Source organism: Plectropomus leopardus, chromosome 13 (genome assembly GCF_026936395.1).
Source record: "Plectropomus leopardus strain MGB_pleo_1.0 chromosome 13, ASM2693639v1, whole genome shotgun sequence".
Classification (NCBI taxonomy): domain Eukaryota; kingdom Metazoa; phylum Chordata; class Actinopteri; order Perciformes; family Serranidae; genus Plectropomus; species Plectropomus leopardus.
Window position 1 is genome coordinate 26297290 of NC_142188.1, and position 288358 is coordinate 26585647.

Genomic DNA, 288358 nt, shown 5'->3' on the forward strand with positions numbered 1-288358 from the left:
TATGAGTGAACGCAGGGGTGTCCAATCGTGACTGTGGTGTTCCATGCCCCCAGAGATACTGTCCTGTCCCAGTGACACAGCAGCTTCACTCTGTGTGGGTCAAAGAGGCAAAACACAGTGAGGACAATGATTCAGGCGAGGTTTTAGATTAGTTATTGCAGAGGTGGAATCAATACTGCAGGCTGACGTGCTGATCATCATCCCAATGTCTCGCTATTACTAAAAATGTGTAAATTGTCGTTAGGAAGTGTGTGTGTGTCTGTGTCTGTGTGTAGTGAATGATTAGACCAAAATAAGATCAAACAATACAACCATACAGTTAAGGGACCCCAGTGCACAGGAATTATAAATAGGCCTGCACTGTTGTGGAAAATGGAAAGGAACTGTACTTTATTCATCAGAGTAGCTGGGGCAAAATGCATGACGCTCCCTTCACCATAAATTACTACATGTCACAGTTTCGGACTGTGATAAATGGTGCGATTTTGGACATTTTTTCTACTGCTTAATTTTTTTGGCCAGATATTTGGTAATAACCTCTCTTTTTATTTTCCTTTTCTCTCTGTTTCCTGGCTTTTCTTTCGGGGTGCCTGATTTTTAGTGAGGCATTCGACTTTGCTAGTCAGGCTGCAGTTCGTCAAATCTTTACGTCAACATATGCTAGTTTCTGACCTACACTGTCAGCTGGACTGCACCATGTCACTGTAATTGTGTTGGGGGGTATCAGATGAAAAGGTGAAATGTGTTTTAATGAAAAAAAAAGAAGATTTATTTATAATGTAAATGCATAAATAATATTGTATTTAATTCAGTAAATAAGTTGTTTTACCTGGGTCCATTTAATGGTTAAATGTAGACCCTTTGTGGGCCCCCCATGGACCTTGGTCATCTGCAACCTTTGACCCCCCCCCCTCCTCCCCCTTTTAAGGTGGATGTGCTTATAAATTAAAAAATTTCTGCAGAAGATTTAAAGGTTTTATAAGATAACTTAATTCTGTAGCCTTTAAGACTTTACTACAAGTGCAGGCTTTAATCCACGGATGCAATTCAAACTAAACATAACCCCCTGCTCCTTTAGGTTAATCCACAACCTGAAGCAAACCATGTTGCTGTAATTAATATCATTACCTGGCAAGTCTCAAAACATCATCAGGCGATGTAGCCGGTCGACTACCGAACAATAGGCTCCGGCTGGTTCTTATTTCATGGATCTTTAAGCAGTATTCACTGTTTCACATTTGGAAGCATGAGCAGCATGTAACCCTTAATTGGTTTCAACACCTTAATAAGTCAAAGGCGTTCAAGACTGATAATCACATTAAATAGTCCAATTTATCTAAAAAGTCAATTGCAAACTGAAAAACTCTCTTTCTTTAGGAATGCATTATGCTGTGAGGATGTCAGAGTAAATTAAATTCCCCTCTGCACACTAAAGCATCTATTTCCTTATGGTAATTATCTGCTGGAATAGACGTGTCACTAGAAGGAGTCAGGCATGCTTGACATTTAGCCTTTTTATGGAGCGGCGATGAGTAAAAATTAAGATGAGGAAAAGGAAATTAATCTCCAGCCCAGGCAGGCATTGAGAGATCCAGGAGGATAGTGGCTGAATCAATCATGATGTTTGTGAGGCTGTTTTGAAAAGGAGCCAGTGATGAGATTCAGACCACAGGCTGGAAAATCTGAGGAGGAGGAGGAGGAGGAGGAGGGCGCTTTTAGCAAATAGAGTTATGATTGCTTTGAGAAGGTTCACACAGTTTTATTGGGTCTGAACACAACCAGCAAACATGCAAACTTTAGTACAATACCAATTTAAAAGAAACAGTTTGATGCTCGGAGAAATTTACTTTTTTCTCTGAGTGACATGAAAAAAAATATATTAGGATATAGTTTTGGGGTTTTTTTTTTCGTATCTGGGGAAAATGCTAGCCAGAAACAGGAAGCCTATAAAAGAAGTAAGGGTCTTAACATCAGTGACAGCATTCGTATTTAGCATTGAGGTTAATGAGGCGGGCATTACCAATCATATTTGTGCTGTTTCACCTTTGACTGAAAAATGCTTCTACAAAATAAAAAACACACATTATGTGATGTTGACTCACTTTAAAAAACAAAAAATCTAAATGTGCACCTTTGTTTTCCTAATTATATGTCCCCAAACTGATCATGATGATCTGGTTTGGTCCAATACATCTTTTCTAGTTTCCTTGTTCTGGACACATTATATTACAATTGCAATATTTTTATCTGTAGAGGTGCTGCCAGGTAGATTTTGTTGCCTTTAAACTCAGTCGAGTTAGACGTTACCCCCATTTCCAGTCTGTATACTAAGCTTAATTAATAATTTCCTGTCCTCCAGTACACTGATATGACAGTGCCATTCATGTTCTCATCTTACTCTAAGGGAAAATCAAATACATGTCTAAAAATGTAAAACTATACCTTTTACTGTCTAAAACATCTCCAAATGTCAGGGTGAAATAATGATCACTAATTAAATTGAAAATGTATACATTAATAGCAGCTAAAGTCTGTTCCTCAATCATTTACTAATGTGGTTCATAAGTACTGTTTGCTCTCTAAATTCAGGCCTAAAGTCAAGACTGTGCAGCACATTAATTGGTGGTTTTGAGACGTCAATCACTGACAGAGCTGCTGCTGTTGTTGTCGCTGATATGAGGCCAAAAGGAAGAGTGCACTCTGTAGATTTACTGGATTCACTACGACACAAAGGAAAGAATCAATCTCAACAAATCCACAGTGAATGTTGTTGTGATTAGTACCTCGCTTAAAGGACAAATTTAAAATCTTGACACATAAAATTTGGATTAATTGTGACCAATGTTGGGTAGTTACTGCGATGTGTAATCATTTTTTTATTCTACCTTTGTTATCACACTTGTTTCATTACACTCACTAAACCCAGTCAGGTTCTGTTACTGTTTTTGAAGATTTTTTTTGGGCTTTTATTGCCTTTCATCGACAGGACGGTTTAAGCGTGAAAGGGGGAGAGAGAGAGGGGGCGACATGCAGCAAAGGGTCGAGGCTGGAATCGAACCCGCGGTCGCTGCGGTGAGGATACAACCTCTTTTTATGGTTCTGTTACTTTGACAATAACGCTGTCTTAGCGGGAGTTTGATGGAGGGTTGATAATCAGTTTGCTCTCTGACCTCAGTGGAGGGACTGGCTTGGCGTGAGACACGATGGCTTGATGCAGGGCCTGTAAGTGTGGGGAGGCAGTTGTGTCAATCAAAAGAGGAGAAATAGGACTCCTGGTAACATCAAAGTTGTATTTTAATGTGTGTTCTTGACTGGCTTGCTAAAATTGCTCATTAGCCATTTAGGAGTCATTTTGGTTAGTTAAGAGTTGGAAGATGGGTGAAGCCCAAAGCCTCACTGTGAGGCATGCAGCCTCGACGCTAGCTGTTGACAGTCAGTTAACCCCTCAAAAATGTAGTCTTATTGCTCATTAAAATAATCTTTTGTTTTCTATTTCTGTGCATGGTCACTACAAATTATGTGAAATGCAGAGGATTTACAGATGTCTGAAGGTGACTGTGCTGAGTGTAGTAAGTAATGTATCTCACTAAAGCTGCACAGGGGGTCACAAGGTGTTCTTATTTTTACAAGGTGCGAGACAACTCAAAGGAAAAATTTAAAAAATACAGCTGGCCAAGGATGTTTAGGGGAAAGAGCACACTGAAGAACTTAACTCAAGAAATATTCACAGTCATCACTCTGCTAAACAGCCCCGTCCTTCATTAGAAAGGCATGCAGTTAAAAAAATGTAATGTAAAAAGAAAAAAAATGTAACAATGAAAATGTAACAAAAACAAAGCGTTAGCGAAAAAAACTCTTAATTTGCCAAAAAAATAGACCTATTGAGTCTGGTATCTGAAAAAAAAAAAAAACACAATTGCTCATACAATATTGTTTTAAATGTTCCTAAAAATAAAAGAAAAACTCATCTCTGATGTGATAATAACAAAAAATGATCTGCTCAGAAGCCATCCAAATCATCAGTTATTGTGCCCATATTTCGGTTAATTTTACAGTTTATCAGTTGTTCTGTGCTTTTGTTATTATGCATGGAATATAATATAAAGTATCCATAAAATATGCCATTCAGTAGTGGGTCGTCAGTTTATGCATTTTACTCAAAAAGGGTTCCCTTAAGGAAAAAGGCTGGGAACCACTGATGTAAATACATATTTTATTTATATTATTTTTATAATAATGTCATTACTTTTTCAATGTGTGATGTAATGAGTAACTGATTACATTTTTAAAGTAACTTGCTCATCACTGAGTACAGTACAGCCTATAAAAACAGGTGTACCATGTGTCCTGTAGCTCTGAAGTTTGCTTTGCAAAGTTTAGAAAATTAACCCCGATGATGTCTTATAAAAGAGGCTGAGTTGAGCTGCATTATGGGAAATGTAGGATATAGCACTTTGAAACCACAGAGACAAAACTCCGGTTATTTTTGCCTCTGCTTTTTTAATTCTGACCATTTAAAAAAAATTCTCCAGCTAGTTGCTCATCTTTATGCCAAATTGCAATACTTCATCATTAAAGTTCCTCTTTAATAACAATACATAGAAGATAATTAAGATCTGGATAAGAATTGTGAAGAATTAGTGATCATACAACCTTGTCTCCTCACAAAATAAACAGAGTGCTCAAGTAGAAATCCTCATGAAATGTAAATCTAAACAAACTATAGATGAAGAGAAACAGGAAAACCAGCTCATCCCTATTTCCTGTCGAAGCGTAAAGCTGCACAAACCACAGACATAAAGCTTTAGCTGGCAGACACTTCATAATAATGCCTATTTGCATTACAGGCACATCTACAGAAAACTAACACCTCTAAAGGATGTGTGCAGACTGCAGAATGTATTTAACATGTATATCCACAGCAAATTAGTTCGGGTTAATACCAAAATGTGACTCATAATAGAGCTTTTATAAAAGGCATTGTTTTTTATACTGTTAAATGCTGAATATTAGTGCAGAAAATCCTTCCCTAAATATTTTCTCAGTTTGTTCCCTCTTTGCCCTTCATGATGGAAACACACAGTGTGTGGGCTGAAACACAAACACACACACACAGCGAGCGAGTGAGTGAGTCAGTGAGAGAGCGAATGTTTAAGAGGACAATGCATGAGCTCACTACCCAGAGTTAGAAAACCACTCATCTAAATCAGGGAAATTATGATAATGGGGCATCTCATTATTCTCCAACTCACTCCGAATCAGTCACTGACATCACATCATTATAGACGTATTCATATAAACAGATTGGATGGCATAAAAAGGGAGCTGACACCTTCAAAACTTTCTCATCTGCTTTGTCTAATGCCTCCTGGCGTGTTTGTGTGTGACAGGAAGTGCAGGTCTCAGGAAGGGGTTGCAGGGGGTCACTGTGGTCAGCATTCGAGACAGAGGCGCTGCGTGGCCAAAAGTAGGACTCCCCGATTCTTTGATTAGTCTGTGAGAAAGAAACAAAAAAAATCATAAATTTGAGTCGACAAATTATCATTTATTTTGGATCAAGTAAAAATGAAACACCAAATATCTGCTTCTTTAAAAAAATAGCCACTTGTGTTACGAGTGAGCTTTGGCAAGCAAACCTTCTGAGGATGTCTGACCGTTGCAGCAGACAGTTAATCAATCCACGTGCTTGTCTTCTTTTCTGTTTTGGGGAAAAAATATGGGAGGCCAGCCTAATCAGCAGAGGAAACAGATCTCAGGGGGTGTCAGGCACCAGGAAAATGGATCTAGGTTGTGAAAAACCACGATTACCACGAGCTGCTCTGGAATCAGCCATCTGGAGATGCCTGCTCCAAAAGCCGGTTAAGTTCGCTCAACTGGGGCCCAACTAGGAAACAGGTTTACACCTCCTTAACAGACAGCCAGCACTCCCAGAGCGGAGGGACGTCTGCTCTACACAGTCATGTGTGTTAAAGTGCGTACATGATCATTCACGTACACTGACATTATCACAGTTAAGCTGACTGTTAAATGCTTTTTAAAATGTTCTAAAAAAAAAATCCACTGCCCTTGACACCATGTAATAAAATCAGAAATCTGCTGTGAAATCTCCCCTGTGCGAGAATGTTTTTTTTGCCCTCAAATTAACCTCCTTGTCATTTTCTCCTCGGTTTTCCAAGACTTCCAATTTCCCTCCTGTCTGTCTTCAGGAACGACATCCAATGTTTTCTAATTTCTGACAGAACATTTCCAATTACTGTAGTCTTTACCAACTGACCATTAACTTGTATCTCACCAGCCCACTCATCCAAAAAAAATAAGATACACCCTCAGCTGATGCAAATGCCCACAGCCTAAAGTGATGCCAGTCAAATACAAACCGGCGCAAAAAAGAGAAGCTTAGACACAACTCCAAATAAAAAAACAGAAGAATATCAAAAAACGTGTTATTCATTATTTATGATATTAATTAAATAGTTTTTCCCCATGTGTGCAGAATTTGTTAAGAACACTGTGACTGATTTTTTCTTATTTTATGCTACTTCTACAAACAAATTAACACAGATATCATGTCTTTTTTGTTGATATGACAGGATTTATTTTACTATTTGTGCCTTTGGTTGAACCTGAATTAAGGTGCCATTGTGCGCCCCTATTCTTTTCTTTTTTGTGTGTGTGACCTGCGACAATGATTTAGGTTCGAGATGTTGCTTAGCAATGATTGTAGTAATAGTCAAGACGGTTTCACTGTTTCTAAAAAGACTGCTTGTTTTTTTTAAAATTTATTTGTATTTTTTTCTTTCAAAAGCACCGTATACTAAATAGGTGAAATATGCTTGTTAAATTAAATACTGATGTAATACTGATGGAAGATGTATCAAATATTTTAAATTATTCATCTACTAAATATAATCCAGTGTAGTCGTGGTGTTAATGAAGATTACTCTGAGCTATATCTTATTTCCAAATGAGCAGCAGTAAAATATGGGCACATCTGTGTGGTGAAGTCTAACCTGAGGCGTGATGTGCAGTGGGGTGCATTAGAACGCCCTCCAGTGGACATTTGTGATTATTCTTGTCCGATGTTACACCCATAAAATAATCAGATGCACTGAGGATAATACTGGGGGAAGAAACTTAACAGTGGATACAACAGAATATTAAAAGAATAAAAAAAAAATGAAGATGATGACAGATTTACGAAATAATTGCAAGCAGTAAATAAACTGTTTTCTTTGAGTCCTTGTCAGATAGTGGTTTATTTTGCAGCCTAAGCCTAAGTGGCTTCATAAAAGTCACTGAGTAGACTCACCCAGAGAAGCGTGCAGGACTGGAGACAGCTGGGACAGAGACTGCAGCATCAGCAGCACAGTTAGCGTAAGCAGCCCTGCCTGTATATCCGGGGATGGTGGTTCGGCTGGCACAAATCATAAGTTTACTCATTATTTATCAGGATCTGCTACGGGAGGCTGAATATTACCATGTGAGAGGAATTTCAAAGGTAAAAGCTGTTTCAGATCTGCTTTAGTCACCCAGGGTGTAATAAAAAATATCTTCAGTGCAAAATAAATTTCATGCTGAATTAATAGAGCTTGAGATCCTCAGTGAATGTGTGTGTGTGTGTGTCATAAAGTGTGTCTCACCGTGCTGTGGGCACGTACGGGGGCACAACGCTCCTCCTCAGGGTCAGTGGGAGAAAGACCTCATCTATGTTGTCAATGTTATCCATGTTCTCAGATCCTATCGTACCACTGCATGAGAACACGTGCATAAAGGTCAGCTCTGAGGACACAAACCTGGACATAGCATTAATGAGCTCATACCAACATACATGTGTGTGTGAGATACTTGCAAACAGGAAGTACTCACGTGTACAGAGGAATCTGACCTGACCTCGGACATCCACTGCAGCTGGAAAGATCAGAGAGGTATATTGCTTTTAAGCAATATCACCGTTAATGTAACCACCTCTAAGATAAGAACTTGTTATTAGAAACTTACAACGATACGGGTTTCTTGGCATCGCTCCTCCGTCGAAGCTGCTGCCTGCTCCACTCAGCTCCAATAGACTTGGAGAGAACAGCAACACCAGATCTTATAGGTGACTTTATTAAGACACACTGATCTCATAACCCAGTACAAATATAAGTAGACATGTGACAGTGTTCACGCTGGTTAGTGCTCCATGCAGTCTTTTATCATCAGTATTCAGTACTATTAGTATCATTACTACATTGGTTTGAGGACATCAAAGGATAATTCTATAAATCCTTAATATACTCTAACTTCCTCTCGAGGATGAACTAATCTCTGTTCATCAAAACTACACATTTGGGCAATTTTTTAATATTAAAAACATTTCTTCATGCCTCCAAACAGCTTAATGCTCCTTCCATTTACCTCTGAAGTCAGAGGTCAGAGTTTGGAACGACGTCACACCCGATTTAATTGCATTCCAGTCGGAAAACCAGGATGTTGTTAGCAATACCTGTTCCAGTTAGGGATACCAGCTAATAACAACACTGTAGCAACAAGTCCACAGATAGAGATGAGACAATACTGTGTGTGAGACTCTATTAATGAGTTGGTGAATATTCTCTTTTTTCTGAGTTGAAAATCTGCTTCAAGGGCAGTCCAGTTGAAATTCATGATGGGGTTATGGGAAATTCCAGCACCATAATTGCATGCCTTTGTTAAAAGTCAGTTCTGATTGGTCAGTTTCAGCATCCTACAGATTGTTATTTCTGAAGAGCAGAGTGTTGCTATGGTTATCAGACCATTGCTATGGGTGTATGGCTGTATATAAAGTTTACACAGCCACGGTCACTACACCTGCTGTTTCTTGTTTTGCCATAGTGAATTGACGTGGTCAGTTCCTTAGGCATACGACATAACAAAGCCTAAATGTCAGAATCCTTATTTTTGAGACAATGGTACACAGCACTTCCAAAGCAGAAATGCTCAGTCATGGCACTGACTGCTTTTTTCACTCGTGATATGTCTTGTATGTGGCAAACACCATATGGACATGTTAAGATGGCTTAAAACTTGATTTTCACTGGAGGGGGTCTTAAATATATAGAGTCACAAATACATAATTTTATTTTTAATTCCCGAAAACAGCTGGGCACTGTAGCTTTCAGCAACCATTGCTCACACATTAGTAAAAAAAAGGGACTATTTTAAGCTGTGGATTAATACACATTTTTTAACTGGTTTTATGAGGAATAACAGCACAGTGGTGTATGTCAGATTGAATCAAAATGAATTACAGTGACTATGTTCATCGTGATGAACACTCAGTGCAGTGAGTACGGCTCATTGATGTTTTTTTAGTCGTTTTTGAACATCACTGAAAGTCAATGGTACAGAGAAATAAGCCATAAGGGCAGATTGCATTGCTTTGGGGAGTTCTGTGTGTTCCAGTGGGGTGCTGCACAGTTGGGCTGATGCGGTGGGAAAAAAACACACAGCACGGCATAAAGAGAGAGCTGTGTTGTGTCGCAGTCGATTGTGCTGACCAGCCCAGTGTGATTCTGTGTGGCTGTCATGAGGAAGAAGTTGAAATTCTGTAAAATACAGGCATCCAAGTGCTTCCAAATAATAAGCGGAGGACCAGAGTAGCAGAGCGAATTCAGGACCACAGCTCACTGAGACCACTGAAAACGCCAGCCAATGTTCTGCAGCTGAGGTGTCAGAAGCCAACAGGGATAAAAGGAGGGCGAGTTCTCGCATTTGATGGCAAAAAAAAAAATAGAATATCACCAAGCTTATCCTTTATCTCCCTCCCTCAGTCTCTATGCTACACTTAACATTGTGTGCCAAGAGATCAAAACCGACGGGAAAGGTTGCATTGTTTTAAAAGCACAAGGGGCACATTGCTGTAATAATAAAACTAAACTGGATTTAGTGAATATGGAGGAATTAGAGACAGTTATGTGGAAAAACCGAATCCGACACATTTATCGTTTTTCACTAAAACCAAATATAAAAAGGTTATATTTCTTGGTCGGTAATGTGTTTTTAATTCTGAGCAACAATAACAGTTTGTTTTTTATTCTCACAGTAATTACTTTCGGCTAACACAATTAGATTGATTTGTCTTGATAATGAATTACCCTCTTGAAAACAACCAGTGCTTAATACCTTACAGCTGTTATACCCAATGAAATAGTTTGTTTCAGCCATGATATATTAGCACCTCTCTCCAGAGTCATCAGTTTTTACAAAGTCAGATTTCCTCGAGTTAGTCAAGGCGAGGCAAAACCTCTTGGAGAGAAACAGCTGGAGAGAAAGAAAACAACTGAGCTGAAGCTGCAGCACTGATTGCCACAGTTTGCTCACCTGCCACAGCTGAGGTCGACTACTGTAGCGCCTCGATGAGGGACGCTCACTCACTGGGTCCGCCATTTTCTCTAGAGTCGTTTCTGGTGCCTTCAAGCGCCGGGGCAACTTAGTGTCCCAGCCAACTTCCTCATAACTCCTGCAAACGAACAGGAAATTCCAGCCATTAAAGATCAGTACCAGAGTGCTGCGAGTGTAATTGATTAACTTCATTCCCGAAAGTTATTAGCTTTAATTTGAATTCTTAAACAGCCCCCTTCGTTGCGCAAAGTATATTAGACAGCTTATTAACTGGGGAGCCAATTCCTCCCAGAGGCTTAAAGCAAGGCTACAGTCCATCGACATGATTTCACTGAGCAGCAATTAACACAACAAGAGGACATACTGCTCCCCCGATGACATCACTGGAGCACAAAATCAAACCTACTCACTCTCAATAATCCTCAAAGCACAACGACAGGCTGTGAGGACTCCACGTAATGAGTTATGTGGGAGGTGGGCTTTGTTTAGCTTCACTGTTACAGAAGGGAGACAATTAAAGGGCGCTTTGCTCTGACCTCTGTGTGGCAGAAGTGTATCTGAAGCGACAAACTGCCGCTGAGTTGTCTGTCCACAATCTGAGACCAGAAGAGAAGCCATCCTATAAAAATAAAAAAAAAAATCAATACTCAGTGTTTTATTATGTTGTCAGTGCTTTCATTTTGTACGTTGAAAATCGGGCAGCAACTGCCAAAAACAAAAATAGGAGATTAGGATGCAAGTTGCTAAGTGGTCACTAATTAGTGTTGACATATTTTTTTTTGTCTTTCTCTTTTTGTTCAACATAAACATTATGTGTGTTGAATACGAATACTAAATACTAGTACTACTAGTATCTAGTTTGGAGAATGCAGAACTTGTGTGAACATAGTTGGTGGCCAAAATGTAAAAAAAAAAAAGATTTGTTGACTGTAGAACAACATGAAGAACTCTGGACCTGCATCTTATGTAGGTATAAATGGCTCATTCAACGTTAACAAACATGCAGCAGTTCTTATTTTCAGGTGATTATACACAAATGAAAACATAGTTATGAAAATTATATACTATTCCTGCCAATAGATGCACCTTAATCCCACACACTGCACCTTTAAAATCTCATATAAGTGGACCATTAGTTTTAACATTAACAGTCATGCCTCTTACTCCTAATGATCCTGCAAAAGACCTCTGATACTCTCTTCTGAATGCAAATGTTAGACCAGTCTGCACAAATTCATCTTAACTAAAATCCCTGCAGTAACTGTAAATTAATAACGAGATCAAAATAAGAAATTACAATATCTATCAGAACATCAAATAAAATAAAACCAAGAGTTTACAGCCATACATGCAGCTCTGTGAGGCTGTCTTTCAAAACAGCCGTGTTTTGAGCTCAATGTTAACATCACTAAATCGTTGCAGATGCGAGCATGCAAATGTTTCGGTATATGTTTACCATAAATTGCATGTTGCATGTTTGTACAGTAGCACTAAACACAAAGTGCAGCTGAGGCTGACAGGCAGCCAGCTTTGATGACCTGCCTAACATTGTGTTGCACGGCCTGCCTGTGTTTTAGTGTATACAAACATTTTATTAAGGGTCTACGTTATGTATTTTATTGCTGCTTGTGGCCATTGCTGTTTCCTGTTGCTATTGCTGCTCTGCTTAGTTGTGTGTTGTTGCTTCATACTAAATACTTGGCTGTTTGTTTTTGTTAAAATGCTATATTTTGTTCTGTTGTTTCTTGTTGCTTGTGCTCTGTCTTGAGAGTTCCTGTTTGTAGCAGCTGTTGCTGTCTTCATGGTGTCCTGCTGCTGTTGCTGTGTGAACTTTATCATTTTACAGGTTTCAAAACATACTGCCAAAGGGCTACAGCTGAAAATTAGCCCCATGGGTAACACTGGCACATTTACAGAAATGCTGATGAATGAAAGAAAGAATGAATGAAATGACAGGTTGCCATTTGTTTGGTGTAAACCAAAGTGTTAGACAGAGTCAACTTCAGGTCTGATGACGGTGCTTGATGAAAGTAAACAGGGCATGAATGTGTACCAAGTATGTAATCCAGTTGTTGAGACATTTACCCAACAGACCACAACCCTGGATATCTAATCACTGCATGAAGAGATCACTAGTCATTAGACTTTACTATGAATATCTGTACTAAATATCACAGCAATCCATTTTTTTAGATATTTTATTCTAGACCAAAGTGATGAACAGATGATCAAAACTACCACCCCTAGAGCGATGCAGCTAGCATGCCAAAAAAAACAAACACAAAATGTCAAAACCTTGTCTAAATGACTAATGCAAAACAAAAGCAAAGATAAAAATCCACACGTACTCTGTTAAGTGGATCTGAATGAGTCAATCAGACAATTTGATGTTTTCAGGCATCGACAAGTAGCAGAGTGTTCAGTGCTCTCCGCCCACGTCTCAAACTGTCTAAACACTGTCATCAATCAAGCCTCCATTCACTAGATAACACTTTAACTCTTCGCTACAGCTGAGTATGGCAAGATTCTCCTAAAGCGCAATAATGTATGTCGAGATAATTATGATTACTTCAATAAGCAGCCTCAGAAACAACATAATAAAGCATGATTATGTTCTCATAGTGAACACCTGCCTAAATAACAATGGGCTAATGTGATGCTTCATCATGTGTGCTGAGGCCCTAAAGGCGTGTTTATGGATTACTCTTTCATTCTTAATATGTGTTTGTGTTATGATGGCAATATAATTAATTGACCAGTGATCTAATAAAATGTAATAACTATTTTTTTTCTAGAAACAAAGCCAGTATTAGTTTAAGCGAATGTTTGTGGTGTCTGCAGTAGATTAAATATAATATATATAATGAAAATGTGCTCAGAGAGTAAAACAGGAAACATTAAGTGAAATGAAAACAAAGATCTGTTGGGGTGCATGTAGTAAATGCATGCTGTTTTGCAGAACAGTTAAGAAGGAAAGCCAATTCAGTCATCACCCACCTGAGGTGCAGGGAGTTTATCAGTGAATCTGCTGTGTGACGTTGCTTTAGTTGACGTCTTCACTGAGTGTGGATGAACTTTAACAGGATCGGTTGAACCTAAAGATGACACAACAGCGATTAAGTATCTGGGACACAGGCAAATTGTGAATTAGAATAACTGTAACTATGTGCAGTAATTATTGTTCTCAAGGCCAGATTACCCCAGGAGGGGGGCCTGAGGCAGAAATCAGCCATGGGCCCTTATTGACCCCCCCAGAACCTCCCATTCTGCTCCGCGAGCTGTGTGTGAATCCCATTGCCTTACAGAGCACACAGCAGACTACAAATGGCATTTTAATAATACAGTGTTACTCCCGGAGACACAGACAGCAGCTACCACTCCTGTTCTCTATAAAACTACCTGCCCAAGGTTTGTGTCAGTCTGTTTGTGATAACTGAATTTAACTGAAGTTAATAATCCAACATAATTGATGCAACATGTAAGCACAGTATCAACATCTTTCATATTAATAAGGATTTACATTTATTAAACCAAAAAAAAAAAACACAGGTGGCTAACAAAAGTCAAAATTAAACCAATATACCTTACACTGACACAAATGGCTCCAACTTTTACATCGGCAGGCGCTGCGTCCTTTGTCAGTAACTACCGAACAACCATCTTTGCTCACCAACAATTAGCTGAGTTTGAGACTCAATTTGCTGCACATTAAAATACAACAACAAACATTATGCTTACACTGTCTAATATCTGTTGACACAAGATACTTGCAGTCATCCTGTTCTCTCTACCATGCATCATAAATAATGTGCCTTCACTGATACTACTGCTGTTGAATGACCAGGAGGGGGCACTGCAGCACCCAAAATCTTTAAACTATTTTTAAGTAACCCAGGCAGAAGGCAGAACCCCAGAGGTGATTAAACCCCTTCTATAAACAGTATACAGGTAGAAATGCAGGAGCCACTTTAAAGGAATACTCCCCCTAAATGAACATTTTTTTCCTGTTACATTGAATTTGTGAAGAAAACTTTTGATCTCACATGCCTCCACTGTAAAAGAGGAATACCTCCCCCAAAAATAAGCATTCTTGATGAATTAAAGTCATAGGGGTCTGCATTTAACAACAAAACTATATGAAAGCACAGTTTACAAACTCTCACACAGCCAGTGCAGTAACATTATCCAATACCCGTTTTCCACCAAAAGCAACACTTAAATGCAATTATTTTTATATATGCGGGAATAACTGCAAAAAATAGGTGATAAACTGTTCAATAAGTAAGCATTTCACATAAACGGTGTCACGCACGGACTGGTAATTGGCCAGCACTGTTTATGCGAAAGTGTTATACATATTACAGCGCTATGTAAGATTTAGTTTTTGTGAAGATTTATTTTATTTGGTAGATTATTCTATTTATTATATTTAGTAGCCTCTCTATTCTTATTCTATTCTCTGATTTATTTAGACAAATGTGTTAATTTCATTCATGGTAAATTCATACATTATACTGTATGCTCCCTTTTAAATTAAAATTAGGAACTAAGTGATGTGGTGCACCTTCCCTTTAAGGTCAAGGGTGGTTTAGATCGCAGAGTGATATGAGAGATGTGATGTAATGAATCACCTTGCTGTGTGTTCAGTTGAGATGTTGTTATCCTACTGATGAAGCGGACATTACAGTGATGGAGACATTGAGAAGACATTGTCCCTGTGTTTTACTCACGCACAGCCCTTAGGTAATTTAATTTATGAAGTTAAGGCTGCAGGACGGCAGCCTTGCACTAGCAAAAATGCATGTGTTTGGGAAGTACCGAGCATAAGACTAAATAAATGAGACTTGGATCATATGCATGAGTTGTGTGAGTTTGTTTTGCTACAGTTTTACAGTTTTCCTCACAAATTCAGTGTAAAACGGAATAATTGACATACAAATGATCATTTGCGGGTTGAAGTATTCCTTTAAGGCTTTATTAAGGCTGTAATGTTTTTTCCTTATTAGATATGAAGGGGTGGATGCACATGCAGCGACTGGCAGCAGTGGTGTTTGTGGCATTTACTCATAATTTAACTTATTTTGAAATTGTTTGTTGAAAAACATGTGTATGTGATTTGCAGGGTTACTACAGTGTACTGTGATATCCCTGTTGTGTGTTCAACAGAGCAAATTCTGACCACATCCAAACACACTCAGCATCACAGAGGTGAAACCATCAACCAGTGAGGGCAGTGAAATACTGCGCTGTAGGTAAGCCGGCCTTGAATGCTAATACACACTCGCCAACTTCATAACTCTGACCTGCACAGAATCTGATATAAGTGTGATAGACAACAGATAGAAGTATTAATATCAGTGGTGTTATTTGAGACAAATGTAAATATAATCTGTTATTTTACCGCTGAGTCTTGCTCTCAAAGCTGCATCGGGGATCCTCCTGGAGTTCCAGGCCTTGTCTTTCCTCAGGTCCTCACAGATAACAGAGGAGTCTGGGGCAGTATGTGGCCTCTCCCTCAAACCTGGAGGGACCCACAGGGCAGAGGGCACATGCTGGAAATCTATGAATTTCTGTCGACCCTTGACCCCCAAGACCACCTCCGCTCCGGCACTCAGCTGACCGCTGCAAGGATCCAACAGGGGGATGTCGTCTCGTGAAGGAGCGAGGTTGACGTGCTCAGTCGGGGGTTGACATCTACCAAAAGGAGAGTCTGCACGTCCAGATTTTAGCCCATCTCCACCAGCAGCTCCGTACAGGCTAGAGTTCAGCCGCCTGATGACATGCAGCTCTCCAGAGAACGCCTTGAAGGGATCCAAAACTGCTGTCATTATTACAAGGGGAGAAACTCACAGTGTGTGTGTGTGTGTGTGTGTGTGTGTGTGTGTGTGTGTGTCTACAGTATGTGTGTGTTTGACAGCGCAGGTCATAGATCTGCTGTCAAGCATAATGATGCAGTGAGCACTGGTTGCCCAGAGACTGTCTTTGTTTGCTGCTCGGATCAAATTACTGACACACAGAGAGGAGACACAACCTGTTGGCTTTGGAGGTGTGTAGCTCCACATACCTTAACACAGTTTTGTGTAAACATTTGGTCTGTGTTTGTTATAATAATGGAGAAAAGAAATCTAATAAACATCCCCCGGTGTCTATTGTGGATGCCACACACACACCAATAATTTATCTCAGGGGAGCATTCAGGACTGTGTACTGTTGTGTTTTGGCAACCTACAACTACCAATTGATCACACTGACCAAATAAAAATGTTTTGTCGGTCGTCTGGGGCGGCTATTGTCCCTGGAAAATTACTCCACTCAAATGTGTTTTGGTGGCAAATAATAATGAGAGGTCTCGGCCCCGCCTCAGGGTTTACTGAACTGCCCCTCCCAAGAGAATGCTACATTTCTGCTTGTGATGGGTTAGGAATAGTTTATTTTCTTGAGAAAAGAAGACAGAAGATAGAAGATTACGGCTTTGCCTCCAAAACACCACTAGATGGAGTACCAGAGCCTGTATTGTCAGATAGTAACACCAGAAAACAGGCCTGCATGTGCCTTCCTGTCCCTCATGAATTAAATGAAAAGTCCACAAATATCCCAGCAAAAAATATTATTCCCCCTTGTAATATTATGATGATACATTATGAAATTAAAAACACCATTATGGCGCAACAAGGTGACCATGAGCCCAATACTGAATACCTCAGACACACTTTGAAGTCCCTGAAGAAATATTAAAGTAATTTTCCTTCCATGCACGCAGGCTCAACAACACCAGAAATGGTGTTAGTTGACTTCAAATCTGAGTCGTGTTTTTAAAGTTGACAGTAAACTAAATGAAAATTATGTAAATCGCATGGATGTAAAAAAAAGTGTTTTCACAAATGGTGTAATCCGGTGAATGCGCCGGCTTGAAAGAGCTGTCTTATATTCAGTGGAGCAAAAAAAAAAACCACCAAATACTAATGTGCCTCGTTGCCTATTAATTAGTTTGCTCGGGTTGTCTGAAATGTAATGTGCAGATGTAAATATTCCACATAAATATATAGGCACTGTTTGTGCATTTATATAAATAGTGAAAGCACCCCGGCTAGGTGGCATTTTTCTTGGGAGAGGATCCATGTTAATGTGTCAGTGGCGATGATGGTGATGCTTGCTGATAGATGATTTTTACTCAGGCTGTCATTAGCAAATGTAAACACCCAAGAGCTGTTTAAAAGGATGTGTTAAAAATAGCCTAATTAGAGTTATTCTGATAACTGAGTGGTGAATATGCCCGACTCCCACACAATGTTCCTCCACAAAAGGAGAGCACAAATGACACTTGTGAGATCTGATGTGGGCTCCTTTTGAAATTGCTCTCCAGATACGAAAAAAAAAAAAATAAGCCATTTGTTGCGTCAGACTTCTGTCTCATGAGAGCTGTGCTGATTGTTCTTTCATACATTTCTAATGAATTAGGTTATATAGGTCCAGAGGTCCACATGATTTATTGCATTTGGAGTCCATTAATTATTCCCATATCAGAAATTCCTCCACATTCTCCCCCAGTGCTTTGCATCCCAATTATTTCAGGGGGATTTCTGTTGTTGCAGGAATTTAAATACCAGCCTCAGCCTCTCCGAGAAGGCTGGATTTTTCGCAGGGAATCAGATATTGCTGGAGTGAGGAGTCATTACCATTGAAGCAGCCCTTGTTACTGAATCCTGTGTTATTAGTCAGCTTGTCTGCCATTCTCCAGACTCCTCTACAGTCTCAGAAATTATTTAAATCTCACATTTTGCCCATGGTGCTAGGCCCGATGCTACACAGCCATTAATTTGTCTGCATTCATCTGAGGGAAACTGTTGCTCTGGATTAAGAGGCATTGTCGTTGCTGCTGCTGCTGCTGCTGCTGCTGCTGCAGCAGAGGGTCATCAAAGCAAAGTCACAATTGTGGTGTTGTGGCTGAAGACAATATGGGCTGATGCTGCTCTGGGCAGGGCATTATTTTTGTTAATCAGACAACAGGGCTGAGGGTGACCCAGGATGACACCTCGGGATCAGACAGGCAGGGCCGGGAGGAGATATGGCCAGCGGGCACGGGGAATGGATCATCCAAGAGTGGAGAGGATGCTTCAGAATGCAGACAGACAGCATCCTTCATTGCAAACTGTGCTCACCGCTTCAAGAAATTAAACAGATAAATAGGAAGAGACGACAGACAGATATTAATGTTTGCAATTGGTCTTGTCATTGGTATAGAAAGCTTTGATGCATTAGGCTCCTGCAGATAGGGCTGTAGCTCATGAAAGTCACACCCATGTGAAGCCTCTCTTTGTGTGCTTGATACACAATTCACTTTGTAACAAAGAAGCCAAGCCACATCTGATGCTCAATGCATCCACTTCTGGGTTTATGTCCATATGTCTTGTAAACTGATGAAAATGCATGATCATATTTATAGCATAAGGGCCTTAAGTCATAGCTCATGGGTCATATTCATCACACTGTAAAGGCATGGAATTGATTAGCGCCCGATGACCATGCATGCACTAGATTAGAGGGCAAATTGGCTGAAGTGAACTCTGTCTCATGCTGTGTGCGGCACCCTCAACCATTTGGAAAAATCCAAACAGAGTGCAGAGATGAAGCTCCCACGAGCGGCAGTGGTAGCCATGTCCTCAGAGAGTGGCCCAAGGCTTTATTGTAGTGCTGCTTCCCTGCCCTCGGTTGCTGCAGCTCTCCGCTTGTCACACTCAGTTAGCTCAATGAAGTAATGAATATGCCGCTGTACATTTTTCATGAGGGTGGTGGGAGTGAAAAATCTGCTCTTTATAATGCTTTTAATATGGAAGTTTTCACACACACTCTTCCCCCGCAAAGCACCCTCCGGGCTATCATGATGCCGCATGACCATGATGTTTAATGTTAACATTCCCCAGGGGAGAGTCAGCATAATGCAATGTCACTTTCAGTGATGAATATGTTGACTACAGCAGATATACAAGCAGCTGTAAATCATGAGTAAGTTGTGATGGCAGTGGTTGTCTCTTTGCAAAGAAGACAGGGGCTCCACTGGAAATAACTGGTGGGGTAAAAAAAACTCTTACTGTACTGTGAGTCACCTATTCACATCATTATAGTAATTAATTAGATTAGAAGCACACCCATGAGCAGCGGAAGTATTCAGCTGAGTTATTTCAGTTAAAGTACTTATCCTACACTGTGGAAATACTACAAGTAAAAGTCCTGCATTTAAAACCTTATGTAGCCCAAGTATTATCATCAAACAGTAATTAACCCTTTGAAACCTGGACTGACATCAGTTTGCTGCATTTAGATACATTTTACAAGCTATTTAACCCTTTGAAACTTTTTCAAATTGGTTTGGAATTTTTTGAAAACATGAGGAAAAGGTCAGTGAGCAACCTGGCCAGAGATGTCCCACACTTTGAAAGAAATTAGTAAGAGGTGACAAAAAAAACACCTGAGTTTTTTTATTTTTTATTTTTTTTTAAAGGAGAATGTTAAAAACAAAAAAGGGGGATATTTACAGAAAACTATGTTCATAATTATAATTTTCAGCACTATTTTTTGATTATTGTCTTTTTACTCCTTTTTTCTTTGCTTATTTTCAGATAATTTTCTTATCTATTTTTTACAAATTTCTTGCCATGTTGTGTTAAGTTGCACTGCCTTTTACCTTTGTTTTACAAGAAAGAAAAGGTGAAAGTAGTACTCATTGTGCAGTAAAATGTTCTCTGACAATTTTACTGTTATATATGTTGTTTTTGAATCAATATTACTGCTGCATTAATGTGCCTATTGCATTTTCCTACAGCAGATGTTTAAGGTTGTGCTCATTTTAACTTCTTTATGTACTGTTGGGAGTTTAACCAACAGCAATACATCACATTTTATAAAATCCTCATGTTTGCAGTGTTGTCCTGTGAGAAGAAGGTATCTTTAAAAAGTCAACTTGTCATGAGCTCAGAAAAAACAGCCCTGTTTTTAGCTTTGTGATGATGCATTTTTCAGCTGATCCAAGAAGATATATATATATATATATATATATATATATATATATATATATATATATATATATATTTAAATATTTTTATTTTTAAATCTTCATTGTTCAGTTTGTCACAAACATTCAAAATTAGCAAATCTTAATATAGATTCACTGGACATGAAGGGGGTCAAAAACTGTAATATGAAGAGTGACTAAAGCTGTCAGACATAGTAAAAATACAATATCAGCCTAAGAAATTTGGTGGACTAGAAGTATAAACTTGCATAAATTAGAAATAACCGAGTAAAGTACAAGTACCTCTAATTATTACTCAGGGATAGCACTTGAGTCTGGCAATGAGATTCCAGAAATGGAGGACTATCAGGTATGAACAGGAGAAATAAGGATCCAAAGATAAATGCAAATGACCACACTAGAGCAGTTCAAAAATCATCATCAACAAGCTGGTAATTATGCAAATGACAAAGGTTTGGCATATTTAAGCTATTTGAAATGAACTGTTTTATTAGTTTGAATGGGTTTCAATGGCACATTTTTTTTGCACTTAAGAGTATGAATGTAACAATTTTGTATGTGTATTTTAGACTTATTTTAGGAGCTGAGATGGGAATTTATAGATTAAACAAAAATATGCAATCTTGTCAAAATGTATGCCATATGCATGAATGCAGCCAAAAATTTCAAGAAATGAAGAATGAAAAGCCAGTAAAATGCTCCAAACAGTAACTAAGGGTTCATTAAAAAGAATGATTTGTCTTCTTTTCTTGGGTAACTGAGAAAGCCAAACACCATGTTTTCCCAAAATAATATAAAGATATGGGTCATGATGAATTTGCATATGTCTCTCCAGAATTTCTTGCTGTGAGAATAATGCCAAAAAGTTGTAAAACAGTTCAGAGTGTTCATCACAAAAACACATGGGTGTTTTTTTCTACTGTGTACTTTTTTCCATAGCTTTATTTAACAAAAATATGTATAAAATATGTCAGGCAAACAAGAACACAAATATACATGAGCGATGTATACACAGATAACTTACATTCTACACAGAACATAACAAATATGACTAATAAACAATCATAATGTCAATAGATAAATCAATTAAAAAAGAATTTACATAGACAGAAACAAAAGCAAGCAAACAAAAATAATTTATATTCATGTCACATCAGGGGATTTTGCCAAATAAGTTTATTTTAATTGTCTCAAAATCTGTTGCTCTTTTTGTTATTTGTAAGAGCAAGAGAGGAAACAAAACAAAGAGAAGACTGAAAGAAGGGTGTAAACCTAAAAATGTTTGTTTATAGGATTTCCCCATTGAAATATAAAAAAATATATATTAGTTAAAATATTTAATGCCTGTATCGTCATTATAGCAAATTATATCTTTATGGATATGATCATGAGTAAACATGGATGTATTATAAGGAAGTTAGTCATGGATGTATATTTCATTAGGATACATCCATGGTACACATGGGTGTGGTTTAGACAGGAAATGGGCCGGTAGTGACGGTACACTTGCGGGGTGTGGTGAAGGATTGTTAGTCAATAGTTGGTCTCACCTGGAGAGACATAAGAAGCAGGACTGATTCTGCAACGGAGACGTCCGAAGAGGAAACGGCTGAAAACTTGACACACAGCAGCACCAACAGCTGTTTATTTATAGGCCATAACACCTGCACGTGAACTAAGACAGCAAGCGCGTGCTGGCCAAGTGACGACGGAGCCACAGCCATGACAGTGCAGCCAGTTACCTGTGGAGAGTGCCAGCTTTGTCCTGGAAGAGGTGAGTACCTTCACACAACCTCCTCAGGATAGAAAGAGACTGCATTTCACTTAGGGAAACTGAGTTAACCCGTTCAAGTCCATGACAACATAAAGAGAAAGGCACTGGGTTAAAGGGTTTGCTAATATGCTAGTTTAGCATGCTAGCAGGGTTAGCATAGTCCGGTACAGTTAGCCAAAAGAACATTGGAAACGTTTAGTTAAAGATGTTTAAATAATTGAAATAGTTCATCCTGTGAAACCTGGAGTGACATTTGTTTTATTGTGCTGCTTTCAGGTGCCTTTCACAAGTATTTAAACCTTTGAGCCCTGAGCAAATTGGGAACATTTCTTCAAAACATGAGGGGGAAAGGTAAATAGCAACTTGTTTTTAAAATGTTACATGAATATTTGCAAGAATTTAGTTGATTCAGGAAATTATAAAACTTGCAGAAGAACTATATTTATAATAAACATAATTTAATATTTAAAAATATGGTATAGAATTCTTATACATTTTAAAAACTGCTCCTAGGTCATTTTTTTGTTTTTTAATTTCTTTTATTTTTTAGTTTTGTTTTTCTTTTTTTTTTACTAACTTTCACTTTAATTTATTGTACTACATCTACTGTTCTGGCTATTTTTTGGGGGTCATAGCTTCATTGTTTAGTGCCTTGTTACTATGTTTTTGAAAGAAATCAAACCAATCTTCTCACCATTTTTTTCCATCCAGGTTAAAGTGATAGATAAACACTTGAAAGACTTAGTTGAAGTAATGCATAAACACTAAAAGTTGTTGATGTATGAAAAGTTTGTTGAACTATTTAATAAAAATAATGGATAAACATATAAACATTTAAAATGTTCTATTAACCCTTTAAAACCCAGGCAAATTGTTACAATCTTCTTTTTAAAGTAAAATATAAACAATTAAAATAGTTTACATATTTATTTTAAAAGTAATAGATAAACAGTAAAATTGTTTAGTTAAAATAATGTATAACAATAGAAATAGTTCAAGTACTGGATAAAGCATTGAAATATGTAAGGGTCCTGTCTACAGTTGGTAGTTGTAGGACGCAAGCTTCACCAAACCAATCCTAAAAATAAACCATTCAGTTGCACATAGTCCAGTGTCCATGTCTGTGTAGTGTTACTTCACATCCACTTTAAAATCATGAAGGGTGGTGCTGATGAAGGGCTACTTGAGCTCATCTGGTGGGGGTGCATCAGACAAAAAGGCTTGTGAACGAATTTTCTGGATATATTTGGCTCTGTCAGGAGGTGTCTACAGGTGGCTCACAGGACACCACTCCACATTCGTGCTTTTGATCTGTGTGCAACAACACACCTCTGATTTTCAATTACGAATAAGAAGTTGCATTAGGCAAAGAAACACCACGGGTAATGGACTTTTTCTGTTACTCAGGAAGATGGACTTGTCCCCCGAGACCTTGCTTTCCATTATTAAACCTCCAACATGTTGCCCACCCAGGCTGTTTCCATCCCCTCGACCAAAGTGAAATTACCTGCTTCTGAGGCTGAAACATAGAAACCAAGGAGTGGTCGCCCACAGTCTGAACCTTCATTTCCTCTGTACCCAGGTAAGGCTTTTTATGTTCTTTGGGAGGGCAACAAAACAAAAAAAACACCCACAATAATACTGCCAGCTTGTTTGCATCGAGGTCTGACATCCTTATAGGTTTCATGTTCAAAATATCCCAAGGGAATCTACAGCAGCATGTGAACCGCTGGTTAATACTTTCTCTGGGCACTCTCACAGCATGTACCAAGACCTGGATGATGAATTACCATACAAGGGCCATAGAGAATAAAAAAAAAGAATACCCCAGGATGAATGTTGTGTTGCAAATACAAACGCTTAGTATTCTACAGGGCGTGCACAAAAGCTGCTCCCTCTATGATAACCTAACAATCCACAATACTATCTCCAGGCTGACAGCAACTTATGCAGATGTGCGTGGCTCAGCGGCGCACTGCTGAATTGAACCACCCTTGGAAAGTGTTCAGCAAGCAGGTCACATTGGCGTAGGCTGTCTGTTGTGGATAAAATGCTGAAATGCTGTCCTCCAAGATGCTCTAAGCCGTATTACACACCTACCTGGCCTGTAACCGCCTGTGATGGATAGGGTCAGATTGAACCTGCAGTCACCCATCTAACCCGTGTCATTTAGAGAAAATAGGGGATTTGCTTCATCCTGGGTTTAAATTTCATCTTAACACTAACACAAAGCCAACTTAGGCATTTGCTTCCCATATCCTGTCTTTCTAAAACCCAGTAATCTAAGCATATCTTACTGTGTAAGATGTGCTCCACGGACGTATGAATGGGGCGACAATCCAGCCCTGCAACAGTGTCACTCTCATCTTGAGGCAAGACAAGGCGGAGAGGTGAAATTGAAAATGTGAATGTCTGGCTAATGGCTGAGGAGGAGTGCTGGAGATATAATACCAAATCTATAAAGGACAATTTCAGGCCCAAGACTCGGGAGAGTCATGCGCTCAATCATGAAGTGATTCACCCAGATTGATCAAGGAGCGTCGTAATCACATGGGAATGTTACATGTGGCTCCAAGGATGACTCGCAGAACTGTCAGGAGATTCAAAGCTGGATTTAATGGATTTGAGGTGATGTGCTTAGAAACCATTTCAGAAGGTGCAAATAGAATCCTCAAAGCATTTTACCAGCATTTAGCAGCTGTCCAGTGAAATTAATGTTCAGAACAGTAAAAATTTGGAGGAATAAAGTCGCCAGCGGAGAAACAGAAGGCTGGAATTCACTCTGTCGTCTCTCAGCGGAAATTCAAAGGGACCCGGCTCTCTGAAAGGAGAATCGCAAATCTACTAATGAACCGCTCCGCTGATAACAGTCCCGTATTAAGCAGAAAGCCTAAATGCACTTACAGATAACAAGCCTTCTTTTATTTAAAGTGATTCCGGTTAAAAGCTCAGTGCTCCCTCAGAAATTGAAATAAACGCTGCAAATGTGACATTAAATATTCATAACCTTCAGCTGTCATCTAGCTCTTCCTGTGTGAAGATACATTCACAGCAAAAAAAACAAAATCCTACATAATTAATCACTTCTAATAAGTGAGAAGTCCATGAAGGTAGATCATTAGAGCATTATGGGAAAGTGAATTCTTGTCGCTGTATCGGATGAGATTTTAAGAGCTGCATTCTGGAGATATTATTAATCACAGTTCCCGAACATTGCCTGCTATAGATGCAGGCGGGTAAACTGCTCTTTCACCCTTTACTTATTTCCCTTTCTCGCGGGCTCGTGGAACATTTTCACCTCTGTCAAATCATTGTCTCACAAAGCTTTTAATGCATTTCATAAGATTGCAGACAGATCGGGCCATCGGGCTTACACTCGTGTATTTGAAATCATGAAAGTAAACCCATGCTTTCAAAACTTCAGATTGAAGTTGGCACTGGAGTGTTTTGATCTAAAACTTCAATCAAATGGCATCTGTATTCTGAACTTTAAAGACAAACCAAGCTGAAAAAGCATTCTCATAAAGTCCTGACATGTTCATGAGATCACTTCTGTTTCTATATTTTGTACTGCAATATGATATAACTATTTCATAAAACAATAACATGTCGTTTCAAAAGACTCAACAAGGCTTTACAGATTCCACTCAGCGCATTAAAAGACTTTGTCAAACAGCTTTTGAAAGAAATTGAAAACATTAATTCTAGTATCTCCCTCAAGTGTGTGTAGTTAAAAAATGATATGGCTTTCAATGAGTCACAGAAGAGAAACATATCAAAAATGTCAAAAGGGAAGAATGTTTTAGAAGTCCAAAGTGCTTTTTATTGATGAAGATAAATCAGCTATGAAGAAAAGGTCTGTTATTATCTCAGTCCTTATTAAGTCCTTTTCTGTGTACTTTACCATTCAAATGTAAGTAAATCTGTCAGCCCCAAACTTCATAGGACAACATGTGATGGGTCTCAGAGTTTGTATGTTAGCCACTTTAAAGGTGGAGACAGCCATTCTGGAGAAATACTGTCGACATCCAAACAAATACCCTAATAAATCTTTCTCTTTATACAGTCATGGCCTTCCACTGTCCTTTGCACATAAACACCCCGTGTTGCTGATCAGATGGAATAGTTTCAGTGGTTCCCCTATAATTTCTTTCAGGCCCGGTGGTACACACCGAAAAAAAAAACCTAAACAGACGCAACACCTGGGATGACTAATTGGCATGGTTGGCTTCAGTCCAGTGGGACGGGGGATCAGCAAAATCATTATTTGTGTTGAAATTTTTGTTCACTTTGTTTGTTAAAAACCTAAAACGAAGTGAAACAACAAGGGGAGGTTGTCTGTAGGCACTGTATTGTTTTACAAAGAGCAAAGTGTGCAGAATTCACTGTTGCACGTTATCTTTCTTGGCTGTGAGAAGAATGTCACCACAGCATCACTCTCCTTTCCCATCTTTATTTTTGCTCCCTGGCTCAGTTGAGAAAAAAGTGAATGTATTGAGTTGCACGTTACGCAGTTTATTCTTTTTGGATGGTGGTACCGTGGTCATTTAGCTTACCTGTGACCTCTTTTGCCTTTTCCCCACTGCAGTAACTTAAACATGCAAATACCTATTCTGACACGTGTATTCGTTGGTGCGCCAGGCCTGTAACATTGTTGGGGAAACATTATTTTCTTTTACAAAGCAAGCGTTGTGTATGAACATATGACTTTTCAGTCCACGCCAGCAACTGTATAAAATGATATACAACACATCTCTACATCCTCCCACTGTGCAAAAATGAAGCCAAAATATTGCGGATATGGGTGCTGCAATCTTGTATTGGTGATGTCATTTTGGAGAGTCCGAACAGTAGCGAGTGGGAAATGGAGCCGCGGTATCGGGTTCCAGCCCAAACCCATTTGACAAACACACGGCTTTAAATCATGACATCACACCCCCTTTTTATAGCCTCAGATAACTAATAACGCATAACAAACCAATCAGGAAAACATTACACAATATGTGCTTTGAGTTTTAAGTTTGGCCCCTGTCCAATCAGCTAACGTGGAGGGGGTGGGGTTTATGACCTGTACTGCAGCCGGACACCAGGGGGTGATCAAGATGTTTTGGCTTTACTTTTAGGGAGCTGCCATGTCATCTATCCTTTATATAATCCCGTCGGGATTTTGTAAGACTTTTTTTGTGATTGTTGCAGCCTGAAATACCTGATTTCATGGCAGCTTTTCCAAAAACTTCTGATGCATGTTGCAATGTTTATATTTAGAATTTGCAGTAAATTTGTAGTGCCTAGACAAAACTGCAAGGTCGCTGGCAAACCGTAAGGAGATTTCCTGAATTTGAGGAAAAAGTGTATTGCATTTGATTTGCTGACTGTGTCTTCAGTTTTTTCTGTTTAATTTAGCCAATAAATACATAATTTGGATTTTAGAAACCCATTTCATAAGCTCCAGATGAAAATTGCATTTCTTATAAACTTTTCAGAACATAATATTGACATAACTTCCTGGAAAGCAAAATGTGACTGAATCAACTGTGACATATTGAGTTTATATTGACGCTTGACATTAAAAGCCTAATTTAAAGTGCTCCTTATGTTTAATATTGAAAAAATATGAGAATTTTAACCATGAGTTACACTGAATCAGTACTGACTCATACATTATTTAAAATGGTGCTTTTAGCTGCTTTTACTCTGCCTATTAAAGGCAGGAGTATCACTATCTCTTATTAGAAGTGGCTTTAGATTGCAAAATACAATGAAAAAACATTTTCTTTCATTACGAGGAAAAGCTAACCCAAACTGTAAATGACGATAGGATCAATTTAAATTTACCTAATTTTTCATAACAAAAGGAAAGGCGCCATGAAATATTTCTGCAGCTATACGTGAAATATTATATCACAACATGTGCTGCAAGTTAAACAGTGAGTAAAATACTTAGAAACATGCAATATTAATGCAATCACCTTGTGTGATTTCAAACTTGTGGAGGTCATTTATAATGTAAAGTTGATCCTTTCTGTAGAGCACTTCTCTGAATCACTTCAGGTCAGCTGACATCTTTTTGTCTTTGCAGTGCAAAAAAAAAAAAAAAAATCAAAAAGACATACGATGAGATGGTACAGAGGACATCAAAAGTGTTACTTAAAGCAATCGTATTAATAAACCAAATTTAAAGGGAGAAAAACATTATTTTGAATGTTTCGATTCTCATTATATGTAAACAGAGATTGTATTTTACATGCATTCTTCATTTTCTAAATGTTCTTTTGTTAAAAGCTTAAAGGCAGGGACAGTTTAGTCAGTATTTAAATAGTGATATTTCTGTGTATGTGATGCTTTTAGATGTTTAGTTAGACTAAACTTTTAAGTATAATATCACCCACAATCCCTTTCAAAACAGCTATGGAGCTAACACACAGGATCTGACAGACTAGTGCTTTCCCCCGCATGTCTCCTGAGTGCAGTCAGTAGGTGAAACAAGGTGACTGTATGAGGCAGTCAGCCCCATGACAGACCATTACTCGCAGATTGTGGGGGACCATAACTGGCCTGAGGTGGCTTCTGGCATCCCCATGAAAACACATACTTGCTGCAAACAAGTAAATTACAACAGCTCTGCACAATACAATATTGTGAATCATTTATTTTTTGCTTTTGTTATTCACTCTCATTCCACTTACCATTATGAAGCTGCCAGCAGTCTCAGAGGAGGTGTCTGCTCACAGCTTGAATTGTAGATGCTGTTAAGATTATTCCTGGAAAGGAAAAGTTTCCCTTTATCTGAAAATATGACTTTAAATTGTTTTTTGAAAAATTCTGTTTCTCTTAAGGACTTAAAGACAAACTACCCTGATAAATCTTTAATGTTTTCTTTGTTAGTCAATCATCCATGTGTGTCTCTTAGTTTAGCTTGTCAGTATACAAGTTTTAAAAATGGATGTATATAATTTAGCCCAACCAGAAAAGGTAACATTGAAATAGTTCATCTGTGTGCATTAAGTTTGAGTTTAATTATGAGCCACAGCAGAGGGCCTGGTATTGTGTTTTTTTTTTTGGTTTTTTTTTGTGTGTGTGTGTGTGTGTGTGTCATCGTGGCAAAAAGTGGTCCTGGAGACACCTGTCTCAGCAGGAAATACCACAGAAGTGGTTTTGAGTATTTTGCTAGGTGTTTGTCTGACTGTGGACAGATTTTGTCACTGTGATGGCATCACAACTGTACACAGACACAGATACAGATAAGATCAGGTGTGCTGAAATCAAAATGAAGATAGAATTCAAAAATTGGTGTTCTGGCAAGGTTGCTGCCCATTTTATGCCTCCAGGACCACATTCGCTTTAAGTTGCAGATCCTTGTATTGCGGCTGTGATGGCAACTAGTTTAAGTGTGCTACTGTTCTTGTAAATTTTGATTTATTTCAATAACAAATGTCCATATCTGTTTCTAGTCTATCTGTTTTCTCCAAATTGCTCAGGCTGGTTGAATTAAACTTCACATTATTAGGCTGTGATTTAATCAGAAGCCTGGAATTTGCTGGCACCAGTGAGAGTTAAAATGAGATCGTATTTTGAAATCAGACATGCTAATGGCTGGCTATTAGCCTAGCCTAATGCCAGTTGGCATAACATCCTCAGCAACAAATACAAACATGTTACAATAGCCGTTTGATAACCCTTTACAACCTGTAGAGACAGCAAGATAATTGTGCTTGATTTTCACATTTTTTGTGTGATTTTTTTTTTTAGTGAACTACCTAGCTTATTGATTGCTCACTCCCTGCTCAATTCATGTTATTATGGATCCCAATTCTTTTCTTGGCAAGTGCCACCCTACTATTTTTGGCTAATAGAGCCCTAACCATGACCTCCTCACCCTTTCTCAATCATCTCCAACCATTACACCTCAACGTGACAACTCATCATCATCATGGCACAGTGGGTAGGATTTGCCAAGAGGAAGCAGTACTGTCCATAATAATGCGCCAGATCCCCTTAAAATATTAGAAATATTAGGCCACAACAGATGGACCAATTTGCCAAGACAATATTGCAGCTATTGGTGACAGTGAAATAACGCTAAAATACACCACCACAAACAACATGCGTTGAAACAGCCACCCCCAATATTGAACTGAAGGGCGTCCCTCTCATCCTGCAAAGCAGCCTGTTTTCAGCACCATGGACAGCTGCACAGGCTACACAACCCTGAAATGGTTGTTCTCCAGTCCTCATTTAATTTGGGATATGTTGGCGGTAAAGTTGACAGCAGGTACATTGAGATGATATTGACTTAATGTTAATATTTCAATGTTAAAAACATGAACATTGTTGATTCAGTATTTTTAACATAAAAATTGAGACTCCCATTCATTTAAAGTCGAATTTTCAGCCTCAACCACAAAACAGCAGCCGAGTCAGGAGTCCTCTTTTGGCTGTTGAGTTTAAGTCGTCTGAGCTGATATTGTTATGTTCACGCTCTAACTTTCCTCTGACTGATCACAAAACTAAAATCCTCATTATCACTTGCCTCAGACACGTCTTCGTTTTCATAGTAACTTTTGTCAAACCCCACAAAATCAAGGACAGCAATGTGTCAGTGCACTAAAATAAAGTTTTTCATCCTTCAGTCTCTGTTCATTTTCAATATCAGCAGCACAGAGTAAGGTCAAACAGGAAAACACATTACTTCTAACATACCATGTAAAACAAAATAGGTCTCTAAAGCTTCCAGAGAAAACATTTTAACGTTGCTTTTTAAAAAATGTGATGCTCTGACACCACGGATTGGTAAAACAAGACCAAAGCCCCATTCGAAATGTACTAATTTCTTCAGGGGAGGTGGCTTGATTTTTACATCACCTGTTCGGGTCAGTGATTTTAATCCCAGAGCATACATGAGTAATTATTCCCATCCACAGTAATAATTACAGTGACAATTTCTGACTGTTTTATGGCCGACCCTCTGGTCCTCCTGTAATTCAATCCGGTCTGTGTCGACATTCTTGTATTTTTAAGTGGAATGAGTTTTTTTTCCATGTTAAGACCTGCTTTTCCTTTTACTTTTCATACATTTTAATCAGCTCAAACTGAAGTATGACTGTGGAAATATAGAAAGTGACAAGTGTTTTACCAGTGCATCTAGCATGGCTAAAAAAGAAACACTAAGTGTAAGAAATAGTTTAGATACAATTAGATATATATATGATAGATTATAATTATTATATTATAAACCTGTAAGTTACAGAGTGCAGCTCAGTTGTGTCATTGGTCATTTAGTTTACAACATCTCACAATCCTTTATCAAGAGCCAATAATTCTGGGGGACATCTCATTAAATGCCTTAATATTTGTGAGCTAATAAAAGTCTTGTTGTGAAGAAGCGCTGATGAACCTTTCAACTTTCCAACTTTCAGCTTATGATGCTTTAATTTCAAATTACAGAGCTGGCTGATTGCTATAGATGAATAATGAATTTCATCACTTACTGTAATATGAACACATCTCATCTCAGTGCAGCGGTGTGCATTGTCCAGAACAGGGCAGAAGTCTAATTACATAGTTAGGGCTTTGGGGAGACCAGGCTAATCTCTTATGGGTTTCTCCAACAGATGTGTCCAATTAATGGCCTGTCTTTGAAGGCGTGTAGATGCCTACCACTCTGGGAATTTTATTTCAAAGTAAAAGACCCAGTCTCGTTTGTGATGAGTAGACTTTTAGGCCGTCTTAATCATGGCTTTCTTCCGTCCATCCAGTCATACGCAGGGCTGATGTTGAATGACTGTGAACTGATCTAAAGCCAATTGTGAATGCTAATGATGTGGACAGGGGGGATAGGGGTGACAGATAACATCCCTGGTCAGAGTCATTACTTTACCGGCTGACACACAGCAGGTAAGCCGCTTGGACAATTAGACTTGAGTAAAGTATTACCTTGTAAAATGAAAGAATGGACACGACACCACAGTAATTCCTCTAAATAGAAGAAAATTGAGGGGTCACATGATAATGAGCACTTTGTATTACTGGTGAGGACTGGTGGACAGGAGAGAAAAATCCCACCATCATTTACGGTTTGTATGCAAGAGCACAAGCCCTATTTTCCTTGAATGAATGAGTTTGGTTTGAGAGGACCTTTACAGTTGTAGAAACAGAGGAGTTAAGGCTGGCCAGAAAACCTTAATAGATCTGTGCCACCGCTCCCCTACTGCTCTGAGAGGAGCCTGTCACGTAGCATGTACATGCATTTAGGCTTATTTACCTCGATCCTGCCGACTGGCTAACAGGCACGTCTCACTGCTGGAGATGCTACATCGTTGTCTGGCAACCCCTTGATCAAAGAGTTTGGTGGAGTGGCCAGAACATTGCAAAAGGGGTGACACAGAGAGAGCGCCATGCTGCAAATGCAAAAGATGACAGGGAAAAACAGGAAAACAACATCTGCATCTGTTCATCACAGGCCTGCCCTTCAGCGATCATAACCTGAACTTAAATTATTAATCGTCATTTTGATCTGCTGGTCGATGGGCCCCAGGGCTCTACCAGATACATCCATTTATTACTTCTCATCCTCAAACGGAAGATGAAGACAAGAACAATGTGTTGCAAGTCTCCTGACCTTTCAATTTCTTATTTTTTGAAAGCAAATTGGTACCAGTGACATTAGTGTCCACAGGCCACTATTGAATATCCGAGAGCAACCATTGAAGTCCTATATTCTCAACCTCTCTTGTTTATATTAGCTGTTGCAAATGAAACCGCAGCATTGCTAAATAACTTAATATCCTCGTGACAACTCATTAAATATTTACCTGCAGTTTTCACACAAACAGTTCTCATCCTGGGACTTTGAAAAAAAGAAAATGCCAACATCTAATGAGCAGATCTGTTCACATTTGTCACATCCAAAGGTAACCTGTGATATCTCAAACACAAAAATTGGAATAAATTGGCTTGATCGCACCATCTCATTTGTCGACTCAAGTGAAAACTGCAAAACATTTTATTCAGTTGAAAGTCGCTAAAATGCACAACACCATCCTTTCAGCGAAGGAGACCTACAGCTGAAAAGCACCATTTGAGCATTTACAGAGCGCAGATTGGCATTTATTTGAAACATGAACACACGGTACCAAGAGAAATACAAAAAAGCACTTTCAAATCAAAAGACATTTGAACATCCAAAAAAGATCAAAGAAATCAGGAAACAGTCAAGTCCTTTTGAATTTCCTTCGCTTTTCTCATCGTGCTTTTTAAACTCCACACTTGATCTTCCCAAACAACAAATCTTTGCCCATCATTCTGAAACTGATCGCACATAGTCTGCACTTTGGTGGTAGAGAGACGGGTGTCAGGATTTGTCAGGTGACACCGAGACATTGAGGTTTTCACCTCCAAAGACAGCTGTGTGTTTTCTATACATTCTGTTTTATTGACCTCTGGTCCAATACATTGCTTAATAAAATACAGAGGCTATAAAAAATATTTTTTCACTAGTTCAGCATTAATGACTCCTATATTTGAATATATTCATAAATAATTTAATACATAGATAAATAGATATTCTGTGTATGGATTATAAACTTTCATAAAAGCATTTTTTTGTGACTATAAATGCTGAAATGCTCGGGGGCTGCTGTCCGACCCTGATGTCCGATAGACTGAGTGAAAGGCCGAGAGTTAACATGCGGATTGGCGCTGGTGTTGCGTGCCAAAATCCCCTCTGACCGTGCCAGTCTCTAGCTCCGCTGGCACTCGTTCTTACTGCAGGTGGCCTGACGCTCAATCTGCCACGTGCCCTCCTCATATGTGCAGTAGCAGATTGTACACTCATCAATCTTCACCTCTCGGCCGGCCGGTATCACTGATGTGTCCGCGTAGCAATTTGGCCCTGTAGGTGGTGACGAGAAGAACATACAAAGTATAGGGGGAATCAGAAAACAAGCCTTATAATGTGTTTTCAAATGGAATCTCAAATTGGCCTTATATATTTTTCATGCGTTTCTTTTGTGCTGTCAGCAACATGTCACTTTATCGAGGTCAGACTGAAAATGCGTGATTTGCTTTGCTCCTGTGATTTAATATGCTGTGGGAACTGTGCTGCGGTCAAACTAAATCAACGGAAACTTGATGAAAGGTCAGTTAATGGTTTATAGTTCAAAATATGACTTGCACACTAATACACAGAGCAGAAAATGTATCTTTATGTTGGTGCTCGAGTAATTGCAAAGAAGAAAAATACCTGTGTCATCGAGGTCACACTCGTCTGTTATTTTTCTGCTACTAGACCCACCAAGGACACTGATCAATGTGTTAAAACGCAGTTTAAGCACTGAACACACAATTCAAAGTCACATTTCTTTGTGCTGCTCGAAGGATCCCAGTCAGTTTGAAATTCCGTGAATTTACAGACACCCTTATCAGTCTGGGTGCAGGTGAAATATGAAATGCAAAAACCTGCAAATCTGTACTTCTGTGAATATAAAATCTTGCTTGGTCTTTGTCGATAAATGTGTTAAGAGACATTAAACATCAGGATAAATAGCCTGTGAATCAATACGTTGGCCCAGACTAACATAGTATTATCGTAAGCATTTTATTTCGCATTTGCTGAGTGCCAGGAGACACTTCCTCCTTTATGTGCAGTTTATAACCTGTGCCACAACAAACCCATTGAGTCTTTAAAATATATGAAAAGATGTCCGTGCACAGGCTGGAGACAGCTATTTGGCTGTGATAAAGTGAGTTAATGTAACATTTGAAGGAAGAACATACTTTCACTGTTGAATGAAAAGTTGAATTCATGAACAATAAAACTCACCCTATAGTCCAATTACACACTCAGGGATTTTTTGCTGATACTTGGTCTGGTGTGAATAGGAGCAAATGGTGGATAATATTAGCTAATGTGAGCACTGGGGATTGCTGTGTATGTGTTATTGCTGATAGTCAGTATAGCAAGCATGGCAACATTTAATACCTGGACTGGATATGTATTGCAGATATCTGTAATTCAGTTTTTTTTATCCATTAATTATCCGTAACCATGGAGGCTGGAGCCAAGCCTGGCTGACACTGGGCAGGACTATCACAGGGTTGACACATAGAGACAGACAATTATTCACGCTCACATTCTCACCTGCGGGTAATTTAGTCGCCAATTATACTGCATGTCTTTAGAGGAGCTGGAGAACCCCAAGAAAACCCACATTGACAACATCCTTATTTGGTTAGTTTGTAGGCACCTAAAACAGCCTAACCTTAAAAAATCTGTTTAGTTTAAGCCTACACTGTACTTTGAATATTTTTATCCCTTTCCCTTGCTGTCAGAGAGTCCTTTCTGAAGGGGAACTGAAGCCGTTATCTCAAAACCACCAGACTCCATTAACAAAAACAGTAATTTTACTTCTCAGAACACGGAGTTGTTGATCCAGCACTAAACCGACATGAGAGAACTAGCTGTGACAAAAGCTGCCTACTGTGTCGCCTGATGTCGCCTGCATCTCAGTCCTCATCCTGCGTCCAGCACATATGTTCTGCACCTGGTTTTTACTTTCTTGACATTTGTGTCTTTTCTCGTGCACTGAGCTGAACTGCCAATTATTGGCTATCACTGCTGATTCATTGAAAAGCCAACAAGTGATGGCAAGGACCAGCAGTGCGAGACACTGCAGTGACTACGGTAACGGATGCTCAACAACAACTGACTGATGGCAGACCACCTACCATTGTTGTGTCAGGGCCTTAAGTTTATGCTGTATTTCAGATAGTTTACTTTGGCATCAGACAGCCCTTTCAGATGCGGAATTGAAGCAGTTATCTCAAAATGACCAGACTTCATTGACAAAAATGGTGATTTTACTTAGCAGGAGATTTGAGTTGCTGGTCCCCTGCTCCTTAATCGGTTAATATGTAAGATAAATCAGTTAAAACAGCATAGACTTGAACTGATAGACATTTCTAGGTGGGTCTTTTTGGGTAGCAAAATTATGTTTTTCCATGGCCCTATCCACAGCAGTACATCGCTTAGGGTCTGTGCTGGTAGATTTGGTTGATTAAAGACACTACTATAGCTGAAACGAAAATCTCTGCAACTTGCCAGTTGTTTACCAGGAACTGATCGTTTTTGTTACACTACATCATGCTAATTCGGTCTATCTTTTTGCAACAAGCTGAGTGGCCCCCTGCTAGTCATTAAGAGGAATTCAGATATGAGGCACTTCCACATTGGCTTCACTTTTCAGAACCTGTGGCTATATTGTGTAATTATATGACAAAGATATGATAATGTTTCAAGCCAAAGTGGGTTGATTCTTTAATGAAGTGAAGATTTATTTAACTATATTAGCATATGTATGTAAGATATAAGAGGATATGAGCAGAATTATCCAGCCACAAATTTAAGATTTCCACAAAGACTGATGAAAGAAAACCCTGTGTGCAAAAATGCATTGTGGAATGAAGGCCAATGGGACACAAGTGAGTCTTAAAGTAGGACAGGACTTCAGCTATTGCTTTATTGCTACTTTTAGATGCCATATTCATCGCAATGACCATATTTCCACATGGAGTTCAGAGCAGTTAGTCATCTTATCTTGTTTCTTTTAGGTAAGTTTCATGACATCGCAGCAAACTTGAGTGCAGGCAGTCAAAGAAGAGAATGAACACGAGAGACCAAAATACTGCCCTTCATTTCATTTCTCTCGGTGGAAAATCTCACATCTGAGCTTTGATTGATTGTTTCCCAAAACAGTGTTCTAAGAAGCACAAAAAATAAAAAAATAAATAATACACAAGCATCAAGATTTGTGAACAAGCCTCTGCAGGTGTCAGTGGCCATTTCTGGCAGAATTTCAATCAGAATCAAGCTAGTGCGGTTCACATTGGACATGATGAATATCAGTTTTTGTCCAGGGTTCATTTAAAGGTGGGATTTGCAGGTTCTGATTTTCCCTTTCTCTGTGCTTATCAAAATAGATTTTCCATTGGCTGTCATTACCATGCTCTTCAGACTACTGAAAGACCACTCATGGTTTATGTAGAGAAACATTTTCACTCTGCCAGACGGAGCTCCCGTCAGGGAAGAGATGCATCCTGGGATTGCAGTGATTACACTGAATTCCTAAGGACCCGATTCACATGATTATATCTTTCACTGTCTTGTTCTGGAACTGGAAAATTTAACCTGAGTTTTTTTGTTAAATTTACACACAGATTTGATGCCATTGCACATGGGAGGTATTCAGTATCATGCTGCAGGGCTGACGGTTATTAGTTGGACCCAGGGAAGTTAGTGTCACCCTAGTTCCCTCCCCAAAAAACCAATAGGATTTTTCCATTGGATATTAGATTATCAGAGAAAATAAGATCTGTGGCAAATAAAATTTTATAGTACTTACTGTACATGTTTTGATCAGCAAGATAATCTTCACAAATGAATTCCACTTCAATGTTTTCTGAATCACCAGAACTAAAAGGTTAACGTGGCTGTAAAGCCGTGTTCAGCCTTATAAAGGTCTGTAGTCTCATTTAGCCACTTGTTCGCAACCCTTTTGTAAGACACGCAAAAGCTTAAAGGTTAACGACTGGGGTATTTACTGACATAGTTTATGTCACAGAACAAAACGTGAAAGTCTCTAAGCTTGTGTTAGCCACACACCTTATTTCAAGCATCTAACCAAAAAAAGAAAACATTTAAAGAAAAAAAGAAAAGAAAATGACTGAGTGTGCTAATTCATCCTTGGTTTTAAGACTCATTCCTGCACCACTCTATGGTATTTTATTCCACATGCCTCAAAGCTCATTTACACTCCCTTTACGTACAAAAACAAATATGTCCATTTGAAGTATTGTAAACATCACTTTCCTCATGCTTTCATGCATCCTTTATCATGGCATAGATACAGCCAAAAGGTAGCACTAGAGGGCAGAGTCCACAGTTTCATACAGCAAACAAGAAGACAGTGGAAGAAGTTGTAATATTATACCATTAAACGGAGGTCACATTAGACAGCGGTGATGACTGTGAGACCATTATATGTATCCCGACATCTGGACAGAGAATTCTTTACACTAATTTCACTGTGTATTACTATTTATTATTATATATTACCGATTAATTCCGGTTTGCCATTATTTAATTTTCTTTGTCATCTCCTGCCGTCCTATCTTGCTAGAACTACACCACTGCTCCACGATCTCCGGTGGTACTGCTCTGTTTCATCCACACCCGAAAGCTTTCAGAAACAATAACAAATATGGACAAATTGAACGCAAAGTATGGACAGAAGGCTCTGTCTGTCTCTGTCTGCGTATATATAACATTGAGCATAAATAAGCCCTTATTGACCACACAACAAGCAAAGCATAAATCTCACTATAGGCAGACTTTCTCATTATTTCCGCACACTGTCCTTTTACCTGCAATAAACTTTGTTCAGAAACACAACAGAGCGATGAAGAAAATCTGCTTTACCCTGATGAAGGTCTGAGCTCTCTCTTCTCTTGCCTATGGACATTTCCTCCTACACACCTGCCTACAAGAAACTGAGGGTGTTCATGAGCCTTCACAGTCAAGGCCTTCCTCCATATGTAACTTCAAGGTTGGAATGCAAAGAGTGGTAACTGTGCATAAAAACCAAATTAAGCAGCTTTCGCAGTGTTTTAATATAGTTCTGAAGTGCCCCCCCAAGGGAATGTTCTTTTTTTATTATTTTGCCGGAAATTGGATCCCACTAATGGACATTTTGACGTTGAAGGTAATAGCTGTTAAGAACTGAGCTCTGTAAGTCGCCCAGAGACGTGCAGAAAAATGAGCCACCATTGTGTGCACAAAGGATCCACTTGCCAAAGCCGACAATACTAAACATAAATGTGCTCCTCCTTGTATCACCTGCAGCATTACCTTCTGTGCTACTTGGCGCAACGAGAAGACTTTTGTCTGGTGAGAGTGCCTTTGTCCTCAACCAGTGGCTGGAAAAAAGTGCTCATAAATCATCCATTATCTCTCACGCCGCACTGCAAAATATAAACACTGCGGGAATTGCTTCCACAACATCAGGTATAGCATAACAATGGCTATTTCCCTTAGACTAACAAGGTCCTGAGCCACTCTGTTGTATAATTAAGATGCTGATAAATGGGGAGTCTTTCAGCTGCAGCCATCGCATTTCATTGGACGGCAGCACCCAGAAGGAGCGTGCTGGCACATCAATCATTGTGAACAGTTTGCAGAGGCCTGTCAAAATGTCAACCCTAACACATTTATAAGTCTTCAGATGAACACGCACACACCCTATCTGAATAACAACTCATCCTGTGGCCCAGGCTGCTGTCGCTACTGATTCATCATCATTAGCGGCATTTAGAACACAGTGTCTCAAATAAAAGACGCATATGTCAAGGATATGCTCTGAGAGAAAAATGTGAAAAATAATCATGCACTTTACAGAATAAATCAAAAGTACTTCCTCCTGGAGCTGGGATTAAACCATAGCCTGTCAGCTAGTCATTCACTGTAGCATGACACTCATTTGTGTTAATTAATGCATGGATTTGGTGCCACTGTGCTTACTCATTGCTGTCACCCTATTATTCCACCATTCATATAACACCCACCTTTTTGTCACTGCTTCATTAATATAATATGTCCCCGTCTCTCCATCACTCTCTGTCTTTCTGTGCCTCTCACTCTCTGTGGCAGAAAGAGATTTTTATAGGCGCATCAGGCTTCACAAGAGCTTTTCAACAAGAGACAGAGACAAATGGATTGTGCATGTGCATGAACAGTTGGACCCAAACTGTCACTACAGCGTGTTAGAAGTTGGCATGGACAACGTGTGAAAAACACGGCCATTAGCACCTGTGGCTTTTGGCTCCGTAGCAGCGGCAGATAATAGACAGGGAAACAAGGACAGATCCTGATCATCACACCGCTTCATTCTGAAATGTTAAAAAAACCTGCTGAGCTCCATTATAGGGTAATGGAAAGAGAAGAATAGCACAAATCACTCATCTTAATGCATTTCTTGAGTACGTTTGCATTATAAATGCCGAATAAAAATTACCTTGCTTCGTAAAGACAGTAAGTGGGAGAACTTTGTGAGGGAGAGAATATGATTTAACAACAAAATAAATAATTTCTTTCAGAGACTCAGACTTTTAAATTTGAGCCGCCTTGCATCAAAGCTACAGACAGTAAGCTTTTGTGGAAGTGCCACCTCCTGTGAATGTTTGGTTGCATATGTTGTCTCCGGCGACTGTGCCCACTGATAATCTTTGTGGCTGAACAACCCAGCTGCACACAAGTAGCACGACTGTCACGACCGATGTCCTTCACAGAGACGGAGCCACAAACCCTTGCCAGCCATCTCAGCGGTGTCCAGGTGACAGACTTCGCTGAGAGAGATTTACTTAATCCTCAAAAACAGTGTATTTAAAGCTCTGACACCAATCTCCAAGATCTTTTCTATGACTTTCCATTTTTGTGTTTTGTGAAATGTATGTGGAAGTCAAATTACTGTTGACTTTTATACAGAAGAAAATTAACACCGAACTAACAGACCAAAACGGAAAACCTCTTAGTGACCCAGCAGTACTCTAATTGTTAAGACATAATGTGACTAACCATTACCTTCATAATAGTGACCGTTATCTGTTCTACCGCAATCATAACTCTGAAGTCCAGTTGTGGAAAATTACCTTTACATAATAAAATATAGCTGCGTGATGGAAAGAATTAAACTAAAAGGTGAAAAACGGAGGGAAAAAACTGCCTTTTGTGAAGGATACAAAGTGTCCTACTTTCTCATTCCATTTGATCAAAAAATAAATATATAAATAAATCAAAGTACACTTATTACACTTAGTTATTATTCCTGATTACGTTGCACAACAGTCCCTGTGTCACATGTTACAACACACATCTTAAACTGAATTATTCATCGGCCATCATTACGTTTTTTTGTATGCTGAAGTAATATTTTAAAAAGAAACAATAATTGGGCTGTTAATTAACTGCTCACTAAACCCTCCATTTGGTTCAGGGAAGTTTGTACAGCTGCAGCCAAAGTTGTAATAGACAGGGTTACATTAGCCAAACTCATCAGGTATTTCTCATTCTCCAATTTCCCTTGAAATATAAAGCCACACTGAAAAACCAAGCATAATCTTGGAACAAATAACATTTTTTCATTACATTTTGTTTTTATAATAAGGTACAACAACACTATGGTTAATCAGACCATACAGTACATGAACAATGCTGCACCTTTATCTTCATGTCCTCTATGGATCGTAGGCTGGAAGAGCTGTAGACTTTTTGCCTGGTACATGCAGGTTAGCCTCATTTTTTTTATCTTTACAACATGCATGTTGCCATCATGTGCGTAAATGGAGCGAGACTAGTGCTGCATCTGAAATATTCTATGCATACTATGCATTACACATCCCATATGTGTGCTATTGTGCAACATACTTTTGTATGGATAAACAGTAGTACTGTATATCTCTTCGGAGCTCTTAATACAAGACATGTAACCATGGTAACCCATGCTAACCTTAGTTTTTACCGGCATCTGCAATAGAGTGCCCCAGTAATAAATCCTCAAACCTGGAAATAAGTTAGCATTTCAGCATCCTCGTATTGAAGTCAGTACATTTTTTGAATGATTTTTTGGTAATGAGCCTAAAATAAGGTTTGACATTAACACAAGCTTTAAAGACTTTCGTGTTTTGATCAACATAGAATTTATCAATGAATACCCCACTGTGACTTTTGTCTTAAAATTATTTTATCTCTTAACTCATTGAGTGCCAGCCCTAATACATAATGGAAACTGGCTTGTGCCAGCTTTTCTGGCCATTTTGAGTCATCTTTCAAGACCCATAGAATATTTTGTACAAAGACTCTGAAAACACAGAATAGCTCAAATGAAAGAAGGAACTCTCTTTTTCATCATGAACAAAAATTCATTTGTTTCAGTCATTTGTTTGCACCTTGTTCCATTCTTGATTTATCTGAAGTTGAACAGAGGCTAGTTTCATCAAAAATAACACTTTTTTCTAGAAAGCTGAGAAAAAGATCCATGAGAGTTTCTTCCAGCATCTGCTGGCGAAAGTGGCCACTTGACCCTCTCCGTTTTTTGGGGGGCATTTTATGCCGATATTGAATTGATGTAGCTTCGTTGCTGTAGTTTCGAATCGCCTCCGTACAGATCGCTCTGCTCTCTGATCCCGTCTACTCCACTTCATATTTTGATCTACCGTCTTTTGAACTACAGCTACGAATCCCAGCAGCCCCAAAATTACACACAGGGAGTGTGAGAGCACCCCCTTGTGCCAGCTGCCAAAAACACACCTTGACGTATATATATGTCAATGGCACTCAATGAGTTAAAAAAGGTGGTTGTGAACAAATGGCTAAATGAGACTACAGAACGTCATCATGCAGGACATAGCGTTACATCCTTGTTCTGGTGATGATGTCAAATCAATCAGATGTTTATAGCCTAATGTTAGTTTTCATTTCTGCAGATTGCTTTTACGCTACAAATATCCTGAAAGTTTGCTGAACAACACGTGCAAGTATCATACACTTTTGTTGTTTCTGCAATGATCCAAAATCCAATGGAAAAATTTCATAGGCTTTTTGACAAGGGAACCAGGGCTAATTTCTGCATCAGCCTACAAAAAAAACGGCATCCCTGAGGCCCTCTGTACCTCATGGCTAGCATGATCATGTTAGCTGCATTTGTCTATTTCCTCCCATTTATGTCACATAACTTTACTGACTAACCTCGTAATTTACATTAGCTTGATAGTAGTTAACCCAGTTAGCATTGCAACCATAACTTTGGTTCTGCCTTAAGCCCCCAGAAACAGTGCCAGGCTGTAAAGGCACTTTTCATAGTGGAATTGCAACATGAAATTACAACTTCTTGATCCATCACATGGTCATTTGACACCAAATGTTTTTTCTCCCCATAGACAAAGATTGTGAAAGAGATGTCTGTAAATCAGTGGATGCATTTTTTTGAGCGTCACATCCCAAACAAAATAAATCAAGTCTGCCACACTTGGCTGCACTTGGCCATTATAAGTCCCTAGTGCACTGCTCTATGGAGCCCCCAATGCGGTAGATCTAGGTAATTTCATACTGTGGCTATTGAGCTTTTTTTTTGGCTCCATGTGCCACTGAGCAACTGTCATAGGAATGAATAAGGAGCCCACCTACAACACGGTATCCAGTTCTCTATATATATTTCTGTTTTGCCTTTGTCAGTGTCTGCCATTTTCTGTTATGATTGCACCATATTGTATTGTGTGATATGATATATATGATATTTATCGTGTCCAGTATATGCACGCTGTAATATTTCGCTTGAAATATGCAATTCTCGTACTATTGGTTTTATAAGGTTTTGGACGTACTAAAAAAATCTCACATAGCCTTCTATTTTAGGCTACTAAATACCATGTTAATATGACATTTCTAATGCATTGCTCCTTCTCTGTGTTCAGTGAGATGGAGGCTGCTTCAAATGGACGTTTCACATTAGTACAATCAACCTCCGTTTCACTTTTGTGTGATTTTCATGTATTCTTTAAAAAAAAAAAAAAAAAACCTGCCACATCTTTAAAGGGCCTCTATGAATCATGTCTCTCTTAATTTAAATGAGTCTCCATCCCTCTTGGCAACCAGGCTACCATGTCTCGTGTTGCTCTATTTGAAGTGATTTTGGCTCGGGTTCAGGCTGTTTATCACATCCCCCCCAGATTAGTGTTGACCCTAATGTCTGAGTCTTGAAGAGCACCACTTGTTTCCTCACGCGTTGCCAAGGCGATACCCTGCAAGAGCAAAGGACAAGAGGGAGGGAGCCAGGGCCGAGGTGCCGACGAGAGAGGCTTCTCCTGCATAGATTTTTTTCCCCCTACGCATTCCTTAAAAGCAGACGTTGTGAGAGAAACAACAGAATGTACAACAAAAACTCTTAACACCTGTATACTGGAGAAATAAAAAAAAACGCACTATATATTGTAGAAATAAAAAAATAGCACTTTAAGCAGAAAAAAAAATGCTGAAATATAGAGCGGATGTTTTCCCTCTCTGACTTGTATCGACAAGGTGTTCTTTGCATGAGTCAATATTGTTTAATTAAACTTTATGGCAGCGAGCAAGTGAACGTCACAAACTTTAGAGGGTATGAAACCATTTAATTGCAATGTGTTCCAGTGCTTTGAGATAATGAGTAAAAAATGATGAGAACCTGCCTCCATTCACAGCTGTTCTTTGATATTCATGAACAACTGTCTGGGGTGGATGTTAGCGATACCTCTCACTTTCATCTTCCTCCCCTGGCTCTTCCCCAAGTGTCTCCTCGCATACAGGCTGAATGACACATCTGAGACAGGGTGCTCTGCCATAAGCATTGATTTTGCATGCCTGAAAAGGCCAAGATAATGCCTGCGCATATTTGATGAACTTATCAAACATTGAAATACTTCGTTGTGATTTATATCAATAGTGAGGAAAATGGTAAACTGGAGAAGGGCTAAAAAAAAATGAGAGTAAAAGACAGCATGATTTGTTGAAGGAGGAACAAAATGTGAGTTTTTTTCTCTTGTACAGATCTGATGTCTGTATTGTTCACCACATTTGTTCCATTATCTCTCCTTTTCTGCACTTTTTATGCCATTCTTAAACTCTGCAACAGTTTTATCCCCTTTTTCCACATCTGGATGAGTATTTAATTCTTTCCCATTAATGAGCTTAGCTTTGATGTGACAGTTCGGATGCATCAGGGAGGTCTTAACATCTGTCTGCACTTCAAACAACATCTGCAGACAAGACAAACAACACCACCTGAGCGGGAACTCTCAGACGACCTCCAATAACCTTATTTTTACATCAGCAGTATTTCATCACGGAGCTAGTGCTGCGCTGCAGTCTGGTATTGAACATTGCATGATCAACGGTGGCGAGATGGGAGTTGACAATCAGTGATCCTCATCATTTATATCAAGGCGTCTAATACCTGGCAAAGAAGCGTCATGAATAAAAGACAAAGTGAAATCCGATGTGTAATCGTTTTGATATTGATACAAGCTGAAGGAAGATCAGCGGTGTCATTTAGATTGATGTCTCATTCACTTCAGTTTATGTCCCATTAATGTATCATCCAATTATTTAATAAGGTATCTTTAACATGCTGTTTACTTTGTGGTGTCAGGTCTAGCGTGAAATGAACTGCAAATGCAAATGAAAGCATGTGACAATTAAGTCTTCAAAGCAACATGTTTTTGATGGATTATCCATTAAGGTGACCAGTGTGCAGTGTCTGACACGTACAAAGATGTTTGTTGATTGTGAGGAGTGTTTACACTTCCTGCTTACACGTTGACAACCCTATCAGCCCTGTTCATCAAATCAGAGCCAGAAATATTCCCTGCCCAATAAGAGGTTATTAAACACATTCTGCTACAACGATACTCAACTGTGCTTAATTAACAGCTCTGATATTCACAGCTGAATATGTGCAAACACCAGCAGGAGGCATAGACACAAGAAAGGAAGTCTAAATGATTGGCACAAAACTAAAATTATATTTATTTTTAAAATACAAATCTCACCTGCTGCTGCTTTAAAATCACTGTAGCCTGACTGCTGCGCAAATGAGGTGTAAATGCTGCCAAAGGCTATTTCTGCATCTTCATAAATACTACTGTGCTCCTAGATTACTTGGAAAGAGTGTGGGACCGAGCTGACAGAGGTTGCATGAAGATGAAGGAACAGAATTCTAATTTTAGCAAAGTCCCATACAGGTGTATGTGTGACGGGAAATAATACGACCAGCTTACAGGGGCACTCCAGTGATTTAGAATTTCACTTCAATACATTTGGGGGCTCACAAAAGACAGAGTACAATAAAAAAGAATAGTCCAACTCAAACCAGCAGAGGACAAAAAGGGTTTCAGTTCGATTTTGCTCAGACAATGTTAGCTGACTGACAGCTGGCCTGTATGGCCATGTCACTCTCCTAGTTGAATCATGAGCACAAAGGAGGAACAACTGTGTTAGAAATATGTGGTTCTTTGATACAACATCAAAGCTACAACCTGTGCACATAAACAATCTAAGGAGAAGTTTACTACAACTCTCAAGGTGCATTTCTGCAGGAAATCTGGAGCTTAAGCTAATTCGAGGTCAATTTTTAATTAGCCTCAGAACCCATCGGCTATTGTCTGACGATGATAAAGCTTCTGAGGGCAACAGCTAGTATTGCAGGATATCTGAAGTAGTAAGCAAATATCCGGGCCAAGACATCCTCTTCCCTTCACCAGTTATTTTGGCTAATCTCTATAAACAGATATCTGCATATGAATGCATATATTTTAAAAAGCTAATAAAAAGCTCAACCATCATCAGACTATAGCTGATGGCAATGTCTGAATTAACATCCACTACCCACCAAATGCGGGTAAATTGTTGGCAGTGCCAGATAAAACCCTAGGCGATCTGCCACTTTGGCAGACATGAAAAAGACACAGCAAGACTAGTTTGGTTAGGTTAACATCTGATTGAATAGTGCCAGCTCGCTCTCATTCTGAATTCATTAAATTCTGACGCCTTGTCGGCTCATTTGTCGTAAAATCCCAACTTCAAAAGATACCTTTGATGGCTGCATCATACGCTGCTGAACACCATCAGCTGAGAGTGCGGCCGAAATGAACCATTTGTGGTGATATAATATGTTACTGGATGGCATCTGAGCAGGCGGGGTGGGTGGTGGATGGGTCCACAATACCCCAGACTTTCATGGGGGTGTTTTCTTCCTGTCTGAATGTTGTGTTTTTTTCTTCACGTCCCCATGTGCTGCATTTGCCTTATCCTAACCAGCTGTGTGTGTCAGTGTGTGCGTTTGTTGACAGTGTTGGTTGCCATGTGCGTTTACTGCCTAAACATAACCATGTGCAGCGTAATCCCACCATGTGCTTGTGTTGACATCACGCTAGTAGCATCCCAAAACGTAAAGAGCTGCCGCAGAAGGATACCTAAAGCGTAATATGTAGACCTGGAAGTCCACTGCAAAGCAGCAATATGTGACAGCTTGGGATGAGCATGTGTTAATAGTGCTACATGCCCACTCATTACTGTATCAACTTCAATAGCTTACCTATCAATTTTGTCTGAAGGAAGAGCTCAGTGTGCAGTGTGTGGTCGAACAAAAGTGAGAGTGACATTTGATATGTTCAGAGCAGAAAAGGACTTCAAGACCACAGAGAGCGATTAAAAAAAATTAAAAATTGTAATGTTCATGTTTCTCAAGCAGAATATTCTCCGTATGAATTGAAATAAAGCATATTTTTATACATAGCTGGGTGCATGCATGTATGGGTGTCAATGTAAATAGTACCCTCCCACTCACCACTCCGAAAAAATAGAGGTCCCTAAAAGCTAAACCTAATTCAAACACTGGCATTTTTACCATGCATGTCACTTTTCTTTGTGTAAATATATTGAAAACTTGCTTACGGATTTCTGCATATATATGCAGATATCTGTTTACAGGGATAAATGTTACATTAATTCAGCAACTATGGTGTGTTTTTGTCAAGAATTTCAACAACAAAGCCATTGCTTGGCTTTTCCTCCATAGCAGCAGTGGCTAAGACTCATGGGTATTGTAGTATTTAGAGCCATTTGTCATGCCATATTGAGAAAAAAAACATAATTTCTCTGAAACAAAGGATGAAATACCTACAGCGTTGTTAAACCATTTTTAAGACTCCTGCGTTTCTATATTTAGGAACACTCCTACACCTCTAAAACTAAACTTTGAAATGTGAATTTACAGTATGATTTACAATACTTCAGAACCAGCGACTACTCCTACTTCACAACTGTATCAAACACTCTCTACCTGGTTGGTGTCCACATATTTCAAACTCCACGCCCCCAGTTTATAGTGCAGGTTTGGACACATTATACAACAGTTTTCACAGGCTGAGTATCACTCCTCATGATGAGTAAACTGGTCTCTGTGTAAAAATGTTAGTGTCCCTTTAACCACAGAAAGTATTTTTTATTCAGACTGTGACAGTGTTAGTTGTGGTTAGGTAACTTGGCGTCTTAAACATAGTGAGCTGTGTTTATTGAATGGTAATGTGTGGTAATCTCATGGTAATAGGGACTAATGCCATCCTAAAACTGGAAAATCCTTATCGGCTGGATGAGCCTGTGGATTTGGTGGGACTTTTGAATACAGCTGCACGCTCTCTTCGTCAGGCTGCCACATCTAGGCGCATACTGTACTGTATCTACATCTGTCTCTGAGACTGATGTGCCTGCAAATGTTACCCAGCAAATCCACTGGGCATTTCACTGGGGGTGGAATATGGAGCGCTGCCCAACCCTTTGCACAAAGCACTTTCAGCATGATCAATATGTGCATATCTAAAAAGTGGGGGAACAGCAAAAAGAAAAAAAAGAAAACAAGAAAAGGGAACAAAGGACCAACATGTATTCCCCAGGATTACAACAGGCAAATATTAATAGTGTGAGTAACACTCTGTGACTACCAATGCGTTCAACTCCTTGTCCCATGAGGTTGTGGGACAGACTTTTAATTTGAGTGGGACAACTGATTGATTACTAGTCACGTTAATTCATTACATGCAAATGCTTGTGTCTATAGTGTTTTATGACTCTAAACATATACATGAATCATTCTAATGTGATATTCTGGATGTAATTATAATGAACATATGCTGAAAAAGGTGTTTGTGGACATTTTAGACATTTTAGTGAAATTATCTGATTAATTTTTTTTTTTGCCTCATTTGAGTTTGAACCTGGTTTTTGTGAATCCACTCACACAATCTGTTGTTTGTAATCCTCCTGTGTACATTATTACGCTCAATTCCAACTCACAGCATAAAAATCAAAATGTCTCACTTGCAGTTTTACTCAAAAATGATCAGTATTGTCTAATAGGTTGCTCATTCAGACGAAGCATTTTTATGTGGAACGTTGCGTTTAGCTCATCTTTATCACAGGCAGGGATTTTGTCCTCATGCAGATTGCTTGCTCTTGTTTACAGCAGACAGCCTGCGCCACTTTAAGATTCCAACTCAGAGATACATATCGCAAGTCATCATTCTTTTTGCTGAAGGAAGCAATGTTGCTGACATTGCCATGTTGCATTAGAGTCACACCAAGAAAACAAGGGGACATAATCTAGGACATGCTGTCTGGAATCATCCGAAACAACTTCAGATAATCGACTCTGAGCCGCAGAATTCCTTCTTCGCAGCCGGGCCAAAGCTCTCAGACCAACAGGAACAAAAACCTACAAATCTTAAATGGGAGCGGACCTCAAATCACTGTAGGAACAAGTTCAGAATATACGCTTCTGCCTCCATCAGATAAACTGAGTAATTATGAGAATTTAAGACCGAAAATCACACATGAGCAAATGTTTCACACAAAACGTTTTTTTGGTGTTAATTCATTCAAATATGGCTCATTACTTCAAATATGCAATCTGATAGGGCAAGAGACTGCAAACACTGCAGTGCAGCATGCTGCGTGCTTTGCGTCAGCAAAATAAGCTACCTTGCCCTCATAACTCCTGTTCAGGTGCCCTTGAGCAAAAACATTTGACACTAGTCTGCTCTGATTGGTGCTACTCGGCAGCAACCACTGGTTATACTGGAACAAAGTGTTCCCCGCAGCGATGTTGAAAGAAATGGTCCCCACTCACCAGTCTTGCAGATGGGACAGCACTGATCCGGCTCGTACTCTGGGTCCACGCACTCAGTCTGAGGGCACGCCGCCACCGAACACAACACCTCCCCGCTTGGCTCACATCGGCACTTCTCACATGGAGACACCTGGATAGCAGAGAGTAATTAACATCCTTATAAACAGTTCACACACAGATACACATACACACAAACAACAAAGCGTCTTCTCCTCTAAATTAATTTCTTGTTATCTTTGCCTCTGCCTCTTTGTTTGTCTCGGTGTCTGTCTCTCTTTTTTCGCCGCTCTGTCTCTCTACAGCCATCTCTGTCTCTCTGACACACACATGCACGCACACAAACACAAAAGGACTCATGACTGTCTGACTTGTTTATTACAGTGTGCATCCAGTGTCACAGAGCTACATCTATAGGGAAGTCCCATCCTTCTCAACATCACTGCCAATGAATGCCTCATTTTAGAGGGAGCCAAGTCGAGAATTGAACTTCACTATCCAATCAAGGGAAATGGAAAAATCAATAGCAATGGGAAACAAAAGAGAGAAGCTTCCAATTTTCTTGGTGCGTGAACAGAAACATTAGAAATGATTGGTCATCCAAGCGTTCCTGCACGTCTGCAATAGTACAAATGTGTGACAAGAGCCTGGACTGATAGTATATGGTTCAAATTACATCTCCTACATTCCCCGTGAAAGGCTTCATTTAGCAGCTGCTTGTATAAAGCCATACACCTTTAATCTTAACAAGAGAGCAAAGGTTAATTCCAGCAGTGTTGCTGTAGATTGCAGAGGCTTGCGCCTCCGCATGGCACTTCACTGTGAAAAATGAAACGAGGCAGCACTTAGCACAATGCCCAAGAACTTAGCAATCAGGCATAAAAAAACCTGCCTGTTGCTTAGTTTCAAAGTACCCCCACCCCACCAGGAACAAAGGCTGACGTATGCCTCTTGTGAAAGTAAAGCTTTGTGCAGATTTCCCTCAGCAGAGACTTGACATAGAGCTGTCGGTAACACTGTGAGTTAGAGGAGGAAAATCCCATATTAGCCTTAACCTCCTGCTGAGACACCCGGCAACATAAAGCGAAGCATTAGGCGCTGGTAAATGTAGACGTAACACCCAGATTGTGGTGCAATCCTTAGTCGAGCCTTTCAAAGAGGTGTCAGAAGATAAAACATTAAAGATCTTTACTGGTGCATCTCTGTGTCTCTTCACAAACACCCACATGCAGCAGCACGCTCTACATAGTTGTAGCATTACTATAACTGTAACTCTATCGCCATGTGTATCAACAAACTGAATATGGAAACACTCTGCTGAAGCAGGCATTGCTAAAATCAGCCTGCAGTAATATTCCAGCGTTGTGTGAGGAAAAAAAGACAAGTGCTGACCTTTGCCATTATAAATCTGCCTGCCTGCTTGCTCGCATGCTGTGAGGCAAGGTAACTAGTTTCTGTGTAGCGCCTGTGATAAACTCCATTGAACAGCCAGGAGTGTTTTGTCAGCACTTCTTTCAACTTTGAGCATGTCAAAAATGAGTGAATGCAGTTAATGGGCTCACCTTAAACTCTTCTAGGGAGGCGTAGATCTTGCCCCGGAACTCGCAGTAGTTCTTTTTCTCCTTGCACATGGGGCAGCATTGGCTTGTGTCCACTTTAATGCAGCGAGGGTGAACCTTGGGACATTCTGGCTTGGTGCACAGAGGGCCCTCGTCTGTGCAGAGGCAAGGGCATGTCGAAGGGCCCGGGGTGAACTCCTCACCGATGGCAAACACAAAGCCGCTCTCATCCATGCAGCCTTTACCCCTGTAGTCTGGGTAGGCGTACTCATCGATGGCGTCCAGGGACAGAGCGACGTCACTTGTGGGGCCCTCGTCTATTTGGTTCAGGGTGTCCTGCTCAGTCCACAACTCCAGGGGCTTCCCGCCCTTAGATCCACGTGTCTGGGAGTTCGGCCTGGCGCGGCTCACGGCAGTCCTGTTGGGACCCAAAGCATTGATTTCCTCCGGCCGCTGCTGAGCGCTGTATCCCAGCGGCGTCTCTGCGGCCTGCATGTCCTGATGTTTGTCCTCCCTGGCTTGGGTCAGCACTCTTTCCAGGCGTTCTCTGCTCGCCGGTAAGGTCGCTATAGGATTACACTGAGCGCCGCTCATCAGGAACCCCAGAACAAAGAGAACTTCTGCTGTCATGGCAACGGAGTGCAACATCTCTCCCCACCACCAGCGAGGTGGGAAAACACCTTGGCTCACATAACACACTTCACATCTCAGGTGTGAGCCAGTCCATCTGGAAAGAGAAAATTAAACTGGGGTTATGCGCTCAGTATTTTGTTTCTTTTTATCTCAGGTGTGGGGGCAAGAAATTCGGACGACTTTAGAGCCACAAGTAAACATCCTGCTGAGTGTGACGCAACCCTGTAGGATCAGTGAATTGGATCATCAGGACAGGGAGTATTCATAGGGCTGTGTTAGGAGATCAATACCGCTTCGTACTGTAACACTTCCCTGCATCAATCACTCCCAGCAGTGACCGAGTAAGAGGAAAACGGCCAAAGAAGGACCTGAATCTAACACTCTTAAGCTCCTGCTCCTCTCATGGTACAAAGCATCAGGATCAATGTCTGCTTTTTTTTTAAATGAATCACAGTGAACTGTACAAAAGCAGGAATTGATTTGAAAATAGAACATAATTCCAGTCTGGAACAACGAATCTACTATAGCTGACAGATATCAATTTCAAAATGAAGCCAGACCTGCTCCTGCTTTTGCAAAGTGCCGGATGTGCATCAAAACTTTCTCTAATATAAGCCCCACTTAATATCTCATTGGTTTGTTTTAATCAAAAGTAAAAGCACATCACTTTCTGTACAGTTTTCTGCTCTGTGAGGAGTCAATATACAACAGCTCAAGCGGAGTGAAATCCTGGGATCAACTGCAGACGTTGCAGAGACTGCACATTTTCGAAAAGCTGCAGTCAATGTGTTTGTTTTTGTCTCTTGCTTAACTTGATTTACTGCGGCATCTTGAAATTCAAATGCCTGGTATGATGCTTTGCTGCGTTCGGTGGCCTACTTCCATTCATTTCCCTCTCACCAAATGTTCGGTGTCATCGCTGAGCTCCGTTTAACGGGCTGCAGCCGTGCTGACATTTATAGCTTATTTTGAAAGGTGAGATTACTCCATATTGACTGACTTGACAATTAACTGTAAAGACCTGTCTGCTTGTTTAAGAATATAGTTCACCATATTGATTAATTGTCAAACTCAATGAACACAGCTAATTTCCAACAGAGTGATTGGGGGCCTTAAACAGGAGGTGAAGAGCAACTGAGCATGAAATAAGCCATAAGCAAATGTGTCTAGGTATGTGGCAATACATAGAAGATAATGCCGGGACAACCAGCCGCATTAATTCTATCCAGCTCCAACTCCGGAGCCAAAGTCTCTCTGTATGTTTTAAGTCATGCATTTTGATATTCATGAATTCTGATCCATTCTGAGGGAAAGGGGCTGACATTGACTGCTGGCACGCCAGTAGTATTTGTGCGGTGTTTTAGCTGAATTGCTATGTTTGAGGCAGAATCCTTGGAGCTGCTGTGGAACGGAGAGGAAGCAGAACGAGGTGCATACCGATAACGCTGCTGCAGCTGAGAGAGAGAGGGAGAGAGGGAGGAGAGGGATGGGCCCAGGCCTAATTAGTAAAAGGACCTCATTTGGCTTTTCACAGACTCACCTCTCCACCTTAACAGCTGTTACTAGCTGTCTTACTGATACTGCTGCCGCTGCTCTCCATCAGGACTGAGTGCTGGCTAGCCTGCAGGCTGGTTGTCAACTGGGCACAGAGTAGCCACAGCACCACAGTATCTTAAAGGCCTAAGCTGCCAGTTGATCAATATTTCTCTCACTGCTACCAAATCCCATGAAAAGACCAAAACCAGCAACAAACTGATTCTAGTAACAAGTTCTTTGCAAGTGTAAGTGTATCCAAAGCTTAATTTAGCTCATTCCTCTGTTCCAGAGAGCTCCACTGCTGTTCAAAAAACACATCAATGAGCCACACTGTTTCTGCATGAACATTAATTATATTATTCCAAGCCCACCCTCATCCAAGAATTGTCCATATAATTTGTCTGTGCAAGCAGTTTATTACAATACATGTTTGTGCTTATTGTGAGGTGGTGACCTCTACTTGCTGTAGTGATCTGGCAGCCAGGAAGTGCACCAGGCTTCAAAGTTAATTTTTGAAACGGCCAAACAGTAGTAATGGTAATATTGGATACTGGACTCCAAGATGGCATCTATTCAGCCGAGTTTAACTACTATGCCAAACAGCAGACGCCAAAAGAAGTTTTCTCGCATCTGTTTTTACTTTAATGGTAGGGCTTTGCGATATGGCTTTAAAATAATATTATGATACTTTTAGGCTACACCACAATATAATCTTGATATTTTGAAATCTCCTCTAAACCACTGTAGATTACTAAAATACTGAATTATTAAATGAACTAAGGTTACAAATAAAGTAGGTACTGTCATAAAAAAAAATTACTGTTATAATAAGTCTAAATGAAATACTGTTATAATGTTAAATAAAGTAAAGCATAAAGTTAAATAAAGTACTGTTATAGCTCTACAAAAGCAGAGAAATGAAGAGAAATGCACTCTTGGTGTGAACAGTCAGGCAGTTGCTGACGGATGAACATACAACATGAAATAGTACTCAACTAGCTGAAATAACTTTAATCTTTGACCATGTGCTGGGTCTTACAGTGCTGACCACTGAAAGCCAACTATAGTAGCTACTAACTAGTGTCTCTGGTCTGTTCGTATCAAGACAAGAAGCTGTGACTTGCTAACTAGCCTGTATGAGTGTTGTTGGTCAGTTACATTTAATAGGCTACTCATTTCAGCATCAATATCATCAATGTATATTAATCCATAGCTGAAAAGACTATTTACTTCTGTTTGAGAAAGGTTTTCTTAAAACTAGCTTGTGCCCTGCTGTTATGAGAAAAAAACAGACCCTTCATGAAAATAGAAACTCTTAATATTTGTAACCATTTTTAAAGATTCACTTCTTCAGCAGAAATTAATGGGATCTGGGCTGCGTGCCACACACAGCATAGAGAAATCGAAAAGTACTGAGAGGCAGTTAGTCTAGGTCTTTCATGGCATTTGTTGACAGACAAATAACCCTTTCCTTTAAAATTTCCTTTTTTTTAACCCCATAAAAACAAAATCTTTATGACCTTATGAAAATTATCTGGATCTGCTAATTAAATGATGTGCTACAATAATTACATCCTAAAGCCATCTTTAATACAGATCTAATCTTTTGCTAATGTCTAATTAATTCTCAGCCATAGAGCATAATGTCTGTCACAGGCTAGACTGGAGCACAGACGTATGTCCTTTTACTAAAGCACAGACAGTTTGGTGCCTTTGTGGATACTTTTTCTCACCATTTCTTAGGTTCAAGTGATAGCAAACTTTCTTACATTCATAGTGTTGCATATAAGCCATTTGGTGAAAGGTCATGGATTTATCTTTGCCCTACAGCTCTGCAGAGAATTTACTTTTTTTGCTTCACTGCTCTATCTTGAATACTTGCAAAGCCATTTTGGCTATAGAGAAAAAAACACAACTATGCACTGACATTAAGATATAATACAGTCGACACATCTCTGCAGCATAGAGCAGAAGCTTGTGCTGCAGACTATTACGCAGGCAAATTATGAGGATTAATTTGAGTGTAATGAAAACTTAATATGTGATAAACTGCAACTGTGGTTCTGTAAGTCTCTTTAAAGATCAGAACCTCAAATCTTGTTTTTTCCACCAACAAATCTAGAAACTTTGCGCACATATGACCTGAAAAGACCCGTGCTCTGTAGAGCCTGAAACTAACAACTGGTTGCAGCCATCAATCAGCAGCAAACCGGGGTTTATATAAGCCAACGTCACTGAGTTCATTCACACTTCTGACACATTTGAACACCCACTTCAGAGCAAAAACCTCAGCTCTGCAAGTGGAAAAACAACTCTCCAATTAACACTTGTCAGCTCCAAACAATTATCTCTGCAAAACAAATACTTATTAGCGCTGGAAAATTAGCTGGATATTTTTGTCTCGAGGAACAGTCACCTTTTTTTATTTTTTTTTTTTAACCGCACAGAGCTGAGTGGTCATGTGGTTTCCCTGTTTCCACATCTGTGCTGCAACTGTCAGGACTCGGCGTGGTTCCAAATATTGAAGTGGTCCGAGCTATTACCTAGCAACATCAAGTGCTAATGCCACAGAAGTCGAGCCAAAAATGGTCAGTTAAAAAAAGAAATATATGTATTTGAGAGCATTTTAAAAAAAAATGCATAAAACCCCCGGGTGGGTTTTATGCATTATAAAAACTGCAATAAAACCAAGACCTCTGCTTTGCTATGCTGTTACATTGTAATCTAATGTAGTTTCTTTAACTGATTTTTGATTAATAAATAATGATGCAAGCAAAAGCTGTGAGAAGTGATGTAGTGTGTGTGTGTGTGTGTGTGTGTGTGTGTGTGTGTGTGTGTGTGTGTGTGTGTGTGTGTGTGTGTGTGTGTGTGTGTGTTTGTGGCTAACAAACTACACGCCCGTGGAGTAAAATATAGATGTTAAAAATGTATATCACTGAAAAATCTTTTCTCATATCATTAAAGTTTAATGATTGGGTGGTACAAGAGTTTAAATGAAGTGAGTCGATAAACCTCCAGTGAACCGGCCAACTACGGTCAGTCAGCACTCAGAACAGAGATGGGAAAGTTGTTGGTTCAAATCTGACAGGTCGAACAGCAGGAAGACATCCGCTGGAAATTCAATAGCAGAGAAAACTGCATATATTTTCATTAAACCCAATATTACGTCATTAGGATTCAGTATCATTAGGGGAAGCAATCTTCCAGTGAGTCATAAATAAACTAGTGTTAGTGTTACAGATGCTTGCTGCAGTGTGTATATTATACAGTGTTTTCAGTTTGGGGTCTCTTTAACAGCCCGAAAACATACCTCAGATTGTTTTATCACTTTAATACTTGCTGACTTTTCCCAAATTTATGAGAATTGCTCATAAACACGATTTTGGACTGATAACATGTTGCAGAAAATGACTTTCTGTTTGGGGTCTCAGAGGCTCCAGCTGTATAAAACGCTGTGAAATACAATAGATTTTCATCTGCTCTGTACTTGTGACAGGAGTTGACAGGTCTTTTCATGTGGCACTGGCTTCCCAAATTGCAAATAGTGTCATAGTTTTGAATTATTCTTTGCAGATTTATCATTCATTTATTCATTTTGGTTGTTTGTAGATTGTTTCTTCGTCATTTTTAGGCCCTGCCACTCCCACTGCCTGCCCTGCTGTCAGTAGATTCTCCTGCTCCTTATTCCCCTATTAGCTCCCTCGTATCTTTACTGGTCCACTTTCACTAGCTCTCTGCCAGACTGTCTTAGTGCCTTAGCTTTTCTGCATTTGGTGTCTGTTGTTGTAATTCTTATCTAAACTCTGCTTGTACTTTTTCAGATTCAGCCTCAGCCTGACCCCTTTATACTTTGTTGATTGCCTGGATTTATTTGTTGTTGTTTGTATCCTTGTATTTTTTCCAAGTGAAGACTCTTTGCCTAGTTCATCTGCCTTCTAAGTCATGCGCTTGAGAAAATAGTTGTGTTTGTATTTCTGCTTTTGGAGTTTATGAGTGTTAATTGGAGGTTGAACTGAACCCAACCACGTGTTGTCACTATAATGTCGCCTGTTAGGGGGGTAGGAATCACCTGAGAACCCACAATACTATATTATTACGTTGCAAAGTTCATAATACAATATTATTGAGATTTTAAACATTTTGCAGTGTACTGAGGATTGTGATAAAATATTGCGATCTATTACCTTTTTTTCCAACTACAAATAAAGAAAAAACTTTGTTAAGCTCTGTTTTATGTAATAAGACACAATCATCTTATTTCTTTTTTATTTCAGCAATTGTATCTAGTGGACTGAAAAAACGATTATTCTAGTAGGCTAGGCTATATTTGCAATATTAATAATTTGTATAATAAATAATCGATACTTTGTATTTGGGTATTGATTCAATGTTGCTGCGTAAAATATTAAGATACTGTGCTGTATCATTTTTTTCCTCACCCCTATGACATATTGTATATTTCTTTCTATGAATGATGTCTTTGGAATAACAAAGGGAATCTCAAATATCAAGAAGTATTGAAGTGCTTGGCTTGCATATTTATGAAAGTGACAGCATAAAAAAGTGTTATTACACCAAAAAAAAGTATGTCATGTGTTTTTAATGTTAAATAAGCTATGCATGAAAAAATATACACTGTAAAAACAAACTATTTGTTTTAACATTAAAAAAAGGTAATTTCGTAACAATTCAACTTGTCTTGTTAAATTTTTGACTTGAGGCAGCCTGGACACTAACTTTTTTAAGTTAAAACACATAGTTTCTTTTTACAGTGCATATTTGTTCACAAAAAGCCTAATTAATATTTAATATAAAAACATTACATACCTCCTTTTTGGTGTAATAGCACATTTCTTTATGTTGTCACTTTTATCAACCAGGCAAGGATAAGAGTTACCACTTCAGTACTCTTTGATATTGTATTTCAAAGACATATGTGGGGAAAACAAGAAATTATTAATATTTTTTACACCCCAAACAACAGGAAAGCCAATGCCAACAAAACAGATGGATTAATATTGCTAGTATCAGATATTTGCCAGACAATGTTGTCTTTTCAGATTAAAAACAGGGCACTATCCTGGTCTGTGGCTACATAAGCAATATATGTAAAATCTGCAATTACTATTCAAGCTTTCTTTTTTAACACCGAGTAATTTTCCTCTGTCCTCAAAAGCAGCAACCCCCCACAAACAATTTCTCATTGAACCCCCGACTGCTAAAAATGGTCTGGGAGGGGTTGCTGCTTTTGCAGACAGAGTAAAAATACACACAAACACAAACTGAAACAAACTGAACATTGGCACAAAATCCAGTTCCAGTGTATAAGTAATCACATCAGCTGTCACAGTGACCAGAACCTCATCAGAAGACCTGACGCTGCCAAACATTAAAAACGTGTTTCCACTTCCCCTTAAATATTCCCGTTCTGGCATCAGAAAGCTCTACAGCTGGATTTTCTGCACAGTAAACAGCAATTATCCCATAAACAGTAGATGTTACCTTGGAATTGCAGCTATGCCGCGGCAGAAAATTATAATTATCTGCTGTGAATGGCTAATTTTGCAATAATAAAGATGCGTTTCACTATTCTGCTGCCCTATTGGCATTGCAAATTTAAATGCTGACAGGCCCTGTGCTATTACTTTTTTAGTACTGACTGACAATATTCCAGCTGACATTTAAATGTTGCAGAGGCTTCCTGCTCTATAGTGAGATTCAACCCGGTGTTTGCCAGCAGGAGTGGGTTCAGTCGGTCTCGTCACTGTGGATATAAATCCCTCTGTCAAAGGCCAAAGATCTGTTTACATCTCAGGCTATTGAACATAGCCGGTTTGACCACTGAGGTGCAGCAACAATGATTAATCAAGCAGAGACTCAACCTGGCTGTTAGTTCATGGTTCAATGATGCTCACCATCGCATTGATTTATGACTCATAAATTATTGTCGTTTTCATTTCCCAGCAGAGCGAACAAGGCCCGTAAGTCTTGACACAACAACCTAAGCACGAAGTGAAATTTTTAGCTCTACCTTGACTAATAAGATACCGTTATTCATATAGATTGAATTGGCAAGGCGTCAATATCACAACGCGTGGCGGTGAGGATGTGTTAAGGCTGACCTGCCTCACTTCTTTGATGTCACTCAGAAAAGGTTTCTTCCAGGGAGGTTGATAGCTCTTTCATTCACACATTAATGCTATAAATAGGTCCAAATGTACCCAGGCAGCGCTCTCATCTCCAGGAAATTTTCCACACACGAGCTAAGATGTTTTTGTTTATTTCTAATTACCATTTGGTCTTAATAAATGAGAGCAGTATTTAAAAGGATATTTGAAAATTTGATCCGCCTGAGAAGCATGGTGACAGAGCATGATAACCGAGAAGGTGATACAGGCTCACAGCATCCTTCTTGTTTCCATTTCTGTTTAAGTCTGACAGTGAGCCTCCAAAACAAGCAAACATCACATCCAAATTGTCTTGGAGAATAACACTCCTGTGATGTCCCTCTGTAAAATCAAACTGGATGTCATTGAGAGGAAAACCATCTCCTCAGGGCTGGAATTAACTCAGACAGACAATATGCCCTCGCCGCTGTGTGCACTTCATTTATTGCACATTACAGATTCTCCTACTTGCACTGCTCCAACTTCCCAACATGCCATCGACGGCACACGGGGAATGCAACAATTTACTTTGAGGTCTACTTCAATTTATGACAAAGCAGATCATGGGGGACGAGATGTGAAATGTTTAGACAGTGGTGGCTAGTGGGCTTGGATCTGACAGGGCTGAGAAAGGATTGAATTAATGATGCCACATTTGAAAACTCGTTTTTATACAGATAAACAGTGTGAAATGATGAAATCCAATTAGAGCAATAAGGGACACTAAGGCGGGATCCAAGAGTATTAAGCCATCTGCCAGTGAGTAAAGATTGCTGCAGGGCTGCCTAATTGAATTTTATCCTCTGACTGTAAATCTTGCGAGTGACCCAAATCAAAAGAAAGTTTGCTAAAACGTGCAATGCAAAAACCAACAGCCCTTGCAAAACTGTCATATAATCTTAAGATTATGTGCAGTGGAACAAGGTGAGAATTTGCTCATACGCATAGCCTGCCAGGAAGCAGGAAATGTATTAAAGAGAAGAGTGAAAATCAGCTTGATTTTTCTTTCTTTCTTTTTTTTTGTAACGCTCAAACAGGAAAAATAATGGCAGGCAGCCTTTCTGACTTCCCTCTGTGTCAGAGATGTGACATTTCAATAAAAAATGTGAATAAATTTAAATTCACCGAACTGCAACAAGCACTGAAAAACAAGCAGCTGTAATCTCAGAAAAGCATCATCCAACCACCTACTTTTTTTGGACACTATGAATGCATGAAATGAAAACACTGTGTTATGTGTTTGGGCTGTGCTGTCAGAGGCTGTGTTGACTGGATGTTGCATCCTGGAGTGTGTGTGAGCAGGCAGAGTCTTTGTGCAGCCTCTAAAAACCCTCTGATGCTTCTTAAAGCAGTCCTATTTACATGAAAATACTGACACTTACACGGGAACCCATGTAGCCTCCACAGGTGCAGCAGCCTTTGCCTGCAGGTTTAAACAATCTGCATCAGTTTCCCTCCATTTAGCTCATCTGCATATAAAAGCTCTTGTGATAGATGCAATTGAATTTCCGTGCGGCATGGTGGCTTTACTGTAGCCGGAGTGAGTGAAATCATGAATTTCAAGAGAAGACACTGTAAAGTAAGTTCACGTGAGCATTCAAGCAAATTAAGCCAAAATAATAATAATAAAAAAAAAAAAGCCGCATCCCCCCCCAACACAGCATCAGTGATATAATTCACCTGTGATCCTCGGAGTCTGTCCGTATCCGTCAGTGCGCTGGGTTGAAACGCAGCCGTCGGACTGTTGGACAGCGGAGCCACGACAGCAACAAATGATCTGCGATGAAGAGATGGAAACTGACGCTCGTTAAGCCAGTCAAATGCACAGTTTCCCCGGAGGATGCTCGCAGGTCATCAGCGTGTCGCGCTCAACTTTGATCGGCACAGTGAGTGAAAGCGCTCCGTCTCCGGCGATCCGCCGCTGCAAGTGCCGCGCAGCTACTGATGTCCCTGCTCCACACTGGCACTTTATTTCTCACGGTGACAAAAAATAAATAATTTAATAAATGGTGGGGGGTGGAGGTGGTGGTGGTGGTGGTGTATCGTGGAGCCGAGCGGCCGCTAGATGGGGCAGTTTAAAGTGAGTGAGGAACAACAGGCAGTCAATTAGTGAGCCAAAGAGACGCCTCACAGGTCGGTGCACGAGGTTCACACACTGGTGTGATTAACGACTTTACTTAATTATCTCCAATTAGGAAGTCCTTTCAGTGACACATTTTGGTCACTGGGTGTTTTGTTGTCGAATGAGAAAAGACTAAAGTACATTAGCCTACTCAAGGAGAGTAGTATCTTCAGTATAGAATCATGCAGGGCCGTAGCAAAGATTTTAGAAACATTGAGCCCCCCCCCCCCTTCATGATCCATCCTCACTGAGCATTTGATGTCATGTAAACATCATCTTCAAGCGAAAGCCCTGTTTATCTGCTGCATATAGCTCGATTTTAGACCCTACTTTAAACCAATCATTAAATTTCAGCTATTAAAAATACAAAAAAACTGTAAATAGTTGACAAAAGTACTGCATACTCCCAGGTTAACATTGTGAATGTTTATTTTTGTCATACTCACAGATTCTGTTTATTTTTTCATCTAGGCTAGGACTAGACGTCTGCTAAACTTTCATTTTTCAACCTTGAATAAATAAAATGGGAAGGTCAAAAGACAAATACATCTAAATTTCTAAAGACAAATCGACGTATTATAGCCATTCATTAAAAGTCTTTTCAATATTAAATTGCTCAGTAGGTAATGTGATATTATTTTTTAATTTATATTTTATATCTTTGGTTGAATATTCATGCATACTGTCTTTTAATTTAGGTAGTAGTGTAATATAACAAAGTGATTATACTTTGTTACAGCACATAAATATTTTTTCGGAGTAACTGTACTTGAGTGTTTATATTTTTGTCAACTTTCACTTTTACTCCATTAAAAATCCCCCAAAAATGTACAATTTTTAAGGTAGTGTATGTTACAGATACATACATGTCATAATTCTTAAAATACTGACCACCTTCTTTTTACTTCTACTTTAACTTTCAACACATAATTACATTTGTATCATAAAATCAGTTTTGACACTTAAGTATAGTAAATATCAGATACTTTAAGACTTAAACTCAAGTAATATTCTAATAGGTGATAACTTCCACCAAAGTCGTTTTCTGGTAACATACCTGTACTTTTACCCAAGTGTGGCTTTTGGGTATTTTATCTGCCACTGAATTTACTGCCAAAATTTAGCACTAAGGCCGTGACATACCAAGCTGACAGTCGGCCATCGGTCAGTGTTGGGCCGGCGGCAACATCTTTTTTTCCTAGTTACTGCAATGTGACCCTCACCATTGGGCCCTGTCGGCTTTCTTTCTACTCAGCAGGTTGAATCTGTGTCGAAGATGGCTCCTGTTGTTGAATTAAATCACTCTGATTGGCAGTTCAGCTCAGTGCACCAGAAATGAGAAAAGTAAACAAATTTAAGTCAAGAGGGAGTGAGATGGAAACAAGTATAGGCTGTTATTTAAAATAAGATTGTTTTTCTTAAGCCATTTAACTCCTTAACAGAAATGTTTCCTGATAAATTGTGTTATTGTTCATTGCCTCAAGTGATGTGGTTTAATATAGATACATCATAAGCACTTCACCAAAACACCCCTCTCTTCATTATATGTTTCATATTGGATTTTAATCTGCTGTGTGTGTGTGTGTGTGTGTGTGTGTGTGTGTGTGTGTGTGTGTGTGTGTTTGTGTGTGCGTGCGTGCGTGCGTGCGTGCGTGCGTGCGTGTGTGCGTGCGCACGGGGACCTCTTCAGCTTGATGATCTAGGTAGGGGGGACTGGGGACAGTTGCAACACTTTTTGCATTTCTGTCAGTAACTCAGACTGTTTGGACCACACAAAACAGTTTTTATATATATTAAACTTGTAAACTATCTGCTGTTTACCCACATCATTTGAACATGATTACATATGATTTATCACTCACAATGTGTATCTAAAGATCTGAGTTTGCTAATTTCAGATTTAATGAGTTTTGTCTTTAAACTAAAAAGCTAACACTAGCATGCCAAGTTACCTTTCCAAACAAACTTTGCAGTCTCTCTCTAACTGTGTCCATTCATTCATCACACACAACTCATGCTGCACTACTGCATTTGTTCCACCACAACAGGTATGGAAATGTTGAAATGTATGAATGGTGTTTTAAATGTTACATTTTGATTTTATTTACAGTTAGTTGGATCCATTGTGTTTGTTATAGTGCATCTTAACTAACCGTAAATATTAAATTGGTTGAATTGTTTTTTTAAAAAAGTAATAAAATACAAATTTATTTATTTTGACCAAATAATTTAATTGAATCTAATTTAATTCAATATTTTGGGAGATTTTTTTTTTTTGCTATTTTTGATGTCATGCTTATTTTGTGCCTAATGTAAACTTTTGTGGGGTTTTTTTGTAACTGAATTTTATTGTGCCAAATTGATTTTTTTCTATTGCGACATTTTGTAATTTGAGGAATCAACCCAAAACCTTCTCTAAAATGGCTGGCAAAGAGTCACAGCGTGACAGATGCACCCAACTCATGCTGCGTTGTTGTATTTATTCCATCACAAACAGCTGCCAAGTAAACAACCAGAGACCCAGTACTGTTTCCTGTGTTGCAACACAACGCAGAGGCCTAAACCCACTGAAGTGTCAAATTGTTGGAGACACTAAACCTACAGATGCAACTACATTCTGTTTGAAGCCTACATACCCACTATAATCCATTAACGCCACTTCTTTGAGGCCAAACATGGCAATAATCCACTTTTTCCCATGTACTTTATTCATTATACATGAAATATTATATTAAGCAAGTAAGTAACAAGATGTAACCCTTGCCCTAATCCTGACCTCAGCTGCCTCTGTTTTAACACCTCATAGCTAACTTAATACTAACTTTGCATTTTCTTTAGGGCTTCCACTTCCGAAAAAAGGCGCAAAGGTGGACAATTGTGGACTGATGGCCAGAGGGTTACGTTGCTGCTAAAGCCGCAGCTATACCTACTCAAACTGTTTGACGCCCTTGCTGCAACCGTTTCAATTCTGGAGCGTCAAATAAGGACCCAACGACCAAAGGCCCTTTTTCTGCAGCCACAGTGCCTGTCTGGAGAGGGTTAAAAGGAATAAAAAGGTAAGATTGTTGTTCCCCAGAGGATATTATTATTATTATTATTATTATTATTATTGTTATTAAAGAAATAAATTATTGAAGGTATACTTGGCAGGAATTTGCACTTAGCATTTTGCCACACTATATTTAATTTTTTGGTACTGTGTCAGTTATTTTTGTGGTTTCCTCCTAAATGTGTGCTGCTTACAGTATGCCACCTGGTCGCTAAATCCTAACATCACCTGTGCTGTGGCCTGAATTATCCCAAACACATGAGGGCAAAATACTCTGTAAATACCCTGCCACACACTTCTAGTGGGTCCTAAGTGATGATAAAGAGGGATTACTTTTTAGACGAGTCTATATAATTTTTTAGGAAAATCCTGCATAGTATACCTTTAATAGCAAGGACAGATTACCAAACTGAACAGTCTTCTAATACCAGTCAACTGACAAATGACTCAGTACGCACCCAACAGTTGCCCTCCTGCCTTGTGCAACATTATCAACTATCCAAATAGAAATGTGCAGAAAGTTGATGGGCAAATCTGTGACTTACAAAAAAAAACCCTGCCAAAATAACGACCTTCTCCTAAAATACTGCTAGTTCTGTGGTGTTGGCATTTCAAAAGTGTTGCTTGCAGTGCATCAAGGGAGCATCAATTGACATGTCAAATGAGGCGTGTCAATTATCACTTTCTGTGCGTTTGCCCCTTCAATATTTTAAAGTCTTCTCTACACTGCCAGGAATACATTTTCTAGCAGAGAAATGCTGAAGACTTTTATCTATGAATTATTTTTGCTGGAATATGCCAGTTAAAGTTAAAAACATGGCATCTAAAAATACTGGATGCTGCTTATGCTGCTCGTGTACTAACCCAAAAGTCTACGTAGTAAAATTGTGAGATCTTTGTACTTACTCTATACTCTGGTCGATTTACGCCTCTTGCCACTTTGTGCCTTTGCTCCATTACATTCAAGAGGGAAACATTATGCTTCTTTCTTCATAACATTCATGTAACAGCAGTGACACAAAAGGAGTGTACAGCCATGTTAGCGGCCCCTGGAAGCTGTATTTGTATATCACCGTTCTAATATTCTCATAATGACAATGTTTGAGCAAGTAATATTTACTGTGTTCACCATCCTAGTTCAGCCTGTTAGCATGCTAACATTTGCTAATGAGCAATTAGCATAAAGCACAGCTGACAGGTGCAGATTTCAACATGAATGTAGCAGAGGACTTTTACTTTGACAGAATTCAAGACATTTACACCATTTTTTTGTTTTATTTTTAGGTTTTAGTCCTTACGTGTTTTCTAGGCTTGTGTTTTTTATCTGTTGTTTTTAACTTGTTTTCTTTTCTTTTTTACTGTGAGCTGCTTTTGGATTAATGCAATTAATCAAACCTAGTCTAACCAATAATTGATACAGAAAAACTCACCAGAATGCAGGAGGGGAAGTGTTTTCTGGCAGAAGTCCTTAAAACCCCTCCTCTCATATTTGTCGTCCTTCATGTTAAAACAACATGTAGGCCCTTGACTGTCTCTGATGTGAACGAAAGTATTCAGTCACACACCAACATTTGACAAATTAATATTTTGATGGTTTTGGCTAGAGAAAAAATCAGAAGATCACCAAATTCAATGGGATTCATCCTCTGGGGACTATGAATGTTTGTACAAAATTTCACAGTACATTAAAAATTAAAGTTTCACAGCTATGGCAGTGAGCCTTCTAGCAGATGGATGAGTAAGAGTTGGGGTTACAAAAAGTACAAACTCTATCTTGGGCTTCTCTGCACCTCAGAATGAACTGATGCCCAATTCCACCACGGACCAGCCTTCATAACATGAAAATTGTATCTTCTTCTTCCCCCTTCTCCTTTTCTCTGTCTCTCTTTTTTTATTGTGTAAGTAAATTGGGATTCGTACAGGATTACAGCCTGGCAGTTTCTGCCTGTCGTATGGTTTTTGATTATAACTTTTACTTTCCTTTTTTTGGAAGAAATTACAAGAAAATAACAGCCCCAAAAAAAAAAAAAGATATCGACATAATAGAGAAGCTTCCAGACCAGTTACACAAGCTTTTATTGTGTATGAATATAGAACATTTCAATGAACAGTACATGATTTGACTATCAAGTCTGTCAGTACTGCTCCCAAATGTACAAATGTATAACCTTCTCTTACTTGTGGTTCCTCTATAAAATTTAATGGATAATAATTTCCAAAAAAAAGAAATTTAAGAAAATAATATAATACAGTGTGATAGAATAAATTAAAGGTCCAGTTTGTAGGATATAAGGATATATTGACAAAAATGCAGTATAATACAAGGTACGAGGTAGATTTGTTTGTCAATTTTTAAAAAAATATTTTAAAAAATGACATTAAAATTGATTAATTAATTAATAGTAGTAGTAGTAGTGTATTTTCTTTAGTGTATAATCACCTGAAAATAAGAACTGTTGTCTTTTTTGTTACCTTAGAATGAGCTATTTATAACTTCATAGGGAGTGGGTCCTTTTCTGCAAATTTTGCCATGCTGCACCATCATTTTTCTACAGTAGCCCAGTATAGATAAATAAAACACTGGCGAGGGCCAGATAGATGGGGACGTTTGCATTTCTGTACAGGCCACCATAGTTCTTCTACACTAGAGAAGTTTCTATTGGTTGCAGTTTGAAACTCTGACTGCTAGATGCCACTAAATCCTACACACTAAACCAGTGATACTTGGCTTGCCTTTCTCGGTGGCCACATTTGTTAAATGACTGGAAGCCAGAGGCCAGTTAATAAAAAACATTAATATTGATCAGATGAAAATAATAAACTAGGCCAATCAAGCCATAGGGGCAGTCCACATGTGTATGCAAGAGAATTTCAGGCATTTGGGGACATTCAGAGCTAAGCCCGCACCAAGATCCTCCCTTGGCACTTTTTTCTTTAAAAAAACGAGTTCTATTTTGATCCTTTTTATGCTCTTTGACACCATATTTACATTCCAAGTAAAAAATCCCAGTGTAAATCAATGTATCTTCATTGTAACTAAGAAAATGGTTGGTGGGCCACCCAGCACCTGATTGCAGGCCTTGCATGGACCGTAAGCTTAGTATCAACAGACCTTTAAACCACCAAACAGTAATAAAATAGCAATAGCATGAGCTCCACTGTGGCCAACGAAGTTGATGCATCAGTAAGAATAATCCAACAGTATGATATGAATTATAACTTTGACAGAGGCCAGTTTACCCATATACCTGTAGTGGGTATACCTTTTACTGTATTAAAGAATATTATTGGAATGCAATAGATAAAAAAAAAAACACAATGTCAGATCTACAGATCAAAACCATTAACCACAAGTTAACCATTACAATCACTAAAACATTCTATATTTATGATAAAGTATGATAAAGAATTATGCTTCAATGGCCTATATAAAAACTGTGGAAAACTCTTGGAGGAATACAACAAGAAGTAAAAAATACAATTAAGGCTCCACAGGCATGCCAGTGTGTCCCTAGAGGAATATTTTTAGAGTACTGCTGTGACTTTTCATCAGGGATTGAGTGACAGGTTTGCCTACCAATTTGCCGCAAACTTTCAAGTGGTGATGCACCTAAAAAACATTTATTTATTTACTTATTTACTTCTAAATTGCTTTTTCAAAACTGCATGATGGCATCAGCAGGCTCCGAAAAGTGGGCCCCTTGCTCCTGCCTGTGTCAGGCTGAAAAAGGAAATCATTAATATAGCATTAGAAGCTGGCTGTGAACTTATAACTGCCCTGGGCACACATCAGCATACATGCAGTACTGTTCTCTGCTGCTACACCTTCCCCGAGGTTCAAATGTCATCCTTCACTGTCATTACATTTCTGCCCCCATTAACTATTGATTATCTCCACTTCAACATTTTGAGCCCTCCTGTGGAAATGGCCCACATGGCTGCGCATGGCTCGCTACCCGTACGCTGCAGATTGGGCGGAACAGAAGTGCCCTCCTCCTGGTTTTTACAGTAAAAGGGGGGGCACTGCTTCACAGGGGGGCAGGGGTTAAGAGGGACACAGTGGGACAGAGCAGCAAGGACTGCCTTCACTGTACCCTTCCTGCCCATTAGCAGTATGCTTGAACAGACAACTGGAGGTTAAGTTGTTCTCTTCCAGGACCCGTGAGAGTTTTGCCACAACATGTGTTGAATATTTACTGTGAGGTTAGTCCAAGTTTGCTTCTGTTTTTCAGGAGAGTGCAGGTAAAAAAAAAGTTTGTTTGAGCAGGAACTTTGTGCCCTCTGCCATCAACAAAGTGCATCCATAATACCACGGACTAGTCAGTGCAGGTTTGTCTTTGTATACCTGCCAAAACCTCGAAATGGCTGTGCGTTGCAAACTGCTAATGGCTGCTGTTACAGCTCTCTATTGTTTTCTATATTTCAGTTTCACTGCTGTTGGATGTTTTTCGTGTCCAGGCTGTACATGCACATTTTCTCTTCGGTGAAAAACATCAAGAGATGGAGAAAAGTGCATGTTTGTAATGATATATTCTGGTTGTTTTAAAAGGGTCAGACCAAATACAAGGGCGGAAATATGGGGTTGGGGGCATTTGAATGGAGGGTTTGCTGCTGCCCCCCTGAACAGCAGTTTTCTCCCAGAAAATTTTAAACACCATAATTTTAATTTCCTGTATCTTGTGAATTTTTCTGCATCAGTTTAATTGTCTTTTATTTTGTCAAAACTAGAATTACTCAGTTATATGCCTCCACCAACTGGTCAAATCACAGTAACCTTGACCTTTGACAACCGAATTCGAATCAGTTTGTCTTTGAGCCCCTAGATGTTTGTGCCATATTTAAAGAAAATCCATCAAGGTGTTCTTGAGATACTAAGTTCACCAGAGTGCCACGGAGGAGGTCAGAGTGACCTTGACCTTTGATCACTTATTTCTAATCAGTTCATCCTTGTCTCAAAGTGGACATTTGTGCTGAATTTTAAGAGATTTCCTCAAGCTGTTCTTTAGATTGTGTTCACGAGAATGAGACAGATGCAAAGTCACAATGACCTTAACCTTGGACCAATATCAATATCATGTTTATATTGAGGAGGACAAATGCACATGTTCTAAATATTTTGGGGTTGTGTCCCCTGCATCCTTCCAATATCTACACATAGGGACAGAAACATGGAAATATATAATCTTATTGTCAGTTTGTTTAATATGTGTGAAATAAGTGTGAAAATTAGAAAAATATTATATCATATTCCATCAGGTGCTTAAATACCTTAAATACCTCAATGGATATACAAAGTCCAACAAACTTGTGTGTTTTTTAAAATAATTGTTTCTACAAGAAAAATGCTCTTCCACTCAACTGTAATTCCAGCTGAGTGGAAATTTGTTGTCCTGATTAATATACAATTAAAGCTCAAAGCCACTTAAAAGTGAACAATGCATAAATCATCAGAGTAGATGTTAAGAGTCAGAGTAATCGGCAGAAACGTCAAAGATTTTCCTCACTAACAAAGTCACAGTAAAACAGCCACTTTGTATTCATAAAAAGTTCCATTTATTTCAAAGTCATTTCATCAACAAATATTACAAATCTGCATTGTTTGGGGGGTAGACCCACTTCAGAAACACATGAATAAAACATTTATCACAATAATTGCTCAATGTCCAGTTCAGATGCTGGAAGTTGAAGCATTCCAGTCATCTAGCTTGGAAAATAAACTAGAAACATGCTAGTGTACAGAAACAATAAATGAGTTAGTTAGGCCAGTCCCGCTCTACAGGATTACTGTGCAGAGTGAAATCCACAAGAATCCAATGTGGCTTTAGGATAATCCCATCAGAACTGCAACATCGCAACGCTACTACAGAACACCCAAGCCTGTTAGCACTGATGAGAGCCTATAGTGAAGGAAAGGTTAAGTTGACAATCCTTGTTAAAAAATACTGACACACTGACTTCTGTACAAGAAAGACATTTTAAAAGCCTGCTGCCTACAAAGCACCACGTCTCATGATTCTAGTTTGCATTATCTAACAATTGTAAACTATTACACAAATAGAAAACTAAGTCAATATTTGCATCATGTAAATGAAAATATATGCAAGATACCTCTCTTGGAGTAAGTCTCCATATAAAGCTCTGTAACGTGAATCCATTTGAAAAAATAGCTTTTTCTAGGATACTAATCCAAGCCTGAGTTACCCACTTTAATTGTTATGCATGTCCGCAGATAATACTGAGTTAATATGCACCTCTGCTGCCTGTTTTAATTAATGAGGACATGTTTTGATACTACCATCGTTTCAGTCTGTTTCTAATACTCTCCTGATTAATGGAAAACAAGTGCTACACAGGCAAAACTTTCACACACCGGTGTAAGCTATTTTTAAGCCTATATGCTACATTTTAAATATTTTCTTATCATTTAATAATGTCTTACCAGTCAGCTGCACTGACAAGACTTAAAAAACAGACATCAATAAGGAGCGAACTTCTGGCGCTCAGATTTTTTGATGGTGGAGGTTGGCATTTTTGCGGTGTAAGGGGATAAACCCTGAGTTAGGCTGGAAGCGGCTGCTGGGTGGACAGCCAGGAGAGGGAGAGTTTTCATGCCAAGCAGGCTGGAAACGGGGACGGCGTAATGTGGGTTTTGGATGGTTTGTAAGGTGGAGGGAGAGTGGACGTTAATGGTGGGGGCTGGGGGGGTGGCCGCCAGGACGGCCATAGAGGTAGCAGCAGTGGAGGCAGTGGGAGCGGACTGAGAGAAGCTCATGTTGAGGTCAACGGGGGTCGCAGAGGAAGCGGCCTGCATGGTGTATTTAGCCATCTCTAAGCTGCAGGTCGTGATGTTTTGGAGGGGGAGTTGAGATGGTGAGGGGTTAAGATGAGACAGTGAAAGATGAAAAGGAGGAGAATGGGTGAGACAAAGGAGAAGGGAGGTGAGAGAGAGGAGAAAACATAAGTATCAAAGAAGGAATGTGTTAAAAAGCAGAGACAATAAGGATTTTAATGCAGTCCATAGAACGGAGCAGTGAGACGGAACAAATCCAGCCTCACTCTGAGCACAATAACTCTGCCCTCATACAATAGCATAGTGTTTGGCTGTCTTATCAGGCCGCGATGTGATGCCCTGCTGGACGTGGCCGCCCTGCGTAATGTCTTACCTGGCGTTGATGAGGTACTGGGCGACGCTTATGCTGGCCGGCGAGCCTGTGATCGTGACTTGGCGCATGGCTGAGCCATCAGTGGCGCTGGCAATTTTGATGTGAGCTCCAGAGACCTGGCGGATCTCATTGATCTTACTGCCTTGTCTTCCAATTATGCAGCCAATAAACTAAAGAGGGAGAAACAGAAAGATGCAAATGAAAAAAACGGCTCATGTTTTCATGCTTTTCAGGAATTGTATTTTAAAACAGCTTTTGGATGCAGCTGCTGTGGTGAGAGCACCACCACAGTCTTCTGCTAATTGTCCACAGAAGAAAACCACATACCCAGAAAACATCTCTTAGTTGACAATGCTGTGAATGATGTCACAAGGACACTGGCTAGTTTGACATTTTGGGTGATACACTTATTTTCTTTATAGTCAAAAGTCAAAATGCCCAACTTCACAGCATAAAAAAATGTTTTTACTCTGTAAGTAATTAGTAAATAAGTAAACTGGTGTCTAAGTGGTTGTGGTGTTTGGCACACCCCAAAAACCACAACCTGCTGTTTAAATACTTAGGTCTTTGTACAGTTAAAGCAAACAAATAAGATATAAAGTTAGTGACAGAACCAGACTAGCTGTTTTCTCGTTTCCATTATGCTAAACTCATCACAAGAACGGAAATTAAAGATATTTGCTAAATTTGTTACGCAATACAACCTCTAAAAGGTTAGATTTTAATGTCCGTAATTCCATAGAAATATAAAGTCTATATAACCTATAATAATGTAATTTTGAGATGATATATGATTATCTAAAGTAGCACAGCTAATAGACTGCTATAAGCCCTTGAGTGTTGTATCTTTGATGTCCTTCTTTTTTTGTATTATTCAAGCCACAACAAGGTTATACGACAACTATTATGAGTGTGGCTTATTTATGTAATAATTTATGTTTTTTAAAAAAAGGAGACAAGATAAATTGCCTTCTGCATCTAAAAAATGTGAATGTTTTTGTGTTAAAAAAAATCCTCATTACAGCTGTCCTCCTAGAAAGTGTTAATGGAATAAGTAGCATGAGGATTAACGGTGTGAGTTTTAGTGCTGAACAGAACACAAACAATGTGGCACTTACATCATTAGGTATTGCCAGCTCTTGTGAACTTGTGGGGGCAGATGCATCCAATCCTGCAAAGTAGGACAAGAAATGCGAACAACAGTATGGCACTAATGGCTTCGACTTGCATTGCATGACAAGTTAACCTATTTTGTCTAGTTTACCACTGATACATGGCTAAATTAGAAACAGAAAAATGGCAAGAAAATCTTTCTAGACAGACACATTTACTGCATTTATATTTTGAGCACACATTCTATGCACATATTTTATATGCTACAGTCAGATTTCATTGAAATATGTGTGTTATATAACATCAGGCTGCCAATAATGTTGTAGTGTTTTGTCCTCAGTTAGTTGTGGCAGAGTATATGAGTACATGGGGTGGTTGAGGTCAGGGATGGTCTGGCCAAGAAAATGTTAGATTTGGAGGAGAAGTGTTGCAGAGGTAGAGGATGGGGTCGAGAGATTAGGATTTGTTTTTTGGAGAGGGAAACTGGGCAAATGGAGCTGAAATTTTTGGGAGGATATGAGAAATAGTGAGAAATGGTTAAATATTTACTAAACTGTAAATATTTCTGACATTTTTCACATTCCCCTCTCAGAGAACTCTGCTGTTTTACTTTTGTGTTTTGTTTCGTCTGCTTCAATCTGTCACATGCTCCTTTTGGATTATAAATATTTCAGTGACTAACTTTCAAGATTGTTGATAATAAACTAGTGCGGTGGCTTAACCTTAAAGCCTCACTATTTGCTTTTCTTTTGTTTTTATCTTATTTTCTAGTACAAATAGATGCAAATAACAATGCAATGCAGGTTAGATTCACATCTCTGTAAAGCCACCGTCTACATAAAAAAAACCTGTGAGAGCGTCTGTAAACTCTGAGAGAATGGAGACATCCTTGATCCTCTCTGAAGTGACAGGGGTGTTGATGATGTGATTCGAAGAGGAGTGAAGACAGAGGGATAGATGGACTTCCCCAGGGAGCCGTGGGTACGTACCAGGGAAGGTAGGGTTGCTCTGCCCAAGGGAAGGGAGGGGGATATGCTGCATAGCCAACTGGTGAAGCTTGGTCAACTGCAGGGTAGGAAGGAAGTTAGAGCTAACCAATCAAACTGGATTATTTCAGAGGAGCTGACAGCTACAATACAGAGCCAATCTGAAGTTCACAAACATCACAGATGGTGTCAGTGTGAAGAGATTCATTTCCTTCAGAAAGCATGCTGGCTTCTCGTGGCAGACATCTGAAAATACAGTCACATCTCTGGCTACAAAGCTACAACTGATCATGAACTCTTCATTTTTATTTCAATCAATGCATGCTGCTACAATGTGTTAGTGTTAGTAATGTCAACAGATCAGGGTTATTGAAGTTTCATCTCTGCTGAGTAGGGTACACAGAGGGCATAGTGGTGACTTGGAGGGAGTGGGCAGGAGTAGGTCATTAGGGTAGATGTCAGTCACTCAAATGAGCATACTTACATCTTGATGTGCAAAGGCATACTGCCCTGGGATTGCAAAGGCCTGAAAGGAATAGGGGAAAAGATGTGGTCATATGAGGAGCAGAAATGTTTGAACATGGCACTTGAGATGTGAATTGGTCACAGAATATGAAGCGTGAGCTCCGAGCCGTGAGTGCATTTTTGAAAATCTATTCTCTTCCTCTTTTCCCTAGCTCTAATGTGTATGGATTTGATGGAATTTCATTTAAATGTCATCTGCTGTTTTTCCCCCTCTTTGACCATGGCCAGAAATCCAATAACATAAACAGATGTCTGATAGGTCAGAGCAGACTGTGCCAAATTCAGGACAGTGACTAGCCAGCTCATGGAAAACATGAGCTTTAGTCACGACATCTCTCAGGTCTCACACTGCAGGGGGATTATTAATGTAAATGACTGTTATTCATACCTCCGACACATTACAGCTTGCCTGAATACTTTCTAATGTGATCATTACCTCATCTTATTGCTTACAGCATTAAAATATGAAGAGCTTATTGCTGTATAATTACACAGATGTGTCCCTCTAGTGGTGAAATATGCTTAATGATCAGCGTGACTCTGAGCTCCCACAAAATAAGCAGCCGCTTCTATTGTTATGCTTTTAACAAAGCTGTTTAAAATCACTGCTAAATAACCCCCTGATTGCCACTTACTTGTGCAGAGTGTTGTGGTGCTAATACTGCATGGGCTCCAGCAGGTATGGCCTTGGGACGGTAGGGAATAGTCGCTCCTTTTGGCGGAGACTAGAAACACAGTCATGCAAACCAAAAAGGCAGAATTTATACACTGCTGCAACTGAAAAAAAAGAAGTCTCGCTGGCACTGATGCATTTTATATCCCTTTTTATATCGCTTGCTGAATCTTTTTATTCCCCTTTCATCACTTGAGAAAGTTACATGAGACCTTGGACCAAAGAAACCTATGATACAGCTGTATATAGGCCTGAAATGGCAAACTGATTGAATGTTTTTGGGTTTTTTTTTGACAAAACAACAAGGTCAAATGGATGCTGAACTTCAATCTAAACTTATTCTACATTACTTAAAAGAGTCATTTTTTAAAATTATTTATATTATGTAAATATGTAAAGTATAATATTTGTACCCAGGTGGGTACTTCTGCAGTTGGAGGCATGTAGAAAACCAAAGAATTTAAGTAGTTCAACTAAACTAGAATTACAGCTTCACAGTTGTACGCCTCCACAAACCACATAAGTTGCATTTACAGTTTACATCCATGTCCGTGGAAAAAAAAAGGATGCTTCCCTCAGGCAGCACAGAAGATCTATACAATTGCCACAGATCAAAGTTGCCATACAAGATTAGTGTAACCAATTCAGTATCTGACAGAATTTCTTCCCCTCTGTGCCTGAATTATGGTGTTGAATAATGGACAGGAAAGTGTTCTTTGCAGAACATTATGATATCACAGTGAAGTTACCTTTAACCTTTTGGATATAAAATGTCATCACATGATTTTAGCATTTTGAATAACGTATGCCTGCTGTTAGGGTCAAAAACATATTTCGTGAGGTCACATGACCTTGACTTTTTTACCTTCAACCACCGAATTCTAATCCATTCGCCATTCTTGAGTCCATGTGGATGTTTGTGCCAAATACGAAAAAAAAATTCACATGATGCATTCACAAAAATGTGGCAGACGCAATGTCACAGTGACCACCAAATTCTAATAGTTAAAGTGATCATTTGTGCCATTTTTTTTTTTAGAATTCCCTCAAGCCCTTTTTAAGATATTATGATCACGAGAACGAGAGGGATGCAAGGTCACAGTGACCTTGACATTTGAACACCAAAATCTAAACATTTCATCACTGGGTCCAAGTGGATGTTTGTGCAAAATTTGAAGAAATTACTTTAAGGTGTTCGTGAGATATTGCACTCAGAAGATGAGAAAGACTAATAAACCTACCCCAAAACAAATGCCTCTGGTGTTATCACCAGTGCTGAGGTATAAAAACAGGACTTATGATTTGACTGTAAAAAAAAAAACCCAAAAAACATATATATATATATCCACATATTTGTGTTAAGGAAGACTGACATCTTTTGACAGGGCTTTGGGGTTATATCTGACAAAAAATTATTCCCAAAAAAGTGATATCATAGCAAATAGTGCCCTTATTGTAGCACATCTAATAAACACGACCAACCGCAGCCTGAACACTATCTTTAGCCTTGCAGGAGCAAAATGTTGCTGAGACTGAAAATACCTTGAAAGTGCCACTGAATACCTTTTACCTCCTCCTACGTAAACAAATGTGACATACTTGACGCCTAAATAGAGCTGTTGAACGTGAAGATCATCTGCTGTCTGACAGTGCTTACCTCCAGCATGACAGAGCAGATGTGTCTTACACACTGAGTGATGGCCTGTGGAGTGCCGGAGATTGTGACAGCCCTCTCTGTAGAGTCCGGCAGCATGTCTCCTGCCACCTGAACCTGAGCGCCTGTGGTCTTAACAACAGAAGAAACAAAGGCTATTTATTGCTGAAAAGAGCACACCATCAGCCAAATTGAAATGCTGTTTCAAGCACCCGCAAATTACCGCGAACACAGTTTGACATGCAGGGAGCAGCTGCAAGCCAAATAGCAATGTGTGCTCCAATATTTGAAGAGGCATACACAAATATTGTCCATTCAGAATGAGTATTCAGCCTCCGCCGATCTTTACAGGAATAATCAGTGGGATTTTCATGAGCAGCAACAGCAAAAACATACATACATTTTAAGGCTGAGAAAAGCAAGAAAAGTTTGAGTGGAGTGTTTGATACTCGAGATGTCAAAGCAGCAGGGAGGAGGTTTTCGGTCCCTGTTTGGGTGCAGAAAAACAACTTCCTGGTAGAAAATAAAAACGAAAAAAGCATTCCTACCTCTCTGATCTCTTTGATCTTTGAGCCTCCTTTGCCAATCAGGGAGCCACACTGGCTCCCTGGGAAAACCAGGCGAAGTGTCACAGGTGGCTTGCTTGTCACGTTGCTGTTTGTCATTGCTGCGGTGATATCCTGAGGGAGGATTCAAAAATATGTTTTTTTCAGCAACGTCTGTAGGAACGGCAGCTTTATTTGACAAGTCTGTCTTTCTTTGCAAGCCAATAAAAGGTGCACTCAGTGTCCTTCGCATTTCAGACAAGATCTTTATATAATATTTCCTAAATTCTTGTGTAAAACAGCAGGATTTTATCACGATATGTGAAAAGTTGCAGCCATAGTTTGTCGCACATTTGTTTCACTGTACCTCCTCAAACTTCAGTGCGATCATGGAGAAGGCTCTGAAGATGCCCTCTGTGGGTCCTGTGATCGTGACTATTCTCTCAGGAGATGAGCCCTCTGATATGTTGATTCGAGCGCCACTCTGTAAACACAAATCCACAATTATTCCAGCCTCGATATGTTGTAATTGATCTGCCAGAACACATTAAATGATACGTGTTTTCACATTAGTCAATGCTCACCTCCTCCCTCATTTTCTTTACCGTTTCTCCTTTCTGGAATCATGTGAGGAAAATATAAATCAGCAGAATTGATTAGTTTTACAAAAGGAAGGAGATGAGAAAATCAGAGAGAAAGTGGTATGAATCAAAAAATGCTGATGGATTGGAAAAAAATAAATCTACCTTCCCAATTATGCTGCCAACTTCCTGTGAATAAAAAGATAACAGCGCTTAACAAGCAAGCAGCATCACAAGATTTTCTCCTAACAGCTTTTCACATTAAGAGCAGGATGTTATCATTTTAACAAAGATGATGTGCAATTACCAAACCATTAGGACGTTGTGACAAATATACAGTCAACTATTTCCGAATCTGTCTGTTACCTTTCCGTGCATCAGCAGCCTCAGTGTCAGTGTAACATTCAGACTCCCATCTGAAGCCATTTCTTCCTTGTCAGACATTCTCTCTGTTTTCCAAGCTTTAATTTAAACCCTCTGCAAAAAGAAAGAAAGTGTTTGCTCAAGACAGTTCTTGTTTATAAGGATAGCTCTGGTATTTCAGTGGGTTATCTGTTAAAATAAAGAGGTCATCTACAAGATCCTATTTTTTAAAAGGAATATTATTACAGTGTCAAACTGTGTGTTGAGTGGTGAACTTTAAAGGGACAGTTCACCCCAAAATAAAAAAAAATATATTTTTCCATTTACCTGTAGTGCTATTTATCAATCTATATTCTTTTAGTGTAAGTATTTGGAGCTATCAGCTGTATAGATGTCTACCTTTTCTTGAAAACAATGGAACTAGATGGCACTCGGCTTGTGGTGCTCAAAGCGCCAAAAAAATACACCTGGAAAACTCAACAGTAATGTCTCTTTCTATAAATCATGACCCGGTTACTTAAGATAATCCACAGGCTTTGTTGTGGGCAGTTTTATGTAGAAACTATTTTCTCTCTACCAAACAACACCTGTGAACTGTATCACTGCGCAGAAGGAAGCATTCATTTACTGCTAGCTCACCTCGCACCAATGAGCCAGCTGATGTTAAAGCTCAGCAGGGCAGCGTTCATGTTTATCATGTTTATTCATCTCCCGTTATCACAAGTACGAACCTGCACTGTGGTACAGTTGGTGGGTAGAGTTCAATAGAGAAAAAATAGTTCCGACATAAAACTGCTCAGAACAAGTTCTGTGGATTATCTTGAGCAACTGGGTCATGATATGTGGAATGAGACATTGCTGTTAAGTTTTCCAAATATATTTTTTGGGGCGCTTTACACTATCCAGTACCATTATATTTGAGAGAAGGCAGACGTCTCTGCTGCTGATATCTCCCAACACTCGGCAACTCACATCAGAGCAGTCAAGTTTGATAAATAGCACTACCGGTGAGAGAAAAAATATGTATTTTTGGTTCTCGGTTGGACTGTCCCTTGAAGTTTCAATAAATTTTCAGCCTTTTCCAGTCTTTGTCTGTCATGCCATTGTGTTTATCATCACTGCGCAAGCTAACTACCCTTTTCTTCTATTCATTGCAGCCAAACTGCTGCAGCTGCAGGAAATGTGAAGTATCATTTCCTGTGCTCTACAAGATTTTATTGGGAAAAGAGGTACCAGACACAGAAAATGTAAAAGCTTTCATGAACTGTGTGTGTAGGCTGCATCGTCATTGTTAAATCAGTCTGCAGCAGCGATAAAATAGATCTCTATTTAAAAATGTTACAGATCATTACCTTAACCATGGGGAATGTAAAATACTCCAAAGTTGGAGCAGTGATTTTTATGCTGCTAAAAGGAGCCAAATCCCCTTTTATAGAATTTATCAAGGGGCCGCTGCTCTCTGAGGAGTTGTGGATCATTGTTGTTTGTCTCCTGACCGTGTAGTTGTGAGTGGGGGAAGATAAGCCTATCACTAGGTGCAATCTTCACGTGGGACCGTGTCTTTAGTTCCGGCTAAATACAAGTTGTGTGAGTCCCTCGGATAAGATAAGATACAAAGGAAGCCACTTGTGCTTTGGAGGCCTGAGGATCAAGTGATGTGTGTGTGACTGTCTCTTAATATCACACCACACAATGTCGGCTCTGTTGTGGCCGCGTATCCAATTGGTTGTACTTGCAGAACAAATAAAGAATGTCTCGATGCAGTGTAGAAAGGGCAGCTTATTGCACCATAACAGAGACTGAGACAAGACTTTCAGTCTGCAAAAGACCAAGGTCACCTTGTGTATTAGGCCATCACGGTTCTGAGACATACTTTTACCAGATATTTTTCACACTGGGTTTGGTAAAGCAACAGACATTGTTTGCAGAAAATTGAGAAATTTTTAACTACCTAATAATCTATTTGGAAAAAAAGGTCATTTAACATGGGACTACTTGCAAGGAGTGATTAAACAATCACATGTGAAACTTCACCTAAATCTAATGCATATGGTTAATATACTTTGGAGTAGTAAAAAGGAGGGAACATGATGGCGTCCTATTGGTGAGGGTGCATGAGGTATCCCAGTTAATCCGGAGTTTAAATTAATCCTACTCCAGGGTTTTAACAGTATGCATAGTGACATGTTTAAAGCAACAGTTCATCATTTTGGGAAAGACACCTATTTGGATTTTTTTTTGGAGAGTTAGACGAAGAGATCGATACCATCCTCGTGCTTGTACAGTAAATATGGAGCTCTAACTAGCAGCCGGTTAGTTTAGCTAAGCAAAAAGACTGGAAGCAGCCAGCCTGGCTCTGTCCAAAGGCAACAAAGTCCATCTAAGAGCAACTTGAAAGCTCAATAATTAAAACACTAGATTTTGTTTGTTTAATCCATGTAAACAAAGTGTAGAAATAGTGTCTACGCTGGGTTAAATGCCCTAATATTCTGTGGTTCTGAAGAGCAGCCAAGCAAACAACAGAGGCTCAAGAAGTTACTGCTTTGGGCCATAAAAAGCAGAGCTGGACAGAGCCAGGCTGGCTGTTTCCCCTGCTTCCATTCTTTATGCTAAGATACAGCCTGTTATCATTCTCAACTCATCAAATACTGCTGCTTGGTCAGTGAGTTTGGCGTCAGACATCGGTGAAAAGCACCTGCAATATGATATGAAATTTTAATTTGTCAAGTTTATTTGAAACGCTGCCAGTAACAATGTCATATAAGTTTAGATAAAATAATCCTTTATTAGTCCCACAATGGGGAAATTTGCATTGTTACAGCAGCAAGGTGTGTACAAGATAAATAGTAAAAAAAAAAAAAAAAAAGACACCAACCTCAGCAGTTAAAAAATATTTACACCAGTTGCACATGAAAATAATTGCACATTGTGATAAAAAGGGAGCTGGAATGTCAGTGTACGGCAGGTAGGAGAGGGATGTTGGATGAGTCCAACAAACACCAGACTTTCACCCAGATGATCGCTTTTCACCTCCCAAATGATGTTTTGTTTTTTTTTAATCTAACCATGTGCTTTTGATGCCTAAATCTAACCAGATACTTTTGTTGCACAAGGAAATGCATTACCTACATTGTACATTTATTTTGAAAGATAGCATATGCATCTAATGAGCAAAAACTGTACATTTTCTGTCAAAATGGAAATGTATTTTGAAAAAAAAAAACACAATTCATGTAACAGGCGTAAACTGACTTGCCGTCCTGGAACGTCAACAACAGACACAGGAGGGAACCTATATGTAGACGTGAAAGTCCACTGACCAAGCAGCGGTATTTGTCGATTTTGGATGAAAACATAGTAAAAGATAAGCTAGTTATCCACTGGCTGTATAGCTTCATATTTAATGGATGGATGTGAGAGTTGTGTCTATCTTTTCAGCCAAATGCAACAAAATGAATAAGTGTATTTCCCAAACTGTAAGACTGTTTCTTGAAAAACACAACCTGTGACAATCCCACAGAGCCTTGCTTGGATACTCACACAAACCAATAAATACAGAACTCTCTGCCGCCATTCCACACCTAAAAAAAAAAAAAAGATGAAAAATGGGTTTGACTCAGTGCTAACTCTGAGGATAACACAATTCGTAGTTGATATCCAATGAAATATGGCAATATCAGTGAACAAAAAGTAAATAAAACATAGCTCTACAGGAGCAGTTTTCAATAGGATATTGTTCCAGCACATTCCAGTGTTGATTATACCAGACTGAGCTAAAGGACTTACTCCAAACGACGTCATGACTAAGAAGTGTGTGTCTTACTGCTAACAAGACACACAGCTATTCTCCTGTTTGTGTATGTATCATTATAAAGTTACAGTGGATACATCAAATAAACAGCAACATCTCTGTCTAATCCTATAGGCCGGGATTTGTTTAGTTAATGCTAAGACCCTTTTGACCCATTTCTGTCACCTCTAGCACGTCAGCGCCCACTCAAGACTTCCGAACAAAACACTGGTGCACAACAGCACCCGCAGAGTATACATGATAAAACAGATAATCTACAGGAACCAAGCTCCCCGAGCACTGACAGGCAGAAATGTGCTTCAGACAATAAAAAACAGGGCATTAATCCTTGAGGGAAATGGAGAACATTGTCTAAGTGGATTACTTGAGGGGTTTCATTAGAAAATGCATTCCAAATTTGAGGCTAAAACAAAAGATTTTTTTTTACATTCTGGATTGTAATGCAAAGATGATTGTATTTTACATGATTATTACAAACAATAGCGCTCCAGTTTAGAGATTAAAGCTCCTAAACTAAAATATTCAAACAATGCTCTGTACATTTTGAAACACGTGTTAAATTATTTATCCTTATCACATTGAAAGATTTCTACTAACTCATGCCTTATCACTTCTTAAATATTTAAAGGCAAAAATCATTCTATTAATAACTATCAAATATCAGACTATAAGCATGGGGCCGTGCAGCATGGCATTCCTCCCTCAACATAAAGGTTTCACTATCAGAGATTCACGCCTGGTTTTATGTGATAATTCATTGTAGCCAAAACTATCCCTGAACTTAAGAGTGCAACAAAATGCATTTGCGACACAGCAGGGTCTGGAAAATAACCAGCACAAATTAACTAATGGGAGTCAGGAGTGGCGCATTAAAATGAAGACACACACTCTTTTAAATGCACAGAACCAAAAAGAATGGCTGAATTAAAAGTTTAACTTCAACTTTTTGTGTCTGGCTAAAGCCCAACATTAATGCAGTCTGCTACATTGTTACCAGGAGAAACTAAGCTGTGAGGGAGTCTGACTCTCACAGTTGCGGCTCAGTGTGCGGCCTGTAGTACAACAAGAACGATTAAAGTACTGACCTTATATACAAAATACTTGCTCCTCTTCTGTTTTTCTCGTATCTCCTAAATGAACGGCCTTTTAGTTTGTAGTCCGTGTTCAATGTTTGCCCCCTTTGTTGTCAGCTATCCACAGAGTGGACAGATGGTTCCCTGTGCCCTCAGACCGGCTGGAGCGGAGGCTGGCTTTGCTATTAGTCCCTCAGCTTAGCCCAAGATAAGCCCCTACGCAGGGCAAGTGAACCCGCATCTCTTGCCTAATTCTCCCTGTCACAGCCACCAAAGAGGCGTTCCTCCACACGGAGATCCACGAGCTGAAGAGGCCTGAGGGCAGGGCAAAGAGGCTCTTTGGCTGGATACTGTCCAGCGCAGATAGAGCGGGCCACAGTTACAGCCGCCACAACAAATAATCAGAGAGGTCTAGCCTTTTGCAGCCATCAAAAACACACATAGAGACACTGAAGAGAAGCTTTGTTAACCGATGTTGCTCTGAGACTAACAACTCTGCATGACTGCTGTGTTCCTCATTAGATTTTCACAGAGCTTCCTGCCTGCACAGGGCCGGATTTTCTCTAAAAATAAATCTCCCTGTATGAAATCAGTGCTTTGTACAAGGACCCCAACTAATTGAGGGCTGGGAAGGACAATGTGGCATTTGAGGTATTTAGTGATGTTAAGCACAATGTCTTCATGGGGTGCTTCTCCCCCCGCGCTGCCTCTGCCCTCCCCCACACCAAGCCCTTCTGCCCTCATAATGAGGCCATACTGGATACAATGCAGCCCTTCTGCACAGAAAAATGTATTCAGCTGAGCTTCAAAATTGTGAGGGAAATGAATCAGTGAAGCATAAGTGGCATATTTAATTACTACTCACTGCGTTGCACGGGGACAATGACGGCTGCTGTGAGCCTCATGGTCGTCTATCAGAAATCTAAGCAGGCCACATTACATTCAACTAGGAATTCAATACAACTTCCAAGTTTTATTTCTGTGGTTAAAAGGATTGAATGAGAACACATAGATGAAAATAATCCTTTAAAGCAAAAGTATTTTGCCACTCTTCACTTTAGAGGACTTTTTCAGAGTTAACAAGAGGTTAGGTCAGGATTAGGGGTCAAGGAAAGGTCAATAAAACTCCCAAAACTGTAGTAAAAGTTGCGCTCTGCTTGTTTCTCGTCTGCAAACAGAATCAGAAGCACAACATATCTATAAAAGCTGTCAAGGGCATGGGCATCTGACAAAGTTTGACAATTATTTCTATCCTTTCAGAGACCATGAGATGATCAGGCATTTCATGCCAATCACTTGTGACTAATTTCCTCCCCTTCATGTACCTTGTGTGTCAATGAGATTAAGGAGTCAGGGATTATATGTAATGGGATTACTGTGAAGTGATTGCAGAGACTTGTTGGTGTAATCAGTTACAGCCATTGAAAGCAGGGTAGGTGTCAAATCAAAAATAGCCTTAAAAATAAAAGGAGAGGGGTCATAGTTGCATCAGTTTTATCTATATTGAAAGAATGGCTTTGGATAAATATGATATACACGTGGTTCTCTCATCAGTAGCTTTAATAACACTCTGCTAGTCTAGTAGCCTGACATTAAGTAATCATTACACTAAATAATGTCAACCAATCAACATTTTTTAATACGATTTTGAGTTCTGACCACTTTAAACGAATTTACTCCTTCATGGGGAGTGTGTGTCAATGAGGATAACAGTCAGGGGATATATGTAATCGGATTACTGTGTCATTACTGGGACTTGTTGGTGTAATCGATTACAGTTATTTAATGTAAATTTCCCATTTCTTGAAAAGAAATGCCTAAAGGATGAGTGGAAAGTGTTAAAGTTGCAAATCCTCTACCATGAATAAATGTCTAATAAAAGATAAATATAATTTTCTTGTGGATCAGTATCTGTGCTTAACTTTAATGCCCATGAATAAAATAATAAAATAATTGTGGGAGCTGAAAGAGGAAGGCAATTGTATAATGTGACAGTAATAGTTTTTAAAAAATTTATAAGACTTTTTATGTCTGAGCATTGGATTAAAGTTTGGAGCAGGTGGGTTAAACAAAGAAGATCAATAAAAATGGACCCTGAAAAATAACGGGGGAGGGGAAATGTGAATGCATGACTGAAGGATAAATGTAATGCTTACATTCTTATTTCATCATCATTTGTGGTTTCAGGCCTGGCAGCTTGACATGACAGCTTTCATACATGCAAAACAAAGGTGTGTATCACTCTTCAGTGTTCCCATTCATATTATACATGCCTGTAAAGTAATGCATAGCCATATTTTAATAATACTTAAGCTCTACATGTTTTTATGTCAAATGTATAGCTACATATTTCACAGTATATTCTAGAGCTGCAACAATTAATCAATTATTTTTCAATTATTAGATTAATCACAAACTAATTTGATAAATGATGAATTGGTTGGATTTTTTTTTTTTTTTTTTTTAGCAAAAAAAAAACAACAACTTTCTGGTTTGTTTACTCCTCTACAACAGTAAACTGAATATATTTGGGTTGTGGACAAACAAAACATTTGAGGACAACAATTTCACCTTTTGGAAACACAGATTAACATTTTTCACAATTTTCTGACATTTTATAGACCAAACAACTAATTTATTAATTGAGTAAATAATCAATAGATTAATCAACAATGAAAATAGGTTAGTTATTAGTTGCAGCCCCAGTACGCTATATTCATGTATTAGAAATATGTATATGAATTTTATTATACAAAAGAAAAAAAATATTTGTAAAATGTGTGAAATACATGTGTGCCTGTATTTTTTTCATATATTAATTTAATATATACTAGAATAATGTGTCATAATAACTAATCATACTAGCATTTTGAAAATAAATTTCCTGCCCTACTTCATATGTATTCTTTCGCCAAGTGAGCTGTTGTTTGCCCTGTATTTATGGTTTGCTTAGCAAGCAAGCAAAACTTTATTTATATAACACATTACATTCCAGATGGAAGCACAATGTGCTGCACAAAGTGCGAGGTACAAGTTGCAATCACACAACTAAGTTGCCAACTGACCATAAAAGCACATTAAATTCATTAAAATCAAAATTAATAAAATAAGAATTAAGATGGGGAATAAAGCAGTATATAGAAGCCTTTATTTAAAAAGGTAAGCCCAATTGAGATCGAGATCTCATTTTCAAGAGAGACCTGACTACATTATAAAGAAATTGAACAAACAATTTAAAATGTACAATATCAGTCATTGTAAATAAGATAATATAAAATAAATTTAAAAATACAGACTTGAGTTAGAACTGATTATCAAATATGTGAATACTAAAATTAGACCATTAGAAGAGGATAATGCATATTAATTAAAATGAATAAAATAACTAAAAATAGAGTAAAAAAAAATATGTATATACATATATATGTATACATGTGTATATATATGTGTGTGTGTGTGTGTGTGTGTGTGTGTGTGTATGTATATATATATATATATATATGCACTCATTACACATCAAGACTTAGGAAACATTGGCGAGATTTTTTGCATTGGAACTGTTTTTAAATTGAATGATGATCTGTGGTCTTTTTGTTCATTTTCTTTGCTTTTTCTCCTTTCTTTTTTAATGTTTTGGACCCTTCTGTGTGTCTGAAATAAAGTTGGAATTGAATCAAATTGAATAGTGAAAATGCTTAACCCTCCCTTCAACATAAATAACCATATTTCACAGTTTCTGGCTATGATAAATGGTGTGATTTTAGAGATTTAAAAAGAAAACATGCCTTTAAAACCCACTTCTGGGTTCAGTGGTTTGGAGGGTATTTAGAAAATATAGACACAAAATACAACCATTTAAAGCTGAACATCACTTCTGTAAGCCAAATCATAACCCTCAACAGTGCTTAAAAAATATTTTGCATATTTGCATATATATATTTTGCATCCCCTGTTTTGCACCAGCCCCATCCCTCTCATAAATAACGAACAGTCCCTAATGTCCCTGAGGTAAAAGAAAATGTTACTAAATAATTTACCCAGAAGTCTTGGTGGGACGGACGTAAAAGACAAAAAAAGATAGCTTGTCACATGATTGCAAAGTTTTTATTACAAACATGGCTCCCTCACAACCGAGAGTCAACCACTGACTAATGTTCTTTGTGCTTCTTAGCAGCTCATTGTCCGCCTCGACAAAGATTTCGTGGGAATTAGTGATTTATTATATGTCAACATGACTGCGCAGCCGTCTTCGTAGTAAATAATCTCGAGGCGATGTGCACGCGGACAACATAGGGAGGAGGAAAAAGCTCAGCCGCTGATCACCAGACTTTAGACCCTGAAAAAGTCAATGAGTTTCAAAGTAGTTGTGTGTGTTGAAACGCCTGCAGCTGCCCTGCGGTCTGCTCCGTAATAACCCTCTGCAGCCCAGAGCGCTCGATGGATTTCCAAAAACTTTGCACTTTTGACACTTTTAAGCAGTCGTGGAGTCACTACGGTTATGGGGAAAACTTACAAGACGTGATTGAGAAGGAGTTCACACGGATTAAAGGTAAAGGTTGTGTCCAGTCATGAGTAAAAACAGGCTTGTTGTCGCTGTCTTACGCGTCTGCTCTGCTATTGTAAACAGGAATAACATATCTGGATCATGCAGCAACTACTATGTACCCAGAGTCTCTGATCAGGGACTACTTCCAGGACATTTCAAGGAATGTGTACGGTGAGAAAAGTCACATTACGCGTCATTTTCATGAGTTCATTTATTCTTTATTTAGTCATAAAACTCAAAGCATTTAATTATTGTAATATGTCCTTATAGGAAACCCTCACAGCCACAATCCCAGCAGCAGATTGACGCATGACACAGTGGAGAGGGTCAGATACAGGTAACAGCTATTCATGCCCTTAGAAGCACTTCTAATGGGCCCCTGTGACTCCTTTGTATGGTACTTTTCTGGATCAAATGAGTGAAAAACAGAACATTTTCTTACAGGGTATTGCAGCATTTTAACGCCACCCCTGAGGAGTACTCTGTGATTTTCACTTCTGGTTGTACAGCCACACTCAAATTAGTGGCTGAGAGCTTTCCCTGGAGGCCCCAGACTGAGAGCGAAGCGGGGAGTCTCTTCTGCTACCTCACTGACAGCCATACCTCTGTAGTCGGCATAAGAGGACTGACTTCTAGCCGGGGGGTAGTTGCCCTGCCTGTCTCGCCGCAGGAAGTGGAAAACAGGGCAAAGGATGAAGCTCAAGGTGAAGATGTTATTTGCCAGACACCGCACCTCTTCTGCTACCCAGCACAGAGCAACTTCTCTGGGAGGAAGTATCCCCTTAGCCATGTGAAAGGCATCCAGGCGAGACGCCTTTACCCAGCGTGTGGCCGCCGTGGCCGCTGGTTTGTGCTGCTTGATGCAGCATCTCATATCAGCTGTGCCCCTCTAAACCTACAGGAATGCCCTGCTGATTTCATTCCCATCTCCTTCTATAAGATGTTTGGCTTCCCCACAGGTCTGGGGGCCCTTCTTGTTCGTAACAACGCAGCAGGCATACTAAAAAAGACTTATTTTGGAGGAGGCACAGCAGCAGCTTACCTTTCTGGAGAAGATTATTATGTGCAGGTGGCAAACATTTCTGACAGGTAAAGTACTGTACAGCCTGCCAAATCCTAGATATCCTTTGAAAGCTCACACTTCTAAAGCTGCTGCTTACTTATTCCTCTAAAATGTAATGTTTTCTTTCTCCTTGATAAAGATTTGAGGATGGGACTGTATCTTTTTTGGACATAATTGCTCTAAATCATGGTTTTGAAGCTCTTTACAGGATCACAGGTAGTGTAACAGCATAATGATTCATGGAAAAACATAAAAAGCATTAGTTCAATAGCAGAATAATAATATATGCAAGTTATTTGTGATCTGCTTCAGGTTAACATCAGCAGCATCCCTTCATCTTCATCCCCTTTTGCCTTCAGGGGGCATGCACAACATCCAACTGCACACGTTTGGCTTGGCACGCTACACTTACATGGTGCTGTCAAGTCTTTGCCATGGCAACGGGCGACCAGTGGCTCAGATATACACCGAAGGCCAATTTGAGAGTCCAAGCACACAGGGCGCAATCCTAAACTTCAACCTTAAGGATTCTCACGGACAGATAATTGGGTATTCTCAGGTGCATTCAATGAATAGGATTACTGGACATTTGACTGAACTTGAATTACTGCATGTTTATGCATAGGCAGTGTGGGTGAATATTAAAACAATTCCTCTGTTGCCCTCAGGTGGACAGAATGGCCAGTCTTTACGATATCCATGTGCGCACAGGTTGCTTCTGCAACACCGGGGCCTGTCAGTCTTTCCTCGGGATCACCAATCAGCAGATGAGGAGAAACCTGCAGGTACGAGATCACAGAATGTGGAAGGTGTCGATGATAAAGTGATACTTTGCTGATTTTCAACTAGCTTTGAATCAAAACAATGTGAATTGTATGTGTAGATGAACTGTGGTAAACTTTCCACCATTTAACCAGTGCCTAGATCTCCCTCCTCCCCCACGGCAAAAACTTGTATTTTACATCATGCGGAGTTTGGCTGGCTCTCAGGCTGTTGCTCGAACTACAGGCTGTACTTCAGCATTTTCTTATGGCCTGCCACATGCAGCCACTGCTACATAAAGAATATAGTAGCAGATCCAGAGCCAGACCCCCTTTTTTCTCTCTCTTTCTTTCTAGCCTCATTTCCACTGCGCAAAAAAAAAATTCTTATTTTTCAAAGCAATGGGAAAGTGTACAACTGGCATTTACACCCGGGTTGAATGACTCTGCAGAAGTCACATGTATTTATTGCCTCTGGATCCAATCGGCATTGATGGAAAAACAACACTCCAGTGAATGCGATTATTTTAGCGTCTTAACCGATGAGATGCAATGACAGGCTGCTGCTAATTACCATCCATCTCCACCTAAGTAGTGCTAAAACAGCTATCCAAATTAGTCTGCACCATGTTTCAAAGAGAGACTGAATAACAAAAACATTATATATATAAAGAGAAGTAACCATCATGAAGTTTTCACAGACCTCCGTCAATGCTGCTGTCTACTGTTTACCTGTTCTCCAGCCAGTCCGTGACATTAAACGTGACACACAAACATAACCCACTGCAACCCATACACACATGCTCGTCTGCTGTAAAGCCACACACACAGCTCTGCTGTACTGTCGATGGGAAAAGAGTCTATATCCTATTTTTAGCAGGTTGATTAAAAAACCCACATGCACAGAGTAATTTTGGTGGAAAAGGAGTGTAAATCAAGATAATGTCTACCTTTTTTCCCACCTCAAATGTGTTCAAAAACATGGGTTGGCTGTCGCTCAGAGGTAGAGCGGGTCTTCAACTAATCTGAAGATCGGTTGTTTGATCCCCAGCTCCTCCAGTCCGCATGCCGAAGTATCCTTCGGCAAAATACTGAACCAAATTTCTATCAATGGCTGTTCCATCAGAGTGTGAGTGTGTATGATTGCTTACTGAGCAGCATCAGTTGCAGTCGAGGTCGCATTACATCATCCAGCCGTGGGAGCGTATGTTGGTCTGGTAAGGCACAGTGCATTCTTTCAGTTGAAGGTTTTCTACCTATTGAGAAAAAGCAAATGCCACAGTCCAATTTCTGGTCATATTCTCTGGCCTTTTAGTGTCAATTTCAAAAGTATTTTCAGCTTTCTGCTGCATAGATGGCCTAGTTTTATGTGGGGACCCTCTTCATAGTGGTGAAATACTTCTTTCAGATCATGTGGAAGTAGAATAAAACATTTTCTTTTTGTCTTTGAGGCCGGCCACGTCTGTGGAGACTCCATCGACCTGGTGGACGGCCAGCCGACCGGATCTGTACGCATTTCCTTTGGCTACATGTCGACATTTGAGGACTGTCAAAAGTTCCTGAACTTTGTTGCCGAGTGCTTTGTGGAGAAACCAGTCACAGTGGACCAAGTGAGACTAGAGAAGTTAAAAACAGCCACAGCAACATCCCAGAGACTAAATGAAGAAATCAAAATCACTAATGGGGGGATATGTAAAGTAGATGAGAAGGAGAAGCCTGCAGAAGCATCATTGAGGGGATTTGGACACAGAGACTCACACAGCCACAGAGAGGCTTACACTCTGACCAACATCTACATATATCCCATCAAATCATGTGGAGCCTATGAGGTTTGAGGATCACAAACATTTCTTTCTTTTTCTGTCCCTTTCTGTCCTTTTTCTTCCCCCCCTCTGCTCCAATTTGACTCTGTGCTGTTCTTCATGCAGGTCCACGACTGGCCGGTGGGACCGCTGGGTTTACTGTATGACAGAAGCTGGATGGTGGTGAATGGAAACGGCGTGTGCCTGAGTCAGAAGAGAGAGCCGCGTTTATGCCTCATTCGCCCACAAGTCCGCCTGCCCTCAAACAAATTGCTCCTGCAGGCATCAGGTCAGACAGTCCTTCAGCGGCTCACTGATAATAAACACACTGCTTAACCAAAAGAAATTTCAATCAGTCGGATTTAGGGCTATAAATTCTCTTTGTTAGAGGATTTATATGTTTTTTTCTCCACTACCCTGCAGGGATGGATACCATTTCGGTTCCCTTGGAAAACAGCGCTGAAATGCACACAAGCTATCGGGAGTGTCAGAGTAAAGTTTGTGGTGACAGGTGAGCTGGCAACGTTAAAAGATCTGAAAGCAGCAGCTGCAGGAAACACCGTGACACATTTCATTTGTTCTGTATTTTTCACCCATATCAATGCACTCCATTGTTGTTGACGCTACCTTTCAACAGTGGATGGCATTATAAGGTCTCTCCCCAATTTGATATGAAATTCCTGTAATATACAATTTTTAATGGAAAAACAAACAAGTGAGAGATAATATTGATCCCCTCAGATACTCGCATGACAAGTCACAAGTTTAAAAAAAGGCTTTCATCCACTGATTCTTGGATTAGATGTCTCACCAATACAAAGCAGCATCAAACTCTGTATTTCCCTCGGGGCCTCCAGAACGTACAGTAATCCTCCTCCTCCTCCCCCCAGGGTGGAGACTGTCGACTGCGGGGATGAGGCTGCATCATGGCTTTCAGAATTTCTTGGACAGCCATGCCGCCTGATAAGACAAAGTCCTGATTTTACCCGAGACATGAAGAAGAGGCCCAGTGGAGGTACCTGTATATATTTTACCTCTTCTGCCTGGCTCCTATTTCTTTACCCTGAATTAATCTGTTATATTGCACAGGAGCCATCCAAGGTCACACATCCTGCTAATACATCCTGGTTGTGTGTGACCTTAAATTCCCTTCTGCTGCTCACTTGGAATTTAGATATTTCACCTTTTTCTGCATTTGCAGACATTTATTCTGTTATACTGTGAAAGAATGTGGCATTCAGGCTAAGGCTGGGCAATATAATGATATATATTCACTTTTGTACATACAGCGAGATTTATCATCAATAGCTTAATAATAAAAAATTCATCACGTTCAGATGAATACTTGGAATGTGACTTGTGATGTCTATAAAAGGGTACTTTAGTTCATTTGATAAGGCTGTAGATTAACTGATACCATCACACAATATGGTATTTGTAAAATGAGATTTTGATATACTTAGGTAGCTTTTGTAACTTTATCAGTTAATATTAATCAATCAATCAGTTTTATCTAGTTCAGTTTTCATGTTATGGGTAGTTGTACTACTCAGCCTGTGAAGGAGCTCTGTCAAGTCTGAGAAAATTACCCTGATGATGTCTAAGCTCGGGCTTAGAGGGAGATTTTCAACACAAAGCTGTTACAAACTGGCAATGAGGAAATTTGGAAGACATGGGTATTTGCCAGCCAGTGAGGATCTAATGAAGAGATACTATCGAGTTGCATTCTGGGAAGTGTTTTTGAGCTTGACTCAAATCAAGGACTAAAAATTAGGATATATTGGCTTGTGCTGCATATATTTCACAAGTCCCTTTTGTGTCTCGCTAGTCTACTAAAATACCTGCATTTTATACCCTGTAATGAATTAGACTCAAAAAAGGTTGGTTACTATCTTTTCCATAATGCAACGGATGTTTCTTTTCATTTGACTCTACCAGAGTGGCAAATGCCTATATCTGTCCTTGTTTATATTGCCGGCTTTTCATGAAATATTTGTCAACTAGGGTTGACCGATGTTTACTGAACTGTTGTAGAACAATGTCCAGAGTGAAACATCATGATGTGTGTGTGTGTGTGTGTGTGTTTGAGACCGAAGCCGTTTTTACTCAGAGATTGTACTACAGGGCCCTTTCTTAACGCCTCTTTGCATTTTTTACACAGAACCAAATGACAGCAGCATCATTCCACTCCAACATGTGGTTTTACAGAGCGTCCCACATCGCAAAACCCAAAGGCGTGATGAACGTGATGTTTAACACAACAACATCTGCCTCTAGCATGACATATAACATACCCGTCAGCAGCACTCTATAAACATAACAATGGCATTAACATGGCAATAACAATAATTTATTATCCTTGTTATATGGCAGCTATCTAATTCTCTAATTGGAGGGGAAAGAGCTCCCAAATCTCACTGCTATTTCAAATTTCGGACATTTACAGCCACTGTTCTTCCTCTTTGAGTTAGTCGCTAACTGCTACAAGCTGCTTTTTGAATCTTCCAGGGTAGACAGAACACACTACATGTCCACTATTGTACCTCATATACAGAATGACGAGGCAGCGTAGCAGTGCAGTATTCTCGTCTTGAACAGGCAGTGTAAAAGGGGCTAGAGAGTCACAGAGAGAGGGGAAACCAGATGGTGGAAGGTGGACTATTTTTGCAAGCAATGTTTCTGTAAGTTTTTAATAACTTACTTGATATGGTACTTTGTCACTTTTGAACTTATTCGCCGGAACCCATAATATTTATGTAATTTTACCAGTGAATCTTTTCTTTTTTTTTTTACAAAACGTCAGCCCAGCTGATGTGAGCAGATATTTATCAGTTACGGTAACAAAACTTCACAATGGCAGCAACAAACTTGGATGATTAAAAAGGTACCCACTTTGCCCGTCTTTCAGCCCACAGTTCATCTGGTAGATAAATCCGAAATGATTCTTTTTAAGTATGCAATGAATGCAGTTGACCCAGCGTGTGGACAGACTGACAAATGGACGGGGGGTAGCAGGGTTTTAAAATCCCAGTGTCAGGCTCAGTGGTTGATGACTGACAGCCATTGTTCATCAGCCCAACCCTATGGTTGACTCCAAACCCAAGATGAGGTAACCCTGATGAAATTCTCTCAGCCTTTAGAAACCCTCCAGAGCCACACAAGACATTATGCAACTGTTTTCACAGTCTGCGTAGTGCTCCTCATGACAAATATACTGACCCTCATGTGTGAAATCGGTAGATTACCTCTTTAATATCTATAACTGTATTAGGCCTTTGCTGGTAATATTGAATCAATGAGCTGCACTGCTTTCTGACATTATTGAATTTACAGGGTTTTTGCATCAGCATGATGAATTGTCTTAGTTGTTCAGGTCTTACATTCACTTGATGAGCCAATTTCCACCATGCTATTTTATCTATTAATTTTGAGGTTTCATTTCAAGAATAATTACAATATCATGATATATGTTTCTATTTGCCATTTGACAGAACATCTCATCATGAGCTTTATTCGGTAGCTGTTCAGGGACTTTTGATCATATCACACTTTTATCAGCAGATGGAGTTTGCCTGTTTGTTGCTGAATTGTAGATGTTCAAATTTACATTTTTGGGGCATTTCAAGGACTTCTTGTTGGCCTAAATGTTGAGATTGATATTGCTGTATAAAACCATATGTTATGTTATGTTATGTTATGTTATGTTATGTTATGTTATGTTATGTTATGTTATGTTATGTTATGTTATGTTATGTTATGTTATGTTATGTTATGTTATGTTATGTTATGTTATGTTATGTTATGTTATGTTATGTTATGTTATGTTATGTTAATAAGATGTTATCTACATTGCCCACCCCCTTTATTTATGTATTTTTGAATTATGACATTAACATTTAGATTAATATTGACAAATTTACTCAAGGTGCACATTTTTCAGTCTCTGTAATGCAGCAGAACCTCTGTTTTCAGGTTGTGTGAGGATGCAGACTTCACAGACCTGAGATCACAATGTTTTCCTCAAATTGAACAAATCACTGGGGTAATATAAAGTCTTTCCCTTCTAGCTGCCACCTCCACATCGCTCTCCCTCGTGAATGAGGCACAGTATCTCATGATCAGCCGTGCCAGTGTGGAGCTCATTCAGAAACTAATGAGCAGCAGGTTTGAGGACATGATGTGTTATTCAAAATTCGCAATGCTCCAATGAAAAGTAGCAGGATCCGTCGACGTCTGTACATTTACATTACTGTGGATAATTTACGTAGCGCTGCAAAATAACATGCAATTTCCACATTCCTTTTTTCAGACAGGACGACTCCGAGGGCGACCAGCTCCTTGACACACAGAATGTCATTAGCCGCTTCCGAGCCAATTTAGTCATTGCTGGAGTAGAACCATTTGAGGAGGATAATTGGTCACACTTGATTATTGGCAACACTCGATTTGTGGTGAGCTGACACTTTGAGATACATGATAACATTTTCAAATGCATTAAAAGCCGACTTCTTGAAAATGAGTGTTTGATCCAAAGGTCGCAGGTCAGTGTAGAAGGTGCCAGATGATTGGAGTGGACCAGGAAACCGGAACCAAAACAAAAGAGCCGCTAATGTCGCTGTCGGCCTTCCGCAATGGAAAGGTCGGTCACAAACTACCAACTGCTTGTTTATTTAGTTGCTCTGTGTGTGTGTGGTGAAGTGCATGAAAAGTAATGGTAAAAGTAATAACTTTGTCTCTTATTTTATACATTTTTAGGTAACTTTTGGCGTGTACTTGACCCATCAGCAACCAGAGAGCTCCACTACAGCCAGTGTCCTCTCTGTTGGTTCCCTGATACAACCAGAGCTGCACAGTTCTTGAAGCAGTCAACTGCATCCTCCTCTTTATTTATTTTGGTCCTAAGTAGTCATTTCAGCACTGCACGTCCTAAAGATCACATGCCAGACTCAACGGGGTTTCTATAGATCCTGCTCTTTGGTTTGTATGTGCAGCCATGGTGGCTTTTGTCCTCTCAAGTGTCTTTTTCACACCAGGGCATTCAGATTTCATTCTATCCGAATCTGTTTTGATGGGAAATGAATGAGATTTCTGAAATTCTTCCCCAATGGTTCTGCAAAATGCGTGCAATAAAGTGGCTGTATTAATTGCAGTTATAATTTGAATGCATTACTGTTAATCAAGCCAAAACATGTCAGGCTTGATGCAATAATCGCCGCTCATGTTAACCTCCCAGACTATTCTTCCTCTGTTTATTCCCGTGGAGGATTATATTGCTATTTATTCCAAACACACCACTGCTGTTACTGCTGCCACAAATCTAAAACATATTGCTCCTTGTAATGGGAAAACATACCAGACACTCAGTGTATGCTCTCAACATGGTGCAGGCTTGGACATCAGATGCTCTGCCAGAAAAAGTAATAACTTGATGCAGAGAGGATAGAGACTGTGTATTTTCTGGAGAGTTGCGTTAGATATCTTTGCCACCAGAAATGAGGTGCTCAGGGTTACGTGCTTGGGCATGAAGTACATACGTATGTGCTCTGCTGATGTGTCAAGTTCTACGACTATATTTGTCCCTTGATTTTATTCACCTATTGTGTAGTTATAGAAAGCAGAATTAGGTTCCCGCTGTGTTTGCCAAGGTTTTATGCTACTTGTAGCATGCTTGCCAGTATGCATGCGCCGACGTCAAACTGCATATAGTGTACAAAATAGGGATGCACAATTAATCGAAATACTATCAAAATTTCAATATGGCCAAGTGCAATATCTAAATTACAGAAATCATACTCCAGACATAAGGGAGCGTGCTTGTTTGGTACAGACAATAACAAAGATCAGATCATCACTTTCCATTTTTTTTCAGTGACAAAATTCAAAAATTAACCATTCCCACTGAAATTGTGAAATTTATCGCAATTGTTGTATATTTTGCAATAAGCACACCGTGATTTTTTTGCTCTATACTGGCCTTAGCTGTGGCTGCAGGTATTATGTTTTTGTGTGGTTTGTCCATCCATGCATACATTTGTCCCATTCTCATGAACCTCGAGGGAATTTCTTCAGATTTAGCACAGACATTGACTTGGACTCTACAATGAACTGATTAGTTTTTTGGTCAAAGATCACTGTGACCTCACAAAACATTTTTGGGCCGTAATTCAAGAACTCACATTCTTTTTATGGCAAAATTTCATGCAAATGTCTAATGGGATGTATTGATGCCTTTTTGTATCCAAAAGGTCTCAAGTCAGCCTGATTGGGACATCATAATGTATTGCAAAAGCACTTTTCTGGACATTATCCAATGTCATATATCAGGAACAGAGAGGGGAGACATTTGGTCATGTACTGAATTGGTGTCACTAATTTTGGATACCCATTTTGAAACTATTCTGATTGTATAAAACCTCTGCTGCTGTGTTGAAGATGTGTGTTAAGGCATCTATGTTTTCACAGACATGGATGTAAGTGCAGCTTTACTGGTTTGTAGAGGCATACAACCGCGGGGCAGTAATTCTAGTTTTTGCATATCGTGCAGCCCCACGTAGAAATTGCATGTTTAAACTTGTGGACAGTTTAGAGTAGACAATGCTGAGATGTGTCTATACCGTGTGTCTACAAGGTGTCACACTACCATGAAGCTCCAGGACCGCTTTAGTGCTCCTCAGCAATTATTCCTATTTATTCTTCTAATTACATAAAAATGAATTTCACTCTCAGTAGACTTACAACTCTGCGATAATTGAGGCACATATTCTCAAAGTAATTTTATAATGTAAATGTTTTTGTTGCATTCTCAGAGTCTGTCAGGATAATGACAGTAAATAAAGGCTGAGTGTACCGTATATTTAAGGTGGCGTCATGTATTGTGTTTTATAATAACCGTAACGGTGCTACCTTAACAATCACGGGTCCTGCCCATTCTGCGCGAGTGAACTGAACTTTGATCAAACTTTTTGTCAGCAGATAACTCAGTGACCAAGTGTCAGAGAAACTGCGTAACTTAGTCAGAGCATAGTCGCAATATTTAGGTGCATTTACTTCAACAATATTAACGTTATCATGACGAGGAAGAGGGTCGTCAAACAAGATGGTTCATCCTCCGTAGCCGCCAAAGTCCAGAAGTCTGCCAGTAAATCCCCGAAGGAAGGGACATCGTGAGTTAGCAGGCTTAAATGACCAAACTTCACTTAATAGTATTACATGCATATTTCCTTGCATGCATGGTTTCTGTTGTTACTTATTTACAGCGAAGCGTTTCTTAAAGGTTTTCATGTAAAGGAAGTCGTCTGCAGTACCACGCACTTCCTGATTTTCACATACAATAACAGAGCAAAAGTATAAATATGCAGCAATAGCAAAATGCAAAAGTATATTTGACACAATTTATTAACTCAAATCCCAGAATAGCTCTCCAGACCTTTACCATCTTAAAGTGAGGCAAAGGGTGTATCTAGGGCATATTTTAAAAATGTAGGAAATGTGTATTAAATAGATTAACGACACAAGTGGAAAAAAGGAGTGTATGGAGGTCCTCAAAAGTTATTAAAGGTCTCATATTTTGCTAATTTTCAGGTTTATGCTTGTATTTTGGGTTTCTATCAGGACTTGTTTACATGGATTCATTTTCAAAAAAACACATTATTTTTATCACACTGTCTGCCTAAATATCCCTGTATTCACCCTTGGCCCAAAACACTCTCTTGGAGTATTTGCGCCATCATTGCAGTTGGGAAATGATTGTTACAGCACTGTAGCAGTATTTTTTTTATCTTGGTACAATATAGTTGTGACATCACAACTGAATACGGACTGTGTTTCTCTGTCGATTGAGCTTTTTATTGAGCACTAATAACTGCTTCATAATTAAATAAGATCTGACTGATAGGCCAAATTTGGATTTATGGTGTTTTGTTTGCCACATGCATTTAGTCTAATTTAATTTTTTGTAAAAATGAGTCAAGGTCTTTTGTGTGAAAGTCCACATTTTTGATGTCTTGATGTTTGATGTTACTTTGTACTTGCAAGTACTTGTGGGCAAAATGTAGATCAATGTAACTCCCTCAAATAACCACATTCTTTCTTAAAACCTAGCCCTGCATGGAACGACGTACAGTATATGCCACTTACCTTCATGCTCACCTTGCAAATGCTCGAATAAGAAAAGACAACATGTTCAAAATCAGTTTGAGATTTGGTTAAAATGTATCTCCAAAAGGGCTTAAAAATTATTTTATTTAAGTAACTGATACCTGTAGACACCCTGGGAAAGGACATTTAAGTGAACAGATGAGTTTCCACTGCAATGCAAGGAACTGAAAAATTGCAAGCACTGGTATCTCTAAACTTCAATCGTAATCATGAATAATTAGATTTATACATTCAGAGTTTTGTTAGAAAACTTAAAAGATAACGGTGCATAACTTATTTGTAAAATACTACAAAAGTGAATAGAAAAATGGTTGTCCAGCAAAACAAAAGGTGCAATATATCACACTGCTGTTGCACATTCATTAAAAATCTGGTGTCATCCTATAAAGACTTGGAAGCGAATGGTAAAGTAAAAGTGTTAAGTCTGTACAGATGAGGTGAGAGTTTGATGGTTGTTGAAATAAATGACCTCCTATATGTTTCCCTCGAGCAATGTGGAGAAATCATTCCTGGACTAAAAGGGCTGTTCTGGCTGATTAGAGTGTTAATGGACGGGGTGGGATGTATTGTCCATTAATTGGCAATAGTCTGAATAGCATCCTCTTTATGCTGTAGCCTCTGGGGAGTCAAGACTGAGCCCAATGACAGCCTGCCTTCTTGATTAGATAGATTATTCACTTCCTCTCTCCCATATTAATGTTGCCATATTCATGCTGCATCCACAGACTGGTAGGACATGTGCGCAGCGGCTCTGTACATGCCAATGGGCTTGACTGTACACTCCCATGTACATCTGTTGTTTGAATGGTGATCCATTAACCGCACATTTGAATGGTGAACAAACTGTAGTCAGTCAGTGACTTTGACTCTGAACTGAATTGTGATTCAAAACAGCAAAGTGATCTGTGATTTCCACCTTTGTCACCACACAGTAGCTGAGTCATCCCAAACTTTCTGTAGCTAAAATGAAGCAGAGTTGCAGATGAAGTCAGATGTAAAGTGGAAGAAGAGTAGAGGCTGAAGTCAAAATTTTCTAGTGTTACCATAGTGTTGAGAAGGTGTTGTGACACTTTCAGACTGGACATGTGGAGAGGATTGAAAGGTCTGTTGAGTGGGATTTAGGGGAATATATTGGCAGACACTGACTAATTTATGATAAGTTTTCTTTAGAGTATAATCATATGAAAATAAGAATCGTTGTATTTGCGTTAGCTTAGAAAGGGACATCTATATTTAAAAAGGGGGCGGGTTCTCATCCACAGAGTCTTCTATGTTTCACTGCCACGTTTCTACAGTAGCCCAGAACAGACAAACCAAACACTGGAACTAGATGCGGCCATTTGCGTTGTTGTGTCGTCTACTGTTGTTAGCAGCCCCTCTGTGACAAACCAAACAGCCTCGGAAAAACCAGTTTAAATCACTGTTTAATTGTTTTCGAGAGGAGGAGTCCTCTGCAAATACTTTGGCTCTCAGTAAAAACCACTGGAGGTCTGGATCATAAATTATTTGAGGGAAAAAAGTGGACACATATTGGCAGATTCCGGGCTAGCGGTCTATTTGCAACAAGCCAAACAGCACCAGAGAAACATTTATCTGTACCATAACAAGATATTCAGTGTTTTTACTCATATTAATCACCAGGTTCATATGTTTTGGAGAGGAAGAGACCTCTGTGGCCGTGTCGGCTCACAGAAAAGAGTTAGCTTTTGGCACATGGGAGAAGTTTCAGCTGGTGCCAGTCTGCAATCCTCACTACAAGATGCTGCCAAATCCAAACACTGCTCCTTTAAAATCATCAGTAATAAATGGAGCAACGCCTGCAAGCTAGTTCTAGCAGTCAACTGAAGCTGCACTGATTAATACACACACGTCATACGTCACTCTCCATATGTCATCTACAAAGCACGCTCTCCCGATTTAGCTGAAAAATTTCCCATTTCTCCCTGTGCCTTGTCAATGCCGCCGTTGACCTGCATCAGTATTGCAGCCTGCTCTTTCAGCCACACCTCCAGTATCCACCCAAAGGATCTGGCTAGAAGGAAAGATATTTAATCATCACTCCCCAATATCTCATGTTAATATATCTGCAGGGAGTGATGAGGCTCGAGTCAAAATGCAAAGCTCTAAATATGTTTTTTTTGTTGAAACTGATGCATAAACATTTTAAACATTAGTTGTCTGACTGAGCTATTGTTAAATTAACAGATGCTGGTGATGCATAGTGTTCTTAGTCTGCTCAGTTTTAGTCTGTTAGTGTTTGGCTCAGTTACAGAAATTACAAACAACAAATATATTTGAGTTTAGTAGTAGACAATCTGGAGACTTCTCAAAGGCCCCTTGAGGGTTGTCTGCCTTTACCGACACAAGTTATGTAAGATAATGGTCAGATGTCAGTAGTCACATTGATTTTATTTCTCTCTTGTTGTCAGGTCCCGGTGGTGGCTGAAAAGAGGCTTATTGGCCCTCTTTGTTATCTTCATTTCGGTGCCTGTCTTTCTGAAAATACTCCCAGAATTAATCCAGCACCTTGTTTACACTCACAGAAGTAAGTGAATTCCCTCTCTGCCTCTGGAAAGTACTGTAAATCTTCACATAGCTCACAAAAAAAGGGCCCACTCTCTTCTTTTTCTGTTTGTAGTCAGGTTGCCGTTCTTTGTTGACCTCAGCCAACCCGCTGATCTCTCCCTTAATCACACCATCAACATGTACTTAACATCAGAGGAAGGAATCTCTCTTGGCGTATGGTGAGTATAAGCCAAGTTCAACACTTTTTCCTCCTTTTTCTAGCATAGATATTTAGAGGCTAAGACCTTTTCTTTAATGATCCAGTTATTGGTTGTGTCTCTGAGCGGGTGTATTGTTCTGAACTGTTCAAGGCACACTGTCCCTGAAAGTCAGTGGAAAGAGGCGCAGGGGAAAGACTTGGCATGGTACCAGAACACTTTAAGCGATGGAAGTCCAGTTTTCATATATCTTCATGGGAACACAGGCACAAGGTGTGATAAATAATGCATTTGTATTATAGCTGGCTCCCTGAAGATGCAGAGAATAAAAGTTCAAAACAGACACTAGACATATTATTATTATATATTTCATCCAAAACACCAATTTATTGGCACTTGTGTTGTCTGTGAATCATTCCAACAGGGCACACACTCATCGGGTGGGAGTGGCAAACGTGAGTGATCACCAGCACAAACATATTAATCTTTCGACGGTCTGATAAAGATATGAAAGTCTCAATAACCCCTATGATGACAAATAAGCGTTATGTGTCAACAGATATTGAGCGGGCTTGGTTACCACGCACTGGTGCCTGACTACAGAGGTTGGTGAAAATGAAGATTTATGACTCTTTGTCTAAGCATATTTTCCATCTCTACGCTTCTTTGCCTTCCTATTGATTTCTAATACACAACCTTCTCACATTGATTTAATATATAATTTACTGTCATAAGATTATATGTAGAGTAATGCGCTTGTGCTTGATGAGCTGTTTGTTGTGAGGCAGTCAGAAGACAGCAGTTCAATTTAAGGTCAGTGTCTGGTGCCGGTTTCCCTCTGAGTGGCTGCCACCTGGTGGCCATGAGGAGCATCTCTGCGATCTGTCAGTGAGCAGGAGTTGATGTGAGAAACTCTGGCAGGGTTTGGAGATTCCACCGGGGAGCCGACTGAAGCCGGTCTGACTACAGATACCCTCTACCTGTACAACTGGATCAAAGCACGCTGTGGAAACTGCCTGATTGTCATCTGGGGACACTCTCTTGGCACTGGGTCAGTAAAGAAAGACTCCCATTCTGCAGCGTTTTACTCAAGTAGAGAAAGTCTTAACAACACAAGTAAAAATGACTCAGATCACTGTTGTAGTAACTGTAAATGTAAATGTGCATTGCATGCCCTTCTTTTTTTCAAATATAAAACTTTGATGTAACAGCGTGCAACATTTACATCTTACTGACATTTTTCCTATTTTTGTGTAGTTTATGTAATACAGCAGCAGCCCATAGCAGCTAGGATGATCAATGATGAACACTTTGCATTCAGCAGAGAATCACAACAAAACAGATCCAGAGTTCTCTCTATTAGTTTATACAAGTGGGTGTCTCATAGTATGTTGTAACTGTAGTGGTTTGTGATTGGAGCATGTTAAAGGAATACCACCTCGCGAAAGATCATTTCTATATCAATTACTCATCCCATGTTATATTGCCTTGTATTTTTTTTTGTAGACACTCTGACATTTGCCTTTATTTTCTTAGTTTTTTATTCTGTTATTTGGATATTTATGGGATTGTACCCCCACAGTACACAGGTAAGGCCGGGAAAAAGGTAGTGACCATGTGTTGGACCTTAAGCACCAAAAAGACACAACACTGGAAACCAAACCGAAACAAAAACAAAACAAAACACAAATACAGCAAAATGAAACACCAAACAAGTGTGACACTGGGGGCTTTACTTACCAACAATCATACACAGTATAGCTTTAACAACAGCAAAACTATATCAAAACATCCATTTACAACATTCTCACACAACTCATTTAGTATAGTCAAAGTCTCATTTATCCAGTCGTATGCTCAGTACTTCCTAAACACGTGTATTTTTGCTGAAACCTTACTATTGAAAACACTTCCACATAAATATATAAAAAACACAAATAACTGTGCCAAAAAGTGAAGACCCATCTGAAGGGATGGTGGATCTGGACCGTTGAATGTTCCACTCATTCATGCTTGAGACAGAAAACAACTTGATAAATGAGACTTAAATTGTACTGCTTGAATTGTGTGTGAGTTTGTAAACGGGTGTTTTTATATAGTTATTACTGTTGTTAAACCTGGCCCCCTAAGACTTTGATTCATCAAGACCTTTCTCTCTTTTTGGATTCCTTATTCACAGTAAGGGCATGCAAGAAAAAAACATCTTCATCAATTCAACATAACATGGGGTGAGTAATTGATATACAAATGATTATGTTGTAGGTGAACTATTCCTTTAAGAACAGTTTTCTGTGCTAAACTGAAATATTCAACATTCAGTTTAGAAAGATGACAGTAGCAGATATTCACAATAAATCAAAATACGATACAAACCGCAGACAGATCTCACCATATTAAATACAGTCATATCCAGCAATAAGATATAAATATAAGGTAAATTAGGAAAATAAAAGTTTTTGAAAGTGCTTGTAGGAGAAATTTTAAAAACCGTAAAAAGAAAATTAAATCATCTACGGTAATTACCTAACTACTTTTCATCTTTCTGCTCGCATGGTTAATTATTTAATCGACATTGTACATTCATGGCAGAAATGATAGAGATTAGCCCACAGCTATAATTATCCTGTTACCATTGGGAATAGTTGAAGAGGAAACTGTTGGTTTAAACTACACAAACAATGGAGAAACTGAAGATGTTGCTTTTCTGTGCAGAGTGGTCACTAACACTGCGGTAAAGCTGCTTGAGAAAGGTAGGTTTTGCTTCAAGTGAAATTTGGCAAATAGAAATAAGAGGAAACAATCCAAACATTTCAATACACTGATTATTTCCTGTTGTTTTCAGGTGAGAGTTTTGGTGGTGTAATCCTGGAGAGTGCATTCAATAGTGCTCGACAGAAGATACCAGGTCACATTTTTAGATGGGTATGTTCATCTTAGTTATCACTTTTGATAGGTGTGTTGATGACAAGTGTCTGCTGCTATATTACATCTAAACTCTGAATGTTTTATTTGCTTTCTGTTTAAAGTATTACTGGAAGTTTCCGGGTGTTGGGTACTTATATCCTGAGCCATGGGCAGAAAACAAAATTGTCTTTCCTACTGAAGAAAAGTAAGTTTTCATGAAATGTTAACATGCTAGCTATATACAATGGTTAAATATTAAATGAGACATTGTACCATCATTGATAAGCTATTAATATTATTATTACTAGTAAAATGCGGTGACTTAAAGGGAAACTTAGGTGTTTTTCAACTGGCCTCAATTTTTTCCATGTTTTGTGTATCTAATTAAGAAATGGGAACAACAATTTTTGAAATTAGTCCAGTATAGACTGAGAGCGCTACAGCCGCACTGTAAAAATAAATTATTTGTTTTAACTCAAAGAATTTAGTGTGCAGGCTGCCTTAAAACTTTAAGCCAACTGAGTGTAAGAAGACAAGTTGAGGTAAGTTTATAATGATTCAACTTCACTCTTCACGTCTTCTCAAATTCACTCAACTTAAAAATTTAAGGCAGCCCTCAAACTAACTTTTTAAAGTTAAAACAGATTATTTTTACATTGTGTAATCCTTCTGAGCAATAGCTGAAAGTGGTTGTTTTTGCCACTGACAGGCTCACATTGGTATTACAAGTTACTGAAAGGACCCTTAATCTCTGGTCTGTTTGTGAAAGGTAAACAAAAATGTTTAATTTTTCTGTGTGCACTCCATTACATAATATTGTCAGACGCTTGTGATAACAATCTGAGCCTGTCAGTGGCGAAAACAGGCACTTTTAGTGGATTTAAACTGACACAGCTGCCGGCTACAGCACTTGCTCTCTCTCAATATGAGACCACTTTCTAATCTGGCTTTTCCCATTCGTCATTTACAACAAAGCTCAGGAAAATATGGTCCAGGTTGAAAAAAAAGCTGTTTAATATCTGTGTTTGTTACTCCGCAGTGTGAAGAAAATGAAATGTCCGATTCTTATCCTTCACTCCGAGGACGATCACTTAGTTCCCATTCATTTTGCTGAGAAGGTATTACTGTCACAGAAAGCTACTTTTCATCTGATACAATGTATACTGAGGTGGTCTTTTATAACTAATAACTGATTAGGTGTTTTTTATGGACAATGTTTAGTTTTCAGTAGACTGAACATGCTTTGCTTTTCTCTCCCAGATATACGAGGCAGCAGTGAGTGGACAGGATGCCGAGCGAGTCAAGATGGTGTCATTCGACGGCTCTCTGGGGTATCAGCACAACGGCATATACAGAGACCCCCAACTGCCTGATATCATAACGTGAGAAAACATTTCACTGATAACACTGATCATATTCTGGTTCAGCAAATATGTATTTGTTTTATTACTACAGCACGTATATGTTGTCATGTCCCCTCTGCAGGAAGTTTGTGCAGTCGCTGTAACGTTGGAAAGACGAGTGAAGCAGCAAAATCTTGGCAGACTTAAGACGTAAATTTTTACTTTTTTTACACAGCTGCATATATGTCGCTTAAATATGCGATTTACTTGAAATTTTTATGACTCTTAAATGTTTATATTTGTTCTTAAAATAACATTAAACAAAGAATCTTCATGCAGAATGATATTTAATTTTGCTTCTAGATCAGTTACATTTTTTCAAGATAAGATTCTCTTGTTAAATGCAGATTTTTTTTCCCTATCGTGGGTCATTTATACTGAATTAGGGACTGTTTGCTATTTGTGAGGGGTTGGTGCAAAACTTCAAACACTGTTTAGATACTAGGAGAGAGGTATGTTTTCTGATTTGACTTAGGGTTGAGACATTAAAGTGGTTGCGTTTGGTATTTATTTTTAGTATCCCCAGAATCCCCAAACCCACAAGTGGGTCTGAAAGCCAATTTTCTTTAAAAATCACCCAAATCACACCGTTTATCATAGCCAAACTGTAAAATATGTTTTTTTTTACGGTGGAGGGAGAGTCGTGCATTTTCTCTCAGCTACTCAGGGAAGCTCAAGTTGAAAAATTTTAGCTCCGGGGAGGTTCATGGTATAAATAAACAAATTTAAAAAAACTGAAGTTGCATCCCAGCCACCCCCTATTCTGCTAAATAAAGCACAGTCCCTTATCAGACTCAGAAATAGCAGTTCCCATTGGAAATGCAATTTTGATGAGCCATTGTTGCAGTAGGTGCCCTCTGATGGACATTGTTGTTGTTGTTGGGTAATAACGCTCATCTATAATACTGGATAATGAGTTCAGTAATCCAAAGCTTAAGATGTCGGGGACATTTCAGGACAATGCAAGGAGAGAAGCGCGTAAATGTCTGTGGTTCTGAAATCCTTTCAGTTTAATCACAAAATATAAAGTGCATTTAGATAAGTTTAAAGAATCTAAGTCCAAATGTCACTGGAGATTAAGTACAATAAATGTGACTGCCTGTTTCAACCAGCAGTGCACGGGTCTGTCTGTCTTGATCTTTTGTTCCAAGAAAACACACATTAACATATTGGTCTCATTAGGAAAACTCTGGAGGAAATATCCACCCAGCAGAGCTCAGTTACTCCACTTTACCTTTTAAAATTCACAATGAATTGGCTAGGATTAATTCAGATATATTCAGCACTTCACTAAGTAAATGCCTTGAAAAATCTACCATGGCTCTTATATGAGTCCAAAATTGACAGATTAATGAGGAAACCTATAGTGACTAAAGAGAAACTAAACTCTGCATTGCAAATGTCCCTGTGCTTTAGAATGTGTTCATAATGTACTTAATTATGTTAAAAAATCCACAAAGCTGTTTTCTTTTTAAGAAAAAATGGGCTCATTCTTAATGCCAGGAACACTTTTATGCAAGCTGTGTTTCACTTTGCTAATGTATATTATACTGTTATACTTATTAACACATTTATTAAACCAGGTCCTGTTTATAAACTGTAGAAAAATGTTTCATATGGCCCTCAAATTTCATTTAGCACAGACACACATCTAAATGTATATACTGTACACTGATGTCAAATAGATTTTTGTCTTTGCTTTGATTGCCTCTCATTAGAATGTCAAATTTAGTCAGCTCATGTAACAGGGCCATAGCCACAGAGGCAACCCTGGTGGGGACCAAATATACAAAGGCATCTGGGAATTAGAAGAGAAAAATCAAAATTTGAAAACTACTTCTTGTTATAGTAATTATCATAAGCAATTACAGCTACACAGTATACTCTTTGGATATGCAATAAATGCACATGCGGAACTACAATACACTGCAATACTAGCACTGGTAGTAATAATAATTTCAATTTATGAAGTATTTATGGTTGTAATTACATTCGCTGATGATTATTTTAAATGGCGCTGTGTGGTTGCCTGTCGTAGCATCAAGGGTTGCAATGGTAGGCTACAATATTTTCAGGGTACAATAAGCAGCTCAGAAAACACCAGTTTCACAGTATTACAGAGTTATTAATTAGTATTAGTATTATAATAATTATTATTATTATCAGTAGTAGTAGTAGTAGTAGCTGTAGTAGTATTAGTAGATGTAGCAGTATTTTTATTATCAGTTACTGTGACCCTTAAATGAATGCATTGTTTTCTAAAGAACTGTAAGTATGTCAGTGTACACAATATGACTGTTGCATTCTTTAATTATTTTTTATCAATATATTGGAAAGGATATTTCTGTATTTTTGAATATCATGGGGAATGTGTCTCCCCCCAGTGTATGTCATAATTACTGCCATAATGTTTAAAATGCTCAAGGGAGCTGACTCTGTCTCCTTTTGAGGACAAGGTTTGACTGTTGTCTCACATCTATACAATGGTATCTGTAAAGCTAAATCAAACTGGAGGACCTTTGAACTGCTGCTGTAAACAGGCGTTGTTAAAAAATATAGCTGTTTTTATTATGCTTGGTCGTTGGGGTTCTGATAAGAGAAGTACTACCAACTTTATGAAAAACTTACACAGCAAATGGTCATAGGCTTTAATGGTAGATATTTATCTTATATTCTCAATAATACATCTATCAGTTCATGTGTGTATTGGAAGGTCTTAACCCGTGGTAAAAGTTATCTGCACTACCCTCAGAGGAGCACGACAGTCGACCCAGGCAGATAAAATGAATGGCTGTTAAATGCTTTGAATTGCACGTATGAATGCATGAAAAGTGAGATGTTGTCCAGACAACTTCAGGCCTCATCAGGCGGTGAATAGACCTGTTGTGCGCGCGGATCGTGTGTCATGCAGCTCTGTCAGAGGTGAAGCTGAAGCTCCAGTTCTGGCAGTCGGATGACGTGGCTGAAGGTTGCGGACGATGCCGACACGGTTTCTTTATTCACCGTTTGCTCCATCGCTTTCCACGGTCACTGGAGACTGCGGGTCATGTGACTCAATTCAGCCAATCCAGTTTGAGTGCGATGTGCGCTGGTGAAGCGCTTACGCCATATGCGTAGAGCATCCCTAAAATTGCCTCTGTCATACAACCAGGAAGAAGGTGGGATAGCCCTACAAAGCTAACATCCCAAATCTTTCTGCACACTTTCTATGAAAATAATGGGATCTTCCAGGTGGAAGGTAGCAGCGGCGGCCTTTCTCGCTATAGTGGGCTCTTTATTACCTGTGGACGCAGATGAACATGAACACACGGTAAGACGGCGGTTTGAGAGGCCGATTGAAAAGGGGGAGCCTTGAAAATAATGGACGTTTGTGCTCTGTGTAACCTGCTAACTGTAGCTGCGACGGCTAGCTGCACACAAGAAAACATAATTACACACACGACAGAGTAACTGGCCCGCCCTGTTGGGTTATTTATCGATGCTAGGTGAGCTATCAAACACACAGGCGTGCAATTAGCTAGCTAACTTGTCACCATTTGTCGGCCTAAGTGCTTACGGCTAACGTTTGCCTGCTAGCTCGTTAGCACGTCTTCCACTCTGAGCTTTCCTTGAGCACCGGCGGAAACTGCGCTCAAGTTGGGCTAGCTAGCGTTAGTTAGTTGTTAAACAAAATAGAAACTACTGTCACAATGAACGTGTTAAGGATTTAACCTCGTGGAAAACCAGATAAACATGGTTTACCCGAAGTGATGACTGCGATGGTCGTTATGCCAGCTAACATTACATTATGCCGAAACACCGGTTAAACGTCGGGGCCTCTCGGTATTTCTTGTTTTTTTTTTCAGTTTTATCAGACCCAGACGCAATAATTACACACGTTTAACAAGTCAGTGATGTGTATTACATTGTGTTTTCCACATAACGTCGCTGTCTTATGCGTGGGAGCTGTTAAATTAGTGAAGACAGTTATACCATTGAAGTTAACTTCCTTGACTGTCAGCAGACATAGTTTACGTACACTACTTCTTACTATCTTGCAGCGATACGTTTGTGATATTTTCTTAAGTTTGCATGAATTTGAATACTACATGCAGCTAGTTTCAGTAGAAATGTGATGATAACGTTACTTTGGACAAGTCATCTTTAAGCCAAATGTATTTGTAGCTGTTTTGTTGCTTATGTGAACATGTATTATAAAGGTGTTAATAAGTCACAGACAGGGTCTTGTAAAACACACATGACATGTCAGATAGCTAAAATATGAAACCAGTAGGACTAGAAGAACTGGTGTGGCATGCCTGGACATCACAATAACCGCCCTTGTCTGTCCTTTGCAGTACAAAGATAAGGAGGAGGTAGTTTTATGGATGAACACAGTGGGGCCTTACCACAACCGACAGGAGACGTACAAATACTTCTCTTTGCCCTTCTGCGCGGGCTCCAAGAAGACCATCAGTCATTACCATGAAACACTTGGAGAGGCTCTGCAGGGAGTGGAGCTGGAATTCAGTGGCCTCGACATCAAGTTCAAAGGTACTGTTACAACTTTGAGTTGTTGAGTACATAGGAGAACACTGAACGACAAATTTGACGTCGTCTCTCTCTTGTCTCTGCATCTGTGGGTTCATTTCTGCACCACAAAACTTATTCGGTGTTTATGATCCCCGTAGATGAAGTCATGCAGACAACTTACTGTGAAATTGACCTGGACAAAGCCAAACGGGATGCCTTTGTCTACGCCATAAAGAATCATTACTGGTACCAAATGTACATAGATGACCTACCCATCTGGGGTAAGTAATACTTCATTTCTTTTTTCCTTGTCTTTGACAGATCTCTGAGAAACTGTCAGATACACATCAGAGTTGTGGGTTGTCATGTGATTTGGAGTATGATCTTCCCTCCTGTTTCTGTTCTGAGTTACTTACTTGCGTCATAGCTCATTAGCTTCTTCCAAAGGTATACAGAGAGATGGTCTCCTGTGTATCAATGTGTTAATCTTGATATTGCAGAATTTAAACCAGTTCTTATTCATGGGTGGGACTATCATACATCCTTATTCTGTCATTATGTGCACTATGTGCATTGTTTTGTTTTTCTTACCTGTTTGTTGTGGTTGAGCGGAGCACTGTTACGAACAGAATTTCCCTTGGGATGAATAAAGTATTCTGAACAACCTACTCAGGCTGTAACAATACTCTTATATCATGTATTAAATGGATTATTGAAAGGCAACTCAACGCAGTACGTGTGGTGGCTTTTAACGGTTCAGTATGTTTTTCCTCGCAATCTGTTGAACAATGAGGCACTCTGGTTGATTAGCTGCTGTCTTGAGTTATTGTCATCTTATCTGGTTGCTGTACTGTAGAGAGCTGTTTCTATTCTTATATTCGCCGCTTAGAAACCACTTTACATGGGTCAGATAAAAACTCTACTGTTTAATTATGAAATCATGAATATATCATATCTCGCCTGGCATGGTGGTGTAGTGAGTAGCACTGTCACCTCACAGCAAGACGTCCCAAGTGTAAGCCAGCTTGGCAGCTTGGGCCCTGCTGCGTGGAATTGCATGTTCCTCCAGTGTAAGAGCGGCTTCCTCCCACAGTCCAAAGACACGCAGGTTAGGTTAATTGTCTCTAAATTGCCTGTAAGTTTAAATGCATGAATGGTTCCAGGACATTATGGTGATGTGTCCAGGATGTATCCCGCCTCTCGCCCAGTGTCAGCTGGGATTGGCTCCAGCTGCGCATACTCCTGAATAGGATAAGCTGTGACAGAGAAATGAATTATGTAACATATTTTTCTAAACTAAAATGCTAGAAATACTTGAAAATGTAGTTGTTGTTGGGCGCTTCGTATTCCTGCTTCACTGAAAATGGGTCGATAATAAAACATACGAAGTCAAACCTTGAATTTTGGGACTACTTACACACTTAAAACTCACTCACAGATGGAAAAACGGTTTGGATGCTAACCTTGCAGCTGAAGTGCTCCAATGTTATTCTGTGCTTACAAGCAGTTAAATTAGCCACAGCCTTACAGATTTGTCTTAATGCTTTAACTATCTGTGTGATCACTTGCATGCGTGGTAATAGTTTGTGCAGAGGTGCCACTCCTAGATTTGAACAAACGTAGCTTTGTAAGCGGATGTTGTTGGTAGTGGGTGGGGCACAGACAGTCGCTCTCAGGTCACCATGTTGTATTTTACACACTCATGCCTTAATGACAATAAATAAATATAGACTTTGACCTAATGTCCGGTTTGCCAGAGTGGTAACCAAACCAGCGCGCTTATCATGTAGTGGACAATGACATGTTTGGTTTGGGTTAGTCACAGAAAGCCTGCAGCAGCAGATCTCTAGATAATCACTTTCTGACCACAAGACACTTGCAGCAACACTTTCCACAGTGTATTAACTTCGATTTAGCTCACCTGCACAAGATTGTTAAGATAGACTAAAAACATTGCCTGCCAAGATTAATTTGTCATCTAAAATATTGTGCTTAATCATAGAAGTATATACCTTCTTCCAATGCTATAATCAGAAGCAGTGTGATACTCACTAGAGGCAAAGGTATATTTAGAGCTTTACGTAAAAAAATCTCATTACAGACACTTTTTTTTACCTCACATATGCTACGGTATGTTTTACCACAAGGGAATAGCATTGAATTTCTAAAATTACAATAAATGTGTCGTGGCCCTGTGCATTTCAGAAATAAGAGGATGAATATGCAGTTTTTTAGGAGACCTAAAATAACAGGCATCCAGGTGGTAATTGATTCAGAGTGATTGTTTTTGCATCAAACTGATTTGATTTGCTCAGTGAGCTTTTGTTCAAGGTGGCCAGCAGAGACCAGTTTTGATAACAGCTGCTGCCTAAACACTGAATGTTACAAATGAATACAGATGATGCTGTTACAGAGTTAATGAGCAGTGTAGGAAGTGACCTTTATTTGGCATTTACACACAGTGATTATTAATTTTGTATAACCGAGGCCTCTGCGTTTGTTTACACCTGTCCGTTTGACCACAAGAACCAGCTCTCTAATTCCAATGCATGTCTTTTTTTTTTTTAAGGTATTGTCGGTGAGGCAGATGAGAACGGAGAAGATCATTACCTGTGGACGTACAAGAAACTGGAGATCGGCTTCAATGGCAACAGAATTGTTGACGTGAATCTGACCAGTGAGGGCAAAGTCAGACTCGTGCCAAACACAAGAATCGCAATGTCTTATTCTGTGAGTACTCAGTGGTTGTTTTTATATGCCAGTTCCCATTTTATGTCAGTAGTGTGTGTGTTGTAATTCAATGAGGTTCAGGTCATGGAAACATGTGAATTCATTAGTCAGTATATGAACCTTTTCTTATGACAGGTGAAGTGGAAGAAGTCGGATGTGAAGTTCGAAGACAGATTCGACAAGTACCTCGATCCATCCTTCTTCCAGCACAGGGTGAGTTGAATAATATAATTGAATTATTGAATGAGTGATTGAATTATTGAATAAATAAATCATTTATTTCGGTTACATGCATCATGAGAAACAAGATTATTTCACACAAATTTCTCAGGCTGAAGTCCAAGGCTTATTTTTGCCTATCCTATATCAACCAAAGAATAACCCAGAATAACAGCAACACCAATGAAAGAAAATACATGAATTAATAAAAGAATTATACTCCTAACTGTAATCCTTAATTATTCTGCACTTTAATCAATCCTGAATTATTTTACACTATAATCATGACTGATTATGACTGACTCCATAACATAATCTGACTTCCAAAACTGAAATAAAAATATATTTTACATTCCTTCACACTTAACATGTTTCAATGAAATAAACAACCCTCTTATATTATAATTCCCTTTGCTCAATTAAAATAAAAATTTAACACAGACAAAAAGGTTTTTGCTTACAACTCTAAAAAAGTATATCTAATGTTTTCAAGTACACAATCTCTACAAATTTTAAAGTGTAGGATCCTATTAAAAATATTAGTAGATTCATAACAGCGAGCTTTATGAGCGCTCTTTTCTGAAGTTTCATTATAGGCTGTAGATTTTTTTTAATATGCATTCCCCCAAATTTCACTTCACAGTAAGATGTATATGTCATAACAAGTGAGCAGTACAGCGCTCCAGACATTTCTTACTCAGCAGCGCCCTTGGTTTATAAAGAGTAGCGATAGATTAAGACAATTTATTAATTCATACGTTTGGTTTTCATTTCGTTTGAGCTGTATGATGTGAGCCAAGAACACCAGTGGCTTGTTATAAGAGCCCACTTTTGCATATGACTTTTCAGAAGGTATGAGTTTAGCCTCGTACTATGGTAGGTGTGATGTAATTGATCAGTCTGGTAACTGTTGGCTGACATATCGACTCCATCTGCTGTTATGGCGGGAAGCCAGCTGGGAACTTTTCAAAAGGAAGTTTGGCTGATTTTAGGAGTCTACTTTTTTTTCAGTCCACCAGCAGCTAAAACCTGTGGATGAAACAGTTTGTTTCCTGCCCTGACATGTACAGTCGATCTGAGCCTGCTGAGAGCGGTGATTTCATAAACAGTATTTGTGTGATATAACTACCTCGAAATAGTCTGAATAATACATTCAGCAAGGCCTTATTGAAAATGTTTTCACCCCGCTAAATAGTTAGCTTTGTTTTATTGAGGCGTTTAATATTTGATGTATTCCCTTTGATTTAATAAGCCTTATGGCATGGTTATTTCTTTCAGTAATTGTTGATTTTACTCCCCCCTCCTTCTTTTTTAAGATTCACTGGTTCTCCATCTTCAACTCCTTCATGATGGTCATTTTCTTGGTGGGTTTGGTGTCCATGATTCTGATGAGGACACTAAGAAAGGATTATGCCAGATATAGCAAAGAGGAGGAAATGGATGACATGGTAAGTTTTTCTTGAGTAAACAATTTGCTCTTGAGCACGTTGTCCTTTGCTGTGTAATTGATTTTTGGTATATTTTATTTTTTTTTGTCATTAGTTCTTTCTTGGAGTTTTTGTGAATTTGGAGTTTTGTCTTTTTGTTTCTGTTTTTTTGAGGTAAATACAGGACAGGTGATTGACAGTTAGCAGATTCTATGTTTTAATTTCCAAGCCAAGAGTTTTTGATCCAACGCACCTGTGACTGAGGCCCTTTTTATGCCTGGTATTACCGTGTTTTAACACGCACTTAATACAAGTGTAAATAACGCATTGTGATCTGATCACTCAAAGCACTTGTTGAGATGATCTTGAAAATATCCTGATGCATCTCCACCAATGACTACATCTTCAGTGCAGGATGTGGTGTTTTTTGGGAAAAGCACGTTAACGCTCTATAACTTACCCATTTTCTTATGAGTTGGATGAAGTGCTGCGTGGCCATTCATCGTTTTGCCCTATGGAAGGAGACGGGTGAAATTTTGCTAACAGCGATATCTCCAGCTTTACTGACACAACCACTAACGTGACTAGCAAGCGTGCTACAGAGCAGCTGGCAAAAGTGGACGTAACTGGCATGGGGCAGTAACCAAATCTGGAGATGAATAATAGGCAATATGTCTTGGCTGTCCACTTGTGTCCAATCACTAAAATGCATATTAATACCAGGTCTAAACAGGCTCAAAGACTTTATCCCCTGTTAGAAATTCTGAAAAATTTCATCTCATTTTGAATTTGTCACTGTGCACCATCAGGACAGAGACCTGGGAGATGAGTACGGGTGGAAGCAAGTACATGGTGATGTGTTTCGGCCGTCGAGCCATCCACTGATCTTCTCTTCGCTCATCGGCTCTGGCTGCCAGATCTTTTCCGTCTCCCTCATCGTCATCATCGTCGCTATGGTGGAGGATCTGTACACAGAGTGAGTAGTTAGCAGCTCACTGCTGGTTGTAACTTGTTGTTGTAATTGTAGGTTTGGAGTCAGATACCAGGTTCCATTTTGGATCCAGTTCTCTGTTAGTGAAAAGGTAGATTTGATTAGCTTAGATTCAAGTGAATCTCTTATTAAATATTTTATCTCCTCACTATTAATATCTATCCTAAGAGCAATGCCAAATAACTAATCTAAAAAAAAAAAGAGAAATCCATCTGTATGAAAAGAGATCTGTTAGTGTTTTTCTCTGGCAAAGTTCACGCTCTCTACGGAAATGTAGCTTAAAAAATATATAATAAGACTCAAGTGTAGAAAAACACTATAAATATAAAATCCCAGCTTAAAGGGGAATAAAGCCCAAAAACAGAGAGAGCATTGGACCTCACTGGGCTGCACTCATATCATTTTTCTCTGCAGGAGAGGATCCATGCTGAGCACAGCCATTTTCGTGTATGCTGCCACCTCCCCTGTCAATGGCTACTTTGGGGGAAGCTTGTATGCAAAACAAGGAGGTAAAAGTCCATTCATCTCATCAGTTCTTTCCGGATACCATCAGCTTTATCTTCTTTCAAATGCTGTTGTGAATGTCTCTTATAATGCTGTTTGATTTGTGTAATACAGGCAGAAGATGGATTAAGCAAATGTTCATCGGGGCATTCTTGATCCCAGCTATGGTGTGCGGCACCGCCTTCTTCATCAACTTCATTGCTATCTACTACCACGCCTCCAGAGCCATACCGTTTGGCACCATGGTAGGTCTGACATAGCGACACCTCCCTGAAAACCACAGAGTTATGAAGATCACCCAGCTTCAGTTTATCTGTGTGGTGGTGCAGCACTGTGCTAGAGGTGATATGATATTGAGTAACCTTTCATGGAGCTGATAGATGGCTGGAGAAATGAGGAAAGTGTGGAAATTCTTCACCCACAAGTGTGTAAACTCACACTTTGCTAGAAAATGATCTTTGCCTCATCTGAGGAAAATTAAAAACACATCACATCCTATAAAACACATTCCACATGACGTAAACTCCCCTAACTCAATACAGTTTCTCAGTTCTGTTGAGTTGACTTCTACATGTAGTGCCAAAGTTTTCAAACTGAACAGTAAAAAAAAAGACAACATGAACGCTTTCCAGAGGAACTCCTCTCTGGCTTAATTGCAAACGGCTGTTTGTTGGCTCGACACAGCCTTCAAGAATTGCTATGTGTCTTTCAGCACAACATACCATCCATCATAAGTGTCAAGAAACCATCTTGAAATCAAACCATTAAAAATGTTCCAACTTCAGCAGCCAAATTTGTTATTTTAGCAGACGTCAAAAAATCTGGGGCAGATTTCAAACTCTGGCCAAACACGAAGGTCATCTGATAATAACCACACGCCTGAATGCATTTGTTATCCCTCTGATTTCATGAACACTTGTGTTTTGGGCATTTATACCTCTAGATCAGACTGTGGGCATTTCATGTGAAAATCCTGGTATCAAGAGATCCAACACCTCTTGTTTTCAGCAGTTTATTAAAAACCGTTGAGCTGAGCAAGACGTTCCTGGGGCGCAGTCAAAGGACAATTTAGATAAATGATGATAGATCTGAAAACACCCTGAATGTTGGACCACCCAGTGGAATATTAATGATTTTTGTGTCCCGCAGGTTGCTGTCTGCTGTATCTGCTTCTTTGTCATTCTGCCGTTAAACCTCGTGGGAACAATCCTGGGGAGAAATCTGTCCGGCCAGCCCAACTTCCCCTGCCGAGTGAACGCTGTTCCGAGACCCATCCCAGAGAAGAAATGGTAGGTGTCAGTTCAGGCAGGGTCAGTTTAGTCTCCGATTATGGTAAATGTTTAGGAATTTGCCTTGGTGACACTAGACTGGAGTCAGAGACATTTGTAAGTCTTATAGTACATACCCACTGTACAAAAATGTCATTAAAATATACAGTACTATTGATTAGGGCTGCACAATATATTGAGTATTACTCATGATCATGATGTTGGCTCCCCATGTTTAAATGAGCATCATTGACTATAATAATAGTGATGTTTAAAATGCGTGCTCCGCTCATAGAAGAGTCTGCTGCATATAAAGTCATGTGCCTCTTTAACAGCCAGCCAGCCTCCCCTTTTGAAGAGCTGTCTCGTCAGTATGCGTACACCCTGCAGTGGCAGCCTGTGAAAACTTCCCTAAATGTTGCAGCTGCAGACAGGCAAAACAAAATTCATATATTCATCAACCATCATCATCAGGTTTTTGGAAGTGTTTTGGATTTAGAAGAGAACAAATCATATACAAAGAGTGCATGAGACTTGTGTTTGCACGTCAAAGCAACACAACCAGCTTGCTAAACCCTCTGAATAAACACCACAGTCTGCAGTGTTATGAATGCATGAAAGCCAAGAAAATAAAGTCACCTCACTGAAATGATCTGGAACGGGGAAAAACGTGGCAAATAACCCGCAAATTTAGGGGATTTTAAATTAATTAGATACTCAGATATGTTAAAATATGAGTGTTATGATTCACTAATCGTCTGAGTACTACTATGTAGGATCCAGTGTGCATTCAAACACAGCAGACGGCGCTTTTTATCGATGCAGGCTGGTGGTCTGGTGACTGATCAGTGAGGAGGTTGTACTTACATTATGAAATGAATCCAAAGTACTGTAGCGCCTGTGTTCAAGTGTATGCCATCAGGTCTGAAGTAGAAAATGGCTTTGCTGTCTAAACAAACTGTTTGGATAATAAAAAATAGCAAAGCGATGAACTGAGCGTATTAACATTTGCAACCTTCTGCCAAGCACCGTGGCCGTCTGCCAGCAGGAAATGGTAGATGTGACTTTAGGCCACTGTTAGTCTTTGCTTGAATTTCCAATCTGTGTCTCCCTTTTCCCTTTTCCTTCCTATAACACAATATGTCATGTACTGTTGCCTTGGAGGAGAGCGGATCTGATGTGACCACTTGTGCACAGTGTTCAGTGTATGCAGTCGTACTCACATGTTGAACCCTGTGTGTCAGGTTCATGGAGCCAGCTGTCATCGTCTGCCTCGGAGGAATCCTGCCATTCGGGTCCATTTTCATCGAAATGTAAGTCTGTGCTGTGATACTGAGGTGTTTGTTTGTGTTGAGATGATCTTTCTGCAGCAGGTGGCATGTTATCATTCTTCGTCCTTCAGGTACTTCATCTTCACATCCTTTTGGGCGTACAAAATCTACTACGTGTACGGCTTCATGATGCTGGTCCTGGTTATCCTGTGCATCGTGACCGTGTGTGTCACCATCGTGTGTACGTACTTCCTGCTCAACGCTGAGGACTACAGATGGTGAGTGACTCACTTTTCCCGCAGTTTATGTCATATCATGAAGTTTGATAAGGCTGGGTGACATAGCTCAATATTATCTCCATATTTTTTGTCTATGTGATATCTATCTCTGTTTTCATATTTTCTCTAAAATAACGTGATTGATTGACGCATGATACCAGTGTGATCATTCCAGCAAACTAATGTGAATTTAGAGGGAACACAGCTGGAATATGACATTTTAGAGGGCTTTAATTTTGAAATTCCACACCAGAATGTCCTGATATTGTCTTTGTGACCCTCTAAGGTGGTAAACTGTCATTTTAAAGTCAGATTGGTTTAAGTTTGACTAATTATTCATACAATAGAAATTTAATTATCCATTAGATGCATTTTGTAAGAATTTATTAGTATTTTTAAATGATCATTTATTTGATCTATTAATTAATATGTATTCATTTTGTTTTATTTATTCATGTATTTTCATTTATTTAACATTGTCAGACTGACTGTGTCACTGAATGAAGATGAAATTGACTATCATGTTCACAGGAGGGCCACTTTTATTTTGAAGTCAGTTCTCGCTGGCTCTTACTGAAATGCCGAGTATATATATGTACTGCAAAACGTCTTTCTCAAAGTGGAGGCTGGCTTGATTGCTGTGTTCGGTACTGGGTGGTGTTTTAGGTGATGGAAGAGATATGTATCATATTCTGCAGAGAATGGTAGTCAGTTTAACCTCTGCCATCGCAAAAACTGAACCACCTCTGACGTGCTCTGGTTTCTCATCAATTTTGAATCAACAGGAACTCAGTGATTGAGGTTAAACTGGTGGGCGTGGATGATCAGTTTTGTGGTGTGTGTGTGTGTGTGTGTGTGTGTGTGTGTGTGTGTGTGTGTGTGTGTGTGTGTGTGTGTGTGTGTGTGTGTGTGTGTGTGTGTGTGTGTGTGTGTGTGTGTGTGTGTGTGTGTGTGTGTGTGTGTGTGTGTGTGTGTGTGAAAAGAGAGGAAGAGGGAGAGCAAGTCTCCTGCACATAAACACGGCCTGCTTTTAATGTATAAATAATTTACAAAATATGCAAGGAATTTTTTGATATGGTCATCTGCTAAATCACACAGAAAATGATATTCGGTTTAGGGCTGCCCCTTGAGAGACAGAGATTCAGACGGGGACCTTCAGTCAACTCTTTTCGCCAGTTTATGTGCTCTGCAGTGTACTTCCGGGGACATTTTGGTCCCCAGATTTTTCTGTAGAGTGAGTGCTCTTCACTTTCACGCTACTTTTTGGTACAGGCTGTCGCAGACATGCAGGCAGGGGCACGGAGGGAGGGAGAGGAGAGACTTTCTCCCTAGAAGCGGTGAATTTACAGCCCACAGCAAGTTAATACAATACAGTTTTATTTGATCTCGAGTGTCAACAAAAAATCTTTATTAATGACCTGTCGTTAGCGCTGTTAGCTTGTTTACTATCTGACGGGAATGCTGCTGTCACACTGAACATCCTGCGGAGTCCATGCAAAGTTTAAAACTTTGTATGGGATCACTGAATTTTCATATTGAACTGCTAAGTTTGATTCCACTGGAGTAATTCAAGAAAAGCCCTAATTAGAATATTTCAGATATATTCAATACATCGCCCACCTTAAGAGTTTAGTGGTGGGAAATAATCTTTTAGCATTTCATGACTTTCATGTTCACCTTCCTCAATCCTTATTTGGCAGCTGAGAGAATTATTAACCTTTTAAAACCTGAGCAAACTGGTAGCAAACCTCTTTTATAACCATGAGAATAGGTCAATGAGCAACTTAACACGAAATGACCAAAAAAGGAGAGTAAAAAAACAAAAACTCATGAAAAAGTCCCCCAGAAAAAGTACTGGTGAAAAAAACATTAGTTATATATTTTATAATTATTTTGTTATACTGTAACATCATTTTAAAATTGTGATAATTATAAATATAGATTATTATTATTATTTGTTGGATAATTTTCTAATAATTCTCATCTTTTTTCAAACAAATTTTAGGTAATTTTCTTGTCACCTTTTACTAATCTCTTGCCCAGTTGCTCATTGCCTTTTATCACCATGGATAAGAAAGAAACCAAACCAACTTGCTCTGGTTTCAAAGCGTTAAAGAGCCTCTGACGGGCATCTCAGTGCAGCCCAAGAAATCTTATATTGACCCAGCCACGTTTTAAGGGGTTAATTAGACAAAAAGTGTCCTGTGTTGCTGGTTAAGTCTCTGTTTAAGTCTGTGTACGTTTTTCTTCTCTCTTATAGGCAATGGACAAGCTTCCTGTCTGCTGCATCCACTGCTGTTTATGTTTACATGTACTCCTTTTACTACTATTTCTTCAAAACTAAGTAAGTTTGAGCATTCATTAACCACATACAAACATGAGCTCTGTAATGTCCTCATTAGAAAAAAAAAACATTTAAAAAAATGATAGAATCAGAAAATGTATAAAATTAGAAGAATCGAATGCATTTCTTACATGCAGTTTTATCCTTGTTGTGTTTCAGGATGTACGGTCTGTTCCAGACGTCCTTCTACTTCGGCTACATGGCTGTGTTCAGCACCGCCCTAGGAATCATGTGTGGTGAGTCCCCCATCTACTGGTTTAAATACTGTAGGACCCAACAAAATTCACCACTCCTTGACAAATACTATACACAGAATTCAGCGTTCTTTAGCCAAAACTTTTTAATTCCCAAGTCTGTTACGGTACCAGAGACCTGGAGTACATGGCCACAACCTCATTGGGGATGCATGATAATGTTTGGTCTTGGGTTTTTTTTTGCCAATATACAATATAAAAACAACTAATTTGGCTGATAACTAATACCAAAAGTGAACAACGTACTATACTATTACTTTTTTATAATATTGTCATACATGTTTTATTCTAGTTTGGACAAAATAATATATTCTGATTTTTTGATGCTGTTTTGAATGACATACCATGACTTTTAAGCTATCATGAACAACAAACTTTACTATGACTTTCTATGCTTTTTTTGGTGACAGATAATGCTGTGACTTTTTTGTGCTTTTTTGGATGATGTATGTATGTATGTATGTATTTTGGATCTAATATAATACTATGAGTGTTTTATGCTTGATCTATGATTTTTTTGTGCAAATTTGTGCAATATCCTATACTAAGACATTTTTATACTATTTTGGACATACTGTACTATGACATTTTATGCTATTTTGGATTACATACCATACTGTGACTTTTTTAATGATATTTAGGACATTATACTACTACTATGGCAATTTTATGCGATCAGGTCTGTATGCTATTTAGGGGACATACTATAGTATGACATATTATGCTTTTTTCCTTGACATACAATAGTATGACTTTTTTGATGATGTTGTGGACAACATACGATACCATGACATTTTGAGACTATTTTGAATGACATACTATACCATGACAATTTCATGGTATTTTGGACGATATACTATACCATGAAATTTTTCAATATTTTGGACCATGTACTATAGTATGACATTTTCATAATATTTTGGATGACATACCACAGTATAATATTCTTTTAATGATATTTTGGAGGACATACAGTAGTATGACATTTTTTATGCTATTTTGGATGACATACTATAGTATGAAATTTTTATGATATTTTGACGGCATGTATGACTTTTTTAATGCAATTTTGGACCAAATACTAAAGTATGAATTTTTCATTTAATTTAGGAGGACATACTACAGTATGGCATTTTTATGATACTTTGGACCACATACTATACTATGACTTTTTGTGCAATTTTGGAAGCCATATTATATTATGACTTTTTTGATACTATTTTGGATGACATACTATACTATGACATTTTTTTTGCAATTTTGGATGACATAGTATAGCATGACATTTTTATTCTGTTTTGGATGTAATACTGTAGCTCTTGTGCTGTTTTGTGCAAAACTATATATTGGCCTTAGAAAACAAACTCACCTTTGTTTTCCAGGTGCCGTTGGATACATGGGAACAAGTGCCTTTGTGAGGAAGATCTACACAAATGTGAAAATTGACTAAGAGGGGCAGCAGCAACACAGGGATATTAAAGGATTTGCCGACATGTATTCTGAAAGACGGCGGGCACAAGTCATTCTTTAATACTTTTCTTTCTTGCAAAGAGATTGTGAGAATCTCACTTTGTACAACGTAGTTTTTCCATTTTCTGAATGAATTTCAACGCCGCAACTCAGAACAACAGAGCAAATCTGCGGAAGAGATCTCAAACACAAGGTTCTGTTTTTATCGGTTGCTTTCAAACAAAAAACGTCAGGGGCAAAGTGTTTAAGGCTGACATGGCTTCTCTTTTCCAACCCAGTCCCACCTGAGACCAGAGAAAATAAATGTTTATTGATGGAATAGTGTAGCTCTCTTCAGTGAAGAGGCCTAAGTTTGTTGAAAGCCTTTTGTTGTATTGGGTCAGAATACAGGAGAGTTGGGTTCGTGCCCGTATTCTGACTCGATTTCTATTTTGTATTCTTGAAGTCACTCGAAATATCGTTAACACGGTTTGTTCTGATTTAGTTCCACTGCAAAAAGATGATTATAAACAGCTGTCGTCACTCGAGAATCATTCCCCCACTGTGACGACTGTTAATTCCCTGTAACAGTAGCAGTCCATCCAGTTGATGAGGGAGATTTTAGTCCTGCTGTAGTTTACTGTACAGACGAGAACAGAGGGGCTGATCAACGGTTGAGGTACAGTAAGAACCGATTTTAAAATGGATGTTTGATGTGATCCCATTTCCCCGTTTAGTCGGGGTTTTCTTAATGTTTGGGTTTGAATGAAGTCTACTTGTAAAGATAATATATGGATGGGTGGGAGTGTATATAACCTTAATAATGTACCTTTAGATGTAGATCCCAAATGTATTTTCGTTGTACAGATTTACTACAGGGTGTTTTTTTTAAACGAATCAGTCAGTTAAAAACAAATGGCAAAAAAAGATATTTTTGTTTTCTTTTGTTTGGTGCTTGGGATGGGGCTGGTGGCGCTGTTACATCTTGCCTGAAATTGCATGAAGTTTTCACCAAACCATCTGCTCATCAAAATCCACTTCAGTCAGCGCTGTCAGTTTTTATTTTTTCCTGATTGTGAGCATCTTCTCAGTCTCAAATTAGAACATTTTGATGACCAGAGGGCCTGATTTTGAATGCTTTTATGTTGATTGCATATTATTATTTAAAGCTTTAAAAGGCTCTACATCTTCTGGTAAGCCATTTCCCTCATATTCTTTCTATTGCCTAACCTGAAACATTGTTTGTGAATGTCAGAAGGAATGAGGCGGTTGCTTTTTTTCCGCAAAACATACTGTACAAAGTGAAGTTTATGTACACTGAAAAACTAGATGTTTTCATAACCACACACAGTGCTGCGGAGTGTTTCAAACGCTTTTTTCCATTTTGTGTAAATACAGTATGTACCCTACTTGTATGAGAAGTGGCGATACCTTTTTTTTTTTTTTTTTTTTTCTAATTTCCAGTTCTCCCCCACTGAAGTTGATTTTGGCACCTCATGTTGTGTACCGATGTCTGATTAGACATTTTGAACCTGCATATTAACTTGCTGTAAAAAGAAAATAAACATGTTTATGTACAGGGTTTATTAAGTGTGGCTTCAACTTTGGGGTAAATATTTTGAACTGAATTGTTAAATAATGTCAATGTGTTTTACAGTCACACTGACCATGAAAGGAAGTTGTTTTATGCAGAGAATCAAATTAATCCATCAAGAGAATAACAGCCACGTTTAAAAGTTCAATTAGCTTTAACTCAGGCCTAAAACACAGACCACAACACCACATTCTGGCAAATTAATCAAAACACTGGGCTGCCATTTATAAAGAATGGATTTATTTAGGTGTGTCAGGTGGTGTACATTTAAATACAACTCAAACTGTAAACTAAGAGTACATATATTTTTTAGGTGAACGAGTTGTGACACTTGTCTTCAGTTGACTTTCTCAAAGTACTCCTTGGATCCCTCTGGGGTTGGTTTAATCTGAAAAGTAAACAGTTAAAAATGATTAACCTAATTTTCCTCTGGGACTGTCTAAAAGAAAACTGACTTACAAAGTGGTAAATAACGTTTCAGTTTCAGTTTTATTACAGAGAGGATCAGAGGTTGAAGGAACTCACCGTTGGGGAGTCAGGGGTCCAGCTGGCAGGACACACCTCGCCGTGGGTCTCCACAAACTGGAACGCCCGCACCAAACGAAGCGTCTCCTCTACACTACGGCCCACTGGCAGGTCATTCACACTCATGTGTCTCACCACACCGTTTGGATCAATGACAAACAGGCCCCTGAGGAAAAATGGCATAAAATCATAATTATATTTTAGACAACATACCACTGTATGACATTTCCATGACATTTTGAATGACGTGCTATAATGTGGCATTTTTAAGATATTTTAGACGCCATACTATTGTGCGACATTTTTAGTGCAATTTTGTACATCATAGTATATAATTTTGCAAAAACAGCCTAAAACATCTTAAATTCCGATGTTGAAAAAATGACAGAAAAAGCCATACTATAGTATGGCAAAAAATGTCAATATCTGAGACGTACAAAAAAGGCTTACAACAGCTGAAAACCACTGAGAATAACATGCAGAGGCACAACATAGCATAAAATCTCGCAAAAACAGCCTAAAATGTCCCAAAAATAGTTTAAAACACCTCAAAACAGTATAAAATAGCCTGCTGAGACACGCCATGACATAGAATGTTTCAAAAATGTACAAAAAACCCAAAGAAATGCATGTTGAAAAAATGACGAAAACGGCAAGGCTATAGTATAGCAAAAATGTCAAAATGTGACATGTCCCAAAAACAGTTTAAAAAACCTCAAAACAGTATGAAATACCTGCTGAGACACGCCATAGCACAGAATTTTGCAAAAACTGAGAAAAACACCACAAAAATGCATGTTGAAAAAAATGACGAAAACGGCAAGGCTATAGTATAGCAAAAATGTCAAAATGTGACATGTCCCAAAAATATCTGAAAACACCTCACAACAGCATAAAGTAGCGTGCTGAGACACGCTATAGCAAAGAATGTTTGCAAAAACGGACAAAAACACCACAATAAGGCATGTTGAAAAAATGACGAAAATGGCAAGGCTATAGTATGGAAAAAATGTCAAAATATGACATGTCCCAAAAACAACTGAAAACACCTCAAAACAGCATAAAATAGCCTGCTGAAACACGCCATAGCATAGAATTTTGCAAAAACTGCCAAAAACACCAAAAATAATGCATGTTGAAAAAATGACGAAAACAGCAAGGCTATAGTATGGAAAAAATGTCAAAATATGACATCCCAAAAATAGCTGAAAACACCTCAAAACAGCATAAAATAGCCTCCTGAGACACGCCATAGCATAGAATTTTGCAAAAACTGACCAAAAACACCAAAATAATACATGTTGAAAAAATTATGAAAACAGTTAGACTATAGTATGGAAAAAAAGTCAAAATATGACATGTCCTATAAACAGCTGAAAACACCTCAAAACAGTATAAAATAGCCTGCTGAGACACACCATAGCATAGCATGTTGCAAAAACTGACAAAAACACCAAAATAATGCATGTTGAAATAATGACAAAAAAGGCAAGGCTATAGTATGGAAAAATGTCAAACTATGACATGTTCCAAAAACAGCTGAAAACACCTCAAAACAGTATAAACTAGCCTGCTGAGACACGCCATAGCATAATATGTTGCAAAAATGGACAAACAACGCAAAGAAATGCATGTTGAAAAATTGACAAAAAAGACAAGGCTATAGTATGGAAAAAATGTCAAAATATGACATGTCCCAAAAATAGCTGAAAACACCTCAAAACAGCATAAAATAGCCTCCTGAGACACGCCATAGCATAGAATTTTGCAAAAACTGCCAAAAACACAGAAATAATACACGTTGAAAAAATTATGAAAACAGCAAGGCTATAGTATGGAAAAAATGTCAAAATATGACATGTCCCAAAAACAACTGAAAACACCTCAAAACAGTATAAAATAGCCTGCTGAGACACGCCATAGCATAGAATTTTGCAAAAACTGCCAAAAACACCAAAATAATGCATGTTGAAAAAATGACGAAAACAGCAAGGCTATAGTATGGAAAAAAAGTCAAAATATGACATGTCCCAAAAACAGCTGAAAACACCTCAAAACAGTATAAAATAGCCTGCTGAGACACGCTATAGCATAATATGTTGCAAAAATGGACAAACAACGCAAAGAAATGCATGTTGAAAAAATGACAAAAAAGACAAGGCTATAGTATGGAAAAATGTCAAAATATGACATGTCCCAAAAACAACTGAAAACACCTCAAAACAGTATAAAATAGCCTGCTGAGACACGCCATAGCATAATATGTTGCAAAAATGGACAAACAACGCAAAGAAATGCATGTTGAAAAAATGACAAAAAAGACAAGGCTATAGTATGGAAAAATGTCAAACTATGACATGTCCCAAAAACAACTGAAAACACCTCAAAACAGTATAAAATAGCCCACTGAGACATGCTATAGCATAGCATGTTGCAAAAATGGCCAAAAACAACACAATAATGCATGTTGAAAAAATGACAAAAACAGCAAGGCTATAGTATGGAAAAAATGTCAAAATATGACGTCCCAAAAATAGCTGAAAACACCTCAAAACAGTATAAAATAGCCTGCTGAGACACGCCATAGCATAGAATTTTGCAAAAACTGCCAAAAACACCAAAATAATGCATGTTGAAAAAATGACGAAAACAGCAAGGCTATAGTATGGAAAAAAGTCAAAATATGACATGTCCCATAAACAGCTGAAAACACCCTAAAACAGCATAAAGTAGCGTGCTGAGACACGCCAAAGCAAAGAATGTTTCAAAAATTTACAAAAAACCCACAGAAATGCATGTTGAAAAAATGACAAAAACAGCAAGGCTATAGTATGGCAAAAATGTCAATATATGACATGTTCCAAAAACAGCTGAAAACACCTCAAAACAGTATAAAATAGCCTGCTGAGACACGCTATAGCATAATATGTTGCAAAAATGGACAAACAACGCAAAGAAATGCATGTTGAAAAAATGACAAAAAAGACAAGGCTATAGTATGGAAAAAATGTCAAAATATGACATGTCCCCAAAACAGCTGAAAACACCTCAAAACAGTATAAAATAGCCTGCTGAGACACGCCATAGCATAGAATTTTGCAAAAACTGACAAAAACACCACAAAAATGCATGTTGAAAAAATGACGAAAACAGCAAGGCTATAGTATGGAAAAATGTCAAAATATGACATGTTCCAAAAACAGCTGAAAACACCTCAAAACAGCATAAAATAGCCTGCTGAAACACGCCATAGCATAGAATTTTGCAAAAACTGCCAAAAACACCAAAATAATGCATGTTGAAAAAATGACGAAAACAGCAAGGCTATAGTATGGAAAAAATTTCAAAATATGACATGTCCCAAAAACAACTGAAAACACCTCAAAACAGCATAAAATAGCCCACTGAGACACGCCATAGCATACAATGTTGCAAAAACTGACCAAAACACCACAATAATGCATGTTGAAATAATGACAAAAAAGGCAAGGCTATAGTATGGAAAAAAGTCAAAATATGACATGTCCCAAAACAACGTAAAACACCTCAAAACAGCATAAAATAGCCTGCTGAAACACGCCATAGCATAGAATTTTGCAAAACCTGACAAAAACACCAAAATAATGCATGTTGAAAAAATGACGAAAACAGCAAGGCTATAGTATGGAAAAATGTCAAAATATGACATGTCCCAAAAACAGCTGAAAACACCTCAAAACAGCATAAAATAGCCTGCTGAAACACGCCATAGCATAGAATTTTGCAAAAACTGCCAAAAACACCAAAATAATGCATGTTGAAAAAATGACGAAAACAGCAAGGCTATAGTATGGAAAAATGTCAAAATATGACATGTCCCAAAAACAACTGAAAACACCTCAAAACAGTATAAAATAGCCTACTGAGACACGCCATAGCATAGCATGTTGCAAAAACGGACAAAAACACCAAAATAATGCATGTTGAAAAAATGACAAAAACAGCAAGACTATAGTATGGAAAAATGTCAAAATATGACATGTCCCATTAACAACTGAAAAAACACCTCAAAACAGCATAAAATAGCCTGCTGAGACACGCCATAACATAGAATTTTGCAAAAACTGACAAAAACACCACAATAAGGCATGTTGAAAAAATGACGAAAACAGCAAGGCTATAGTATGGAAAAATGTCAAAATATGACATGTCCCAAAAACAACTGAAAACACCTCAAAACAGTATAAAATAGCCTACTGAGACACGCCATAGCATAGCATGTTGCAAAAACGGACAAAAACACCACAAAAATGCATGTTGAAAAAATGACGAAAACAGCAAGGCTATAGTATGGAAAAATGTCAAAATATGACATGTTCCAAAAACAGCTGAAAACACCTCAAAACAGTATAAAATAGCCTACTGAGACACGCCATAGCATAGCATGTTGCAAAAATGGACAAAAACACCAAAATAATGCATGTTGAAAAAATGACTAAAAAGGCAAGGCTATAGTATGGAAAAATGTCAAAATATGACATGTCCCAAAAACAACTGAAAACACCTCAAAACAGTATAAAATAGCCTGCTGAGACACGCCATAGCATAGCATGTTGCAAAAATGGACAAAAACACCACAATAAGGCATGTTGAAAAAATGACGAAAACAGCAAGGCTATAGTATGGAAAAATGTCAAAATATGACATGTTCCAAAAACAGCTGAAAACACCTCAAAACAGTATAAAACAGCCTGCTGAGACACGCCATAGCATAGCATGTTGCAAAAACGGACAAAAACACCAAAATAAGGCATGTTGAAAAAATGACGAAAACAGCAAGGCTATAGTATGGAAAAATGTCAAAATATGACATGTCCCAAAAACAACTGAAAACACCTCAAAACAGTATAAAATAGCCTGCTGAGACACGCCATAGCATAGCATGTTGCAAAAACGGACAAAAACACCAAAATAAGGCATGTTGAAAAAATGACGAAAACAGCAAGGCTATAGTATGGCAAAAATGTCAAAATATGACATGTCCCAAAAACAGTTTAAAACACCTCAAAACAGTATAAAATAGCCTGCTGAGACACGCCATAGCATAGCATGTTGCAAAAATGGACAAAAACACCACAATAAGGCATGTTGAAAAAATGACGAAAACAGCAAGGCTATAGTATGGAAAAAAGTCAAAATATGACATGTCCCAAAAACAGCGTAAAACACCTCAAAACAGCATAAAATAGCCTGCTGAAACACGCCATAGCATAGCATGTTGCAAAAACTGCCAAAAACACAGAAATAATGCATGTCGAAAAAATGACGAAAACAGCAAGGCTATAGTATGGAAAAATGTCAAAATATGACATGTCCCAAAAACAACTGAAAACACCTCAAAACAGTATAAAATAGCCTACTGAGACACGCCATAGCATAGCATGTTGCAAAAATGGACAAAAACACCAAAATAATGCATGTTGAAAAAATGACTAAAAAGGCAAGGCTATAGTATGGAAAAAATTTCAAAATATGACATGTCCCAAAAACAGCTGAAAACACCTCAAAACAGTATAAAATAGCCTGCTGAAACACGCCATAGCATAGAATTTTGCAAAAACTGAGAAAAACACCACAAAAATGCATGTTGAAAAAATGACGAAAACAGCAAGGCTATAGTATGGAAAAATGTCAAAATATGACATGTCCCAAAAACAGCTGAAAACACCTCAAAACAGCATAAAATAGCCTGCTGAAACACGCCATAGCATAGTATTTTGCAAAAACTGCCAAAAACACCAAAATAATGCATGTTGAAAAAATGACGAAAACAGCAAGGCTATAGTATGGAAAAATGTCAAAATATGACATGTCCCAAAAACAACTGAAAACACCTCAAAACAGTATAAAATAGCCTACTGAGACACGCCATAGCATAGCATGTTGCAAAAACGGACAAAAACACCACAATAAGGCATGTTGAAAAAATGACGAAAACGGCAAGGCTATAGTATGGAAAAAAATTCAAAATATGACATGTCCCAAAAACAACTGAAAACACCTCAAAACATTATAAAATAGCCTGCTGAAACACGCCATAGCATAGTATTTTGCAAAAACTGCCAAAAACACAGAAATAATGCATGTTGAAAAAATGACGAAAACAGCAAGGCTATAGTATGGAAAAATGTCAAAATATGACATGTCCCAAAAACAACTGAAAACACCTCAAAACAGTATAAAATAGCCTACTGAGACACGCCATAGCATAGCATGTTGCAAAAACGGACAAAAACACCAAAATAAGGCATGTTGAAAAAATGACGAAAACAGCAAGGCTATAGTATGGAAAAAAATTCAAAATATGACATGTCCCAAAAACAACTGAAAACACCTCAAAACATTATAAAATAGCCTGCTGAGACATGCCATAGCATAGAATTTTGCAAAAACTGCCAAAAACACCAAAATAATGCATGTTGAAAAAATGACGAAAACAGCAAGGCTATAGTATGGAAAAATGTCAAAATAGGACATGTCCCAAAAACAACTGAAAACACCTCAAAACAGCATAAAATAGCCTACTGAGACACACCATAGCATAGCATGTTGCAAAAATTGACAAAAACACCAAAATAATGCATGTTGAAAAAATGACTAAAAAGGCAAGGCTATAGTATGGAAAAATGTCAAAATATGACATGTTCCAAAAACAGCTGAAAACACCTCAAAACAGTATAAAATAGCCTGCTGAAACACGCCATAGCATAGAATTTTGCAAAAACTGAGAAAAACACCACAAAAATGCATGTTGAAAAAATGACGAAAACAGCAAGGCTATAGTATGGAAAAATGTCAAAATATGACATGTCCCAAAAACAACTGAAAACACCTCAAAACAGTATAAAATAGCCTGCTGAGAAACACCATAGCATAGCATGTTGCAAAAACGGACAAAAACACCAAAATAAAGCATGTTGAAAAAATGACGAAAACAGCAAGGCTATAGTATGGAAAAATGTCAAAATATGACATGTCCCAAAAACAACTGAAAACACCTCAAAACAGTATAAAATAGCCTACTGAGACACGCCATAGCATAGCATGTTGCAAAAACGGACAAAAACACCAAAATAATGCATGTTGAAAAAATGACAAAAACAGCAAGGCTATAGTATGGAAAAATGTCAAAATATGACATGTTCCAAAAACAGCTGAAAACACCTCAAAACAGTATAAAACAGCCTGCTGAGACACGCCATAGCATAGCATGTTGCAAAAACGGACAAAAACACCAAAATAAGGCATGTTGAAAAAATGACGAAAACAGCAAGGCTATAGTATGGAAAAATGTCAAAATATGACATGTCCCAAAAACAGTTTAAAACACCTCAAAACAGTATAAAATAGCCTGCTGAGACACGCCATAGCATAGAATTTTGCAAAAACTGACAAAAACACCAAAATAAGGCATGTTGAAAAAATGACGAAAACAGCAAGGCTATAGTATGGAAAAATGTCAAAATATGACATGTCCCAAAAACAGTTTAAAACACCTCAAAACAGTATAAAATAGCCTACTGAGACACGCCATAGCATAGCATGTTGCAAAAATGGACAAAAACACCAAAATAATGCATGTTGAAAAAATGACTAAAAAGGCAAGGCTATAGTATGGAAAAATGTCAAAATATGACATGTTCCAAAAACAGCTGAAAACACCTCAAAACAGTATAAAATAGCCTGCTGAAACACGCCATAGCATAGCATGTTGCAAAAGTGGACAAAAACACCACAAAAATGCATGTTGAAAAAATGACGAAAACAGCAAGGCTATAGTATGGAAAAATGTCAAAATATGACATGTCCCAAAAACAACTGAAAACACCTCAAAACAGTATAAAATAGCCTGCTGAGACACGCCATAGCATAGAATTTTGCAAAAACTGACAAAAACACCAAAATAATGCATGTTGAAAAAAATGACGAAACAGCAAGGCTATAGTATGGAAAAAAGTCAAAATATGACATGTCCCAAAAACAGCTGAAAACACCTCAAAACAGCATAAAATAGCCTACTGAGACACGCCATAGCATAGCATGTTGCAAAAATGGACAAAAACACCAAAATAATGCATGTTGAAAAAATGACTAAAACAACAAGGCTATAGTATGGCAAAAATGTCAAAATATGACATGTCCCAAAAACAACTGAAAACACCTCAAAACAGTATAAAATAGCCTGCTGAGACACGCCATAGCATAGAATTTTGCAAAAACTGAGAAAAACACCACAAAAATGCATGTTGAAAAAATGACGAAAACAACAAGGCTATAGTATGGAAAAAAGTCAAAATATGACATGTCCCAAAAACAGCGTAAAACACCTCAAAACAGCATAAAATAGCCTGCTGAAACACGCCATAGCATAGTATTTTGCAAAAACTGACAAAAACACCAAAATAATGCATGTTGAAAAAATGACTAAAAAGGCAAGGCTATAGTATGGAAAAATGTCAAAATATGACATGTCCCAAAAACAACTGAAAACACCTCAAAACAGTATAAAATAGCCTACTGAGACACGCCATAGCATAGCATGTTGCAAAAACTGACAAAAACACCAAAATAATGCACGCTGAAAAAATGACGAAAACAGCAAGGCTATAGTATGGAAAAAAGTCAAAATATGACATGTCCCAAAAACAGCGTAAAACACCTCAAAACAGCATAAAATAGCCTGCTGAAACACGCCATAGCATAGAATTTTGCAAAAACTGCCAAAAACACAGAAATAATGCATGTTGGAAAAAATGACGAAAACAGCAAGGCTATAGTATGGAAAAAATTTCAAAATATGACATGTCCCAAAAACAACTGAAAACACCTCAAAACAGTATAAAATAGCCTGCTGAGACACGCCATAGCATAGCATGTTGCAAAAACGGACAAAAACACCACAAAAATGCATGTTGAAAAAATGACGAAAACAGCAAGGCTATAGTATGGAAAAAAGTCAAAATATGACATGTCCCAAAAACAGCTGAAAACACCTCAAAACAGTATAAAATAGCCTGCTGAGACACGCCATAGCATAGAATTTTGCAAAAACTGAGAAAAACACCAAAATAATGCATGTTGAAATAATGACAAAAAAGGCAAGGCTATAGTATGGAAAAAATTTCAAAAAATGACATGTCCCAAAAACAGCGTAAAACACCTTAAAACAGCATAAAATAGCCTGCTGAGACACGCCATAGCATATCATGTTGCAAAAACGGACAAAAACACCACAAAAATGCATGTTGAAAAAATGACAAAAACAGCAAGGCATAGTATGGCAAAAATGTCAAAATATGACATGTCCAAAAAACAGCCTAAAACACTGTTAGTATGAATTTTTATGATTATGTATTCTCCACAGTTCGTTCAAGACTCTATGTGTACCTCAAGGAAGACCTACCTATATGTGGCGAAGTGCTTCCAAGTTATGTTGAACCATGGATACCTGAGCTGGACCAGTGCCAGTAAATTTAGCAACACAAATACATGCCTCATTCCTCAAAAGACGTCTGGTACCTGACATGTTAGCAATTGTTACCTACCATCTATGTCACAGCATTGTATAAATACTATTGCCTTTCATTGTGATCAGTGTCAGCCAGCTTTCCATGTTCTGTGTCAGTCAGTCTAGGTTTAATCTTGTCTCTGTGTGGGCTGACCCGAGCGCTCGTCTCTGTTGTACATGTCCTCATTTGTAGTCTTCATTTTACTTCATCTTTGTACTCATCTTCATCTTCATTTATGTTGTACACATTCATTGTACTCATGTTTGTAGTAATTGTAATTTTAATTGTATACTTATACTTTTAGTCATATTAAACGTGCTGATTTAAGCTTCAACAGGTGTCTCCATCCTTTCGAAGTAATGACAGAAAACTGATACCATCAAACACCTTGAAATAGCATGTTGAAAAAATGACAGAAAAAGCCATACAACAGTATGGCAAAAAATGTCAAAATTTGACATGTCCAAAAAAAACTGAAAAGAGCTGAAATCCACTTAGAATGACATGTAGAGGCACGCCATAGCATAGAATATTGCAAAAACTGACCAAAACACCAAAATAATGCATGTTGAAATAATGACAGAAAAGGCAAGGCTATAGTATGGAAAAAAGTCAAAATATGACATGTCCCAAAAACAGCTGAAAACACCTCAAAACAGTATAAAATAGCCTGCTGGGACACGCCATAGCATAGCATGTTGCAAAAACGGACAAAAACACCACAAAAATGCATGTTGAAAAAAATGACAAAACAGCAAGGCTATAGTATGGAAAAAAGTCAAAATATGACATGTCCCAAAAACAGTTTAAAACACCTCAAAACAGTATAAAATAGCCTGCTGAGACACGCCATAGCATAGAATTTTGCAAAAACTGACCAAAACACCAAAATAATGCACGCTGAAAAAATGAAAAAAAGGCAAGGCTATAGTATGGAAAAAAGTCAAAATGTGACATGTCCCAAAAATAGCGTAAAACACCTCAAAACACCATAAAATAGCCTGCTGAGACAAGCCATAGCATACAATGTTGCAAAAACTGAGAAAAACACCAAAATAATGCATGTTGAAATAATGACAAAAAAGGCAAGGCTATAGTATGGAAAAAATTTCAAAATATGACATGTCCCAAAAACAGCTGAAAACACCTCAAAACAGTATAAAATAGCCTGCTGAGACACGCCATAGCATAGAATTTTGCAAAAACTGACCAAAACACCAAAATAATGCACGCTGAAAAAATGACAAAAAAGGCAAGGCTATAGTATGGAAAAAAGTCAAAATATGACATGTCCCAAAAACAGTTTAAAACACCTCAAAACAGTATAAAATAGCCTGCTGAGACACGCCATAGCATAGAATTTTGCAAAAACTGACAAAAACACCAAAATAATGCATGTTGAAAAAATGACGAAAACAGCAAGGCTATAGTATGGAAAAATGTCAAAATATGACATGTCCCAAAAACAACTGAAAACACCTCAAAACAGTATAAAATAGCCTGCTGAGACACGCCATAGCATAGACTTTTGCAAAAACTGACAAAAACACCAAAATAATGCATGTTGAAAAAATAACAAAAAAGGCAAGGCTATAGTACGGAAAAAATATCAAAAAATGACATATCCCAAAAACAGCGTAAAACACCTTAAAACAGCATAAAATAGCCTGCTGAGACACGCCATAGCATAGAATTTTGCAAAAACTGAGAAAAACACCACAAAAATGCATGTTGAAAAAATGACGAAAACAGCAAGGCTATAGTATGGAAAAATGTCAAAATATGACATGTCCCAAAAACAATTGAAAACACCTCAAAACAGTATAAAATAGTCTGTTGAGACACGCCATAGCATAGAATTTTGCAAAAACGGACAAAAACACCACAATAAGGCATGTTGAAAAAATGACAAAAACAGCAAGGCTATAGTATGGAAAAATGTCAAAATATGACATGTCCCAAAAACAGTTTAAAACACCTCAAAACAGTATAAAATAGCCTGCTGAGACACGCCATAGCATAGAATTTTGCAAAAACTGACAAAAACACCAAAATAATGCATGTTGAAAAAATGACAAAAAAGGCAAGGCTATAGTATGGAAAAAATTTCAAAATATGACATGTCCTAAAAACAACTGAAAACACCTCAAAACAGCATAAAATAGCCTGCTGAAACACGCCATAGCAAAGAATTTTGCAAAACCTGACAAAAACACCACAAAAATGCATGTTGAAATAATGACAAAAAAGGCAAGGCTATAGTATGGAAAAAAATTCAAAATATGACATGTCCCAAAACAGCGTAAAACACCTCAAAACAGCATAAAATAGCCTGCTGAAACACGCCATAGCATAGAATTTTGCAAAACCTGACAAAAACACCAAAATAATGCATCTTGAAAAAATGACGAAAACAGCAAGGTTATAGTATGGCAAAAATGTCAAAATATGACATGTCCCAAAAATAGCTGAAAACACCTCAAAACAGCATAAAATAACCCACTGAGACATGCTATAGCATAGAATTTTGCAAAAACTGACCAAAACACCAAAATAATGCACGCTGAAAAAATGACAAAAAAGGCAAGGCTATAGTATGGAAAAATGTCAAAATATGACATGTCCCAAAAACAACTGAAAACACCTCAAAACAGTATAAAATAGCCTGCTGAGACACGCCATAGCATAGAATTTTGCAAAAACTGACCAAAACACCAAAATAATGCATGTTGAAAAAATGACGAAAACAGCAAGGCTATAGTATGGAAAAAATGTCAAAATATGACATGTCCCAAAAATAGCTGAAAACACCTCAAAACAGCATAAAATAGCCCACTGAGACATGCTATAGCATAACATGTTGCAAAAACGGACAAAAACACCACAATAATGTATGTTGAAAAAATGACGAAAACAGCAAGGCTATAGTATGGAAAAATGTCAAAATGTGACATGTCCCAAAAACAACTGAAAACACCTCAAAACAGTATAAAATAGCCTGCTGAGACACCCCATAGCATAGAATTTTGCAAAAACTGACCAAAACACCAAAATAATGCATGTTGAAAAAATGACGAAAACAGCAAGGCTATAGTATGGAAAAATGTCAAAATATGACATGTCCCAAAAACAACTGAAAACACCTCAAAACAGTATAAAATAGCCTGCTGAGACACGCCATAGCATAGAATTTTGCAAAAACTGACAAAAACACCAAAATAATGCATGTTGAAATAATGACAAAAAAGGCAAGGCTATAGTATGGAAAAAAGTCAAAATGTGACATGTCCCAAAAATAGCTGAAAACACCTCAAAACAGTATAAAATAGCGTGCTGAGACACGCCATAGCAAAGAATGTTTCAGAAATGTAAAACAAACAGAAAGAAATGCATGTTGAAAAAATGACGAAAACAGCAAGGCTATAGTATGGAAAAAATGTCAAAATATGACATGTCCCAAAAATAGCTGAAAATACCTCAAAACAGCATAAAATAGCCCACTGAGACACGCCATAGCATACAATGTTGCAAAAACGGACAAAAACACCACAATAATGCGTGTTGAAAAAATGACGAAAACAGCAAGGCTATAGTATGGAAAAAATGTCAAAATATGACATGTCCCAAAAATAGCTGAAAATACCTCAAAACAGCATAAAATAGCCTGCTGAGACACGCCATAGCATAGAATTTTGCAAAAACTGACAAAAACACCAAAATAATGCATGTTGAAAAAATGACGAAAACAGCAAGGCTATAGTATGGAAAAATGTCAAAATATGACATGTCCCAAAAACAACTGAAAACACCTCAAAACAGTATAAAATAGCCTGCTGAGACACTCCATAGCAAAGAATGTTTCAAAAATGTACAAAAAACCAAAATAATGCACGCTGAAAAAATGACGAAAAAGGCAAGGCTATAGTATGGAAAAAATTTCAAAATATGACACGTCCCAAAAACAGCGTAAAACACCTCAAAACAGCATAAAATAGCCTGCTGAAACACGCCAAAGCAAAGAATGTTGCAAAAACGGACAAAAACACCACAAAAATGCATGTTGAAAAAATGACGAAAACAGCAAGGCTATAGTATGGAAAAAAGTCAAAATATGACATGTCCCAAAAACAGTTGAAAACACCTCAAAACAGTATAAAATAGCCTGCTGAGACACCCCATAGCATAGAATTTTGCAAAAACTGACCAAAAACACCAAAATAATGCACGCTGAAAAAATGACGAAAACAGCAAGGCTATAGTATGGAAAAAAGTCAAAATATGACATGTCCCAAAAACAACTGAAAACACCTCAAAACAGTATAAAATAGCCTACTGAGACACGCCATAGCATAGCATGTTGCAAAAACGGACAAAAACACCAAAATAATGCATGTTGAAAAAATGACGAAAACAGCAAGGCTATAGTATGGAAAAAATTTCAAAATATGACATGTCCCAAAAACAACTGAAAACACCTCAAAACAGTATAAAATAGCCTGCTGAAACACGCCATAGCATAGAATTTTGCAAAAACTGACAAAAACACCACAAAAATGCATGTTGAAATAATGACAAAAAAGGCAAGCCTATAGTATGGAAAAATGTCAAAATGTGACATGTCCCAAAAACAACTGAAAACACCTCAAAACAGTATAAAATAGCCTACTGAGACACGCCATAGGAAAGAATGTTTCAAAACTGACAAAAACACCACAATAATGCATGTTGAAAAATGACGAAAACAGCAAGGCTATAGTATGGAAAAAGTCAAAATATGACATGTCCCAAAAACAGCTGAAAACACCTCAAAACAGTATAAAATAGCCTGCTGAGACACGCCATAGCATAGAATTTTGCAAAAACTGACAAAACACCAAAATAATGCATGTTGAAAAAATGACAAAAAAAGCAAGGCTATAGTATGGAAAAATGTCAAAATATGACATGTCCCAAAAACAACTGAAAACACCTCAAAACAGCATAAAATAGCCTACTGAGACACGCCATAGCATAGCATGTTGCAAAAACTGACAAAAACACCAAAATAATGCATGTTGAAAAAATGACGAAAACAGCAAGGCTATAGTATGGAAAAAATGTCAAAATATGACATGTCCCAAAAACAGCGTAAAACACCTCAAAACAGTATAAAATAGCCTGCTGAGACACGCCATAGCATACAATGTTGCAAAAACTGAGAAAAACACCACAAAAATGCATGTTGAAAAAATGACGAAAACAGCAAGGCTATAGTATGGAAAAAAGTCAAAATATGACATGTCCCAAAAACAACTGAAAACACCTCAAAACAGTATAAAATAGCCTACTGAGACACGCCATAGGAAAGAATGTTTCAAAAATATACAAAAAACCACAATAATGCATGTTGAAAAATGACAAAACAGCAAGGCTATAGTATGGAAAAAAGTCAAAATATGACATGTCCCAAAAACAACTGAAAACACCTCAAAACAGTATAAAATAGCCTGCTGAGACACGCCATAGCATACAATGTTGCAAAAACTGACCAAAACACCACAATAATGCATGTTGAAATAATGACAAAAAAGGCAAGGCTATAGTATGGAAAAAAGTCAAAATGTGACATGTCCCAAAAATAGCTGAAAACACCTCAAAACAGCATAAAATAGCGTGCTGAGACACGCCATAGCAAAGAATGTTTCAGAAATGTACAAAAAACCCAAAGAAATGCATGTTGAAAAAATGACGAAAACAGCAAGGCTATAGTATGGAAAAAAGTCAAAATATGACATGTCCCAAAAACAGTTGAAAACACCTCAAAACAGTATAAAATAGCCTGCTGAGACACGCCATAGCATAGAATTTTGCAAAAACTGACCAAAACACCAAAATAATGCACGCTGAAAAAATGACAAAAAAGGCAAGGCTATAGTATGGAAAAAAGTCAAAATGTGACATGTCCCAAAAATAGCGTAAAACACCTCAAAACACCATAAAATAGCCTGCTGAGACACGCCAAAGCAAAGAATGTTTCAAAAATGTACAAAAAACCCAAAGAAATGCATGTTGAAAAAATGACGAAAACAGCAAGGCTATAGTATGGAAAAAAGTCAAAATATGACATGTCCCAAAAACAGCGTAAAACACCTCAAAACAGCATAAAATAGCCTGCTGAGACACGCCATAGCATAGAATTTTGCAAAACCTGACAAAAACGCCAAAATAATGCATGTTGAAAAAATGACGAAAAAGGCAAGGCTATAGTATGGAAAAAAGTCAAAATGTGACATGTCCCAAAAACAGTTTAAAACACCTCAAAACATTATAAAATAGTCTGTTGAGACACGCCATAGCATAGAATTTTGCAAAACCTGACAAAAACACCAAAATAATGCATCTTGAAAAAATGACGAAAACAGCAAGGCTATAGTATGGAAAAATGTCAAAATGTGACATGTCCCCCAAACAGTTTAAAACACCTCAAAACAGTATAAAATAGCCTGCTGAGACACGCCATAGCAAAGAATGTTGCAAAAACAGCCTAAAACACCTTGAAATATCGTGTTGAAAAAATGACCAAAAAAGCCATACTATAGTATGGCAAAAAATGTCAAATCTGACTAACCAAAAAGCTGCTTAAAATCGCTGGAAACCACGTAAAATAACATGCCCAGATACGTCATAGCATAGAAGGTTGCAAAAACGGCCTAAAAATCCTTGAAATAGCATGCTGAAAAAATGACAAAAAAAGCCTGCTATAGTATGGAAAAAAATGTCGAAAGTTTAAATGTCCAAAAAACAGCTGAAAACCACATAAAATATCATGCCCAGACACGTCATATCATAGAATGTTGCAAAAACGGCCTAAAACACCTCGAGTAACATGTTGAAAAAATTACAGAAAACTCCATACTATAGTAAAATAAGCAAAATATGTCCAAAAAATGGCTAAAAACATCATAATATAGCATGTCGAAAAAATGACCGAAAGCGTCATAGTCGTAGTTAGAATTACGGGGGAGCCATGGGGAGCTCGACTCCCCTGAAAAGGACACAGTCTCTCCTAAAAGCCTCCCTTGAGACATTCAGGGCTCTAAAAACGTGTTCACTTTTCATTTATAGATTATATATTTTTTGCGCATAAAGGTTCCTATTTTGGATTAAATACCATAGTATGACATTTTTGTGAATTTTGGACGAAATACTATAGTTTGCCTTTTTTGTGAAATTTTGGACACCATACTATAGTATGACTTTCTTCTGTTATTTTGGACAACATACTACAGTATAACATTTTTAAGCTTTTTGGGAAGACATACTAACACTTAAATGCAATTTTGGATAGCATACAATGCTATAACTTTTTCATAATACTTTGACATTTGTGTGCCATTTTTGACAACATTCTATAGTATCAAATTTTGGGGGTATTTTGATTGAGATACTATAGTATGACTTTTTACGCAGTGATGAAAAAGATACTATAGTATGACGTTTTTTTATGCGGTATTATGGCCTTTTTTGCTATTTTTTTTACCATGCTATAGCATGAGTTATTCATGTTCTTTTTGGGTGAATAACTATGTTATGACATGTTTATACGATTATGGACGATGTACTATACTATCATAGCTTAATGCCATTTTGGACAAAATAGTATACTATTGTTTTTTTTCTTTCATTTTGTATTACTTAATACAGTATGACTTTGTATTTTTTTTTTTTTGGACAAAATATTCTATCAGCAGAAGTACGATGGCCAATGCCAAAATGTAAATGGCCCAATCTAAAGCCAATGTGTGATTTGTCTGTTCTTTGCTATTGTAAGAAAAATATGATGGACACAACAGGACCTGTTATGTACGTAGACATTAAGGGCTTATCCTAAAGTAATGAGCAGTCTTATTTTCAGGTAATTATAAACTGAAGAAAACATGTTATGTTCTGCATCTGCCAAGAAATCTGCAAAAATCCTACTAACTGAGGAGTCCTTAAGGGGTCATCATACCTGCCCACGTCTCCACTAGTTTGTCTCGTTTATCCTTAGGCTATAGAACTGCTGTGCAAGTAAACTACACAACTAAATATGTCATCAAGATCGTGGTTTAACTGTAAATTGTGTTGGAAACGAAATTTCAGCAATAGTGACATTTCCATGTCCTATTTATGACAGCTGTGAATAGATCACATAATGAACATACCTCAGAGCAATGCCTGGACCCTCCAGCAGCACCCCATAGTCTCTAGAGATCTGCTTGTTGAGGTCGGAGAGCAGGGGGATGTGGATGTTGCCCAAACCTCCAGTCTGCCAAAACATCATTAAATAATGCCTTTTATAACATACCGTTAATGGAGAGTGCATTTCAGGTTACTTCAGCATTACAACAGCTGTGAGCACAACAAAGTCCTTGTAGGTCAGTCATTTACTAAACGCTCCCTTTAAGGTCCACGCTGAAGCATGAATGAATAAACTCAGAGCTGAACTTTGCACCATGTGTCTGTTTCTGAATTGATTCCTAAATGAGGGAGAGTACCTTGCGTGGCGTGTTGATCCATGCCAAGTGAGTGAAGTGAGAGTCCACAGACACTCCCACCACCTCACAGTTAATGTCGTGGAACTCACTGGCCTTGTCGCTGAATGAGATGATCTCAGTTGGACACACGAAGGTGCTGCAGTGTGACAAACAAAGAGAGAAATAAAAGGGTCTGTGAGGACAATGTTCACTGACCCAGTCACAAAATACCCACAATCCATCTGCAGGCACAGTGGTCTCAAAGCACACAGTGAACACAGGGCAGGGACCTGTGGGACTAGTCATCAGCAGAGGTACTTTAAAAACTTAGATTACACAAGGTACATTTTAATCAAAGGAGGGGGGTCATGCTGTTGTTTTTATGCAGGTCACAAATACTCACAAATCCAGCGGGTAGAAGAAGAGGACCAGGTATTTGCCCTTGAAGTCAGCGAGGCTCATTTCCTTGAACTCCCCCTTGTAGACAGCTGTGCCCTTAAAATCCGGAGCAGGCTGAGTGACAGCAGGGGTCCATCTGGAAGAGCCTGATATGGAAAAGACAAACACAAAGCATTTGCTTAGTAAAACCAAAGTCATTTACAACACCAAGCACAAAGAATCCATACTGAAAACTGAAAAAAAGACGATCACGAAAACGTCGGCGAAACACAGGGGCTATTTACAGCGATGCTGAAAGGGACATGCTATCATCTTGAAACTTTTTTTTCACAACTTGGACCTTTTTTTAACAGTAATTAAAAGCAAAAATATCAATGCTAACTGCAGAACACGTTCAATGGAATCGTATTATGATGATGTGATTTCATTATACCAAATATCAACTAACAAAATATTGTAATATCTAAATAGGGTTGCAGTGGTATGAGATTTTCACAGTATAATAATGGTCTCATAAATTATTGTGGTTTTGCAGTCTCACAGTATTACAGTATTATTTTTCTAATTATTATTAGTCAGGATGACTCTTAAATGTTTGATTATTATAATGAAGATGTGTCTCCCTTTTGGAAATAACTAAAATAAAGGTGAGATTCTTTGGCCAGTTTCTTTTTCTTTTTTCAGTATAGTAGATAGTACACAGTATGATAATCGTCAACTTTCATATCACGCTATACCTTAAAACCAGTGTATTGCTGCAACCCTATATTGAAAAAAAAAAGTCAAAGAGTCAAAAAAAGGCAGTTCTTTGAATGGCCACTTGAGGCTGGCCCCAGATACAAGCCAGTCTCCAAAGATCTCCGTGTTAAAATGCCAAACTTCACAGCAGAGATAAACATGTTTACAGGCTGGATCAAAAAATGCTTTTGGTATCTATAGCTAGATTGTGTCCTTAACTTCTCAGACGGATCCACCCCTCGCTCCCCCACAGCACCAGCCTCCTGCCCAGCTACCGTCACTTCTGTCTAGCACCAGAGGTTGAGCTTTTAAAATCATTACGAAACAATATATCCTCGTCTATTTCAAATTCTGCTTAAAAAAGGTTGGCGAATCCTTATAATACTATTTTGAGAAAGCCATTCAGATCTGCTGATTATCATCCCAATTAACTGATGAATCACTTCAGAAGTCAGACAATAATGAAAAACGCTCTCACAATCTCCCAGAGCCCAAGTTGAAGTCTTCAAATATTGTTCAGTCCAAAGGCCGAATACATTCAGTTAACAGATTTAACTATTAACAAAATTGCTGCAAAATAATATTTACGCCAAATGAATTATTTTTTATGCTCTAACCTTCCAGCCAGCATTGACTGTATATTGTCTGACTTTGGTTTTGTACGCACCGGTGGAGAAACAGGCTCTCTGAAGTGCAGGAGCGGAGAGGATTCTTGCAGCTCCAGAAGCTCTGTGTTGACACGCAGCGGTCACTTTCAACCCTCCTGCTGCAACTCTCGCCTTTAACAACAGACATAAATTCAGCATGATGAATAGTACACGAATAAAGTGAAAAATATGTAGCACTTATCTTTAAAGTCAAGCTAACCATCACTAATGTCCCCTGCAGGATGAGGTCTAAACCTCTACAGTCATGTTTAAATCCCATCTTTTCAAATTAAATATATATATTTTAAAAAAATAAAAATATAAATATTTAACTTTTTTTAACTATTTTTTTTGTAAGAAACTTTACCTGAATGTAATATATTTAAAATACAGGAGGATATCCAAGACTTTTCCTTTTTTTTTTTTCAGACTCTGTTTATAGGTTTTTCAGGCTGTTTGCATGAAAACAAACATTCAAACACACATACCACACCAACCCTGGACCCCTAAAAAGTAAATAAATACATCATAAGGTTAACATAGTATATTATAAATCAATTAAAAGAATAAAAATACAAAAATTCATAAAAATACTAGCAATAGTGATAATAGTTGAAAAATAAAAAGTATATAGAAATGGAAAAATAATTACATGAAAACAAAAGGCCTTTGATTTCACTTTTTAAAGCAACTTTTACTATTAATTTTGAGTTATTTTTGTCATTGTGTACTTCTGGTTAACCTTCATCCTGTGTAAGGATACTCCCTGTGTCATTATGATCATAGTGCCGAGCTGCACCACAGCAGTTTTTACATCTGCAGTACTGTCATTTCAGCATGCATTACCCTCAGGAAAGAAAAGTGATTTTATTTTTATCTAAAATAATTTTAAGAAAATGCTTATTTCAAAGCTTATTCAAGAAATATTCACAGTAGGAATAAAACTGCGCTGTTCTGTGTGGGTTTTACCAGTCAGCCGTGGAGCACTTGTGACCACACCCTAAACAGTTATATCACAGCGGGCGGGCGGCTCCATAAGCTGACAGAGGCAGAATACCTGCAGGGACAACACTAACAAGAGTAAAGACAAGCACACTAAAAATAGATCTGCAGGTCTGATGTGGATTTCATGTTGTGGAATAAAAACCACCAAAATTTTAATTTCTTCTGAGTGTTGACAGACTACCTAACTAGGGTATTCACTTTCTAAAATTAAAGTGAGTGATGATTTTTGAAAATTTTTTTTTAGACATTTTCATTCACAGGGGACAGATTTGATTTGTTAAGGCAGGAAATACACGTGTTACTAATAATATTAACAATGATGGTTCTATTCAAATGTCCCAGTAAGCCATGACTGACAGTGAGCGAACATTCACAATACAATGACCCTAAAAAATAATTAAAAAATGCATGTCTAAATGCCTGTGAAAAGGGCCTACTGTATTGATAACTGTATAAAGTGTTCTGGCAGTCAAAGTTTCACTCAACTCCTCCAGGGCAGCGCTGTTTGCAAAAAATATTTGACTAGTCAATATCAGCCCCAGATTTGAATATTTTTCAAGGTCAAGACTTTACGTTAACAGAATACAGTCAAAATTTCACAGAAACAACAACAAAAAAGTCAATTTTATACTTTTATGCTGCTGTTGTGTTTCCTTACATATGTAAGGATATTTTTTTAAGTTCAAACAGGAGCTTTTCTAGGATTTGAGGACAGAATTCATGCCACCTGGCACCTTATTTACCCATAAAAACTTTTTTAAAAAACTTTCTAGATCATTAATGAATTGTGATGAGAAAGTGAGAAAAATATTAGTAGTTGTTAGTTAGAGGTATTGAGTACAAAATACTTTACAATGTTATGATTAGAAATGTATTGACTTGAACTGGAATATTTAAATTTGTATATTTATGTTAACAATCGTGTAATGTAGTAAAGTACATTTATTTAAGTACATGTAAGAACAAAATGACAGATTATCAAATCCCAGGCTTCATTTTTATTTATGAATGAAAAATATATATATTGCCCACATTTTTAGATCTGGGGTCATTTATGAAACATTCAGGGCTGACGCCTCTGACGGCCAGGACTTACATCACCACTGAGTTTAAACATATTAATGTTACTCTAATAAAGCTGAACACAAAATATTACACAACCCAAACACATATGTCTGGATTACTACATCATTTCAACACAACAAACATTATATTATAAATATCATTAATCACACTGGTGCTTTTCCTGCTATCACATGTAACAATATGCAGTGTGGGAAAACATCCTGCAACATCACTATGACACAGCAAATAAAAAAATCCTAAAATCGTGAGCTGGTAACTCATCGCTATTGATTTTGAATAACACTCTGAAAGTCTCCACATCTTCTACAGAATCGTAATGTATTAATATGGTCATATAACATACCTGGATAATCTACTTACTAACGCTATTTTTTTTTGTTAAAAGTTTAGGAGGAAACTCGAAGACTAAACATATTAAAATTATATTAAGTGAGTATTTCTTGTGAACCACATTGGTCCTACACTGTGGCCGCGGACCACAGGTTTGTCACCACGCTGTCAGTTGGTTTAAATGTGCGACACACATGCCATGACAGCGCCTCAGTGCGCAGCTGAATTATCCATCATTACCTGCTGTCTGCACGAGTTCATAACCGAATAACAAATACACAACTGAGGAGGAAGAGTGTCCGTAACAAACTTAACACTGCAATAAGTTACACTCACAGAGGTCCTGAGCAGTCTCCCGATGGTGGTTGCCATTTTGGATAATGTCAGAGGAGAGGACGGTCTGAGCAGGTTGTTGCGTCATTTACGCACATGCTCGACGCATACCTGTTCCCTAACAAAATATCCTCTAAAGAAATAAATTTTAAAACGTAAAATATTCACTTGTATGATTTACTGTTTCAAACTGTGGTGCAAGACTGTTATTGTTAAGTATCCTAAAAAACACACACAAAAGAAGCTATCATGCTGCCTTCACGTGCTCGTGAGCTCTTCCGGTAATCAGAAAATGGTTTTTAGTCGAGCTTTAAGGTTTTTTTTGTTTTGTACAAATTACAGACTGAGCATAGAACTCTTGTTGAAAATAAGTCAAAGTAAATTAAATAACAAAAAAAAAAGATTTTAAAAAAGCGTCATAGGAAGATAATAAATAAATAAATACATGAATAATATTATAATAGTAACAACAACAACAACAACAACAACAATAACATTATTATTATTATTATCATCATTATTATTATTAGATATTTATAATAATAAAAGGCTCTTAGAAAGGCTTGTTTTGGGTTCGGCATTAATTAATCCATATCTGTTGATTTATTGTTGGGAGTTGAGCTTGATGGTTCATTACTGACCTGGTTAATAGCAGTTTGAAAAAAACTAATCAGAGAAATTGAAAAACAATACTGCAGGAATTATACATGAAAAATCATTCAAGTCATTTTTAAATGTCTGGTTAATAGTTGTTTTTGTTTTGTTTTGGGGTTTTTTTGTTTTTTAAAACCCTATGGTAAAATTACACATAATTTATACTTCCAAACATCTTAGTTTGTATATAAAGTATCTAAAGTAGCAAATAATAACCAACAACACAAATGGAAATAATGAGACATTGAGGTACAACTTATTAGTAGAGTAGGCTAATAGCAATGCAATCGTACAAAACCAGACAGACAAAAAATAAATTAAATAGATATAGGTATGAACATGTGCAGGGGTTTACCTTATTAGTTCGAAAATTGGAAGATTTGCATAAATTAGTAGTTCTGTTATTTATTTTTTCATTGCCAATTTTCAAGTTTGATATTGTTTTAAGATATGTATCTAGATCTGATTTTTTAAGTGGTATTATTCAGTGCCATAACTCAGGGACAAAATGGGAGACATGTGGCCAAATACTGAATTGCTGACACTAATATTTTGTGCCCACTTTGAAACTGTACTGATTGTATAGATCTTCTGTGTGTGAAGCATCCATGTTTTCACAGATGTGGATGTAAACTGGCAGTATTTCTAGTTTTTTTTTGCATGTAACGTAGTAGATATTTTGGACAAACATAGATTGCCCCAATGTAGACACAAAATGCTACATAATTAGCTTGTTTTCCCTTTTTCTTTTGATGTTATAGTAAGTCAGCTGGTGTAGATCCAGTAATAACAGGTTGGAGTTTTTAAACTAACCTGTTGTGTATCTCTCTCCAGCTGCTCTGGCCTTCCTCAACGTGTCTATTGTCAGAAGGGAGGAGACAAAATTGGGGATCCAAGTGTTTGATGCCAACGGAAATCCTGTCGGTCACTCTAAAGCAGCGGGAGAAAAGGTTGAAAGAAAATTGAAACCAAATGGACCATAATAAGTCTTCTCGTTGGAATCATTCAGTGTTAATGTTTTTTTTGTTTGCTTGCTCAGGCTGTGAGGGAAACTGCATTGTCAAGAGCGGCGCTGTTTGGTACAACTACTGCTGTTCCTAACTTGGTGATGTTGTTCCTAAAGAGGTCAGTCGCTTTGACATTTAGTTTTATTTTCCTGGACAAAAACATCAGACTTTACCAACTATTAGTTCGAAAATTGGAAGATTTGCATAAATTAGTAGTTCTGTTATTTATTTTTTCATTGCCAATTTTCAAGTTTGATATTGTTTTAAGATATGTATCTAGATCTGATTTTTTAAGTGGTATATGAGGGCAATTTCTTTTAATATCTTTATTTTATGAATAGAATTTTTAGCTAAAATAATGATCAAACTAATTGTATACTATTCATTGTTGGAAAAAATAATTTTTGAGAAGATTTTTGATAAAAGATTTTTGAATAAAATGATGAAATCAGGCTCTAAAACTAAACATAAAGACGACTTGGATTTGACTGAATTATAACCTCCGACATTTCCGATGTCCTTGAATGTAACACGAGCCGCCACGACTGAACACGTGGTTGAAGGCGGAAGTGGTCTCAACGACTTCAAAACAAGAACGGACCTCTGACTGTGAAAAGTGTACTGCTGCAGTGTTGTAGTTGTTGTTATTGCATTTATTAGAAGTAACTGTGCTCGTTGCTCTAATGGATCCCAATCTGCTGTACTGGAAAAAACATGGACAGGTTACTGTGCACAAAGCAGCCTTTAAATACGCAGAGTATCAGTTATAACACATCTCTGAACAGGTTAGTTCCTGTGATGTTCATGAACTGAACCTGAACTATTTTTCAGACCTTCTTCAGTCGATTTCAGCACTGGTTCTTCTTCCATGATCCACTGATCCTGTTTTCCTCTGATGTAAGTAGCTGCAACCACGCTGATGTTATACTGTGGAGTGAATAGAAGATATTTGATGTTTAACCTTTTGAAACCCGGAAAAACTGTCTTGATTTATTTCATTAACATGGGAAGAAGGTAACAAGCAAAAAGGAAATTATCCCCCAAATTAGCAATAGATTAGTAAGAAGTACAAAAAAAACTGAAAATTAATTAAATAAACAAATAAAAAAAAAAAGAAAAAAAGGGAAAACAAACAAGGCAAACAAGACATGGAGAAAAGGTGCTTAAAAATGTATAGTAATTCTGTAGCATAATTTTAAAAATGTAATTATGATTCTTTTTTAGCGCTTTTAATGATAGAATTTCAAAAGTTAATTGAGATTAATCACATTTTTAATGGATTTGAAAATCCATTATTTTCCAAAATTAACACACATACAAAAAGTCCATATTGACAAGATTAAGCAATTTTTACCAGATGATCTTGATTAGGAATCAGATGACATCAAAAACCTGCATGGGGCTATTATTCAGTGGGAGTGTCTGTAAAACTCAGCCCAGTATAGCCTCTTAAAGACATTAATGTTGGCCAGCAATTAACACGCTTTAAAAAAACAAACAAAACAAAACCATTATGTGTGTGCATCCCGATTAACGCGTCGAAGCTGACAGCCCTAGTCATGATAATAATAAAAATAGTTTTTCCCTAGCTTTATTTTACCTAGGCGTTTTTCTCTTGCTTTTCTTGTTTTTAAATTCTAAATCTACTAATTTATTGCAATTTGTAGAACTTTTCTTATTAAGTTGCTCATTGCCTTTTTCCTCCACGCTTTTGAAAAAAATCGCACCAATTTGCTCAGGATTTTAAGGTTTAAATTAGGGCTGTCAACGTTTATGCATTACTTGCGCTGTGATTAAAGTTCTTACTTTGTGCATTGATTTTTTGAAGAAAAAATCTCGTTAATCGCTGGCAGACATACAAGAGGCTGTGTCAGGCTGAGTTTTAAAGATGAAGCAATGGTACTCGTTTATGAATCCAAGACCGTCATTTCATTCCTTAACAAGCCAATCTGGGAAGAATTGCTTTATCGTGTCAATATGGACCTCTACTGAAAACACGTGACTGAAAAACAATCTGATTATCACAATTAACTAGTGAAATTCTGCAATTATGACTGCCTTAGCGTAAATACTTGTTAAAGGCTTCTGAAAGCAGCACAAAAAGTGTTGTTGCTCCAGGTTTTAATTGGTTAATTGGTAATACTGCTCTACTCCTCAGAGGGAAATAATCCGAGCCCATGCTGCCCTTGGACGTGGAGAACATGAGGTCAGATTAAAGTCTCACAGTGGTCAGTCGGTTCTATCAACCTGTGGCAGATTTAGTTATCTGTGTGTTGTTTCCTCCAGGATTCACAGGCAGTGCAACTCTCACTTGTAAGTGTTACAAGAGACACACAACTACAAAGAGCATATAGTCTCAAAACAAATCACACTTGAAAGATTCGTACAAAAAAAGTTAAATTGTTCTAATGTGTTAAAATGTCCAGATGTTTTGTTCTCTGGAGGCTGTGTGGTGTCCAGATGTTGTGGTTTGAGTTGCATGTGCTGTTTTCTGTGAAAAGGTTTGATTACTGCTCTGTGTTTACAGTCATCTTTTCAAGCTGATTCTGGACATGTTATTCCATTGTATGTACGCCCCGCAGGTACAGTCAGATATTGGCTTTTACACTTTTTATTTTGGTTTATTCATTATTACAATTTATTTGACTTCATGTTATGCAATATCAACAAGTGTAAAAATGGTTCTTATATATATAAAAATGGCAGTAAATCAAGCGTTTAAACAGCTAAGATTATATTTTTTAAAAATTGCATATATACAGGGTGCTGTGTATATTATTACTATGCAGAGGTGTAATGTAACTAAGTACACTTACTCAGGTACTCAGGTAGCGATTTGAGGTGCTTTTACTTAACTTTAGTATTTTAATCAGCTGCCACTTTTTATTTCTACTCCACTATACTTCAGGGGGAAATATTGTACTTTTTTTCATTACAATTATTTGACAACTTTAATCGCTAGTGACTTCACAAATTAAGAATTTTGTACACAAACCATATGAAAATATTCAAGTCATTTTTCGTGCAAAATCATTTCATTGTTTGAGCTTGTATAAATATGAGAATGTGCTGCTTTTCCTTTAAATCATTTATTTATTTGAGTTAATTTTCTTCACCATTTTCCTTGATCACTTTTACTTAAGTAACAATTTCAATGCAGGACTTCAACTAGTAAGACTTACTTTGGTTTTGTATCACAAAAACAGTGAATTTGTAAAAGAGCTGCTAATGGCCTCTCCCCTGTCATCTTCTCTCCAGCATTATTTTACATCACATCACCTGTGGTACGTGTGTCACCCAATTAATATAAACTGAAACTTTGCTCTTGATAATGGTTGTAAAAATAACAATTTTCTCTCAGGTGCTCGCCACAGCTTTGCCACATTTCAGTGTCGGGTTATCTCTGGTTCAGCAGGTAATGACGCATATTCATCATAATTACTAAGATGCAGTGTGTGGCAGTGACAGTGTACATTATTGATTAAAAAATACATTCTTATTTCAGTTTGCACTGCACCATTACCTTGCTGCGTTCAACCTTGGACACAGGAATTGTTCCACAAAACAGGTAACAACTGAATCCTTCATTAATCTTCAGTGTGTCCTCTCTCTGTGCTTCACTTTATCTCTTTATCTCTCACCCCCAGAGAGAAAAGGAGCGTCTGAATCCGTTTCTGTTGATCACTGGAACAGCTTCTCTTTTAGCATGCATAGGGGTGTGTATGACCTGACTGTACAAGTGGCAACCGTTGACTGTAATGTTTTAAGTAAACTTTAAGGTTTTAAGAAAAAGTTGCTTCTTGAGCCATGTTTTTAAAAACATTTTCTGTATTTTCTCAAAGGCCCTTCCTCACGTTTTCATAAAAGGACTTAATATCAGAAGCGGACTTTCACTGAGTTTCCTTAGGTTGATAGTACCAATCCCACTGTCAGGTAAGCTTCATCTCTGAGACTAAATACTGCAGCGTAAATAGTATTGCATTTATAAATCAGAATATTTTTTATGCCTCCGCACCGGTGATAGCTGAGGCTGGAGACGTTATGTTTTGGGATTGTCTGTCCTTTTGACAGTCCGGACCGTTCTTGTTATCTCAAGAACACGTTGAGGGAATTTCTTCAGATTTGGCATGAGCATCCACTTGGATTATCGATGAACTGATTAGATATTGGGGGTCAAAGGTCAAGGTCATTGTGACCTCATCTTTCTCATTCGTGTGAAAAGCAATATCTCATGAACACCTTGAGGAAAATTTCTTCAAGTATGGCATAAACGTTCTCATGGAATCAACAACACCTGATTAGTATTTGGTGTTTAAAGGTCAAGGTCAGTGGGACTTCCCTCTCATTCTCATGAACGCATTATCCGAATCTGGTCGTGAGGGAATTTCCTAAATTTTGTGCAAATGTCCACTTGGACTCAAGATTTAACTGAATATAATTTGGTGGTTAAAGGTCAGAGTTCAAGGTCACTGTGATGTCATAAAACATGTTTTTGGCCATAACTTGAGAATCCATACGCTCAAATTTCACACAAATGTCTAATAGGATAAAAAGATGAAGTTCTGTATCCAAGAGGTCAAAGGCAAACTGTGACATCATTACATTTTGCAAAAAACATTTTTCTGTCCATTATTCAGTGCCATAACTCAGGGACAAAATGGGAGACATGTGGCCAAATACTGAATTGCTGACACTAATATTTTGCGCCCACTTTGAAACTGTACTGATTGTATAGATCTTCTGTGCGTGAAGCATCCATGTTTTCACAGATGTGGATGTAAACTGGCGGTATTTCTAGTTTTTTTTGCATGTAACGTAGTAGAGATTTTGGACAAACATAGATTGCTCCAATGTAGACACAAAATGCTACATAATTAGCTTGTTTTCCCTTTTTCTTTTGATGTTATAGTAAGTCAGCTGGTGTAGATCCAGTAATAACAGGTTGGAGTTTTTAAACTAACCTGTTGTGTATCTCTCTCCAGCTGCTCTGGCCTTCCTCAACGTGTCTATTGTCAGAAGGGAGGAGACAAAATTGGGGATCCAAGTGTTTGATGCCAACGGAAATCCTGTCGGTCACTCTAAAGCAGCGGGAGAAAAGGTTGAAAGAAAATTGAAACCAAATGGACCATAATAAGTCTTCTCGTTGGAATCATTCAGTGTTAATGTTTTTTTTGTTTGCTTGCTCAGGCTGTGAGGGAAACTGCATTGTCAAGAGCGGCGCTGTTTGGTACAACTACTGCTGTTCCTAACTTGGTGATGTTGTTCCTAAAGAGGTCAGTCGCTTTGACATTTAGTTTTATTTTCCTGGACAAAAACATCAGACTTTACCAACTAATTTTACCTTTTCTGGACAAGACGTTCCCAGATCCTCTCAAAGCAGGGTGCTTTTCTCCATTTGGCAAGTGCTGGGTTGTCTCTGACTTTGATGATCCCGGTCTCATTCAGTCTCTTTCCAACCCTGGGAACGGTAAGATCCACAATCCTCCTGTGCTGTAATGTTTTCCTTGTGATAAACTCAGCAGACACCGATCCTTGTTTTACAGATAAAAAGGGAAAATGTAGAGGAGCAGCTGCAGGCATCAGCAACTGACGGACTGTTATATTACCACAGAGGACTCTGAGGAGCCGTTTCACGCAGCAGATACAGAATCTTCCAAAACACGTGTTGCTGTTACTGCACAGCATGGCAATAAATGTCTTCTTTAATGTCATGCAGCTGAAAACGTATACAAGGCATGTAACAGACTCAAAAATGAAATGGTTAAGACATTAAAACAAGCAAGATACAACTATTTGATAGTAAATTTATTTAGTTTGAATCTATTATGTGTTTATGTAGATAGGAAATATTACATCGATTCATGAAAATACATTTAGTTCTCAAAGTTACATGAGTATTTCTATGGATTGCACTCTGTGTCTTATCTGAAATACCGAGGAACAAAACCATCCTCTTTGCAATGTGGTTTAAAATGAGTGTAAAACAGCGCTAGCTATACTTCCTAAAATAATAAAATAGACCCTGACCAGAAAGACACACGTGATGCAATGTAAATTAACATGGGCATGGAGGCACTCATCGTCATTTGATCAGTTGCATTTCAATAAAGAACACTTTTTTTTCTCTACATATTAATTTTTATAAAACACTGTGTGAAAAAGCCTCATACGACACAACACAATTTGCTTGTTCTTAAGTCATTAGTAAAATACAAAATGTGACATTGTTAAAATAAAAAATAAACCCACATGTTGTGCAATCTCTATTGCAGTTGTGATCTAATAACCACGACATTGCACTCATTAATAATAATAACTGCTTGTTACATCTGAGAAATTTCAGCTGCAGTGGCTGCGTATATGTGTGTGTGTGTGTGTGTGTGTGTGTGTGTGTGTGTGTGTGTGTGTGTGTGTGTGTGTGTGTGTGTCTGACTCTTCACAGTAAGTACCTAATATTTCGGACCAGGAACAGGACTGGTTGTTGTATGTGAGTGTCACTTTGCACTGTGGAGTGGGAGCTAAACTCTGGATAGCACTATCAGATGCAACAGCTGAGAAAGTGTCAGCTCCTCTGTCTCCATTTCACAAAGATAAATACTGTAGCTCGTTATTGTCCATAACCACTGATCGTAATGGACAAGAACAGCACTATTTTCTATTTTTCTTACTGCCACAAAATCCCATGAAAAGACCAAAATCAACAGCAAGTTAGTCTCTTTTTAAATACTTCCCTACAGTCTGTGACACTGAGCTCGTGGCCCACAGGTTCCTCCTGAAGATGCAGGTGTTTGAAAAAGTAACATATATATACTTTCATTTCAAAAAGGCAATTTCCTGTCAGAGCTGGGCACTGTCATTTTTAACAAACGCAATTTAAACAGGAGTAAATTGTGCATTTGCTGGGAACTACTTTTAGCGGCATAATAATACACATTTAATTCTCATAGAAGAAAATGTATTACCTCTTAGTTTTAGTTTTACCTAAAAGGGGAAGAATTCCTATTTTCAAAATTAACATGTTATTCCCATAAGTCCTAGACAGTCCACAGTTACTTAACATTAACTACTTTCTTCAAATTTTTTTTTTTTCAGTCAAATGCATGATGTCATAGGGTATAAAGTCTGGAGCTGCTCTATAGAAAATTCATGGTCAAAGGTGTTCGATGACACTGAGAGCAGCCAGGGGAACGTTTGAGTATATTGGAACATTTTCTGTATCAGAACTGACAACTCTACTATAGAATAACCCTCATTTGGGTGTAAAAAGAAAAAAAGAAAAAGAAAACAAATATTCTGTGGGTCCACAAAATCTGGCTCCCATTTATTTTCAATGTAGCAGCTACAGACTTTATACCCTAATGTCATCACAAGTCACGTCTCTGGTTTCTGGCTTAAATTGAGAGGAGCTCATGTTCACAAAGAACTTTCCAGGACAATGAAAGTAACATGTTGGAATTCTTAGTTTAGGTGGTATTTAATGTTTTATTGTCCTTCTTGTTCACTGATGAAATTCCCACTGTTCTGTATGACATTTCTTTCTGTGAGACAGACTATTAGTACTGATTAACAGACGTCTGTTAGAAATTCTTTAACCTCTCAACCAGTAAGACAGTCTTTGAGGTGTTGAAGGGATTAGGGCAAGATTAAATCAGATTGTATTATTAATTTTCCTGTCCAGGATTTCCTGAGGTCTGTTCACTGTTGTAATAGTGTAAAACTGTGCTCTTAGTGTTCTGCTTCAGAGAATATTCTACAGCTTTGTTGTAAACTTCTGTCATTTTCATTTCAGCACAAGACTGTTCCTCAAGCCCCTGTAACTTACTTTTTTTTGCCTAAAATGGCCAAATGTGTATGTAGTAATGACTGGCAAAACCAACTCCAAATTGACCAGAGAGCCCATGTTTATAAAAATGAAGGAACGTCTGAACCAGTGCAACAGTGTGGCTCATGGATGTGTTTTAAAAGTTTTTTGTTTTTTTTTGTATAAAAATGGAGTTCAAAAGAAGATACTATATAAGCCTTTAAATAAACCCTTAGATGCACTGTTCATTGTTGGCTTTGGTTTTCTCATGGGATTAGTTGGCAATAAAAGAAACATATATATGGGTCTTTCTATGTCAAATCACGGTGGTTTGTTGTCTGTCTGTGGCTCTACCAATTTATGTGGCTCTATGATTAAACATATCAGAAGATTTTGAAAAAGGAAAAAAATATTTTGCTGAATTTCTTTTTTGTCTTTATCCTTTGAAACCTGAGCAAATAGACTTGATTTCTTGGGAAGAAGGCAATGATCAGCTTTTGAAAAAAAAACCCATAAATTAGCAGGAAAAGAATAACAAACATAAAAAATAAACATTTTAAAATAAAAAAAAAAAAAACAACAACTGAAAATTAGCAAAAAACAAAGAAACAAAACCCTGGACAAGTAAATAAAAAACACCTGAAAATGCTTAAAAATGTATAATAACTCTCTAAGATAATTTTAAATATAAATTAAATTATATAGCTTGGTTTTAGATATGTTTCCAAGTTTTTAAAAACAATTTCTGCATCACTATTTTCTTGTAAATAGCAGGAAATTTCTTGCCAACTTTATCATTGCCTTTTTCCCCCTATTGTTTGGAAGAAATCTGCCGATTTGCTTAGGGTTCAACGGTTTAAATACAAGGGTTAAACAGCATATATGTAAGATTTTAACAAAATCTAAAATGTAAACAAAAAACTATCTGATTTGACATAGAATGACCCCCATATAGCCAAACTTATCCTTTAATTGTATGATGTAACAACATCCTGGTTTTGGTATGTGAGTCATGTCGACAGTGCAAGTGTCGCTTTCCAACCTCACATAACAAATACTGTGAGAAAGCTCCGTGTGCACACTCTAATGATATCAATGAGAGTGTCTACAAGCCTTTCAGACAACAGTAATTATCTTAAATATGCAGAACAGCAGAGTCCATGCTGCTGCAGCGCGGCGTCTGAAAAAAGGTTCATATCCGTAAGAGCTGCTCGGCAGCTGCCAAATGAAAGAGGAAGTTCTCTGTCGCCGGAGGGAAGTGATGCTGCTTTAAATCTTCCAATGTGATTTTAGAGTCTTCGCATTCGTTAGCCAGGGACACCAAGTTGGCGAGGATCTCTTTTGTTTTGATGGAAATATCCTGTGAATTAATGTGCGGCGGTGGTGTTAGATTTAAGTCTACATGTCTTTCGGCTGCTGGTTGAATATAGACATTTGTGCTCTACGAGGACTCTCACCTTAATGACCTGACTGTCTGACCTCTCAGCATCCTCTGCAGACTGGACGATAAGGTGGCCAACGTCCTTGTGCAGCTTCCCCATAGCCATTGCCTCTGTGGTGAGATAGTTAAAATCAGTCAGAGGGAAACGCTGCCCCACTCTTTCAAGAATCAAAGCGCCCTCAGATAACTCTCTCTTTGAACTGTACCTTTAGCGCTCTGGGATACCGTGATGACACTGTCTGGGAGGTTCACATACACATCAAACAAGTCCGATCTGTTGCTCACTTCAGGATCTACAAATCCTGCTACATATCCTGCGGAGGAAACATATGGGTGCGTAAATAATTCATTTCCCCACCAAGAGATCACAGTGATCACAGCGTAGATGGTGGCTAATTACTGACTGTGAAATAAATTACAGTAAATAAACCAGAAGGCAGCCTCACCGGGACATTTCTTAAGATCCTCCAGTTCAGCATCAGTCAGGTGCACATACGGGTGCAGGATGGACCAGTCTTTCCGGTGCCATGTCAGAGTCGGAAGAACTCTGAGGAGAAACAGGCAAAGAGTTAACCACAGATGTCTGTATTCTACACTATAAAATGTTAAGGTTTCACGCCAAATATTTTAAAATTGAGTGGTAAATGCACCTTGTAAACTCCAACAATGCTTCAATCCGAGGGTGATGGACAACGATCCTCTTCTTCAGCATGAGAGCGGTATACAGGATGATCGTCTCCATGCCAAACTGAGACACCACATCTGAGACAGAACGCAAACATGGAAGTTAACTGGATGACCCGCTTTGAGATATTAAGACTGTCTCTCAACTGAATTTTTCATGAACTACATGCAATTTTAGTTGTGTTTTTATGATATCTTTTAGTGTTAGATGTGAAAAAAATGTACCTTTATCGCTGTAAACAAGTGACAAAAACGCTTACATTTGAGTGAGTTAGGTAAAATTCAGGTTCATTTTTTTGTTTTACTGTCCTGTTTCCGAGGACATAGGTGATGAGCTTTATAGTAAACTGACATACGTGTATGTTTATTTCATTCAGCTGGATGAATATAAAAAACTTGACTCGTCCTTCAGGGCTAGGCCCTTTTTAATGACTTATTTACTTGACATTTAAGTAAAAGTTTGAAGTTAGACTATTCGATTTGCCTAAAAGTAGGACCCCCAGAAAACTGTAAATATACAAAACACAAATAATACAATAATATAATACAAAAATATTGCATAAATTATGACAATGACCAAATCGTATTGTAAATGCTGCTGAAATGTGTGGCCCTTTGCTCTTTATTCTGCAAAACACGACAACAACTCACTAAATAAAAGTTAACAAATATAATGCATTATTTGGCTTAAACGAGAAGTATTTCTGGTGCTGACTAGCGAGGGTAGCAACATTAAAGCTACTTGTCAATGTGCACATCCCTTTTCAGGAGTCAAACTGTACAGTCAGAATTTGTTTGCCAAGCGTGGGAGAGAAGGCAGAATATTCAGTGTGAGACTGAGCTGTAAAATAACTTATGCTTTTGTAGTGTTGGTGTCACATAAACCCATGAGGGTTGGGCACTTGGTTTGCATGACATGAAAATAAAGAAAATCAGTTAGTCAAAATCAAACCTACATTACAGCCTCATACATTTGCAAACAGAACTTCCTTGTGGGAGCAGCTATGTACGTCACCAAAAGGACACCTAACATATAAAATATAAGCTGTTGTTCCTGGATGTCTTACCTTTGACTGAGCCGGCCAAGAACGCTTTCCGAACATCATAGTCCTTTATGAGAAACGAGCCGTTTTCATCACTCTGGCAAATTCCTTTGGTGAGGACGGTGACGTAAGCCTCCATCATCTTCACCGGGCTGCCATGTTTTATGTACATCCTGCACAAAAACACACCAGTAAGATGAAAAATCCCTCTTTAAAGTAAATGTGCAAAACAGCATTAACAGCTCAACAATATACCTGCAGAGTATTCTACTGAGCGCCGCGTACTTCTCAGGGTTGAAGTCTTTTGCTGTAACAACTATTGAGAAATGAGTCACCTGGAAAGAAGAAAAGCAGAGGCAAAGAAAAACTCAAATATGGAGATATTACGCAGAAATGCTGCACTCTCCTTGTTACTTGTCTGGGATTTTAATGTCTGCAGAGTCTCTGGATACTCTACCTTGTTTAGCGCTGTCGGCTCCTGCACCTCCACTGTGGTGATGTAGTACCAGGTGCGACAGTACTGACCGAACACAAAGGTGTGGAAATCCCGTCTGTCCTGTGTCAGACAGCACTTGCTGAGCAGGACTTGCCTCAGGCCTGCGCTCACAGACGGGTAGCACCATACCCACAGAGTGTCTCCATTCACGTCTTTCTCTGAGCACAGGACACATAAAATTTAACATCATAAGGGACCATCAGTTATTTATAATGGCAGAGGGTGCTGTGAAAAAGAGGGAGGCACACCATTTTTTCAAAAAACTTTTTTCTTTAAAAATCATCAAATTACACCAGTCTGTTTGTGCGTCCCAATACCCATACTACCATACTATATAGTATGGAAAATAAGATTTAGCATGTCCCAATACAAAGTACATGTCAAATGCAGTATGCCAAAAATATCAGGATATTTTACTACATCCAGTTGGATTTTGCAGTATGCAAACCAGCATGCATTTCTGCCTATTCTGACCCACAATCCTCTGTGCAGCAGGAGGTACGACACATCTTGATAGCTGATTGACAGCTGGCAGAAACTGGAAATGACTGATGGCTGTGTGTTCAAGTGACTGATGACTATTCCAATGGCAATAATAGGAACGTAATCAGTTTAAGTGAACAAAATAATCATCAAGATTACCAACAAAAAAGAAAAGAAAACTGATAGAGAAGTGCATACGGTATGTTGGCCAATTTAATGAACATAATATGTTATAATCCACAATGTCTGTAGTTATAACTTAAAAGTTAAACATTGTAAAGTGACAACAGCATAACTCTCCGGGTTGGTTTGTTGAGTTTGACAAATGGGGATTTGTTTTATCTCCATGGAAACACATATATGAGAAAGGGGGTCAAAGTTCAGAGCGCAGTGTTATAGTACGTCCTGATTGTGTGCATACTGCATGCAACAGTACATACTCTGCAAGGGCAGCTGCAGTGCCGACTAAAAGACTAAGGAAAAAGTATGTGATTTGGAATGCACCCTGTAAAAACAAAATTCGACATTGGATTTTTGAAGTTCAGTCCTTGGACACATTGCGTGGGACAAACGCTTCCATCAGAAAATACCTAAGCAAATGTGAGCTTAAAATTGTGATATTTAATCAAAATCTCTTTTTTCTTCATGGCTTTTTAAAAAATGTTTTCAAAAATAAACTGTTTGCACTAATTAGCGTGTGTGACAAGATAGAAAAACTGTTGTTTTTTTTTTATCTCTAAGATTTTGTCTTCAAGGTTTCACTTTTAAACATCAAAGGGTCAGTTTTTAAAATGTAACAACAAATTTATGATGGAGAAGTGGTCATGCATTATCCCCAAGTCAATCAGGGAGGCTCAAGGAAAAATAACTGTTGCTTTGGGGAGGAAAAAATGAGGAAAAAAGCAAACAATGAAAAAGACAGTCCCTAAATGAATCTGGGCATATTAGAGGATGGACATGCATTAAAACTCACACCAGACAGTGTTCTCTGGGACCATATTTTTATCACATGTGGGCCTGTGTTATTAGATGCATTAAGGAGCCAATCCATGACTACATTTACTGTCTAACATGCAGGATCAATGAACCAACAGAGCCCTGCTGATCAGACACTTTCGGGTCACACTAATATCATGTGATCCTCCTGCACACACTCGATCTGAGGCGCCAACTTCGCTTGAAAACCAGCCGACAAATAAGAAACGACCTCTGAACTGAAACTTACCGATTAATCCGACGCTTAACATAAGCTGCGTTTCAGGTGCTGCCATATTCCATACCTGCAAGAGTTGACAAGAGTTAACTGCAGAGGAAACACCAGCCAGCTGCCTCTGTGGACACTCTGAGGACACTTTGTGGACACTGTGAAGTACCTTGAGAGCTCCTACGACCTCCAGACAGTACAACACGATGCTGGATAGAGTTAGTAAAACTGTAAACGTGTTAAAACTTGTAAATGGCCTGGGTGTGATTTCTGCTGTCAACAGACTTTCCTTCTCTGGGCGAATTCTCTTCCTTCTTCCGGGACGGGAGGAGACACGCTGCTGACAACCAATCACAGCACGCGATGCATCAGCGGCAATGATGCGTTCATGGAAATTATACACAAGAGACTTAATAAAAATGCATGTGTTCGTGTTGAAAAATAGAATGTGGCCTTTATCAGTGGTCATAATATTTTGTTACAAATATTTTGGGAGTGTCTGTACTTTTATACGTTTATATGTTTCTTTCAACTTTTATTTTTACTCCACTACATTACCTAAATAAAATGTTTACTTTTTCTCCAACACATTTCCCCTGAGCATTTTAGTTACTTACTACACAATGTTTATAGGTGACTTTAACATCTACCGTAGTAGTTTTAGAAGTTTAGTAGTTTTCTTTTACTCAAGTGTGTCTTTCAGGTACTGTATCCACCACTGACTGTTTTCAATATTATCTTATTATTGAGGACGTTTTTTATAGATAAATGCAGATGCTTTAAGACTAAACTCTGTTTTGTCTTTTGTCCTTGTCTGTTTTGTTTTTGTTACAAGATGTAATTAAATTAATTTGAGAGAGCCCCGTTTTTGTTTTATTGTATGTATTTTATGTTTATATCTTTGCTATCTCTGTCATTTTGTACCTGGTTCAATCTTGGTTTGCTCAACCTGGGACAAGCTATGTTAACACAACACAACTTCAAAATTCACCTTGTTTGTTAGTAATAATGTTTTGTTTTGTTTTGTTTTAAGTGCTGCCTGTACTTATGACAAATCAGTCAGAATAAATCAGCTGATACATGTACATTGATCACAGTAAAAAAAAAATCTAACAATTTTCTGTATATGTTATAAACATTTCTAATTTGGATAGGCTCAGTCAAAAGTAGTTATGTCCTGGTCATGTGTTTTTTAAACCGGACTCTTTAATATCTAATATGTACTGTGCTGAAGCTGAGTCTAATCAGCAGCCTTCAGTGTGATATGACATTTAACGAGGGTTACCTGAACACACTATCAGTGGTGCGCATACGGGAACTTTATACACCCAGAGCTGCCAGGTTTGCTGAAAACCCCCCATTTGTAGGTTTGGCGATGCTGTTAAACATTTTATAATTCTACAGTCAAATCAAACATTTATTTAAAGCCATGATGTAGGATGGATTTTATGGCTTCCTTTTTTTATTTTATTTGATTTCATACATTTCTTGACTGTGGGTATATACATACACATATATAAAATTTCTACTAAAAACATTTTCACATGTAATCCCCTACATTTTGAAGTAATTGTAATTGAAGTAACTGAAGTAACTGTAATTTAATAATTTAACTACACATTTTTCACAGTAACTGTAACTGATTAGTTACATTTACTTTGTGATAAATAAATTCCATTACTATAACTACTTACTACTACTACTCAACACATAGAAGTGCACATATAAATATATACACATATATGTCAGCTAAATTAATAGTAATGGGTCAAATACACCAAGCACATACATCAGGAGAATAAATTCAGGACACTCAAACACATTAACCCACACAGATGCTACAAGAGATCAATAGGCCTAGGTGATGTATAGAAATGCACAAAAGATTTTTTTTTTAAAAATGTATAAAGATATGGCATAATAGTTTCATTTGTATCAAATATTTTAAAGCAACATACTTAAATTTGTTGATGTTTGCGCAAACAAATACAAAATTACCCACAAAAAAAGATTTTGAGTTAACAATATAGTTATTAAAATTTGATCATATGTATAACTATGCTGAAACACTCAAAACGTATGCAATAACCTTGAATATTAACACATTTTCACTTCACAGAGTCTATTGATGTGGTGGACAATAGACATAGTTTAGAAACCGTTATAGGGGGATGGTGTGCAACCAAACTGGCAACCCTAGTTAGGCCGCTCACGAGGTTCTTTCCTTTCTCAGCCAGCACCGTAGCAGCGGGTGAGTGCGTGGCGTTGATGGACTGGTGAAATACCTCAAAATTCACTCAAGTCAGTCAATTTGAGTTTCACTAGAACGCCACAAACATGCCGGCGTATTTCCAAAGGCCAGAAAATGCCCTGAAACGAGCGAACGGTGAGTAAAAATACAGATTCATGTTACACAGATGGCAGGCATTCATGCTAACTGCTAATGTAGCTAACGTTAGCTGTTAGCCGTCATCGTCACTGTTGCAGTTAACCCGGCTAACTGCTAGCTTGGCGGGGAAGCCTTATCTCTTTCTTACGTTGGTATAAAGCTAACCGACTGGGCCTTTTTTTGGTAACGTTTCGTCTATTGACTGCGTTAGTGCAAAATGTTAATGTAATTTAGATGACTACTAGATGACATAAGTTAGGACTTAAATACGGTGCTGGCAGGGCCTCGTAGCTGCTGTCAAGGTGTTGGTGCTTTCTGTTCTCGCAGCGGTAATGCTAATGTCACGTTCCCAGGCACCACGGGCCTAACAATGTCAAGCAGACTTAGCTAAACACGGTTTTAGAGTCGAGATGCTAAGGTTTAAATGTTTACGGTTTACTTTGACCTGCGATGGTGCATATGTTGATCTATTTGCGGATGTGTTTACCCAGAGTTTCTTGAGGTTGGCAAGAAGCAGCCAGCTTTGGATGTTTTGTACGATGTCATCAAGAGCAAGAAACATCGAACATGGCAGAAGATCCACGAGCCCATCATGCTCAAGTACCTGGAGCTGTGCGTGGATCTTCGCAAGAGCCACCTGGCGAAGGAGGGTCTCTACCAGTACAAGAACATCTGCCAGCAGGTGTGTGAGAAGGAATCTGTGATGTTCACACGGGCACTGATACAGATAGAGGTAGTTCTGGGCATCTGTCATTTGGAGTCAAAGTGTAATGTCTGTTACTGCTTTCAGGTGAATATCAAATCTCTGGAGGATGTGGTCAGGGCTTACCTGAAGCTGGCAGAGGAGAAGACTGAGACAGCTAAGGAGGAGTCCCAGCAGATGGTCCTGGACATCGAGGACCTGGACAACATCCAGACTCCTGAAAGGTGAGGAATTTGAAATGTTAGATGCTGACATGATGTTTCTTTGCTGCACTAAAAATGCCTGCTGTACTTCCTTTAACTTAATTCAGAAGTTAAACTAACTGTAATCAGGTGATTGGGTGTTATCCAGTATACTGTTGTCATAGCTGAAGGTATAAGGTAATAAGCATGTACTTTATAAAATTAAAATGCATTACTAACATTGAGCCTCTTGTGATTTCAGTGTTCTCCTGAGTGCTGTGAGTGGAGAGGACACTCAGGATCGTACTGATCGCCTTCTGCTCACTCCCTGGGTGAAGTTTTTGTGGGAGTCCTACCGCCAATGCCTGGACCTGCTGCGAAACAACTCCAAGGTGGAGCGGCTGTACCATGACATTGCCCAGCAAGGTAGTGATACACTGAAAACCTTGTTTAGAATGTTTTGTATTTTTATCTCTGTATTGTTAGAACTGAAAAAGTGAAATTTTTCAAGCCTGCATAAAAGTTACTGTCCAAAATAAACTGTTTTTGATCTGGTCTGTTTTCATGTAGATAGATGGTACTGCATATTAATGTGTATAGAACATGGCTGAGGTATAATTTCAAAATAAGAAACACTGTTAATTTCAGCTAGTTGTTAGGATTTGTTTAATAGGTTCCATAAAAAATGTATATATTTAAAATTTCAATGTAAATATTGCTTTTGTCTTTACCTGATTTCGAAACAATTGTAATGTGTAATAGCATCATAAAGTCACCAAGAAAATCTTTTATCATGGAAAAATTCTGTCATAAATTACATGTTGAATATCACATAATAAAATCATGTAAGTAATATCTGCTCATCTGTTTTGCAGCATTCAAATTCTGCCTTCAGTACACCCGCAAGGCAGAATTTCGCAAGCTGTGTGATAACCTGCGTATGCACCTGGGTCAGATCCAGCGTCACCACAACCAGAGCACTGCTATCAACCTCAACAACCCTGAAAGTCAGTCCATGCATCTGGAGACACGCCTGGTGCAGCTGGACAGCGCCATCAGCATGGAGCTCTGGCAGGTCTGTCCACCTAACGCTGAATCTCTTAAAAGAAGATGCCGGCATGCATGCACCTTTTAGTCTGCTAACTTAAAATTTGAATGCATAAAACATTAACAGTAGTGAAGATGATGTTGTTGCTGACATGGTGCTGTTTGTCTCTGTCCAGGAAGCATTTAAGGCTGTTGAAGACATCCACGGCCTGTTTGCTCTTTCCAAGAAGCCTCCCAAACCCCAGTTGATGGCCAACTACTACAACAAGGTGTCTACTGTGTTCTGGAAGTCTGGAAATGCTCTTTTCCACGCCTGCACCCTCCACCGGCTCTATCACCTCTCAAGGGAGATGCGTAAAAATCTGACCCAAGATGAGATGCAGAGGTATCTAATTCATTATTTGTACAAAAGTGCACAAGTCTTACTCTGGTAGCAACCAAATGGTTAATGATGCTTACTTTGGATCCTCAGGATGTCCACCAGAGTCCTCCTGGCCACACTGTCCATTCCCATCACTCCTGAGCGCACTGACATTGCTCGGCTGCTGGACATGGATGGCATCATTGTAGAGAAACACCGCAGGCTGGCCACCCTCCTGGGCCTGCAGTCTCCTCCGACCCGGCAGAGTCTCATCAATGACATGGTATATTATCTGCAGAAGAAAGCTTTGATAGATGTTAAAGGTTTCAATAGTACCCCTGAACATTTTTTAATAAGTACAAAAAAGCTCTCTCCAGAAAAGACTAATGTCCAATTTTAAGAAAATGGGTTTGAAATGTGTCTTTGAACCTGATCCTGTAAAACAGTTGATTTGTTATTCAGATGTTTCGACAAATTTACATTTTATTGTTTGCTTTCTAGGTGAGATTTAACTTGCTGCAGTACGTTGTACCCGATGTAAAAGAGCTCTACAACTGGCTCGAGGTAGACTTTCATCCCCTGAAGCTGAGCGGAAGAGTGACCAAGGTAAACAATCTGGCGGCAAACCAACCTGATAATAAAGAAAATTCACAATCTATCTCTGTAGTTTGAGATGCATTAATTATAGTTCACTTCATTTATTCAACTGATTGTAGCTGGTAATTTCTCATCCCAATGTATGGTAACAAACTTACTCTCCAACTAGGTGTTGAACTGGGTGAGAGACCAGGCTGAGAAGGAGGCTGATCTGCAGCAGTATGTCCCTCATCTGCAGAGTAATACCATCCTGAGGCTCCTGCAACAGGTAATTCTCTTTAATCTTTTTTATTCCCTTGGATTGCTCTCCTAAATCACATCTACAGTGTAATGGTTGAAATCTTACTCATTATTCTACATCCATTATATTAGGTCGCACAGATCTATCAGAGCATCGAGTTCACCCGTCTGGCTTCCCTGGTTCCATTTGTGGATGCCTTCCAGCTGGAGCGCTCCATTGTGGATGCTGCCCGGCACTGTGATCTGCAGGTAAGGTCAAAAACAGAGATTGTGCGTTACCTTAGTAAATAAGTTAAGGTAGGGGTATGCAGTTTTACTTTGGGCAACATTTTTAATAAACTTTGAGCATACTGTTATGCAAGTGGTCTGAGAGAAGACTCGACTTGTGCACCTCCTCTTGACTCCAGGCTTTGGAAAATCAAGCCAGTTACAGGAGACTTTGGCCGAGCACAGATAATTTCAGAGAGAGGGTGTTTCTGTTGGCTGTTATACAAATACAATTGCGTGTGCATGTACCAGATGGTGAAAGCCGGATTTTATGGTGGAAAATCAATGAAATAAGTCAGTGCATGGGAAACACTGTAGCTGTTTGAAGCACGTGAATATGCCCAAGCTCGTCTGGTGGGAGCAACCTAGAACGGAGAGGGGAGAGCTGCAGGAGGAGGGTATATTCGTCAAATTATTCATTTTTTTGTATTTTATAGAAAACTGCCTACCCCAGCTTTAACTACTGATAGACTAATTAAGAGAGTGTTTGTCATACGTTTTTACATAACTTATCTCACATTTCCTTTTTTTTCCCGTAGGTCCGTATAGACCACACCTCTCGAACTCTGAGCTTTGGCTCTGACCTGAACTACTCGACCAAAGAAGACGCCCCTGTGGGTCCTTTCCTGCAGAACATGCCCTCAGAGCAGATCAGGAACCAGCTCACTGCCATGTCTTCCTCTTTGGCCAAAGCCATCCAGGTCATCAAGCCTGCCACCATCCTGGTGAGTTCGATCTCTGACTGAGCTCTCATATAAAGTCACACAGAGACACCTGATCAGTGACCACAACATTAGCTTCTGACAATTCATGATTACTGTCTTTTGGTTCAGTACACTGCTTTACCTCTAAACCTCATTTTGATGTTTTTGTCACTTCTCAGCAAGAGCGGGAGGAGCAGAGCCAGCAGGCCATCGCCGCCTATCTGAAAAATGCCCGCAAGGATCACCAGCGCATCCTGGCTCGCAGACAGACCATCGAAGAGCGTAAGGAGCGCCTGGAGAGTCTGAACATTCAGCGTGAGAAGGAGGAGCTGGAGCAGCGGGAAGCTGAGATGCAGAAGGTTCGCAAGGCTGAGGAGGAGCGTCTGCGCCAGGAGGCCAAAGAGAGGGAGAAGGAGCGCATCATGCAGGAGCATGAACAGATCAAGAAGAAGACAGTCCGTGAACGGCTGGAACAGATCAAGAAGACTGAACTCGGAGCCAAGGCCTTTAAGGATATTGATATTGAGGTAACATTTAGATTGATTCATGAGGTTGAAGGTGATTGTAGGTGATTGTAATATGAAGTTCAAAGGTTGGACTAACAAATCCTTTTTGCACAGGACCTTGAGGAGCTGGATCCTGACTTCATCATGGCCAAACAGGTGGAGCAGCTGGAGAAGGAGAAGAAGGAACTTCAGGAGCGTCTGAAGAACCAGGAGAAGAAGGTAACCGAGTGATACATCAGTGAGAATGTCATTCACCTCTGTGTGAATTGGACACTCATTTTTTTCTTTTTCTCCAGATTGACTACTTTGAGAGGGCAAAACGTCTCGAGGAGATTCCTCTCATCAAAAAGGCTTACGAGGAGCAGCGCATCAAGGACATGGAACTGTGGGAGCTCCAGGAGGAGGATAGGGTATGTGGGGGAAAAAAACTGTTTAAACTGAAATTAAATTCATAGATCAAGAAAATTTAATTCACGCAAGTGAATGAATGTAAGAATTTGTCTTTCCTTTTTTTTTGTTTTAGATCAGTAACATGAAAGTTGAACGGGAGAAAGCTCTGGAGCACAAGAAGCGCATGTCCAGGATGATGGAGGACAAAGAAAACTTCTTGTCCAAAATAACTGCTGCCCGTAGCTTCATTTATGAGGTAAGACCATATAGACCCCCCCCCCACCCCATTTTTCCTGTTTCTTTGTTTCACGCGACAACTGGCATCAAGGCCGCAAAGCGTCTGTGAGCTGGTACCACAGTAATGAGGCTGCATGAAGCCATTACTGTGTTTGGTGTTAACGTAGCTGAAACACTGTATGACTGAAAACATTCTTTTCTGCCTTTTGAAGGAAAAACTGAAAGCTTTCCAGGAGCGCTTGGTGGAGGAGAGGAAGAAGCGTCTGGAAGAAAGGAAGAAGCAGCGCAAAGAAGACAGGCGCAACACTTACTACCGCCAGAAAGAGGAAGAGGCCCAGCGTATCCACGAGGAGCAGCTCAAGAAAGGTAATTCATTCTTTTTTGCACGTGCAGTGACACACAAACAGTCATGGTAAAGGGAGGGACTGTTACCACCAGGAAGAAAATGGAGTAAATAGTAGAAGTGTTGGCAGTAATGGTTGAAGTTGTTGTTTTGAGGGATATTAGTGTAACAAGGAGTTTTCATTTGGCTGGCTGACTTTTGCACGTTGAGTGAAGTTGACATGACAGAATTTGAGTCAGTAAAATGTTTTTTTTCTGATTGAAGCAGTATGTCACTGCCTGATTTTTTACATCAGAGCATAATGCAGGAGCGCTTTTTCTGTCAAAGTTGATGTAGTTTGAGCACACCACATTATTTTTCTGCTTTGGTTACAGAGCGTGAGGAGCGCGAACGCCTGGAACAAGAGCAGCGAGAAGAGGAGGAGAGGGAGTACCAGGAGCGTCTGCGCAAACTTGAGGAGCAGGAACGGAAGCAGCGTGCTCGTCAGCAGGAGATAGAAGAGCGAGAACGCCGTCGTGAGGAGGAGAAAAGAATTCCCCTGGAGGACAAAGCTAAGGTGCAAATTCTCTTCTTTTTTAACTGATGGTCAGAGCCTATGGTTATTCTGTCTGACAGTCAATTTTGGGGATTTTATCATAACATAGAGTTTTGTAACAGGTCTAAAACCAAGACCGAAATCATGACACAGTGTTTCCTATACATGACTGATTTGTTCTTGAGGGCTGACAATATCAACAGTACCTGCCACATATTAATTTTCTATTATTTAACACGTTGACAATGGACCCACCTGCGTCAGTCGTTTTCCAGCTTACTTTAGATGAAACCAGCTGCATTCCCATACTGGTCCCGCAACATGTGAAAGCTACAGTAACTCTGAAAACTGCAACATTGGGCACTGCATTTTATGAATTTAGCTTAGCAGAACACAGCCGGGGCACATTCAAGTCAGCAATGTTGAAATAGTTTGGCTATCTGATGGCCCGCAACATGTAGCCTGGTCATCTTTATTTATTTGATTTTGGTAGAATGTATTTATAAATGCAATCTACTTCAGTGGAAGTCGTAAGTGTTCCTGTAGTTAATTTGATAAAATACCCCCCACGGTCATGGCTGTGGTGGTGACTGGTGAATTTCCTGCCCTGTTAATGATCATACTTTACAGTGACCGATATGGACAAATAAGGTCTACAGATTTGGGTGATACTGATGTAATGGGACAATGTGACTTGATCGACATGTTCTGCATATACAGGATTGGGGTGATAAGGACAAGGACGAAGGAGGAGGAGGATGGAGGAGGCGCACAGAGGGAGGTGATTCAGAATGGCGTCGTCCTGTGGCTGACAAGTAGGTGTTGGTAACTCTGTTTAATCACTGGTTTATTGTTAAGGCCTTTAAACCAAGAGGAGCTAGTCTAACAACACCTGTGCGCTCTCGAGGGATTGGAGACAGGAGGGCCGTGATGATGACCGAGATGACAGAGAGGGGCCCTTTAGGCGAGGAGAAGGTCTTCGCAGGGGCGGAGATGACAGAGGACCCCGTCGGGGCTTTGATGATGATAGAGGCCCACGCCGTGGCGGCGATGATGACCGTCCTCTACGCAGGGGGATGGACGACGATCGTGGTCCACGCAGAGGTTTTGATGATGACCGCGGCCCAAGACGTGGCTTCGATGATGACCGTGGTCCCAGACGTGGCTATGACGAAGACAGAGACAGAGGTCCTCGTAGAGGCATGGATGACAGGGGTCCCAGACGTGGGGCCGATGATGACTGGGGTCCCAGAAGAGGAGGAGATGACGAGAGAGGTGGAAGGAGAGGCATGGATGATGGGCCACGTCGTGATGATGCCAAACCCTGGAAGCCCCTGGGCCGACCTGGTAAGCCTGTAGCCAATCATCTGCTGAGAAGCGACTGAGATTTCTTCCTAGTCTACCTGAAGGACGGTTTATTCACTAATCAGTCTGTTCAGTAGCTCTGTGCTTTAATTTGATGTCCAGCAGGATGATGTGCAAATATTTATGTTGCAGGTGGCTGGCGTGAGCGAGAGAAGGCCCGTGAGGACAGCTGGGGTCCTCCTCGTGATCACACCAATGACGACAGAGATGATGATGAAGAAGAGAGAAGACCCAGCGACAACTTCAGAGACCGTCATCCAGTCAGGTGAGCCTGATAGTTCTATGCCAAGAGTATTTCCTTTTTTTGTAATAAATGCAGAAGGTGTGATAGTAAACTTTTCATCAAGCTGTTGCAGTTAATCGTTAAACATTTTCACAGAGAGGAGAATAACTGGAGGAGAGGTGATGAAGAAGGAGGACGCAGCTGGAGAGACGCTCGCAGAGAAGATCCTGACCGCGATGACCGTCGCGACCGGGATGACCGCCGCGACCGTGACGACCGCCGCGACCGTGATGATCGCCGTGACCGTGATGATCGTCGTGACCGCGATGACCGCCGCGACCGGGATGATCGCCGTGACCGGGATGACCGCCGTGGTGAACGCCGTGATTTTGGACGACGTGATGACCGTGAATTTAGAGGCCCACAGAGAGATCATGATGATGGTAAGCCACCATGATTTGAGATTTAAGCATTACACACATCGGTTATGCACAATAGGATGCACCACTGCTGTCGTTTTAAAGATGTGACATAATTAAAAGCTGTTGGAAGTCATTCTTTTTTTAAAACTAAAATAGGTATGCGTATGTTATTTACATGTAGCTTATAGCTAAACAGAACCACAAACAGGCTTAAGATTTGTCTGATACATCCTCCGATCAGTGACTGTAGGAACAAATCATTGTAGCACTCAAGTCTACCAAACTGAATTCTGCAGGCAATAAATGCAGTTGCCAAATTACTAGATGCCCAATAATTTAAAGTAGGTTTGAATGTTACTCAGCATTCTTGTCTAACAAAACAATTGTGGATGTTGCATTCAGCCAGCAGAGGTCTCTGTTTTACTGCTACAGCAGACCTCTTAGAAAGATACACACCATGTTGGACAAATACATTTAACTTCTAAACAAGAGTTATTTTAAAATCAACATGTTCCTGTTCTAACGTGTCCCAATGACCGCCTTTGTTTCCGTAGGAGGATCTTGGCGTCGTGCAGGCGATGAGAAACGGGAGGAGCGGCCCAGAGACAGAGAGCGCGATCGTGAGGCTGAGGGAGAAAAGGGTTGGCGGTCTGACAAAGAAAACCCTCGTCGCACCAAGAATGAGACAGATGATGACGGCTGGACCACTGTCCGCCGCTGAGTTACACTCTCTGCATCCTATTGGCTCTGTTCATGATGATTTGGTTTTGAAAAAAATAATATTCAGTATCCCATCAGCCAGTTAGCTACAGTGGTGAATTAATGGCCACAAGCTTCTGATACTCCTGTGCATTATTCTTTTGAATGAAATGTTCGTAGACAGTAGGTTTCCTGGGGATTTTTCTCTCCTTTTGATCTTTATTTTGACTTTCAGCAGTTTTGAACCAGAGGCTCCTGACAACCCAAAACACCACCAACCAGTGACCTTGTGTGCACTTAGGCCTCATGCAAACCATCGATGTAAACACGGCTGCCCCCAGTGGTTAGGAGTGTTACTACCTTACATGAAGAAGTCAAACTGAATAAACTGAATACCAATGTACCTGCTCCAACTTTCACTGCAACCTCAGTACATCACCAACTGCCTCTTTTAAATCATTGACCTCTGCATAGATGTTATATTACGCCACAGATCCACAACTCTTGTTATGGCAATGACCAGAAATCTGTCATCTGCTTGAGTGATCTCTGCTCTCCATCTAATGTTTCAGATGCTTCTTAACATGTTAAAGAACTAGTAGAAATTTACATTTTGATGTGCATGCATAGAGTATTCAATTGGTCTCGCTTGATATCCAGTGTGTGGTTCTATCTTGCTGCAATCGCCGGTATCTAACCAGGTTGCAAGTGTACAGATAAAGCCTTTATTAATAAAGATGTTTGCTCACCACCTAACTGTTCATGTTGTCTTAAATGATAAATCACCATTAAAGACCGCAGCACAGTCAGAGGCAGGGGTAGACCGATATTGGTTTTTCAGGGCCAATACAAACTATTAGCACTTAATGAGACCGATAACCGATATTTGGAACCAATATGCATTTAAGATACCAATGAAAATATTTCTGTCAATACTTAGAATTTGGAATATAACAACCTCTAACAGAAAACGTGTCAATACCTTTAGCAAATGTTAAATCGAAACCAAAACTTTCAACATTATATGCAGCAAGCTCCCTGTAACTTTTTTTTTTTTTTTTTTTTTTACAAAGTTCATTGAAAATTGAAAAAAGAAAAAAGCTCCCTGAGGTTTTACAAAGTAGAAGATCCTCTCATGCTGACACTTTATTTGCATGTATTGCAGACTACCTTAACTTGTATTGGTTGAGTGTAATATGCAGACTTTTACGTTAATTGATTTTATAAACCTGATAAGGCAGAAAAGCTAATTCTATCCTGAAATATTTTCCAATGTCTGAATCAGTCCTTATCATTTGTATCCAAACGTTCCCTGGACTAACTATATAGTGCGACACTATTGAAACTAAGCCATCTTCATCTGATTTTAGATCTGCTCGAGCTCTACTCTCCCGGTACCCTACAGCTCCTCAGCCTCCAGTTTTGGTATCATTGTTGTGACACTATCATCATCCAGCCACTAGAGGTCGGTAAAGCTCCGTGGAGAGGACCCACGCGCTCCGCCGTGTGTGAGAGACCAGGCGGTGTGCTCATGTTCACGATCAGCAATTCAGTCAGTGTAAAACTCAGAAAAATATCATCATGCAGCCAGTGGTCAGTATGCAGTCAATTAGAAAACCAGTAATATGCTGTTAGAGTTGGTACAGAAAAACCCTCAAACATGCTGACCTTTTCCTTAAGGGAAAAGAAAAAAAATGCCTACACTGGCTGGACTTGAAACTACGATGTACTATAATAATGGTGATGCTAATAATAACAATAATAAAAATGCTGATAACAAAATAATAACATGAGTCATGGGTGACTGATATTTATAAAGATATTTGACTAAATAATTTATCTTAATTAACTCAATAAGCGAGTTCAAATACAACACCTAAAACAATCCACTCAAAATAATCCCTAATAGTAACAATAAATGTTATGTCGTTTGACACATTTTTAAGATGTCATATCAGGCCTACATTGTGTTGTGCCGCTGCTGGTGCTCTGACAGCTCTGCCAACGCATGTTAGTTTTTAGTTTGGATTTTACTCCACACAGACCCTCAACCTACCCGCACAAATAGACTGGTCCATAAGCTTTGTATGGACAAGTATTTATCCTAGACTACAAGTTAGCGACGAAGATAATAATAATAATAATTATTATTATTATTATTAATATTAATAATAATAATAATAATATCACACTTTTAAAAATATGTTTACAATTCAGACCCATCTTTATGTGATCCCTTAAAGGCGACTTCATTTTTCTGATCCCTAAGATCATTATTATCCCATATAAACGTTTCCATCAACACTCAAAGAGGATACAAGCAAAAACTAAAAAAATCGCATTCATTAAAATAAAATATAAAAATGACATACTGTATACTGTAATTTCTAAGCAGCCTCGTGACTAACACCGCGTGCTATTAGTGTGTATCATTTGTTTGTGAGGGCCCTCGGTGCGCGGCCATGGCTGCAGCTTTGTGCTGCTGCTCTCAGTCACTGATCCGCACACAGGGGTGACAGCCTGCAGTCACAGGTAGCTACTCCAATAAACACCTGCGAGCATTTTACATTAAATCACACTGAATGACACACAGCGACTCATCAGTGGGAAGGTGTTACTGAATTTTCTAAACTGTCAGTCTCCACGCAGTACACCGCATAGTTGCTGGGGGAAAGAAAAATCTATAGCTTGTTTGTGTCTCCCATCCAGCAAAAATTAAGAGTCTTCAATTTAAAACTTATCCTAATAGAATCTGGAGAAAAATGAACACGAGCGGGGACGAAACATGAACATCTTCTCTATTAAAATTCAGAAAAACCCAAACAGGAACAAAATAGAGGAAGAAATAGAGGCCAATTAAAGTGAACATTATCCGCGCGCTCAGCATCGAAAATATACTTTAATGGAGCTGATTTGATGTTTGCGCAACATTGTTGTGCGTAATTAAAAATAATCACTTGCTAGTACCAACACTACGCGCACCTCCACCCTTAAAAAAATCAGTTTGAACCTGTCATAGCCCGTAAATGCAAATAAGCAGGCTACCTTGAGCTTTTCTACTGGTTCAGATGAGTGTGTTAAATGTCCTGGAGATATGTGCGCGTGGGTCTGTGTGCGCGCGCGTGTGGGGGGCTCCTCTCTGGACGAATCCGTTCCGTGTTGCGCGTTCGAGTCCGCCTCTCCGCGCCCCTGCTTCCCATTGACGCACTTTTTAAGCGTCTTCCCCTTCTCCACCTTAAGGCGAGCAGCAGCGGCAGCGACCAATCACCATGCCATTACAGCCTTCAGAGGAAGCTGTTTATGGGACTGCAGCGCTAATTAGGCTCATGAACTAACAAATCTGCCTGCACGAACCCGGCGAGGAAAACGATCACATCCATGGATTAGTCTGGGAGTAGCCGAGCACTTTTTATTTTGGCTTTCTCGACACTGCCGCCTTTTCCCAACTTATTTACAGCGCAGAAACTTTCCCCCTTTCTTGGGTGTGGAGTATTTTTTAAGCGAGAGCGCCTACGACAACTTTAACTTAAACTGGGGAATCTGGACTATCAGACCATGTTTCAACCTACACCCAAGAGGTGTTTCACTATAGAGTCTTTAGTGGCGAAGGATAATCCTGTACCGGCGTCCCGCACCGAGGAGCCCATCAGGCCAGCGGCTCTCAGCTATGCAAACTCCGGCCAGATGAACCCCTTCCTCAACGGCTTTCACTCCGGCGGCAGGGGCGTCTACTCTAATCCGGACTTGGTGTTTGCCGAGGCGGTCTCTCATCCGCAAAACTCAGCCGTCCCGGTGCATCCGGTGGCCCCGCCGCACGCTCTGGCCGCTCACCCGCTTTCGTCCTCACACAGTCCGCACCCTCTTTTTGCCAGCCAGCAAAGGGACCCCTCAACTTTCTACCCCTGGTTATTACACAGATATAGGTACTTGGGTCACAGATTTCAAGGTAAGTTATCGAAATGCTTCGTTTTGGCTCTTTTACGCACGAAACACGCCGAGCGGCTGGAGAGTGCTTGCTGATTTATTTCACAACATCAGTGCAGACAGCAGGATGGAGAAGGAATTAAAAATATGTGGAGCTGTAGCAGAGCTATTTTTTTTAAGCCTGACATCTCAAATTGTCAGGCCTAAGCAGACACTTGTTAAATTGATTATTTTGCTTAAAAAAAAAAGAAAAGAAAAATAATTTCTTCATTAAAAAAAGAAATTACAAAATCGAATAATAATAATGAATGCTGTAATGGATTTTAAAGCCGTCTGTTTCCTGGAGTGTCTATTCAGAGTTTAAAAACACACCATTAAAAATACTGACATGTTTATGCACTGTTGGTTCTGCAGGTTATATTTAGCTATGAAAATATATTTTATACCCATGCGTAAAAACGAAGGTAACGTGTCTCGCTGCTCTGCAGTTTATGCTGACTGTTTTCACATTTTATTTAAATAGATAGATATTTGTTGTAAAATAACAAAATAAAAACTGGTTATTTGACTAGCCTATTGCTAAGTTTCTGAGGCTGGTAATGATAAAAATTCGGATAATTTGTATTTTATTTAACTAAGTTGTCTTGGCCTGCGGGATGTTTAGAAAATTTGTTTGTTATTTTTACTTTTGATCACTCTTTTTTATTGTATTTATATTTCTCATTATTTTTTTTTCTGGTAAATTAAAGCAAAAATTAACTTTTACATAGATTACATTGATACATTTTATGGAAATGTATTCAAAATTATTTCTCAAGTGTTTCTTGGCTTGACACGTGTTCGTGCTGTTTCAGTGTACCTGTGATTTTATTAACAAAGGCTGTTTTTGTGCTAATTTAATTAGGCCCAAGATTAAACCTCTGCTTTGTGCTGTTTAGCTCTTCCATTATCCCGTGCTCTCAGATGTTAGGCGAAGAAATAATACAATAGCAATATTTTAAAATACATTCGTGTTCGATAAATTATCTCCATTTAATGACTGTCGTCCAGCTTCTCCTCAGACATTATTATCGTGCCGTGTTTCCTCAGTAGACTATTGTTTCATAGCTGTGCGCAGGCCTGCTGTTTGTTATGGAAATGTTAATATATTTTAGATTGTAAAATAACTGTACTGACGGATCCTCGTTTTCTGCTCGTTTGCAGGTAATGAAACGAGTCCAGAGAGCTTCCTTTTGCACAACGCGCTGGCCAGAAAGCCCAAAAGAATCCGGACAGCTTTTTCACCTTCGCAACTCCTGCGGCTCGAACACGCTTTTGAGAAAAACCATTACGTGGTGGGAGCAGAAAGAAAACAGCTCGCCCACAGCCTTAGCCTCACAGAAACTCAGGTAAGAAACAATAATTCTCTCAATAATAAACTTCATCCTGTCGTTTTATTGCATTTGCCGATTTTTATTTTGACATGTTTTTACTGCTCTGTGGTGTGTTGTGTCACGTTCTGGCTATTAGAACTTTGCACGTGCACTTTTCTGATCCCTTTTATTGCTATTACAAAGAGTCATTTCTCACATTATGGCTGATGCAGTGAAATGTATGCGATTTATTTTTATTTTTATTTTTTTTCACGTTTTCTTCAAATTGGCCCCGTGCGTCATGAATGCTTTTAAAACCAGGCCGCTTTAAAATAAATGTATGTCAACGCATGACAGCAAAGAATAGACAGAGAGATATCAAAACAATAATTTTAAATAATCAGCAACGGAATTGTTTCTACACAGTAGGGCCCATAAATGCATGTTGTCAATCGAAGACAGGGGCTTTCTGTTTGGATCAAATCCACCGTCATTGTATAGGCCTAACCTCATTTCAGGAGGGGTTGAATTACTTTGTTTTGGGGGGAGAATGTTGCCTTTCAAAATGGAGGGCAAATTAACCAGTTAACCATTTTATGGGATAGGCGATACAAAGACCGAGGCGGGTTCAGTGAATTCCCCCTGCCATATTTAAGATGCCGTTTGAGCCCATCAGCCGCTGTCTTTTGTCCGCTGTGTCTCCTTTGGACGGCGGGGCCTTTGGAGGAACTGAAGGGAGAAATGAACCATCACCTACTTTAATTAGCCCACTGAAGGCGTATTAAATGCACCTCAGTAGCCGTTTAAGAGCTAAAAGGGGCTGCAGAGTGACAAAGCAGGAACAGACAATTTATCGATTTAAGATGTTGTTAATTCCCCACGGCACCGCTTAACAGAGCAGAGTGGATTTATGGGTGGAATTTTAAATTTGAGACATGGATGTGGCTCTTTTATTTCTTTTAAGGTGCAGAGAGAAAAACACATATTGTAGAAAAATGCTGACCTACTTTAGATGAAACATCTAAAGTTTTTTTTCCCAGACATTACATGTTTGTGAGCCCAAATTTACTTCATTCCCATTGTTTATTTTTAAGTGCACATTGCGCACTCTTTGCGCGTTAAATGAACATGATTTATTAGACTAACAATTGTAATTTGGCTTCCCTGAGAATATGACTCATCTTTGTTTATTCTCGTGGTTGTTTGCTCTGTGATCACCAGCTGCAGGTCACGGTTTGCCTTTTTTTTTTTAATTTCCACTGCACCGCTGCCTGCTTGTATTTAGCCTCCTCGCTACAAAAACAATGTGTCCCTTTTACGCACTGGCCAATCGCGGTTTATCTCGTGACACTGATCCAGTTCTTTTTCTTTCTCTTTTTTTTTTAACCCTGTCCAGGTAAAAGTGTGGTTTCAGAACCGGAGGACGAAGTTTAAGCGACAGAAGTTAGAGGAGGAGGGCTCGGAGTCTCAGCAGAAGAAGAAAGGATCGCATCACATAAACCGGTGGAGACTGGCGACTAAACAGGGGAGCCCAGAGGAAATTGATGTCACTTCGGACGATTAAAAAAAACTATATAAGCGTCTGAGTGAAGGAGGACATGGATAAAGGATGCCGTGTAGAGACAATGAGGGGGTAAAAAGCCAATGTCACATTTCAGATCTCCGGAGATCGGCAGCTGAGGGTGAGAGAAACCCGACTGGTGGCACTGCTGTCACCATGTGGGTCTGTCAGGAAAACGTCACTGACAGTGTCTCAGTCCACCCACCTGAGCCCTTCCACGCACCAACCACCACTACAATCTCCCATCTACCAACACCTATTTTTTTCTCCAATTCATATTGGACGTTTGCACTTCAGAAGGTTTTTTTTTTCTAAAAAACAAAAAACGTTTCCACTCAAGATACCAAAACACCAAACTGCTTTTGTAAAACTTGAATTGCATGGTATAGTTTTTTCCTGGTAGTTGTTTTAATTTGACAAGTTTTCTCAAACCAAGAAAAAAATATCAATTTTTTTTTTGTTTTTAACTCTATTTTCAAACAGAGATGTCGTGCTTATTCCTTTTTACAAAGTGTGCAGTCTTTAATTAATGATTCTCGTGTAAAAGTGATTGTGAAAACATATGAAGTAGCGGTGCTGCGTTATAGTGTTTTTTTAAAGAACAAAAAAATTGAATTTCGATTTAAAAAAAAACCTTTCTAAAAAGCGAATCAGGCCACAGATAAAGGGAAGGTATCAGGACATTCCTTTAACCTAAAGCTTTACCAATGTGTCGCTGTGGCCCCACGCAGCCTTCTGTCAGGACTTGACCCTCCAGTGAAAGTTGCCACGAAGGACTAAATGCAAGAATTGAGAGTAAAAAAAAAGAAAACAAGCACTGAGCGTATTCCATGTACAGAAATGCTAAAAGTTAATGTTTCTGTTAAACCCTCTTTTACAGAATGTAAATAATTTTTGTGTTTGTGTTAAGTTTGCTACAATTTTAACACAAAGTATACTTCCAAGAAGTATGTAATTGTCAATATTTTGTCAATAAAGTTTTATCAATATGTTGCGCGCAGTAAAAGTAGAAGCTTTTGATTATGCAGAGCAGCTGGGTGGATGGAGGCCTGTCAGGGCGATTATCTTTATTCCTATTTTGCTCCTTCAAACAGAATATATGGATTTACAGTTGCTGATGTGGCTTTAGGACACTTAAAGAAAAACGCAGAGGAAAAAAAACTGCAGCCTGTAATTTGTTGTCCTCTGCATTTGTCTCTCAGTCTGATATAGACGGCATTAGTTTTATTTTTTTGAGGGGCTGCAGCGTCTGCTCCGCTCCAGCTACAAAGAGTCCCTACAAGCTTTTGTGAAAGTGCAAATCAGTTTGGGCAATTATCATGCGAGTAATATGAGGGGGAAAGGGGATGCATTGCCCAGTGGTCCACTTTAATCTCTTAATCCACGGATCCAAGGGGGCTTGGTTGGACATAATTTAGTACAATCTGACTACCCCTCGCGACGCGATAAGGGAAGGTTGCAATGTGCCGCAAAATGGGATCTTTGTTTAAAATCTTGTCCTGTAGGCTCCATCATGCTGCAAGCTGCTGCTCTGGACTAAACATTACAGGACTACTTTAGGAGCCTGTAGGCAAAACTCAAAAAGATGCTATTTACAGCAGGAAATTACTCTCTTGTTTACACGCAAACAAACCAACAGCAAAAACAATGTAGTTAAAAAATTCAGACAAATTTAAACTGGATTATGATTTTTTTTCTTCTTCTTCTTGTGAACAGAACTTGAGCGTTTTCTGGTGCGAGGTGTTTAATTGTTTCCTAAACTAAAAGGAGCTGTTTTTGTGGTTTGCTTTGGCATATAGGGAATTCTTAATCGGCCCATAGATTATAACAGCAATAAAAATCTTTAGAGAATACCATTAGCTTTGGAAAAAAAAAAAAAAACCTAAAAGCTTTATTACAAACCCAGCTTTGAAATAGGGGGGATTAGAGGACTGAAAGGGTCCCACAATAGTTAGAAGAAAAGGTTTCATGCTAATGAGGTTAATGCCCTTTGTATCTCCGGACTCCACAACTTCATTACTCCTATCTCGGGCAACACCGAGCGGCTCAGAGCTTCACAATCCACTCGAGCTTTTCCCTACCCTGCCTCTAAAGAAGGATTTGATAGCAGTCCTGTTCAAACTAGATAATTATATCTTTTCAAGTTGGAATTAAGATAAAGAAAGTGCAGTGGAGGCGGTGAGCCTTGATCCGCCGCAAACAAATTTGGCGCACTCTCCCCCCCTCTGTGCGCCTGTATGGACACACAGGAGACAGGAAAGGCTTCTCATTAGAGCCTGGCACTATATTTGATCAATTTGGACGCGTTTGTTTTTAACCAGGAAATTACTCCTGTTAGCCCTGTTGATGGAAATATATTATTTTTTTTTAAATAAATTTATTTTTGTGGATGAGAATTTAGCAGGTTAAGCTATTAAATGTAAAACCAAAATTTACCAAACTAAGAGCGCGTTCTATACGTTACCATTAAATTGCAAAATGACTGCTTATTGTGATGGCACCTATCTAAACATTTAAATAGGAGAAAGAAAATTAAAGGCAAATATTTTAGAAATGCATTTGCAATTTTCTGTAAAGCCACCCAAAGCCTTAAAATGATCCAAAATCATATTAAGAAATAATTTTGCGCATGTCATTTGCACCCCACAGCTTAGCTAATATTTAAATGCTCCTTTTTTTGCAATCTAAAAATCTTATTAAAGCACGATCAAGCGCATTTTGACACTGAGGTCACATGAATGTAATCGCTTCGGACAGAATTCAAACAATGTGTGTGCGTGTGTGTGTGTGTGTGTGTGTGTGTGTGTTATGATGTGAAGTGGGCCCTCACATATCAGATCCCTTTTCCACACGCTCGTGCTGCGCGTTAAGGGCCAGCTGTGGGGACCTTTGCTGACCCGTTTATCTAAACTTAAGCTGCTCCGCTCCGTCCAGGGGCCAAACTCTCCATAAATCATCACAGCTCCCGAACACTTGGATTATTCCTTAAATATTCAGACAGTTTGGACATTTTGGACCTAAGCCCCCGCCTGCATGAAACATTTAGCCTGCAACGTGAAATGATTATCCGTCATTGAAAAGAGTAGTCGCTCCTATCAAGTGACCCCACTGACCCAAAACCTCTAATCTGCAATTAGTAGGTATAATTACGCCCGCTGACACCACTAATGTGGATAGTGGCTGAGGGAGGGAGTAGGCTGCAGTGCTGCTCAAAGTCAATAATTGATCGAGCTGAAATCTCTTAAATTGGGAGAAGTGGCTTTTGAAAAGGATGGCTTTGGATCGTTTGTCAACATGTTGTCCGCGCGGGGCGCCTTTCTAGTATTATTTCAAAGAGCAGCTCATCAGAAATGTCTCTGAGGTGGCACCTGTAGGCCGGGCCCTGTCACCAAAAAAAAAAAAAAAAAAAAAACGACGTCAGGTAACAAACTTGATCTGTCCCTGTTTCACAAATTGCCTCTGAAATTGATCCTTGAAACGAGAGAATGAAGCCCACACAATTCCCTTGGCCTTGACATAAGGTGCAGCGATAAATATACAAGACTAATGAGCAATTACCATACAATCACCCTTCAAATAGCTTACATAATAATAAATTAAACATCCGAGCCTCGGCTTCAGTTTCTTTCTTTATTATTAATAACGAGGGAGGGGCGTTTGCAGCCATGATGTGCTCTGATGATTATGTTTTCCAAACGCAGCAATTTCCAATTCGCCATCGGGAACAGTCAGCACTTATTGACTCGGACTAACTAGATTTTCTACTGACATCAACGGCACTGCGCAGACGCGAAAATAATTTCAATTATGTGTTCTTTTTTTATTTTTATGGATTTGGATTCATTTCTTATTTAGAGTTTGAGCTAGATTTGGCGTTTAAATGCACACACACACTGTAATATCTGACTCGATGTTAAATATAGGAAACCTATTGCCTTGAAAAATGCAAGTTAATATACTCTTAATTTATCCTTATTTTATATATAGATACATTTACTTACAATTGAGTTTTATATACGTAATTTTGTGAAGTTGTTGCAACTTAAATGCCAAGTTTAATTAAATCAGTCTGTCTAAGTTTTAGCAACTTCAGTAAACCAAGTTTACTGTGCTATTTATCTGCATTTTGCTGGTTACAAACTAGTAAATCATATTTGGATTTTCTTAAATATGTTGGCAAAACAGAACTCAAAGACCTCCAAACTCCATCATTGGGAAAAATCTTCTTTGTGATGATCAAGTTAAGTCTGATTAACTTTACTAAAACTGCTAACGCTTAAAAACGAGGTAATTTCACTTGTAATCTTTAAGTTGAATCAACTCCACAAAATTAAAATACAGCTAAATTTCAAGTAAACTCGGATATAAAGTAAATATAAATTAAGATTTACAGTTATATCTACTTTCCTCTTTTCAAGGCAATCGCTTTCCAAGATTATTTTAAGTGAGATCAACTTGTCAGATTTTGCAGTGCACAGATACAGTGAGCATTTATCGGCCTGCTGCATTTAATGTATAAATCATACACGTTAAAGCCTAAACTCTTAACTTAATTTGGTTATACAAAAGATTCCATATCATAATTTTATCTAAACTAAACTAATATAAAAAATGGCAGTAATATGTAAATAATATGTAAAGTTACATTTAAATCCTGCTTTTTATTTTGCACTTCATGCCCCAATTAGCCCGCTAAGTGTCCACTTTTTTTTTCTTTTCTTTTTTTTATCCTCCATCATAATGGATTCAGCTTGTAGACACACACGCTAAGAGGCTGGCACCAGCATGTGATTGTTAATAGATGAACGAAGCCAAGAGCCACATTACAAGCCTCTCTGACAGACCCATGCAGAGTTTCACTCAGCGGGCCTTGGTGCTCCATTGCCCGCGTTCACCGAGGTCACCACGCAGACAACATATGACCAAGAGATGTCGCAGACCTACAAGTGACAAATGGCTATTTCACGATGAAATATTCATCAAGCGCTACGATTCAGAAACACTAAACTTTTTCCACCTGCACAGACGCCTCTTTCTCCTTCTGTCAGGCTTCTTCTTGGCCTCGCTCCCATAATGCCATGCGCAGTCCGTAGACACCTCCAGCATCTGCCTGAACTCGGCCTGCTCCCTGCAGAAACAAGGCACAGCTCAGTTTGGGAGGACTCTTAAAAGTTTAAGGCCTTTATCAGCTGTTATTATTTCCAGCGGCTGCAACACTAAACATGCATTTTCGATGCATTAATATTCTTTGACCTGCTGCTTGCCCGCAGATTCCTTAGGTTTATTTTCTTTAATGATAGGGGGGAATTGGGCTGTAATGTGATGCAGTTTCATTTGCATATAAGTGTTTCCCACATATGCACCAGCTCTGAAGAGAGCAATTGTCGACCCCCTGTCCTCTGAAGTTCCAAACTCCAAACATTTTATAGGTTGTATCTGCAACCAGCATTCCCCTCAGCGCACTAATGTGTAACATATGGCGGACTGTACACCTGATAAAATACCTCAGGGGCCCTGCAGTTTGGAAAATCCTCAATTCGCTCCCTAAATAAAACAAACAATGGCCTCACTAAATATATCACATGTGCCTGCTGAGCTATTTTGTGTCTCTTGACCTGTGAGTCCCCTCCCACATCATCAGCACTGATACAGGTCTATCTGCTCGCTGGCCGGTGCCATGGCTCAACCGGCAGGTACTTTTCAAAATAATACCACAGATTTTAGAGGCTCCAGTTTTTACCTGCTGCAGGCTAAAACAGGTTTTAGGCTTGTTGAAGCTACACCGCTCTTGTGTCTGGCTCTGTTAAACCCACATGAATGCTACTAATTCTTCTGTGAATGTTTTGCATCGTTCCATGTCAGAGTATGATCAGATCCAATGAAATTAGCCCACATCTAAAGCTGGAGTCTACTTCTGTTCTGCAGTTTCATCTCTGGGAAAATGCTGTAAATGTGGCTACAATTAGAGCTGAAATGTAATATAGCTGCTTGAGTGTGGGTTATTGAACAGACAGGTGAAATTGTGGGCACCTGTTCTTCTGTCCCTGCTTTGCACCCGTCTGAGCTTTGCTGTGTCTCCCCCTCTTGGTAGCTGGGAGTGAGAAAAAAAATCTACCCCCCCCCCAAAAAACATGAAATATCAAGTTTCTGCTGGCTGAGTCTGACGGCAGTTGAGTGCTCAGTGTCTGGAAAGTGAGGCAGCATAAAATACTAGTGGTGGACTTCTTGGACAGGAGTGGAGAGTGGATGGTGCATCACTTTCCCTTATTCTTTTTCAGCATGGGAGTCAACTGAGCCCATGACACATATTTAAAATGTAATTTTAGATCTTTGGATTTTTCATTAAGTGCTTCATAATAGATTGGTGTTGACTAAGTGAAACCTAAAACTAAAACAAACCCAACACCAGTAAATACTGTTTATTTTATAGCCTTATATATTTCTATTATATATATGTATATTTATATATACATTTTGTTTTTGAAGTGCTTGTGACAAGTTATACACCTGATTGTGCTGAAGAATTTAAGATAAATTACTACGACGTCAACCTGCACAGTTTGTGTCGAATATTAACACTGAACAAATCTACAAATTTAAAGCAGCACTACACTCTTGTAATGGAGTGCCTGCATATATATATATATCTATATATATATCTATATATATATATATATATATATATATATATATATATATATATATATATATATATATATATATATATGTATATATATGTCGGGGGGCAGGCACGGGAGGAGGGGGCTGATTACTTAGGCCCGCAATGGAAGGGGGGCCCTTGAAAAACCTGGAATAAAAAGTGGAAGCACTCGCACTCTAAGGCCCATTCACCCCTTAAAAGTGCAAAATGGTTTAGTCCGGTCCTGCACTAGGATTCGTCTATAAATGCAGTAAAAGCGGAGTGAGTGACTGCTGGAATACCATGATACACTGCCGTGTCTTTCCCCTAAAAAGGTTCATCAGGGTTCCAAAAAAGAAAGAGAGAAAGAAAGAAAGAAAGAAAGACAGAAAGAAAAAAGAAAAGATATAAAAGGAAAATTGACTTTGTAAAAAAAAAAAGTAAAAATAAAAAAATAACTAAAAAGGTGCACAAGAAAGACATGGATCAAGAGAGGAAGGGTGGGGGCCAAACAGAGACTGCTTATGCACAGGACCCAGAATGTGCTACGCCCCTGACAATAACATGAACAGCAATATAATCAAATTGCCAAAAAACTATTGCACAGAGCCTTATAACATGTACCAATAAGTGGTACTTTTGCAATTTAAACTTTTATCAAACAAAAAAAAAAAGAATGTAATTGCAAAGCAATATCAACAGTCGGCAAATGAGCAGTACAACTGTGAATAACATAAATCATTTTCTTGGCATATATCATAATTCACTAGAAGACTGAAAAAAAAATCAAAGATGGCGATATGCAAGAAAAAATAGGTTACTGTATATGGGAGCCTTTAAATCATTTTTTTTTAAAAAGTAACTTGCACAAACTTAAAATACTGACACTTTAAATTATTTTATATTTTTAAATTTGGATTAGGAAAATTATTGCTCTAAAAAAATGCAAACGACAAGTAACACAGAAGAACCAGGACAATTTATTCACTCTGAAGCCTAATTTACAACAGACCACTTTCATAACACACAAGCAGGGACTTTACGACATGACATGATAATTCATGAAGTTTCAGCTTCTCCACAGATTCATGCAGCGTCTTTATGAATGCTGACCCAACTCTTGCGCCAACTCTCATTAGCTTTTCATATAACACTGAACTTATTTGTGGCATCGATGCAAAGCCATGCCAATTCTCTGGTCAGTGCTGTCATAATACTCTCCTCCCCCCCGAACAGCAGAGGCCTGAAGTTGGTTTTAACATGACTAATATTCACAAACAATATTTTCCGTGGGTGTTGAGTGGGCGTCTCTTGTATGTGTGCAAATGCATTTGTGGGTAGGCAGTGGGTATGTCTGCATTCTCTGCTCTTTCTAGCGTAAAAATGCAGCTCGACAAAATAGTCTGTGGGTTTGTTTTAAAGAAATGGATGTTCGGGGTTGTGGCGACTGGGTTGAAGCATTTTGGTTGTATGTTCAGCACAAACACCTAACTAAAGAGGCGGTTCTGTCTCATGAGCCCGGAGAACTGAAAGCTGCAACTCCAGCAGAGATGAAGCACAAGTCAGACACAAAAACATGGAAGTAATATACAGAACTCGAGGTTGGAAAAAGTAAGAGGAGGTTCATGTTTATGTCTTTCCTTTGGCGGCAGATGTTCTTGAATTTCCTGTTGTAAAAAGAGTGCAGCCATGTGTTCAAAATGTGCTACAGTGTGCTGATGTGTCTGACATCTAAACACAGCGATGTAGAAAGAGAAGAAAAGGTGTTTAGTTATTTATTCTGAGAATAAACACAAGGTTTCAGAATGGCTGCTTGAAGAGACGGAGCATTGCTTGACAGGAGGTGTAAATGATTGCTGGTAGTAATTCAGGTTGTGACATCTATTATGGGCCAGTGAACACCTTAACACCTCCACAGAGAAACTAACCCAAATTATACTTGCTAATCATTCACTCTCATTCACTCATAATGTTCCTTCTCCACACCGCAGAGCTTAGCCATTGAAGGAGAGGGATGCTAACATTGTCTAACGATCTCAAGTGGAGTTTCCGAGAGCCGCCTTCTAATTAATAACAAGCATAACTTCTTGCGGAGGGTTTATGTAAGCTTAAGGTGAAATAATTACTCCTCCAGCAGCAGCGGCAGCCGCCACACTCGTCCTCGCACACCGCGGGACTTTGAAGTTCGACCAGCGATGGCTAGGAACTCTCCAACATTGACTGTTGTGCAGCACTCCATTATGCATTAGCAGCAACTGAGATGTGCTCTGTACCTCACCTGACTCTAACTGCTAGTTTTGCTCGCTGGCTAAAGTGCCATCTACCATATAATTGGATGTAGTGTGAACATATGAACTCTAAATGCATGTAACTCCAGAGAAATGACTGGCAGGTGACTTTGATGATGTGTTGATGATCTGCACCGGTGTGCATCACAGATTAATGATCCCGCACCATAAAACAGCAGTAAGAAGAAACAGGTGCAACGCCAAGTGTAGGATATATAAACTAGGTAATGGTAATATATGTCTTTTCAAGTCCAATTACTGCAAGAGTCAAAGCCACCGCACATGGTCTTGTTGTAGCTTTTGTCCTCCCCTCCCCCCACAGGCAGTCCTATGTGTTTATAAGCGAGGTGTAATGGTAGCGGGGTGTGTAAGTGCTGCAGGTTATTTTGTATTTGGAGGTGAGGACATGGCAAATCAGAGCACTTCACACATGAAAGGCAGTAGTAGGTCCATTTAATTCTCTGTGCCTCTCTTACCCTGGATCTCGCTGTCCTTTTAGGGGGACTCCAGAGGCTAGTTAAAAGGTGTCTGATTCTCACCATGAATCTAATTAGATCTCTGACTGAGGTCTTAACATCTCCTTTGAAAAAAAAGAAGGGAAAAAAAAGAAGAAATGCATGGAGGAATAAGGTGCTAAAGCCCCTACCCCTCGCCTCCACTGCACCTTGGCCCGAGCCATCCCCTGCTCCCTCCTTTTCTGGAGAAAAACAAAGTCCTGCAGGCTAATGAAGTTTGTAATTAAGGAGATTCTGTCAGGCTGAATGAGTAATTAGGACGTGGTCTCTCAGGGGTGTTAATGGTGGTCAGGCAGAGCACAGGCTGCATGTATGGCCAAAGAGAGCACCCTTTCATACCTCACCAGGAAATGAAAGGAAAAGAGGACTCGTTTTTTTTCCCTCTCAAATCTGTTTTCTTGTTGTTGGTGTACTTGGTGTATTATAACATTTATGTTCAATAATTGTAATGTTTACAATCCGAAACAAATGCTAAACTGTAGAGGACATCTTTCTTGCTTATTGCTTCCAGATGATCATGTTTACATATGTCTATGGGAAACATAACTGCATTTGTTACCCCACTAATTTGCTATAGATTTCTGATGTGTTATGAAATCAGATATAATTTGAGGGAAATGGCTGCGGGACAGGACCACGCTCTGTTCTCGGTGAAGACATCTCCGTTCTAATTATCACATTTACTTCAGATTGGTTGACTGTGCAGCTGATAAAGAAAGTTCACCTGGCCTCAATTAACTATATTTATCTCAGATTATCCCTCCATGAGATTTCTGCTCTGGCAAAAAGATTAGCGTTATTAAGAGTCGCATATGCAGGATGAATACGTTTTCAGACAAAGTGACATCTCTTAAGGATGAGAAATTAAATCAATGAAATGGGAATCAAAAGGAAGTAGCTGCGTGTTCTTGGGATTTTTCGGCAGCGCGCTTTTTCTTATATTCTGCTGTAATATCGCAGTTTACATCCACTGATATGCTCTTTTCATTTAGACAACAAATTGAAAATTAAATTTGATAATTGTTTAACTCTTACCTTAAGTTATCTAGATTTAATTTTGTCTATAAAAACATGGTAGAACAGAGGGGAGAGTGTAGTTGAATTTACTATTTGGATCTTCAGGGACCTAGAACATATGAATATGTACAGTTGGTGGTGTTTTGTCACTCAGAGTGCTGCGGGATGACGTTTATTTGGAGGCCAACCTGGAAGTTAACATCGTCTTGGTTCCCTTAACAAAAGGCCAATGAAATGTTTCCATTTTGGATTGAAAATAAGCTCTGTGGCAAACAAATGTTTATAATATTGACATGATTTGTTGAGCAATATCCCTTTTCCCACTAATAATAGTGTGTGTATACAAGTTGTTTTTTTAACACAGGGAAAACCCACTAAAAAGGTCATAGACTGCTTTCCTATCACCAGTAAACTGGAGCTGTGTACACAGCTCTGAAGCAGATGATCATGCCTATCTGTGTTCTGGTGTGTCACATCAAACGTCACTGATGGGCCCAAGACAGGTTAGTAAACAGTAGAAAGCTTTCACTTATCCAGTCTCTCTTTCAAAGTCACTGCTGACTAATTTAGAAAAATGTTTGAGCGCTGCTTGGACGGAGACAGATGGTATTTTGTGATAGCAGTAAAGGGCCTAAAATTATTATGTTGATGGGGGTGTTATATTTTTGTTACTGCCTATCGGAGCCTGTGTTGATTATTACCCATGACTACCGCAGAGTCATTTGACACGACTTTGACTGGCGATCGTAACCTTTTCAATTAAATAAAAAAGCCAGATGTTAGAAGGTGTTTGTGTTTTTTTGCGCGGTGGGAAAGAGGCTCAAGATAATTTTCACAAATGAACGTCACTTATATGATTTTAGAAGTGTAAATGCAGCCACCAAAAGTAAAAAGAAAACATTAGGCTATAAACGGATTACACTTTAGTCATATGACTAATGCCGCAACCAAAACAAGGCTGTAAACACGTGTTCGGTGTGATGATGTTCTGTTGTCTCACTTGCGCCTCATAATTTACGAGTGGGGTATTTACTGACATATTTTGTCTTGTAAAAAAAACATGAAAGTCTCTTGAGCTAGTGTTAACCAGAAATACTTGTTTTGAGAATCTGAGAATCTCAAGGGAAACTGGAGTGCTAAAACGCTAACTAATTGCCAGGTAACACACACATTTTGGACAAATGGACACAATTCCAAAACTTTTCCATGACTTTTCAAGGTAATTTCAGTTGGCTTACATACATGGAGAAAGAGACGGAACGTGGAAAGGAAATGAAGATATGTATGTGATGGTAAACAAAATCTTGTTACACAATGATGCTATGTCAACAGCTACAAAAAATAAATTTGACATTACTCAATGTCAAATGTATTTTATTTATGGAAGAATACTGTAACAATTTGATTTTGCACAACAAAATTCCATGACTTTTCCAACATTTTCAGTGATTTTTCTAATTCCATGACTTTTGCAGGCCTTGAAAATGTGATTGGTAAATTCCATGACTTTTCCAGGTTTTCTGTGACTGTGTTTACCCTGATATAGAGCACATTATTATCCCTAAACTGAGGACACTGAATAACCACACACACAACAAATAAGAACAGGCTAGTGTGTTTACCAACCCATGTCTTTGACAGATACAGTAGAAAAAAACCCTCTTCAGAGGAGGATCTCTTTGATCCCAGTCTAACCTCTACATTCTCTAAAATCATTTACACTGTTTAGACTGGGAAGTGTCCTGCTGCGAGGCACAACACCTGGGCTTTGAACCCATGACCTCACATCTGAGTGCTCTCGCTGAAGCCCCTGCTGCCTCCCGGTCAGCTGGAGGATCAGCGTGGACAGACAGGCCCAAACTCTTCATTTCCTGCTTAGCCTGCAACCAACCCTTTCCCAAAATACAAAAAAAAAAAAAAATGCTACCTGTGTTCAGGTAATCAACATAACCAAGGCATGACCTTTATGAGGACAAGTTATGTTTTCACTGCAAATTCACAAACCCGTTCTGTTAGAAAAGAGCCAGGAGGAAAATAGAGAAAAAGGCGGGATTTAAGTAATGTTCCCTTTATAGCGTTTGATGTGGTCATTTCATATATTGTTCTATATATTTAAACATGAGTGAGGAGATTTTAAAGCAATATTGTTCTTCACATTGTTTCCTTTTTATTGCCATTTTTATGTTGTCATAGGATTGGTCCTGCAGACAAAACCCGACAAGACAGATCTGAGTTGCAGACTCATTACAGGTTAAGTAGAACAGGTGTTTGTCAGCTTCAGGCAGACCTACGTGGACGAGGCCTTTTCATGTTGGCTACTTCCTCACAAATTAGTCTTCAGCCAAATTGCTCTGTGTGGCGGCTTTGCCCAGCCCATCCCTCATCGTCCAACCTGACCTCTCTCCCCTCTGCGCTGCAGGCAGGGCTGGAGATTAAAAAAAAAAGCTGAAAAACGACTCTAGGAATCCTAAATATTAGTGGTTGTAAATCAGCCCCCAGTGGCCTATGAATAGCAATTATCTTTTTCGCACTAATAAATCCCCCCAGTCACAGATAAGATGGTTTCCCTTCCTAACCTGCAGTAAAAACAGCTAAGTATTGAGCAAGCAAAAATGGGAGGGGTGCGGCAAATAAATGAGGGCTCTTTAGCAGTGGATTACACTCAGTCATAAGAGAAAATATGTAGTCTTTTGTGCTGGTGGTGCGCAGTATATCATGTATAAACTAAGGGGCGGGAAACGGCGCATGATCACAGGACTTAGGGAATTCAGATGATATCAAGAAGCGGGCTGGAGCTCTTATCAGCCTTATCAATACCTGCTAAACATGATTCACTTCAGCGCACAGTGACTTTCAGCTGGTAGAAGTGCTGAGATTTCCTGAAAATGTCACCGGAGGGGGGAGCGGAGGCAATGTGGTGAATGATAGCGAGGTTATATCGATCTGATAGGAACATTCTTTGATTTTGATCTATCACAGGTCAACACGGACAAGGTTTTGCTATTGTGGAGCGTTACTCTCAAGCGATTAAACTGACCATCCTTCAACCAGAACCACAAACTAACTCCTCTGCTTGGTTTTACCGCTGAGAATAAGTTCACTGTACCTCTACACACCCCTGGGATTTACCAGGCTTCATGTTCATCATCTATGTAGGAGAAAAACACGGCAATCAGCAGCAGTAGGGCTTTTTTTCCCCCTCTCTATAAGGTGACTGAACCCTTATTCCATGTAAAGACTTAAGTTAACCTCATTAAGCTCGCTCACACACTAGATACATAATTATCCCTGAGAGGATAGCCAGTGCTAATACAAATTAGAAAGATAATTAAGCTACTGAGACTGGCCATTGCATCTCCCAGAGCACTGGACTCATAGAACCATTATGGTGAATTAGAGCCTTTGTTTACAGTCACAACAACAGCCTTTTACCAGTGGCCATGTTTGTCAAAAGTCCCATATAACCTAGAGTCAGATTTACAGCGCTTCATTTAGTCACCTGTGATACTTGAGTTTGGGAACATACCTCACACAGGTGTTAAAGTTATAACTGCAGATCATGTGAATTCTTTCCAGCGTCAGGCCGGACGACTTCACAACTACCTCGCTGAAAACAAAGAAGCTTGAGTCCGTCTGAGAGAAGTGCCTTTGGGGCGCTCATAAAAAAATCAATCTAAAATGACAATTCACCTCTGTAGGGTAATGCATCTGGTCTTCTCTGTTACAAGGCAGTTTAGTGCCCTGAAAAGTCTTACAGCTACTTCAAAGATGCCTTAAATGCCTCCTCAAGCCAGAGGAAACATTTCTCTCTTTTCCTTTGCACAGTCAAACAGGAACAATAAATCTGGCTGATTTCTGCATTCCTCTTTAGATCATATGATACCTGAACGGTAGAGTAAAAACCCAAACCGCTCCAGTTTGTGCACAACAAACATACATGTGGTCTCTCTGCAGCATCACGATTAGATCAGGGCTGGACGTTTTTGTTGAAAATATGTCAAGAGAAAAAGATAAGTACACACAGCTGGATGCATTTTAGACTGCAATTCCCCTTTGTCATAGGAAGAGCACACGCTGTGTAAGGCCTAAATGAAAATGCTGTTGTGTTTGAGCGCACCATAGCAATTGGAGGGAAATTGATGCACAGACTTGAGCTATGCTTTAAAAATGCAGCAATACAGCTTGTGATGTTGAAAAAAGTTTTTGGCTGCATACGGAGGAGAGTTTTCTTTTTTCTTCGCCTCCGTGGTGAGGGGAGTACGAAGGAGGAGAGGAGCACGCTGCTGGTTGTGTGCCAGCTCTGCCTCCTGTGGTTTCACGCATAACAACCTTGCATGTGCACAGCTCTGAGTAAAGCATTGATTTAAGAGGGTACTTCTTCTTTCCACAGCTTTAGCAAAACAAGCCCCTATGTTTGGATAGACCCGGTAAGCAGCTCACTGACCTGAGCAATGGGTCAGATTAAGTTAGACCCCCCTCCCCGTCTCCCACACCCCCATCTCATCCTCCACCTCCACCCCTCCCTCCTTTCTTTCTTCCCTGCCGGCCCGATGCAGGATGAGGAAAGGGAAAGTGCTCTTCAGGGCATGCCAGCCAGGTCAGGGGAGTTGCTCAGGAAAACAGGAAACTGACAAGAGAGACAAATGATAGGCCTCACCCGTGCATTTTGCCACAAAGGTTGATCATCCATAATTGCTGCAAGCCTTATACTTAAAGAAGTCTTTAAATGATACACGCCTTGTGACATTTCATTTTATAATGGAGCCGTTTTCCTCGAGCAATTACCACAGCTCTGTATATTCTCCATAACTCATTTTCCACTGTCTACCACCGAGTTAGGTAACCACAGGTAAATCTGTTACAGCCCGTCTGGGATGAACCCTGGAAATGAACCCATAAAGGAGCTCTTACAGTTTGTCATAAACACAACAAACCATGCGCTTTAATCCACAATTAAAAGAAACATTAACTCAGAGTGTGGTTTTTCAGCAAAGCAAACATTGTGACATGGCAACAGTCTGAACTGATATTATCTATTGACTCTGCTGTGAGACTGTGCACAATAAGTTAGTTACATATTTTCTCTGGACAAGCTGGAGGGATGATTGTGTGTGTTTGTGTGTGAGTGTGTGGGTTCAGAGTAGAGAAGCTGCTTTTGGCCAAAGGCAAAGATAAGGGAAGGGGAGTGGAGGTAGTGGTGGTGGTGGGGGGGGGTACACAATGGATTGAGCCAGGCAATCAGTGAGCGATCTGGGGCGGTGTTTAGTGGTGCTGTAAGATCTGCTAAACTAGCCCTAATTTCCCCTGTTGTAGGAGATGTGTGAGTTGAGGTGGAAAGGGGCAGGAGGAGGGGAGGCCTTTGGTCTGTCAGAGTGGAGTTAATCTGAACCTGGGGCAGCACGTTCACTTTTGATGGAGGCCAGAGATAGGACGCTGAGGCGGAGGAGGAGGAGGGCTGGGAGGATGAAAGATCACCCACACCTGCGAGGGGCTGCCGAAAGTTACAACTCACTCAAAGAGGCCTTTCTACTGCTGCTCCATTTGTCAAGGGATGATGGGGGCAATCGCAGTGAGAGCTTCACTCCATTTCTTGTTTTCACCAGTGGCTCATCATATGCACTCACAGCCACGGGATAAAGATTACATTGATTTGTCTTTTCACCAATAAATCTTTTACCAAATGCAAATAAATTGCATATTTTTTAGGGGGGGAATAAAAATCACTATAAGGAAATATGCATGTCTGTAAATTAATTGACTCCTGCATACTGCAGCCCTTATCTTTCTCAATTACACGATCACAACAAAATAAATGTAACACTCCAGACAAAAACTGAGCAAATATAATTTTGCTCCACCACTCCATATTTGATTCACTGTGGCCCCTTTTTGGTTTCGAGAGGTGTCTGTGTACAAAATCCCCCATAATCCTCTTGGAGGGAAATATGAAGCACCACCCCTTGAGGTTTGCGCTCTTTGGCCCTACGTCTTCTTTTTTTCATACACTATAAGATTCATCTGTGCCATCAGGAGTTCTCGTTGAATTTATAAAGCCAGACTGATTCTTGCTTTCTTGCACCATAAAACACTAAGATCCAGAGCAGTCAGCTCTGTCTGCACAGACCACGATACCATAAACAATAATCATAAACAATAATTTACTGCTGGGAGGATTTTACGCAGAATTCTAAACATGTTGTCAAAATCAATAAATGTGCCAAACTTAGAAACACTCATTACTTAGGACATCTCAAGATACAGTATTTTGGTGGTGTGTTAGCACAGCGTTATGACTGTTCTTTATTAACCCTGTGAAGCCTGGATGGACGTTGTTTTTTTTTCTTGTGCTGCATTCAAACGCCTTTTATATAAGAAATACACATATATGTGTGTGTGTGTATTTTTTTGCACTTTTTTCTTTTTTTCCCTTAGTTTGTATATATTTCTTACTTCCTTTTTTGTGCTACTTTTCTTGTAGTTTTCTTGGTTTTTTTTTGTCTAATTTATGTCAAATTTTTGGATCATTTTTCGTCAAGCTGCTCATTGCCTTACTTCAATGTTTTTGAAAAAAATCAAGCCAAGTTTCTCAGGCTTCAAAGGGTTAAAGTTAGCCAGTATGTAAATGCATTATGGGTCAGTCACGCTGTATGTGGCGAGCGGTTGCAAATGCAGGTTCCCTGTAAAGATGGAAGGAGAGCATTAATCCCCGTCCTCTGTCTGTTTCATCTGGCCTTTTTGCTCTTTGCCAGGGTAATGCTCTCGCCTCAGCTGGCAGCTCAGACTGCGCCGGGAGCATAGCACATCTGGATCTGAGGCTGAGGGAGGGAAACATGAATGTGTGTGTGTGTGTGTGTGTGTGTTATGTATATAGACGGAGAGCTTGTGTTTGTGTGTGTTGGGCAGGTGGGCAGCGCTACATGTATGGGCATATCCTCTGAACTATGAAAAAAATGCCCTCTGTGTCCCAACATGACAAGGTGAATTCCCAGGAAGAGGTAGCTGCTCATAAACAAAAACATATGGAGGACCAAAGAATCATAAAGATTTTGTTTCCGCTGCCTCAGAGTCCCACTGAGACTTAAATATCGACTTAAGTCAAAGAACGAGTGTATTCTGCGAGACAGCAAATCTGTAAATTATTACCCAGACAAGGGGAATAAGTATCTCTCTTCCTGAGAACAAGGCAAGCTCCCACTTGGGAATGAAATTGATTGTGCTCTACATGTGTATTTTTTAAATGAGTCATGTTAATCGTGCACGCATGCTAACATATTGAGATGTTTTACAAGTGAAACATGCTTGCTTTGACATTCCTGCTAGACACATTAGCTCTCAGGATCTGTGACGCTGCAAAGTGCTCCCTCTCCTCCAGACCGCCAAACTCATACGGGGAATATTTTTGTGGAGTGTGGTTTGGATTTTCATGCTTTTGAATTTCACTTGCAAATCAATCTCCATATGTCCGTCTGTGTTTTGTAACTGCGAGGACTAAGAGTTTGAGGGTGATGCCTGTGTGTGTATGTGTGTGTGTGCATGTGTGGTGAGCAGTACCAGAAATTCAAGTTCCTTTTCTCAGCTATTCTAATGAGACTCTGTTCAAATATAGACAGGAGAATTGCTTATGCCATATATAAACAAGGCGAAATCATTGTGTTTGACAAGTGAACTAAAGGAGGCCTGTATATGCACATCGCTGGTGTTAACAGCGGCTTGAGGCTCTTGTTGAATAGATGCGAGAGAAAATGTAGAGCAGATATCCTGGCAAAGCTAACAGGTCAGGGACCATCCATTGTAAAACAGCAGAGTGGTTTAAAAAGAAAGTGAATCAGCAGATCATAGATCACTTTTCACAAAAATGTTAAGACACGGATCCACGCTAAATTTTTTTCTTTTTGAAATGGTGTTTTAAACAAAAAACAATCTACATACACACAAGTGGTTTTAACTTATCTTAATACAAGAATGATATCCTATGAAAATGCACACACCATGAAGCAAACAAGCATTAGCGTAAAGTTACATGATTGATGTAAAGTTACAGAGGTTGGGGTAGGTAAGTAGATTTACTGGGGTTAGGTTTAGGCAGCCTGTTCACATTCCCAAATTTTCAAATATCACCACTTGGCCCATGATTTTGGCTGTATGAGCTGTATAATGCGGATGACATCGGTTTATTATGTGGCTGCACAGCACCTTTCGCAGTAGCACGATATGACCCTTGTCAGTCGGACAGCACCTGTTGCGGTGGTATGATATGTCGGCAGGCTACATCAGTTTATAGCACAGCTGGACGTAACCTGTAGAATACATTGCTGGGTGGCATCAGTTTGAAACACTGCCAGTAACAACATAATATAATGAGCTGGTGAGGAAAAGGCGGATGGGTCCAACAAACCCCGGAGCCCGCCATTTGCTTGCCATAATTAATGTTGAGACAATGTTTTTTTTAACCCTAACCGCATGCTTTTGTTGCACAAGGAAATATATTTAATTATGAGGTATTTTACCAATGTTGTAAGCTTATTTTGAAAAATACTGTATGCATCTAATGAGTGGAAACTGCACATTTTCTGTGAAAACGGAAGTGCATTCTAAAAAGATACAATGCATTGAAAAGGCGCAAATTGACAGGTCGATCAGTGCACTGGTCATTTGATCGCAGCTTTCCAAAATATTTATACACAAATTACTGGCTAATCATTACGTGGGATATGTACAAATATTGGTGCATTACTTTTTGGAGGGAAAAGCCATTTCAGAATTAATTTCTGTCCATATTAACATATCAAACAGGAAGCAGATTGTCTGCTCTGCAGTTGGTTACTTAGACACAGAAAATACTATGGAGGAAGAGTAAGGCCAGAGATTTCTTAGCTTGAACTAAAAACAAGGTGGAACTGTTAATGAAAGTAATACGAGTATGGCGGCCAAGCAGGCGGACACTGTTGTTAGAGAGTGTCCGCCTCTGAGTTGTTACAAAGCAAATGTGACGACATATTAGAGCGGCACATGCTGGGAGAACTAGCCAGAGGAAGCCATGGCAATGGGAAAGAATGGGTCAAAAAAAACTGGGAGCCTGACATTCAGGTCCTGTGCGAAAACAAAGGTTGGTCAAGTTATACTGATAATAACATTGTATGCTTCTTTGTGTAGCATACTATGCAAAGTGATGTATGTCATGTGAAGTTACATTACGTAAAAAAACATGATTCTAATCCTGACCATGTGCTATTTTTACCTAATGAAGTAAACCTAAAAACAAAGTGTTTCACTAACGTTCTAAGTTCATTTTGAAAAGGGATGGTATGCATTTAATGACACATCGTCCCTGAGTGTCCAAAACTGATGCTGGAGGGGTACCTAGAGCATCATATTTTCAGTGTGTTTGACAAGTTGAGAGTGAGAATGTGTTGGTTTTGGCTAGACACGTCAGAACTGATAGGACCCAATCGGGCAGCAAATGTGGGCGTGGGTGTCTGTGTTGTCATCTTTTTCGAAAGACTTTGTTTAGACACATCCAGACTGAAGATGCAACCCCAAAGTTTTTAATCTAAAATAAGGTCAGCAGCATTTTCAAAGGTCTCTGCTAAAGGGGTTCCAAAACACTGAGGTAGTATTAACGCTAGGCGCAGTAGTAGCAGTAGTGTAGATGTAGCCTAAAACCATGGAAGTATGATGGCTTTTTGCCTTTCTGTTGCAGTCTATGTTGCCAACAGCAGCCGTACACAAGAGTCTTGCAGTGAAAACTAATGGGCGCATCTTGACACCCTTAAGTCCTTCACACCTGCAAGCTGCATCTTTAGTTATAAAATGGATGGAGTGGTGGTTTTTTAGCAAGAAACGGCATCTAAAAGACCATACTCCACCTGTAAGAGCCAGCTCATCATTCCTTTTGTAAATGTTTTTGAGAGAGGCACCATTTCCTAGTGATTGTGAACAGCTAACTGGTGATGCTGGGTGTGAGAAAGTGTTGCTGGGATATTTCGCCACATGGAGGGCAGACCAATTGTGTGTACAGCACCGTCTCTGCAGGGATTAGTGGTGCCATTAAGTGGCGATGAGTTGCGGTGGGGGGCCACATCCCCTGCTCCCTCATTAAATCGCCAGCAGCTGCCCTTTATTACAGCTCCGCTCCGCCACCATACTGTACCATCAGCACCCCCTCTGCACCCATGGTGCCAGTCAAGGACCCTTGAACTTCATGAAATCTCTTTTGGTAGCTTTAAGAAAGTTTAATTGCAGGCTATTGTGATGATCACACTATTTTTTTCTGTTGTATTTCTTAACATAAACAGCATGTTTTGATCACAAAGAAGGAGATGTGGGTAAGGAGAGGCAGAGTTAGAAAAGGATTATTAAAACTGAGAAAACTAAGATATAGATGGTGCAAAAGCAGTAAAATGGTCTGAACTACTCTACTGTTTATAATTACTGTACAATGTCTGCAAGTTTGTTCTTCCCTTTTTTGTGTTACACATAATTTATTTAGTCTGGGATGTTACCTAGCGATGGATGGTGACTAACCACTCAGCAGGTGATTTGTGAACACAGAGACTAGGATTGATTTGTTCTGTTCACACAATGACACGACAATGATCATCACAGCAAAAGACATTTCCAAGAACATGCTTTTCTCTTGTAGACACAGCGCTCTCGTAGCTCTTTAATCCATTACAAAAAATTAATCCAGCGACTTCTGTTTTAAGTGTGGATGGAAAAAACAAAGAGTGTGTGCTCACAACAGTACATGCAAAGATATCAAAAGGGATCCATAAATATTCCTGGGATCTAAAAGGGCTTTTGAACAGAGGAGAGAGAGGTGTGTTCAAACACCACCCAGAATGCCGTGCCTGAGGCTGTGGCCATGGGGCAGAGATGGGCTGCTCTGTAGACAGAGGGGGGAAAATAGTAGGTGGGACAGGCAGTAATGACAAGCTCTACATGTCTGCCCAACACGCCCACTTTTGTGAAGTTTGTCATTTCCTGAAGGCATAATTCATTTCTGGAGGCATCAGACCTCTGTTTAAAGTCTGAGATGAATCTGATTGGACTTATTTTAAAACTATTTTGGACATGAAGAAACGCCTCAATACCTACTGTCTATTATTTGTCCCCGGAGGATCTTTCTTAGCAGTTCAACATTTCCACTGTAATCCTTAATAAGCACCGTAATAAAGAGACAAGCAGTGAGTCCGAGGCAGTTTAGTTTCAGTAGTTTCAGTGTTACAGAGTGCAGCAGCCCTGCCCCAGTCTCAGCCCCTGAGGCGAAGGAGCCGAGGTGAGGTCTCAGAAATACAATCATACACACATGGATTTGGGGAAATTAGAGTTTCACGTAAATGTAAGCATTTACAGGTGGTAAATATCCTGTTGGATTTCACGAATGTAAAAGCTTAAGCATTACACCCACAGGCTACGGGGCAGAGGAGGCGAGCATACACACACACGAACATGTACACATACACGCCACGCACTCATGTTGGAAGTGATTTCATTTTCAATATTAAGCAATTCAGTTGTGTATTTTTTTTCCACACCTTTAGTTGGATTATCTACTACATCTTGAAACAAACACAATTTCACTGATACGCCTTGTGAAAAAACAAACTAATATGCAATCTATGCCAATCACAAACTCAACTGGCGGATAAATAGCATAAATCTCTAACCTATGTCAATTCCTGATATCTACACCATGGAATATGAGTCTAATTTCAAGGTAATTAAGATGATCTCTATCCTATTTAAATTTTCAATTTACGTGCCTTTTCAGTAACATCTTTTTCCATACATCACCCCTGGAAATAGTTAAATCAAATTTGTATCCCTTGAATTGGGTATATCACAAACCTGATTGCATCTGCAAATCCACCTATTTTCTAGGGTTTGACTTTAGTCATGCTATGTGTAATTACATGGCCAAGGACGGCGACGGCATTCGAGACAACGCTATCACATCGATATTGGCTGAAGTAATCGCTCGTTCACAGTGTTAAAGTTTCGACTGCTGCCTGAATTTTGTGACTTTTTCATTGTAGTGGAACAGAGATTGCAAAGAGGATTGCCGCCACTCAGCCCCTCCAATTTGTTATTGAGTGCGTTGCCATTACCTGGAGAGCCGTTGCAGTTAAAAGAGAATAACAGCCATAATGGAGATCTCTATCCAAGGTTACATATCTGATCGAGGGGCTTTAAAGATCAAACAGTCAGTCAAACATTTGGCATTCCTCACGGAGTTTCTTTTGATGTTGTGGACCGCCTCTCTTCAAAGGTGTTGTCTTTATACCACCATGAAGATGTAAACATTATTACTGTTAATCCATTTGGTCGTATTCTGTTTGGCCTAAGGACATATTCATTTTAACAGCCCGAAGAAAGGCTCAGATCAGGGACCATTCATAACATTGTTTAAAAAGTAGAAATGTATAAAATGTGTAGAAATCAAAAGATGTAGCTGCAGAGCTAAATGCCATTCGCTTCACTGGAGCTTTTATAGGGAGCACTTTCAGACCATAAAATGGTTCAGCTCACTTGCAATTCTTAAAAGTTCTGCCTTTCAATAAAAAACTATCCGTTCCAATCTGATAATGCAATACAGATTTTTTTTTTGGTTGAATTACTATACATACAAATGGAAGCTTATTATCACTTTAGCCCACTTTAAAACGAGTCATTTGTTGTACTTTATTTTGCACAAATGTGAATAAATGAAAAACAATTGCGATGGTTCTCATTTTTGACAGAAATATGTCTTATATTTGACTTGGCTTGCATCACCTTGATTCTGTTCAGATGGAAGCAGCTATTATCTGGCAAATGGCGTCTGAAATGTAGAGAATATTAATGACGACTGTAACGCATGCCCAATCACTTCTGCAGAGAAATTATAGAGGATTATTTCTGAAAGGCAGAAAAACATGCCGCTTATTAAATAATTTCTCTACCCCCCCTTCTTCATGCTTTTCATGGGTGGTCAACAGTAATCAGTTTACCGTCTGGCTCTTTCAGGGTGTTAAGACATCCACTTTTCATTTGCACAAACAGTATGATAGTTTCAAGCACCCATTTAAATTAATCCCCCTTAAAGTTTTGTGCAGTCCCTCTAGAAAAAAACAAACCACCCACTTTTAATCTGAAACCTATGGTGTGCTTTTTTTGTGAAAAAGGATTTACCCATAATTCTCATTGCCTGCGTCCCTTCCCCCAACTACTTGCAGAAAACACATCTGCACCGTTTTTGTGCACACGCATGCAGACACAGACACACACACACACACACACACACACACACACACGCGCGTGCGCGCTGACGCACACAAACGCACACTGTATAATTTATAAAGCCTAAGCTCTTTCAATACTCCAAAATGCCAGATAAACTTTTCTCATTTGCTCCTAATTTGGTCACGCAAGATAATGCCAACATCTGAAGGCTTTTTAAACTGCTTTTTAAAATGCATTCCTGAAAGGAGCTGGCACTGGCACCTCTGCACCTTGTCAGCTCCAATAATTATTTCCAATCCGGAGCTAGCCCTTAATGTGCTGATTAATCCAGCCCTCTCCTTGCTGTGAGATGCATTCAGCTCCATTAATTTTTCAAAAAGGCCTCACTCTCTTTTGCTGGGAGCCCTGCAGATGTCAGGGCTGTGGCAGAGAAAGCCATTAGAAGTTAACACCTCCCACTCCCCAGAGACTGGCATGGACTTTCCCCTCCCTCATTCTAATGCCAAGCAGCCGCATTAAAGACGTCAGCTGCCAGGCCTGGCACTCCCTGAACTTGGACATCACCATCTAAGTACCATCCCCCCCAAAAGAAAACAGCCCTAATAAGAGTGGTTTCAAGAAACCAACATAATGAGAAACAAGGCTGCGGTGCGCTCTGTCTCTCACGAGCAGTGTCAACATCTTCGCTTTCGTTTCTTGGGAATATTCAGGATTCGTGGAGATCTCATGTCGTGTGTCACCGTTCTTATCCAAACTCTCAGCTCAGAGATTCCCAGCCAGGTTTCAGATCAGCCTCTGTGAAAATGTCCTTTAGAACAACTCGCTCACCAGTGTGTTCGAATTCAAAGCGATTTGAAATCTGTGCTCCAACCTCCTCTCACTCCAGAGCTTTGTGCGGCTTCCCCCCTTATGCAGACTGGTTACAAGCTGTCTCAATTGAGGAAATCCCCCCCTTCAACCAGCTTTTATCTGCCGATAGGTAGGTGAATGGTGGAAATTAGGATTCCTGGAGAGACTTGGGATGGAGAGAATAGAAACAAAGACTTCCCCATGTCGGGAACCGATGTCTCTTTTTCCACTGCTTTTCCCTTTCATCCCAAGGGCTCCTGTCAGACAGAGGGAAGGAGAACGAGAGCACATATAATACCTTTTAAGAGGCTGCCAGTTCTCTCCCATGCGATAAGCTCTGCTCAAATCACAATGGAGTTTCAGGACCCTGCAGTCACCCCACTGTAGGCCTGAGAACACACTCCAGCATACACATCAACACCGCGCATTGAAATATAGCACTGTAGCTAATTAGACATACAATGTTGGATCCAACTTTAACTAAAAGCTACATTTTCTTGTGATCATTTCTCACAAATCATCTTTTTAAAGTCATAACGTAGCAAAGAAACGTTTTAAACATTCATCATTAGACCAACAACCGTCTGTCTACACCACAATGCTTAGGTTGCCAATATGGAAGTGCATAATGCCACTCAACGGTGGAGATACTATGTATACAGTATTCTGTATACAATCCCCACCGCAAAGTATTCAAAAATCTGTATAAACAGAGGCAGTGTCAAAATCCCAGCCCTTTTGAATGTTAATGAAACGGAGGTGTTAGGATGTCAGAAATCTGTCCAATAATGATAACAGTACAACTCCTGTTTACACTGAGCACGCTTCAGCTCCCAAAACCCAAAGTGCAGCCTCATTTACGTGCTAATGTGGGGAGGCAGATAAAGGACGGAGGAGCGATCACATGCCCTGTCAGAGAGTCACCCTTTGAACCATCCCTCATGCCGGTGAAGAGGGGGGAAATTAAAGAGCCTCAGCAGGTTTACCACCTTTCAAACACAACTCACACTCCACTCAAGTCCTCACATTTGTGACAGAGAGAAAAATAACTGCGCTTTACTGCTGTTACACACACACACACACACACACACACACACACACACACACACACACACACACGCACACACACACACACACACACACAAAAGCTTTCAGGGCAGGAGTTCACTGTCGTGTTTGTGAACAGGAGATTTTCTTTGACAATTAATCCAAATGATTGTTTGGATGGAACAGAATTAGGTTTAGGTTGATGTAATGTACATGACAGCGCCAAACACAGCTATAGTTTGTATGAAGCATTAAGTATACACCACCTTATTAAATACTTTTTGGTGTCATATGGGCAGAGTGCTTCCAGATTGTTGGACACTTTGACTTGTTAGAAAGCTAATTTAACTTTCCGCTTATATAAAAATGACTGAAATTACCCATTACACAAGAACAATTGTACCTGCATCGATTCACATTTCTGGTTAAAGCTGCCTTAATAAATATTATTGCATTAACAATGTATCAAATGACTGCATGTAATTCAAAAGGTGTTGTTCATAGTCGACTTGTCTCAGCAGTTTCTCTCAGCTCTATGGAGTGTTTTAAGTCAGTTTCCCACTGGACAAAAACCAACAAACACCCACTACATCTGGATTTTGTATTTAATGGAAAAGGTAACAATCGGCAGTTACTCCCGGGACAAATTACTCTGCAGTCGTCATGAGTATTTATGAGCTTCAATTCCGATTGGCTCCAATTGGCTGTAATGGAAATACAACACCTGGGTGTGCACGCTAACTTTAGCCCCTTTGCCAGCGCGATGCAATGAGTTTAAAGAGAGACTGAATAAGTAAGAGAGATAAAAAAAAGGAACCACTAACATTTTAATGGGCCTCGGTGCTGCTTTTCATTGTTTACTATCCCTATTCTCCAGCTCATTCATGACGTCAAATGTGACACACCAGAAAAAAGAAAAAAAGAAAGGCATTCTTGTCTGCTTCATGACTCTGGTATATTGGCAAAGAAGAAAGCAATCAATCAACAAAGGCTTTACCTGACTCAGAATTATGTCAGTCATACAAGATGTGCCAGTTTTTTTTTTCCATATAAATTTTTAAAGTGTGACCAGGGCTCAGCGGGACATTCAGTAAGAAAGCAGAATTCATGTAATTCAATAAACAAGCTAACACCACTAAAGGTGGATTACAAATGTGCAATATTTTTTGCATACACAAGAGATTAAACAAAAGCCAAAGACTGCAGCGTAATGACTCCCCCCTCCACCCCCCACCCCCGCACAGATGGACCCTATATGATGACGTAGAGTAAATAAACAATATAGCATAATGGGGCACTGGGTGGCTCAGTTGGGAGAGCGCGCCCCACGTACAGAGGCTACGTGTCCTCACTGCAGCGGCCCCGGGTTCGAGTCCGACTGGCGGCCCTTTGCTGCATGTCATCCCCACTTTCTCATCCCCATTTCCTGTCATCTCTCCAGCTTCCCTTTCTAATAAAGGCCATAAAAAGCCTGGAAAAATATCTTTTAAAAAACCAAAACAATAAAGCATAATATAAAAACGACAGACATTTTTAAATATGATTTTAGGTATAATTTGTCAGATCCCACTGCCTTACGTCACACCGTGATTGAATCTGCCACAACATTAGAAACAGTACCTGTAGCCTATAGTTTACTCATCTCATCTATCATAATGCAAATGGTAAGTAAGCAAGCTAACGTGATTGACTAACCTACTATTTCATCCATCTTTTGTTATTGTTTTGATTGAGAAATGACAGAAATGAATACTGTGGGTGTAAAAGTACTGACCACGATTTACATTTTTGTTCTGTGTATTTTTTTCTGTTTATATTGTCCACTAAAACACTTACAAAATGTTCTAAAGCCTCTTTACAGAGATTGACATGCCCCTGGCCACTATTAAGATTTTTTGTCAATTTATTGTTTTATTTATTGACATTATTTTGATTATAAATGTTTTGAATCCACCTCAGATTTGCTGTTTAGTTTACAAACTAAACTAAAATTAACTATGTGGTTTCTTCAGCTTTCATTCAGGAGCGAGTATCAGTCTTTAAACTTAAAAGAAATAATGATTTGACTTTTTAGTATATATTTATTGATACTGACCAACAGGAAATTTTATATCATGATAACATTTTTAGCCCTATCACCCAGCCCTAGGACATAATGTCGATTGAGCTCTGTATCCATGTTTTATTTTATTTTTCTGTCACAAAGTGCGTGGTGTGACATTGTGCAAACTGTAAAAGAAAAATTGATTCTCCATAACCTTTCCAAAACTGTCAACCGCAGAGAACAATATGAAGACGAGGAAACAACACGCACACTCCCAAGACTGTCTTAGTTGTGGTGCTGGAGGTGATGCAGCCTCTAAAATTAAAAATTTACTGCTACACTCACATAATTGTTGACTATTCTAGCGTCAATGTTTCATCCTCTGACCTTTATGATGACATCTGCTTTGTCTTGAGGGCATATGAGGCGAGAAATGAAACACTGACAAAGCAATACCAAAATGTTTTGACTATTCCAGAAAAGAACTGAAAATTAAATACTACTTTTAAATATTGGACTGTTCCAGAGGAGTAAACCCCACCCATCTGGTACTCTCAGACGCACACTTCATGACCCTATATGTTTAGGGTTAAAATGAGGTAACGGAGGACTGATGGAGCATGTGTCCCAGCTGCACTGCCTTTTGGAGGAGTGGCTCTCTATCGTAGCAGGAAGCGAATTCACCAGATCCTCATGTTGCGTTTAGGTGTGCTTGAACAAATAGGCCTGGAAGTTCTCCGTCACCCCCAGTGCTCCTGCCTCAGCCGTCCTGCTAATGAGAGCAGCCAGCTAAGCCACATTAGCGGTGCTGCATTAACTGTTCCCACATGCTGCTGAAATCTTAAGTAATACACCTGTAATTTTTCCTCCGTTTGTTAATATTTTACACACGAGTTTAAGGTCGACGTTACTGAGTCTAAAACGTTGGCGCGGGCCTGCGGTCACAGTTTGATTCTGTTCAGTTTTCATTCACACCTGCTTACAGTTTTACAGACATTGACTGCTCTAACTTATAGGTGGTTGTGTAATGTGTCCACATAACTCATAATAACACCCACATAAAAGCGCACAGTCTAACTCAGAGGTCACTTCATGGTGTGCTAATTTTCCATCTGTCTGATTTTGTTCATGTAAAAAGAAAACTTAGAATTTATGACTGATTGAACATGTCTGTTACAGTCAAGGCTTTTTTTTTCACCCAGCTATGCCTATGTTGGCTTTGATGGGTGAAACACGAAACAATGTGGTTTTGGTAACAAGGTTACTTTCCTGACTCGCAAGGAAACTGCCCACATGGTAAGATGAAGGTCTGATTTGTTAGAAATTAGTTCCCTTTCCTGTAATTTCTGGAAAAGGATCAGTCTCTAAGAGGCATAAATGTTGAATAAAATTTCAGTGTAATTATTCAGGGGAGATTTGGAACAGTGGAACATTTAGGCCTTTATCCCATGTATTATGCAGGGAATTAACAGCTAGAGAGCTATCTGCATTTGGCAAGAGGAACTAAGTAAACACCCCAAATGGATGAACCAGACAACCTCCAATCTCACTAAATGCAATCATTAAACTTCCCTGCATTTTCATTAACTTTTGTGATTGCTCAGGTCCAATGGTGTCCCTCTGGGATCCTCTAAGTCGTAACGTGGATCCAGTGCACATTGTGCTGTTACGATGCATGTAACAATAACCACACTGTGAAAAATGCAAAGGTACTATGACTTTGCTTTTCCTCTTTCTGTCTTTTATTTGGAGATACTTTGGCGGGGACAACAAAAAAAATGAACCCCCAATGGCTGGAGTTCAGAGAGGGGGCAGGCCAGATTGCGAAAGAATTGCTTTGAGTGGTGGATCGGCATTGCAGGAATTTTTTAATTTCCTGTTACTCAATAATTCTGCTCTAGTTAGGTCCTTGGACAACATCCTGCACTGTACCTTGTCTGATCAGCTCAATCCATTGGACAGATGCAGGGGAAACATGCTTTAATCCTTTATCATTGGTCCACGACATGGTGGCCCTGTGTGACTGGCCTGGCAGGTAGCAGGCTGGGTGTAGTTTTTTGGGAGGAGGTCGGACAATGTGGTCAAGCTCAGTGATGTCACACACTGGGGACACACCTCAACGACTCCTCGCCCACCGTACAAGTGATTATTTCATCCTCCGGGCGTTTTATGAGCTCATGGTGATAAACGGGAACGATTCGGTCGTCTTTTACTGGGGAAATAAAGAAAACAGTCAGATGAGAAGCAGAACGAAGTGAGCAGTAAGTGCTTTACAGTGGGGGCGTTGACTTCCAGGCCTCCGGGGCTGTGGAGCTGGTTTTCTGCTAGGATCTTCCCCTCCTTAACCTCCACCCCGCCTCCCTCCCCACTGCGTGTTCGTCATGGCTGTTCAGAGTCAAATAAATCACCTGCCATCGCAGGTGCTGACCTGTTGTTTATTAGTAAATGTCTAAAGGACAAGCTTTGAGAGGGGGAGGAGTTGGAGAGAGGTAGTCAAGGGGTTAAAGCACTAGTCTTAGGTCTTAAGGTTGATTTAGCATTCCCTCTGGGAGGCTGCTGTACTACCCTGAAGAAATGAATGCCAATAAAGCCTGCAGTGACTGATGTTTGAGAACATCTTAATTGTCTTGTTAAAAAGAAAGAGTATGGTATGTAGGAAGAAAATGTGCTCTTGGTGCTGTGAGTTTTCAGAGCAAAAACACACAACACATTAGGACATCACAGCTGAAAAATGCTTCCTTCAAACATCTTTTGTATTTGATCACAATGGCAGAATAAAAACTTTACTCTCATATTTAAACTTTGATTGAAGATATAGCTAGAGAAATCCCTCATATAAAACAGACAGTTCAAGTCCTTGATTTTGATTAGCTGAGCCAGTTTGAAGCTGTTGTAAATAAACACAAAGCTGTGACCATGCCACAATTTCATCATTATTGCGCCAGTGTCTATACATGAAGCTAAAAAAAGCAACTGCCAATTAAAGTTTTCAGTTTGTTTCTTTCACTTTAATCATTTTATTGCAAAATGTATCCAGTGAACTGAAAAGCAATTGATTGTATTACTCTCATAGGCTACATAAAGTTTCATTTGTATTTGTATAGTTTATAGAATTTAAAAAAACAATATTTGCCTCTGTGTATCAATATAATATTGCCATGCAAAGTATTGCGATACTATGCTACATTGTTTTTTGCCCACAACCCTATTATAATGTAACTGCAACTCAATGAGAACTTTTTTTCTTACTTATAACTTAAGGTATACTAGATCCCCTGGGGATGAACTTCTGTGGCTTAAATTTGCCACACATTTGTAAAGAATCCCACACTTTCCACTGTGTCTGTGTGTTGCTTGGCAACCATTCTGCTAAATGTCTCTAAAGAACTACGTTTCTGAATTTATCAATAAATAAATGCATTTTTTTGTTGTGTGTTTATTTTGTGAAACCCTGCCAGCTATATGTAGTATCTGTTTAATGAAGACAATGAGCTACACAATGTCTCTTTCAGCGTTCATTAGCTGTTATAAAACCACTGTAAACACCAGTTTCTAATGGCTTATTGCTTAGTTATTAAACCCCGCAGATAAACTCAAATCTCTTTGCCCGTTTAGAAAAATTAAAAATTGACAGTTCTGACACACCTGGTTTTCACCCAGCAGCAATATTTTGCATGAGAAACTATTCCACACCATTTAATCACGTCATGTGTTTAAATGGTGGAGGATTAAAAAGGGATTATTAGATGAAAACGCTGACTGTCAGAAATGACAGACACAAAATTACTTCCATCATTGCTTCATAACTGAAACAATAAAGGAGAAAACAGAATATTCTTTGAGATGAAGCAGGATTGACAGCAGAGCTCGATCTTCAGCTATCTAATAAATTACACTATTGTCTCTTCACTCTTGACTTAGCCTCCTGAAGCATGTGAGCTTGAAACAGACTAAAACCACGTGAGGCCTTAACATAACACTCACACTGCCACCATCCAACAATGACTGGCACCTTCCACCAAAGGCAAGTCAACCTTAAAATTTTTAAATTAAAATAATGATTGTCTAAACATTTATACACTTGATTTCTATGTACATACGCCTTTGTCTAGACCGTGTGTTGCCATAAAGCTGGCAAAACAACATTAGCCTGCAAGAGCGGCGCAAAATATCTGTATCAAGTGATGTCATCTGCCCATGTAATGTAAAGCTAAGATTGAGCTCGATCAATTAGGATTTGCAGCGGAGCAGAAAATAGCTTATGACAGAGCTAAGGTTGAGGAATGTATGAGGAAAAATAAACTCTTCCTCTGACACATAGTCTTTACCTTTGCAGATTCACAATGTTGCCAGACAGTATGCATTTGTGTGCTTACTATGACTAAAGTCTGCTTCATATTTGTTAAACTGAGATCATTTATATATATATATAATATATATATAATTTCAGTGCATAGACAGTTGCACATTTTGCAATGATGTCTACAGTTCTGAATTATTTAATAACAGGAAAAACACAACTAAATCTATGAACAACCTCCCTATGGGAAGTAAAGCATGTTTGGGAAAAGTTATGTTTGTGCCTCTCATGCACTTCAGCCATTTGATCTGGTGTCCTCTAGTTGTTTCACAGTAATGTAACACAACATGGTCTGTTTCTTTTGTTCTACTAGGTGTTGCTTCTGTTTTGATCAATAGGATCTGCTGAAGGTGCTACAAGGTTTTGCTGCTTAAGAATCCCAGAAATCAGTCCAAAAACCCGGAAATGAATTAGAATTTCGGCATCTCCAGTTCCCTTGTCTTAAAGTCAGTGGGCTTTTGGTTACCAGCGTTAAAAAAGGTCTGTGGTTAACAAAAGCTTAAGAGACTTTCACATTTTGTTTCACAACATAAAATATGTCAGTAAATACGCCTCTCGTGACTTTGAAGCTTTTAAGGTTCTCAAAAAAGACGGTTGCTGACAAGTGGCTAAATGAGACCGCAGAACGTAGCATATGGAGCCGCACTGAACACAGCTTTAAAGCCTCATAGCGCTGGCAACACGACTGTGTTGTAGTTTGTTTATAGCCTAACATTATCTTTCTACTTTTGGCAATTGCATTAAGGGTTAAAAAATCCTTTAAGTGGTGTTCATCCGTGAAGATTATTTGATTCAACAAAACGTGTAAGTATCAAGGATCATCAAATCAACAAATACAGTACAGTTAAAATGCAAATTCAAATTCAAGGTACTCTGCATATGGTTGAGCAATCTGGTTATACTGTTGGCTCAGTTACGGCTGTGTGTTGTATCAACTGGCAAGAGTGTGAAAACAAATTTATTTATTTGATGTATGTTTAAAGGCATACATCAGAATCAAATTATTGGTACTGGTATTGGTACAACAGTACCAGAATTACCAGAATGCGAGGCCAGCCCTATAAACACAAAAGTTTATCTGTGAGTGAGTGATGAAGTTACATCATTGGTTAGAGTGAGTGATGATGTGAGTGTTGGTGTTTCCCCATTAGTATTGGCCATTGCTGTAGGTGCTGACAGCCGTGGACGCTGGACGCTGACAGTCCTGTTTTACTGTATTCCTCATTTTCTGTAACCACTGTACCATGATTGCATGGTGAAATTAGCAAGCTAGATAACTAACTAGCCATCAGATGATCAGATGAGTGAGAACTTTTTCCAGCTCATTTTCTGTAACCACTGTAACGTTAACATAATTAGCAAGCTAGTCAGGACAGGTGCTGCCGCAGTTATGAGGAGAAAGTGAAAAAAAGGCATTGATTGAAATTGATATAAATGTTATAACGGGTGCCGCCACAATGAACAAAACATTTGTTTAACAAACTGTTGCTATCAACAGAGCCTGGCTCTGATGGCAGTTGAAGGCAGCGTAGCCTCCACCAGACACGCAGGGACATACATCCCCAACTGGAGCTGAAGAGCTGAGGTGCTGTGGTAAATGATCAGTGGGTACAGCACCAGAGAAAGTGGGTCCCTTCTGCTGTGTGACTGTGTCAAAGTCTTCCACTCTTAATTTCAACATGTATTTACATGAATTTTGGGCTGGACCGCAACAACGGGGCCAGCTCTGTAAGTGAAAGTTAAGGCGAACGAAAGACCATATATAGGTATAATAGGCCTATGCTGGATGCTTCCTATTTCAAATTTAAAGTCCTTGTTTTAATGAAAAGCTCTCTAGCGTTTCATACACAGTCTTGCTTTTTCACATTAAAGCATGTAAACATGTTCTAGCAGAAACCGGACTGTATTGTTTCTTACAAGCAGTGTAAACATGTAGTTGAAAGTGTGAATTGGGTAAAAGTCTGTAACATATGCGAGTCAGAAGTCTCCTTGCTATTCTTAGCTGTAAATCTGAGACTGAAATATTTAAGTCTCAATTTCACAACATGGAAATAAAGACAAATAAACTTTGTAAAAGAGGGTTAAATATGCCACAGTATGACCTTTTTCTTTTTTCAGTTTGAAATTTACAGCGACACTGCTGGGAGTACAGAGTTAACTCCTTATAGAGAGGGAACATTGGCTGCAAAATATGTAAATTATGACCTTGTGTAAACGGAGGTCTAGGCAGAGGCATAGTTGAGGCTTCATAATCTACAGGAAAAATCTCTTACTGTCACATCAGTGAACCTGTAAAGTTGATCTTTTCATAGCCTATAATTTGTAGCAGATACTATCAGTATGGATATCAGCACGTCAGGATGAGTTACCTGATGAATCCGTTAAAATGACTTATTACCTGCTCAATCCGGCTTATCACCTTCATCTGCTTTCAAAAGCACCATCTTAAACAGAAAACTTCCTCTCGGTAAGCAAGTCTGTACAGCGGGTCATTCCCAGTGACAGCTCGAATCATGTTTGTTATTGAGCAAGAGTTTGAGAGTCAAGGCTTGACGGGCAGGTGTAATAAGCCAGGGAGTTGAGATGTCACCCATGGGTGCAGCCCGGGGCAAATAAGGCCTAGTGTGCGTCTGAGGATTCCTGTGCTATAATGTAACTCTTTGTTCGAGTTGTACTGCAGAAATGGGAAATATGTTCATGCTTGACGTGTTCTTGTAATACCGGGGTAATGAGTGTCAAAAAGCAATGGCCATTCCAAATACCTTGTGGCATTGTGCGTCACTTTGGTGTCAAAACCACAATCCAAACGCAGGTGTAGCTGTAATTATTTCACTTAAGAATATGTGATTTATGTCAGCGGTGGGCTTTGAAGTGCAGGAGACATAAATATTACTCATTAGTCATTTCCGTATCTATATATTTGATCTGTCAGGAGAGCTGGATAAACTTTGGATCAAACTGACTATCCTGTGTTTAGTAGTACATTCATACAGTGATTACTATATACGGCGGTTACTGGCAGCAGGATGTGTGAACGATCAATTAATGACTGACTCATTTTTGAACAATTACATAAACATGCCAAACAGAATTTCTCTGTGTATATTACCACAACACAAACTCATCTTTCCATGTTTTTTTTTTTATCTACCCTATTTAAGGGGGGCGGGGTACACTCCACAATGCTAAATGCTGTTAATCCTTGCCCGAGGCCTCAGACAACAGAAATACAAATTTGCAGCTGCCTTAATTACCAGATTTCAAAAACAAACAATAAATCTGCCTTAGATAGAGATGCTGGTGGAAAACAAACAACCTCTGGGCTTACAGACAGCTATCGGCCATATTCTGATGTCTTAGGAAGATTAGCGTAAAAGCCCTATATATTGTGGAGAGGGCTCCTATGTAGAGGTTGTGACACTTAAAGAAGTATTTAGACACTGAAGAGATGATCATGAAACCAGGCCGTCTATGACATAGAGAGACGCAAAAATTTGAAAACGATGCCACATGACCTGAGAAAACAGAAAAAGAAAAACCTGCAACTAACAGAGTGCACTGCATCCCAAGGGACCACTAAAAGGTCCTGCTGGAAGGTGAAGTAATGCAGACTTGTGTGTTTGACCAAACAGTGGCCACCTGGTAACAAATCATATCATAATATTACAGTTAAAACTTGTTTCTGAAAACATCTGAGGCGAAAAATATGCAATGCAGTCACACAATCTTGGCTTATATTTGATCAGCCCAGGTTAGTTTTACCGTTTGATCGGATTATTTTCAGCCTCCATTTTTACTATGCAGGAAGCAGTATGGCACCCACTTCCTGTTCACAAACTCACTCAATCAATGATTTAATTGTCTCATGTTACAAATCCAGTGAAATGTGATCCTATCAGCTACTTTAACTTGTGCACTGTTATTTAGTCTTTCTTGCTTCTTCTTCTATTGTTGCCTACTATTTTATAACTCTCAATGTTTTTGCAGATGGTTCTAGTAATCGGTAGTTTCTGGTCGTGGAATGATTAAACTGCCCACACATCCCTCTTCTAACAAGACAATTGCATGCTCGCTTTTCCTGAACACAGGCAGTGATGCAATGTAGCCACTTTCCAGTGCTTGTGCGATGGCTATCAGTATGCTAGCTCAGCTGGTGCCCAATCTTCTTCATCATTTCCTCGATGTTTACTGATGTTTACGTTTAAAAACCTCAACCTAGCTAGCAAGCAGCTAGTGAGCTCCAAGTCCACAGGAGGAGAGTTTACAGACTAGTGAGTTGATTTCCTCATCCTGATTATCACCTGCAGCCATCCCATCATCGCTGTCCAACACCAACCACAAAAGCACCACCAGGACTTGCAAAATAAGAGCCTAAATTAAGCACAATTAGTGGTTGACAGAGAGGCAGCTGGAAGCGTCTGTGCCTACGTGCTTACAGTTATCTGGTAGGGGGGAGCAAGGAGATCTAGGCACTGGTTAAATCGAGGAAGTTTACCAGAGTTCATTGGCACATATTACCACATTGTTATGATACAAAGCTGGTTGAAAATCTGCGAAGCATCCCTTCAAAATGTGTGAATAATAGTTTCGTATAAAATTAATTCATTCTTGCCTTTTGGAGCAGAAGTCGTCGACAGCACTAACTTTTAAGGTGCTTGTTTTCAGAGTTGAGAGATACATCTTAGTCGTTTAAACAAGGTGTGTCTGTTTCACGCATGAGCAATACCTCTCGCAGGACAAAGCTGTGCTCTGTTCTGTCCTGACCACCCGAGTACTGCAGCCCAGCTTTTGAGGTTTTGATTATATTTTATGAGTCCTAATTGTGACTGACCTGGCCCACTGGAGGCCTCATTTCATCTGAGGGAAGAAGGGTCTGCTGCTTCCTGCTGACTGGGGCATCTCGGCCTGATCAGCGTGGCTGTCTGCTGACCTCCACCTTCACAGGACGGTGAGGGACACGTCTCAAGTTCATCCTCCCCTTGGGTGGTATGGCTCTCAGCTTACCTCCACCTGTCCGCTGGGGCCAGCTTCTCCCTTCACCCCTCGCCCTCCAGCTTCTCTGCGAGGCTACTTAACATACCCCACTCAGCTCCTTTTACAGCTCTAAAACAAAACTCGGCCATTGTTTACAAACACTAGTTAGACGAAAACACTGCTTTCAAGTCTAGTTTTGCTTTACAATTTTGTTTGAGCAGTTTTTCTAATATTTATGTGAATGGCGCTTTGAATAATTGAAACTCTTGGCTTGATTTCTTTTAAAAGTTACAAGTTTACCAAAATTACCTGAAATTTACTACAATAAAACAAAAACAAAAAGGTGACAAAACAAAAAACAAATAAAAAATATAAATACAGTATATAAATAAAACAGTTTATAATAATAAGCACAGTTTTCCGGACATTTTCCTTTTATTCCATTTTTTATTATTAACTTCCAATAATTTCTCCCTCAATCTCTTTCTAAGAATTTTCAGGTCTTGTCACCATTTCCTAATTTCTTACAGTTTGTGGGACATCTCTTACCAAGTTACTCAGTGCCTTTTTGTCAGAGATTTCAACAGAAATTCCAACCAAATTAGTCAGGTTTCAAAGGTTGAAATGCAGGTGAAAGGCGTCTGAATGGGGCACAAGAAAACTGATGTTGTTCCGGGTTTCAAAGGGTTAAACTTCATACAGATAGTAAAATATTAGTTCAAAAAGAGGCAACACTGAGGACTTTTTTCACTCTGAAGTCCAGTGGCTGGTGCTCTCTTTAGGTAGTAACATAAGAATGTGAGTCTAACCCTTTATTAAACTGCAGATTCCTCATTGTTTGTATAACCCCAAAGTGACTCCTCAGTCACATTTGTTCTCTAGGCCTCTGTACAGCAGAAAATGGCCGCTGCATGACCAGATCCTCTTTGATGCAATAATGAAAACAAATGAGTGTAACATGATAATATATTGAGGAGTGCCGCAGTTTCAAAGCTGACATTGTAGGGAATTGAGGTGCAACCAGGGAAACACTAAGCTATGTTTGTCATCACTCTCAACATTGTCTCTTGCACAAATTATTTCCTCCAGTTCACTTCAGAGTATTAGTCTTCTTAGAGGTTCAATTAATCAAAGGAAGCACGGTTCCATATGCCTCCGCAGGGCGACTTTGACTGACCCCGGCATCACTGTGGACTTATGGCCATACTTCATTATTCTGTTCCCCAATTTTTTTTAATGCTACAATTCACTGCTTCACACTCTGAGTAAATATGAGAGAAAACTGCAAATCATGTTGGAAAAATACCATTTGAAAAATAAAACATTTTAGCAATCCAAATTGTTGCTTAAATAGTGCTTCCTGGAAATTATGGCTATTATAGTGCTGTAAATATGGGATTAAGACGTGACCTAATTTATAACGTGTGAATTGAGTTATTGAGCCTTATCCTCTTTATTTACATCTTTATAGACTCGGTATTACCTGCTATTTGGGTAGACTCTGAGTTATTTTCTACAAGCTCACCTGTTGTTCTCATAAGGAAATCAATGCCTCTCTCTGGCGGTATAATAACATTCCCGCTGGAGAGTAACAGCTTAATTCACTCTTATCACTTTTGGTTGTCTGGCTTCCAGTCAAGCTGGGGTCCAAGAGGTGAAATGAGTTTGGCAACCTCAACTCCAGGCGCGACAAGAGAACACACATCATGGTACAGTTAGTGGAAAAAGAGAGGGAAAATTGCCTGCATAAGCAGGAAAGATAGAGTTTCATCGTCGTCCCACTAAAAACGCACACTCGTCTTTGGCAGACTTCAAACACTTAATCGGCAATCATTTTTCAATGAGCCCCAGAGGAGCACATTTTAGTGCTCCACCAAACAGTCTGCTGCTTTGTGCTCTCTAATCCCTCACGGTTATGCATCATGGGGAGCCAGTGGTCGTTCTTTAGGCGGAGGTTAACCCCCACCTCCAGACACACAGACAAGCAGACAGACAGACCCGCAGCACTGCTCCAGTCCTCGCCTCCACTGCCTCTGCTCTGCTTCTCCCGCAACATCTGTATCCATCAGGAAACACTCACTTTCTATTGGTGCAGCCCTCAAATTAAGATTGTCTTTTGATCTGGAGGCTGGACAAAATGCAAATGAAACATGATCCCATAAATGGCCTTCTCATCTGCCTTGTTAGGCTCCATGAAGAGGTTTCACCAGCCCCTTGGATTGAGCCCTGCCTCTTCTGGACTTGTATCACACATGTGACTGCCTCACTTCAGAGACAGCCCCCCCCCCTCCTCCCACAGCAAACACACACACACAACTGTCTTCCCTTAACCCCTGCTTCACTCCCATCTCATCTTTTGCTTGTGTTCACATTCTGAGACAGTAGTGCTCGGCAAAAATCTTATGCAAGGAAGCCAATAATCTAAACAGCACTTAACCTGGCCGGTGGAGGAGAGTATTTGTGTGATGAGAAAATCTCCAGGCTCTGGCTTCGTCTCATTAATGAGAAAAGATGAGCGTTCCCCACTGCAATTAAGAGTCAATCTCCTGCATTAACTCACCGCCCCGCGGCCACACACACAGCACAAAGACAACAGGCCATCCCCTGTCACTCATTTTCCTGGGGTGAGCAGTGCGGAGAGCACTCCCAAGATATATTAAATTAGATGCTCTGTCCTTCTGGGCTCACCTGCTGAAACCTAAACTTTGAGAATGTAATGCTGCAAGGAAATGCAATGAATGAAGTTTCAACTCTGTCTGACATTTGATCACATCACAGTGATAATTTTAGCGCAGTGTCCCAAAGAATTAGATGCATTATAATCCTTTAAACACAACAGGTCTGTTACCACAGCAGACCATTTGAGTTGTCATATTAGGAACAGCACAGGTGTTACTAACAACATTAAAGGCATATTATGTAGGAGGAAAAAAACAATGTATAGACTCATACAAAAGTAAACCTTTTTAATCATCACTTATGACCCACTAGAAGGGTGTGGCGATATATTAATATGCAGATACTTTATGCATTTATTTTCCTATTTTCCTCTTATTTTGTTGTGTTCGGGGAGCCAATGACAGCGCACAGGTGAGGTCGGGACTTCAAAAAAAGGCAGTCACCAGGTGTCAGATTGTAAGCAGCACACATCTGAGAAAGCACCAAAAATCTACAAAAATTCTACAAAAATCGTGGAAATAGTGCCAAAAACACACAGCAAAACAAAACGCAAATATAGCAAGGAGAAACACTATGCAAACAAAGCATGTTCCAAGACTTAAATCAATCTGGGGTTAGCTTTCACTTTCGCTGGTTAGCACCGAACAAGAGGATGAATATGGACGAGGAGTTGGCCTGTTTTCTGTTGGACAGATTCTTGTTAAAGTACTAGCTTTTCTATTATGACAATAGTAACGTTCCTACAATTATAAGTTGCAGTGTACATACAAGCAGTAAAAGGAAGAGGCCAAGTTTGAATGCTGTGTTTACAAACAGTAAACGTCCATTTCTGTACGTTTCCCTTTCCAATGAATCTGTTTCATTAAAGTGTTCTTGTAAGTCACGGCAAGGTGACAGTGAACCACCAAGCACAATACCAGGAACCTGAAACTAAATTAGCTAAACAGAATCCAAACGAAAACATGTACCCACTCATAAACACATTGCTTCTCTGCAGAAACATGTACTGCCGTACCCTACACTGCAGTCTGACATGCACCTCCGCAGAAATGTAACTAAACATCGAAGCGATGCAGATCTGTTCATTTTTGTAACAATTTTACATGGTGTAAACAAAAGCTTTTGTTTACTTTTGTTTCATAGATAAACAACTACATGTGAAGCAATAATGCAAAGACAATGAAGCCTGCAAAAAAAAAAAAAAAAAGCTTTTCTGTGATTTATCCCGACTTCATACAAGTAAAGCAAAGACCACTAGCTCCTAGGCTTATTTAGTAAAATGTCATACACATATGTTTATAACTTTGGCATGTTTTTGTAGGGAAAATTTTCAGCAAAAGAGTTTTCAAAAGAGTTTCATTGTTGAACCTTGCTTGTTATTATGGAGCTGAATTGGTACTTTTGTTTAATAATATCAATATTAAACTATTTTTTAAAATGTGTGTTTTAGGTGTGTTTTGAATCAGACTTTACAGCGCTTCACAAAAATTCAACACAGTGGCACAGAGACCCAACTGCCATCTAGCATTTGGAGGTGCAAGTTCAAAAAGACACAGACACACCATCAAAGTGGTATAAATGCTCGCAGCAGCATAAGTCACTTGCCTAGGCTACTGTGTAGGCTCTGCATAGAGCTTATGCACTACTATAAATCAGCCGCATCCATCTGCAAATGCACACCCACACACCCACACACACACACACACACACACACACACACACAAAATTAAAAATAAGAATTAGAAACTTAAAAAATATTGCTCCATAGCGCCACTAGTGGTAAAAAAGTACATGGCCCAGTACATTCAATTCTTTGAACAAATAGTCAAACAAAATATATTTCCATCCACAGAAAATTCTTGCAGACTAGTTCTCTTAATGTTAAGCACATGTGCTTGCCTCACATCGTAAAAACAGCTGGCTGCAGCACATGACACTATTTTAGACTGTGTAACACTCAATGGGAAGGCAGGTTTGGACGACTCACCATTGTAATTTGAACAGCAAACATCATTAAGCGCTCTAAGTGCAATATTCATCAAACAAGATTACTGCAGCACTCACAAGGAGCGCAATAGCGGGCGACAACAAACAGACAGTCATTTCAAAGAACACACTGTAGGGTGGTGGGAGAAAATCTCAATAGAAATGATGAGGATAAACACACCACTTGAAAACCATTATTTTGTTTATTATGTTACATCATCATTTCTTTGCGGGACTAGAAGACCAAACAGGGATATGAATGTCTAGTGTGGCTGTGTGTGTGTCTGTGTGTGTTTGTGTGTGTGTTGGTGGTCATGGGGGTATTCAAGAGTCTGACAGAAAATAAGAGACAAGTGGAGGGGTAGGAGATTGAGTTGGGGTGGGGTGGGCTGGCATAATGAGTGACATATTGTGAAATCTTTACCTACAAAGCAGAGTCTTCTTCCATGCAAATGAGACTCAGTCGATAAGGATCTGTTTGATGGGACACATGCGGAATATGAGGCAGTTAATTCCCTCATTAGTATTCCACAGAGCTGATTGGCAAAGACCAGAGAGAGCCAGCCGGAGAGCATGTCTGCAAAACCCAATATTGATTTGTTTAATGGTGTCAGGGAGTCAAAAATCACAAATCTCCTGTCAATTGTTTATGAGGCTGTTTAGCGGGCCAATAGATGCCCCTCGCTTAATTAATACCTCATTACGGAGATGTGATTATATGCTTGAACTGTTAATGGGGCCCCTGAATTTCAAAGACCGCCATAAAAGGTGTTTTGACAAACAGAGCTGGGGAAAATGCGATATCTGATGAGTCTCAGTGTGTTTGTTGATTTGGGACTCTTTGTTTGTTTTCTTCCCTTTTTATGCTTCCATTATTCACAGGGCATCCATGCTAGAAGGCTCAAAATTTTCCTCTTGTTATGTCCTATTTTGCTTTCTATCAGTTCACAGCATAATGTTATTTAACTTGCATTATAACTGGATGCTCTATACATTATGTAAGTAAATTTACAGTGAAACATATTTTTAACTACTGGAAGCTGTAGATGCCAGCATCCTACCATTATTTCACAGTGTCACTACCATAAATTACTTCAACAAGATATTACTGTGAATTTATTAAAGCATTCTACAGCACAGTACACACATAGTAATGTAATTCTTTTCCCAAAAATACAGCAAAAAAATGAAAATCTCGATGCTCTAACATTTAACAAAAACAGTGGGCTGCTGTATGATATTACGGCATTATGCAGTATTTTTCATTTCACCAAAAGTTGGCCTCACGAAGAGACAGACACCACATCAGCTACAGTATTATGCTGTAAACCTCACAATCTACTGTAGAATACTGTAGTAAATGTAACAGTAATATAATGTTGAAGTGAATAGTAACACCATAAAATAACTGTATTAAGCTGGCAACTACAGCTGCCAGTAATTTACCATAAATATACAGTAAAATTTGTGACAGTGAGTGTAACATTGGCTTGAAAAAGATTAAAGATTTACAGTTTTTTACTGTCTTTTGGAAAAACTACACTTTAAGGAATGAGTAATAAACAGCTTGTGAGGATGATGAAAAAGCTGTTGAATAAAAATTTCATTACATAAAAATATGGGCATGAACAGCACATATGCTAACACAAATACACCTAAGCAGGATACTGTACACAATGTCTGCGACAAACACATTTTAAAAAATGATTATTGACAAAGAGGCCAATACAAAAAGGCATTAAATGTCTTGTTACAAACGGCAGAAAAGCGAGGGGGCTGATGTTCACCTAGCCGAGCACACATGGCTGATCTGAAGGGCTCTCTATTTAAAGGCCCATAAAGAGAGTGATAATGGCATAGGTTTATGAGGACTCAGCCCAGTGAGACAGGCTGTTACTGCCGCGGCTGCTGTTGTTGTTATTCCCACTGTTCCTCGATGGCCACTAAAGCGGAAAAATGGATCCCCACTTTGGGTTGAAATATGAAGCTGGGCTTATTCTCCCTCTCTTTCTCTTTTTGTGTGAAAGGCGCCCAGGCATTTGCCTGCATGGTTATGGAGTTAAATGCTCAGCTCCATGGCTGGGCTTCTGCACGGTTCCCCCCTCCATTTCACTCCCCCTGACAGGATTAGCAGGTCTCCAGTGTTAGAAATACATTAAGTGGACCTTTGCAGTCACTTATTATGCCTGATTATGCAGCTGGAATGGGCAAGGTAGGCTCTGTTTGTAGTTAAATAACTTCTCAGATGCTTTTTTTTTTTTTTTTTTTTTTACAGCAGCAATCTTCAAAGCATGAACGGGTCAGTGGCTCAGGCACAAAGCTGAGATTGATTTCCACCCTCCTACTCTTTGTTCCCGCGGTTTAAAGAGGACAGGTTCTACTAAATTAGTTTGCCCGTGTTATTAATGGAATAGCCAATTAAACTCCCATACAGTGGTGTCATGGCAAAACAATGCGGCCGCGCAGCCTTCCCACAGCACTGGTTAGTGCAGCAGGGTTAATGAAATGGTTAACTTATGCTGATGTATAGATAGGATTAGGCTCCATCTGGGCAGCGTGCCACAGAGTCCCAACAGCTGTCCATTTTCTACATCAGTGCAGCAATCCTCCTCAGAGTGATGCATTCTGGGATCTTCTCAGGTCGAGGCGATATATAAGTAAGCATCAACATCACCCGAGACTGCGAACGTGCCTAATGTTGACTCGTCTTTGTTTTGACAGCTGGGACAAAACAACCTGAGAGTTTTGGGCTAAAACAAGTGGACAATTCAGCCGAGTCTGAGAAAGTTTCCCTGAAATCAGCACAGAAAGTGAGATTGACAGGAGGAAGAAGGGGGGAAAGAAACCAGGAAAGTCTAACAAACTGTGATAAGATATGTGTGTAAGTGTGTGTGTATGAGGAAATTGGAGGTTGGATGTGTTAGGTGGGTACAGAGGCTGGCTTAGTGTCGGCTGCATCAGTGCTCAGATTGCCCAAAATGAGAGAATATTCACTGTCGCAATGAAACCCAATCCTGTGTTCTTCCTACTTTACTTGAGTTATTTTCAGTAACACCAGCAACATTTGCCTTTTTGTTATTCATTCATTATCTCTGACAATGTAAATGACTCATCACATTTAAAATGGCTCCCTAAGGTGCACAGACCCCTGGAATGATGTGAATGAAATCATGGGCATTTAGGTTACGGCCCAGTTCCCTTGGCCTGAAAATCTCAGTTAGAGTATGAGGCAGAGCGGAGGGAAAATTAGTCTTCCTTGCTTGATGGCTGTTATACTTGGCCATTTCCTGACCCACTGTGAATAAAGCTCCAATTTATGGCAATTATCCATGTTAAAGACGGCACCCATACAAATTAGCAATAATGCCAGAGGTGATGAGAATGTGCGAGCTGTTGCTATTATCGTACTCTTTAGCTCCAATACCTCACATGTACAGCAGATCACAGCTAAAAATGACTACACGTTATCTGTGAGGCGAGTGAAGCTAAATTGATAACATTTCTATTTGTGTGCTCCTGAGAAGCAGCATATTTGTGGCAACAGGGAGGAGAAGAGAGGACTTTTTCCCCCAGAACAGCTGACACAAGTGATCCGTTATTTCTTGGAGGGGAGGTCAGGCACATGGGGCCTCCACACATCACACACCTCGGGCCATGACCACTCAGCAACGCCCTCCCCATCCCGGGCCAGACCCCCGTCACATCTGGCCCCAAAGACCCGGGACGTTTTCTTTCCCCCTGTTCAAAATGCACCAGTGGTTCCCATTTAACACCTGTTCGCCCTAATTTCCATTTTCGGGGACGCTGTGGATTTCAAATCATTTATCACTTCCCAAAGTGCTTCCACATGTGCGCTTGCCTTTCCCAGTGTGCGGGGTTCCTGCCTCCGGCCAACCTTTTCCAAATGTATTAAAATTCAGTTTGGTCCAAAGAAGTTCAGACACTGATGTTTCATTGTGGTGATGTCTGGTAATTATTAGTCTAAATTACGGCTCCGGCATGTGACTTGACAGGGTGGACTCCATGTTTTAAAACGAGAGATGGGGCGAGGAGGTAGGGCCAAGGTGGTCTGTCACGCTTTGTGCACTTTTATAACTGTGTTCCCCAACACTGGGATGTCAGTCAGACTGAAACAGTTTCGCCACCGTGGAAACACTTGTGTGGTTAGGGACCTGAGAGGGTCCACTGGGGCCCACTGTGGGGCAGCTGGGTGAAGGCTGTGTCAAAAGCACTCCGCTGTGAGGGGAAGACTCCCACATCGAGCTCTGATGAACATTAAATACCAACTGCAGTCCGGTTGATATTCGAGGTCAGAGTTCATATTGTGAAACCAGGATTAGATCTCAAAGTGGAAAACGATTTGAATGAAAGTGAAATCAAGATTATGTCTTGGGGCTCTATGGTCAACAGTCCCCAAGTCTCAGCAGCGCACCAACAGTGTGCAATTGGCTTTGACAAAATGGGACGGGAGACATGTAACCTACTTGCAAACTAGCTTGGCTGTGTTGTGCGTACTGAAAACATAGACATGTTGAAGCATCGACCTGCAACAGTCCCTCCCACATATAGCTGTGTTTGTCACTGTCAAGTCAACACCTTTAGTAATAACAATTTAAAGACTGGGATTGTATTTGCATCCCCACAAATGCAGCTGAGCTTATTCTCAGAGTAAAAGTTCCAAAAAGAAAAAGCATAAATGAAAAAACTGCAGCCAACTAATTGTGTTGTCATCATATTAAATAATAACCCAAAATCACGGTAGGTAATGAAAACCTTATCAACACCACATTTTCATGTTCAAGGGCATGAGCTACAGAAGTGGGGGGAAAAAAAAGACATTTCCACAAACACGCACCAAAAAGAAATGTATTCAAATTTAATCTAATTAAAAAAGGAAATTGCAACATTTGTGTTTACAAAGTAAGTTTTTTGACGCGCTAAGCTCCATCTTCAAGTGGCGAATGTTTGAAACTGTACTGTAAGTGTGCTTAATTAAAGTGGGCTGTGAAAATGTGCACTAATCAGATATGGTTGGTTACAAAGTCCATGAAATTACTAATTAGAATTTCATTAAAAGGTACTGCTTTATCATCTGAGGAAATCGTAACCTTTAAAACGCTTTCAGGAAGGCAGCATGCCTCTTTAAATGGGCTAAAAGAGAGGAAAAACGGCTGGCTTTTGATGTAATATCTCATTTAGGATTTGAGCTAAATTGGACCATTTAAACATGTCATTGTTTTGGACGTAATTTATCAGACTAATTAATGACAGTTATTGCCTGGGTTGGGCGGCTGACAGAACACCAGGCTCCTGCAGGAAGAGATCACAAAGACAGACGTTTAGCTCGGATGAAAACACACCATTAGGAAGCATTTGCCAAGAACGAGAGCGACCTGTTTTTTGATTTCTCGTTTGGTTAGGCTACCTCAGATGATTAACAATCGCATTTCAAAGTGTTGTGGAGAATACAGAACACGTACAGTTGTTTATTTTAATCCATGAGTGTAATTTAGCGTTTCATTTCAATGGTTTCCGAGTTCATAGACATTTTTTTATGCTACAAATATTACATTTTGCACTCCAATCTGTTAAAAGAAGTTTAAAGTTTGCATCCTTGGGGCAGTTATAGTGTCGTCCACATGACCGTGCGCCTGATTACTATTCCTCCCATCAGTTGGTCAGGATGGGCTGTGTTAGTTGAAGGGATCATATGTCAGCACTCAGGCCTGTTTATCTGAGAGACAGAGGCAGTGGAAGAAAAGACAATCTGTTCTTCAGCTAATGACTGCCTGATTTAAACGCCACAGAGTTCACTCATTTCTACACGGACGCACAAGAACAGAGAATAACAGGCAAACTGTCGACATTGGGCAGATATGTGTAGAAAGCTGATTAGTTGATAGTTCACTCCGGTAACACCCATGAGTCAGAGGTGAACAGTGAAAAGTAATACTGTAGGTTTCCCCTTGTGTCATGCCCTCTGCAGAGGTGCTGGCCTGCTGCAGATGTTGAAGAGGGAAAAGCCTCTGGAGCAGAGAGGTGCATTATAGGGCCAAAATTGTCAGTCTAACTGGATGCAGTTTCAGTCTAACCAAGTTCCAGTTTAGGAAACTGATCGAGTCCTACGAAAAGGGAAGGGAACTCAATCAAATGCAAGGCTCCCATTAAGTTAACTGCCAGTGTGGTGCAAAACAAGGCATGTCGGGAATGCAGCTGTTTAATTTGCCCTGCAGGCTTCATAAACCTTTGCCTTTGAAAAACCAACCATGGTGGCAACATTCTGTCCTACCGTCTACATGTGTACACATGTAACGCTTTGCCAAGTGGTTCTCATGCAACATAAATTCCCACAAGATTAGCAACGAGGTTTGAGAAAAGAAAAAAAACTAATAAAAACATGTATTTTTCTTAATTTATGGCGTTGTATTTCCATAAATGATCATCAAACTGACTCCTAAAATTAAAAGACCATAACACTGATTAAATTGATTATCACAGACACTTTAGTTGATTGTGCTTGATGCTTGAGGCCAAATGATGTCGTTAGTTTGATTTGTGGCACACCCTGGTTCCTCAAGTGGAAACTAATTTGCACCTTCGCACGGGTGACACTTAGGCATTAGCTTGTGAGTGTGTCAGTACCTGTAATTAAAGCAGATGGTCAAATAACCCTGTCAGGACTGTTAACAAAGTAGGGCCTCTGCATGGTCCTAATTCCCTGCCCGTTTGCAGAGTGGAGCAGAGCTGTGCCTCGGCCAATTCCCCCTGCACGTTGTAACAGGAGTTGTTTTTTGCACTCGGTTTGGGCCTTATTAAAGCTGTGGCTACAATTAAGGCATACAGTAAATAGACTTGGTTGAGGACAACAGAGAGGACGTTTAGTCTCTGACATGCCAGATATGACCTTTAATGACTTGAAATGAAGCCTGTTAATACCAAGCGGCCTAATCTCCACAGCACAGGTACTCATGTTTGAATGACCTTCAATCAGACCGCCCAAAAGAAAGGGTTATTTCCTCAATAATTTTCTTTTTCATCCTCGGAGCAAAGAAAGAAAGACAGAAAGAAAAAGAACACCATGGGAGGTCACTAAATTAAAGCTGTGACAGATCTGTAAGTTAGTGTGCGGTTGGGCTCATATTTGAAAATAACCCTGCGAGATTCCTATTAGGCCATTTTCTCTAAACTAGATCCAAATTTTTCGGTCCTCCCCCCCTTAAATTGTTGAGATGTGTTTAAAAGCACCACACTGAGATATGTGCTAAATACCAGCTGAGCAAAAAAAAAATCCCCATATCTGTCATTAAAAGGATCATAGAGTATAATCATGGAACACATGCTGTAATAGTGCATTCAGCAGTCCTGTGCAGTCACTATACTTTCTGACATGATACTACAGCACATAATGCAGCCTGTAATTATCTGTTTCCTGAAGGTGGAGAGCTGCGTAAAACTGCCATGAGCTCCTGTGTGCTTTTCATAAAACGCTTTTCTCCTCTTTGACAATCACCCGCATAGACTGACTCATTGGACTTCGACAAGGACTTAGGCAGGTTCACACCAGGAGGGGCAGTCGTACAGAAGCCATCTGCTTATGAGAACAAAGACTAGTAAAATACAGTGACTACATATCCACGATTTAACATGTACTTTTGAACTTTTTCACTCATTTGGATGAAGAATCAGGTTTGTATTGATCCTTTAAAACTTTGCCATATAAATGGTGGGCCAGTGCATAAAAGGTTATGTAGTCAATAAACTATAACAGTTGATAAAAAAAGGGGAAAAAAAATAGCAATTTTGTCGTAAATTACAAAAATACACATAATAAATAGACATGTTTTTCTTAGATTTGAAAATATAAACAAACAAAACATGTTGGTCCAAAAGATTTCCATAACCATAAACATGTCTTTTAACACTCCTGAAGTTATTTAAACTATGTACATTTTTTTAGTTTTTGAGATACGATTATTTTTATGAGCAGTGTGCAAAGGCATTTGCATAGTTTCATCTGCAGTAGAAATATTTCCCCAGTACCTACTTTGGTAATTTTTGCTGTATTTTATATCCCTAAAATCTGTCAAACCTAAAATCTTAATGGTTATGTGAATCAATACACCATACTAATTGATTGAAGTACTAAAATTGTGTCATAAATAAAAAAAAACAAAACGTTTTTGCCATCTTTAGGACCACTTGTAGCATGACAAAAACATCATCGCTGGCATACAGCAGTATAGCGTAAAATACACAAGTCTTAGCTTTCTGCTAAGAAAAATAATAATGTTCTAGCTAATGTAGTTTTTATTTTAGATCCCTTTTTAAACAAGGTCGTGACAACAACAACTCCCCGTGGCCGCCAGCGGGAGGTCCATTTTCAGAGGGTTAAAGGCTTCCTGCCATTTTTCATATATATCTAACTGGACTGCCATCATGCTCTCATCAAGCCAGAGTAATTTCATACAGCCCAGGCTTCTATATCAGGCCTTAACATGACCCTTCATCCCCACAGACAAGTGCGAACAGCCAGGAATACATGATACCCATATCTTTTAGCAGCGTGAGATTAAAGAAGCTAAATAAACATAATCAACACAGGCGGTAGTGCTGTTGTCCAGTGCCTTATCTAAAAATACTCTTGTGAGACGTCATCATCCTGCAGATTGGTGGAGGTATTGAAGCGCTTTCTTAATGATACAGCAAACGGAGGCAGGGAGGGCATGTGTGTGTGTGTGTGTGTGTGTGTGTGTGTGTGTGTGTGTGTGTGTGTGTATGCGGTTGCTTGTGGTGGTGGAGGTAGAGCAGGAGGAGAGAAAGAGAGGGTAAAAAAACATTAATTATTAGCCCCAGTGGGATCTCTTATATTCTGTCTAGCCTGGACAACACCAATTAATACAGCAATTATTATCCTGGCCCGTAGCACAGGGTTGACTAAGCTGGCTTGCCTTCTGACGATTATGGCGTGAGGGGGAGCAGCAGAAGAGAGGCATGCTGGAGCGAGATTATTCATCTCACACTAAACCCCTGCTTTTATGATGCATGGGTGATGGGGGAGATAGCCAAAAGAGCCAAAGAGTAATTTAGTCTGCACATTTCAACTCAGCATTACTGCAACACAATCTCCCTATAGATTAATTTCTGTTGGGTGTCATCTTTAGGGGTGTAGGGGAGCATCAATTCGATAAAGAATGAACCGCGCAGACATTTTCTCATTTTTCGCCCTCCTCCGGAGTAACAAGCGGGCCTAAAGCTGTACTTTAAGTCTGAGACCCTCTAGATCCTGTGTGACAGGTGCACAGTTCACAGCACTACTCCTCTTCTTATACCCCCGAGGTCTTATTCTAGGCTTTGACCCAGCCCTGCACTGCATTCATTTCCTAAACATTGTCTTCTCCCCTCCCCTCTCTTGGCCCTGATTCCTAAGCAGGGGATGCAGATGTAAGCAATAGCTCCACCTAGTTTCTGCAGCGCAGCTCTCGCCCATGCACTCCTTTTGAGAGCAGCACAGACGACTGAATGGGGCTCGGATGAGAAGATCTGCCGTTTCAAATAAAATACTGCTCCCATATTATCCCCCTACTCCAGTCAAATTATCCACTGTGCTCTATTCTTCCTCATCATCTTTTTGGACAGGAGAGCTCTCTGTCTCTCTTGTTCTATTTTTGCGCCTCCCCGTCCCTGTCTCTGCTCTCCTGCAGTGACAGCCCTTGCAGGAGCATCTTAAGCACATATGCCCCTTTTCCCCGCAGCCACTGTAAAATCTGTGCTGACAGCCAATGAAAACAACACGGATGCTTGCATGTTATCTTGACATGGCCATGTTAAGCTTCGCTCTCATGATGCTAAATGGTCGTCATAAACCTTTTAAGATCTGAGCCGCCTAATATGGACTTTTATAAAAACATTATGCTGTGTAATATGTTTAGGTTCAGTGAGGACATACAGTAGGCAGCCACTGGTCGCTGTCACAGAGCTCAAAAGTCAGGCACTTTATCAAAACAATGTGTAAGCTGTATTCAAAAAAGACCCAGCAAGGTGTTTACATAAAAGCATATTCTATCCCCTGAATGTACCATTTTCATGTCACAGCAGATTTAAACTTGAAAGCATTTTATTTTTTTAAAAAAAATAAAATAGTTCTGATGTGGATGTTTTAATGTTCCAAAATAATGTTGTACTGTTTCCTGCGCTCTAATCTATCTGCGTTTTTCTATGGCATCAATTGACAAAACAATTACAGTCTACAGGATCTCGTCTAACAAGCCCTTGGAGTACTAAGAATGATTAGATGGCGGGTATTACATGAAGAACCCATCTTTGGATTAGTGATGAACACAATAAATTCTGAAATAAGTGGAGGAATATGTACATCCCTTTCATGGAAGACGCTTAGGTGATTGCTGCCACGAGAGGATTTGTCAGCATAACACAGGATCTCAAACAATAATGTGTGTGTGATAGGACACCATGGAACACATTCATCGCCGAATTCACTGCCTGTTGTGTAAATGGATTTCTCCTCCGTGCAACGGAGCGAAGGGCCAGAAAGAATTCAGCTCGGTTTCATCATCGTTTAGTTGAATACATTAAACCATCCTCACCATCATCATCATCAAAAAGAGAAAGCAGAATTTCTCAAAAATAAAAAAAAAATCCTGGAGAATGTCTGCCTCCAACAGATCACAGGTTTCAGTTAGTAATTGGTGCATGTTCTTTCCAGCAGGACCGTCATTTATTTACAGGGGTGTTGTGTTGCGCCTCAGTACAGAAAACCGGCCAGGCCTCTAAGAGGAGGTGCTGTCATTGTCACTGTGAGGTGTAGGATAACAGCTCTTGAGCAGGTTGTAATTAGAGTGGCTGAGGTGTAATGAGGGTGCAAGATTCCCGCTCCTGTAGCTGATGCCAAACTGGACCAGGGTACCGATGGCACACCACTGAGTAGCATCCGAGCCGAGCGGGGTTGTCACCTCACAGTCACTACCTGTGACTTGAAGCAGCACAGTGGACACCTGACAGAAGGCTGCGTAACATCAAAAAGGGGGTTTGGATTCAAGTCGCTGAATATGTTTACAACTGGAGTGGTTCCCAACAGGTGGTAATGATAATAAAAATAATGATTCTGGCTTATTAAAGTGATTCTCAAGAGACAAAGGCAGTGCTTTGGCTCAGAAACTTTGTAATATGTAAAAGATTTTGTGGTTTACTGATTGACTTGTAAATGAAAATGTTTGTTCATTCTGGGTGTTGTTTGAAAACACAACACTGTCTGACCCACTCCTCTTTTCCTGTGGTCACATTTTAACTTGCTCACAAGATGTGTACAGTACAACACACACACGCACATGCATGCACACACATGCACACACATGCACGCACACACACACACACACACACACACACACACACACGCACATGCACGCACACACATGCACACACACACACACACACAAACACGCCTCTTTTTGCACTCTTGGCAAAATGAAAACTTCTGTCGGAGTCAGATTGAAATTTATATCAGTTTGTGAGGCGCAAGCCAAAAATGATCTTACTACACATTATTTTGATAAGTTTGGTGCCAGAGATAGAGAAGAAATTGAGGAAAGAGGGAGGAAAGTACCCCACACTCCACACACCAGATAAGTGCACAATCCAAGATTCCTCTCACTGCACCATCAGTAAGTGCTCAACCTGACCCTTAAAAAAAAACAACCTTTTGATAGAGATGCCTCTTTGCATAATATTCCACCCTCAACTATACTCTCTAAACTGCACACAATTTTCTCAAAGAAGAAATCGCATCAATCACTCAAGATGTTCAGAAACCATCCAGCTGCACAGCAGGGTACGTTTACTCAGCACTTAAACAGTAATTCTGTTTTTCTCCAGGTCATGTGTTGGCTCTGTACATTAATATTTGTGTGTGGCTGCTTGTATCACTCACTGCGATGTGCCAGGAGTTCGTCAAAGTACAAACTGCTACTACAGAACATGATTGAACTTTTAAATTAGTTAGTGAGCAGTTCTCCATCTGACACTTTGGAGACAACGCAGCTGAGGAATCGTAATGAGACGTGTGGGGGGGTGGGGGTTGGGTGGTTGCATGTCAATAAAGTGTTGACATATAATTTTCTTCCCTTGTTTATTTGTTTTCTTAATGAAGAGAAAGCCTTTATCTGTGGCTGAACCACCACCATGAAATTCTTTTCTTGGCTGTGTTTGGAGTCAACCACAGTGTAACACACTTACACCATGTCAGAGCTGCAGCACAGAGCAATGCGACTCATTACCGCTCTGCTGGAGAACATAACCACAATAAAACCACCCCTTTCCACCAGGGCAGGCGGCGGGGGCAGCCACTGTATTTGTGTCCGGCCCCGAGAGTGAAAGGAGTGGGCGAGCTGTGGTTGAGCTGGCGGGGTCAAGTCAGGGTTGACTTTAAGTGTTGTAGAATATGAAATACTGTTACATGAAAATGATGATAGTTCAGACTCATAATTTTTTTTTTATCCCTTACTGTACTTTTACTAGCTGAGATCATTTTTTAAGCAGTTTATTACATTCATGGATACAGCCAGTTCACTCGAGCATCTGTGCGGTGCTGAGGAGTCTGGCATGTGGTGAGACAGTCGGGGATGGGCATTTTCCCGTCCTCTTCTAGTCCCTAGTCCTGTCGGGCTAGTGGGAGCAGACCCCCACAGGCCATAAACTCCATAATGTAGGCCATCACAGCAGCTAGCCCGTGTAAGTCTGACTTCTGAGGGGCTTCCAAAATACCATGGCTGCGCTTTCATTTCCCCACCACTCGCCAGGCAGCCGCAAGAATGTCAATACGAATGAAAGAATGTCTCGGGAAAATGTCGAGAGGATTAATCAACACCTGTACTCCTTGGATATGGATTTACAAATGGCTCTAGACTAAGAGACAGTGCAAACTAAGCAAAGCAAGACGCTAGGATTCATCATTCTTTGCTTTCATCATATTGTGAGCAGAAATGGATCAAGTTTGTTCTACCAGGCAAAGGCTTTAACTGAAACTAGGAAAATGTATTTGTTGTTTGTCTTAACGTTTTTGCAGTGACATGCATGTCAGAAATGAGTGAATGAATAATGTGAAGCAGACTGGGAAAGGTCTATTCTTACATAGTGAGATGACACAGTGAATGGACACTGTGACAGCATCTTCAAATGATACAAATCCATAAACACACATTTATGGTTATCATGAAAATTAAATTAAAAAAAAATAATGATTTAGGTGTCTGTGTTGCCATGTGCCAGTTCAAATGTACACTGGTGGTAAAAGCAATAGCACAAAAAGTAGTCATAGTATAGAATAAAAGAAAATATTTTACAGGTCCTACATTTTAATGTTACTTTAATAAAAGTAAAAAAGTATACACGTGAAAATATAGTTAAAATGTTAAAAGTAAAACTACTCATAATGCACAATAGCCCCTGGTGTTTTATGATTACGTTATTGGATTATAGCTATTAATTTATAAATATGTAAGAACCAGTTAAATTTTTTATTTGGTGATGGTGCAGTTTAAATCCTTCATATTCGGGTTTAATTGGGTTTAATTTATAAATCACTTCTTTCAAAATTGATCATATGTTCTGTATGTGAACTCTTAATCTGAAAAGTAACAATTACCTAAAGCATTTAAAGGGTCAGTTTACCAAAATTCAAAAATGCATATTTTTCCCTCTACCTGTAGTGCTATTTATCAGTGCAGATTGTTCTGATGTGCATTACTGAGTACTGGAGAGGGCAGTCAGTTATCTTAATTAACCTGGTCAATGTATTTTTGATTTTGGGTGATCTTTCCTATACATGTTAAATGTAGTTGAGTAAAATATACAAATATAGTAGCAGTATAAAATATGAGAAGTACAAGTACCTAAAAACTGTATTGTACAGTACTGATGTACATGTACTTTGTTACTTTCCACCACTGAAAATGTGTACAACATTATGGCAATGACCGGTGATTATGCCTCTGCAATAATTCAGTAATTAACTGACTTTCAATACTTCCCTATGAAATAATGATGTCAGGTCAATGTGATATGTTATTCCATTTACTATATTATTCATTAAAAGCAAACACTAATTCAAATCTCTCAGAAAATGAGACAAATAAATTAATGTTTATTCTAAAATCACCTGTTTTATTTTCCCCTTAATGTGCCATTCAATGTGATGGTCAACAGATTTTGCACTTATATCAAAACTTTACTGATCTTTGCAGTGATTTAAATTTCAAATATCAAAATTACATCAGCTTTTACTCCCTTCTTCATTTGAAACCTTCCGCAGCAAACTTTTTTTTGCACTCTCAAATGTCTGCACTAAGACACGTGTGAGAATAATAGTTATCACAAATGTGCTTATCAGTGCTTACACCTTTTATATTCACACTTATTATAATGAACAAATTACACTGCATTAGTGAGGCAGACGCACTTTGTGACCTTACACTGAGTAATACACAGCTATGTTGTGTGTGCTGATATATAGAGAGCAGATGATGTTATGAGGTGATAATGACCGAGCCGGGGTAATTGCTCTGCCAGCAGGAGACCTGTAATCACTGCACTGTGATTATGTAATGGACCTTGCTGATATTGAACAGGTGAGCCGAGAGTAAGTTGATTCATTTGGAGCATCCACAACAGGGACTTCATTTACATGACGCACACAAATATCAAGATTATGTTGCTATTAAGACAATAAAGGCAGTACAACAGGACTTCTGTAAACGGCATACTGATTGAGTCAGTGCTCTTATGCCCTTAACAAGAGACAAGTGGTGACAGTAGCATATATGCAGAGTACTATGTTGTTTACTAGTATCATTAGAGATCATTAGATGTGCATTATACTTAATCACATTTCTAAATGTCTCATCAAGTTGTGTTGTGTGATCAAGTAGTGATGATGCCTTAATTACTTAACTAGCAAAGTGCACTTAGTAGAGTGCAGATCTCCACCTGGCAACCAAAGCTCACCGTGGCCACTTAAGACAATTCTTGTAATTCTAGCAGACACACTGCAGCACGTTTAAAAAGTGTCCCAGAGGCTATTAAAAATAAACACTTCATCTATTTCTGACGGCGCTGCAGTGCGTTGGTTGAGTTCTCCTGCTAACAGGCACAGTTTATAAAATACAGAAACAAATAATTTACAAGAAAGAGTGTATTCTTAATAACACAGCCACAAATTCATGGCATTCTCACATGGACGTTTCACGGTATTAATTATGTAGCCTATTTACTAACTCAAAATCTGCAAGTGTAAAAATGGTATGACGCCGTGGTATGCACCCGGTAGAATTGTCCCTTCTGACTCCCTTACAGTCAAGACTGCGGCAAAGATAACAAAGCTGGGTCTAATTAATCTCGTACTGTGCAAAACTTGAGTGGATCATGATACATCAAGTATAAATTAATCTTCAAATGCTGCAGTTCAAAATGAGACCAAACTTTTCTATGGATGTCAGTTTTTGAGCCACAAAAAAGGCCAAAGTGTGCCCTGCAACAGACATGGTAACAGTTCATACGGGATTTGACCGATGACTTGTGGCCCCTACTGATCATTTAAAAAGAGTGAGGAGTCAATCAGTATGTTTCCATGTTTAGTGGAGCTATGGTTATAGCTTGATTAGGCCATTTAATTGGACTACTGTCCTTGTCCCAGAACAAGCATCCGGGAAGAATCGCTATATTGATGTAAGTATGTCCGACTCTGCTGGAGATATGCCCTCTTTCAGATAGTTGCAACAAACCTATATTATTTATACAGTTTAAGATATAGACTGAATCACAACTTTTTATTTACAATAGCTTCGGGGTAGACAACCTCCGTGTCATGAACATTTAATCAAATGCCGCTGAGCAAACTTTGCCTCGACTGATTAGTTTTAACCCACCTAGAGAAATCAGTTGGCTATCAGTGTACGCTTTATTTAGAATATTTTAAACACTTTACATTGCTGTAAGACAGTGCTTACCAATGGAAATTTGAAGCTGTATAAAAAAAAAACAGACTCCACTGAACGGCAGAGTTGCTGGTCTACCGCTGCTTCAATCAGCTGGTTTGTGATGTTAGAGAGGAGCAAATATTTAAATATAGTGTACACTTGATTTTTAAGTTTTTAGATGGCTAAAATATGTTTTGCTGTGGCCCTGTCCACAGCAGTGCATCGCTTAGCTTCCGTGCCGGTGTTATGGGACTGTACTTTATTCATCAGAGGAGGGGTGTGGCTGGAGTGTGACTTTTTTATTTAAAATAAATTAAAAATACTAACTTATAAAGTCGCATGTCACTCAGCTAAGACAAAATTAAAAACCCAAGTCCCTTCTCAGTGCAAATTTTTTTTTTAATGCTTGTCCTGTTTTGCAGCGCCCCTTTACCCTTCTTAAATAACGAACAGTCTCAATCCCTAACCACCGAAGGAGGCTGGTGCGGCAACTACAAGGATGTGCAGAACCCCTAAAAAAAAAGTCCAGGTTTAATCCGACCAACACAATAACTAGACTTATTCTAACATCATGTAAACGTACTGAGTGATGGTATAAAACGGTCAGTAAAACGGGTTTTCAACAACTGTGAATCATTACAACTACAAGAGGTCTTTGACAAATGTGCACACAAAATATTAGGATAATTGGTTGAGTAGTTTGTGAGATCAACTGCAACTAACTGCAAGGCTTATCCAAATTTAAGTTTTGACGTTTTATATATTTCTGTTTAGCAAAATTCCATAAAAAGACCAAAACCAACAATGAATTGATCATACAAATAAGTATCTTCTGTGAAAGTTAAGTCTGTTATATCATATTCCTCGGTGCTACAGAGCACCACCTCTCAGTAAGTCACACTGTTGCATTGGCAGCCATGTTCCTTCATCGTGATACACTGTCATGATGCTGTAACTACTCAATAAAACAGCAAATGTGTATTAATCCACAACTGAAAATAGTTGCTAAAATGCACTATTTACTCCTGTTTTAACTATGATTGTTAAAAGTTATAGTGCTCGAATGTTTCAAGGAAGTCACTGAGCCTTGTGAAAAAAATGAAACTACATATTTGGGACTCATCTTTAAAGATTTATTTTGCGATTGTGATTTATTTAAAGATCTCAATCTCTGACGCGTCAGCTCCATCACTTGCACCCAATTGCCTTTCCATCTGAGTGTCAGATGAAGGTCAGCGTGGTGAGAACGTTGAGCAGAGCTCGACCTCCCTCACACTGGCAGACACCGGACCTGTCTCACCCTTCACTGCTCGGACACTATCCATCTCCCCGTACAGGAAGATCCACAATTCCCAAGCAAGGTGCAGCAAACCGCTGTCATTGCCCGCCTCTTCATTGCTTGCACCTGCTAAAACATTCGAGGTATTTGAGCAGCAGGGCAACACATTTGCTTTTCATTTAACCTGCCTTTGGAGACCTTTGAAGTACATAATAGCAGAGCAGCATAGGTCCCCCTCCCACCCCCCTTAATCATTTACCTAGTAAAGGCGCATTCTCTGCAGCTAACCCATCAAGCGGAAAACGAGTTTGGCCTGCTATTTCTCTCTCCCTCCCTTTTTCCCCTCCCACCTTTCCTCCCTTGCTCTCTCTCTCTCTCTCCCTGTTTTGCTGTGTGTGTCACTCCCTCCCCTTTCCATTGTGAAACCCTCACGCAGTTGCTCACTGACTCTACTGTATGTGAATGAGGGAGGCATGGAGCCAATTGTTGGCCACGTCTGGGCGAGAAAGGTTTCAAGAGATGGTGTGGCTGGCAGCCCATTGATGCAACATGGCTAATTATCTTTTGCGTCCAATCATGAAGAAATTTGTTGGCATTGGGAATATAGCCTTTGTATTCTGGGTGAGATAATGAGACTTCTGTGCCTCAATAAGAAACATGAAAAAGATCTGCTTATAAATTCGTGTTAGGAATGGAGCCAGACTTGGCCTAAATGTTTAATCATCTTCAGTGATAATAGCATATGTTTTAATTTTTGCTTGTGAATGTCCTTATTAGGCAGATGGGACTGCCTAAGCGTGTGTGTGTGTGTGTGTGTGTGTGTGTGTGTGTGTGTGTGTGTGTGTGTGTGTCCAAGCAGGAGTAAATAGAAGACAGAAATAGAATTACAGTAATTCTCGCACAATTGTAATTTGATTATTATTTATAAGATAAATTCATTGGAAATAGTATATATTATATGAGCTCTGTGGTAGATATAAGCAATATTTCCAATAAATGAAACGTGTTTATGTTTTATGTTATCCTTTAATCAGAACCACTGAGGTGAGTGTCTGGTTCAGATGATTTGGGCAATCCACATGCCTCAGAAGCAACAGGCAAATATATATTGAATAAACGCTATGATGAAATGCTGCACAGTGAAGGCAGTGATGGTTTTAATGGATGAACCCCTGGCAGTCACACACTAACTGCCCTCACCTGTGAATGCTCACCTGGACCTGAGAACTTTTAATAGACATTATTACACGCATTAAAGACACAGCCAAGAATTGGAGGATTCTTCGCTGGGAAATGTGCTTAGGAAATGCCACAGGGCAATTTGCCTCACCAGCTAAAGCTATTGGTACATTGCAATCCCTGTGACTGTGTGTAATAACAACAGCAGGCTGAGGATGTTCCTGTTACAGGCAGCTGGGGTTACAGATGCCGCTTGGCATCTTGTTTGCAGCAATACACTAAAATATTGCCAAGCATTCTAGGATCTCTGCTACGAAGCTGTGGATAGTTACTTATTTCTAGGAATATACTGTATAACTGTTTATTAGAGTTTATTCTACTGTTATATTCTTCGTAAACACAGCAGTGGTCTGCCACGGTTAAAATATGTGTTGCTACAAATAGATTTCCTATTTTTGGTCCTGGACTGTTCATTAGGAGCGCAGCTGCAACATAGATACCATTCGGTTATTGATTGCACCACACTCTCAGAGCACACAGCGTACTCTGGGCACAGATGGAGCAGCAGAACATCAGGCACATTGAAAGGATAACTGACCCATTCATTCTGCTTGGTCTAAAAGTTTGCATTCATTCACAGCAACTGCTCCTCTCATCCATCAATCTGATCTGGTCTTGTAACAGATCGACAAATCAAATATGTACCCCACAAGTCACAAAGGGAGTTTTACACTTCTATTCTGTGGGAATCACTGCACAGAAGGGTGTGCCATATCATATCATTCAAGATAATACTAGCATAATTTTTATGATGAGAAAAATTCATGCTGTTATAATGACAGTATTTCAACTTGTTGACATAGTGACATCAGACCATTACGCACAGCAAAAACAAGCATGGCTAAAAGAAACATTGCTACTTCAAAGGTACATTTTTGGTATTTTAAGGTATTTGGCAGTTGTTTAGATGTGCAATTTGTGGTTGATTTGATTTTGTTGTACTATTCCTATTTTATACAGAATCTGAGTTTCTCCTGTTGTTTAAAGAAATTAGAGATAATTTGTTTAGTTTTTACTACATTTCTGTTGGCAAACTTACATTTATGTTGACATAAAACTTTAACAATAATTTTGTTGCAATTGCTTTTTTTGAAATCAGTAGTAATATATTTTTCAGTATTTTTTCATATTGTCAAGAATATGGTCATCGCAAAAATACCCTGAAATATCGTGATATTATTTTAGGGCCATATTGCCCAGCCCTACTGCATAGTGATTCAAAAATGTGGACCAGGCAGGCAGGCAGACATCATTGATAGAGTTCCTTTGAGTCCAGGAAAATGGGGAAATAAAGGAGTCCAGCTCAACGATCATCAACTAAATGTGACTACGAACACAAACAATGATCCTGTCACCTCTCTGCTCTAGCTGAGTGCCTGGTGGCGTACAGTACTCTTGTTTATGACACTTGAACAATACCTCTGGAGTTATAGCACGTACATAGGGTGCCAATTTTGTGACTCACGGAGCAGGGTGCAAAGTGCAGTCAAGTGCACTGTGCACTATGCTGTAAGAGTGTGACGTATCCAAAGCACACATGGTAACAGGGTTGGATTAGGAGGAATCTATAATCATACTTTGGTGGGTGTGTTAGGGGTTGAAGCAATCAAGCCAATGAGCGCTTTCCCTACTACGACATGGGAAAAGTGAGCGAAAAGTTTGGAGTGAACAGTTCCAAGGAACTTTGTCTGGGACATGCAAAGTTAAAAGAAAATACAGGAGTTCACTTAACAAAACCACTTGAAGATGCTGGTGTAGTGGTCTTAAATCTATTAAAAAAACTAAAAAGTTTAAAGTACTCATAAGAAGCTGTTTTAAGTAAGCCCCTAAAGTTCTTTTTCAACCAAAAGAACATGCTATGTTGGACATTTACAAATGATCACAGAAAACAGAACAATCAGTTCTCTATTTAGTTGCTGAGTGGGTCTTCTTTGGTGGTTGCAACGTCAAAGAAGATGCAGGCTGTACTGAAATCAGTAGCAGCTTTCTTTGTTACATGGTAGAGGCCTTCTGAGCCATCAAGGCATATTTGCTCCATCACTCCATTGTTTAAGACTCAAATCCACATTTAAATCCTCTTGCCTTTGTCTTCTTCCAAGTCACGTGGCTGCCTCCCACTCTGAAAACTCAGTTAGCCATTCAAACCGACCAGGCTGAAACACATGGGCTACAGCAACTTCAATTATTGCACATGTAAAATGTCATAACTGGTGTGGGTTCAAAGCTAGATGTTAAATTATCCTAAATTTAAATAGCTTTTCAGTGTTTCAGTTTTTAACAACCTTTCTGACCAATAAACTCCACTGGAAAAAAGCTGAGAATAAAAGTAGTGAGTTAATTAAAACCCACACATCAATAAAAACATCTGAGGTAGAATAAACATTGAGGGGCAGTAGCAGGATTTCTGTCCACATCCCTGAATAGCAGCACACTCACTCCTTATGGTGCTATCAATGTCAGTCACTTGCATTTTACTAGGGCCCTTGAGTGGTTCTCTTTAATGCTCAATTTAACACAATCACCGTATGAAAGGACCACCTTCGCCACCTGGCTCCTTCCATTGGGAGAAAACTAGGCTGAGGATCAAACTCTTGACCCTGCTAACTGAAATTGTTATGCCCCCTTGCAAATGAATCTAATATGCATGCTTACTTAACATATCTCCTTTCCTCTCACACAACCTCCGCACTTCACTGGCTCATGTGAGTTTTAAAGGTGATAACTAACTTGCTAGAAATGCTAGTGCTCATTTTGCCAAAAAGGTTTGATGTAAAAAAAAAAAAGGCTAACTAAACTAAATAGATAATTAATAATTACTGGATCAACAGCCAAAAGACAGCACAATGTGTGTGTTTTTTTTTTTTTTTTACATAATTTTTATTACTATGTGTATGTCTATTGTTTTATGTCATTTGTTTCTTCTTCTTTTCTTTTGTATTTATTTTCCTGATGGTATGTCAGCCCAAAGTCTTTCTTTGGTGAATGCAGATTGTCTCCAGATTGATTTTAAAAAGTCCTGACAGCAAACCCCTTTGATCAGGACCCCAAAAAAAGGCCTGACCTTAAATACTCCTGTTTAGTTTCTGTCCAAGCCCAATCCAAGGCCAAACCATGGTAGCAATTTAGGGCCCAAGCCTGATTTAAAACCCAAATTAACGTTGTAATTATTATTATTTTTTCTATTATTACAAGCAAAAGTCTTCTCAGTGCGTTAACAGACATTTGTGACATAATCTTCAACACGTGCCTTCTCCTACCAAGTGAGTTCAGCACAGTTAACGTCATCAACAGTAAACATTTCTCCTCATTAATGAGAGGCAGAAGTCAGGATGGGTTGATGGCAACACATCGCATATAACAGACTATAAGATTTGCATTTAAACACTGGGAAATGTTACCGAAAACGACCCCATTTGTGCTCACGGTAATTTTGAAAAAATCATAGCCTGGACCGGCCTGAACCTAGCTGGTCAGGTCAGGCCTAGTCAGGTCCAGGCAGAGAATAAAAACTCTATTTGGAGGTGGTTTCAAATTTGACTCCAACTGCATTTCTACCGATGCTTCTCAGTCCGGAGGCCCTGGACGCTCAAATTGGATTTCAAAGCGTGTTTTGCGTCATTAGCAATGTGACACACAACGTCAAATCCAGAGTGGTGGAGGTGCACAGCAAAATCCATGCTGCTACTATCAAAGTGCTCCAGAAGACAAATGGTGAAGAACAGTCTGAAGACAGATGCTGAAATAAGTAATATACAACCGTTACCACAGCAACCCATGCAGATAGGTCTGTGATGTCAGGATACAAATTCAATCTTATCACTTGCAAATAGCAGTACTGATAGTATGCCTTAAAGATCTGATATAAGAAACAAATTTGATGTGCTGCAGTCTAAATATTGCTGATGAGACCAAGCAGAAATGCCTTTGAGTGATAGAACTGGTATGTGTTCATATGCAGGACTCCTTCTTTCTTAGCCATGTCAGCCAAACGAAAGGCTTGTTAAAAAGGGCCAATCTTCCCAAATAAAAGGGAAGGGGTAAAAAAAAAAAAAAAAAAAAAAAATGAAAAAGGGACACGGGGCTTAAAATCAAATAAATCACACCTGGATCTGGGTGAACCTGGCAGAGTGCTCCTTATATTGCACTCAAATTACTCCATTTGTTCCCTAAAATATTTTAATCCCGACTGACCTCAAACTTCCCATGAACCAGGGCCTGAACAAAAGGCCGCCCACTGTCCGTGCAGTAAATCTGTTGTCTCCCTTCTGGGCCCTCAACAGGGGATCATAGATCAGCACTGCTCTGCAGCTTGCTTCAATTTACTCAATTAACTCTGGTAAAGCACTTGTAAGTTCTGCAGATGTTGGTTTATTATCGAGGCCTAAAACGTACAAGTGGGTTCAGGAGCCTGGGGTTGTGGCAAGGTTCACAAAAGGGGGGAGGGCAAACTAATTACAACCCTTAGCTTTAGTGCAGAACATAGATTATTATAAATAAGGTTGTGTATGCATGTGCAAAGTTTGATGTGACTGTTACAACCTGCATAGTAACTTGTGTCTGTTGTTTTAAAGATCTCAAACCAAAGAGACAGCACAGCAGCTTTACACAGAAACAATTTCAATCTTTACATTCAGATTTTCACAGGTCGAGATAAACAGGTTTAATCGAGCCATTGAAATGACAGAGAAGTCCACTAGAGATGAGCACACACAATGTAGATTCTTTCTGTTGCTGCAGCTGTTAGACTTTCAGCCAGCGTCTCCGAATGAAGTCCTCTGAAGATCTTAGCCAATGGCTAAGATGACTTAGTCCCTTAGCCTGAATCATTTACAGATGACAAACCTCAAGTGGATTGCTGTAAATCATGATCACAATATTATTGCAATGCTCACAGTTATCTCAGAAATGACCTCGCACCTAAATAATCTGTAAAAATGTTTTACATATTCATCTCCTTCAACTTATCAGAAGATCTCTGATCTGCTAAAACATAAAACTCTATTTTTTATCTTCTGCTAGAGTCTCCTGGATAAATCAAACTAAAACTGACACGAGGAATGTAAAGTATACAGTAAGGAGGATGCTAATATTAACCAGGTGTGGTTACCATCACCATAAAACATTCTGCCGACACCATCCATGTGTGCCCATATATTTCCTTGCTTGGCCAACTACATTTCAATTAAGAGCAGCAACACAGGATGACATTCATAGTGCTTTAAAATAAGGTTTTGACAAATTATTTTCCTCTGTCAAGCTAATATGCTAACTGCAGGCTGGGCTCTATTAAGCAGCTGCTTATCTTTGTGTACTTGGTGATTCACAGGCCAAGTCAAAGTTGGGAGGCTCTGCACCAGTTTAATGACTTGCCAGTTGATTTTAATGTGAAAAGTATTGTTCGTACAAAGGTACAGCAGCTTCAGCTGCAGTCACCTTATCCTTTGTAACACAATGTAAACACTGACAGTAACATTGATGTCAATAGGCTTGCATTTCTTTGTCAAGATGAAGCATTTTATCTTTCATCTTAAGCTGAGCTCAAACACAGGATGTGATCATCTTAACAGCAATGTCAACATTCTTTCATCCTGATATGGATAAATGCAGCCTCTATTTCTTCATGAAGGACCGTCTCTGGAGCCGCTCTCGTCCGTCAGTTCACCGTCTACCCGGTTAGCACAAGCTAACACAGCAGTTACTGCTAACATCTGACAATGAGCCATTTAACAATCCCAACAAACTCACACCAACATCAACAATGGCGACTCTCTTGATAAATCAATTAATAACCGCTGGGTAATGTTAGCTGTGCAATGCTTACAGTTAGCCCTGTCACTATGTCTGTGTGTGTGGGTGAACTCTCATCGACTGCTTCCTGGTGTGGAGCTCACACTCCCACAGCAAAAGTCTCATGATAAACAGAAAGAGAGAGAGGCAACAGGGCAAGGTGATGCTGAGCAAAGCAACACTTTACACCCAACTCTACAGTAGAATAAGGTTTTTACCCATTTCAAATAGTAAAAATATATAAAAGTCATGTTAACATGTGGGAGGCTGGGCGACGATTACATTATATATTGGACAAAATATGATGTCCAAATCTTAGTACTCAAGTACTCATACATATCTTTACCACTGATCAACAATTTAATCAAAACACCACTCAGTACCACTACATTACAATGATGTTTGTTCAGGTTCTTAATTTTTGTTTTTCCTTTTTATGTTTTATTTTAATTCATTGATTTATTTATTTTCCACAATTTTTCAGACAGATTTTATTTTCCCACTCATCCAAAATTTGTGTTTTCCAGTGTAAGAAGACACTAATTACTCATCAACACATTTTTTAAAATGATCATGATTTTTAAGATTATGTTAGTTTTAGTATGCCATCAGCAATTGATATCTAATAATATACTGAAATTAAAAAAAAAAAATTCTAAAAGACTTGATCATAGCTGCGCAAGCTATTTGAGTGACCTTTGTGATATTTTATTAGGATGTAGCTCCTGCAAAACAAGATGTTACAGCTCCAGAACATTTACTGTAAAACAGATTAGCACCGTGCAAACACAAACTATGACATGCGAGGCATCATGAAAGAGATGAGTCTTACTGTCGACATTTTCCCTCATATAAAAGATGAAAAGTAAGACAAAGTCTTTTGGGAGGCTAGAAGAAGAAATTCCCCGCTAATGATATTCCCTGTGGGAAGAATGTAATTTATTCAAGTTAATGCGTCTTATTTTCTGTTCAAGGTGTATTCCACGGAATTACCAAACAAATTTAATTGTTAATCCATCTGGCTTTGAAACAACCAAGATCTTGTTCAATAAGCTCTGAGTCAGCTTGATCCAATTATGCTACAACGGAGACATTTGTAATCATTTGCCATCACACCACCCCTGCAACCTACACAGATACACACACAAAACCGGCTTATGCTATCTGGGAGAAAGCATGAAACTTGCGCTTGGTGAGCACCAGAGTAACACAAACTGTTTTAAATGAAGTAGTGACCCCAGAGGGTTTGAGGTCAAGGGTCTCGGGGTAAGAATTGTAAATGACATGTTCACCCCAGGGCTTCTTCTAATAACTTTTTGAGGAGAGGATGAGGCCCGCTCATTTCTCCACTGTCTTCAGTGACAGGTCTTTGGGGAGTGATATGCAAGTATGGAACTGTAATGAACTTGTTTTCCTTCTCTAAACCCCCTCGCTGTCTCCTAAATCACTAGTGCAGCACATGAGCCACCAGCGTCTCTCCCACAGCTGCACTTGCTCTGGAGCTCTGACCGACAGAAAGTGGTGTTGATTGTAAGCAGATACAGACCCTCTGTCCAGTCCGGCGCTGAACTATTGACCATGTGGAGTTTGTTTTTTCTTTAATTGTGAGCTTTTCAGATTTGAAATGATTTACTACATTTTCACATTAGTAATGATGATGGTATTGGTCCATCCTTTTATCAGTGCGGCTCAATAAATACCAGACATAGCTTGCCATGAAGTGTTTTCTTGCAAGTGTTGTAATCCATGATGATGTTTGACATTCCCCGTTGACAGAAGAGTCCACTGTGTCATCCTTTCTTTGATAGTTTCTATATATATCTATTAAATAAAACACGTTTATACACACTGTTATATACAGTGACACTAATTGCAGCATCATTCTGGGTTTTCTTCTTATGGTAGTAAATTATTTCTGTCATTTTATCCTATGCGTTTCTGTTTTCATGTCAATTTTCTACTAAGCTGGGAGATGCTGTAAATGACTTTTAGTTTAAGTGTGTTAGTAAAGCTTAAATTGGCCACATCATTGATCTCTTATTCTGATGTCAGAGCGAATTAAGAACCAAACTGGTCACAACCTTCATAAACTCTTCTTGTATTACTTTTGATTTTAATGTAATAAATTACTAAAAATCTAAAGTGAAGCAATTTTATATATATTATTTAGGACAATTTTGGCATTCAGCAAGCACATCCAACTATAAAAGTCATATTTATTTAGTCTTCCCTTTTAGCTGCCACCATCCACACAGATTTTCGGGGGATTGAACATGTCCCCCTCAGTATTTTGAACATGTGCATTTATTCCCCACAATCAAAAATGAGGGGGAGGGGGTGTTAAGAGAAAATTAAAGATGTCTCCATGCAGAAAAGACACAAACTGGTGCATAAAAGTTCCAAGACTGTAAGAAATTAAGTGTTTGATGCTCAAAATTCTCTTAGGAGGACCCCCAAACCCCCAATTTCATGTGTCACCCTTATTTGGAAACAAAAGCTTCTCCGTTGGTTGCTACCATAAGTTTTCTCAAACAACAGCTATTATTATTTGTAAAATATGTAAACTTGTTTCTTGAAAATGACAGCATTGGCAATACAAACTAATGTTCTCAGATGTTCAGAAATTATCACTTGTTACAAAAATACATACTGTCCTTGATCAAGTCAAACATTTTTGCCCCATTTTGAGGTTTGTGTTTTAGTAAATAAATATGTTATTACCACACTGGATCTTCTAAACACTTCAGTGAGGCCTATGAAAGATGTGAGATTGCCGTGTCCGTGTCATATCCCGCACAGGGTGCAGAGGAGGGTTAGCCTCAGGTCTGCTCCTGGTTAACTGAACAGATCTTAATCTTCTGGGCAGACTGAGTCCAGCATCTGCGGTATTCAAAGAGGATTGATGGGCAGCATTCCTTGATTTTTAGCCCTGCCCTTCCCCATGCCCCTCCTGTGATGTAATGACATTATCAATTAGCCCCCATTAATTTAGCAAAAACAAATAAGCACCTTAGTACACCTCCCTTCAAGCATGTGGTTCTGATTTCCTGAATGTTTGTCAGTGGCCGCTGTTTGGTTAATCCTTTGGCCAAGGTGGCGTGGCCATGAGAGGTCATGCCCTTCTCCTCCCTTCAGCTCGTTTCCTCCCTGTCCTGTGAAGGGTTTCTTCAAGTTCGGGGCACACTGTTATCTTTCCTAAATCTGTCTTTTTGCTTTCTTTGTAATCCGCTATAAACCACAATTACTTTAAAATTTGACAGTCACTGAGATTTTAGAATGTATGTATCTAGATGTGATAAGATGCGATATCATTTTTATGATGATTTAGTTATCAAAGTGAAAGTGTTTTTCAGAGCAAGAGCTGCCTAGAATACAGAAATATTCTTACCTGGTACTTAAATTAGTTAAATCAGGTTAAACATAAGTATGGAGGAAGCCGACATATTTATTGACAGTTCTAAAAAGAATTATAATTATAAGATATTTTTACATTACAAGAGTCACCATATTTTATTTTGGAATAAGAGTTCTGGACAAGACCATCCTGGATCTCATAAGAGTAATCCTATGATTCCTTTCACAAAGAGGAATGATTATTTTTTAAGATTTCACACGCAGGTCTGAAAACTGATTTTTTTTTCTTCATATAATTGCATTGCTATCTATCTGTTACAATTTTTAAATTCTTTATTAGCTATTAGTCTGTCAGCTACAAACTTACAGAGAGAAAACACAAGCATAAAGTCTAAGGTTATTACATACTAAGTACTTTTTCAAGCACTTTTTTCATTTTCAAGGACTTCACTCAAAGCAAATAACTTTTTTCATTTAACATAAATAAATGATGTGATCAATGTCTCCTCTGGGTGATAGGTTATTCATTACACCACACTCTTTTTAAGAATAGCTGTATAAAATCCTTAACAAAACTTTTAAAGTCATAGAACCAAGTAAATGATGCCAGCTAGAACTTAAGTTTCACTATCAGGTTTCAGCGGAGCTATTACAAGGGCATGCCACTAAAGAAAGAGTAAAACAAATCCCAGTGAAAAGCCAGCACCTTAAGTTAAGTCGTGTTAAGTACAGCTGTGCCAACATAGGCCTTGTTGCAAAGTAAAAAATAGACTACAATGTCGGGCAGGACATCATCAAAGTGAAAAAGAAAGGAAAGGAAGTGCACCACAGTCAGGGTGCGAGACAATGACGCGTCAGAAATTTAAAACAAAAAAAGCTGAGCGATTTCTAATTCTGAGCAATTTAATTTGAATGACCTGATGAACAAAACTTTGGTCAAAATATAAAACAGTGTTAGGTGTATTAATTGACTTTGAAAGAACTTTTGAAGCACAAAAAAAAGAGGCCTGTATTTAAGGTACTCCAGTACTCGATATTTTTGCCCCTAAAAATTTCAAGCACTTTAGAATCTTACAAACCTTGTTAGTCAATCCAGCCGATATGGACACATATTGAAATATACACTGTGTGCACCCTGTGACAGGCAGGTTTGTGGTCAGATTTCAAATGTGTAATAGTCTAAGCTGAAATACAATACTCTTACATCTGTACCTTTATGTTGAACATCTGGTAAGACTGTTCATAGAGTGCAGGTTACAGTAGTGAACTGACAAACCTTTATGGCCAAGAAAAATGTTTTTATTTTTTAAGTCATGACTCAGTTATGACTATGTGTTCAGGATCTTAGAGAGCCAGCTGAAAGAAGCTAACTATAGCTCACCTACAGTAGCTTATCCTAAAGGCTAGAGGTGGCTTTTAAAACTAAAAGTCCAGGCAGCTAACTACAATAACTTGTTGGCTAAATTTATTTGATTTTTTTAAGGCAGAGCTTGAGGCAGTAGAAATAGTTTTTAGTGAGAATAACTGTGGTTCTTTTGCTCCACCCATTGTGGTTCAACTGAGATTGAATCTACCCCAAGAAACCAACGTAGGCTATAACTAAAAGTTCATTGTGCTATTTCTAAGTGAATCAGTGGATAATGGTCTCTGTAAATAGTTGTGCCCACAGTCAGAGTTGGGATGGGACAAACAAACACACACACACACACACACACACACACACACACACACACACACACACACACAAATATACAAACAAATGATTAAGGGCATATTAACCTACACCAAACAATATCAACATGCATAATATGGATTTTATGTTATTTACAGGGAATTAAAGCTAAGTGGAAACACATCAAAATGAGCCTGAGGAAAAGTTGACAACCTCCACTGTGAGCTCCTGCGTCCCAGAGGAGCAGTTCATACATAATACTCGACCCCTGCAGGAAATTGGGGCTTTCCCCCCTGTATCTCTGTAAAACATATTCGACTGCAACAAAGGCTATGGAAAGTAGCCCGCTTTTTTATATTAATAATGAGGTTAAGACTGACGCTCATAGATTAGACCACAACGTCTGGCTGAACGGCTGCACAAAGACGAGAAGTTGACCCCCTTCTCTTCTTTCCCTCGCTGTGAAGTGGCAGAGAGGGAAAAAAGAAAGCTACAGATCATACAGTTAGCGCTGCTGAAATAACTCCGCTGCAATCTTTTCTTTGGAGTGTTTGACCACTGTTGGAAGCCTCTCATAGCCAAATAGGAACAGTTTTTAATTGAAGTTTTAAAAAAAGGGGGGGTAAATAAATGTATAGCAATCATAATGACTTGTTTTCTTTAGTTGTGATTACAGAAGTTTTTTAAAATTTATTTATTTATTTTAAAAACTACATATTTCGGATAATTGTTTGTAGGTGTTTTGAACGATCAAGTAAACTAATAACATCAATCAGAAATAAACAGGATGTCCTCCTTTCTGTCTGATCATCAATTATTATGCCACAATTGATATAACACAAAAGTGACCTCATGTGTATGCACTTCATTAATGCTTTAATATCCATTTTTCTAAACCTTTGGTAGGTTAAAAGAAAAGTTTGATATACAAGAAGTGATGCATGTTGTTCACAGTCACAGTGATTGTGTTTTGGTAAAGCTATACAATGCAGGAATCGTTGGCTACTTTTTCCCACACATCCATGTATTTGTGGTGGTGGGCCACCATATCAACATTTGCCAACACATATTGACTTTCTATTATTGGAGTTGAGCGCCTCTCTCTCTCTCTCTCTCTCCCTTACTCAAGCTCAGGAACTCATTGGATGCCTCTGGCAGACAATCACTACAAGCACCAGGGTACACGCTGGCACAAACTAGAGCGTTCGATTGTAACGCTGTCCGTTATTCAGAGCACCACACCTTTGGAGCTGCAGCCTGTAACAGCAGAGCACCAAGCGCAGTGAAAGTCAAACTTAATAGTTTGTTAATTCATATAGAAACAGAATGCTCTATTTCTTGAATCAAAGACACTCTTATTTTAGTCTAGAGCGTCAGATTAGATTTTACAAATGCAAACACAACATACATTTATCCAACCTACTTTAGATGTAACCAGATGTGTTCACTCTCATTTTTTTTATGTTTTCTCTGCCCTTTGTCCGTTGTACCTGCGCACTGTGCCCAGGATCGTCCCAAACACGGAGATTAATACACCACCACACACTTCCTGTCACGTGTAATGATCGAGAAGGTTTCCTTTTTATGAGCCTTTACATTTTCATTTAGCAGGAGCAGCTATAATGGCTGGACAGACAAGAGAAAATGCACAGCCTATAGAAATTCAAATGTCATCAACAGAAATACGGAGGAAAAACATCACACCACTAACCACACTGTTTGATCAACAAAAAAAAATGATTATCATTATTGCCACTAACTAACTAAAAAATAACTACCTTACTTAAGTAAGCAATGGGTGGCTATATCTGAACACTAGAAGGAGTGAAAAGATTTACTGAGGGTCAGTATCAAATAGTTAACCACCTGCTACTGGGTCAGTGAATCTGGATTAGCTATAGGGGTCTGTTCTCTTTTCATTCAGTAAATCTGCTGTCTGAATGGTGTCACGCTGCCTTTGCTCAAGCCACATTGACACTTCTCTGTGCCACTTCAATACTCATGGCTCATTTACTAACCGGGCCAGATTTTATTGTTTCCGGGGACCACTTTTCAAAAGTGTTGACATGCTCAATACACCAAGTTTTCAACGTATCGTTCCAAAATGGAAAAGGTTAAAGAGTTTATCTGCTTGCAGATTAAATGAAACAGCAATGATTTTGGTTATGACAAAATCTTAATCTAGACTCCTGTGTTTTCTTGATAGCCGCGCGCGTGTTGGTTATGTGATTGCTTCCCCTGCCTATCCTATTTACTTTAGACTGAAGGGAACAAATCTCCAGCTTCTCCTCCTGGTTGCCACACAGTAATTCCTGAAGAGAAATCAAGGACCTTGAAGCGTGTTAATGCTCACATATTGAAGTCTTACAGCATGGTTAAGATACAGTACCTATGAGGGAGCACAGATAAGAAGGTGTGGACAGTGATGCGAAGTTTCTGTGCAGCATGTTTGTGTAATATTGCATCTAAACACTTCAAAGGTGGTGTGACTCATCTCTGGACTTTGCACCTGACATGTGCTTAGCCAATCAGCAAGGTACATATTTATCCCAGAATCAACTCTGGATTAGGAGCTTTCTAGAGAGCGCTTTAAAGACATTTCTACACAAGGTTTGGGATGTTTTTTGGTTAAAATGCAGCTGAATAATACTTTGCAAAGCAGATAACTTTGTGAAGTTATTTATGTCTGTAGAAGTATAGATGAAAAACACCACATACAACAAGACAAAATGTTGGTAACTTAACCTTGCCTGTCTCACTCTTAGGTCATACTTCACACCAACGTTTAATGTTAATCACTGGCATGTAAGAAACATTCTGAATGACGATGAATAACTGCACTGATCCATGATACTGTGGCCCTGATGGCAGCAAGGCCAAACTGTCAATTGCTGGAATCAGTCTCTCACTGCATTTGTACGTTTCATATCAATGTTCCTAAAGTGAAGTAGTTGTAATTACACATATATGAGCTGACTTTGTCATGCGGAGGAGAAGGTGATGGTGCATGATGTGTGACCTAAGCAAGATGGCTGCAAAGTTTGTCGACTGCGTTCCCAGCCATGATTGTGACACTAAATGCAGTTGTTTTAAGGCAAAACCTGATCTTTTCCTAGCTATAACTCAGTGTTTTTTTTGTGCTTTAGCAAAACCATACCTTAACCACAGTGTTGCTAAAATGTAAAAAAAAAAAAAAAAAAGTTTCAAAATTGCCAATTGTGTTAATGGCAAAGTAGTCATAGGGGATGAAAACCCATTTGGTATCAACTGTCTGGTAACTCTATGGTCTACACAGCAAAGTACAGGTTAGGGGAGTGACAGACGCAGCAGCGAATTGTTTTTTTATTTATTTTTCCAATGGAGTCTGGTGTTTTTAATATAACAGCTTCACATCTCCATTGGTAAGGACTGTTTTACAGAATGGTAAAGTGCTGAAAATATAGAATAAAATTAAACGGACTTTTTTTTTTTTTTTAGAAAAGTGGTTTTGCTCAACATTGAAATGTTTAGGAATTCGGTCACCTTTACATATCACTAGTGCAGATGTCATTGAATCAGTTTTGAATATTGCAAAAGATGAAAAGTAAAGGAAGAAACAGCCAAGTTGAACTAGTTAAACGAAGATCTGCACAGATTGGCACTTATTGCATTTAAAGAAAACCTCAAGCCTCTGACAAGCAAGAAAGTTAAAAAGTACAACCTGACTTTTTGACCAGGGTTTAAGCTACATCTCATACGGTAATGGTACCATAATAAACTATACTATATTATACTATACTATATGTAGTATACACACATGAAGAAGCTGTAATTTTATTGTTCTTTTTGACTTCAGACCACTTACTGCTACTGATTGGTCACATAGACCTTCAAACATTATTTATGGGGCCTTAAATCAGGCCAAATCATGATTAATTCATTAGCTGTTGGGCTAACTTGTGGTTTAAGCTTTTAAGACTTGTTCATGTTTGTCTTCCTTGACCCATTGCCTTTAAAATATACTAAAGGAGCTATGTGTACTGGGAGTTGTTACATAAGCTATCATAAATGAAATAATATTCTACACAATTTCGGTACGCTGTCTGATGCTAAAAGTACTTGGAACATCACCATCATTATCTGACATAATCACAGCAAGGATCACTCTCTCAGGCATTATTGCTGTAATAAAGCAACAGCTTCCTTTTTTCTTCCTCTCACATATCCACAGCTGCATGCATGTATTGGCTGGGGGATGAGAGAGAATGGAATTTCTCTTTTGATTTATATGATGGACCTGGTTTTGACCCAGTCCTACTGCTGGAAGCTTGCCATCACCCCATTCAGTTATCAGTAAGCACTTGAAAGTGACCAGATGACGTTTTACACCACGTTTGGGTCATCCTGGGCAGCTTGGGTATTTAAGGAGTGAGGTGTCTTGTCAGGTGTATGAATAAATATGTCATGCAGCCTCATTTTCTTTTCTTTTTTAATTTTTTTTTTATAATGACCGCAAAGCTAAATTTAAGAAAAGCTATTTCCAGTGACAGAATCATTGTTTAAAAAGTTTACAAAGTGTATGACTTTAAAAAAAAGTCCAGGCGGAAGCCGTCACTGCTGTGTGCTGTAAGTTACATTGTCCTATGTTAGATACAATGGTAAGGAAAGACTCTTGGAAAGTGAAGAGTACAGTAGCTCCTTCTTCTTTTATCTCTAGATGAGCTGTTAAAACCTTCCAATGAACACTTGTAAAATGTCTGTTGGTAAGCTGTGTAGTTGTTGGATGAGCAGAAAGGAAATCTAGAAATAAATAAAGTGGATTACATCCTCTGAAAGCTCCATCTTTGCCCTACAGCCGACTGGGTACCTCTCCTGTCTGCATGATAATGCTTTTGTCAAGGCTTGTGACCCAGTTGGTACAAAGCGGGAAATTACGTCATTTGCAAATATGCTTTTATTCCATGATAGTGTATAATTGTACAAATGAAATGAGATTATCTCTCTAGTCCTCCACAAACAGCCATGCAGCTTTATAGGGGGGGATTGGAAAAGACTGATAATTTGCCAAAAAAACCCGTGGCGTGGAAGCATGTACTCAACCTTGGGCCCAGGTTATTTAAGGAAAGCCAATCTTTGATCAGCCAAGCTGAAATGGCTAAGATAAGTGGGAGCTACATCTCGCGGCAGGACCGCGCACCAGTCTGATATTGCTATTTCCTCCCTGGTTTCTCAAGAGTGGTAAATAGCTGCTGCCCCCACCACTCCCCCAACTGCACCTCCTCCCCTCCCCCTTATCTACTCCCCACTTTCTTCTGGAGATCTCTGTCACTTTAATCCACAGAGTCTGCCGCTGGTTAACAAGGAAATCCTGTGTCAATTATCACCAACCACTTCCTGCTGGGAGAGCAGCGGGGAATCAAAGGGGCCTGAGAGTCTTTCACACCAGAGAGGAGCAGTAGGCCTAATTAAATGGCCCTTGTGTCCCGCTGACTGCCGGTGGCCGGGTGACAGATAGCCCAGCCCAATGATAACCTCCTTCAGCTGATGATTGTTTTGATAGGGGAGCTAGTAGGCACTTTGGGTGCCCTAAGGTTGGCAGATTGTGATCCAGGGGTCCAAATTAACTCACATCCAGGACACAAAGGTTTATGGAGAGAAATGATGGCTGAATTCTTTGAAATGTATGTAATCATAATGTAATGTGGGTATAACAGATGTAACAGATTCATGAGATCCAAGCTATTGAAGTCTTACAGTAGAATATATTTTTAGAAAGCCACCATCAGCTTTCACAAAAAATTCTGTCTCCTAAACTACATGTCAGTTAAAAAAAAAAAAAACAGTCATTAAAATTCTGGTTCCATAAATCTGGGAATGTGAACCCGCGATGCATCATTTGCACACTAGTGGGTGAAGCGTGCATATTAAGATTTGATATGCCATATTTTATCTCGATTCTCAAAACCCTGCGTTTGGGGGAAAAGGGAGGTTATTTGAAGCCCAAATATGCAACGCTCAAAATGACAATTCCCCGACCACTTTCAGGTGGGGGTCTGTGAAAGCACAACTTAAGGTTCAAACTGCTTTATATCAACTTTAAACATCATATGGGGTCAGCAAATCACCAGCCTGCCTGCCTTGTAGTTGTCATTTCACTCTTAACTGTCACTTACAGGTATCTTGTGTTGCCTGCATAATGTCAGATTAAGCTATCACCCACAGTCACTGCCAAAAGTAGCTCTTTCTGTTCATTAAAAAAGTTAGCTTCTAAAAACCCACCAGAATTATCATTTCAAATAGTGCCTGTATGAAATATGTTTCCCAGAGATTGGCTATGGATTGTGCATGATTGATAGAATAGGTAATTTGAGGGTCAGGGAGGAAGTGAATGTGAATAAATATGCGGAGAGCCTGCACACAGTCAAACTTTGTAGAATATTTAACATTTAAACAGGCTAATGCTGGAATTTTACATTGCAGCCAAACATTAAGAACAAAACAACGTGCAGCTGGATGAAGTTCATCACAACGTCCGCCCCTCTGCGTCTCTCAGCCTCCACTCCTGTTGGAGACAGCTTCAACCCCCAGTGCCTTGTCCACCTTTAAATTTTCATATGGAGGAAAAGGGCTGCAGAAAAACCAATTTACTAACAGAGCGACATCATCTGTTTGGCCGTTTATCTCTGACACACCACCCCTCAGTCCAGTGTTGACAGTACATGATATTCCATTAATCTGCCTAATGAAAATTTAACCAGTGTTATAAACAAATAATTGGCCATTATCCTCTCAAAGATCCCGAATAAATTACTTGGGCGTTTTTCATGGCTTCTGAAAGAAGAAGAAGCCGGCCCCTCCTGATTGATGTTGGAATAAATGCGGGGCCGGCTCCGACGCTGCGAGTGGGTCTCGGCTAAGCCTGTGATTGACTTAATGAGAGTCTTTGGGGTGAGTAAATGTTCCAAATTGCTCAGTCATTAGCTTTTGCTCGGCTGTCTGAAGATACCCCCGGATCTGCAGCGCGGGTCTCTCCTCTTGTACCATTCCGCCTGCAATTACATTTTCATTTAGAGCAAACCTCTGAAGTCCGATAGGCAGGCCCCTTTTCATTATGCTGGCCTCCTTTTTCTTTTTTATCTAAATGGTGTGAAATGTCTCTTCATTTAGACCAATTAAAGTTGAAAAAGACTGCGCTGTAATGAATTATCATACAAATTATTTACTTAATGCCACAATCTCTCTCCCTCTCTCCCTCTCCTCCTCTCTCATCCTCCTCTCTCTGGCACGAGGGATGCACAGAGTCAGGCAGACGGGGAATACGGTGTGAGAGGAGACATGGTGGGAGTCCACAATGGATCTACTTTGAAATTGAGACTTCCTTCGAAATGATACACATTTTGCTGAGGTTATGGCTCTCTTTGGCATTTATCTGTGTCTTGCATGAACTGAGCCCTGCATATGGACAATCTCAGCTAATGGAGGAGGATGGGGAACCCAACATCTGAACAAAGGGAATAATATGTCGTCAATATAGCTCATTTCAGATATTTCATTTCAGGAGATGTCTAAGCTCTTCTTAATTAAGGACAAGCTTATGGTTTCAAATTAACTCATTTAATTGAAGGGACCAGTTCTTGTCTGCAAGACGGTGTGGAGAATGTCTCCAGTCTCCTTCCGGAGGCTGTTGGCTGACACATAAACACTGGGAGAGTTCACAACTATCACAGCAGCCCCATCCATACCTCTGGGACCGCCTCTCTCTCTCTCTCTCCTCAATGAGACACACACTGCCAAAGACTCCCTCCATTAGCTTTTCACCAGCCGAACAGCTATTCAGCGCATATTCTCCAGCCATTATTCGTGTTAGCAGCCAATGCACCATATTAGGGCTGTTTTTCACCAGCCGACATAATGGGGAGAGGAATGAAACGGTATATTTTCTCTCAATGTTTTTTCTTTTTTTTTTTAAAAGCCAGTCAATTCACAGCCTGATCGTGCTGGGTAAAGCTGGTGGAGCTGAAGTGACTTGTCACCATGGAGACGGCAGCTTCTACTTCATGCCAGAGCAGTTCAGCTAAAGCCCCGAGATGAGGGGGCAGCAGAAAGGGGCTGTTAGTTTGTCCCCAGCCCAGACGCCCCTTCCCTCACTACAAATGAGGGGGACCGGCCTGACCTTAGATGGAACCCAGATTTGTCACCGGAGGCCATATTTAAAAAAAAAAAAAAAAAAGACTCAAGCTGCTGAAATGAAAAGTCCCAGCCTGGATGAATTACCTTTACGTCCTGTAAAGAAGTCCAAAATCTATGGGGAAAAATAAACTCAACAGGGGTCAGTTTCAGAGGAGGTGTCAAAGTGTTGTTAAACTCACTGGGCAATAATCTTAAGTACTCCATGATTTGCACTAATTGGTATGAAATCACCCACAGTGCTTAACTGCAGCTACCGCTCCGGTTTGCTGCATCTGCTCTATGTCAGGGCCGATTCTTTGTGACAGCCTGGAAATACAAATACAAAATTGCCATATGGATCGCCCACCTTTGAGCTTAAGCCACAGGTACAAAGAGGGAACGGATTCTCACCAGAAAATCTCCTCTATTGCTTTTTGCTTTCTTATCAGCGGTAAAGAATACAAGTGCTATTTGCTGTCATTATCAAGGAACACATAAAAGCTGCAGATATTCTCTTGTGCAAAGGGAGCTATTCTCAATATTATGACATGAAATGATTTAAACACAATGACGGGATTGCTGTTTGGCAACTTAGACAAGCAGTTAAAAGCAGAGGGGCGACAGAATGTCACAATATTTCCAGATATGTTCATAATACAAAGAAATATGTTGCCTTTCAGCAGGAGACGTGTGATTATGACAGTAATAATAAATTACTGCTGTGAGAGGATACTGTCGGAGTTAGATGTCAAAAGCGCCTCACTTAGATCTGTCATGGGATAGTGAGTGTCCCATAACCACATATGGCTAGGTGAGGCTATTTGCTCTCTCAAACATCGAGCTGTCTGAGTAATCATACCCAAGTACTTATTATGTGTGGCATGCACTCTAATGCATGCTAATTGCTGCTTATTAACCTAATACTTCCATTAACAGAGGTAACTCATTCTGAAGCAACACATAAACAATATGGAAGCCATTCATAATTGTTGATGGCAATTAAAAAGAGGAATCTGTGCGAGGGCATTTACTAAAAATGCCTCAGTTTGATTGATTTCTGCTTTCATATTCTTTAAGCGTTGGCTCGTGGCTCTGGTTTACACAAACACAAAATCAGGACAGGTTAATCCCAAGTGCTTACATAAGTATCTTCAGTCGCGCTGCAGCTCATCGAACAAATGTGCAAGTGGTGACTTCAAGTGAATTAAATGGCCACCTGTCATGAAATGTTTTAGTCTTGCAGCAGAGTCATGAGTTGTGTTAAGCAGTTAGGTGACATGAGAGGAAATTCTTTATAGACCTGCAGGCTAACATTACCTCCCTGTTACTTTAACACAAAAGGGCTTGTTTCTTGAGTATTAATAACCAAGCCTCACCTAAAAAAATTAATTTGAAACTATGCATACACTCCTGAATAGGAGAGGCTAAAACTATTAATTAAAAGTGGAACAGGTTCTTATTTTAGTGGAAAGTGGAAAAATTATGAGCCTTTGTTAAGGAAGGCCCAGGAGCAAAGCTTTCATTAGCCTACATGCATGGCAAAAGCAATTCATCAACTGTAATTTTGCCTCAATGGGCAAAAAAGAGGGATCAACCTCAGCATGCTATTTATGGAGATTTACGGAAGTCTGGGAAATGCTAATGTGATTAACATTTATCTACAACATGTTTCGAAATGGCCCTCATGTCCACGTTTTGCCTTTAAGATTAAGTTATTGCACTTGCTCGAGAAAAAAAGAGAAAATATAGAGTGATACAGAATCTGCTTTGCAGTGCAAGAGCACACAATGATGATTTCTTTTTTTTTGGGGGGGGGGGGGGGTTCTCTGTCACATTAGTGGAGGATTTCTTACCCCCCCCCACAATCCCCTCCCCTCTCTCTAAATATCTCTCTTTATGTGTGTCTGTCCCTAGATGAAGGCGCGGCGAGCAGAGCGGCGCTTTTGTCCTACCGGAGTGTCTCTCTCGAAAATGTGAACTGTTCCACGGATTAGCTGAGCAGAGATTTATTTAATGCATCCTCATAGAGTATTGTTGAAATCTATTTTGGGATACGGAGCTTGCCAAGCTCTAAGCCTGGTAATATATGCCTGCTACAGTTTAAGAGAGAGGGTTCACAGACCCTCTTTATGTTGGGATCATATGGATCATACAGAGTCATTGAATATGAAAATATTGCGGGCTGGTAGCACATTTATTGTTTTCACACAGGGCCCACAAAGGGCTTGTTTCCATGCCCTCCCTCCTGTCTCTTGTTTGTTTGGCCTGTTTAAATATTTGATGTCCTAGAGAATGATTGTGATATTCACCAGATAAGATACTGCACATGCATATGCCATGAGAGGCCCCTATTTAAGATACCGGCTTAAGGTTTCTGAGAGGCCAACAAAGCCATGGATGGAAAAGACTGCAGTGCATTTGCATTTAAGCGGTGGATTTAGCTAGAGCAGAATGAATACTAATAATGTATCTAATTTAAAATGCTAAGTATTTACCTTAGAATTTATTCAGCTATAAAACCTTATAAATAAAATCAAAAGACACGTTTTTATTCAATATCTATAATAGTGTGCTTACAGCAAAGGATGGGCTATGTAAATTTCATGAGGCATTTACTTATAAGATACATTACAAATTTAGCCATTTACTTTCAGAGGAAATGTAAACTGCTTTAGAGCATTGATCAGTTTTAAGTTGCTGATATCAGCAAAGTCCCCAAAACTGAACCAACAATCCCCACACTCTTGACTACACTTCCCAGCATGCCTCAAGGGGGGATAAGGTTTGGACTGCTTCTCCTCACTGTGAACGGGTAGCAATGTGACAGAGAGTGACACAAAAGAGGAAAGCCAGGGGGTGTGCAGGAGTGGGGGAGAGGGAGCCGGACAAAAGAGAAGACATGGGCTTTGCACGGAGGACATGATAAAGCCAGGAGCATTATCGTCAGTGTGAAAGACGGGGGCCATACTTCAAACGGGATTTTCTCTCCATGACAGGATACTCCGCTGACGCAGAGCAAATAGCTCTCTGTAGCAGTATATAGCTTCAGGGCTTCTAGGCTTCTTTGTAAATTCAACAAACTACAATGCAGTGATAGGATCTCATACAGAGAACCCAGAATGCTCCGTATCAAAATTATAGATAGGTAAATATAATAGCAGAAGTGGAAATTCATAAGTAAAGAATTAAATAACATATTTTTATAGATATGATTAAATGACTGGGGAAAAAGTGCTTCTTAAATAAATAAATAAATTAGACTCACTTGAAAGCAATACCGGCAACTGATGCATTATTTTAGCCACTATAAGGGAGGCTTTAAGCTTTACAAATATGACTCTTGCAAGGAAGCCACGGGGTTCAATCAATTAGTCTGTGATTATTATTACTTCTGTTGTTATTACTAGTCCCAGCAGCCAGGCTGTTATGGTAACCCTAGACGCAGTCCATACTACTAATCCTTGCCCCTTCCCTAACCTTAACCTTTACTCTCTTAATCAACATCATATTCGGAGCAAGTGGGCAAAATATTTACATGTTATCTCTCGCAGCATTCAGTGAGAATTTGCTTTCACTCTGGGAATTCTCAGCTGGAGTTGTTTTGTGCACTTGCATACATCACTGTGCATGAGTGTGTGTGCGTGTACAGTATGTGCATGCGTGAGTAAGTGTGTGGACGTGTGTTATTCTTTGCGGGCTCCATTGTTGGTTTTTCATCTTTTGTCTGAGTTGAAAGTCACAAGGACATTAGGGTCCCAATAAATTAGAGGAAGAAAGGCTCCCATTGTAGATGGGCTGTCGTGGGTGGTGTAGCTCTGTCTTTATATAGATCTGTCTCGCACATTATGGTCTTCCTGACAAATACGAGTTTAGGCTCGGCCCTAGAAGTTGTGGTTAAATACAAGATATTTTAAGTCAATAAAGGCAAAAAGACAGTAGTACAGCAACCACAGCTAGACAAGTTTATATCCCAGACTGGTGGAAAAGCTCTTCTTTTATTTTGTTCAATATTCAACCCATCTGTCCTCAATTCTGACAATGACTATTGAGAAGTTTGATCCAACAGCAAATATGAACTGGACAGCAAGATAAAGGAAAAGCACGAAAACATTGAAGCAAGCAAACATCGCAGTGAGACAAAGATATTTCCTATGCAAAGCTCGCACACAATGTCATGTGTGATAGCGACGAATCCCGTCCAAGTCACACGCAGGGGGGTTGGTGGGGAGACAAAAACGAGGTCGGCTGCCTGCATCTTCCAATGATTCCCCCTCTTAGCTTTGATTCCGCTGATCCAGTATCTCGCCATATAGCAAGGGACACAAAGCAGATTTCAGCTTTGGGCTAATCTCATTAAGAAACTCTAACCACCCCTATGAGTGGTGGGGGGAAAAAGCAACTCATTCTGCACTATGCCAGAGCCAAGGCTCAGGGAGGCAGGTGTAATGTTACATAATTAGCCTCTAAACGGTAAAAAGGAGATTATTGCAAATGGCCTACCAGCCAGCACATGCAGTGGACCTGGTCCCCGAAGACTCACAAGTCTAGTGAAGCTGAAAACATCCCTGGGGAATTGATGTGTGAAAAGGGAAAAACAGGTTATTTGCAGTAAGTATGTGGTATAGGGTGGTCAAGGCCCTCTGTAATTTGGTCCACTTTAACAAATGAACATGAGTTTGATTAGGGTGTAAGTGGGGGGTTTAGAACAAAGTAGATGATAGCCAGTTTGGGTAAAAGTCAGTGCTGCAGGAATACAGCGGGAACCTAAATTGACATGTAGCTTTCCTCCATCATTCTTCTCTTTCTCATAACAAGTGAAAATGTTACTTTAAAATACATAAAAACGGCATGGGGGGAATTTAGTGAGGCCCAAGTTTGTGCTCCTGCTGAGATGTCCTGTCAACCACCAGCAGGGGCTCTGCCGCCGACTCCTGCACAGAAATGGCTAACAGAAGAATTGATGAAGTCGGTCTGATCCGGGGAGCCCACACCTAGTCACTCATAACCTCAAGACTGGATTACCATGTCAGATTGTTGCCATATGTGGCACGGCGCACCACTCTGGCAATGACAGTGATCAACTACTACCGTGCACCATAACCATCCAACAAACATTACTGTCAAGAGTTCAAACACTGAGCACGCTCAAATAAAGGATTTCTGCATCATGTTGAAGTACAATACCCCATATTGTCCGGCAAACATGCTAATTAGAGAAACAGATGATCTGAAAGTCTCTCTGGGCAGAGCCAGTTAGGACAAAGAAAGAATGGCGGCATTCCTTTGTTGCCTCTTCAGACACGCTGAGGCATCGGCTCGTTGTTACATAAAGTTGTATAACAAATGAGCCTGGGCTCTTTGAACTGGCTGACCACACAAGCCTGGAAGAGTCACTAGGAGCCCAACATGTGGCAGCAATAAGATGGCCCCGCCCTCCGCAAGACATGTGGGAGACACTGCATTCCAGTGGAGCTCATTAAAGCTAAAAAACAAATCCAACAAACACTGCCCCAGTCTCAAAGGAAGACCATGAAATATGTAGGACAGGCCGTGGCAAATGACATCGGCCTTTACTTCTATTTATCTATCTATTCTTTAATCATTATTTCCATTGTCTATTCCACACAACACCAAAAATGTAGTAATCCCAAAATTCTCATAATCCTTAATTCCATTTGCTCATCATCTCAGGAACTTTAATGACTCAGTGTGACTGACAGCTGAATTTTCAGACACGTTTTTAAAGACAGTGACATTTACCATGGCTTTTATAAAGTGTACAGATGTGGTTTAGCGTTTAAACCTGTCATTGAATTTGGCTTATTTATAATGCTGTTTGTTCCACCAGTCTGCCCAGTTAAGCTATGTGTTGTCTGTTTAACTTGGCTATAAACAGACTGTTGCTGACTGTTTGAACTCCTCCTCACACATTCACATGAGCAAAAGGGTGTGTTTGTTTTTTTTTTCTTTCCTCTTTTTTTACTGTTATTGTAAAATGTGACATGATATTCAGTTTGTGTACATGACTTCACAACATGAGGCCGTGCTTTATGAGGATCCCAGAGTGTATTCACTTAAGATTGATAAAAACTCAATAAAATCAAATGCCCACCGGGGAGGCAGCTTTCTCGCTGTAGCAGACATCTGGCATGATTATTTTCAGCTCTTCAGCTAATCCTCTCTAAATGTAAACTGAAGAAAAATGTGCCAAATGGCTTTAGAGCAAGACTGAATTTTGGACTTGTGGAAGATTTAAATGAGTTTTATAGAAATGTTAGAGGCATTATTGGAAAACACAGTGAGACAATTGTAATTACTTTTCAGCCTGTCACATTTATAATCATTATCCCACTTTTTAGACATGCCAATTTTTGACTCCTGTTAACCATTGCAGCTGTGGAGAAGCCACATAACATACAGCAGGTTTTTTTTTTTCATGTTTTGATGTTCTTTCATCTGTGTTGCTGGGCGTTAGATGTTTGATATGTAGCGTTGTGACTGGAAACGCTTGAGTCGTGTGCATGCCATTCAGAGGTGGCCCAGTAAGAGCTAATCTACTTGTCAGGGTTGACTGCCAAGCATATCAGCCCACACACTTCACAATATGACTTTATTCATACTGTAGATCTGGGACATTAACTGTCTCTGCCCACCAGAACACAACACTTACGCCCACCGCTCCCAATGAAAGAAACCTACATTATAAGTCTGTGCAAGTGATAAAAAACTGATCCACATCCTTTACACCTCACATCTACAGCCCCCGTTAACCTTAAGACTATAACCCTGTTGAGACACATGCCTTACACGAACATTCACTTTAACAGCACTACCTTTTTCTATGTGAATCATCTACAATTATTCTGTACATTGTGATATTCCCATTCAATAGATATCAGGAAAACTGCCAGCAGGATGTTTGGACAACGCTCTTCTTGACAATGATTCAGTTCTTATGCAGCAGCGTTTGAAATAAAAAAGCTTGAGGGGCTATAATGTTTACAGCAGCTGTATCATTAGTGACTTCTCAGATGGCTACCACCAGTCAGTGCAAAAGATTAGGAAAAAATAAATGCTTTCTGAATAAATGAGTAAAACCAAAAATGGATTTCATGATGACTCTGCTCTAACAAATGATAGCTTCCAAGCAGATGACCTGAATCATCCTAAATAGAAAAAAAAACTGCATATCACTTCTGAGTTGGAGCCAAGAGATGCATTAGATCAGGCTTATGGCACATTGTACCATAATAAAAAGTGGTTGGCATGATTTATTGAGCTTGAATAATGGTGCCTCATGGGCATTTCATAAATCTCTAATAGGCCAGTGACCTCAGTCGCCAACACTTCATAAATCTATATCAACAAAATTGGAACTTCAAAACACACATAATATAGCAAATATGTCTAATATGTTTGCTTCAATTAAAGAAATTGAGCACAGGTCAAATAGGCAGGGTTCACATATACATTAAGAGTAAGAGCAATTATTTAGAAAGTAATAACTCCTTGATAAAGAAGAAAGGACACACAGACATCTGCAGTCGATTAAAGCCTCACAAATTTACAATGAGGCGGAAGAGGGATGTCAAGTTTTCACACTAATTTAATACAGGGTCTTCTTGACCCAGCTATTATGAGAAGGATTCTTTTGCATAACATATTGTAATGATAATTTTTAACTCCGAACGGTAATGCTGAAAAGCTGTAACAGAAAGGGCCGCTGCCAGATGGAAGAAATATCGCTCTGGACTGTATTATAGTGAGACAAAATGAAAATAAGAACGTATCCAAAGTTTACAATAGCAGAGCTATTCAAATAAACCAATAAATAAATGAGAGTACAAATGTGTAAGCCTCAGGGCAAAGAGAGGATCTTGCTGCCAAGTCACAATCTCAATCTCCGTTTGTGCTACACCACAAGGGGCAGTGTGCTGTACATGACAAACAAGGGCTGCAGTGCTGTTACACATTTGATTCACTGCAGGGGTGGGCTCACACAAGGCAGCTAAGGTTATCAGCTGTTTACGGCTCCATTTTCCTATAACTACACATGTTGTAGAATAAACAAATAAAACAAACAAACAAAAATGTGCATCTATTATTTAACTGTACAAATAAATATATCATATCCTTAACATTACAAGTCTGTAGTTCCTCACCTTTAAAGGAGTCATTGTTTTTATCTCAGGACCTGTAGCAAGATGCCTAATACGCATCTTAAAAATCATCATACCTAAACTGTTGTTGATCTCTAGCTTGCACTGTTAATATGATGTTCTTAGGGCAATATACTGTACTAATATTAACAAGAAACCTGAGCAATAGTCCATTAATTCCAAAATGGCAAACTATTAATTTTCAATATGCTATTAAAATGGGCTGAGAGGAATGCTGAATATTTTATACAACCAATTAATAGCTTCTTAGTGGGTGGATTTTATTTGAATTAACAGACCGTCTCGCTCTCCTTTTTAATTTGCCAGATTAGATTGTTTCAAAGGAAAGGAAATAAGTTTTTGCAGGTACAGAGCTGACAATGGTGATGCGTGTGTGTGTAGGGGGGGGGGCATGTGTATGCTTAATGTGTGTGTGAATTTTTACCTTTTGCCTTTCATATATAAAAAAATAAAAAAACACTGTTTTATGTTCCCTAAATATAGCATATTTGATTATAAATATAGTATTTTTTTAAAAAAATGATATGATTAGTTTGTAGTGTTGTGTTTTTAGAATTTGGGAGATACACTGGTTGTTTTTATTTGAGAGTATTTTCTATATTTTAAGAAAATGTAGCACTGTGTAAAAAAAACCTCTGAAATATGTCCATATTATTTTTGTGATTTAAAAAAGAAAAACCTTAAATTGTTTTAGATCACATTAGTTGTCATTTTATGCATTATTCCTTATTATTTTGTAGAGTTGCGATGATTAGTGAATCACAAGAAAATTAATTGCCAACTATTTTGATGATCAATTAATCATTTTGTTCATTTTTCAGGCCAAAAATCTCAAACATTTGCTGATTGCATGTGAGATATGTGAGAATTTCTTTGTCATTTATGATAATAAATAAAGAGTCTTTGGGTTTTGGACTATGGTTTGATAAAAGAAACAACTTGAAGATTTCACTTTGTGTTCTGGGAAAAAGTCAGCATTTTTCACTTTTTTTTTTTTTTTTTACATTTTATAGACTAAATAAAAAGTCAAAATTGAAAATACTTGGAAGATACATCAATAAAAATTGTATTTTAGTATCTAGTATTTTGGTGATTTAATTGTTACTCAAGCTGTATAAAGTACATAAGTACAGTAGTCTGGTGCATTGTTTGGTCTACAATATAGGACTAATGGGGATTGTGGGGTTAGTTTTTAATCTGTTTGCAGTAAATAAAAAAAATAAAAAATAAAAAAGGGGGGGGCTGCAGGTTAAGGAGAGGACAAGAAGTTGGGGGGGCTGTGACATGAAACTTGAGAGCACATCCTGAATCATTTTCAATCTGTGTACTAAATTGATGGCGATGAAAATAAGACTCTGAGACACAAAAAAACACTTGTTTGCAGATTAATGTCTTGAATGGAGGGTTGTGAGGGTGCTCTTTGTGGCAGGCCTCACATAGTGCCTCGGCCCTCACCTGAGACTAATGCTCTAAAGACTCTAAAACCACACTGGACTGAGCTGCACAAATGGGACAAATAAAAAAAACATAGTTTAATTCATGAGGAATGCTCCTATATACTGTAAATATTTAGTAATAAACAAGTAAGCCAACTCATTGGGGGGGATCATTGCTGCGGCTACACAGTTTGTGTTTTTCCACAATGTCACATTTAGGCTCTAATATTCTGCGGGAGAATGAATATATTTGTTGACTAACAGCATGGATAAAACTCTTAAATATTCAGAATTTTTAATCTGGTTTAACATTTCCACCCGTTTTATGCAAATTATAGTCTATTAGCATAATCTCATTTGAGAATACATCCTTTTAAAGTAAAAGATTATAACCTATTTTTTTAAACACATATAAATCAAATGTTATATTGAAATGGTAATGTTTTAAAGTCTGTGCTCTGTAGAAAAGAAGTGCATTTACATATATACTTTTTTTTTTTTTTTTTTTTTGCATTATTTGCTCAACACTACACGAAAAGATACAAAACGAGCTAAAACCTCCATGAGGGAAAACATCCAACAGCTTAAATGTCTTGGCAAACATGAAACATCCATTTAAAGAGCTACAATAAACAACTGCAAATATTCTTTGTGTTATTTTACCCGCGACATATGTGTATATACATCATTTCTACCCTCATACTTTTCTGATACCAATACTGTTGTTGACAAGATTAAATCAATTTTCCTGGAGAGGAGAGAAGAGGAGAGGAGAGGAGAGGAAAAGGTAGGACATTACCTCCAGGCATTTAAGTGGAAACAGGGTCTGTAAAAGCTTCAGTGAGATATTGGGATGGATAAAGATGTAAGAAAGAGCCATTATGCTGCTGAGGTGGGGGGACTCTATCTCTCTCTGTCCCCTCCTCCTTCCCTCTTTACGTCTGCCTTGAACTTGTAAGGAGTTCAGCAGGTCTGAGCCTACAGTCCAGACAGGCCTCTGGAATGCGAGTGCGGCCACTCAAGCCCGTCTGACCTGCCACCATACCAGCTCCATTTCACTGGGCTAACTTACCTATTCATTTACAATGGGACTTCAACTTTATCTTCCCTTGTAACACAACATTAACTGCCAAAGAGCTGGAAATGCATTATCAGCCCGCCCCAAAGCTTGGATTGCTTCCCTCATAAATAAGATCATTATACGAGTGGTAATCCCATTAAATAGATCATTTTACAAATATCTAAATCCAATTAATAAAGTGTTTTCAGAGGGGGTGCAGCAAACACTGCCTTATAGAGGGCTGACATGCTGTGACTCCAGCTCTTTGTTCCTCACTCCCTTAGTAGCAGGGGTGATATTAATAAATACAACCCCGAGCCGGATTCACTCTTTGAAAGAAAACTGGGATTCCTCTTTTGCTTGTTTTGGTTGACTAAAAACTAAGTGAAAAATCTATGTTTAACACATGAAAGGATGTAATTATTTAAGTTAATTTTGCTATGAGTTTGGGGAATCTCCGTTCAAAAATAAGTTTTTTTCCCCTACCTTTCACTCCGACATGTATTGCACTTGCTTGCATAATGTGCTTATAGGATGTCCTTATGCTGTAATCCTATAAAAATCCCTTGCTGGACGGGACCGCATGAGCTAAAAGCTTTTAAATGATTGCCAGATGGTTTAACAAATTAACCATTTATGGAATTAATCCAAACTAGTTTCCTAAATCATTACCATAACTCATCAGTGGAAGTGCCCTCCAAGTGCCCTTTAACTTTTGGACGTGAGTTCCTGACCATGTCACTTTCTCTGCACCATAAGCCAGAATACTAGAAAGGCAGAAAAAATGTTTTACTAATCAATTGCCCTTGCATAAACTAACCATCTGTGAGCAAAAGAGGCATTATAATCCTAAAGTAGATGCCCCTCAAGTGCTTGTGTTTGTTCCACTAAACTAATAAAGTGCATAATCCGATAAAGGATGATATCCTAAGCTTTGATTGCGCCTGAAGTGGTTGTTTTACCTTTGTGGAAAGTGCGTCTGGCATGGTAAGAATGTTTTCGTATCTTTTCATGGTTTTTAATTGCCAGCTGAAGCTGTTAGGAAAACACTGCTGTGGTTAAATGAATTAGAAAACAGTGCCCCTGGGTGATGTTAACACGTCGCACTCTCTCATCCGAAGCGTATGTACGGCAGCTGCCAGTGAATGATCTATGTGTCATTTATATGGCTGTTTATGGTACAGAGTGGAGGAGACCACAGCTCTGATTATGGTTTTGAATGTGTCTTTCACTATCTAGAAATTCTTTTGTCTCGGGGGTTCGTTTTAACAACTCTGAGATGATTTAAGTCACATTGGCAGGAGTTTCGATTGCACTTCAACCTGTCAGAGTAATAACACAGCCAAACATATGTCTGTATCTGCGCATGTGATATCATTAGAGCGAAATGCTTTTTTTTAAATTCTGGGAAACTCCATGTGTTCAGAGCAGAGAGGGAGCAGCTTTTAGCACTGCAGCAGACCACAACCCAGCATCCTAATGACAGCATCATTAGAAGTATCATAGCAGTAATTATTCTCTTCATCTGAGGGCGAGCCTACAAAGAGGGGCTGGTGAAAAACTGAGGCCGAGGTTGAGACCAGTCTCCCCCTCTCCCACTCTGCTTTTCCCTGTCTAATCTGTCTTTTTCTAATGAAGAGAAGGAAAGCGAGAACAGTGGAAAGAAAGAGATGTCAAGATTGAGGTCGGCCGCCCCCCTCGCAGGGTCAAACTCGAGGGGTTAATACCTGGTGTCCGACACTGCACATAAACTCCGCTGAGCTCATCACACTAATTAAACAGACACACATCCTCTCGGAGCTCCGATGGCCAATCGCTGCCAGCTAAAAAAGCAGTCCATTCATGGAGGTTGGCAGGGTGTGCATGTGGGGTGGGCTAGGGAAATGCTACCTGCCCTTCCTCAGTTTGATTAATGTGAAGAACAATGGCGCTCTTGTGGCCCGCCAGCCTCACTCCACTTGGTTCTGGTTCACCGCTCGAGGAGAGGGGACTGCATGTTCCAAACTCGTACCCCCAGACGAACCACCACCTAGCCTAACAACTTGTCGACGACTGCTGTCTCCTCAACACCCAGCTCCTCGTCCTCGGACCAGGCATGTCAGAATACAGTCCAAACAAAAGCATATTTTTTCAGACTAAGTTATTAAAAATGAAAACAAACTATTTCTACTGATCTGCAATTATGCAGACTTTCTGTAAGTTTCCCACACATTTTCATGGACAAAATTTCAAAACTTTTCCATGACTTTTGGAGGACGTATAATTTATTTGCCACATCATTTCTGCTTGCAGGCACACATGAAGGGAGAGACGGAACGTGGGGAGAAAGGTAAGAAACATACGCTGACAGCTACAGGAGAAACATTTTAAATTTTCTTAATTATGTTATCCACGGAAGATTGCTGTAACTATTTCATCACACACTACAAATATTCTAAAACTGTGAATGATTTTTACTAATTCCATGAGTTTTAAGGCCTTGAAAATGTGATTGTGAAATTCCATGACTTTTCCAGGTTTTCCATGACCGTGGGAACCCTGATGCTAACTACTCCAGTCAGTTTTCTATTTTTCTCACAGAAGCTTACTCCAAAGTTTCTCTATGCAAAAATACTCCAATTCATACCGCAGCTGATTCTCAACTGTGTTAAAACGTGTCATGTTAGAGCACCAAAACGGACATTTATTTATATAAAAATGTCAAGAGTTATTTCTTTAATGTCTCATTTGTTTGTCTTTCCACAGACTTTGCAATTCTTAAATTGATGCATCACTTGCAAGTTAAGAAGTCCTTTGTTTTGATGTTTCCACTGTATATTAAACTACTGTTTTGCCGATGCCTGATTCAAGTTATATCCAGTGTATCTGACCATCTTTCTCTCTTGCTGTTGGCATAAAAAGTAACAGACAGCCGGCAATTACGTCCAAGGGATAAAGACATCAACGTCATCTCTCTGCGGGAGTGACAGCATAATGTTACGTGTGTCAAAACTTGGGCAACATAATTAATTGCAGCACTCCCTGAACTCACAAAGAGCTTTACCAATACTTTGCCAATACTCTCTGCTTCAGCTTTATCAAAACAAGGAGACAAATTGAGCCACCTGCATGTCTCCAAAGCCTGACAACTCATCTCACTTGCAAATTGCGAGCATTTTACCCCCCTACAAAGAAGCCCGTAGAGGCTAGCAAGCTTCTCAGCAGCCAAGGCTTGATAGGTCTTCATGCGGCTACGTGACACTTTGAAAACAGTGGAGACATTCCATCATACTGGAGGCTGGAAAAAGAACAGGCAAAGTCCTAATGATGATAGTCCATATGGCCAAGAGCGCAGTATTGGTCACACACTCTGAAATGTTTGGAGAAATGCTTCACTATTATTTGCAGAGAACATATATTTGAAAAACAAACCATGACTAGTGTGCTAAAAGGCATGTAGTGAGGATTATGAACTCAGGCATGTTGTTTTTCTGTAACATAAGGTTTATATAAAATTTGATTTTTTTTTAAGTAAAACTGGTGATGAGCAAATGCATACAGTGTACATGAATTCATCCAGTACTTGAAAAAGTTGCATAGAAACTGCTTTTTTTGCATGAAGGTAAAGTGGGTTATAGACTACTGAGATATCTTGAAACATTGACATTTACTTACATTTACTTTACATTTCTCTTAAGGACAATATCATCTTATCAGTGTGTCATATTAATTGGGAATTACTGTGAATAGAACTGAAATTGCTGTATGTCTGGTATGTGCACATAGAAAATGGTTATCACCCAGAATTGTGCTGATGGGACTGTAGATGTAGATCACATAAAAAGGAGAAAAGGGGGAAAACAGAGAGGGAACGAGGCAAGAGAAAGATTCAATTCCTTTCATTAAAACTTACTACTTTGTATTTTATGGTATTGTAATCCTCTCTATGAGCAATTTTGTAATAGCATAAACCATTATTTATCTCAGATTAATTAGATTAAAGACCTTTTAAATCTCGTCTGGTGCAGAACGCCCATGGAGCTTCTCTTTTCACAGCAGAGAAAAACCAATAGATCTTTCCTGCCGATCACTTTTTGTAGATTAGAGGATTGTTATTAATTGGTCAATTGGCTAATTGTTCTTTTTCCTAATTAGTCACCGCGGAGGAATAACGAGCTTTGTTCGGTGACCCTCATTTACAGTAATGTGCTCGTCACATTAGCAAGGATTCACATACATGCAAGCCAAAATCTAAACTACACGCAGAAATATACAGTAGTGTTGTGTGTTTTGAGAACCCTGAACTAAACAATACAAATCATAGCATACATCTTACCACCCATGGCTATTGCAAAATGAAGATAGCAAACTTAACACTTGTATTGGAATTACACTAATCTTCTGCATAGAGGACAAAAAAACATGTATTTTTTTCTAAGTAGACAAGCTGTAAGAAATCATGTTATTTGCTGAAAAATGCCTACTGTGGTATGTGCAGGATGAGGAAAGGTTGAACGTGTTTACATCCACACTTGGTTACTGCCTGGTATTCAGACTGGCATGCCTAGTAAGTAGAAAGTAAAGGGTAGAAACTAGAGGGGCACTGATGCTGTCAGTGTTGGTGAAGCTACTTAAACTACACTGTTTAGTTAACACAGAAACAAATCTGACACTAACAAGAAACAGACGAAAGGACGAAAATCATAACCTCCGTGGTTGGCACAGTATACAGGGCCTACCTTTTTTGTAATAATCTAAATTAAGTAAGAACACATATTTAAATCCGCCTCAGATCTGGTGGGTCTTCACTAGAGATTCCTCAATGCAGGGTTTTCCATACATTCATTTATTTGTGGTGGCCTACCGCAATTAAAACAACTGCCACCACAAATGCATTTTCTATTTTTGGAGCTGGACTGTGCATTAGGGGTTCTGTTGAAATACACATATCATTTCATTATTCATTTAACCACACTCTGGGAGCACAGAGCACACTCTGAGAACAGACAGAGCAGTAGAGTGACCAGCACATTAAAAGTGAAACTTAACCGATCATTATGCAGGATCTGAAAGTTTGCATTCACTTGCTCCTTTCTTCCATCGATCTGATCAGCTCTGAAGAGATCAGCAGATTATCAACCCCCAGAGTCACAAACTGCTGCGAGGTAAAAAAATAAAAATAAAAAAATATGGAGAGCTCTGCCTGTGCTGTGTTCATTGACTTGCTAAAACCTCAGAATTTAGAGAGGGTACAGCGATGAAAAAGGGACAAAAAAAAACTAAGTGTCATCAGCTACTGCTACATATACACCCTCATTCTGTGGGAAACACTGTGCATAATTTACACGTAGTGTTACCTCAGAAACCAGAATATTTCCATCACTATAAGCACAACAAATTTAAGACAATTCCTCTTTTCACAAACTACAAGTGGTCAGCAAATGGCTTTAATGGCAGCCAAAATCTAGTGCTTTCCAAATAACTACCATAGACATCATTACCATGAGAAATGCACAGGAGATCTGCAATGGCATCTGACAGCTTTTCCCAAATGAGGTAAGTAGGGAAAATGTTTAATAAAGTGGGCCTTGACCACTGGCTTCAGTCCCCGGCCGATTTACATACGCAGGGAGAGAGTCACAAAACAACATCTGTCTAACTGCCCGCACAGCATGTTAAACCGGGTAAAAATGTTCTGCAAACCTACCTGATAACAGTCATAAAGGGTAATATGATTAAAAAGAATCAATCAAAGTCACTTTTTTGGAGAATTAAAGCAATGAGCTCAAAGTATTCACATGGAAAGTGACAAGTACCAAAAGATTCCAGCTCTATGATCACTGTGACAAAGTGTCTTGTGTTGTATGCTACTTTGAGCACACTTGTATGCTTATTTTATGTCCTCAGCTAAGGAGGAAACAACCAAGCTGAAAATCCAACAAAAGGCAAAGCTATATGAAAGCTTAAATGAAAAAATACACTTGTCACTTATCTCTGTAAGCAGAGAAGAGCGTCCAAACACATCCTAATTGAGGTGCTGAAGGTTTGCCATGAACTCAGCGTTATTCAGACATTAGCGTTATTTGACATTTAGACTCACACACATTGACAAGTTGTACACCAAAATCAATCAAATCAAAGTGAACGGCAAAGTTCCTCCTAAACCCAATTTTTCTGTCAAATTTTTGCCCTGCATAGACCGGTCAGGATGGCAGACTTTTCTACCTTGACATCTGGGTACTCATGTTCACATTTTGCAGTACAGTTTGGTAGCAACTATATACAAAAAGGTTTAGCGCAGCTGAATCAAACAAATCCTCTTTTATGTATACACTTTAGTTTTCCATTTCAAATATAATATTTAGCATTAGTTATTTAACTTTAAAATACTGAGATGTAACCAATGACATCCAACTAAACTAAAGGTGGTGTCAGGCAAAAGTGATGTTAATTCTCTGAAATGTGTCACTAAGCCCAAAAACAACAAGTGGACTGATTCCTGAGTCACTTCTGTAACAGGTTAATACTTTCTAATAGTACAGTGTGCAGTGATGTCACATCCTCCTGGCCATGCCTCCTACTGTAAACTGTCCACTGCAATCGTCTGTAAGATGACCAGAGAGCGCAGCCCAACAAGGAGCTCTGTATGAGAGACCATAGAGCCAGACACTCAAAGACATTGGCAGACTTTGCTGAGCTCAGCCCAAATGTACAACACGCTCCCCTCAAACCTGGGCTTGTTTAGCTGCTGGCACCCGGAGGCATCAGTCAGATGTATGCCAGCTGAGCTGAAATGTGCCCACAGAGTACACACTGCAGCATCACTACCAGCACTCGTGCCCTCACCTTGTCTACCTTGGCACTTTTTGAGTTTGATGGAAAAAAATGGCCCATTGCAAACGACAAGTCAAGTGCCAGACAGCATATTTATACATCTTAATTAGCAATAATGAAGCCCAGTACCTGCCAACAATCTGATGCCAGTGGTTACTGTGTCGTGTTGACTAGAGTGTGTGTCTGTTGTTTGCCTTCTACTTACATGAGAATTGCACAAATAAAATAGGTGAAAGGATGGTGTGTTTTGCTAAAACCATTAGATCTGATAACAAACATGTAATGAAGATGAATCTTTAAACGCAGGTAACACTTGAGGATAAAACTGTTTGGTCTGAATGGGTCTATGTTACATCACTTTATGATAACTAAGCTTAGTTCTAGAGAGAGGTAAAACCTGCAGGCTGCAGCATGCCTCCGATTTACAGAAGATTATGAATGAGCAGGAGATGATTATTAGTTGCTCTCACAGTTTTTCATGTAACAGATCATTCATTTTAAAGGACTTGTCAGGACATGGTGAATGACGACAGAAGATTCTCATGATGTTTTGTCTCAAGTCACCGTGATTTGAGGCCGTGTTTGGATGTAAACATGTTTAGATCTGTCTTTAGCTATAAGTTCGAGCCCTGCACAGCGAGACATTCTTTATGAAGGTAATGGAAACAAGTTGCATGGATTTTTTTTTACCGTGAAATAGGCTACAGCCATCCTCCTGACGTCTGGATTTATGGCCTGGTAATTCCCCTCTGGAGTAATTTGGCTGGTACATCTGCAGCTTAGCAGCATTCCAGCAGAGCTCTCCTGTGCTGTGAAGTCAGGAGATGACTGATTGATTGATTGTATTACTCTAGTTTTAACATGGCTTTACTGAGCTATTGCAGTGAAGTTCTAATGTGATCTATCCACTGCAAACTACAACTGCGCTTGACGTAAGCAGCGAGCAGCATGTCTGCTACTGGGATATCCTGCTGTGGTGATCAAAAACTATAGTTAAAAAGTGATCTTAACATAAAAACCCACAGCAATAACAATATACACACTACCTGTTTTTTTCAGATTAGGGGAAATTAACCACCATCCACAAAGAAAAAAATATGTAAGGTGCATCCAGTTTAATTCAAAAACAATTATTTATATAATGCCAGGCAATCATCTCTTTTTCATGATTATATGTAATTCTTTACTGTTAAAAAGACCAAAATGAGATCCTCAGTTACTGCTTCTTATTACTTTCATATCTGTAATCCCCAGCAACCTCTTTGAGGTGCCAATTACAGGCTAAAAATGACTAAATGCAAACCTATGGTCTGCTGACAGCTCATGTTTCCTAGCTTTTAGGTGATAAGTCCCAGGCACGTGCTGCTCAGACAGTGATAATGAGACCAGTCGCTCACCAGCTTGCTGAGGAAACACTGTGGTCCTACGAGCTTGACCTGTCCCAGCCAGGCCTGCAAAAAGCACACAACATACGTGTCTGAACAGACGATCTAACGCATAGGATGAAATATTGCTCAAATAAAAGTGAAGTTACTTGATAAAAAACTACAATACTTTAATGTTGCTCAATTAGTTGCTTAAATTAAAGGATAAACTTATACTTAACTAGAAGTATTGTCATTAATCACTTTAGTTACTGTTTGTTAGTCCTTTTTGTTGACATTAACATTTAGTTACCTGAGGCAACTACCATTTTAATATGTTTATCATTAGCTGTAAAATATTTTGATAAATGTTTAATTAAATGTATATTTTGAAAAGGCCATTCTGCCAATTGTTACTTTATCATCATTATAATTATTACTTGTTTTGTTTTAGCCATCAACTTGCCAACAAAATTAGCAAACTAAAGTCTACCTAGCTAGCAACAACCTTTAGCAATGAACTTAGCTTAGGCTACTATCAGTAAATAAATAAATAAAAAATAAAATTGAATTTTAAAAAACGTAATAAAATTAGTGTGCCCATTACCACTGTTAAACTTACTGTCTTCCACTTCTTTTTAACATGGCTATCCTCTCACCTTATGCAATAAAACACGGATAAAAAATGAACAATTCACATTAACTGATTATCAATTATGTTTATATTAGCAATGCAGCATTACAGTAACATTAGTGTTTTTAAAAATAGTTAATGTTACATAACCTTACCATTATTTAGTGCCTTTAAAGAAAGTAAAAGGAAGTGAACTTTGTTAAATTTAATGTGTTATTAGCTATTCAAATTGACAGCGGCTAATTAATAGCTAGCTGGCGAGCCACCAACAGCCATGCAAAAACAACACAGCTAGCTGTTAGCTAGTTGGCTAATGACAGCTAATGTTGACGTTAGCAAAACTACAATAACGTTAGCTTAGTTTTATCGCCAGACATTACACAGTTGTAATGTAGCTCTGGTATATGTAATTTTGCAGAACAATTTTAGTAGGCCTATAATTACCAATGACTTCACCGGCTTATAGTGCTATGTGAGCATGGAGTATTTGTCTCTTTAATGTTTACTTACGTCAGGTAGCTAACAGTAAAGCCTAATGACGTTAACCAGATTAGCTTTTAGCCAGCTAAGTCGACAAATTGGATGGAAATACGGTAAAAATAAATAAATAAATAAATAAAATAAAATAAATAAATAAAAAAGTTAACTAACAGCATACAAACGGTTGTTTGCAACTACTATAGCGCAACAAATACACAGTGAAATACCTGCTGAGGGAGGGGCAACGATGAACTGTTAGCTACGTGACGAACACACGCAGAGCTGAGCTGAGCTGAGCTGAGCTGTCACAATACTTAAACGTTACCTGAATCCTTCTTCTGTTGAGTTTAACGGCGGTTAGCGTCCATAAAGTCGCATTACCGCCTCCTACTGGATTCAACCTAAGGTCTCCACTAAGGATAAACAACAATACCAATAATAAAAACAACAATAATCACAATACCCCTTCGTTTTCCGCTCCCTCTCTAACGTATCTGAACTACTTCTCAGCTGATTGAGAGAGCTTAAAAGGGACTCACAACAGCTGCTGAACATCCTCTCCTGAAACGTCTCCAACATCCAGAAACCTCCTCGCTGCATCAGTAATGACCACTGTTTTCTCTGACTTTCTCTCAATATCAGCAGTACAATTTATCACCATGGGTTTCCTGAATCCTGTGGCCACTGTCGTCTTCATCTCCTCTGCAGCACCGCTGACTTTCAGGTCTTAAGGGGGGAAAAAGTTACAGAAATATGTTATTTTGTCCAGTGACAAATCTAAAATTCAGATATGGGGAAATAAAAATGAACTATTGTGGACATTCTGCAGTATTAAACAGTATTTAAACAGTAAACAGTGCTTTTTTAAAACTTTTTTTTCTAAATAGAAACAAATACATTTACTTAAGCACCCCTTCAGTGGTATATCAGCTGACCTCGTATTATCTGAGTTTCTAATAAAAGCTCTAACAGGGAATGAAACCATTTTATTTCTAAAATTGGAATGTTAGGGAAAACAGTGTATTAATACTTTGTTACAGAAGGCCTACTGTGGTATTTATATTGCGTGGAGTATCTGTACTTTACTTGAGTTTTTATATTTCTGTCAACTTTCAGTTTTACTCCACTAGATTTTCTAAATACAATGTATACTTTTACTCCAATACATTTACCCCACGCACCTTAGTTACATACAAAAAAACAGGAAAGGAAAGGAAGAAGAAAGGGATGGGAAAGAAGGAAAAAAATAATTTTGTTCTTTCAAACCTGTAAAAACAACCTGATTTTTCTTCAAGTGTAACACACACTCCATTTTTAAGGTGGTGTAAATGTTTAGAAGAAATAAACTTCTTTTCTCAGAATGACTTTTCATACTTAAGTACAGTTAATATTAGATACTAAGAATGTCACTGAAGTAAGATCCTTACTTAAACTTCTACCAAAGTCCTGTACTTTTACTGAAGCATGGCTTTCAGGTACTTCATCCACCACTGAGTGAAATCAGAAGTGAAGTACAAGTATGCTCTTATATGGCTAAGGAAAATAATAATAATTTAAAAAACAAATTGCAACATTTTAAAGTACAGGACAAATGTGTGTATTTTGCAGCTGCGTGTCTTATAGGCTGTATCTTTCGCCTTCGTTTGCTGTTCGATGTCGACAGATTCCCTCCTTCCTCTGGTTGTCATCTGTCTTTGTTCACCTGATACCAGACGCGTGGCAGCTATCACAGGAAGACAATACCATCAATACAATGCAACACGCTGGGATCTGCAGCACATTTGACACCTGATTTATCTCAAGCACCCATTCAGATTAGTTAACTATCCAACAAAGAGTCCTGCACTGGTGGAGTGGGTGGGGTCTGATACTCTGGGGAGTTTGAAGGGTTAACCTTGACATCTGGCCCCCGATCAGCCAACAAGTTCAGGCCAGCTGCCCAAATAGGTCTGGTTTTTCCCCGAAAAACACCTCATCCATCTGCTGAATTTCTCCTCATATAAGTTTCTCCATGATTGCCCGAGGCGCTTCCATTCACAGACGCGTGCGGGGTGACACTGATCCCTGCTATGACGCCCATCCATATTTAAAGGGGAGTGCAGGTGACCTGTGGGTGGCCTTTTCTGGCACGCTTGGGCTCTCCTGCACCCACAGAATCTTACATAACACGATTGACGGATATTTCCTCAAATTACAGCAATATGATATAATGCACAATGAACTAATGGGCTTTAATCTAGGAGGCACTCAGATGACACGTGCCACCGCCACACAAAAGCTGCGATCTGTGAAATTCGATCTGCTGATGAATGTGTAAGGATGACAATGAGTGTGCCAATTAGCTTATGAATACAACAGGTGACACCTACATAAAGCCCAATTACACATGTATTTGTGTTCAGAGCCTCCCAGGGCAGACTATAAGTTAACAGAGGAAGATAAAAAATTAATCATGATGCATGCTGCCAATTCTGTCACCAGGCAGAATTATCTTGAAATTAACTTAATGAGCATGGATGCATCTAAATGTGACTGACACCTAAATTTACTCGTATAAAAAGCAACTTTATATTCAATTATTACAGGTGGTTCTGTCACTATTTCAGTCACCTGGAGCATTCAAAGATTGTGTTATTAAAGGAATTTGGTGTAAGTTATTTTCTATTTTCCTGGTGTCCGTGGTTACCACTGCTATGCATATTCCACCGTCAGCTCTGCTGTGGCGTGCAGTGGCAGCTGCCACGGCGTTGCGTTGCACCTCTTAAGGGACTACAAGATTGAGGTGACAGGGGAGGTCATGTTTTAACCTGCTATGTGGCAGGGAAGCAAACCCACCCACAAAAGCATCAGCCGGTAAACAACCCAAGTGTTTCTTGTCCCAAAAGACTTTACACAGTCTCGATGCACACATAGGCAAATTAGAGTGGAGTTTTAACAAGCAATCTCGCTACTCGGTTGTCAAACGATGCCACTTCTCCTCTTTTGCCAGGAAGGCATGGGAATTTCTGCGGAACAAAAGGAAGAGCTGCTTTGAGCATGGGAGAAAAAAACAAACGCTTTGACACAAATAAGCACAATTAAAAACACTAATCATGGTTTAACTGCCAGTGAGATCAGAGTTAATTGCGAATGGCTTTTAATTTATCCGCAAGTACAATAGGACAGGTGTTAAACGAAAGGAACAGCTAAACAGCAATCCACTTTATGTAAGATTTGCATTGGATTTGTACTGCAGAGTTTGATTATTTAGGATGCATATTAAAATTGTACTTTAATTAAAGCTTTTGATCTTTTTACCCAAAAAAAAGAAGCAGTTTTCATTTACAGTGAGTTTATTGAAAAGGACAATACAATCTTGCTTGTGTCATTTAAACTACATCCAGTTGAACATTTGAGTTTGATTATAATGATGACGATGATATCTAAAAGTTGATGATTGAAACTGTATGGAGAATGGGTGAATATTAAAGAAATGCATCACCAAATTCGGATGAATTAGTGCTTGTGTTGGCACTTTATATACAGTCATCGTTAACAGCACTATACTGTTATCATAATATACAGTATACATCTTTGAGACCCCAACGTGTTTTAAAAAAGACATACATTCTTGTCCCCACACAATCAGATATGAAAGTCTTGCATATTGGCTATTGTGTGAAAATAAACACAAAAAAAGCTCATCTACCTTCTTTAACAAAAGGAAACACACTTACACACTGTACACTTCAGAGTTAAATACATTACAATAAGGTAGTGTGATGAGTATTAATGAGGATGAACCCCATCTAGTGGAATCAATAGTTTCTAGATCAGGAAAACGACATAGAATTTGGCAATAATATCAAGTGTAACATGATCAAAACGTGTGATTGACATGCAGATATGACAAGAATCCAAACACACCCATTTACATTACAAGGCGTGTGCCTGAGTGAACTGCGGCACCCATTCAGTTTGACTACCTTTCACAAGTAGAGCAACATGTTAGTATCAAAATGTCATTTTCGGTCTCCGCCATGTTGGGGCACTAAACTCAAAACGATGTTTAATTGTGTCGGCACCTCTGTGCTCCGTACAATTCCGTAAACTCAGTGAAGCTTTGCTAACTGGCGAGATCTTTTATAAACACAGTCATCATTTCCTTCAAAACTGTGTGCCACATTACAAGCACCGTCAGGGGATTTAGCGGGAGCTTAAGTCTTAGTGTCTGGCAGCTGTATGTGGCCTATGGCAAGCAGCATCATATTATCAGTAGAGAAGACTTAAAAGACTGCCAGAGGAGGATTGTGAGATCCGACTTGAGCTTTATGTCATCTTCATCAAAAGGTTCAATGCATGCTTCGTCAACATGGGAAAAAAATCACCATTTGTTTGCGCTGTTTGTTTGTTTTGGGCTTTTTTTTTTCGCAATGAGGCAGACATTCACCTACAACACTTAGTACTTCAATGCATGTGCAAAACAATCTATATATTACAACACAGGCCATGGCCAAATTTTATAGGAAATGTTGCCTCAGAGCATTTTTAGTGCTTTGCATATTCAAACACTGGCATTAATTGGATGACAAATATTATGCAAAGAGGCAAGGAAGAAGTATAATAATGATGTAGGTTTTTTTTTTTTTTGCAATGTACCCCTTTCCGCTGTTGTGCTAGAAAATGATTTGAAAATGCTTTTCATTTAGATTTGTGTTTTAGCCTGACATCTACCAAAGCACCAAATTATATCACAGCATAAAGCAAATGTAGCAATCAAGCTGAAAGAAAAATGACAGGCAAAATTAATTAATTTGAACTACGCACCCCTCATTTTTCATTTGAACTAAATAACCTCAGGGTCCAAATGTGTTCAACAGTTTTTTTTATTAAGACCTTATCGTTTGTTATTTCATCATTCCTGCAAAGCAGCGGTGCTTTAGGGCACATTGTGGACCTACGTGTGCGTCACCTGTTCCATACTCTCTGTATGTACTGTACTCTATAATGCAAAATGTAACGTACATTAAAGGGATAGTTCTGATTTTTTGACTCCGCTGACAAAAGCAGTCATTTTTTGCTGACTGGAAACAGGTGCTACTGGTCTACCACTGCTTTGATCCGCTGGTTTGTTTGCGTTATTGTGTAACAGACAAAATGACTGATGCTCCTGTGTTCAGCAATGTTAAATTACTGTTTTTCTCAATGGAGTCTGGCTTAGAAGAGAGCGGTAAAACAGCGTCATTTTCCCGTCGGAAATTGCCGGCATACAGTAAAGCAGAGGAAATATTCTAAATATAGCGTACACTTACAATGACATTGATTTTTTTTTTTTTTAGGTGGCTAAAACACATTTTGTTGCCGTCCCCTCTACAGCAGCAGATTGCCTGCTCAGACTCCAGCCTACTTTTTCAAACTGGGGGCGTGCCGACTGTATGTAAGACACTGTCTATGGATAAGTACCACATACAACCCCACTTCAAAAAACTCTTCACTACCCCTTTAAAAATATCCCCTGAAATCCATGCACTCTCATTGCTAGCAAGAGAAAACATCTATCTCCAGATTTCACAACTTTGCAAATGTCAGTTTAGCTCAAATCAATTTTACACTTCGATTCCCACTTTTCAAGTTTCATTTAGCTGAACTCGCACTTTGACTGAACCTCAGACGGAGTAAATCCCCAGGAAGCACATTTCAAACATTTCACAGCACAACAAAATGTGCAAAAAGTCAAAAGGAGCTGATGTGATCTTACAAAGTGACTGTACAGTATGTACAATGGAAGCATCAGGAGCTCGACAAGGTCCGTGAACAACTGGTTAACTACCATCACAGACTAGTTAAAACAGTTGGTGAAGCCCGTAACACGAGGAGACAGAGAGTTTACACTTCAGCACATGTAGGAAGGCAATCAGTGAGAAGCTTTTCCATGATGGAAAACAGATTCATATCCACATATCTTATTAATTAGTATCACACAATGCTCATCATTTTATGAACTGATTCAAACAGCTTTACAAAATATATGCAGATCAAATAACCGTGCTCCGATAGAAAGGAATTTACATCTGTGTCACATCATCGCACAAAAACCGTACCAGCAATCACTTCTTGTCCGTAATGAAGATGTCTGAGTTTCATCAGACCGAGAGAGAGAGGGAAGGGGAGAAGAATCACCCATGTGAAATGATCTCTTTGGATACACCAAATACTTTAAAGGCAAGCAAGGTTCGATGGCCTTGTTAGTGTACGCGATATCCCACATTTCAGAATTGTGTATTTCAACCGACCAGAATACATTCAGTAACGGGAGATTTTGGCTTCAAGTCCAAAGAAGAGATCACACACCTTCAGATAAAGTCACTACCTTCGTAGCAGCAGAAATAATCAGCACACGACAAACAAGTGTTTCTGATTCGTGAAAAACTTAAGTGTTTTCGACTGTCGACATTTCACAGATACAGTGCCGTGATTTGGTATCGTACAGTGTGAAGGTCAAATATTGTAGAAGACTGGAAAGGAATTACAAAATAGATATAAATACCAGAAATTATACCAGCAAAAGGACAAAGTGGAACATTATCTAATAAAGAGATAGACCATTCAAAATGGCGTGCAACTTTGGATAAACTTACAATGATAATACAAAGTGTGTTTAACACTGTATGTGAAGCTGCTTTCCGTTAAATAGGAATAAACAATTCAAAATGTAAACCTAAACATCAGTAAGTGATTATTGAACATCTAGCTCAAGCACAGGTGATAAAGACTTTAAGAGTAACCTTTAAAGTAGTCGTTTAGTTCATTTCAATATCAGCAGTGTGATCCAACAGCTGCCCCGTCGCTCACTCGGCATTTGTTCAGCGATAAATTCACAGAATTGAAGAGTTGAACATGGAAACAACATATGTTGTTATGACATTACCATCGCAGATTGAGGCAACATATGTGACATAAAACTGTGAAATGAGGACAGTTAGCTTCTGACACATGCTGTCAAACTGTTATTTGTGACCCGAATGACACTCATTGGCTGTTTACCTCGAACAATTATAAAGTGATCATCATCAGCACGCACTGAACTGCTGAGACACCTCGATTTTACTGTGTGTGAATGTTAGAAGTTGGACTGTTTTGTTAAGACACAAAAAGAAAATAACAGCTGAAATATTCTGAGGCACAGCACACAATTTGTGACCAGGTAAACAGCTATTAATGCTGATGTAACTACAAATAAAACAGTATCAGTAAGACCTTAATATGTGAAATATGTCTGAATTTGATTTTTTTTTTGGATTTGTACTAACTGTTCAGTGTTATTACAGTAGAAAGGGTGGTGAGGGAGGGGGTATACAGTAGCGTTTTTACCATAAAGTACCTTCCAAATACAATAAAATAATGTTCATATGTAAATGAGCTATGAAACGTTTATAAATAAAGATTGTTCAGCATATATCCACATGTGCAGCTTGGTACCATTAATACAATCTTCAGCAAAAACAGCATTTGAAGGAGATGAAGGCTGGTCAGTCCATGGAGAATATAACTTTTCCAGGCTTTTCCAGTGAATTTAATTAATAGCAAGAGATGAGTTTGACTCAAAGTTTTGATTAAAAAATTGTAAACAAGAACATTACCAGCCAAATGTAAAGCAAGATGTGATTATTGCACTTAAAGT

The 288358-nt window shown here is 39.2% G+C and overlaps 12 protein-coding genes and 1 long non-coding RNA gene across 21 annotated transcripts in view; 6 read left to right on the top strand and 7 right to left on the bottom strand.

The window, feature by feature from the left end:
* Nucleotides 1–3842: 3842 nt before the first annotated feature.
* On the bottom strand, nt 3843–18206 carry spmip7 (sperm microtubule inner protein 7). Its single transcript, XM_042502619.2, has 9 exons — nt 15764–18206; nt 13360–13457; nt 10899–10981; nt 10342–10480; nt 7999–8066; nt 7867–7908; nt 7641–7748; nt 7310–7414; nt 3843–5494 (listed from the first exon to the last, which is right to left on the bottom strand). The coding sequence occupies exons 1-9, from the start codon at nt 16188–16190 to the stop codon at nt 5359–5361; spliced, it is 1206 nt and encodes a 401-aa protein (XP_042358553.2). The 5' UTR covers nt 16191–18206; the 3' UTR covers nt 3843–5358.
* A 3714-nt stretch (nt 18207–21920) lies between these two features.
* On the top strand, nt 21921–98500 carry mocos (molybdenum cofactor sulfurase). 4 transcript variants are annotated; one of them, XM_088086238.1, is made up of 18 exons: nt 21921–22166; nt 23640–23748; nt 64780–64997; nt 85665–85708; nt 88105–88194; nt 88294–88360; nt 88468–89112; nt 89226–89302; nt 89446–89645; nt 89755–89871; nt 91299–91676; nt 91776–91938; nt 92073–92160; nt 92540–92664; nt 95717–95813; nt 95959–96100; nt 96184–96288; nt 96405–98500. In XM_088086238.1, exons 4-18 carry the CDS (start codon nt 85696–85698, stop codon nt 96507–96509), a joined length of 2412 nt encoding a protein of 803 aa, XP_087942364.1. In that variant the 5' UTR covers nt 21921–22166; nt 23640–23748; nt 64780–64997; nt 85665–85695; the 3' UTR covers nt 96510–98500. The 4 variants fall into 4 exon arrangements, with proteins under 4 accessions (XP_087942364.1, XP_087942363.1, XP_042357649.1 ...); XM_088086237.1 differs by lacking the exon at nt 21921–22166 and having other exon boundaries at nt 23430–23748; XM_042501712.2 differs by lacking the exons at nt 21921–22166; nt 23640–23748; nt 64780–64997; nt 85665–85708 and adding an exon at nt 87549–88026.
* vwc2 (von Willebrand factor C domain containing 2) lies at nt 33251–61786 on the bottom strand. Its single transcript, XM_042501717.2, has 4 exons — nt 61500–61786; nt 51487–52210; nt 49928–50057; nt 33251–34056 (listed from the first exon to the last, which is right to left on the bottom strand). The coding sequence occupies exons 2-4, from the start codon at nt 52129–52131 to the stop codon at nt 33905–33907; spliced, it is 927 nt and encodes a 308-aa protein (XP_042357651.1). The 5' UTR covers nt 52132–52210; nt 61500–61786; the 3' UTR covers nt 33251–33904.
* On the bottom strand, nt 70521–83996 carry LOC121954317 (poly(rC)-binding protein 3). 4 transcript variants are annotated; one of them, XM_088086505.1, is made up of 14 exons: nt 83490–83996; nt 82134–82174; nt 78597–78707; nt 78396–78419; nt 78234–78266; nt 78017–78133; nt 77653–77784; nt 77108–77236; nt 75413–75502; nt 74737–74778; nt 74256–74331; nt 73272–73324; nt 72154–72323; nt 70521–70887 (listed from the first exon to the last, which is right to left on the bottom strand). In XM_088086505.1, exons 3-14 carry the CDS (start codon nt 78672–78674, stop codon nt 70851–70853), a joined length of 981 nt encoding a protein of 326 aa, XP_087942631.1. In that variant the 5' UTR covers nt 78675–78707; nt 82134–82174; nt 83490–83996; the 3' UTR covers nt 70521–70850. The 4 variants fall into 4 exon arrangements, with proteins under 4 accessions (XP_087942631.1, XP_087942632.1, XP_042357650.1 ...); XM_088086506.1 differs by having other exon boundaries at nt 70521–71823; nt 74115–74331; nt 83490–83991; XM_042501716.2 differs by having other exon boundaries at nt 70521–71823; nt 83490–83986.
* A 78-nt stretch (nt 98501–98578) lies between the features above and the next one.
* Nucleotides 98579–107950, top strand: LOC121955021 (lysophosphatidylserine lipase ABHD12). The gene is made up of 13 exons (XM_042502804.2): nt 98579–98812; nt 102236–102351; nt 102445–102550; nt 102683–102802; nt 102954–102984; nt 103089–103134; nt 103451–103580; nt 105242–105279; nt 105372–105451; nt 105556–105638; nt 106473–106551; nt 106694–106815; nt 106919–107950. The coding sequence occupies exons 1-13, from the start codon at nt 98718–98720 to the stop codon at nt 106938–106940; spliced, it is 1068 nt and encodes a 355-aa protein (XP_042358738.1). The 5' UTR covers nt 98579–98717; the 3' UTR covers nt 106941–107950.
* Nucleotides 107951–109954: 2004 nt separating this feature from the next.
* Nucleotides 109955–125667, top strand: tm9sf3 (transmembrane 9 superfamily member 3). Its single transcript, XM_088086201.1, has 15 exons — nt 109955–110146; nt 111174–111369; nt 111507–111629; nt 113918–114078; nt 114214–114291; nt 115614–115745; nt 116534–116700; nt 117130–117224; nt 117334–117464; nt 118369–118508; nt 119732–119800; nt 119890–120036; nt 122297–122380; nt 122540–122616; nt 124017–125667. Exons 1-15 carry the CDS (start codon nt 110045–110047, stop codon nt 124082–124084), a joined length of 1770 nt encoding a protein of 589 aa, XP_087942327.1. The 5' UTR covers nt 109955–110044; the 3' UTR covers nt 124085–125667.
* A 228-nt stretch (nt 125668–125895) lies between these two features.
* Nucleotides 125896–148942, bottom strand: prdx3 (peroxiredoxin 3). The gene is made up of 7 exons (XM_088086202.1): nt 148787–148942; nt 146050–146161; nt 144649–144790; nt 144267–144402; nt 143934–144037; nt 126203–126368; nt 125896–126065 (listed from the first exon to the last, which is right to left on the bottom strand). The coding sequence occupies exons 1-7, from the start codon at nt 148820–148822 to the stop codon at nt 126015–126017; spliced, it is 747 nt and encodes a 248-aa protein (XP_087942328.1). The 5' UTR covers nt 148823–148942; the 3' UTR covers nt 125896–126014.
* Nucleotides 148943–150990: 2048 nt separating this feature from the next.
* Nucleotides 150991–156710, top strand: sfxn4 (sideroflexin 4). 2 transcript variants are annotated; one of them, XM_088086578.1, is made up of 14 exons: nt 150991–151166; nt 151276–151341; nt 152603–152650; nt 152731–152757; nt 152972–153026; nt 153703–153728; nt 153806–153859; nt 153950–154012; nt 154092–154160; nt 154287–154377; nt 155427–155542; nt 155632–155717; nt 155810–155911; nt 155988–156710. In XM_088086578.1, the coding sequence occupies exons 1-13, from the start codon at nt 151128–151130 to the stop codon at nt 155862–155864; spliced, it is 795 nt and encodes a 264-aa protein (XP_087942704.1). In that variant the 5' UTR covers nt 150991–151127; the 3' UTR covers nt 155865–155911; nt 155988–156710. The 2 variants fall into 2 exon arrangements, with proteins under 2 accessions (XP_087942704.1, XP_042358573.2); XM_042502639.2 differs by having other exon boundaries at nt 150995–151166; nt 155800–155911.
* Nucleotides 156235–163923, bottom strand: dennd10 (DENN domain containing 10). Its single transcript, XM_042501847.2, has 10 exons — nt 163766–163923; nt 163618–163672; nt 161871–162067; nt 161669–161748; nt 161438–161586; nt 160337–160448; nt 160133–160233; nt 159893–160000; nt 159703–159797; nt 156235–159605 (listed from the first exon to the last, which is right to left on the bottom strand). The coding sequence occupies exons 2-10, from the start codon at nt 163661–163663 to the stop codon at nt 159438–159440; spliced, it is 1056 nt and encodes a 351-aa protein (XP_042357781.1). The 5' UTR covers nt 163664–163672; nt 163766–163923; the 3' UTR covers nt 156235–159437.
* Nucleotides 163924–165807: 1884 nt separating this feature from the next.
* Nucleotides 165808–175557, top strand: eif3a (eukaryotic translation initiation factor 3 subunit A). Its single transcript, XM_042501846.2, has 22 exons — nt 165808–165982; nt 166477–166667; nt 166776–166912; nt 167133–167296; nt 167746–167945; nt 168094–168302; nt 168390–168561; nt 168780–168884; nt 169045–169143; nt 169248–169364; nt 169922–170107; nt 170266–170613; nt 170707–170811; nt 170889–171002; nt 171116–171238; nt 171432–171585; nt 171937–172118; nt 172818–172912; nt 173005–173444; nt 173595–173727; nt 173842–174128; nt 174662–175557. Exons 1-22 carry the CDS (start codon nt 165934–165936, stop codon nt 174826–174828), a joined length of 3777 nt encoding a protein of 1258 aa, XP_042357780.2. The 5' UTR covers nt 165808–165933; the 3' UTR covers nt 174829–175557.
* A 2429-nt stretch (nt 175558–177986) lies between these two features.
* emx2 (empty spiracles homeobox 2) lies at nt 177987–182632 on the top strand. The gene is made up of 3 exons (XM_042502398.2): nt 177987–178752; nt 179934–180118; nt 181479–182632. Exons 1-3 carry the CDS (start codon nt 178362–178364, stop codon nt 181644–181646), a joined length of 744 nt encoding a protein of 247 aa, XP_042358332.1. The 5' UTR covers nt 177987–178361; the 3' UTR covers nt 181647–182632.
* A 2636-nt stretch (nt 182633–185268) lies between these two features.
* On the bottom strand, nt 185269–281283 carry LOC148187733 (uncharacterized). 2 transcript variants are annotated; one of them, XR_015778456.1, is made up of 5 exons: nt 280926–281283; nt 279618–279671; nt 278911–279029; nt 186661–186771; nt 185269–186583 (listed from the first exon to the last, which is right to left on the bottom strand). It is a non-coding gene; the product is annotated as an uncharacterized LOC148187733 (long non-coding RNA). The 2 variants fall into 2 exon arrangements; XR_015778455.1 differs by having other exon boundaries at nt 185269–186771.
* Nucleotides 281284–284012: 2729 nt separating this feature from the next.
* Nucleotides 284013–288358, bottom strand: part of rab11fip2 (RAB11 family interacting protein 2 (class I)) — a 20569-nt gene continuing 16223 nt past the window's right edge. The window contains exon 6 of the mRNA XM_042501990.2: nt 284013–288358. This exon is cut by the window's right edge and continues 1120 nt beyond it. The gene's annotated coding sequence lies outside the window, so the exon portion shown is untranslated.

Bases quoted from the DNA above. Each gene is read 5' to 3' on its own strand.
- LOC121954317 (XM_088086506.1), bottom strand. From the start codon at position 78,674: ATGTCTGACAAGGAAGAAATGGCTTCAGATGGGAGTCTGAATGTTACA. The intron at 77,237-77,652 runs GTAGGAATGCTT...TCTGTTGTTAAG, and splicing joins AGATCAAAGAGATCAGAGAG to ACCACAGGCGCTCAGGTTCA. The intron at 75,503-77,107 runs GTAAGCACTGTC...CTGTGTTTCTAG, and splicing joins TCTGCTCTGTCATGCTGGAG to TCTCCGCCAAAAGGAGCGAC.
- LOC121955021 (XM_042502804.2), top strand. From the start codon at position 98,718: ATGACGAGGAAGAGGGTCGTCAAACAAGATGGTTCATCCTCCGTAGCC. The intron at 105,280-105,371 runs GTAGGTTTTGCT...TGTTGTTTTCAG, and splicing joins GGTAAAGCTGCTTGAGAAAG to GTGAGAGTTTTGGTGGTGTA. The intron at 106,816-106,918 runs GTGAGAAAACAT...TCCCCTCTGCAG, and splicing joins CAACTGCCTGATATCATAAC to GAAGTTTGTGCAGTCGCTGT.
- prdx3 (XM_088086202.1), bottom strand. From the start codon at position 148,822: ATGGCAACCACCATCGGGAGACTGCTCAGGACCTCT. The intron at 146,162-148,786 runs GTGAGTGTAACT...CTGTTGTTAAAG, and splicing joins GGAGACTGCTCAGGACCTCT to GCGAGAGTTGCAGCAGGAGG. The intron at 126,066-126,202 runs GTGAGTTCCTTC...TTTACTTTTCAG, and splicing joins GGACCCCTGACTCCCCAACG to ATTAAACCAACCCCAGAGGG.
- tm9sf3 (XM_088086201.1), top strand. From the start codon at position 110,045: ATGAAAATAATGGGATCTTCCAGGTGGAAGGTAGCAGCGGCGGCCTTT. The intron at 115,746-116,533 runs GTAAGTTTTTCT...GTGCACCATCAG, and splicing joins AGGAGGAAATGGATGACATG to GACAGAGACCTGGGAGATGA. The intron at 119,801-119,889 runs GTAAGTCTGTGC...TTCGTCCTTCAG, and splicing joins GGGTCCATTTTCATCGAAAT to GTACTTCATCTTCACATCCT.
- spmip7 (XM_042502619.2), bottom strand. From the start codon at position 16,190: ATGACAGCAGTTTTGGATCCCTTCAAGGCGTTCTCTGGAGAGCTGCAT. The intron at 7,415-7,640 runs GTGAGACACACT...GATTTGTGCCAG, and splicing joins CCGTACGTGCCCACAGCACG to CCGAACCACCATCCCCGGAT. The intron at 5,495-7,309 runs GTGAGTCTACTC...TCTTTCTCACAG, and splicing joins AGTCCTGCACGCTTCTCTGG to ACTAATCAAAGAATCGGGGA.
- mocos (XM_042501712.2), top strand. From the start codon at position 87,915: ATGGATTTCCAAAAACTTTGCACTTTTGACACTTTTAAGCAGTCGTGG. The intron at 91,939-92,072 runs GTCAGACAGTCC...ACTACCCTGCAG, and splicing joins ATTGCTCCTGCAGGCATCAG to GGATGGATACCATTTCGGTT. The intron at 96,289-96,404 runs GTCGGTCACAAA...ATACATTTTTAG, and splicing joins CGGCCTTCCGCAATGGAAAG to GTAACTTTTGGCGTGTACTT.
- vwc2 (XM_042501717.2), bottom strand. From the start codon at position 52,131: ATGTTGCACTCCGTTGCCATGACAGCAGAAGTTCTCTTTGTTCTGGGG. The intron at 50,058-51,486 runs GTGAGCCCATTA...TCTGCTATCCAG, and splicing joins CCTCCCTAGAAGAGTTTAAG to GTGTCTCCATGTGAGAAGTG. The intron at 34,057-49,927 runs GTGAGTGGGGAC...CACCACCTACAG, and splicing joins CTGTCCCATCTGCAAGACTG to GGCCAAATTGCTACGCGGAC.
- dennd10 (XM_042501847.2), bottom strand. From the start codon at position 163,663: ATGGCAGCACCTGAAACGCAGCTTATGTTAAGCGTCGGATTAATCG. The intron at 160,234-160,336 runs GTGCATTTACCA...GTTTCTCCTCAG, and splicing joins GCATTGTTGGAGTTTACAAG to AGTTCTTCCGACTCTGACAT. The intron at 159,798-159,892 runs GTACAGTTCAAA...ATCTCACCACAG, and splicing joins GGTATCCCAGAGCGCTAAAG to AGGCAATGGCTATGGGGAAG.
- eif3a (XM_042501846.2), top strand. From the start codon at position 165,934: ATGCCGGCGTATTTCCAAAGGCCAGAAAATGCCCTGAAACGAGCGAAC. The intron at 170,108-170,265 runs GTGAGTTCGATC...GTCACTTCTCAG, and splicing joins TCAAGCCTGCCACCATCCTG to CAAGAGCGGGAGGAGCAGAG. The intron at 171,586-171,936 runs GTAATTCATTCT...CTTTGGTTACAG, and splicing joins CGAGGAGCAGCTCAAGAAAG to AGCGTGAGGAGCGCGAACGC.
- emx2 (XM_042502398.2), top strand. From the start codon at position 178,362: ATGTTTCAACCTACACCCAAGAGGTGTTTCACTATAGAGTCTTTAGTG. The intron at 178,753-179,933 runs GTAAGTTATCGA...GCTCGTTTGCAG, and splicing joins CTTGGGTCACAGATTTCAAG to GTAATGAAACGAGTCCAGAG. The intron at 180,119-181,478 runs GTAAGAAACAAT...AACCCTGTCCAG, and splicing joins TTAGCCTCACAGAAACTCAG to GTAAAAGTGTGGTTTCAGAA.
- sfxn4 (XM_042502639.2), top strand. From the start codon at position 151,128: ATGGATCCCAATCTGCTGTACTGGAAAAAACATGGACAG. The intron at 152,651-152,730 runs GTCAGATTAAAG...TGTTTCCTCCAG, and splicing joins TTGGACGTGGAGAACATGAG to GATTCACAGGCAGTGCAACT. The intron at 152,758-152,971 runs GTAAGTGTTACA...CTGTGTTTACAG, and splicing joins AGGCAGTGCAACTCTCACTT to TCATCTTTTCAAGCTGATTC.